Source organism: Galendromus occidentalis, unplaced genomic scaffold (genome assembly GCF_000255335.2).
Source record: "Galendromus occidentalis unplaced genomic scaffold, Mocc_1.1 scf7180000076381, whole genome shotgun sequence".
Classification (NCBI taxonomy): domain Eukaryota; kingdom Metazoa; phylum Arthropoda; class Arachnida; order Mesostigmata; family Phytoseiidae; genus Galendromus; species Galendromus occidentalis.
In genome coordinates, this window is record NW_003804370.1 from 499156 (window position 1) to 771375 (window position 272220).

At 51.8% G+C, this 272220-nt stretch overlaps 27 protein-coding genes across 27 annotated transcripts in view; 15 read left to right on the forward strand and 12 right to left on the reverse strand.

The window, feature by feature from the left end:
* LOC100903637 (glycine receptor subunit alphaZ1) overlaps positions 1 to 4456 on the forward strand; it is a 13232-nt gene extending 8776 nt beyond the window's left edge. Inside the window, exons 4-10 of the mRNA XM_003739008.1 lie at positions 1 to 113; positions 545 to 717; positions 1068 to 1202; positions 2601 to 2831; positions 2915 to 3045; positions 4010 to 4061; positions 4166 to 4456. The exon at positions 1 to 113 is cut by the window's left edge and continues 27 nt beyond it. Coding sequence (XP_003739056.1) covers positions 1 to 113; positions 545 to 717; positions 1068 to 1202; positions 2601 to 2831; positions 2915 to 3045; positions 4010 to 4061; positions 4166 to 4323 — 993 coding nt within the window. The 3' untranslated portion in view covers positions 4324 to 4456. The remainder of the gene's footprint in view (positions 114 to 544; positions 718 to 1067; positions 1203 to 2600; positions 2832 to 2914; positions 3046 to 4009; positions 4062 to 4165) is intronic.
* Positions 4457 to 8699: 4243 nt separating this feature from the next.
* On the reverse strand, positions 8700 to 19268 carry gek (serine/threonine-protein kinase gek). Its single transcript, XM_029113169.1, has 16 exons — positions 19091 to 19268; positions 17237 to 17412; positions 16233 to 16328; positions 14564 to 14806; positions 13441 to 14468; positions 13053 to 13335; positions 12707 to 12941; positions 12264 to 12549; positions 11768 to 12080; positions 11429 to 11642; positions 11067 to 11272; positions 9830 to 10925; positions 9445 to 9695; positions 9149 to 9281; positions 8902 to 9008; positions 8700 to 8801 (listed from the first exon to the last, which is right to left on the reverse strand). Exons 1-16 carry the CDS (start codon positions 19266 to 19268, stop codon positions 8700 to 8702), a joined length of 4947 nt encoding a protein of 1648 aa, XP_028969002.1.
* A 1596-nt stretch (positions 19269 to 20864) lies between these two features.
* On the forward strand, positions 20865 to 24157 carry mr (anaphase promoting complex subunit morula). The gene is made up of 6 exons (XM_003739011.3): positions 20865 to 21027; positions 21177 to 21963; positions 22100 to 22380; positions 22510 to 22671; positions 22761 to 23369; positions 23527 to 24157. The coding sequence occupies exons 1-6, from the start codon at positions 20998 to 21000 to the stop codon at positions 23992 to 23994; spliced, it is 2337 nt and encodes a 778-aa protein (XP_003739059.2). The 5' UTR covers positions 20865 to 20997; the 3' UTR covers positions 23995 to 24157.
* Positions 24158 to 25018: 861 nt separating this feature from the next.
* Positions 25019 to 28327, reverse strand: mIF2 (mitochondrial translation initiation factor 2). Its single transcript, XM_029113170.1, has 11 exons — positions 28184 to 28327; positions 27908 to 28051; positions 27645 to 27792; positions 27337 to 27495; positions 27049 to 27255; positions 26788 to 26936; positions 26438 to 26639; positions 26056 to 26334; positions 25743 to 25963; positions 25410 to 25627; positions 25019 to 25307 (listed from the first exon to the last, which is right to left on the reverse strand). Exons 1-11 carry the CDS (start codon positions 28325 to 28327, stop codon positions 25130 to 25132), a joined length of 2049 nt encoding a protein of 682 aa, XP_028969003.1. The 3' UTR covers positions 25019 to 25129.
* Positions 28328 to 29572: 1245 nt separating this feature from the next.
* PIG-A (phosphatidylinositol glycan anchor biosynthesis class A) lies at positions 29573 to 31026 on the reverse strand. The gene is made up of 2 exons (XM_003739013.1): positions 30124 to 31026; positions 29573 to 30007 (listed from the first exon to the last, which is right to left on the reverse strand). The coding sequence occupies exons 1-2, from the start codon at positions 31024 to 31026 to the stop codon at positions 29573 to 29575; spliced, it is 1338 nt and encodes a 445-aa protein (XP_003739061.1).
* A 2010-nt stretch (positions 31027 to 33036) lies between these two features.
* emb (exportin-1 emb) lies at positions 33037 to 38193 on the forward strand. The gene is made up of 7 exons (XM_003738952.2): positions 33037 to 33460; positions 34211 to 34400; positions 34548 to 35772; positions 35885 to 36303; positions 36420 to 37588; positions 37679 to 37775; positions 37887 to 38193. The coding sequence occupies exons 2-7, from the start codon at positions 34221 to 34223 to the stop codon at positions 38031 to 38033; spliced, it is 3237 nt and encodes a 1078-aa protein (XP_003739000.1). The 5' UTR covers positions 33037 to 33460; positions 34211 to 34220; the 3' UTR covers positions 38034 to 38193.
* A 1355-nt stretch (positions 38194 to 39548) lies between these two features.
* LOC100907695 (major facilitator superfamily domain-containing protein 6-A) lies at positions 39549 to 44787 on the forward strand. The gene is made up of 10 exons (XM_003738953.2): positions 39549 to 39675; positions 41292 to 41398; positions 42089 to 42264; positions 42376 to 42502; positions 42618 to 42725; positions 42872 to 43260; positions 43367 to 43532; positions 43613 to 43834; positions 43952 to 44101; positions 44452 to 44787. The coding sequence occupies exons 2-10, from the start codon at positions 41338 to 41340 to the stop codon at positions 44517 to 44519; spliced, it is 1467 nt and encodes a 488-aa protein (XP_003739001.1). The 5' UTR covers positions 39549 to 39675; positions 41292 to 41337; the 3' UTR covers positions 44520 to 44787.
* A 2108-nt stretch (positions 44788 to 46895) lies between these two features.
* Cse1 (chromosome segregation 1) lies at positions 46896 to 50251 on the reverse strand. Its single transcript, XM_003738955.2, has one exon. The coding sequence runs from the start codon at positions 50079 to 50081 to the stop codon at positions 47157 to 47159; it is 2925 nt and encodes a 974-aa protein (XP_003739003.1). The 5' UTR covers positions 50082 to 50251; the 3' UTR covers positions 46896 to 47156.
* Positions 50252 to 51951: 1700 nt separating this feature from the next.
* LOC100907834 (cytochrome b5 reductase 4) lies at positions 51952 to 57922 on the reverse strand. The gene is made up of 11 exons (XM_003738954.2): positions 57606 to 57922; positions 56444 to 56605; positions 55315 to 55542; positions 54656 to 54745; positions 54174 to 54380; positions 53505 to 53720; positions 53202 to 53408; positions 52968 to 53115; positions 52757 to 52846; positions 52373 to 52534; positions 51952 to 52274 (listed from the first exon to the last, which is right to left on the reverse strand). Exons 1-11 carry the CDS (start codon positions 57646 to 57648, stop codon positions 52220 to 52222), a joined length of 1608 nt encoding a protein of 535 aa, XP_003739002.1. The 5' UTR covers positions 57649 to 57922; the 3' UTR covers positions 51952 to 52219.
* A 1688-nt stretch (positions 57923 to 59610) lies between these two features.
* LOC100904641 (probable splicing factor, arginine/serine-rich 7) lies at positions 59611 to 66581 on the reverse strand. The gene is made up of 6 exons (XM_018641912.2): positions 65611 to 66581; positions 64872 to 65198; positions 64297 to 64777; positions 62137 to 62210; positions 60110 to 60246; positions 59611 to 59975 (listed from the first exon to the last, which is right to left on the reverse strand). Exons 1-6 carry the CDS (start codon positions 66579 to 66581, stop codon positions 59611 to 59613), a joined length of 2355 nt encoding a protein of 784 aa, XP_018497428.2.
* On the forward strand, positions 61708 to 62728 carry lin-52 (DREAM core complex component lin-52). The gene is made up of 2 exons (XM_029113159.1): positions 61708 to 62002; positions 62624 to 62728. Exons 1-2 carry the CDS (start codon positions 61835 to 61837, stop codon positions 62726 to 62728), a joined length of 273 nt encoding a protein of 90 aa, XP_028968992.1. The 5' UTR covers positions 61708 to 61834.
* A 1391-nt stretch (positions 66582 to 67972) lies between the features above and the next one.
* Cul5 (cullin 5) lies at positions 67973 to 72541 on the forward strand. Its single transcript, XM_003738956.2, has 12 exons — positions 67973 to 68170; positions 68578 to 68681; positions 68943 to 69042; positions 69150 to 69315; positions 69426 to 69640; positions 69750 to 70002; positions 70121 to 70457; positions 70587 to 70830; positions 70973 to 71389; positions 71523 to 71716; positions 71822 to 71945; positions 72091 to 72541. Exons 1-12 carry the CDS (start codon positions 68162 to 68164, stop codon positions 72283 to 72285), a joined length of 2358 nt encoding a protein of 785 aa, XP_003739004.1. The 5' UTR covers positions 67973 to 68161; the 3' UTR covers positions 72286 to 72541.
* Det (baculoviral IAP repeat containing deterin) lies at positions 72508 to 73955 on the reverse strand. The gene is made up of 3 exons (XM_003738957.2): positions 73629 to 73955; positions 73359 to 73505; positions 72508 to 73087 (listed from the first exon to the last, which is right to left on the reverse strand). Exons 1-3 carry the CDS (start codon positions 73689 to 73691, stop codon positions 72875 to 72877), a joined length of 423 nt encoding a protein of 140 aa, XP_003739005.1. The 5' UTR covers positions 73692 to 73955; the 3' UTR covers positions 72508 to 72874.
* A 3351-nt stretch (positions 73956 to 77306) lies between these two features.
* On the forward strand, positions 77307 to 79338 carry LOC100904787 (sodium-dependent glucose transporter 1-like). The gene is made up of 4 exons (XM_003739015.1): positions 77307 to 77349; positions 77692 to 77850; positions 78210 to 78345; positions 78468 to 79338. Exons 1-4 carry the CDS (start codon positions 77307 to 77309, stop codon positions 79336 to 79338), a joined length of 1209 nt encoding a protein of 402 aa, XP_003739063.1.
* Positions 79339 to 83937: 4599 nt separating this feature from the next.
* Positions 83938 to 92593, reverse strand: Wnk (Wnk kinase). The gene is made up of 13 exons (XM_029113171.1): positions 91917 to 92593; positions 90572 to 90726; positions 90307 to 90425; positions 89912 to 90185; positions 89607 to 89756; positions 88793 to 88905; positions 87743 to 87862; positions 87408 to 87591; positions 86995 to 87269; positions 86224 to 86433; positions 86041 to 86132; positions 84644 to 85986; positions 83938 to 84583 (listed from the first exon to the last, which is right to left on the reverse strand). Exons 1-13 carry the CDS (start codon positions 92591 to 92593, stop codon positions 84039 to 84041), a joined length of 4257 nt encoding a protein of 1418 aa, XP_028969004.1. The 3' UTR covers positions 83938 to 84038.
* Positions 92594 to 101439: 8846 nt separating this feature from the next.
* Positions 101440 to 104603, forward strand: DNAlig4 (DNA ligase 4). Its single transcript, XM_029113172.1, has 3 exons — positions 101440 to 101488; positions 102490 to 104240; positions 104355 to 104603. The coding sequence occupies exons 1-3, from the start codon at positions 101440 to 101442 to the stop codon at positions 104601 to 104603; spliced, it is 2049 nt and encodes a 682-aa protein (XP_028969005.1).
* A 132-nt stretch (positions 104604 to 104735) lies between these two features.
* Positions 104736 to 105317, forward strand: LOC100908395 (uncharacterized). Its single transcript, XM_003738958.1, has 2 exons — positions 104736 to 104806; positions 104916 to 105317. The coding sequence occupies exons 1-2, from the start codon at positions 104741 to 104743 to the stop codon at positions 105264 to 105266; spliced, it is 417 nt and encodes a 138-aa protein (XP_003739006.1). The 5' UTR covers positions 104736 to 104740; the 3' UTR covers positions 105267 to 105317.
* Positions 105318 to 106289: 972 nt separating this feature from the next.
* LOC100908538 (akirin) lies at positions 106290 to 108964 on the forward strand. The gene is made up of 3 exons (XM_003738959.2): positions 106290 to 106656; positions 107468 to 107628; positions 107944 to 108964. The coding sequence occupies exons 1-3, from the start codon at positions 106494 to 106496 to the stop codon at positions 108115 to 108117; spliced, it is 498 nt and encodes a 165-aa protein (XP_003739007.1). The 5' UTR covers positions 106290 to 106493; the 3' UTR covers positions 108118 to 108964.
* Positions 108965 to 112346: 3382 nt separating this feature from the next.
* Positions 112347 to 114825, forward strand: LOC100908676 (histone H3.3). Its single transcript, XM_003738960.2, has 3 exons — positions 112347 to 112487; positions 113222 to 113370; positions 113684 to 114825. The coding sequence occupies exons 2-3, from the start codon at positions 113238 to 113240 to the stop codon at positions 113959 to 113961; spliced, it is 411 nt and encodes a 136-aa protein (XP_003739008.1). The 5' UTR covers positions 112347 to 112487; positions 113222 to 113237; the 3' UTR covers positions 113962 to 114825.
* Positions 114826 to 116187: 1362 nt separating this feature from the next.
* On the forward strand, positions 116188 to 119000 carry Sec61alpha (SEC61 translocon subunit alpha). The gene is made up of 3 exons (XM_003738961.2): positions 116188 to 116349; positions 117138 to 117205; positions 117342 to 119000. Exons 1-3 carry the CDS (start codon positions 116343 to 116345, stop codon positions 118695 to 118697), a joined length of 1431 nt encoding a protein of 476 aa, XP_003739009.1. The 5' UTR covers positions 116188 to 116342; the 3' UTR covers positions 118698 to 119000.
* A 2258-nt stretch (positions 119001 to 121258) lies between these two features.
* Cals (calsyntenin 1) lies at positions 121259 to 191579 on the forward strand. The gene is made up of 12 exons (XM_029113173.1): positions 121259 to 121307; positions 154475 to 154754; positions 167920 to 168037; positions 179283 to 179552; positions 183747 to 183933; positions 183987 to 183998; positions 188202 to 188407; positions 188614 to 188771; positions 189608 to 189829; positions 189991 to 190695; positions 190924 to 191105; positions 191203 to 191579. The coding sequence occupies exons 1-12, from the start codon at positions 121259 to 121261 to the stop codon at positions 191463 to 191465; spliced, it is 2652 nt and encodes an 883-aa protein (XP_028969006.1). The 3' UTR covers positions 191466 to 191579.
* Positions 191580 to 195490: 3911 nt separating this feature from the next.
* Positions 195491 to 217118, reverse strand: LOC100908959 (muscle LIM protein 1). The gene is made up of 2 exons (XM_003738962.2): positions 217098 to 217118; positions 195491 to 196067 (listed from the first exon to the last, which is right to left on the reverse strand). Exon 2 carries the CDS (start codon positions 196014 to 196016, stop codon positions 195696 to 195698), a length of 321 nt encoding a protein of 106 aa, XP_003739010.1. The 5' UTR covers positions 196017 to 196067; positions 217098 to 217118; the 3' UTR covers positions 195491 to 195695.
* On the forward strand, positions 200464 to 220089 carry unc80 (unc80, NALCN channel complex subunit). Its single transcript, XM_029113174.1, is given in 38 exon segments — positions 200464 to 200630; positions 200750 to 200819; positions 200974 to 201053; positions 202069 to 202285; positions 202391 to 203098; positions 203187 to 203427; positions 203561 to 204290; positions 204356 to 204579; positions 204718 to 204969; positions 205628 to 205699; positions 206950 to 207126; positions 207234 to 207698; positions 207827 to 207972; positions 208075 to 208353; positions 208471 to 208640; positions 208760 to 209431; positions 209567 to 209713; positions 209829 to 209984; positions 210064 to 210366; positions 210459 to 210838; positions 211140 to 211304; positions 211421 to 212551; positions 212689 to 212832; positions 212948 to 213102; positions 213214 to 213399; positions 213495 to 213685; positions 213830 to 214049; positions 214149 to 214343; positions 214516 to 214570; positions 214573 to 215006; positions 215129 to 215221; positions 215345 to 215455; positions 215550 to 216159; positions 216269 to 216399; positions 216521 to 217468; positions 217554 to 217771; positions 217882 to 218140; positions 219889 to 220089. Coding segments are annotated over 38 exon segments (11103 nt in total).
* Positions 220090 to 222727: 2638 nt separating this feature from the next.
* On the forward strand, positions 222728 to 224364 carry Lrr47 (Leucine-rich repeat 47). Its single transcript, XM_029113175.1, has 3 exons — positions 222728 to 222965; positions 223042 to 223214; positions 223308 to 224364. The coding sequence occupies exons 2-3, from the start codon at positions 223054 to 223056 to the stop codon at positions 224362 to 224364; spliced, it is 1218 nt and encodes a 405-aa protein (XP_028969008.1). The 5' UTR covers positions 222728 to 222965; positions 223042 to 223053.
* Positions 224365 to 225489: 1125 nt separating this feature from the next.
* Positions 225490 to 227972, reverse strand: mxt (Eukaryotic translation initiation factor mextil). Its single transcript, XM_029113176.1, has 7 exons — positions 227801 to 227972; positions 227355 to 227650; positions 226881 to 227229; positions 226638 to 226709; positions 226464 to 226524; positions 225712 to 226354; positions 225490 to 225624 (listed from the first exon to the last, which is right to left on the reverse strand). The coding sequence occupies exons 1-7, from the start codon at positions 227970 to 227972 to the stop codon at positions 225490 to 225492; spliced, it is 1728 nt and encodes a 575-aa protein (XP_028969009.1).
* A 6123-nt stretch (positions 227973 to 234095) lies between these two features.
* Positions 234096 to 236272, reverse strand: LOC100909199 (uncharacterized). Its single transcript, XM_003738964.1, has 6 exons — positions 236117 to 236272; positions 235308 to 235541; positions 235066 to 235235; positions 234845 to 234961; positions 234634 to 234755; positions 234096 to 234517 (listed from the first exon to the last, which is right to left on the reverse strand). The coding sequence occupies exons 2-6, from the start codon at positions 235536 to 235538 to the stop codon at positions 234510 to 234512; spliced, it is 648 nt and encodes a 215-aa protein (XP_003739012.1). The 5' UTR covers positions 235539 to 235541; positions 236117 to 236272; the 3' UTR covers positions 234096 to 234509.
* Positions 236273 to 251674: 15402 nt separating this feature from the next.
* LOC100906102 (plexin-B) overlaps positions 251675 to 272220 on the reverse strand; it is a 42984-nt gene continuing 22438 nt past the window's right edge. The window contains exons 12-26 of the mRNA XM_029113177.1: positions 268778 to 268955; positions 266812 to 266984; positions 264264 to 264515; positions 256872 to 257008; positions 256450 to 256726; positions 255265 to 255444; positions 255007 to 255174; positions 254724 to 254928; positions 254298 to 254581; positions 253715 to 253848; positions 253547 to 253606; positions 253357 to 253431; positions 252880 to 253253; positions 251996 to 252735; positions 251675 to 251875 (exon numbers count right to left, since the gene is read on the reverse strand). Coding sequence (XP_028969010.1) covers positions 251675 to 251875; positions 251996 to 252735; positions 252880 to 253253; positions 253357 to 253431; positions 253547 to 253606; positions 253715 to 253848; positions 254298 to 254581; positions 254724 to 254928; positions 255007 to 255174; positions 255265 to 255444; positions 256450 to 256726; positions 256872 to 257008; positions 264264 to 264515; positions 266812 to 266984; positions 268778 to 268955 — 3438 coding nt within the window. The remainder of the gene's footprint in view (positions 251876 to 251995; positions 252736 to 252879; positions 253254 to 253356; positions 253432 to 253546; positions 253607 to 253714; positions 253849 to 254297; positions 254582 to 254723; positions 254929 to 255006; positions 255175 to 255264; positions 255445 to 256449; positions 256727 to 256871; positions 257009 to 264263; positions 264516 to 266811; positions 266985 to 268777; positions 268956 to 272220) is intronic.

Below are 272220 nucleotides of genomic sequence, written 5' to 3' on the forward strand. Positions count from 1 at the left end.
CAATCGTGGACGGACAAGCGCCTGAACCTGAGCCGCTTCGGCATCAACTACACAGTCACGCTTAACGGCGAGGACCTCATGGAGAAAATCTGGAAACCCGATCTTTTCTTTAGGTGGGTTGACCTCCAGCTCGCTGCAACCTCTTCTATTCGCTTCGACCGAGCTTCGGCCAGGGCCGGATATCGGTACCTCGACTCGCCTTCCCGACGAAATCGAGTCATACCTCGAAACGCCGATGTGCTCTCTCAGCTGCTCGGAGAGATTGAGGAAAGTCAAAGCGACCCGCTCGGGCATCTCACGCCAAGCGCGCCGCCCGAGACTCGAACGTCCGAAAGTAGTTTTGAGCAATCTAAAAGGAGCTATGAGCGGTCACTTGAACCGTATTTCCATATGCCCTCTCTGCTTTCGGATTCGGGCGTATGGGGATGAAATGTAAAACTGGACGGAGCTTCAGTCGAAACACATCAGCGCAACTCTTGCAGCTACCAACTTAAAGTTGGAATCTTGAGGAGGAGCCTAAACGAAATGTTTGAAATATTTACAGAAATGTGAAGAGAGCAGCGTTTCACAGAGTGACGGTCCCAAACATGTTGGTAAGAATTGCACCAGATGGAGAAGTTCTCTATTCTATGCGGCTCACCTTAAGCCTCGCGTGCGTCATGGTTTTTCGATATTATCCGCTCGACACTCAGAGGTGCAACGTCATTCTCGGAGCTTGTAAGTCGACCGAACGAGTGAACGACATCGAGCTCGATTTGCTGATTGATTATCTTCCGCAAGCTCAGTTCCCCACATGCTCCCTCGCCGGAGGCGGGAAATGGCATCGGCGCTTCCAATATATCGCTTGGACATCTCCTTAAACCTGTTCCAACAAAAGAAATTCTGATTCGAGCGCCATATGTCGTCGCGCGATAGCTCTTTGTCTCCTCGGCTCGGGTCCGGTCCAAAAAGGCGGTTGTCAAGGAGAGATTTGTGAAACGGGAGCCGATGCCATGATCCCGTCGCGCGATTGCTTGTTTTTCTCCCTCGGAGAGTGAGAATATAATCGAGGTTCTAATCGCTTACAGATGCACAGACGATCGACCAGACGCACATCTCGTGGCAGACCCATAAGCCCATCGTTATCGAAAGCCCTATTGAATTGCCCGAGTTCGACCTCACAGGCCACACGTACGGCAGCTTCAACCGAACCGTTGACACTGGTGAGGATACCAGATGTTTTTCAAGCATTCAGTACATTCATGATTGCTCCGTTTGTCTATCGAAGTTGCGGCGGGGAGCCCGATCGGCAAGAACGTTGATAAAAAAATTCAGCTCTCTTGTTTGGTCGACGGCAGCCTTCCGATTCATTCGCATAATCAAAATGTATCGTCGCGAGGGCGCCTATTGTAGGTGCCCTCATCAGCGGCCGCTCTGCTGCGGTTCGCGAGAAGGGTGAGCTGACATCTCCTGTGAAGCGGATAGATTGTGTTCTCGGTGATCAGCGAGTATGTTGATGTGACACATGGGATAGAAAAATACAGGAGTGCCTCTGACAAGTCGAAACAAACGATTCTCTCGGCTCGTCCTCGCCGCCCTGCTCGAGCATAACCCGTCGCGTCAGGTGCGCCTTGTCTGTCAGCTTTCAAGTCTTGGTCAACCCTTGTGAACGATGCTTCCGAGCCGGATGGCCGGTCGGGCAACGCGATCCACCGAATTAATGACAATGTATCGGAATTCCTTGATTGAAACGGCTCATTCGTGCACTCGGCGTATTCCGTAGAATGAAAATCTCTCTCATTTCCTTGCGCGGAGTCGCATGCCCCTCGTTAGATTGCCCGCCAGCCGGTTCCCGGACGCCATCCGCGATATAGCGCGCCGATGAGACGAATCAGGTTCAAGATCAACATTATTTCGTGTTCGTATCCTTCGAGCATGGAATGCAGGGAATAACCCCAATCATTGATATTCAGCGGAGAAAGAATCGGGTCACATTGACAGCGTTTCCGTCCGACTATCGTCGATTTTTACCATCTCTGATTGTGGGTGTTGATCTCTCTTCCACGTTTCCGAAAGGTGGGGTCGTGTGATTTTGAGCTTCAAACGATACCTCTGCGGGAGCAACACCGTGAGGCTAAGCCTCGAAGTTTTTCTCGACCGCGTTTAGAGTTCTCAGGAGTGGTATCGGGTGAGAGCGTGCTGTATTAAGACTTGGGAACGCAGAATGCTGCCCATGTGAAATTCTTCCCGCTGGCAAAATGCTGCTGATGAGAAAATCTTTTCGGTTTCAACTTCGGCGACCACCAAGATTCAGTCGCGCAAACGGAAAGTATTTTGTCGCGGTCCCGCACGGAGGACCCGCCCACGGAGAATGATCCCGGGAGCTTGCGGCTCCTTGTTCTGCAGGGATCCAGATCGGGTTTCCAGGGACTTTCAGGAAAGGACTCCAACGAGTTTTTCTTTCGCCGACTCGATGTTCGCCTGACCGTTCATGAAGCCGGCTCTAGGATCTCCTCGAAGCGACCGGGAAAAGTGCCAGAGAGTTTCGAGCTCTCTCTGAATCCAATCCCTTAGCATCGATTGCGAAGCAGTGCGAATAGCAGCGATTTCCGTCATTTCAGGAACATTCAGTTTCCTCAATGTCACGCTGACGCTTGCTCGGCAAAACGGGTACCATCTTATCCAAACTTATCTTCCCACTTTCTTGATCGTGACAATATCTTGGGTTTCATTCTGGCTGAACATCGACGCTACTCCGGCCAGGGTGACCCTCGGTGTCACCACCCTGCTCACAATGACAACCGTGGCGGCGGGTGTAAGGACTCAACTCCCACCCGTATCCTACGTCAAAGGTGAGCCCCAGCTCTCTTGCACCACTTATGGAATTTTTTGAGAGGGTGGTAGATCGCTCTCAACCCAGAGACATTCTCTCCAGCCATCGACGTCTGGATCGGAGCCTGTTCGGTGATGGTCTTCGGGGCTCTTCTAGAATTCACGCTCGTGAACTACCTGAGCCGAAGCAAAATGCGTCCGGAAGAATTCCGCAAATCAATGAATCCTTTCGCCGTGAGTACCATTCCTTTCCTGATTCGCGTCAGAGCTGAAAATGTTGGTTCGTTTCGTTGTCTCTGTAGTCTTCCCTCCCTGTTTGGTTAGCGAGTAGAGCTTCGGCTCTTTGTAAGTGTTCCGGAGAGATGTACCCGGCATGGGAAGTATGATATGGTCTTGGAGAATCGTAAAAATCGTCTCATACAGTCATGGCATTGGATCGGTCATTGTTGTCCAGGATTGAGGTTCAATTGCTCGGTTCCCGTCGGTTTCGTCGTCTAAGGAAGCTCTCGCTTCAGAACGAGCATGTGGTATCAGATTTCCTAACAATTAGTCTTCAGAGTCCCATCCTAGGGGGACAGGGGACCTCGTTTGAGCGGAAGAACTTTTTGACTCCCACGAAGGGGACGATAGAAGGCGGAGATCATTTCAATTGACTCTGTTTTTTCCTGCGAATCGCGTGGTGTTCGACATATGGGAGAATCTAAAAACTAAGCTTGCATTGTTTCGATTGAAGTAATTTTCTTCCGCCCGCAGTGTATGGTTAAAGAGAATGGAGAAATTCAGCTTACCGAATTGTCCGAAAATGTTAGTATCTCTCCGGAATGATCTCATGTTGAGCTCCTTGCGTACTCGGTTTAGCTTGGCAACAGGTACACTTTTCGGCTGCGAAGCTCTGTCTATCTGGCGGGCGCTAACTTCGAAAGCTCCTGCTTAGGTTCAGACAGAGGGAAAACCGACTTCTGACAACTCCCTCGGCTGTGACTCGGCTCACCTCTTCTTCCACCCTGCTGTCTGTGTTCCGTTCTTTCCGCAGCGCTTGTTTCACTCTTCAAACTCTGTGCGGGAGCATTCGGCTTTTCCAGACAACCTCATGAGCTAAACGCATCGCACGAATCCTTGGTTTGCCGTATGTTCGCTTTCACCTCCACTCTCTGTGTCTCTCCCTGAACAGAATTTAACCTGCATCGGGAATCCGCAGCGCAAGAAGGACGCCGACTCGTCAGCACCATCTTCGAAGGATGGGCATCACAGTAAGCCGTGTCGAATATTTAATCTTTCGTTTATTCCGCATCGTTCGGAATCCTCCCCCCTCCCCGGGACCCGAGCTCATGGCCGCGTCTCGTTCTCGTTGAAGGTGATTTGCCAAACGGACGACCTTACGAGCTCCAGCGCAACGTCAAGCGTGCGCAGATGGTCGACAGAGCATCCCGGATCATGTTCCCATTCATGTTCTTGGTTTTCAACACCGTCTACTGGACATTCTATCTCTTCCGGGGCGACGGAAGTCAATAGAACAAGGACTACGTCGAAGGCAACGGCCGCAGGTCAGCCTGTGCCCTCGGCTTCGCTCTGGGTATTTTGCCCAGTCAGCGTGCGATCCCGTGAACCAGCATCAAGGTCGCCGGCTGCGTTCGGACACAGTTGTAGTCTCATAAGGTCACGTAGGAATAGCTGACAAGCTCCTTGTCCGGAAATCATCGTCGTTACAGGGTAACATACATCAACACCGTTGAGCGTACAGAAAAAACGACCGATTTGAGCGAAGACTCTCACTTCATCAGATGTCCGCCATCAGGGAATCATCAACCTCGTACTAACTGTATCTAGAAGACGTCCCGTAAGCTCCATCTTGAGTCCCATCCCGCGGAGAGGATTCCACCTTCCACCAGACTCCACCAGGACCTTTCCAATCAGAAAGTCGATTGTAGAATTTCGGAATACTCGGTCTAGGCTTAGCGCACCTTTACTCGGATGAGACTCCGATGCTTGAGTTCCTAATTCTTTTTCATTGACGAGAGAATCTCGAGCAGTTGGTCGTGTCCGTTCGGTATTACAAAACGGCATGAAGAACAAACGGAGTCAAGACTCTCTATAGCAGGCCCCGTATTTTGGGGATCATCGTCATCTCGTGCAGATCCAGTGTCCTCCCAACTGAACCTGATACTCATCTTCATCTCCCGTCATTCACCTTTTTTGAGACCTCGTTCCCGAGACCGCGGGAACGAGTTCCATACTTGTTTCCAGTACCTCGCATTGTCGTTCCGTTCGGGTTCGATTCCTCCCCGAAATAGGGGCTACTGGGAGAATTTCATTGTCTCGGTCTGAAACGGTTGTCCCGACGATCACAATCTCCTTGAGAGATCTCCTTAGAATTATTTATTGATTATTTATTGATTCATCATTAATTTCAATACTTCGATCGAGAATCTCCATTCTCGTTTGGCTCAGTTTCGCACGAGCGAATACGTAGAGCTGTGAGGGTGCAGAGCATAACCGGTTCGGTTCGTGGTTGCAGAATTGTCTTTTGAGCCAAGTTGATGCTGAGCGTGGTCGAACTTTCTGCATACCGTTATGTGTCGGGTATTTCACCTTGCGGTGAACAATCACTTCAGTGGGCTCTCCTCAACGGGGAACTATGCCATTTCGAGCAAATAGTCCATCCTGATAGCTCTTCGAGCAGACTCATCGCGTCGGTGATGAACGACGCAACCTGGGCTTTTCCATCACCTCGAACTCACGATTAGATCCAAATGGTATGCGGCTCATCATTTCTCTCGGAGCTTCTATGCTGTTTGGCCACAAACTGCACGGAACCAGGATTCAATCACCTACTGCGAAACATGGCCGGAAGCGAGCTCTTGGCCGTTTTCGCAGGCCGCGTCAAAATTCGAACATCGAGCTGGATGGCGCTCGATCGGAATTCAAATCCTTATTGAGGAAAATTTCAGCGAGCAGGTGGAACCTGATCTTTGTGAGATTATATATATGGAGTCTTGCCTTATATCTACGAAAGAACATTCCCACTCCATGGGAGCGTAAGCATGGAGGATCGAGAGCCGAAGGAATCAGGGCCAAGACAGTTCATTTTCTCAATCTACATATCGATCCTTGTCATGAAGTGATGTGTGTTTGCAAAAAAACATTGTTATCGTAGTAATGTGTAGGTATGAGAGTCATGAAGCACGTGAGGGCCTATTTGCGTTCTTTCAGGCTCGATACGATGCTGTGTATCCGGGGCAAATTGGCATAAGATTTCAGGTAGAGCCTAATTCTGCGTTTCATTCAACAGCTTGATCAGATATCCGCGAAACTCGATGAGTCATCGAGGAGAAGGACTAATGTCTCCACGCCCTGTCCCCCCTTACGAGTCATTCACACATGAACTCGCTGTTGATTAAGAGTATACATCTTTGTAAGCTATAATATTTTGTTGAGAATGGCTGACACCTTCAAGCCTCCCGGAGATTGCCGTATCCGCACCGTGCGGTCACTCGAGGCGAAAGCGTTCGTGGGGTAGCGCGAACGAAACCTTTCGAAACCTGTTCCGGTGACGTCCACCATACGCGAAGGTGACGCAGTCTATTCGAACACGAATCGTTGAAACGACAGTAGAATCGAAAGCGGCTCCGATATAGTAGAGCCCTAGAACAGGAAACACTGTGTTATGCCCTCTGCTTCAGTTTTCCAGGGGTTTCTCGAATAAATTGCGTGTTAGAATCGTTTCCCTCATCTGCTTTTCCATGCAACACAGAGAGTGGGGGGAGGGTCGAATTCGATTTTTGACATACTGAATACAACGAGAGTAGGGCTCTATTTAATTCCTGGAAGCGACCTGACTCTTCGAGGGATCAGATACTCTCTTTTGGCAAATGTCTTCGCGGGGAGAGGAAAAACTTCCCAGCTTGATAAATGATTCGATTTTTATTTGCTGTACTCTTCCATACGATCTATGTCTACATGCACCTCTCTGATTCACTGTACACTTTTGATGTCCCGATATCTAAAATCGATCTCTGCCCTTGACGTTGTCTATCAAACCGGAAACGCCGCTGCACGAGCTTCCGTCGTTCTAATCCCTTCCCCAGAACATTTCTTCCAATGTTCTCTTGAGTTTACCCTGAAGAAAATTTTCATTTCTCGTGCTCGTCGTTCGCCGACAAGAAAATGAACACCGCGTAAGTATGATATATCAAGTTATAAATAACGCACCTAGATTCGAGGGCATCAAACTAGATTTACATATGACCGCTCGAGAACGAAGAAACGGGAAGAAGTGATAATCGTCCATTATCGGTTTCCTTGAGTTGAATGGAATAGGCACAGATCCAAGAGCACTCTACATATGAGCGCTCGTTTCCAACTGACCCTTCAGCGATTACTCCAGAGATCCGCGACCAGAGCTTCAATGATTTCAGCTATGTGAAAAAAGAGCTCGCCCTCGGAATTTGTGTCGAGTCACTCCCTCTTTCCGTCCGGTACTGTACGAATATGCTGAGGATCCTTGCAGAAGTCTAGAGAATTTCCCTTTCAGCTTCGACAAGTAGTCGAGCTTTGCCGTGAGAGTACACGCATGATTCGATTCGTCGTAGTTTTTCGAGCAGCATTCCATTATATTATTGCTTTATTACAGCGTTCTACAAAATGGCGCATTCAGTGCGAAACGAGATTCGACCGATGTTATCTGAACGACGCATTCGCTCTTGAAATCATTTTAAAGTTTGCGTTGCTTCTACTTTACCGAGACGTCAACACACCCGACAATTTTTTTTCGATTTACGGAACGAGCGAGTGCGTCTCCGATCACCAATCAGATCATCAGTCTAATTCGACGCCTCCAGATAAAATACTCGTAAAATCAGAAATCAATTATTCTACGGCCCGCTCAAAGCCGAGCAGCCTGAGTGAATACGAAAGATCAAAGGTAGACGTGATGTATCACAAAACTGATGTCGATTCGCGAGTAGAAAAAAATTAGACCAGATGTCTCTACAACTCCTTAGATTTTCCCTCGTCCCCGTGAATTCTATCGGCCCAAGGGTACCGGGCAGTCGATCTAGCGGTATATCAGCGGAGATCTCAGGACCGTGACAGATGTACAGAGGCATCTGATACGGAATTCCGACGCGAGTCGCTCCCTGGGGTAAATTTCGAGGAACAACCAAAATGAAAACGTCTTGTGGGTAATCAGATCATCGCTAGGTCGTGGGTCTGGACACGAGAGACCCGCCAAGACCCCAGGACCCAGATGTGCATTCGAAAAAAAATTCCCAACTGCGATTGCTATTGGCGCAGCGGCGCATTCTGAGTACCGGGAAGACCTGCCTTGTGTGTACGCGGCAGATTCCTCAGTCGAAATGGCACAACGTTCTACTCTTTCGTAGATATAATAGCAAAAGTTAATACTGTGAGATGAACGACTCAATAAATGACTCTTTTCCCTATTTGATCCCAACCGGATCGGCGATCGATAAGGGCACGAAGCGAAGGAAAACTCGAATTGCTTCCGCCACGCTTACTTCCGAGGTGAGCTCAGCGACCCATCGGAAACCGGACCGGCGGTCCAAAAGGCCCATCATAAATACGTGATGAAAGTAAATCTATAGTCTCATATGCTTCTCCGTTCGTCTGTAATGTATGTATACCGCGTTCGAGTTCTGGCTACGGAAGCCGCGATAGGAGCGATGATTCCTGTCTGCGACCGACGTCCGCGGAGAGCCCTAATCGCCTCCCCATGGCTCGCGGAAGCGTCGCCACTCCCCAGACTCCGACCGCAAGAGAGCAGGTGAACTCGCCGTCACCATAGGGGTAATCGAAATCTCCATAAGAATTCTTCTCAGACCTAAAGATATTATACATAGCTTCCCCGTGGTATAATTTACAAGATCGCTTCAATCGTGAGCGACTCCATTAGGATCCGGTGAAGGTGGCGGACTCATACTCGAACAGCTGTTATTCGACGTTATCGAATGGCGAGGACTCGATCGAGATTCCTGGATTTAAGAGAAGGGGGAAGGGAATCATTAGTTCCGAAATCTTGTTCATTTCCGTCTTCTCGTCAATCGGCAGCGGAATCGCTCGATTCGAACTCACGTGATGAAGAGAGGATCTATCCTGATGCGTGGTACAGGACGAGGATGGCGAACAGTCTGGTGATCGCATTGACGATGGGGCGCGTCGTCGGGGTTGGGCTGGTATCACTGGAACAATTCGATCAGGCCAATGAGTTGCGCTCGAATCAAGCGAAGAGAATAAGCCCCGATCAGCTGACTGAGCGATTAGTTAGCGATGCACGCGAAGCGACACCGACTCAACGGTAGTGAACGAAGCAATAACTCACGCGGCGGCGGTTTGTTAGGCAAGGGAGGTCTAGGAGTCGATGAAGTTGAACTGCTCCCGCCCGACATCGACGACCACGTTGAGAGACGGTTTTTCTGCTGCTGCTCCTCCTGAGCGGCCACTTCATGCAAAGTCTGCAATCGCACGCAACAGCCGCTTGGTGAGTCATTCATGGGATCGAGTGACCGAAAGATTATTTTTCAGTGAGCGAGTGAGAGGTCGAGAACGCGATCGAATTCGGAATGCTCGAGGAATGGGAGGGAGGAGGGAATAGCGAAAGCGGAAAATTTCACTCACAGTAGGAAGATCAATGAGTTTCTGGATCTCTCCGGGGCCCATGTGTTGTAGATGATTGAAATTAGATGGCGCGGAGATGATTCGGGAGCGACGGTCGACGGTGCGTCCGTCCGCACCGCGCATCGAAAACCGCCGTCTTGAGGCAGCTCCATGGACAACGTCGGCGATCATGATGTTGTTCTCACGCAGATGAGAAGGATGCATATAGACCACGTGCGGTTGGTCACCAATGAGCAACAAGCAAAGACTACCTGCGAAAATCGGGGAGGAAATCTTCGTGAGTCTCGAGGGACCAGCACAGAACGTACCGGACGCATCGTAAATATGTCTATGCAGAGAAGCGAGCCGTTTTTTCAGAGAAAGATGATCTCTTTCTTCAGCCTACCTTGTTTGTTAAGAGGTTTTGTCCTACGAAGATTAATGGTCTGTAGCCAATCGCCCGACGCTACATCGAAGCAATCGACGTGGCTCTCGGCGTACACACACAACACCTCATCCCTCAAGCTCACGTGGTACGGAGTGCTGGCGAACATCAACTCCTTCTCACGACTCTTCTTGCCCTTCGAATTCACGAACACCCCCAGTTGACTGAATATTAGGAGATATTCGTAATTGGGGAGTTCGATGCACATCAGAGCATCCATCGGTGTGTGATAGACGAACGATAGGTTCGAGTCCGGCTGCACGAGACAAATCGGTTCACAGATCGCTTCCAAACTGTACAAATAGAACATGCTGTGACAGCCGACGCAAAGCCGGTCGGCCGTCACGTCCAAGCACTGCACCGGCGCCGAGACGGAGATGACCTGGCGGCCCCCGTGCCGAGACTTGGACCGATTTATCTGATGGATGAAGATCTGTTTCTTCACGGCAACGCAGAAGTAGTAGGTGCTCTGATTATTGTGGAAGAGTCTGGTCGTGCAGAACGTGATGCATCCTTTCGTGTCGGGTACTTTTATCCAGTCCACGCTATGCTTGAGGTCGAGCGCCGCAACCGGCACGAGCCGGAGACTGCGCTGTTTGCCCGAGATGCAGAGGATCAGCTGCTCGTCGGGAATGTACTCGAGCTGCTCGATCTTCTTGTTGCAACCGACTTTGCAGATCTCATTATTGTCGAGATCTATGCAAAACAGGCCCTCTTCGGTTCCTAGGAGTATTCTTTCTTTTGAGATGATGACCGCCGACAGGCAATTCTTGATAATGGCCAATGTCGAATCCAAGACCTGCTTGGGTTCGATGAGGCGTCTTGTTGTCAGCTTGTTGCGCTTCAGGATCCGATGCAGTTCCGCCAACGCATCCACCCATTTGTTCTTCTCGCTTTCGCGGTCGACCATCATCAAGGTGATCGATTTCAGTCCGGGGGGGTCTAACATCGAAGTCGCTACCCTAAAAATACAGGGGACATCCTTCCGATTTGCATGAATCACATCGCTTTCCAGAACTGCGCTAACCATGAAGTCTGGGTCCCGCATGTCGAGCACCTGCCGAAAATTAGAACATTTATTATTTTCCTCCGGGGCTCTTGCCGGCCTGAATCGCCCACTGACAGGGAAAACTCGGGGATCTTTTCAGGTATCCCGGTACTCGCGACGGAGTCCGCGTCTCGCGCGCCGCTCACTGACCTGCGTGGCGCTGACGCATGCTTGTTGTATTTTGTCCATTTGCGACAAAGAGGCCCCGTGACTCAGGCTTCCTGTTCCCGAAACTTGTTGGGTGTCGTATAGGAATAGCTTGAAATCGCACACCGCCACGAACTGTCTCTGCCAGCCTTTCTTCACGCCCCCGACCTTAGGCACTTTAACGTAACCCTCGTAAGCGGTACCGACACCTGAAAAGGAATCCATCGAATTGAATCCAATAATCGGTGAGGATTTTCGGTCAGGACTTTTGAACGTTCCTCGCAATGGGCCCGATGAATGAATTTCCATCGGGTCGGCCGAAAATCTCGCGGAAATCTCGGTATCCAATCCAAACGAACACAAACCTCTCGTCGGATCGATCGCCAACAACCCCTGTCTGTGCTGGTCAGCGGGTACAGGACATTGAGGATTCACTCTGTCCTGACAGGCCACGTGGCAGGCGAAACCACACACCTCGCATACGACTCCTTGGCGGCTCAGGCCCAGCATCAATGAAGTGCATTGGTTGCACTTGAGCGGGGCGATGAACGACCGCACCAGGAATTGATGCGCCTTAAGCTGGAATGGGAAGCGCGTGATTATCGCCGGTCAGCGATGGATTATTCCCGCGTGGAGCCCGGAGTTCATGTCCCTCGCGATTCATTCCCGGCTCCCTGACGTGAGCGTTCGAGAGAGTCCCTCACCTTGGCAGCCGTCACGGGTATGGTGGTGGTATTCGTCTGCATTGACTTGTTGAGGGCGTCCGAGTAGGTACCGGCACCCTGGAGGATCGGAGACGATATGACGAGATTCCGGGACGAGGGTCTGGACCCCATGGCCAAGGAGATGTTCGATCCGGTGTTCGCATTCATCGGTGTCGGGGTCTCTCGCTGACCCGCAGTGTCCTTCAAAAATTGGTCGAGCAGCGTGTCGCCTTCGTCGGCGTCTTTCGTCGTCGACAAAGAAGTCAGGGCGTCCTTCAGCGCCTTATCCTTATCGTTCAACTCTTGCCGCAACCTTGGCGAAAAGAATCGTCCCTCGGTTAGATGAAGCCTTTCGAAACCCGACCAGGAGCCATTAGGTTGAGAAGCGTCGCACGTTTCATCCTTCTTCAAATCCCCGTGATCCCTGTCAGGTGAGCTGGTTCACATGGAGGAACAAACAACGAGACGCTGTTTCTCAATCGGATTTCGCACTCACCTTTCAAGTTCCTTCTGTAGGCCGACCATGTCTGTTCGGACCTGGCTGAGCTCTTCTGATATGGCCTGTTTGGCCTGGATCTCACTCTGCAAGCTCGACTGTAGAGCCAGCAGCTCCATCTTGTCCAATTTCTGCGAACGACGATTCCGCCAATTCTTCTGTTCCAGAGCCCCACCACCAGAGGTCGGAATGCCTCTGAGGTAGTCGAGCTCTTGGGTCATTTTCGTCGCGAGCGCTTGGAGGTATTCCCGCGCGTCCTTCTCGTCCGATACCCATTGGATGATTTCTGCAAAATATTGACGGAGTTGAAACAAAGACCCGTGAAGCCGGTGAAATCGAAAAGCGGAAGTCCCTGAACGCTTCACCGACCACCGATTGCAAAGCGGTCGATCGCGTGTGACTTCACAACATCGTCATAGCAGTTCGAGCAATTGCTGCCTCACCCGTTATTTGTGTCTCCCATTGAGCGATCAGATCGTGTTTCTCTCGCAGTACGGCCATCTCTTGGTCGCCTCGTTGGAGGAGTTGTACGAGTCTTTCGTTCTCTGACCGAACTCTCTGAACTTCTTCTTCAAGGGCTTCCATTCTGCCCCGATGGAGATTGAGGCCGCCGTCGGCTTCAGCGTTTCTCTTCAAGCGATGAACTTCTTCCTCCAACGTTTCCTTCTGTTGTTGGGCCTGAGTTTCAATAACAGCATCTCGTAAACATCGTGGAGGGAGAATGCGCAGCCAGGGTTGTTCTCCGGTCGGGTGAAGGCTCGACGCGGGGAAACTTCCCCTTTTACTCACCTCGAGAAGTTTCTGCTTCAAGGCATTAACCTCTATTTGGTTTCTGCTTCCCCACTGGGCCTCCAGCTCCCTCCAGTGTTTGTCCTGTTCCTGCAGTTCAGCCTTGAGCTGCACGACCAGATCCCCGTTGGAGGTTCCATTCGATGTCGGGGCGCTGCCCGTGCCTCGAAGCGTTTCCAACTCTCCTTCGAGATGACGGACGTACTCGTCACCGCGTTCGCGAAGTCGGCGTTCCTTGAGAGCCTCGGCCTGCGCTTCCTCTACGTGCGTCTCCAGCTCCCGTCTGCACGGTGGAAAAGAGCCGGGATTTAGTCTTTGTGGATTTCTCGTCTTCGCCTCTCGCCGCGAACTTCGAAGACTCGCCCTCCGAACGATTGCGACGACTTACCTCAGTCTATCGGCTCTCCTGAGCTCTTGCCGTAGCGAGTCTATTTTGTGCATGGCGGCTTCCACTTCTTCTTCCTTGTCGCGGACCTGGCGTGAAACGATTTGTTTTTGGGCTCGCAGGTCCGACAGGCGGTCCGATACCTCGTTGTATTCCGACATGGTGGCCTTGAGTTGGGTCGCCTGATTTTTCATCTCTTTCGACATCTGCGCTATTCGCTCCTGGCATTCCTTGAGCTCGGCCTTCATTTCTTCCTTGTCCCGGGTGAGATTCTTGATGAGTCGTTCCATGTCACGCGTCTGACAGTTCACGGTGATTTCCCCGTTGCCCGCCGTGTCAGCCGTCAGTGAAAGACAGACAGTTTTGAGCTCCTGCTCGAGCTCGTTATTCTTCAGAAGCATCTTAGCGAGTTCATCACGAAGTCGATTCGACTCATTGACTTCGACAGCACCGTTCGACACATCTGCTTCTTCGTTTTCTAGACCTTCTGACAATTTGCTGTTCGAAGTGAAAGTGAATCCGACGAATGGTAGGTGTAGTCCCGAAAACACGGCGTTAGCGCTCGGCGGAGCGGAAGAATCAGCGTTCTTGAACGTCAGCTCGTCGACATCGAAATTCGAAGTGTCGGTCGGAGAGCTCACTTGGGGAATGAAGGGCGCCTCGCTGTCTCGAATAGTGTCCCAGTCGATTCCCGCGAACCAGGGATGATTCTTGAAGTCATCGACCCCGTTCTGTCCCAGTCTGGAGTCGGCAGCGCACACGAGGTGGCGAATCAAATCTTTCGATTCTTCCGAAACTCCGGCGGCGTCCTCGGGAAAATCGAACGAGTTCTTATGGTTCATGATCTTGCCGTATGTTTCCAGGAGACTTTCGGCGTAGAACGGCGTCTCCCCGAACAGCATCTCGTACATGCAAACCCCGAGCGACCACCAATCGCACTCAGGCCCGTAGGTGCCCTGATTGTCCTCCATTGCCCGGAGGATCTCGGGTGATATGTAGTCGGGTGTGCCCACAGCCACACGTGAATGAACCTTGGAGGGTAAGCGGGGGACTCTCGTTAGCTTCGCGCTTTGCTAATAGAATCTCGAAACCTATTCAGAGATTTACAAACTGCTAGACGCCTCACCAGTCCTCCTTCACCGAGTCGCAAACAAGAACCGAAGTCAGCTAGTCTGATGTGTCCCTGGGCGTCTAAAAGAACGTTATCCGGTTTGACGTCCCGATGGACGTATCGTAAGGAATGCAGTGAATGGATTGCCAGGATCATTTCAGCGATGTAAAATTTGGCCATTTCCTCCGGTAGTCGATCTTCGAATTTCGATAATAATGTAAGCAGGTCCCCTCCGCAATAATAATCCATGACGAGATACTGAAAGAATGAATAGCGAATGAGGACTCGTTTCGTTCGAATACCACGATCGAAGCCTGGAATTCAGGGCCGAGATCTTGAGTAGAATTCGTGTGGTCGGAACTACGGGGACGCCGTAAGCTCCAGGAGCGTATTTTTTCCACGAGAAACAATGTCTCCGGAAGCCTCGCCCTCACGGGATCTGTCACAGGAAGTTGAGGTCGGATGCATTCCCCGAACTGTTGTTGGTGAGTCGTCGAGAGCCGCATGTCTCATATCGACGGAAAAATTCTTCCCATATCTTAGGTCCGTGGGCGCCCTTTTGCGAAAGCAAACGACAGTTGTTCAAGAGCGCCGTTTAGATGGGTCGTTCGTCTCGATCGACTCCGGGCGACATCCTAGGAAAACAACGCAGCTCTTTCCGGAACAGATCACGGTCAGGCCTCTCTTAGGCTCTCGAGAGATCACTCGTGGGCAGCGGTGAGCTTTCCACGAGTGGACTCGGGAAAGAGACTCCTATCTATTCGTGATAGTTTTCGTGCGCAAAGCGAACGCCGAATTCTTTCTGGTCCACACAATGAGTTATTCGCTGCGAGTCAAGACCGCATGACTGCATCAGTCTCAATCCATCGACATCTTGTCATAGAACATCGCACGACTGAACGATCAGAAGTCGTACGTATACGGTACGCTGTTCCCGTAGTTTTCTCGATCGCGTTCCGCTGATGCGTAGTTGCGGTGGCGGCGGCTGACGCTCGCGTTGACGTCGCCGATGACTTTAACGACTCCTACCGCGAATCACAATCGACGCCTACGCTCCCGTCGTCGGTGGAGAATTAACGAAATCATCGAGTCGTTGTGTGACGGCGATCAACGAGCGGCTAACCGAAACGACTATGGGGAAGCGCGCACGGCTCCCGGAGCGCGCGAGACCTGCCTACTTCGCCCTCGGACCCGCGCGGTCGGCCGGCTCCGGTCGATGCCACTGTCGTAGCATCTGTTCATGTGTCCGACCGATGGTCCGACGGTCATTGAAGCTATCCGGGTGACCCCATTGTGGCTGAGCGTCCGCCAGAAAAGCAACAAGGTACAAAGCGAGCTGGGCTCTCGTCGGAGCCGTTGGCCCAAGAAGAAGACGATGAAGACAACTCCGCCTTTAGATTACCACCGCAACTGACGACGGTCCGACCGTGGTCGGTGGACGATGGGACCTACCGACCGACCACATTGTAGTCTCATAAAATAACAATCAGCCATTGCCGAAAAAGCCGACGTAAGCGTTATGGCCGGTCGGAAGTTCCCTCTAGAAGCGCTTCTGGCACTTGGTACACATGAGAGGAAGCGCAGGAACCCCCCATTAAGTGCTTCGGAGACCTTCGGCTTCCGAATTGAGAAGTCATCGACGAGGAGGGACCTGTTTTTTAAGGAAAAAAATTGGAGAACTCACGAGATTCGAGTGATCCTGGAACGAGTAGTGGAGGTTGGTGATCCAACGTTTGTCTCCGAAAACGAGAACATCTCGTTCCTCTTGGAAGCAGGCCGTCTGGAACGGGAACGAACTCCACCATGAGATCTCGCGATTAATTGAGGAATACCTCAGTTCTGTGTGTGAAGCCACCGAGACTCTGACGCCGTAGATGTAGAGTCGCCGCTTGACGGTAGATTCCGATGATCTTCATGATCTGAGATTCTGATATGGAGTCACGCGCTCCATAACGATTCGAGTTCGTGACGGCTAATGGCCCCATGGGGACCGGCTCGTTGCTGCCCGTGTCTGTCTAGACCACCGGAGAAACCCTAAACCGGCGTGAAAATATTCTATCGGTGGAAAATGAAACTCAGGAAAAGAGCTGACCTTCGACTTCCGGTACTCCTTGACTGCGTATGGGAACGACCGATCATTGTGGTAGAAGCAAAAACGTTTGCTTCAAGGAGGATCATGACTGAGGGAGAGCCCGTAAAAAAATTCTCCGAAGTATCCAGGTATTCGTCCCGAGATTTGTTTTTTCGTTTTGAGGGAAAGGTCACGACAAGCGAGAAGAGAGTCGGCTCTATTTCTGATCATTTCCTAGTGAGCAGTAAACATGTTTCAACACCGATTTCGCCGCATTGTGATGTTACGTAGAAGCGTTTATGTTCAGTTCCGAAGTGGGTTAAAAAGACACTTCCCGAGCATCATTCCTTCCGGTGGCCTTCACACACCGCTGATTTTGAGGCGAGCAAGTCGTTCGACAGGGAGGAACTTGAAGGGAAACCACGAAACTCTCACGGAATAGTTCTTGTTGAGCTGAACCTCGGACTGGCGATTATCACGGGGAAAATTCACGTATATGCTGTTCAGCGCTAATCTAACCACGGCGGCTCTCCGGAATCAGGATCAGGTGGCGCTTCCTACACTAGTTTTTATCGAATTCGATCAGAGAAGAGACAAGAGATCCGGGAACTACTCACCTCTGCCCTTTTCAGCATTTCCCATTTATTGAGGATCTTCATGGCGAAAACTTTCTGTGAAGATTTTTCTCGGACTACGGCAACTTCGCCGAACGCTCCTCGGCCTATAACTTTCAATATTTCGAAGTCGCTTCGGGCTAATCGTTGTTTCCGTACTTGCTGCACGACAGGAGAAACTGCAAACGAATATCGACGTGAGACGATGAGAAGCTGAAGCGTCTGAATTCCGTCAAACGGAGATTTCCCTCGCGAAAACGACGATAGGACTGGTACGCTGCTCTCTCGATATTCCAGCATTGTGTGAGACCGTTCCAAGTTCAACCACGGAATGACGCTCGATCCCATGCAGGTGACTGGGCGGTCAGTCATCAGAAAAAAAAGCATACATCCTACAACGGCTCCGCGGTTCTACCCAAAACCACATCGAGTCTGAAACAATTGCGTTGGAAGTTCGGTGGTTCGGTTGAGCTGAGGTTTTATCTAGCTTTATATCACAATAGCTCATAACCACCGCGAATCGATGCTCTGTAAGGAACACCCGACCGGCGGCGTTGAGGTTGAGGCTACGCCGCTCGAACGCTCGCTGACGTCAAATGCCGGAATTATTTCGCGCTTCAAGTTTTCCTCCAAGCCACAAATGCACCTTGTCGACTTGATTTTCGGTCGTCCAGCCCTGCATTCGTTTCTTGCCCGCGATTGCGACGAGGAACGAAAAAGACAAAGCGTGTCAGGTACTAAAGGGGATTAATTTGTTGCGAGACGCCAGTCAGATAAACCGCGGCTGGACGACAATTCGGAACATCTTCACGAGGGTATGCTTTTTGGCGAGGGAGAGGGGGTCGACGTCTCCGTTGAGCAAAAACGAATGAGGATTAAACGGAGCCGTTAATAAAAACGCTCGGATTCCAATGTTGTGTTCACCAAATAAACAACAGAGCTGCTTGGATACAGTGAAACAAGACGAAGAAACGTCAGAGTTGACATAAATCCAAGACGGATCCCTCACTCCACGGATGACGGTCATATAAGAGGTCAATTGGAAATCCCCGCGGCCGATGTAGATACTCATTCGTTAGCCAGTCGTTCCTGATTTTTTCCTTGCTTTTCTCAGCCAGAGTTCCCGGCAGATCTCGAAATCCAGTTTCGATAACGCCCAATAGCAATCCCTTGCGAAGTTGCAGGAGTTTCCTCGCATGCATTCGGTGGGAACAAAAACCCATCGATGGTACAGTGAATTCGATGCTCCCACAATCGACGCACTGTCGACGGCCGAAACTCGCAATAATGGTTTCATGTTGTTCCATCGTTCGGTCGGTCGGTCCGGTGCCAATCAGCGAATCGAACAACAGACCAAACAGATGAGATCGTTCGGGAAGAACAGTGACTGCTCCACCCGAAAACTTCCAAAGGAAGCGACGTGCCGCCGCTCACCAATGGCTTACAGATGGTAATCGACGAGCTGGAAGCGCAGTTCACGCTCGGATACGAGCACCGAGAGATACAAATCTCAGAGGAAAAGAATCCTATCTCTCGAAATAGAAGCTCCTTCAGCTTCCCCGTCAGCCTAAATAGAAAATCGGAGCCAACGAGACTTAATTAACACCGCTCCACCGAGTGACACCGTCTCGCAACAGATGCAATGCATTCGGAATGAGCCGCATGTCAGCTGTCACGACAGATGTTGAGTGCGGTCGCCGGAGAGAACGAGCCACACACTTCCAAAAACGAAGACAGAGCGAGCACGATGAAACTTTCTAGCCCCGAGTGAGGACGTCCACTGCAGTGAGCGGTGGACTTAGCGATTCCATGACGCGGAATTCTCTCCGCGAAGCCGCTCTAAAATCGGGAACTCACCGAACTTCACAAACCCTTGAAGGGTCTTCTCCTTCGATAGAGAGGATCGCACACACTCGTCGTAGAGCAGCAAGAGACAGTCGATGAGGGAGTCAACAGTGAACGCCGTGCCTCCGACTCGGACGTGTTTCCGGAGAAACATCGAGTCCAGGCTCGACACACGCTCCGCCAGCGCCATATCCACGGTGGGGAGTTTGCGCTAACTGAGAATTAACAATCCTGGATTCGACATCACCGCTTGCACGTCAGCCGCACTCTCTGCTCTGTACAAAGCTTCAAGCTACACAACAAGCCGCTAAGGACCGAGGCGGCGACCACACAGATCCCGCTAACATCTGAGAGGGTCGTTGACATCGGTCGTGCGACGTCTAGATCAGCAGTTCACCCCGACGTCGGAACAACGTGCTCCCCGTAGGACCGTATTCAAGCACGAGGTATCGTTCAATTATCCGCACTTTAAATCCACCTCATTCACACAAAAGCGGTGCGGGGTCCAGAACAGAAGCAAAATCCGTAGATGAGAGAGAGCGGGGAATGTTGCTGGTGATCTTTGCTGCAATACCGAGAGCCATCAGGTTGGCTCTCCTTTTCCGACCGATCCCGACTCGGAGATCTCGTGGTCCATTCTTGGGCCGCGGCAAATCACTCACGATCAGCGGAGCGACTTTCTTGTTCTGATCACACCCAGATCGCAATCCTCGAAGCTGTTGGCTTTATTACTTTTCTGATGTTTGCAAAAAAATCAAGCCGTAGTACCTAGTTTCATTTCACTTCCGAAAGTCAAACCGGACTTCATCACCCATCAGCGGACTTTTGAGCGAGAGACCGACTTGGTGTTGCCGGGATGTCGGTGCCCGTCATCTCGAAGTCGTCGAGCGAGCGGCCACGACAGGCAATCCAGCTAGGAGCATACCAGCAGCCGATGGGATATCGACGTTCCCGCTCGGCTTCTGCGCAGCACGGGGGATGCGTCTCGCAATCTTGGCGGGATTCGAATTTCGCCAGTACATACCTGTGAACTCCTGCCGAGACTTCATCATCAAATACCTCCACAAGCAAAGCTCACTATAAGAGTAGATCAGTTCCTCCCCCCCCCGCGATCTGCTTCTCTGAACTGTTGACTGCCTCCATAAGGTGACAGCCTTTCCTCGGAACGGCTTCGTACGGCTCAGGCCTCCCGCGGCCGGTCAATCAAGGATGATCACCACGTATGATTTGATATGGTTTTCAAGGTTTCTCGCTATCTCTACCGTCCGACTTCTAGCTGTTCACGAGTGATGCCGACAATGGTTATTTTCTCGACGAGAGAAATTCATCTCGGTCACGCACAGTTTCCAGATGGTCCGTGAACCCATCGCATCCACGGAACCCGCATCGAGATCGGTGTGGAGCTCTAGCTGGATTTTCTCTCGATCCACCCCGATCCCCCTATGACACCTGTCAGGTTCTAATGCCTCCCACCGAGACCTCACACTCGGAGTGACCTCCATCTCAGATCGTGGCAACACGGACCAACTCAGGGCGGCATGGAATGAAATCGCTACTAATGAACGTGGCGAGCGATAATGCGTCCAACGGCCAGAAAAGCCCAGAGAGCGGTCCCTTGGATCTTCTTCGCGGATCTCGGTCAGAGACATCAGACGTCGGGAACAATAGTTGAAGGATTCGAGCTTATGCTAAAGACCTCCCCGTGACAGCACCCTATGCTGTGTCTGAAAATCTCTGTTCCACGGGGAGAGGGCCGAACATTCCCCCTCCTCTGCAGCTGGCAAGAGCAATCTTTGTGTCTGTTCGAAATTTGAATCCCATCCGTCGAAATATAATTCCCACGCCCTGTTTAGTACTCTCCGATACCTCTGCTCCGGAGCCGACTCTTACGCACATGACAAGAGACAGAGGACGGTGACATGCTGATTCGTACGGGACTTTCCGCCAAGGTAAAGCCTACGTGATAATTTCCCCTGACGACCCGCGGATTCTTGTCAATGATTGATTCCCTCGGTCCTGTCTCCGATTCACACGTAAGAGCATCGTAGCCCTTCGTCGTGGGCATGCGCGGAGTGTAACCAGCTTCCCTGCTCTACAGATGGATGCCGCTAGCCTCGAAAAAATTGAACAGCATTGGGACGCCGCGGAGACCGCTTTTCGTGATTGTGTCTCCAAGGGTTACATCAACGAATCTTTGGCTCAACACGTAGAACAGCTGTGCAACCATGGGATGCTACCTCTCCTCGAAGTCTGGCTTTTGAGTTTCTCCGAAGAAATAATCACTAGGGCGATGAAGAGCTATTTCTCATCAACTCGGGTTGTCGAACACGTCCTCCCAAACCTCCAAGTGGCCGCGAAAGACATTCGGAGGCTGCTCGAAGCTGCTGGATGGCTCCGGAAAATTTCCGGCGGGAACGATGAGCCTTCGGTCGACATCACGTGGTCTTGTTCCGGTCACAAACTCGATATCCACGAAGAGGTTCTGAAACTCTCGTCACGTCTGACAACCTTCTTCGTCACGGCAGAATTCGATTCGCTGATGCTGGAAATCTTCCAGAGATCTTTCCGCGCCTTCCACAGAACTCAGAGCTCGGACGATTGCTCCGGCTTGGTATTCTGTCCGGGTTGCAACGCGGAGATCGCCGACGATGAAAACCTCTGCTCGTGCGCAGCGATTGTCCGCGAGTTCGTTGAAATCAACGGGGTAATTGACGAAATCGGGGCGTTCCCGTCGCTTGTGCATGATTGCGTACAGAGCGTGTGTTTCGATCTCATCAAGAAACACGTTTTCGAAACGTGTCAAGGGGATTTCGAGAGTAAATGTGCGTCAAACCTGGAACAGTGGCTGAATGAGACCGTCGTATCCTGGCTACAAACGATCTCAGGTGAGTCAACCGTTGTCTCGGACGCACTCTGGCTGATAGTGTCTTTTTACCGGGGATTGGGAAGGGACGAAGACAATAGGTCCCGTGCACACGCCGTCAGTCACGGGCTCAAAGCTGTCACTCCGCCATTTTCCAGGGCAGACAACGTCCATGATCAGTGCCTTCAAGAACAACCTTCTGTACTTCCTGCATGACATTTTCATCGAGTTTCGCGCGGGTCAGCTATTCGATATGATCGTTGATTTCCCTGATTCCCAACCTGCCCTCGAGGACTTGAGGGACTGCATTCAGAAAGTCCGGAGTTTGGACGAACTCGTCACGAAGCTCAAACAAGCGATGACGACCCGACTGTTCCATCCTGGGGTCAAAACAGCGGACATCATCACGGCATACGTCTCGACGATCAAAGCTCTTCGGGTGCGCTCATCAGTTTTTCTCTGCGACCAATGATCCTTGAATATTTCTGTACCAATCGTCCTCGAGACGCGCTACGAGGTCTCCCCCCACTAGTGATTAACGAAGTGTCCTTATCGTTCTGTCACACAGATCCTAGACCCCAGCGGTTTCATCCTGCAATCGATTTGCGATGAGCTCTCGGTCTACCTGAAGTCCCGCGATAATAGAGACAACACCGTTCGGATAATCGTTTCGAGCTTGACGGACGAAAATAATGTCGAATTAAACGCAGAGCTTGCGAGATGCGCCCAGGTGATTCCTCTCTCGAAGCATCATCCTGCAACTCGATGAAGTGCTGTCGGATAGCGCCAGGAGCTCATTGCCGGATATTTGAATTTCAGAAAGCCCCGGCACCCGGCTCCTACCTCGATGGATCTTCCGACGACGAGTCTGATTGGCAGAATTGGATTCCTCAAGCAAAAGTCTCCCGTATAATCAAGTCATCCGATATAATCACGTTGTTGGTCAACATCTACGGTTCAAAAGAGGTTTTCGTCGAGGAATACGCCTCTCTGCTCTCTGGGAGACTTCTGAACGGCAGCTCAGACACGCAGAAGGAAATCATGTACATGGAGCTGCTCAAAGTTCGATTCGGTGAACTTGCGATGAACAACTGCGAGGTGATGCTGAACGACGTCAAATATTCCAAGAGGCTTCACACGCAGATAATCCAGGAGAAACTTGGCGAGAAACTTCAAGTGCCGCTGGACAGCCTGATAATCAGTGCTCAGTTCTGGCCCGAGCTCAAGGATGAAACCATGAAAATCCCCGAAAGTGTGACCGGAGATTTTGAGAAGTTCCGAAAGGAGTATGAGATACTCAACGGGAACCGAACAGTCAACCTCCGGCCGAACTTGGGTTATGTTGAGCTCGAGCTCGAACTCGACGATGGGAGCGTGAAAAGCGTGAAATGTTCGACGGCGCAAGCAACTCTCATCCAACTGTTCGATGTGAGTCATCTGAAGAGACGGAGCGCGACGAATTCTTCACGGAGTTCGATTAATTTTTCGAATCAATTTAGGAATCTATCCTACATGATCCGCTCGCTCTATCGATCGCAAGTTACGATGCACGGAGTCTTCCTGACGACCCTTTTTGATATTTCAGGGAAGGAACCACTGGAAAATGGCCGATATTGCCAACGCTCTCGAATGTTCTCGGATCACAGTTAAACGGCTCGTCGCCTTCTGGACACAACAAGGAGTTCTCGCAGAGGGTGGAGCAGGTCCGGACGGGGTGGTCGTCATGGGGAGTGACGCTGACGTGGGCGACATCGAGAACGCTCGCGGGAGACGATCCCTCGTGGACGAAGAAATGGAAGACGACGACGATGGCAACTCGAGACCGAACCAACTGCAGGAAGTGCGATATCAGACGTTTTCTAACTTTGTGCGGGGTCTCCTCACGAATCTCGGAGAAACACCACTCGACAGGATCTACTCGATGTTAAAGATGTTTGCCGCCTCGAGCTGGGTAGATTTCACCATACAAGACTGCAAGCAATTCCTGGACTCGAAAGTGAAGAGCGGGGACGTTGTATACAGCTCAGGTCTCTACAGTTTACCTGCCAAATGATCCGAACGACCCACCTCGAGCTTGGATTCGGTTATTCGACCGTCTTTGTTCGATCTTCGCATCGGCCCCTGGTCCGAACTCCCTCACAGTCAGCGAAGGATGAGGAGAAGCGACCGGTCCGATTGTCTTCATTTACCCTTCAAGCAGCGCACAATAAACTATCGTACGATCCCGATGCAGCTTTTCGGCTTCATTTAGGGTTTTGGGAATCAAGTTCTCTGATTCTGAAACGCATTTTTTCCGCTGGGCTTTCTGACGTTGCTCTGGTGCACTTAAGGAAGTGTCGCGGAGAGGGGGGCTCGGAGCTAATGCCCCTAGCATCGTCTCGAAACGAGTCAGTCGTCGATTCCCTTCAGCGGATCACTGACTCTTAGACAATCGTTGGTTCTGCGACCTCGGTAATTCAACAGAGAGTTATCGATAAAGATCTCCGACACCCGACGAGTCGAGTTTCATAAATATATGTATGGATGCTGTACTATTTCGAATCAGACTTCCCATCATGCGAATACGCATTCCCCTCTCACTGATCGTCGCGAATCGCGGAGAGCGATTTTCAGTGATTGCTTTTCCCGAGTTTCCCGTGGACAGCAGTCTTTGATCGTCGGAGTACTCAATTGTCGCCTGGAAATGAAGCCGACCTGGAGGCGGTCTTCCACTGCGACTGCGATTGCGTGCGCGGCCACGCAATCGCAGCACCCTCTCGGGGTGAGAAAGTGGGGGACCGTCTTCCAAGCGAAACGATTGAATAAAAGCGGAAGAGCCTATGGAAACTTACGGACTATGGCCGCCTCAGCCGGGGTTCGACTCGATTCTTCGTAAATCTCTATTCCGATTGATGCCGCTTGCTCAGAGCGACTCCTCAACCTTGGATACTGCGGACACACCCAAATAGCCCTCGCGGGCATCCATTGCCTTCAAGAGAGGACCGCTCGCAGAACGCACCTCTCGCTGCAGTTCCGTGCCTCCTCGGAGGCTCTCGGGAAGTTCCAGTTTCGCCATGAAATCATCACACAATACTCGATTCTTCTCACCAAACATTCTTTACTGTACACCGTCCTAGTCTAGTTGTTTATGTACAAAGTCGCTCAACTATCTAATCTCGTCGATGAGGCTTTGTCTCCTGGATTCTGGTTCAAAATCCCCGGGGACTCCAGCTTGTTTTCTGGTTGACTTTGTATTCACGAATGCAAACGATCTCATCATTCTCCTTGAACCGGACATCCGAGTCTGCGAACATGATACCGCACTCTACGCCGGTCTTGATCGATTTGACCTCGTTCTTCATATGTTTCATAGAGATCACGGGACCACTGAAACGAAATCATGCTCATTCCTGGGAGGGAATTCGTGAATAATCGAAGAAAAGTTCGTCGAATGGACAGGAGTCACGGAGACAGAAGGAGGATACTTGCCGATGGATTTCTTCACCATTCCGCATGAGTTTGAAGGTTTCAGCCTTTAGCAGATCTCCTTTGAGACATCGGCATCCAGCTACCGGCAGCTTTTTCCTCTTGTCATTTATGAGGAATTCCTGGAGAACTTTAGCTTCACCGATTACCTCCTCGGCATTGATCATCGGCAAGCGGTTGCCGATTTCTGCTTTGATGTCCTCGACCAATTTATAAATGACCTGAAATAACCGAATGTTTCTCCTCTACGCGTCTCGAATCAAAAATCAAGAGGAAGAGAGGCCTCGGTCGATATTATCATCGGCGACAACGAGTCAGCCTTCGTGGGGGAGTCACCTTGAATGATTTGATCTCATCCTCCTTCGCCACTGCTTTGGTTTCTGGAAGAATTCCCACATGCATGGCGTACACGATGCCGTCGAACGTCTTCGCCAGTTCAAGATCCGACAAAGACACGGGACCGACTCCGTAATGAACGACGTCCAATCGACAATCGTCGTGCCGGTCGTACGTTTCCAGGATGTCCAAGAGAGCTTCCACTGAGCCGTCCGTATCGCCTGTGGGTACCAATTAAAATGAAAATCGAGATTCAAACCCCGAGGTCAGTCCCCTCACATCATAAACAGTACGCGGCGAATTTTCTACTCGCCCTTGACCACGACATGCAGAGCGGGATGATTGTCTTCCTCGGTTTCTTTCGCTCGAATCGTCGTTCTTCGCTTCCGATAGTATCCGAGGGCTCTTCGAGCTTCGAGTTCCTCCCGATATGATTTTCGAGATTCTGCCATCTTCTCCTCGATGACCTTAGCGTCGACGGCCAGTCTCTCAACTTTGGAAGCTTGTTCCCGTACCTTCATGACTTCGTGAGCTCGCTGCTCGCTCTCAACCTCGAGCGCCAGATCACCAGCCGCGGGCAATGCTCTCCAGCCTGGAAAGACAGTAAATGTCCAAATCGCTAACGTGCTGGAGGTCCCGGGCTGACTCGAGAGCTGCCCTCGAGCTCAGACTTGGCTTCGTGGATTTCATCTAACCTGTGACTTGAGCAGCGCAGCCAGGCTCGACTTTCTGCAGAGGTTTCCCCCACTCATCGAACAGAGATCGAACTTTGCACCAAGCCTGTCCCGCCACAATGATGTCGCCTTTGCTCAAGGTGCCTCTGTAGACGAGTAACGTGCACAGTTTGCCCCTGTGTTCGTGCGTCAAACTCTCTATCACATAACCTTCAACCAGACCCTTGAATAATTTTCTATATTAATTTACAGTTCATAGGCAAACCAAGACAGTTGATACATATGCTCGGACATATTCGACGGTCGACAATTGCACCGTCGGAAACTCCATGGATCAATTGGCACGTTGGCACTAAAACTCGAGAACCCACCTCAAAAGCGCTCCGAAGACCGATGAGCTCGCCTTGGAGGACGATAGCTTCTAACAACTCGTCAAGACCTTGACCCTTGAGCGCGGAGATCGGCACGAATTGCACTTCACCTCCCTCCGCATCGCACTGTACCCCATGCTCCAATAGACCTTGGGAGAGACGTTTCACAATAATGTTCCTGAGCGTTTTCGGGAGCGAGTTCCCGGAGGCTCCGGAATCAAATTCCATTTCTTTATATTTCTAGCTCCGACGGATTCTCACCTCTCTTAGCACGCTCTGGGTCCGCCCCGGGTTTGTCAATCTTATTTATCGCCACAATCATCGGGACCCGAGCTTCGTTCGCAAATTTTATCGATTCTACTGTCTGTTCCATGACTCCATCGTCCGCAGCGACCACCAAGATGACCATATCCGTCACGTTCGCTCCCCTGGCCCTCATTGCGGAGAAAGCAGCGTGTCCAGGCGTGTCTGAAAATCAAAGATCCTCAAGTTCTCACATGGAATTCAAACTTCTGGTCTCTCGCTTGGTATCTCGAGACCTATGCTCACCCAGGAACGTGATTGCTCCCAGTTTGCATTGAGGAACCGGCACGGAAAACGCGCCGATGTGCTGCGTTATGCCACCGTGTTCCTCGTCGACGATGTGGCTGTTCCTCAAGGTGTCGAGTAGAGTGGTCTTGCCGTGATCAACGTGACCCATCACGGTGACTGGAATTAGAGTAGGCAGCGATGAAGTAAAAGTTTGCATGGGTCTCGCCAGATCCAAGCCTCCAAGATTCGATCGAGTCCGACTTCCACTCCGGGGCTGAATCTTCGCGATCCCCCGCATTGTCGGTGGAACATCTGTTTCAACTGACCCACTGGTCTTCTCGGCCTCAGCTGCTCCTCGGCAGGAGGCGGTTGGCGCACAGCATCGAGAAAAGGAATTTTCTCTCTGACGTGCTCGATTTTTGTCTCCACGGGAGGAGGTCCAATTCTGCCTCTGATCCCCAACTTCTCGAGAACCTTCAAAGCAACAGATTCCACTTCTTAGTTCGGAGATTGGTTCGAGAGCAGGTGTTCGCCGATTCGTGGTTCGATCGAATAATGATGCATCAGATGAGCATGCATGGGTACGTACCTTCTTCAGGTCTTGTCTGGGGATTTTATCGCTGACTTTTCCGTAGACATCGGCCCTGTCGATGTAGAACAATGCCTCGAAGATATCGTCAATGGATCGCTGCGTAATTTTGGATAACTCTTTGATCTTGATCTGGTCCCACACCTGAAGGAAAGCTCTTCTCTCAGGCAAAGCATTTCTCCCATATTCATCCGACTCCCTTGATCCGAGCTGTGTGAGCTCATCTGATAGTATTCGATGAGGATGATTCCAACCAGGAGTCGTTCATAAACTCACTTCAATTGCGGGCGTCAAAGGTTTGACTTTCGAGAACTTAGCTGGTCCTAAATTTTTCTTCTTCGCCGACGCATAACTCGATGTGAAGAATGCTCTCTCGAGCAGCGCATTCGTCAGTCTCAGCTTCCGCCACGGTAGATTCATCAAACCTGAGAATTCATCCTCAAAATTCAGACCAAGGGACTGGTTCCGGAGCGAAGCAAACTATCGACAACTTTTGGACAGAGATCATCGCCGTAAAGTAGTGAAATTTTCACCCGATGCCTGTGAAGCTCTCCTCGCTAGCGGCAGCGATATCCCTCGTCCTAGGCAGGTATTCACGTCACCGTTTTCAATTCTTCAGGTCAGTCATAAATCGAGAGACTTTGTCTCAAGGTAGAGAACTTTTCGTGCTCGATTCCTGTTGTGCTTGACCCCTTCTCCTCGAGACCGGAACCGCGCTCAGTTTCATTTCCTTCTGATGAAGTCCCAGGATAATTCGAGGCTATTCTATGTATTTCTGAACGGAGTCGGAGAGGAGAATCAATTCATGGAGCTCTAAGAATTGAATCGCCGTACTTCCGCAAACACAGTCAGAAGTTCACACCGCGCGTTCCCAGTTCGCATGGAGGTTTTCGAACACTCGTGTTCTCTTCGAATGGATGAACGCATTGTTCCGGGACCGGGATACGCGGAGACCTCCTTCGCGCGCTCACCGGAACCGTGGGATCGAACTTTCGAAAAGTACACGCAGTGACCCGGATTGGGAACCTACCTTAGACGAACTTCTGAACCCGCGGCGATCCCCGCCGAATTCGATTCATGATTTCTTCGTCCGTTGCGATGCCCTTACCGAATGGGTAAAGACTTGAAGCGCTAATCCTCAGCCTCCAGAACAGGCAGATTATAATGAAGTTGGACAAATGAAGGATTCGCCTCGTCAGGGGTATGTGATCAGCAGCTGCTCTTCTTAATAGATTTTTTTTATTAACTTGTGTCATTCATCTCAATTGGACTGCCTCTGATAGACGATTCAGTGTGCCGTCGATACGGAAATAAACGCCTCCAATATGCCCATCTGATTTTCTTCGTCACAGCCTTGTATCAAATTCATAACCTAGTCCTCTCCACCTCGCATTAATTATCGCAATGATCGAATTAGGGAACGAAATATCTTATAAAGTATAGTTTGTCCTCCACCGCGGCAATCTGGCTATTCTCAGCAGGAAAGTTTTGTGCGCAGCGCGCATATCAAGGATAGTTTTCCTTCCAATCGTCGTCATATGAATCCTCGGCGGACTAGTTTTCTGCCGGAGCTCGTCGGCGAAGCTTTTCCCTTGAATATTCCGACGAACTCTCCTCACCCCGGATCGTAACCGGTCGATCAGGCCAGGAACAAGGCTGCGAATATCATTCGGACTTTGATCTTGATCTGGTTAGCTTCTCATGGGTTGGCATGAACCACGGCAAATCGTCGACTTTGAGAGGGTAGCACCAGTCGTAGAATTTATACACCACGTATATGAGACTGAGTATATAGGAAAAGAATAAACTCTCAAAAATACTGCATTTTTTGAATAAAGGCCCGAAAGCTTTGGCTATGCTTGGCTTCTCGGAAGCCATCACTTTGTGGTAAACCGCTTCAGTCTCGCGGCTCACAGAGCTCCACTGGTAAAGATTTGAGATTCTTTGGTTCGCGACCCAAGGCTTCACGTTGCTGGATTTCTTCTTCGCGTGAATAGCGCTCTCCAAGCCATCTATCAGAGAATCCACCGATGGATTGCACAGCCAAATCAGGTCCGATGGCAGAACGTAGGGAATACCTCCCACGTTCGTGGAGACCACCTGGGGAAGGGGAGGGAATTTTGTTTAGCGCGGGAGTTATAATCACGGCGCGTCCTATGTGGAGCTCAACATGGGGCTGAATTTTGACTGCGGGAAAGATTATCGGAATGACGAACCTGGAGTCCGCACGAAGCCGCTTCCACAATGGCCATACAGAAGGCTTCGGTCAACGAGGTATTAAGGAAGATGTCGCCTTTGACAAGGAAATCTCGAACCTCGTGATGTTTCAATGTTCCGACCAGATGCACTCGATCTTGTAGCTTATGGACTTCTCGGACTTCTTCGAGGAGGACTCTCTTGGGTCCGTCGCCTCCGATCAGGAACTTCACTTCCGGATACTTTTTGCTTATCGTCGGGAGGATATCGGCGAGCAAATCGATGCCCTTCCGGTACATAAGCCTGCAGAGAACTATAATGACGATCTGCTTGCTCTTGCGAGGCTTATGCAGAGGCTGAAAGCACTTTGTTTCGACGGCATTCGGTATTACGCAGATCCTGTCGGGGTGGACCAGAGCTCGTAGAGCCGTGTTCATTCTTCCGACCTCCGAGACGCAAATAACGTGGTCGCACATGTGGAGACATAATTTCAACAAGCTGTTCGTTATCACGGCCGAAACGTCGGAGAAGCCGAACAGCGAGTGATCGGTGAAGACACTCCGAAGGTTGAGGCAAGCCGTGTGTACCATGGCTTCCAGCGCTAAGCTCGAAAATGCTCCATGGGCATGAACGATGTCGACACATTCCCGCAATAGTATGTTCCGCACGAGTCGTGCCGTGCAAAAAAGCGTCGGCAGACCAGATTCACAGTAAACAATCCACAGAGGAATATGGTAGACCTTCAGTCCGTTCGTCAGGTATCGTATGCCGGCTCGATCGAAGTACGAATGAGTTAAAACGACGACACTGTGGCCTCTCTGTATGAGGCACTGGGCCAGTTGATAGATATGGGTCTCGAGTCCTCCCGTGTTGGGGTGGAAGAAATCGGATATCATGCATATTCGATATCGATTGTCAGTCATGATTTCCCAACAGCAGCCCGGATTTCCGCCGCGCCGGCGCGCGGGTCTGATACGGTGATCTGACTGGCCACGAGCATCCACAGGTCTGTGTCACGTTCTGATCTCTCCGTAAGCGCATCATGACGTTATTCGAGCTTCAGCATGACTATCAGACGGCGCTTGGCGAATATTTCCTCGGGGGCTTCCAAGAAGGAGCATGAGTGTCACTGGCGCCGATGGTTTATCCGAGTGAGCGTTGGATGGACCCGTCGAGGTGATCGGTACTTATAGGGATTCTTTCATGAGGTCCGACCTATGATAATCAGATGACAGGAGAGCGCCCGCATCGCAGCATGATCAGCCGTGACAAATTTCTGTTCATACTCCCTCTCCATCTCGTTCCAGTGGCTGATCGGCAGTGCGCTGCCAGGCTCGCGAGGAACAGCTCATGAATTCGTGGGAACAAGGGCTAGTCATGAGTATCTTCGGATGTACTGTTGAGAGTGCCCTCAGAGCTCCCCGACCGTGTCTCACTCGCTGAGATACGGTCTTCAGGAAAAGAGCGGTGCAGAGCTATTTGGAAAACGGAATCTGTCGTCCGTCGGACCGTCGTCGGGAGGAGAGAGAGGGGAGTGCAGACGATGGTGTCGATGATCTTCGTCGATGTTGTGGACGGAATATTGGGCGGTCATTCCGAGTCTCGACGATATCGCAGTATCGCCCAGCCCTCCGGAGAGCACCCAGGAAGTCCGAGGGAAAACTTTTGTTTCTGAATCGCGAGAGAAAAAAATTAGATCATTAGTCAAATAATATCAGAAGAGGCCACGGTCGGAAGTTATGCCTCGATATTCCCGCGGGGGAAAATTGCGACTGCAGATAGGAAATTCCAACGACCTCCCGTACCTCACCGGGCTAGCCCACTAATAAGTGGATTCAACATTCATGAGATTTGCAGATCGCTCCGACCACGCGACCGTCCGTCTGTATTGGAGTGGAGCGATGCTTGAGTAAGATTGAGGATCACTCCTTCAGTGGACTCTCGCTTCTGTCCCATCTTCTTTCCCTCGTCTCACATGATGAGCGCGGCCGAGGGAGGGCTCGACGGAGATTAACCATTCTCGACTTGCGCTTAGGAAAGCAAGCGAATCTTCGGAGCGATAACTTCGATCTCGAGTTAATATCTTATCAAGTCTCCAGCATGTGAGAACAAAGAAACGAGCTTGCGCCACACAAGAATGTGGGAATGATTCAGCGACACTGTCGAGGTAAAAGCCGAAGAGAAGTAGCTCAAGGTTTCGGTGTGAGTGAGTCGCAAGTGCGGAGAATGTGCGAGAACGCGATCCGGCCGATGAGTTTGTCGTGGACGAAGGCCTGTTGTGACTACGGTTGTGCGGAAGAGTCCGCATCACGGATCCCTGCTCCATGGAGGACGTCGAGAGCTTCCGGACACCTTGTGCAGAAAGCTCTTCTCCGGAGGCGCAGGAGATCCTTGACGATGGAGGAGAGGAAACCTTTGTCGACGAACCGAAAAAGGTCCCATCCGCAAGCGAAGCGCTGAGTCTTGTCGAAACCCTTTAAGTGCTCGCGCTTACGCTGTCGGACGACGCGCACAAGGCGCTCCTCGATCGCGGAAAGCAGATCCAGGGCTATGTGACAGAGGAAATGCAAAGAACTACGCGCCGAAGAACCTTGGATTCATTCCCTTGTAGAACTCATGTAGAACCTTATTGTTAGACGTCCACAGAAGAGAGAGATAGGAGATTTTCAATTTCATTGATAGATAAGCTCTTCGGAAAAGCAATATTTCCCGACATCGACTCCGAGCCATTCGACGCTGTAAAAGCGATCTGAAAGACGCCGAGCAATGATTTCTCTCGGCCAACATAGCGCGCCCATCGCCTGAACAGCGCCTTCGCTTCAGCCGCCCGCTTTGGAGAGCGGGAACAAAAATCCATCCATCGCTGTAAACATTGCCTCGTACAGAGAGAGAGTTTTCTGTTTTTCTCTCATTTCGTTGTCGACATCTACCACGAGAGGTACATTTGAACTCGCCTAAGGTCGGTTTGATCCGGCTAGATCCGGTTGAAAGCAGACCGAGGCGGTCTTTTGTAGAGAGCTCGAAATCAAGCCGTTGAGGAGTCCTGGAACGCTGGCTTTTTATTCAGATCCATCACGGATATCGGTATTGATTTGTCGTCTCGAGTGTCTAGGGATCTCAGAGGAGTTGTTGGAGAATTGAACGCGCCGTGCGAGCACCTCTTGGAACGCTAATGCCGTACTGGGTTTTGGCGCCTCATTCGGGATACAGCACCAATCCTCGTTCGTCCCATCACTACTTACTGCAACCATCAGCACCACACATGCCGTGTTCTACGTCGTGAATTGTCGACTTTCGTTCCTTACGACTAGTTCTACGCGATTGCTTACAACGCTCTGCTTCGGTCTACTTCGGTTGGTGAGTTTGCCTTAGATACAAATCGGTCGAAGTGCGCAACAGAAGTCGGAAACGGCGGCTGACTCAAGAGTCGGGGCATTTCTGACCACTATCGCGGTCTGAGCTGCGCTTTTGCAGAATTTAATTCCGAATGCGAATCGCGACAATGTTGTACCGCGAACGTATCTAGAAGCTTATTTCTCTTCGAGGAGAGTCTTTCCCGAAATTCGGGGTATTGTTTACCGAGGCATGATTCAAACATTGTGGACGATAGTTTTGTTTTGCATCCTAGTCACTAGGGAATCATGTCGTGTTCCCACAGTCCACTGCATTGACAATCTTCTGCTCATTGAGAAATTGCCTCAACGTCGATTAATTCAATGAATTCCTGCTCAACAAGAAGCACGGTTATGTTAGGGAGTGCACCCAATCATTTTGCCGAGCCTCCGCTTGATCTCGAGCGTATTTTTCCTATTGCGTCCGTAGTGGGCCACGTTCTCTTGATGAGATTTTCGCGCTTCTTGATTCCGTCCGACGTGGAGGAGATTTTCAAGTCGTTCTGGAATGCTCGCGTGACGAAAATGGGTTCTTTCTAGTGGGGTGAGGAGCTCCGGCCGTGAAGTGCATTTCTCTCGAACTCGGGAGCGTCTCCTCGGAGTCCATCGGAGGTTCATGGGAGGGATATTCTGCCGGAGTCAGCTCACTACTCTCAGACCTGTCGGATTGAGCTCACATTGGGTGGATGTCTGAAAGGTTGGATTCTCATTGCAGAAGTTCAACGATGACCTTTCCCGCTGCAGTCAACGGCTCTTCGGCGCCGCTCGAAGTTGCGGCGGCGCATAAATTGCTCGATTTCTCCCAGAAGCTCGATATAAACCTCCTCGATAATGTGGTGCAAACGATGTACTCGACCACTGGTAATGATCAAAGAATGGCCCAGGAAATTCTCACGAGACTCAAGGTGAGCAACGCAGAGTTTTAAGTGCCATGCTCAAATGCTCGTATATTCCTTAATTCCCAGGGTTGCGATCCGCTGAGCACTCACTCGACTTTCGAGGGCCCTGCGAGATAGGGAGCATGGGCTGAAAATTAATCTTTCGATCGGCAGGAACATCCAGACGCATGGACTCGAGTCGACACGATTCTCGAGTTCTCTCAACACCAACAGACAAAGTATTTCGCGCTCCAGATTTTAGAAACGGTCATCAAGACTCGCTGGAAAATACTTCCTCGGAATCAGTGCGACGGAATCAAGAAATACATCGTCGGTCTCATCATAAAATATTCCCAGGATGCCGATTCGATATCAGCGGGGAGAGTTTATCTCAACAAACTCAACATGGTTCTCGTGCTCATTCTGAAGCGTGAGTGGCCGAAGAATTGGCCAACTTTCATTTCGGATATCGTCGGGGCGTCGAAGATAAACGAAAACCTCTGTCGCAACAACATGGTCATCCTGAAGCTGCTCTCTGAAGAATTGTTCGACTTCAGCTGCGGCGCGATGACTCAAACGAAGGCCAAACATCTCAAAGAGACCATGTGCAACGAGTTCTCACAGGTCTACACCCTGTGTCTGTACGTGATGGATAACTCGTGCGATGTGTTGCTCGTCGAAGCGACGCTCGAAACCCTGCTGAGATTCCTGAATTGGATTCCTCTCGGCTATATATTTGAGACGAAACTCATCGAGAACCTTATATCAAAGTTTCTTCACGTGAACCTATTCCGCAACGTCACGCTGAAGTGCCTGACCGAAATCGGGGCTGTTCAAACCGACGCCTACCACGACCAATTTGAGATTCTCTTCGTCGAGACCATGAAGCTCATGACGCAGATCATTCCGTGCGATACGAATATCAAAGCCGCTTACGCCGCCGGCTCCGATATGGAGCAGAAGTTCATCCAGAACCTTGCTTTATTCCTCTGCACGATGCTGAAGATGCGTACCTCGTTGATGGATAGCCGCAAACAGACCGGCGTCGTATTAGAGGCATTGCAGCTTCTTTTGCTCATTTCCGAAGTGGAGGACGTGGAAATTTTCAAAATATGCCTCGAGTACTGGGGTTATCTCGCACAGGAACTCTACCGGAGCACCGAAATGAGCACTTCGTTACACATTACGCTGATCTATTCATCTACCGAGAGAGATGCGCGTGCATCTCGTAGGAAGCTCTACGCTCCAGTTTTGACTCAGTTGCGCTACATAATGATCGGTCGAATGGCGAAGCCGGAAGAAGTTCTCGTCGTCGAAAATGATCAGGGCGAGGTAGTTCGCGAGTTCATGAAAGATACTGATTCCATGACGCTGTACAAGAACATGCGGGAGTGTCTTGGTAAGTGCCCGGAAGAGTCATCTTACGCTTACGCTCGCGGATCCGCTCTTTCGCATATTAATCGAGTCCGTCGGTTGGGCATTGAATAATTTCGAATATATTCCTCCCGTAGTTTACTTGACCCACTTGAACTGCGAGGATACGGATCGTATCATGACCGAGAAGCTCCACAAACAGGTCAACGGAACCGAATGGTCGTGGAAGAACCTGAACACCTTGTGTTGGGCTATCGGCTCCATTTCGGGTGCGATGCACGAAGAAGACGAAAAACGATTTCTTGTCACTGTCATCAAGGACCTGCTCGGTCTTTGTGAACAGAAACGCGGCAAAGACAACAAGGCGATCATCGCCTCGAACATCATGTACGTCGTCGGCCAGTACCCTCGATTCTTGCGCGCACACTGGAAGTTCCTCAAGACCGTGGTGAACAAGTTGTTTGAGTTCATGCACGAAACCCACGAAGGAGTTCAAGACATGGCCTGCGACACTTTCATCAAAATCGCCCAGAAGTGCAAAAGACACTTCGTTCAGGTGAGTTCGGTTATTCCGCGCGATAAATTCGAGGATTTCATAATTATCCTCGAGCGAGGTCAAATTCGAGGGTGTTCGTGATCATGCTCATGATCGGTTGTAATCCCTGTCCCCAGGTCCAAGTGGGCGAGGTCCAGCCTTTCATCGAAGAGATTCTGATGAATATTTCGTCGATCATATACGACCTACAACCGCAACAGGTCCATACGTTCTGTGAGGCTGTCGGCTACATGATTAGCTCCGAAACGGAGCAATCGAGGCAGGAGCGTCTCATCGAAAAGTATATGCAGCTACCGAACGTCATCTGGGATGATATTATTAATCAGGCCACGAAGAACGTCGACGTTCTCAAAAATCCCGACGCAGTTAAGCAGCTGGGCAATATTCTCAAGACGAACTACCGGGCATGCAAGTCGCTGGGTCACCCGTACGTCACCCAACTGGGCCGAATCTATCTCGATATGCTCAATGTCTACAAAGTAATGTCCGAGAACATCTGCGTGGCCATCCAGAGCCACGGGGACTCTGTGACGAAACAGCCTCTGATCCGCGCAATGCGAACGGTCAAGAAAGACATCCTCAAACTCATCGGCTGCTGGGTATCGAAGTCGGATGATCCCAAACTCGTATTGGACAACTTCATCCAGCCGCTGCTGGACGCTGTGCTCCAGGACTACCTGATCTGTCCGGTGGCCGAAGCCCGAGAGCCCGAAGTGCTCCAGACCATGACAACGATCATCACGCGCATGAACAATTTGATGATCCCATTCGTCCCCACGGTTTTCGACGCCCTGTTCCAGGTGACGCTCGAGATGATCAACAAGGACTTCGAGGAGTTCCCCGAGCACAGACTGCATTTGTATCTGTTGCTCCAATCGATGGTGACGCTCACTTTCGGGGCGTTGATCCAGCTATCTCCAGACAAGTTCAAACTTGTTCTCGACTCGATCGTTTGGGCTTTCAAGCACACGATGCGCAACGTCGCGGACATCGGCTTGGAAATTCTCCTCACCCTCCTGAAGCAGGTGGCCGCCGAGGAGATGGCCGCTCAACAGTTCTACCAGACGTTTTTCACCGACATTCTGCAGCATCTGTTCAGCGTCGTCACCGATACGTCTCATTCTGCGGGCCTAGCTCAGCAAGCGGTGATCCTCGCCTATATGTTTGCTCTGGTTGATTCCGGAAAGATCACCACTCCCCTAGCCCCGGGAATCACTGACAACACACTTTACGTGCAACAATTCGTAGCCAATCTCCTGAAGACGGCTTTCCCACATCTCAGCGAGTAAGTGCACTCAGCCGCTGCGGATATCGAGGAGCTCATACTGATCTTCAAAATTCTGTCGTGACTAATTGTTCCGTCTTCAATTTGCAGTAATCAAGTGAAAATAACTGTACAAGGTTTCATTAACTTGGATCAGAACGTTCCCCAGTTCAAAGAACATCTGAGAGATTTCCTCGTTCAAATCAGGGTAAGTGGACTGACCGCAATCGAATTAAAACCTCCCGCTCGGTATTTGAAATCCGGAGACCGTGACTCATATCCGCTTCAGGGTGTACTAAAAATAATCGAAAATCTCTAGGAGTTCACTGGAGAAGATGACACCGATCTCTACCTCGAAGAGCGCGAAGCCGCTCTACGACAAGCCGAAGCTGAGAAGCGGAAGCAGCAGATGTCCGTGCCTGGTATTCTCAACCCTCATGAGATCACTGAGGAGATGCAAGATTAGGGACGGACGAGGTGGAACCCACCGACCCACGAGTGAGCGGAGCAGAGTGTGTAAAATAGATGTGTGTTTATACGTATTTAAATGGTACGTGGCGCTGGGATCTGGGCCACCAGCGACAAATAAAACAAACGAATGGAGAGCGACTTGTTGTACAAAGGAACAGAGCCTGAATTTTCATGTAGTGAAAGCGATACGCATACGTCAACACATCAGACTGGTCGATACTTTCGATCCGATAGACTCTCGGAGAGTTTGTTCCTCCCCGAATCGACGATTCGCATCGTCAATGAGCAGCGATCGTACGCGACCGTGACACGTAATTCAAGGGAAGAGAAACTTTTGCGCGAGAGGGGAACTCGATGAATTACGGCAACTCCCGCCAGAACTTCCCATGTTCTTAGTCTTCCCTGGCGATGATGATCATACCTCCAGGAGGTAACTCAGTGCAGCGAATCGTCAGGAAGGACGGAGGACCCAAAGAGAAGGCTGCTAGCGAAGGAGACTTAGCTTATGTATGTAGGTATACTCACTCACTTCTGGGTGACTCTCCCAAAGCGGCATCCTTGGCCTTTGTCTGGCTTATCCTAGGGGAACGGAACCCATTCCTTGCAGGACAAGATCAGCTCATGCTATGACACCCATGATGTGCTATGACACCTACGCTCTGATATCATGGATGAAACCTGTCAGTGGCGAATTTTCGCTGATACGCGTTTCCATGCTGAGGCATTCGAGGAGGAAAAAATGCTCCCGCCCATCTGTACGACGCGACGTTTCTGATTCCGTCGATGTCACGACGGTGAGAGGGGCTCCGCTCTCTGCTAGTGTCGATGATCCGATCCGCAATGATATGTGTTTGCATTCCGGTCTCGGCAACTCGCTGACGCTGACAAGGAATCGCGAAATAATAGAAAGCAGCCCGAACTCAAAGTTAGTTATGTCGAGATTACGAGAGCTTGGTAATCGATATCCGAGGATCATTCCCGTGCAGCGAAGAAGTCCAAGGACCGTAGCGAGCGTCCGGAAGTTCCGTCATGATGGATTAGGACCCTCACGCGGGACCCGGATGTCTGCAGGCTTGCTTTGACTTCCAGGACAGAGCGTTGGGGCGGCGCGGGCTCGATCGGTCCATTTATTAATGATTATTACTCAAAGAAAAATTTCTCGGGAATCTCCCTCATCCCACCCTCCTGCGGCCTGCGATAGCTGAGCGCGACCATTTCTCGAGCTACCGTCCGCCTCGAACGGGGAAACTTGATTCGGGAGAATCCTTGATCAATATATGCGTGGAGATCCTTAATCTAGGCATTAGGATTCCGGGGAAAAACTTGACTTTAGATTTTCTGAATTCGCTCATCGGCCTCCGCTCTCAGCGGATGTTCGGTGTAGATCATAGGATTTTTGACATGGTTACGCGCTCGAAGATAGCTCAGAAGCTCTGTCTTTCCGGACGAATCTCGTCTTCGCAAAGCTGTCCCGTCCCTCTCCCCCTGCCGACCCTCTCATACAACGCTCTGCGCTGGCAGAGCAACAGTCACACTGACCATGTGGAAACCGGGCTCATGAAGCTCTCGACTATAACGGACCTGCGAATGTTCGAAGCTGTGATTGACGTCCAGTGCTGGGATCAGACGTTTGAACGGTGAGTTCACTCTGCCATTGAATCCGATGCTACCGAAATCGAATATCTCCTCCATATCCGCAAAATCGTCGGTCAGGAAAGCTCTCGCTTCGACCCGAGCTCATTCGCATGCCATAAATTCTGCGGGGCATTGCGCGAGCAAGTCCAGTGGCCAAGTCACGGCTCATGCTTGAGCTCGAAATGAACGCTCGACGAATGAGCGTAAAATAGCGGAAGATTATCTCGGCGTATCGGGCCGATTTTACTGCACGATCCTTGCATTAGCCAGCACCCGCCAACCGCCCGATACGATTCAAAAAAAAGATCGACTGAAGCGGAAAGCTGATTCGAAATGTCAGAAAATCTCCGCATGTTCTCTGCGCACGTCGTCGAGTTCCGAACTGCTGAGCCCTTGCCGATCTCGCGCTTGACCAGACATGGTCAGATCTCCGAAACTGCTCAACTACAACGACCAGAAAACGGAATCGCGAGGGCGCTCCATGTGAATAATGAATAATAATTTGCATGCCTGATGTTGTATCAGGAGCTGGATTTTGTTTTCGACTCTTTCGCTTTCCGAGGAGCTCCGTATCGGGACATGGGAACGAAATAGCGAGCAACTTGAAAAAGCCTCTCGTGAACGCTTCGAGTCGGCGAAAGAAAAGACGAAATATCTATTCTCTTTCCTCCCGTGCCGACCGATGTAATCTCGAAGCGCACTCTTTATCGAGAGTCAACAAGATAGCCTGTATGAAGTGCATCGGCTACTTACAGAGGCGAAGATGCTCTAAGCGGGGAACTTGCTAAGAGCTTCGTGTTGAGAAATCTTTGGACTGAATATGAATCTACGAAGTCCGTCAACGCGTCCCTATCCTTAAGCAGAGGGTATTTGTCCCGGAGTAATTTCGTAGATGAATGCCATTGGAGCCACACTTCCTTCGTGCCACTCCAAGAACTTCGAGCCTACCCCTACATCTATCCTACCTCGGGATCACGGAGAAAAACGCTTTCCCATTGCTCGATTCGGCGCTGATTGCATACTCAAATCGATTTCCACAGAAAGCCAAGGCTCTCCAGAGAGCCACGAAGATGTCGCTTGGAATCCTGAGAGATGTGTTTTGGAAGTTAAGCATCGACTTTTTCTGAAGATTGGAGATTCTCTCGGGCCTCCGCGGCATTCAGGGGAATCCTGGACGATTCACCGCGACGGTGATCATAATTCGACTTCTTTCCGAATGGGGATTCTTCCGCGTCATGGAGAGTATGGTGCGGCGGTCCATCGGGCGCTCGCCCTGCGGCCCGATATCCCGCAAAAGGCCCGATTGATTTCGTACGACTTTCCATACTTCGAGTGCCGTGGACGAGTCCGGGAGACGATTCTCCTGCGCGGGGAACTCCGGAAGCCGTAGATCGAACCCAATAGTGTGCTGTTCAGACTCTCGGTGCGTTGAACTAGGGCCGCTAAGCGAGATTTTCGTTGCCGGAAGAACGCTACGTAGGATCGCCGGGCGCAGATCCTTTGAGAGGAACCAAAATCATGATAATCCCTCTAGGAAGCAGGGATTCCGATCCACCGCCTGTGAAATTGAACATTCATGCGTCAGGCCGTACGAGACAAGTTTTTCTCCTCTTTCCAGTGCCGGGCCACTCGCTGTGTATCACTGAACCGCGACTCTAGGCAACATGTGGGGGTTATCATCGGACCTATACCCAATTAAAGCCCATTTCTTCTTATACAATGGCGGTGAGTCCCGATTGCGAGGCGCAGTTTGACATGATGTCTTCCCGCTCCGACCCAACTCGTTCTTAATTCATTGGACTCCGCTTAATTGGACCTGGCCCGACTAAACGGAGTGATTTTGAGTGGGAAACCTCATTCGGGGATCCGGATTCCGTCCGATCAAGCGGATGGTCCGATCATTTGGTACTCCCAATGAGCGGAGTTCACTGTATCCCACAGTTGGTCTCCGTTTTGGCTCTATGCGTCGCCCGAGAGCTGAGACAACGTTCCCCAAGCATCTAGGATCTCTCCATTTGGCTCAGTGATCGATCCAATCAACGATGTTCCGGTCCGCCGGGAATATTCGATCGTATGATGACGTCCTCTAAGAGAGCGGCGATAATCTCCGGGCTAGTCCTCCCGATGAGATACGAGATTATTACGTGTCAGCCTTAAGTTCATATAATGACTCAGCTGGTTCGATGATAATTGCCAGGTTCAGTGGAGCCTATCGCTTATTCGTTGCACAGTACGATTGAAATCATCGACGATAAGGGTCGATTGTCGCGAGAAGAGGATGAAAGCGAAGACAGAATCAAAGCAAGGACGAAATCGATAATCACGGTGAAAACTTTGCGGAGCAGCTCTTTCATAAATGAGCTCAGCAATCATCGAGCTTCAGGAGTGAGTTTTGAGGGAATTTTTCTTCTTCAGCTCAGGCATGTTACCTCAATTACTTGGCAGTGGTCGGCAAGCAGGCTGGAGTCAGTGCTTCCACTACTGGGATCATCTTCGGAGTCGCGCCTCTGATCACCACAATCATGAAGCCCATTGTTGGGGCCATCTCCGATCGAATCCAGAACATCACGGCTGTGATCATGGTGTCAGAGGTAGGATATTTCATGCTCCGCTGTGCGGTAGCTGAGAGTTCAGGAGCAGGGGATACTGTTTTCATGAGCTAGAAGCTCCTATAGGAATTCGGACGTGTTCCTAATTTCCAGATACTCCTGATGGCTTTCTGTTGGGGCGTCTTCCTTGCACCTGAATGGTCATCGCGGCTTTTGTTGAATCGATCCTTCGACTTGTGCCCCCAGAACTTCACAACAGAAATCGAGAATTTCGCCAACGGTGGGTTCTAGGCCGCAGCTGATGAAAACTCGATTCTCGGCTTATTCATCCGATTCCATCAATTAGTCTCGCTTCTTGACCAGACCAGATCTATATGAATTAATGGCTTCTCCAGGTACCGAATGCACGTTGTCCTGCGAATCGAGCACGAGGTCCATTTACATCGATAACCCGGTCTCGAATTGCAATGCTTCATGCAGCATCGACTGCATCTCAGCCGACTGTGAGTCGCGCATTCGAATCATAGGAAATCGGGATCTGGATGGAGCGTCGACGCTTCGACATCGTGGATGAATAATATTTCATTGCATTGTGTCTGAAAGTGATCTGTCTTGTGATTCGACTGGTTATTCTGTTCTTTTCCTTCAGCTCATCTGTCCACACTGGGGCTCTTGATGTACATCGTTTCGATATTGTTGACTTCTTCGCTAGCAGCCACCTTGTACTCAATCTCGGATGCCGCCTGCTTCGCTACCCTTGGGCCAAAACGAGACCATTTGTACGGTCGACAGAGACTCTGGGGGACGCTGAGCTGGGGCATCATCAGTCCTGCGATCGGAGCCATCATAGACGCCTCGTCCTCCGGTGGTCAGACAGATTTTTCGGCCAGCGTTATAGGTTTCACAATTCTCATCTGCATCAACATTGTGATGCTTTACTGCGCCCCGCGATTCAAGACTCCTGTACGTTCGAACAACTTCTTCTCGGACTTGAAAGACGCTTTCACGGATGTCGACGTGATCATATTTTCTGTTTGGGTAAGACTCCCCATCTCCCGCTCGCATTGCATTGTCCCGAAAAACTCGTTCAAAGAACGCATGTCTCGATCTCGACGATAGGAGCAAGAAAAATTCCCTTCCCCAGGTTTTCTTCTGCGGGGTTTTCATCGGGAATATTTGGACTTACTCCGTGTGGCTCCTCGAGGAACTCGATGCGTCCAAGACGCTGACCGGGTTGACGTATAGCGTGCAGTCTCTGCTCATCGAGATTCCGATGTTCTTCATTGCTGGATATCTCATCGAGCGACTAGGTATTGCCCGCGCAGCTACCTCAGCCATCAGTTTATCCTGGGACTCTGTAGAGACCTAACTGAAACTTCCGGAATTGAAGGTTACTTCGGCTGTATGACGACCGCCTTCATTTGTTTCGGGATAAAGCTATTGGGATACTCCCTCTTGGTCAATCCCTGGTATGCCCTCTTGGTGGACATTGTGGGCGGAGCGGTTTTCCCCATGTTCTATGCCGCCACAACAGCTTTTGCGAATCAGGCCGCTGCTCCCGGAACTTCTGCGACGATGCAATGCCTCTTCGGCGCCATATACGAAGGCCTAGGTGAGTGCGAGACTTCGCATCATTGGTGAGGCTTGCGATTCCAGCGGAACACTTTGTTCTATTGTAGGATAAATTTCGCTGCTTGACTTTGTTTCATGTATGATTCCGTTTTGGCAGGGATGGCCGTCGGTAGTTTTCTCGGTGGAAGTCTCATACAACCGTTCGGCGCGAAGGGCGCATTCCGGATTTTCGGTATGATGGCTCTTGTATGCGCACTCCTGTGTTCACTTACATCCCGCGTTAATCCCTCGAGGATAAGATCACAGGGTGAGTGAATTATTCGCGGCGACAGCCAGCGCCCATCGATGGTCACCGATCGTCGACCCTTCCGATTATATGAACCGAACACTTCGACAGAGAATCGTTCCTCGACTTCGATCCAAACAGCTCTGGCCCCCTGAAAACCGCTGTACCTGAGCCGCTGCTCTATGTGTCTGCTCTCAGAGTTTCTGTCTTTCGTTGCTCTGAGGTCCCCGTGAACGTATGTTCGCCTGTCTGACTTGCCGAGTGTATCCATAGAAGCGCTCGCAACGCCGACCCCTTCGCCTGTTTCTTGCCGTTGCCAGCTCTAATGTTTTCCCGAAGAGGTTCGTACGCTCATGAAGTTATCGTTCCAGGACACGATCAGACTCCCGCCCCGGACATTCATACGAGTTACGGGAGTGTCGATACCGTCTCCGCTTGAGCCTCAGGTCTTTCGGGCTCCTGGGCGGAATTTCCGAAACCTTAGAGGAGGAATCCTAAACTTGGACGAAGAATAATCGTAGATTAGCCTGCCATGAATTATAAATATTGTGAAATACGAGAGCCTTGTACATATATTGAATCATTTCCGCGAAGTCACCGCGTGCTGAGCTTTCGAGATCGAGTTTGTGACGAAGATCTGTTAACTGCTCAGCCCAGTGGCGGGGCGCGCGTAAGAGGACGCAAATAAACGTATTCTTCCAGAGAAACACCTTTCTGACACAAGCAATAGATTGCGAAAAATGTTGTTGAGAAGTTGAAGTATCATATATATCGTATATTTATTCATATGCCTATCGCAAATTCATCGCTCAACTACGAAGCGATAATGATAATAATAAATACGACATACATACGTACAAACCAACAAGCTACACAGATCAAGCACACCGACAAGACTTATACTTCGCCGACATGGATAAGTCAGATTCCGCTTGAGAACACTGGTACGGAACTCCGCAGCCAACCGACAGGAATCTTCATTAGAACTGGCTACTATCACATAATACATTTTTTTGGCAGGTATCAACACAACGGTCCAGGCTCATCGCCTGTAGAAGCAGCCAAATCTGCAGAACGAGTTCGGGAGAGGAACTTCGATCCTGACGAGGGTGCGAATTGCTAGAGGAATGATAATAATCGACGAAAGCTTCAAACAACCAGAGTGAGCTTATTTGAGTTCGCCGTTTAATAACGTGGAATCTAGAAGCGATCGAATGGCCTTCACCACTTCTATCGACCGGTTTCGGTCGCATCGATCCTCGTATTTTGTACATTATCACTCTAGTCAAGATTCTTCGGCCTGCGACACCATAGCGTTCCTGCTCTGTCATCGCTGTACTTTGAAATCGGTGTGACCTGATGAAGAATCGCGATTGTCCCGTTTCACCATGATGTAATCCATCGTTTTCTGCATAACCCGTAGCCAGGACACCACGCATCCATCGTAATGCGCTGTGCAATCTGCTCTCCGAGATGCTCCGTACTGAGCCGCGAGCGCGAACGGTCTCCGTATACGGGACCCGAAAATGTTCCGATCGAACGGACTGCAACAGAAAATAATTTTGAGAACAATATCGGATCGTCTCATCAAGAGTTGGGGAGGCTCCTCGGACTTCTGTAACTTTGAAGCTATTATTGAAGAAGTTATTTTCGGGTTTCCGATGGAATCCACCGATTAATGCGTCACGAGACTCACGGGAATATCACTTGCATGGCCAGACCAACAACACCGTACTTCATGCGGTCACGATGCGCTTCGCAGATGGATCTCTTCAGGCATTCTTGGTAATCGACCCGCGGCAAGAGGCTCTTGAATGGATTGGCGAATCCACTCGTGAGGGCTGTAAATGAAGCGACATGACCCATATTGACAAGAGATGAATTGAGGTATTCCCAGCTTACTCCGGGCCGTGTTCGCTCATTGAGCAGCCCTCGGCACGTCGGGATTATCATCGCTTGAATACGCACCCGAGATCCTGGTCCTCATTTCCGGAACATCGTTGAACTCATAGGTACCTCTGGGAATGGCGGCGTCAACGGTCGATGATACGATAGTCACTAAAATCAGTGCTATGCACCGCATTTCGAGTCAGCATCCTGAAAGAGGCTTTCTTTGAGACATGAGATGTCCTGATCGTGCCGTGAGTTCTTGCCCTTCAAGCTGGCCCCTCCTCATCGCGACTCCGCGGCTCCTTAGTGCAGGGCTCCCTTTCCGCACTTCAATTTGACGTTCAATATGTGATTTAACAGGTTTTCTGATAAGCGCCGGGTGCAACGCCGACGGAAGGAGCTTCCTTGTGATGAGCGTCGCTGCAGTACAACGATACCGGCTCCCCGTAAAATAATGCGCGTGGGGGCATCTGGAGCGATTCCTGCATAACGAATGGCTTAACGAAGCGGGACCCAGCGCCGCAAATGAAGACACAGACGCTTCTGAGCTAGAGCCGAATTTCGGTCGGGGCGTTTGCCGTTTCTCCTACTGAACCGAAATCGAGAACTCTGGCTTGGCTCATGCTGCCAATATCGCATCCCATGGAATATCTGTTCCCATGTAACATCGATCGATGAGAATTCCACTCGCACATGTCAGATGTCTATCAGTCATTTGAGTATTTGGCGGAAGCAACATTGAATATAATCCGATCATACATAAGTAGAGATGAGCCGATTCACGCGAATGGTCCGACGATCCACTCGCTGGAATCGAATGAAATCGGCAGATCGTAAGGAGTCTCACCTGGAATCGTGTACATTAAGAAAAACAGAAGAAGCTGATAGCAACAACTTTCTTTTATCGGATAAAAAGCGGTGATGCGCAGAAACTTGACAATTGCGCTCCAGATTGTTCCTTGAATCTGTTCTAACACCAGCGATGGATTTCCCTGAGAACAGTAATGATTTCGCACCTCGATTCGAAAATCTATCGCTGTACCTCGCAAGAAAGCTCAAGCTCCACCAAAACGTGTAAAAACTCCTTAGCATCTTCGAAGAGGCGGGATTCATTCTTGCAGAATAATTTCGAATCTGACATTTATGATCGATTTCCGAAGTGAAAGGATCCACTCAAACATCCTATCTAGATCAACGCGACTCCAGCAGCCTGAAGATAGTTCTGTACATATTGTTGGGCGTTCTCTGACAATCCTGCCTGGATGAGTCCGGGCAGAGTCCCCGGGCGCGAATTCGCGAGGTTGCGCAGCCCATCCACGAGCAGTATTCTGGGATCTTGAACATTTTGTAAAGGATCATGAGGCTTCTTGCCAGCGAAGATGAGCTGGGAGTAGGCTGCTTGATAGCCGGGAGTGTCCTCGATTTCGATGAAATGTTCATCGTCGGGTACCGTTGTGTCCTCGGGGGCCTCGAGCAACTTCACGAGAGCTTCGAGAATCAATGGCCAGAACGAAGAGTACGTCGTTGTCATTACGGGCGTTTCGCACAGGATTTTCACCATGCCCACCGCGCAGATCTTTCGCTCGACCGTGCCGCTAACGCGTTGAACTTCGGCAATGTATAGTTTCTCGAGGACCATGCCGAAGAGATTCGCCTGAATTCCATCTACGGTGCTTTGCAGTGTCGTGGCGCCGTACTTAATGGCGAATAAGTTGAAGAAAACGAGGAGACCTTTGATGAGTTTGATAGTTTTCGACGACGAGAGTCTTTGGAAGAGGAGGACGAATATTTGTTTGATGAACGCCTGCATGTGATTCGGTGCTACGTGTTCGATCAATGACTGCACCAGATAGAAACCCTGATGATCATTCATTTTCGAGGCGATCAATTTCTGGAAAATGCCGAGAACGGCGGGCAGCTTCTCCGCCGCCACAATCTGCTCTGAGCTCCGCTCTATGAAAGCCTGGATTAGCCGGACTAAAGGCTGGATATTCCCCTGCCGCTCCCACAGAGTGGGTACCAGGAGACAAGGGAACATGGCCATGTACGGTGGGGGAGCCGGACAATTGTGGAACTCGAGCATCATGCTGAGTAACTGGAACACGTAAGGTATGAACTCCTGAACGTCTTGTGTCAGGAGCTCCTGGAAGACGGGGAAGAACATGCCTTCGAAGTTCGAGACCGCCGATGGGTCCTTGCCACACACGATTTTCAGAGATAGACAGAGCGACTCGAAGAGATAATGATTGAAGTGAGGCTTCGATGGGTTCTTGCTGACCGCCATGAGTTTGTTCGTCAGACTGGGCAGTAAAACCGGTAAGAAAGGAATGAGCACTTCTTGACTCAGACTGAAAGTTCTCATGACGGTTTTCATGACGTATTCATTCTCGAGCGATACTTCGTTCGCCATTGCGCTAAAGAGGTTCTCCAGGAGCTTTCCGAGATGAGGCTGGACGTCCTGCTTCGTAATGAGACCGACGTCTCCCGATCCAGCAGGAACTCTAATCGTGAACATTTTCTCGATGGCCGCCGCCGCGTACGTATGCAGCACGAACTGTGGGCTTCGTAGGTGATGGATGAGGTGGGGTAGAGCTTCTAAATGCACTTCTTTCGGAAGCTGGTTTCGGAACTTCATTTCGAATTTGATGCAATCGGCTTTTATGACCGGTAGGTTCAGGGGATCCGGATCCTTCAACTCGGGTAGAATGAAATTGGCGAAGAATTCAGGAATATTCACCAGAGGTGAGGTCTGTGTCGTGCCGTGTTTCGCCGTGGACGCTTTGACCGCCATGGAAGTGACAAGGTAGATGGCGATGTCTTTATTCTTCCAGAATTGCTTGTGGTCGCCATTGTATTGATTGAGCAGGGCCGAGATGTAGGTTGAGAAACTCTCCGTTATCCTATCTTCGAAGTGCTTCGATAAGGCCCGGACCAGATCGCACGCGGATCGACGCCTAGTGTCCACGTCGGAGCCCTCAATGTCTCGTCGGACGTATTCTTCGGGATTATCTTCGAAGAGTTCCTCGTCGGCCTTCCGAAACTCCATGTTCGGCATTACTACTTTCTCACAGATCGAACCGAAAATCTGAGGCTCTTCGAACAAGGCTTTGTACTGCGGCCTTTCGGCAACAGTCGATAGAAAATGAATGGCACTGCTGACGAGACCGTCGTACTTCATTTCCTTGCCTGTGGCAGTGAGAAGTTGCCAGACCGCGCTGACGAAGTCCGGCAGCAGAGGCGCGAACTCTTCATCGTATTTCTGAGCGTAGAGCGTTACGTTATCACAAATTTGGCTCTTAAGCTGTTCGAGAACGCCCGGCTCCTCGTCGGAGTCGCCGTGTAGCAAGGGATTGTCGGCGGTGAGGAGGCTCAGGAAAGGCGGGAACCAGATTTTCATGTTATCCTCGAAAAACTCCGGGAGGTCCTGGTAGTTGAGGCTGAAGAATATTTCGGCAATTATGACCAACGAGCTGAAAATCACGCGGAGAGCGTCCTTGTTGTTGGCGTTGGCCGTCGTGAGCTCCAGGGTGGCCACGAAGAGATCGGTGAGGGGCTTGGCGAACGTGTCGAGGACATACTTGATCTCCCGCCAAAGCTTCTCGGACTTGAATTCAAAACGATACCGTTTGAAGAGCGATTGCGCCGTCTGTAGGACTCCGTTGATGATGTGAAAATCGGCTGTGGCGAAGTACCGCACCATTTCATCGAGCAAGCTCGGCCACTGATCGGGGAAATCACTTTTGCCGATGATACTGACAGCGTCGGATAATTGACGCTGTATATGCGACGGTGACTTCAGCATGAGACCGACAATGAGTCGCTTAATCTGATCCCGATCCTCGGGATGCACCCGGCTCTGCGAGATTCCCTCGTCCTCACCGGTAGACCAGTTGCGTTTGATGTAGTTCTTGAAAGTGATCGCGCCGGAAACTCGGATCACCATATCGACATTCTCCCTGTCGATGAGTTGCAGCAACAGAATCGGATAGTTTTTGTTCGCCTCTACGCTCTCGAGGAATTTTTCCGCCGCTTTCCGTTGCTCTAAGCGCGGTTCCAACGTCTGTTGCAAATACTGACTCAGGGTTGTCAAGTTGGAGTCGTTGAGTTCCATGTTTCCAACTCTTCGAAATTATGACAGCCTCCCCAACAATTCCGGTCACTAATCTGATCACTTATTTTCCCGATGAGTTCTTGCCGTCGATGGGTAACACGAGTGAAACTCTTTGTGAATGTGCAAGAAATTCGACGGCCACTGCTCTTAGAGCGAACACGAAATTCAGGCAGACGATGTCCGTGTCGGCGAGTGACGGAATAAGCAGTCGTCTGCTGCCCGCCATTTTCGAAGGTGTGCGCGGCGCCAAAAAACGAGGTCGACGTCCCTTCGATCCTTCATTATTTTGTCAGCTATTCGTAATGAAACCGCGATGCAGAAGACACGATTATAATTCCAGCCATGCGATGCGTAAAGGTCGTGAACAAGAGAAAAACGGATAGAGAGTCCGCGGACGCGTGACTCTTACTGTCTTCACATATGCAAATGGGTTAAACAATCAGTGGACAGCCCTGCGGCCGCCTAGGAAGCAGTTACCGCCGCTGCTGACAGCGCTCCACGACATTCTCCTTCCGTCCTCCCACTTGGTATTGCGCGCGGCAGCAGTCACCGTCGTGGGCGCCTTGCGGATCTTGAGCCACATTCCGGATCGGGTTATGACGTCATGAAGCAACGCAGAGTTCAAAACCCAGGATTCATGGTTTTTTTCGAGCGATCTTCCCTTCGCTTCGGACACGGAGTAGGAGATGTCCCCGGGGAAAACAACTTCATCGAATGGACTCATGATCGATCATCCATGAGACGGTCTGGCTTTCATATCCAACTCCGAAAGAGATCCAGGAAATATTATTATTGGAATGACTATGGTACGGCTGAGTATGTCAGCGGCAACGCTTGATTGCCTCGGCATTGAGTGGAATTGTCCATCGACGTGAGGGTTCAGACGCTTGCAATTTTCCCGTGATCGCCTCATCGCCGCTCGCATTCCATGTTGCGATTATCAGCGGGTTATTGGATAACCTCTGTTTTTAGATGAAGAGCACCAACACCGGAGGGCTCCTCGAGCAGTCTTCGGAGCGCGGAAACTCTGTGAAAGCCGTTGCGGATCATCCCGAGGTGCGAGCCATAAGCGCCTCAGCTATGATCGAAGTAGGAAGTATACAATATCCGGTGCGAAAAGAGCGCTGTCAGTGTCAATATTGATACATGGACGCGCCTCACAAGCTTGCCCAGTCGAATCGTTGCGAGCTGACAGTTATTCGAAGCGACGAGTTCCGCGCTGTCAGTCCCTGCATCTCGGGTCCTAGCCCCGGGAGATGTGGACTCCTGTCTCGACGTCGAATCACTCGAATTAGAGAAGATTGAGACTCTCTCGAGTCATTCTCGATCACGATCGCATCTATTTATCATCATATCTAAAAATTCGAGAGGCCTTCAGGAGGCTCGCGATCGAAGGTCTCGATCCGCGGTCATGAGACGGGAACCGATCGCCTGTAGAGGCACCCGTTCCCATAAGCCATACGGGAAAATCTCGGAGTTTACTCACAATTAAGGGGCTAGGCAGGAGTCACATACAGTAAGAAAACGGTTCTGTTCAGGGAAGATTCAGATGATGGTTTCCGCGGACGATCAGATCAGGACCCGCTCGCTTGAAGAAAGCGTTCGCTGAATTTTCGGTAACTCTTACCTGTGCTCCCTCTCCCTTGTCTGACACATTCAGCGCATCCCGGGACGACTACACTGCTGACTTCTCATGAGAAAGCGAGGCATATTCCGAAAACATTCCAATTACACTGGGTTACCTGCCGAATGATTGGGATGACGAGAGCAGAGTCGTGTTGCATAAGGGCCGTCGATCAATTTGACCAGATATCTAGCTACTGCATCCTCGGAGGAACGATGATGCTCCGAAAACAGCACTCATCTCGAACGACATCGATAATGTTTTATTAGGATAAAATGAAGTTTCGAGGGCTAGAGCCACCTTTCAACCTCTCTTTTCACGGAACCTGAATTCGATTCAAAACAACAAAAATAATAAATATTAGAGCCTATTCTCTCATCTACTGAAGATTCTGCCTCGAGGACCAAAGCGAGACGACCGTCGTTGTATACAGTTTCGTTCAGCGCGATGCTTCATCAATCCATCACGGTCAGACGAGGGATCGAAATCGGATGTAGGACCGGATGCTCCCCATTCACGTTTCGAAACGATGGACTGCCTTCGGGGTGTACCCTTCGTCTGAGAGGAGTCTGAAAAGATGGCGATTGTGTGAGTGCGAAGAAAGCTGAGCGTTTCGCTTCACGCGAAGATTTTAGGCGTCATCCGCAGGATTGATGGATAAGCTAACCTGGCGGCTTCATTTGTGAATGGGCTGGGGCCACAAATTCCTATTAAGAGTTTGGTGTCTGTCTCCGATGGTATGAACTCTTTTATGAGCTCGGTTCGCACTCGGCCCTTTATTCCCGTCCACGAAGCGTCAGGTTCCGAGAGTACGATGTTGTGAACGAACCTAGATTCCGAATGCACCGGGTTACTTTTCTCGTATTGGATAAATAGCTCTGCTGGGGCTCGGAAGGATTTTTCCGCGAAGAAGAAGTCGGGAGCCGGAGAATCAGACTGTTCAACAGCTGACCCAGCTCCGCGATTCCCGGCACCCGAATCTCGAACGTCGAGCGACACCTTACGCTTACTCATACTAAAAATGCGAGCTTTTCCTGAGTAGGGTTCTCACCTTTTCTCCGTCTCTTGGAGACGGTCGAGCTCTTCTTTGAATAGTATGTCTTTGATACTTCTATGGAATGACATGAGTCGAATTTGTTTCCTGGAAACGGGATTTCGCCAATTTAAATCGATCGTCCTGGCCTGGCTGCCCCTGATTCGTGGATTCAAGGAGGCCGAAAATCCCTTCCTTCCAGAAGGTCCGATGCGTTCGTCAAACTCACAAGTTCTTGCAGTGGAACAGCGCCCAGTGGATCATCCGAACCATGGGTGTGAACCCTGTGCCGGCCCCGAGGAGGACCAAGTGTTCGAGCTGCGTGTACTCGTGTACCACGAAGGTGCCCACTGAGTCTGCCATCATTATTCGATCACCTGGAAGCGGATAACATTTGTTTTTCGGCATCTCCGGTCCGCCTCCTGAAAGAGATGATTGCGCAGGCACGACGCCCAAGATTTACCTATTTTCATGGAGTCCAATATAGTCGTCATTTGACCCTTGTAGTAAATTTTGACCATCAAGACGATCCTCTTCCCAGTCAAGCTCTGGTATTCGCTACAATTCAGAGAGGGGAGGACTGGGGTGTAGCTCCTAGTCAGGTAGGAGTCGTCCGGCTTCAGGACCCGTAGAGAAATATGTTGACCGACCGGTACATGGATTAAGGTTCCTTGAAATCAGAGGCGATCTTTTAGGTTGCTTGTCCCGATCACTGTTGTCGCTTGAGAAGTCTCCGGATACCTCCAATGTCCTCAATGGCTCTCACCTTTGGGCATATCGAAGGTCAACAAAAACGAATCATGCGTGATCTGCTCTCGAGCAGTAAGAGTTACATCCCGGAAATAACGCTTCAAGCCGTAATCTTTAGCTGAAATTATATCTTCGTCCCCGGGTGCGGCGGAGCCCAAGCTTGCCCATGAAACCGACGGTTCACTTTTCACCAGTCGGACAGTCACGGTCTTCTCCTTCGTGTTTACACAGACTGAAACACGGAGCGATCATTAGAGACACCATATTCAGCCTTCGTCTTCAACATCTCGTAATGGTTCTTCCAGAATTTTCTCAAAGCTTTCTCGTAAGATTTTCGTTCACCGAAGCCAACGACCCTAAAATTCGTATCGAATCTCAACAAACTCGGATTTCCACTTGTCCATCTAGGACAATCGCGGATACCGGAAAGTTCCGTCGAGAGGTTCCACTGACGTCCCGCGCTTTGTAATTTGTAAACGCGCTGCCAATAATGGGTAAAATCTGACCGAGAAACTTCTGTCAGTCAAGGTCGATTCCCGCGGGCCCGTTCAGCCTCGGGGACGACCAAGCTACCAGCAGAAATCACGGAAGTGATCGCTCTTGATCTATACGGCGGAAAAAAACTCAACAGTCTCCCCGGAGGAGCTAACGTTGCTGTTATAGGCGGATCAAACTGAATACTCACGATTGCAGTCCAGGAAAACTTCGCCGGCGAGCTCCTTGACCATCAAATATACCCATTTTCCGGCTTTGATCTTGAGTCGGAACTTTCTGCCGCATACATCAACGGCGATACAATCTCTCTCCACCACGGCTTTTGTCTTCACTGACAAGACGATGGAGACCGTGCAATCGTCTTGCGACCATTCATAGGTGACTTGCGGTGCCCCACCTGCAGAAATCGAGACTTCATTCCGGTGAACTGCCAGAAAGTCTCGTATCGTATCCATGGCTAAATCACACGTAGATGACATGCGCTTCCCCGGAGCCTCTACAGTAACATCGATGCCATGAGGGCAAGGTACGAGTCGTCTTCTTCATACTCCCACCAGGGGGGTGATTACCTAATTTCTCCCCCGCGAACAACGAACTTATTTTCGGATTACGGCTCAAGGAACGAGGTCCATTCTACCGAGGCATTCCATCCACAGAAATTAGGCTTCTTACCGAGGGTGGCAGTGTCGGTGGGGGATTTCTCCGTGCCGGAAGCGAAGAAGCTACCGAGAGTCCTCGGTAAAGACAAACAAAACATACCAGCTGAGAATAAATGCAAAGGAATTTCTTACAAGATGCGATGAAAATCAAGTACACAAAGTCTCTACGACCTAAATCTGACTGCTTGCGATCTAGAGCTGCAAAGATCCATTCCTAATGACCACGCGAATAATCGTCCACTGAGAACAGAAGTGGCCGACGAGACACACGGCTCGCGCTCGGGGGACTCCTGGTCCGCATCAAAAACAATCAAGGTCCGGCGGAAACTCGCCCGTGTTGATTCGCATCAAAAAGAACAAAAGTTTAACCAGCTCATGCACATTCACTTCACAAATTTTGCATCATTCCAAAAAGCTTGCAGACGAAGACTTCACACCCACGTCTCTGATGGCAAAAGAGCAATCGGGAGAGGGAGAGAAACTGTCGAACATTCTCACTGCTAGACCTCCCGTGATAATACGATCATGCGTGTCAAGAGGTGTTCAGCGATCAGCTCGGAGACGAGTCCGGGATCGTTTTGTCGGGAGATAGATGAGGAGGATATCGAGGGGGAAGAGCACTGGGATATTCTCCCCACATCTTGTGGGCTTCAATTTGGGCCAGATACTCACGTTTCTTGACAGGGGGCTTGACGCCAATTAGCCTGGCCTTCCTCGGGCCCGAACCGTTCGGCGAAGTGACGAGTGTCCCCACTAAGCACTTGGAAAGCATAGACTCGTAATTGACCCACGGGTGGACTTGGTTGAAGAGATCAGTCGCGTCTCTCCCAACGCCTCGCATAAGTTCCCCCTCGCCTCCTGGATGGAAATCTAGATAGCGCGTGACATTGTACACATTCCCTGAAAGCCAAACGACTCGCTGTAACTTCGGGTAGCCTTGTCAGAAATTCACCCTCACCCCCAGCTCTCTCATTCAATTTGAAAATATCTGGGAGCCCAGATCCACTCAAGTTAGGAAATGACGAACAGAGTTGCATGGCGATGGCGTCAAATATCATAATTTTTCCGGTGGATCGACATATCGTGCGAAAATGCGCGCCGTGACGCACGACTCAGGACGAGTTGCTGACCCGACCTGGGGTTTTGAGATGATCAAATGACGGGATAAGGGCTCGAGCTTTCGCTTGGCCGAGAGCCGACTAGGGTCATCTGCATTACTCCTCCCTGTCGCACTGATGAAACTTCGAGCAAGCGGTCAGAACTTTGAGGATTTTGAAATATCGCGAACTCTCCGCAAACCATCCGGAAGGATATTTTGAATGACATAGAGGATCCGCACATCCGAGGATCTCCGAATCACACAGAAGGTTTCGTGAGCTAGCTAGGGACGAGCCGCTGGTCTTCTAAGGTCAGTTGGCAATGTGAGAGACTTGCGCTGGAGGGGAGACCCCAGAGCAGGATATGTTTCGGCGCGATTCCGCGGTAAAACTCCCTTGGACAAGCTTCCGAAATGATTCTCCCTGATTCCCCCAACGGAACAGCGAGTAGGATTTGAACTCATGGTCATCCAGGGTTTTCTGGACGCTATTGCGCCCGTGGAGCGCTTGTTGGTCAAGCGGGAAAGGGGGAAATGATTGCTCCGCAAAGGAATACCGTTTCGTAGTTCAATATTGATACCTAGAAGGGTTCCTGCTGGACCTGGTCGTTCCGATTAGCTACACCACAGGGATCTGGAGCCATCCTCTCAGGAGAGAAACTCATTTTGGAAGCGGAGCTCCGAAAATCGGTTCCCAGGTCTCACCTTTGATACAAATCCACGCGTCGTCCTCGTTGTTGTGCTTCCGAAACTCTTCTGTTGTGACCTTCAGAATCTGTCCGCCTACGCCAGCCAGATCTTCTTTCTGCGACAGTTTGATCCAATCCATCAGCGAATGACCGGTGGCCAGAGCAATTTTGTTCCGCCCTGGAAATATATGCGTGAGCACGAGATTCGCCACCCAGTCCCTCAGCCATATATCTAAAAAAAACGGCATCCGTCACAGCGTTCGCTACTGAAGATCAGCGAGCGCAGAGTTTCCCTCCTTATCCTCCGATCAGCGGACCGGAGGTCCGGATGAACCTTGCCTAGGTCTATCCTAAGATCGCAGGAAGCTCGATACAGGGGAGCTCGATGCGTGTGTCCTTCGAGAAGTTCGTCACGGAACTGGGGCGGAGCAATCCGTTCGTCTTGGTCTCCCCCAAAGAGGAGAGTCAACAACACCTTCCTCTCACTGCCGAGGACCGACGGAGCCTGCTCAGGGGTCAAAGACGTGATCCGATGAGTCGACGTGTGTTGACTTTGATCGAGATTGCATGGATACATCAGGAACTCGTTAGGCGGGCATGGAGGAGGAGAAACTCGCGTCATGGAGGAAAGCTCTCGAGTCGGTACTTCGAGAGTCAGACTCCACTGAATCGAGATCAAAAGGGAGAGAGTAGTACTTCGCCACTCCTGAGAGAACTCCGGGCAGGAGGAGCTGGCGGAGGAGGGGCACGACGAATAGGAGAATTTCAATAATTAGGTTCGCCCTAGGGCGTAAGAGATGTCTCCATGAGACTTGATTCAATAGAGCTGCTAGGCCCCCCGCCGAAGTCTTGCCGTCTGCCATCCCTCGTCATCGGATTATCACCAAGGAGGGTTGGATGGAGAGTTTTTGGGAACACGAGAGGTGTTCGATGAGCCGCCAGCCGCGTGATTCCCACAGAAGGCGAATCGACATCACACCTGACCTTAGCCGGGAACAAAATGGAGTTCCGGGACGCGGACTTCTCCGTGATGAGCACGCTTATTATTGCGGCCTCGACTCCTCTCTCGAGGGCTGGCTGCAGTAATTACTGTAGGCTAGGATAATAGGAAATATCTCTCATTTCCTGGCGAGATTATTTCTACAGGTGTCGGTAAGAGATTCCGTGCTTGCCCTCACCAGATCCGGTCGCATTAGACGTAGATGGAGGTGAGCCATCCATGGCTCTCAACGGTATCACGACCTTCTGCGAAGCTTCAGAGCGATGTTCACCTCATTCGCTGTCCCGATCGTTTACGCGCTCAGAGAGTACATTCACATCAGCTGATCCTTCAGAGGAGGTGCCCAGAACTCAACATCTCGCAGGACACGGAAACCCTCTCCCTGCGCTGTATCTCTCTTCGGCAGCAAACCGGAGCATATAGCTTCGGCAACGTATAGCGCTTCGGATTCGGTAGGAGTCGGGGACGACAGTCCACGCTCTCTCTGCGAGATCCTTACGTCAATTCAGTAGAAGCAGCTATCCGAATCTGGTAAATCCGGAGGTATAAGCCAACCTCGCGATCATGTGTCGAATACAGGGCGCGAATATTTGAACTCATTCAGGGACCGAGCGCCAGTCCCTGTTGCTCCATGTGGCTATTTCGTCTCGGGAAATGGCCGGCAATGTATGGAGATCACGGCGAAATTCAGTCGTCAATTCTGACGCCTCGTTCTTCCCGCAATCCGGGACATCGAGGGGTCCATCAACCCAGAGGCGTATCCAAGGGAGGGGCCAAGGGGGCTATGCCTTCCCCCTCAAACTCTTTTACGGTAATGCCGTATGGGGTGCGTCATCATTCCGGGTCGCTACCCCTCCTCGATAGCAAGGGATCAAATTTTGATCCCGATTTTCTAATCGATCAAATTCTATCAAGTGGAGCGGCTTCGCGGCAGATATACCTGGGGAACCTAGATCCAGGAACTTCAAACGGGGTCTTCCATTGAGCTCCTCAATTATATTAGTAGCGAGGATATCTTCTGGCTGTCTAGAAGAAGATACAGCGGTCACGCTTGTTCCCTCTCCGGCCGCTGCCGTGGTCGTAGCTGAATAATTATCATGAGCCTAGGACCTGAATATAACTCCGGTCACCAGCTTACGGCGCCTTGCTCACGTTCCTTTGACATTCTTGCAGGACGGCAGATTCTGTCTCAGTTCATTCCGTCAGGGGATCGACAACAATGCCCCAGATGTGGAGGAACCATTTAATTCAGCAAAAAAAGTCCAACCGCGTGTAGAAATCATCTCGCGCGCCACCGGAAGGAAGAGAGCCTCTCTCGGTCGCGGAGAACTCCTTTCGCGATGTCTGCGGGGGAAAGTCGTCTGAAGGAGACTAGGGTTTCATCTTCCGCTGCAGAACTAGATACTCTCTTCATCAAATTCACTCATCCGACCTTCGGGCTCGCATCCCCCAAGATGAACCTGGGCGCGATCAATGCGAGTATAGCATGGCGGTTGACTGACCAAGAGTACGACAGAGTCCGAGAACTCTTGACGGGCGAGCTCGCCGCACTCAAAAATGGAGGCGCGGTTCTCACACTAGCGGCGGATGAGTGGACGTGCCGAGGGGAAAGATTCATCGACGTTCCTCCAAGATGATTCCCTGCCTCAGATCACATCTTCTGAATCTGATTTTCTGTGCAGGGAAACGCATCGAACATCTTCCGGTAGATTCAGAGCGTATTTCAATCCTTGGATCAGACGTGTGATGGAATACACGGCATCACAACTGATGCTGACGAGTAGGGTTTCCTATCACCAGAAACGCATGTCCGATGGCCTGCACCTTGCGCTTACGGAGACCCTCCGTGACAACTCTGAGAGCATCACAATTCCGCAGGATTCGACTTTCCCTGTTGACGATCCCGAAGTCGACTTCGAGCTCGAGGACGGTTCGTGATAAGCTTGGTTATTGCACAATACATGGTGATAACTAGAGCCCGTGACTTCATGCACTATAAAAACCGGAAATATGCATGCAAGTATGCCCTGAAAAAGGGCCGATATATGCATTGAAAAAGAGAAATATGCACAAAAAAATAGGAGCTTCGTTCAGGTTTTATGAGACTTTCTGGAATTGACTCAATCCTGCTTTATACAGGCACAATTTAGGTTACGGGTTACAGTAGACAATGAGATGCATCTTCAAATTTTCAAACGTAAACTCTGACGACGGGCGCTGAGAAGTTGCTTCAAACTAGAGGAGCTCCTTTCAACATCCACCGACGTGATCGGTGCGTACTTGAAGCAGGCTATCTCCGAGGGGTCGCGACCAATGAGACTATCCGCGGAGCTGCCCCCCTGAAGTATGTCCGAGACATCCTTGAGAATACTGAAGCCGCCATTACGAATCACAACCGCATCGCATTTCCTAGGGACCAAATCCCCAACATCACCGGGTGTTTTCTTGAGATCTTTAACAAGTGCCTCGAAGATACCCACGCTTCCTACCAAAGACAGTCCCTTCGGTTCGACTTTCTCGATGGCATGCGGGAGCTCTCCGAAGTTTGCTTTTATAAGAGCGATGATTCCTTACAGAGGGCTTCCTCACCAATTGAGCAGCCGCTCCGATGCTCGCAGCGTCTTTGACGTCCAGAGCTCACAAAACCTTCGAAAATGAATCGAAGTGGTCGGCGTAATAGACGGCTGCGTTCAACCAGGTACCCCATCTTGTCAGAACTGGCTGGGGTGGCAGCGGCACTCCGGGGGCGATCTCGCGGAATGTGCTCACTCGATCGGCAGACTTCAGGAAAATTTTCTTCCCGTTGGAGACCAACTTGTCTAAATCCGGGAAGATGTATCCGATTTATCACCGTTCCCATCTATTCTCGGTTGACCATGGCTGTACGTCGCTCTCAGCGTCGAGACCCGCGAGAATCGATGGGGAAAATATGGGACATGCAGAATTATGCCCCAAAGCGCAGAATATGCATTTTCAGGAGGAAAAGCCCAGAATATGCATTTTTATGCATTATATGCATTTTGCATGAAGTCACGGGCTCTAGTGATAACCGTGCACAGCGTACCTAGTGATCACATGCCCATTGGTTCTTCTGGGGCCTTTCGATTCGCTATTGGTCATTGCATACGAAGAGAGCAACCCCTGGTCGACCTCAGACTTCTCCTGGTCCCAGATCGCAATGAAGTCTCGGCAGCCGTACCTTATCTTCCACGGAGATCGGAAGACAACGTTGGTGCTAGATGTGCCCACGAGATGGAATAGCTCACTCATAATGATGGAGCGGTTCAGGGATCTGGGAGAGTCACTGGTCGCGTACTTCAAGGAGAACAGTGAAGATTTCCCAGTCACTATGGAAGATTTCGAGCTCCGAGACACTATGATAGCTGCGCTAGAGCCGGCCACAGAGGTTTCTGAAAAACTCTTGGCTTATGACGCCACCTTATTTGTCTCTGAAATCTATTAAGAGGTATACGGGCACTCCCACAGCTTGTTCCATGACACCGCCATCCAGGATGAGCTAGTCAAGTTCTTCAAAGAATCAGAACAGACTTACAGACCGAAGCGCGAGAGATGGCGAGGGCAGAATCCGGGCGTACATTGGAGGAGTTCTCGCGAAGGCTGACAAAGAACAAGTTAAGGCGAGCAGCGAGCAACGAGGGAGCCCCACCCTGGCACCGGCGGAGATGGAATTGAAACGAGCCAATTTCTTTAATTTCCTTCTTCCATCGGTGGTGCTGAGAAGTCGGGATAATCCGTGACCGAGAATCGTATGGGAAATGTTTTCAGTTCTCAGTTTCCGTCGAAATCTCGCGATCCTACACGACGGAAACGGAAAATGCACCTACTGGTACGCACGTGCATGTTCTGCACAGACCATATCTTCTATGGAGATCAGCCAGGGATCCATCGGACTTCAGTAAGCTGAGATTTCCAAGCTCCATATTCGCAGGAGGTGCCGCCCGATCCGGATCCCTTTATATGCGGAGATCATCAGCATCATTCTCTCCATCACAGACCACAGGGGCCTCTGAACACGGAGTTCTTTCTCACCGTTCATCCGTACAGGAGATCCCTGTCCGACCGTTCAGGCGTTCGAGCGAATTCCCTCGCGTCCCGATGATCTGTCTCGTACAGAGACGTCTTCACCAGAGGTCAGCGTCAATTTCTCCAAGGAGGATGTTTCCCGCCTTATTGTCCAGACCGTTCGTGATCATGACGCCAGGTGGCGCTCCAGAGGCCCCACACTCGCACAGACTTCTTTGTGATGATCAGCCTTGGCGGTCATAATCTGTTGACATTTTGCTGAGAAGAAGTTCCGAATCTGTTCTTCTACCTCCGCTCTCGAGTGGTCTCTTTATGTCTTCTATCGTCGTATGCCTCTGTCCGCGGGCGTGAAGCGTCGGTAGAATGGTCAATTCATTCTATGACTTGAAAGCCAGCCCGAGAAATACGTCGCTGTCGACCGCCGAAGGGGCCTCCGAAGCTGATACTACGGTCGAAAGTGCTTCACTCGAAGATGACAAGCATCAAGTTGAAGAGCTCTCGCAAATGAGCGCGGAAGAAGTTCTAGAGAAGGTCAGTTTCTGTCTTCCCAGTCGACTGCCTGAAGTCTATCCGATATTCCGGGCCGTTTTCATTATGTATGCATGAGCGGCTCAGAATCCAGATTTTCCGCTAATGTTAGGTTCACATTGATGTGGTACGTCTACTTGATCTTTTCCGGTCTCTGACTCTTGACCAAGTGCTGTTTCCTCGCATGAATACCCTTCAATGAGCCGGGAATCTGCGGGGCGGGGACGAGTCGAATTCACCAGCGGGCGCAATAACTTATTTGCCCGCGGAATCGATGCTTTGAATAGATTCATATCGCTGGTGTGTCTCTCAAGTCTCGAGTGGGCTATAAGAAAGAAGAAGGATCGGTACTTCAAGTGCCGGGAGTCCTGCGGCGCTCATCAAAAGGCTCATAGAATCTCCTCTCGTGGATAGGGTCTTGATGATAGGGAAAAGGGGTAGATTTGCGGAAGTCAGCTCGATCAGTGAGTTTTTGTGGAGAGATTAAGGTTCTTTGCCGCGTTATCGGGATATTTAACGAAGGAAGACCGAGTTGAGAATCGAAGGGCTGAAATCCGCCCCTCCCCCTGCATCCGAGTTCTGGCTTCGAAAATCTTCACTGAGGACGATTCTTTTTCCCGGCAGGTCGAACAACTGAAAAGCATGGCTTTCGCCTTAGGGGAGAGCGAAGCCCATGAGATGACGCGAGGGAAATCACTCGACGTTTTCGGACTGAAGAACAAAAAGTGAATCGCAATGGCGCAAGCTACTCGTCGTGTATGTAATATAGTGCATTTAAACATATAATCTAAACTCATAAATACGAATGTATGGCTGTATGTTCTCATCGTCTCATATCTTATTCGATCAATCGAATAATGATGAATCCGGGAAGGCGGCATCCTGGTGTCCTTGGGAATGTCACAGGCACATCAAATTCAATGAGGATGCGCTGTTTCCTCTGAAAAGGCTCATGGCCTGATGCTTAGACGGAGACAGAAAACGATGTGATTATTATCATTGATGATGATAAAATGATGAGAAGGTTTACACACGTTCATGGTTATGCTAATCTGTGATCCTTGCTCATATCCCGTTTTCGCTGGAATTTCTCGTGGAGTGTTCAGCTCGAATAGCGTCAGTTTGGTGCATATCTTGGAAGGTCTCGGGCTGTACGAAAGCCTGTTATGTATCGTGGGAAGAAAAAGGAATACGGGGGGAATGGATTGGGGATGTCCTCTCGCTGCCTATCTCATGGTTTCAGCGAGGGATACATTATTGTGATTCGAAAGATGGCAACGTACGAATACCTTGGATATGGCTCGAGGACTAAGATTCCGAGTTTTGAAGGATTTGAGGGATCCATGCTTTCCATGTGGATATCTCCATGGTGCTTAGTTTGAGTCGGCAAACCATCGAGACTTTCCGCTCCCACAGCGAACGGGAAAACGAGGAATTTACGAAGAGTATCGTCCATCCACGAGGTTCGAGGAAGGAATAATCAACTCCATCGAAGGCAAGGTTGATTTGGAGTTCGTCCTATCGAAGCAACCCTACGTCGGATACAATCCCATGAGTGTTAGATATAGATTATTCAATAAAATTAGAACTCGATGTTTCCTCCTTGCACGAGGATTGGCGATTTGAGGACACAGTATTTATGCGTCTGATATTGCAGCGGCTCGCGAATGGCGTAGCCATAATCTAAGAAAGCTCGCAAGTAGATCAGGGAGGGGCATCGTTACGAGGTCTCACAACAACAAGCAGAACATCAACTTATCCGCCCCGCACATCTTTCAATCGAGATGATCCGCCTGGCAGCCGCCCTCCCAGGAGAGCTCCATTAGCAAGTCGAGATTGATACGGCGCCGCTTGAGCCGAGCTCTGAGCTGTTTTTCATCGTGAGCACACAACTGTATATGTGTGTACGCTTCGAAGGAATGCCTCAGACTCGGCCCAAGACTTGAGCCCCAATACTTAGCTCTGATCCGACCGGGGCCGAAGATTCGCGCGAGTACAGAGTTCAAGGTGGGCGGTCACCCAGATGGAAATCATCGGAACCGCTAATTTTGGAGAAAGCAGGAAATCAAGAGCTCCGGTTTTATTTAACAATTTAATATACATCCTCGTAGGTGTCTTTTTCGCTGAGCTTTTTCATCGAATACTGAAGTCTCGTTATGCTCACAGACGCTGTTCAGAAAAGGTTTTGCAGCGATTTCGATCCGACTTGGATTAGTCCCTCAAACAGGTCGAAAAAGCCAATGTCGATTGTATCGGGATCAATCCGAAAGGTCCATGTCGTCTCCGGCGGCTTCGACCGGAGGAGGTGGAGGCGGTGGTGGTGGGGGCGGTGCCGGCCCCATCGGCTGCAGCGGGGCGATTATCGAAGCAGCCACAGCAGCCGGGTTTAGGGGATCCGATGCCATTCCTCGTTCTTCCTCATCGTAGTCCCGTGGCGGAGGTCGTTGGGATTTCTGTTTGCTGACTGGTTCGACACTACTCGGAGGCGTACGGGATTTCTTGCGCCTATCCTTATCCTTGGAGCGGCTTCGTCGACGCTCTCGTGAAGGACTGCGTCGCTTGGGCGGCGTGGGCGTCCTCTTGCGGCGCTTGGATTCTCGGCTGCGTGATCGCCTCTTGGATTTCTCTAGCGATTTGGATCTGCTCCTGGATTTCCTGCGTTTATCTCGTGAGCGACTCCTCTTTTTCGAAACGGATCGGCTTCGTCGAGACCTCTTGCGAGAGCTGCTGCGACGCTTGCGGTCTCGTGAACGGGATCGTCGTCGACGATCTCGAGATCTGCGGAGAATAAAATCCATTCAATTGTCGCTCCTGTCTCGTTTTTGGAGATAAGACTTTCTGCCGGTGAGAGGCTCGAATCGCATGGACTTACCTGGATCTACTCTTCCGTTTCGCTCTGTCTTTTTCTCTGCGATCTTTGTCTCGTCCGTCGCTTCTCCCGTTCTCTGGAATTCCGTTACCCTGAGCATGGGAGGAATCGTCGGCAGGAGCTGACGCTTCAGTCGACTCGTGTGGCGGTTGAGAGGAGCTCGCTTCTGCGGCAGTTTCGTCCGGAGTTCGCGGTCCGGAGCCTTCCGGAGTCCTGGGTCCCAATTTCTCTTTGGGGTCTCGCGGTGAAGATTGTTTCTCTTTTCTCTCCCTGGAGCGTTTTCTGTCCCGCGATCCTCGCCTCGACCTGGACCTCCGCCTGGATCTCGACCTGTTTTCAGAGAAAGCAAATTATTATGAGAGATTCTGCCTCGTGGCACCCGTAGAGGAATCTGATCGCTTCGTCGACAATAATTGTAGCGGATTATCGGGTTTGAAGCCACCGGACCCCCAAGAGTGCAGTTGATTCGAGGAATTCAGTGATTAGCGCCGCTCCGCGAGCACGAGAAAAAAGGCTGCGGAAAGCGAAAAATTCCAATCATTGGAATCTTGGACTAATTCTGAAGCTCGCTTCGAGAAATCCTCGAACGATGGCTGCTTACTCATCACCGGCCTTCGTGTTCCCACGGAGGGCTCCACGAGAGATAGGCCGAAATTCCTTATAATATTATATCATTATATCTTCCTTTACAATATATATTATTCCCGGAAAAGGATCCGATATTTCAGTTCAGTCAACGCACCTCTTCCTAGAATGGGACCGCTTCCTGTCTCTGGATCGTTTTCTTTCCCTCGAACGAGATCTCCGTTTTCCTTTCGATCGCGAGCGGGATCTCCGCGGGCTCTTACGTCGTCGGCTCGTGCTCCGGGACTTGCGTCGAGTTCGACTTCGGGAGCGACTCCTCGCTTTAGATGAGAGCTGTGATTTGGCTTGAAGAGTGTCCGCTGCGACGCGAGGATCAACGGGCTTTGGTTTCACGATAGCTGTCGAACTGTGGGAAACAACCATGGCTCGGCTGCCCAGAAGCGTTCCGTTGAATTGGAAAGCATTACCAACGGAGGCTTGCTCGGTGAACTCCACGAAAGCGTGCTTCATTGACGCCCCTGTTTCGCCGCCCATCCTGACGTATTTAATCTCACCGCACTGACTGAAGAACTTCATCACTATCTCGTTCGTCAAGTTCGGGTCGAGGTTCCCGACGTAGATCGTCCTCCGGATCTCCTCTACGTTCTCGTCCGATAGGCCGGCCGGCAACGCCGGATAGTTCGGTGCACCTTTCAGTGCCAGTGAGGGGTCTATGGTATTTATGACCTGCTTTCCTGCGGCGTTCGTGGAAATTTCGTTGGTCAGTTTCCGGATCCCCCCGAGTTCAGGGATATCTTCATCGTTCGACGATATCGGCGCGCCCGGCGCCAATTCGGCAATGGCGAACTGTTCGTCTGGCACTTGATCTGAGTCCATGGGGAAAATCAGGAGAGGACGCTCCATGAATATCGTGTTGCTCAGGTGCATCGCAACGCCAACCGACCACAACTCCTTGAACTTAATGTAGCAGATGCGAGTACCGTTTTCGAGTGGCTGCTCAACACTCGGATAGAGCCGGCAGTCCTCCACTGAGCCCACATGATTGAACAAGGCAAGCAACTGCTCCCGGCTGACACCTGAGGCAATATTGGACACCTGGATGACCCGGTGCTCCACGGATTGGGTCATCCTTTTTGATGTGAGCCCCTCAATTGGACTCCACGAATTCTGGAACCGTCTGTCTCAAAACGGAATGACGAGCAGAGAAGCTTTCACGACGACGAGCATCCAGCGCCTTCTGCTTTGTGGTAGCGGTGCGGCGGTAGCTTTGGTTGTTGTTTACGAAGCGACGATGATCACGCTCGTCGAGAGAGAAGCCTTAATTCGCTCAGGACGCTTTCGGAATCTAACGTAGAACTCTCTCAAAGTCTGTGAATGAGGTCAGGGCAGCACACAATTGCCCAATCCACTACTATCTCAAGCAACGCGTGAAGTGGAAACCCGGGGTGAATCTCCGCGAGATCGGAGTCCGTGCGGGAGAGTGAAGGTCTTGCTGACAGTGATCTTTGCTGGAAGCTGAGACGAAGCTGGGCGAGTCTACCTGCTAGTGGAGCTCTGACCATACCTCTCAAAGGATTCAGCACTGGAAATCTGAACTTGAGAGGAGCATTAAATGACACGGACTAGCCGCGGACTATTATCGCAGATGTCCGAAGCGTTTCCCGATGACTCCTCGGATCGCTGAAGGCAGCGATGAAATACATACGACGGAGGCATCGTTTGAAGAATGTCTCAGAAGAATATTCACTCCATAGTCAAGAAAGTTGACGAAGATTCGGCCATAGCCTTTCGGAGGATGGGTCGGCTCGGATCGGATCAGTTGTCGAAGATAATCCGGAACATCGCTCTCCGGACCCGCAGCCGCGAACTTCCCACGGAACGCACGCGATGAGGCTGGGAAGAAACGCCTCGCTCAGAAAATTCTCCGGGTCAGTTGGCAGTCGCGAGTCGCGATCTCCGGAGTGAAACAATTGCGCTCAGCATAAATCAGCATCAACATGTATCAAGAATTCGAATGAGATGCTTTCCTCCTTGCGCTGTCGAGCCGATAACCTGATCGCCGCGATTGGAGTTGAGGGAACACCGTGATCGCTCGCGAGCATGGTAATTGCCAAACTTTCTCCGGGGCAATCCCGTCGATTTTGACTTTCGACTACTAACCACTACTACTTCCTCGAAGAGCGCCATTTTCGTCGGCTGCTAATCAGAGTGTGAAGCGCTGGTATTTGTAGGACCTACAATAAAATTCCAAGACATGATCGCTCCACTAAAGAGCCGCCAGCATACTTCTTACACCAGCCAGGAATCGCGAGGAATAACGACCCGGAAAAATCTGTGACCCACGAGAGTCAGCCAGTCCCGGGTCGGTTGCGGAGCGAAAATTCGAATGAGCACTCTATTATGCTTCTCACTCCACCGTGTCACTCTCGCTCAAAGAAGCCTTCGAAGCCGTAGGGACTGTGATGATCGGTGGCCGTAGTGGCGGTGCGTACATCCGGCTCTGAAATTAGAATCGACCGCGGAATTATTAGGTGTTGGTGTCAGGAAGCTCGAAGGCAGCATTTACCGATCCAAAATCAATTTGAGCCTCGGAGAAACGAACGCTCCCAAGCCCGAGGTGCGTTGTAGCAAGCGCTGACACTGTGCCAAAGGTTTCGCAGCGAGGAGACGGGTCTCCGACGGTTGGCTCGCATCTCCCACCAGACACCATGATGTCAGTGAGTACCTAACAATAGAATTGAACTAAACAATTGGACGTCGAAGGATTGCCAACGAAGGCTGCTTACTGGCCGACATCCTCCGGATCTCTTCTCCAGTTGGTTGTTCGGTGAATACCGACTGAGAGTCATTCTTTCCGGTGTTGAAACGGCACGATCGCACTCCCGGGAAGAAGAGCAGTGCAAGGGATCAGTCGCGATAACTCCGGCTGACGCTCCTCCAGATTCCCAGAGTCAGCGTCGCGACTTCAGCTCACTGCTTCTTCTTTGAACTCTTATCCAATCCATGTGTCCGTCTATCAGAAATCAGTTTTTGGTGTCAGGAGTTGTAATTGAAAATCCCGAGGAATGGACGATTCTGGGAATTCCTATGTTTCCTCTCTGAGCCTGCTCGTCCATGATTGCAGGATAAGACAACCTTCGTCACACAATGGCCAAAGATTCGACCCCATGTCGTGAAACTTCTCCGTCAGCAGGACATTTCCCAGCCGGATTGGCAGAACCTGTTCTGGTGAGTTCCGAGCGGGATCCTAGCCACGACAACCCTCATCCCATTATCGAAACCGCGGGGGAAAACATCCTCGGCTACCGCTGCATATCGATCTGCTTGATCCCGGGCTACCTCTCGTCACTACCGTCTCGATTTCGTATACTCGATCAATGATAACACTCACTCAATCACATCCTTCGTATTTCCCGACCGGAGGGAATATCGCGGAAGGATCCTCCTTGGAAGTCCGACTTTGGAATTATACGGAGCCTCATATTGCAGGGACATCCATTCCGTTTACATATGGGACGACAAAGGAGCAGAACAGCTCGACCGAGCTCTACAGGAAGACGTAGCGACCTACGTTCGTGAGGCTCAACGGGTGAGCTTTCGATTCCCATTCTCCTCGGATACGGTATCATCTCTTCCATGGGAACCACCTAAGACGCTATCCGTCGAATAAAATTTCAATGCATTAATATCCCACAGCGTGTCATGGACAATCAAGAGGATACTGCACTACTCACAGCCTACATCAGGGAATGGCGGAAGTTCTTCGCTCAATGTGGTTATTTGCCGCTCCCATTCCGACCGTGTGATGTTATGAGCAAGCAGAGAATGGCGACCAACGCTTGGTATCCAAAGAAAGGTAACGGTAGGTCGACCTCAGCTGCATTGATTCCATTGCGATAGTTGAGATCGGTTCACTACAATTAACGCTTGGCTAGACAATGTAAACATGGCGAATGGCAATCTTTGTTCCAGAATCGCCGTTCGCTGAGGCCGATGCGCACGTTCGACGGATGATGCTCGTCTCATGGAACGACTACGTATTCCAAAAAATCAGGAATCGCCTCCAGGATTCGGCAATGAAGCTTATCCAGGCGGAACGCAAAGGCGAATCTTTCGAATCGCAGCTAGTCATCGGTGTCAGAGAGAGTTGCGTGCATCTGATCGCGGATTCCGCGGAAAACCTTGAAGTGAGTACTGCGCTCGGGTTTTCCCAGCTCGAGTTCTAGCTGTCGGTCTGAAAATTCGTCGTTCCTTGATAATTTCCCATAATTGGCAATAAATTGAGCGGATTCTCAGGTCTACGTACGGCATTTCGAGAAACCCTACATCAACGCCACTGCGGATTACTATAAAGTCGAAGCCGCGCGTCAGCTCGAGAAGAACGGTGTTCACGATTACATGCGCTTCGCCGATGCGAAACTCAGGGAGGAAGAGGCTCGTGGAGCCAAGTATCTGGAGAGCAGTGCCAATTCATTAGCTTTACTCAAAGAATGTCTCGTGGAACACTTGGTAGAACATTTCATGGACCAAATGCTCGCCGAATGCTCGAGTGAGTATCCTGTTTTCTTGCACTCTTTCCACCGCGACAAGAGTCCGGGATTTTATGGGATATGCTTCCCGACATTCTGGGTGTTGACGCCGGAAGTCACCGATTCTCTTCTCCACAGCCCTGATCAAGAGCAATGATACCGAGAAGCTGGCCCTACTCTTCCGGCTGATGGACCAAGTTGCGGACGGTCGTGGGATCACACCGATGCTCGAGCAGATGAACGAATACATCGTACAGCAAGGCTTAGCCGACATGCGTGCGAACGCGAGTACAATCACCCAGGATTGCGAGAAATATGTCGAAGCCTTATTAGATCTATACAATAAGTTCAGCAGACTCGTAGAAGAAGCCACGGAAAATGACCCGAGGTTCCTGTCTGCCAGAGACAAAGGATTCGAGGAGATCGTCAATAACTGCAGCATATTTATGATTGAAATACCAAACAAACCCAAAAGGTACGTGATGATAGTATTTCCCGCTCCAATAGGCAGAGCTCGGATAACGTCATTTTCGTCGCATTCATGGTCTGAGATTGTGATTTCCGATCAAATGTAGCTGAGAGCACCCTATTTTTTTGTTCGCAGTATGAAGACGACGCCGGAGTCTCGGTGTCCCGAGCTCCTAGCCAACTACAGTGATATGTTATTGCGGAAGACTCCTCTCTCGAGGAAGCTCACAAGTGACCAAATCGATGCGAAGCTCCACGAAGTCTTGATACTCCTGCGTTACGTTAAAAATAAGGACATATTCATGCGGTATCACAAGCACCACCTGACACGACGGCTGATCTTAGAAATTTCAGCCGATAGCGAGAAAGAAGAAAATCTCGTAAGTAGTCACCCAGCTAATCACAATCCGAAAAAGACACCATCAGATCCCGGTGTGGGCGGTCAATAGAGCTTCTCGAGATTGCGTCGGGACTCGGGACTCCTGCCCAAAATTTCGCTAATCCCATTATTGTCGGACACAGGTGGAGAGTCTCCGCAATGTGGGAATGCCCGCGGATTACATCAACAATATGCAGAGGATGTTCAAAGACATTGAGCTTAGTAAAGGTCTCAACAAAGAGTTCAAGGAGTTCAAGGAGCGGCAAGGTGGACAGCAAGGTCGGAGCTCCTTCACCGATGCGGTCAACATCAAGATTCTCAACGTTGGGAGCTGGGCTCGGAGCGCGGACGTCATACCCGTCTCCCTTCCAATCGAGCTGGAGGACTTAATACCGGAGGTAGAGGAGTTTCACAAACAAAAATACAACGGTCGGAAGCTCCAGTGGCATCACCATATGGCCAACGGAACCGTCAGTTTCTCGAACAGCATGGGAAAGTTCGATCTCGAAGTCACCACCCTTCAGATGGCTGTTTTGTTCGCCTGGAATCAGCGACCTTTGGTAAGAACCCCTGCCGGGGCTCCGGTATTTCGATGTCTCTCGAAAGTCTGTAGCGATATGTCCAGAAGTCAAGTCTGTCGGTGCGGATGCTTCGTCTCGGATTGAATCTAAAATCACCCCTCTTTTTCTGTAGGATAAAATTTCTTTTGAGGGGCTCCGGCTGGCGACGGAGCTCCCCGACTCCGAGCTCCGGAGAACGTTGTACAGTTTAGTTAATTCCACGAAAATCAAGAAGCAGGTTATACTGTGCGATTTGCAAGATGTAAAGACTCCCAAAGATTTCAAAGAGTGCAGCGTGTTCTGGGTCAACCAAGACTTTTGTATCGTGTAAGTAGACCGTCTCACGTCTGTTTCTCCGGAATTATTCCGCTTCCTCTCGGATATGGTACAGGCCCACCACATACTCGACTACAGCATCATGTTCCCTCTCAGGAAAAATAACAAGGCACAGAAACGCGGCCGTCTTAATCTGATCGGGAGGCTGCAGTTAGCTTCAGAGAAAACAGCGGAGGAGAACCACAATGAGATCGCGGTACTCCGAGAGCTGCGTACCGAGGTAAGGAAGCATTGTCGTCGAGGTTTCGTGGAAGCTACGGCGAGAAGACCCGGATCGAATGCGACCGGACCATCGGTGTTGTTCCAATAATTCCCTGGGACTACCCCAATCATGAATGCTAATTCTCTTCGGAATCTCTTTGCAGGAGGGGATCATGAAGCTGATGAAGATGCGGAAACGCATCTCTTACGCTCAATTGCAAACAGAACTTGTGGAAATTTTGAAGGGGCAATTCTCACCCTCGAGGAAGCTCATCAAGGAATGCATCGAAAAACTCATTAACAACAATCACGTGCTGCGGAGCGATCAAGATCTTAATGAATATGTTTATGTGGCCTAATTGGCTGCGTGAGCGGACGCATTTCGAATTCCCCGCGGAGCTCCGAGGAAGCACTAATAAGCTCGTTCCGAGTTCGGGCAAGGTCAGGAGCAGCGTGAAAAAAGGAGGACCACAGGGAATATCTAAAGACAGCGGTCGTATTTTGTTCATAGGAATGTTACATAAGCTAAATACCTAGCGAGCACAGGCATCGACCGACTTGAGAATCCGAGAGGGAGAATACGTCGGAAGGCATGTCAATAAAATGTTTTGAGTCATGTAAGCTTACGATTTATCAGCTCGATGCGGTATTTCATCAAAAGAAGGAAATCGAAGCTCTCATTCATGCGCTTTACTCCCGTTTTGTGGTCAAACAAGACTCGATCGTTGCAAAAATTTCGGATCCAGTTCTTCGAATCTACAATGATTCCAGGGAGCAGGTGCAGCCGTTTCGGGGTTCAAGAGCTGTTAGTGAGTAGTCTCACGGGGACCACGCCAGAAGAAATTCTTCAATTTGAACAAGGAAATTTCTCCGGGAGTAAATCTTTCTAGAGCGCATCCACGCCAGGATTCGACGGGATTTGACAATCGAATCTCATTCTAGCTCGAGCTAAACTTTCTTCTTCGGCCTTCCTTTCGGCTTGGAACTGTTGAAATGAGTCTTTAGGTCACTTTCATCAGCAGTATCGCTCTCGATAGCCACTATGGTCCGTCGATGAATTTCCTTCGCAATATCTAGTGCGGTTTTCAAATCCATGTCATATGCAGAGCCACCAGATTTGAGATAGTTCAGGTACAGGCATTCGTTACGTCGCTGATGTTCCTGAAATGCACAGAATATTTTGCTATGATTTCACCCCGATGGGCACACATGCACCACACTAAAGCGCCAGCCCCACGATGTGAGGGACGAGAAGCCTATCGGATTGCGGCTCGTCGAGAGACCTTAATTTCGTACAGCAGAAGTCCCTCACTCGAGTGCTCCCTCGCGTCACTCGCACAGTATCACCGTGTGAACCACTCAGACCGAATCCATGATTTATAGGGAACCGTAAGATAGAACCGAGATCTCGTATGATCATGTCCCAACTCACTTCGACGATGTTGTCAGTCTCTTCCCAATTTTGTAGTTCTTTCCCACAAGCGAAGCACTTGACATGATCTTCATTTCCAAGGTAAACAAAACCGTTATCAGCGAGCTTTCGCGGTGAGACGTTCTCGAAATCAAGAGGCCAATCTGCCTGCAATTCAAGGGAATAAGCTCAGCGCCTTTACCATTCGAAAGGTATTCCGAGCAACAGTCATTCGCTAAACGCCAGTCGTTCAGGCTTCGAAGGTTGCTTATCGACCACTATCGTACTCACCCCGAACGAAGCGAGGCGGGAATCAGGATGGAAAAGGCTGATGAAGCTTGTCTGCGAGATCATCCTCACCGCTATTCAGACACAACGATCGAATGTATGTATAGGAGGCTGGATTCGTTACTTCGAGCCCCGAAAGCTTACATACGGAGGCGTCCTTCGAGCTCACGGCGAGTGCCAACTCGATATCAGATATGATATTTCTCAATCCCACTTATGACATGGCATGCGCGGAAATACGTCCGCACCTCGGGGCGAGTCGTTGCCTCTCAATTCTAGTCCTCTGTTCGTGAACTCCAGCTCTTGGCGCGAATGCAGGTTTTTCAAAACAAGCAGTGTTTTGAGCGAAGACCCCCTCTCCACTCAGTTTGAGTTCGGCGTCGACCACGCGGCATTTTTGAATTCCATGAAAACTTCGGACGGCCGCATAGTTCCCGGTATTCGAGGATGGGCTGGCAAGAGCATGAATGAAAATCGCTCGTGAAAACATCACGATCTCGGGTGAACACGCTTGTCAGCTGCTCGTCTCTTGCTGAGTCCATCCGAGGCCGAGACAGTGAGGCAGAGGGGGAACTCGGAGCTTTGAAGCGCTCTGCTTCGCGCTCGCCCGATGAGCAGGAGTCGATGATGGTCGATCCTTGCCACGGCAGGAAGAAAACAACGATGACGCAGTCCGTGCCGTGACCGTTGGAAGTTATAGAAACTCTCATTTCCTCCCCCATGTCGACGGAAACCCAGAGTTCTTCGCTCGATGCTGTCCCAACCGATCGTGTTGAAACCCGTCTAAGGCGAAGTCATGAGTTCGGACACCTGCTCAAAGCCGTCCCGGTCCTTCCAGATCAGGATGAACAGGTCGCGAGCGTTCTCATGCCCAGGCGAACGCAAGTTGAAGAGGGTTCCACGCGACTTCTATCGAGCAAGACTTCCGGGGAGAACGTATCAGCCTGTGATCGGATATCCCGGAGAGATCGCTCGCGTCCGATATTCGACTTCCTAAGAACCTGCGCCTTCGTACTCCTGTCTGCGATTCTTGTGGTCACCGTCACCGTGGCGTCCTATTCAATCGGTCTTAAGATGGTTTCGCCTATCAAGCAACAGATACGGAACCAAGATCCCATCCGGGTCCTGAGAGTCATGGATCGTCTTCGGAAACGATTCGTTCAGCCCGTCTGTCCCGACCTGAGGCTGATCTATTCGGAGAATTGGAATGAGCTTCCTTACGTTGAGCATGGCGCACCTTGCATCGACTTATTCTCAGCCGTGTGCCAAGCCATGTGTTACACGGTGCCGCGGACCATGAACTTGGCCGATGTCGTGTACGCGTACGAGATCAGTAGGCGGTCTTGCAGGAAGAATTTCGATGAGCCGGTCGAAAAGCGATTGGACAGAATTCGAGCTGCCTTCGTCCACAATCACCGCGTGTGCGCCCACGATTCAGATTCCGGTCTAAAGATGAACGCGTCGATAGATGAGATGGCCGAGATCGGGGAGAGGACTCAGTGCTTCCCGAGAAATCTCCAGGTGCCGTGCATAGGGCACCCGTACCGTTTGGCAGCAATTTCGTCGACGAAATCGGTTTTCTCCCTAACATATCCGGGATTCACGATTGACAAGGCCACTAGAGGACTCCATATGATTTTCATGGAGCCTATGAAGTCTAAAAACTTCACGATGACGTCTTCAGGTCGTAAGTGCTTGTACGCGCTTCAGAAATGGGTGGATAATATAGATGGAACAATTTACGATTTCAGTCGGCCCGGAGTCAATGTCAAACTCATAACGACGATTTCGCTCTTGAATACGGTGAGTCTCTTTGCTAGGGGATCTTCATTAATGCTCGCGGAAGCGATTCTGATAGTTTCCGCTCCGTTTCCAGCTGACTTGGGATATGACTCAGAGACGTCGACTGCGCTTCGCTGAGGAGTTCTGTTTCTCTCTGTGCAGCAACAAGGACGACACCCTGGATGAGGCTATCCTCTGCAACCTCGCCGTGATGTGGCGCCCAGAATTGAGTCATTTTTATTCCTGCCCGCAAGACATCCAAGTCGTGTTAGAATGCCGTGATTTGACCTTGTATTGATATAATCCTGCAGAACAGTGGAATAAGGTACTTTTACAATTACTCTAACCGTGGAAGAGACTCCCTTGAGTATATGAGGAAGTAGGTACTGTGGAATCTTATTCCAAGCAACGCTGCTACGACGAAATTCCATCACAGCGATCGGCTGGATCAAAGACGGCTTCAGGTTGAGAGACTCTCGTTCCTCCGAATATTCACTGCACCGGGAAAACTTTCGCCAGTCCGGCGAGATTCCATCATTTTGTAATTTCCGCTGCCTCATTCATTGAATCATCGAGCTACCCACTAAATCCAGGTTCTTCGGGGAAAAAAATCCCGAGATAGAGACATATATCAATGTCAACGAAGCACACATCCTACCTCCGTGTATTTTTGCGCAACTCCGAGTCGATTAAAGTCGACAATTATCGGAGACCTGCATGGCGCTTCCGTGCTGGATTCTGTCCACTCGATCTCTTGGGCTTCAACACTCTCGGATAATGTATCGATCGCGTGAAGGAGAGGAATCGGCAAGCACTCTATCTGAACACACCGGACCATTGAGGATTCTGACAAAAAGCCTCTAAATAAGCACCTTGCTGAGGCAAAAGTCAGAGAATCATTGTCACATGCCGCATTCGGTGAAGGTGCCTAGGTCAAACTGTGAGAATCCAACCCACAGAGTGGAAGTGGCGGGTCCGACCGTGGATATCGTGGATAAACAGCGCAGTAGGATTATCCCATTCTGTTTAGGTAAACTTCCTCGATTATCGCGAGATATTGGACGCGGAGGCGGAAAGATAGATGGAATGCCGTTAACGAGGTGGCTGATCTGCTCTCTGGCAGAAAATCAGTGGTGTGTTCGTTTGTTCACTCCCATCGATGCGGGTCGGAGGCCCCTCTAGGAATATAATTCGACTCTCGAAGAGCGCCTACGTGAGAGATGGTAGTTCGAGGGTTTCCGATGTACATTTTATATGTTTACCGCGTCTTCTGGGAGCTCAAAAGTCTCATCTCCGTGAGTTCTGCCGCCGGAGGGACGGAAAGAAATCGTCAGATGGCCCGATTCGAAGTGCTGGCGATGGCAAGGGAATTTCGAACCTAATGGGTTCTCAGAAAAAAAATCGCCATAAATGTTTGTGATTGTATGGAGGAAAACGGTAGCCTTTCGCTCGGGACAATAAACTTTACAACGGTACAATATAGGGAAGGTCGCCGCCGCCTCGAACCTGAAACCGGAGAGCAGGGAAGTGATTCCGAGTGTTCCATTCGGAGGTTTCGGGGGATGCGAGACGTGGACCCGGTCGATCAAACGAGTCAGCCATGAGAGTATCACCGAGAACCCTCCGACTCGTACAGACCACCAATCTCCACATCGCAGTGTTCTGCTTGGTATGTACCCGATAGTACTAATACTGGGGAGGCGATGTGAGCGACCGGAAGGAGTTGTGACATCGGCGAACCTTCGCGACTCGATGTGAGGGAAATGTTTCGTCGCTGGAGACTGTCCCGCAAATTGCGTCTTCGCTCCAATTCAGGGTCTGGCCCTCTCTTCGTTTGGGGCAACGTTGATAGACCTTGCGGAAGTCTATGGCACAACGACGGACAAAATTTCGTTCACCATGACTACTAGAGCCGTGGGTTCGGTGTTCGGAGGCTTCGCCGGTGAGTGAGACTCGTTTCGAAGCGGGCAACTTAGTAGCCCCACTCGACTAATCCGAGGGTGTCAACGATAGGTAGGCAACTTGGCAGCCCAATATGTATGGGCTCGCTATGCTAGCAGGATCCGCTTTAGGCTCCACTCACGTCGAAACATTGAAGGATCACTCTGAATGAAATAGAGACCTGCGGGACTCGACTCTATAATATCAGAACGTGCACAGAGGCACTCCATGCGGCGCTCACCTGGAGCGCTTTCCATATCGCTGCGTCAGCGGGGAATAAGAACCGGTGCTCCGGAATGAATTTCCTCCACTCATCCAAAAATACTCTTTTCGCCTCTCGCAGGCAATCTCATTTTCAGCCGTATGAACACCCAGCTCGTGATAGCGGCCTGTATATTCGCCAGCGGCGTGAGTGTGATTCTCACCCCAGTCCTGAAGCAGCTGATTTACCTCCATGTTACGAATTTCGTCTGTGGAATGACCATGTCGTTCACCGAAATCGGCAAGTTCAAACCTGTATTTCTGATTGCGCAATCCGATGCTCGGAACCTCCTCCATAGACTCGAAAGAGGAGCTGTCTGTCGATAAGGGGAGTGGTTGTTCCGCTTCTTACGTTTCTTGGGGAAGTTTGCTTCACGGAAAATATCATTCCGTGGAATCGATTCTCACTGCCGCCGAATTTCCCTCGCGGGAGCGGCGGCCGGTCTCCGACCTTGATTCGTCTGGGCCTATCGGCTGCCCGGATCCATTCTCGGAAGCCATGCAATGGGCGATACCCGAAACCTCAAAGCTCATTAGCCGATTGAGTGGTCCAGCCCGAGAGAATTCCAGACTCAAGGGAGCTGATTAACCCGATTCCAGGGGCTCACGTGTGGATTCAAGTTTTGTGGAAAGAAAAGAGCGGACCGATTTTGCAGTTGTACAATTTGATATTTGGAGTGGGGGGCATCATCGCGCCTCTGATTTGCGAGCCTTTCCTCAGTCCCCATGTACTCAAGTAAGTGCTAAAGAATCGAGATCTTTTCGCCTTATCATTCGCTGTCTCGTATGATGACTATCCCCTAATCTTCCGTTGATGGGATGCTCTTCAACGCCGAACACCTTTCGTCTTTCCCACAGGAGGGCTCCGGATCTCGAGGGCTTTCTGGACCCCGAAAGCATCACGGAAGCGTCCCTCCTCCCTGAGTCCAAGTCGCGAGTATCCGTAGCGTACGCTATCATGGGCACTGTATTCCTCGCGAACGTCGTCAGTATCCTTTTATCGTACTGCGTCGATAAGACCAATCCAGTCCCGGAAAAGTCCCCGGATTCTGCCGCTGTTGAGCTACCGAAGAAAATGCGTTATATGATCGTCTTCCTAACGACAACCTATATCAGCTTCGGAGTAGTGAGTGAAGTGGGCTTGGCGAATTACATCCCCACGTTCGTATTGCGAACCGAGGGTCTCGATTTCACCAAGTCCTCAGCGGCCTATCTTTCCTCCGTGTTCTGGTCGAGCTACACGCTGAGCCGGGTCGTCACGACCGGGCTCAGTTTCGTGGTTGATGTCTCGAAGCTGATCATGGGGTTCCAGAGCATTCTGCTCTTTGCTTCAATCTTCATGGCGGTTTTCATTAAGAACTCGACTCTCGTGGCCTGGGTTGGAAGCGCTTTTCTTGGTTTTGGGATTGCGCCGTGCTTCGGGAATGGTACGGTATGGGCGGTCAAATACATTACTTTGACGCACAATTGTATGTGTATCATCATGGTTAGCATCTGCATAGGAGCAACGCTACCAGCGTTGGTAATTGGACCATTCATTGACACGAAACCAATGAGTCTCATGTACGGACAAGTGGGAGTTGTCATAGTGCTGAGCCTTTGTGCCGTTTTGATGCTCATTTATGAGCGTAATCCAAGACTCCGAGAGCATCATCGGAAGCGGCGAGCCGGGGACTCAGATACGGGCGAAGCGAAAACCCTCAATACGATCGAAAACGCTCAAGGATAAAGGCCAGCGCCAGCTGCGACATCCGGAACCTTCTGCTTCCCTACGAGGGCGACGTCAGATTATTATTATCATCATTGTACTCAATAAAATCATTGACGCGGGATCAGAAGAGTCCTTTTCCTTGAATTGAGTCAATCTTCCTCCTCCTGGTTGAATCTGAAGACGCGCTCCCGGGATTTTCGATCCGCGTAATTCCTCTCGACTCTTTCGATGGCTTGCGTGCCGCACCCCGAAATTCGAGTGCCACGATGACCGGAGCGATCAATCAGAATGAGCCAGAAGTTCAGAGGTAGCGGAATCAAATTCCGAAACTTTTGAGCTCTCGTTCATTCTCTCGAGACGCGACTATCCTTCAGATTGAATGGTGATTTTTCTCCACGGTTTTTTCACCAACGGGATCATCGGATCGGTTTTCTCGGGAGATATCGTCGGACGAAAACCTTTCCTCTCCCTCAACGTTCTTCCTGCATATGGAACTGATTCTCAACATCGGGACATTTTTTTTCTTCTCTGAGCGCTCGTTCTCTTTGACGCAAAGATGTTCGTCGACGTCCTCATCGTCGCTTTCGTCCGATCTTGGAATGCGTGTTCTGTGAATCTCCGCGAGGACCAACTGTCAGAGGATATCGTTTCAGGTCCAGGTGCTCGACGGTAAACAGCCAGCGCCATAATGGCTGCCGATGACAGGAGAGCATGTAGCTCGAATCAACAATAAGTGCAAATAGCTCCGTAGACTGACCTTGACAACTTCACTGTCTCTGCTGGGGAGCGTATTCGATGACGATGGAGGATCTTTTCCCCTCTCTTCCGACCGAGCTCCCTGTGCCGGAATCTCGGCGAGAGAAGCTTCCCGGGAGCTGCTCAGCGAAACCACACTGTCGGGAGTCAGATCGCGGTGGTCGTCGGGATTCCATGAGCCCCTGCCGCGAAACCCACGCACTGGTCTCCCTCCCATTTTGATTTAGGAGAAAACGGTATAATTTTGCTATCCGGAAGCGTCCCTCATTCTGAGCTTCATTATTGGCAAGCGTTCGAAAGCCACGGAAGGGGCAAGGGTCATCTCCACGACGCAGCTCGATACGTCGAAGAACTGAAGTTGCCTCACGGTAATAATTCATGAATGCTCTAAATGAGGGGAGATTGCGGCCCGGTCGAAGGGTTGTACCTCAAAACGAAACACTTTGGCGAGTACCGGACGAAGCCTCGCCCTCTCATTCCTCATCACCTGACTCACACAGTTCAGCTATTGACTCGTCTGATTCGAGCTCTACTTCCCATCCGATCATACCTGGAGTGAGAGACGGCTTCTCGCGAGCCAAACAATCGTTGAGCCTCAGCGAATGAGTGAAGTTTTATGACGTTCGAAAAAAAGGTTGCCCAGCATTTCAGTGAAGCTCTGTGGAAACCTCGACCTTCCATCCGGAGTTCCAAGATATTAGGAATGCAAGGCTCCAATTCCGAAGCCTCTAGCCTGGTGGAGCTCTTAGGGAAGTTTCCAACATGTTGTGAAAGTTTTGGGCTGGAATTTGGCTGAAGTGGTAGTCCGCCCCGGACAGACAAGGCCAGGCCTATACCCTCCCCTGAGCACATATCGCACCCGACCTTCTTGGAGCGTTCACCATCACGAGTACAGAGTCGCGTAGCAGATATTGCTCGCTGGATATGCCTTATAGAAATTAGCGATGTCTGTCACGGGACCGATTCTCGGCGCGTCCCTTCTCGGTGCAGACTTCAAGCTTCTTCGAATCGATTCCTCAGTGAGGTCGAGATGTAATTTTCAAGACGCCTAGACGAGTGCTTTCTGCAAGATTCACGTGTTTCTCTGTCAATCGTTTTTTCAGGCAAATGTGAAAACCTCCTCCACACGATGTCATCGAGGCGCGGAGCGTCCTCATGGCTGGCTAGTTTTTGCTAAGCTTTTGTGTTCTCGAACAACGCACCCTCATTCCGAAGGTTTTGGAGTACCTTACACATGGGGCTCGTTATACGCGGAACGTAAGCGGATTTCAATTGTCGAGGTCTCTTAGTATCGGGGAGATGCACTATTCAGTGCAGTCTCACCGCAACCCTGCAGGGTTGCAGGGATCACAATGAAAGGTTTCGGAAGGTCAGCTAGGCATTAGTTATTGATCCGACCGACAGGTGAATCAGAGTCCCGCGAGAAGACCCAGACGGTTTGCGTTCACTGCGTCGGTCTGAGCTCCTTGGCAAGGAATCTAACCCGACTTGGAGACGAATCAAAGCTCCAGTAATTGCGGAAAAGAAGGGACTTCAAGTCTCAAGACTCTGATCACTGAGCGCGACCTCTGGAATTCGACTAGACCGAAGAATATTGCGGGGAGAGCCTATCCTCTACCGCTGCGTTTTCGTTTGGAAGTTGTCCTCATCATAGAGGTGGCTGAGGTGGATCGCCTCCGAACGAAGTCTTTGGTCATTCACGAGGCTTGCTTTCGGCAAGGGGCTTCTCTCTCGTCTTCGCTCTCCCCCGATGATGATCCAAATCGTAGTCTCGGAAGGCCTAGGGCTTCGTAATTTTTCTTCTTTTTCACGACGAGAGGTCTGTCGATGTATTCGTCGTCACTCTCGTCAGATTTCGGTGTTCTCGTTTTGTAGATTTCGGCGAGGACTAGCTGGAAGGATCATACTCGTTCACGGCTATTGGCGATGAGAACGGGCACACCGACCGGAACATCGAAATTTTCGAAACCCCTCGGGAAACTTCTTTCGCAGGCTCACCTTGGTAAGCTCACTGTCCCTACTAGGCTGCGTCAAGGACAGGGAAGGGGGATCCTTGACTCCTCTGGCTTGGACCGGATTCTCCGAGGGAATCGCATTCATGGACACTTTACTGGAGGAAGTCAGTGAGACCATACTCTCAGGATTTGCCATGCATCTCCCAGATGAGCCTGTCCCACAGACCCTCCGCCGGAATCTTCTCCGGGAGCCTCCAGGATTCTCCATCTTGACTTCGCGGGTGATACGACTGTAGAGTGCCAGCGATGGGCATCTGCGTAAATTTTGACTTCATTGTTCCCAGCGCTCGCAAACATCAGAGAGCACGCTCAAGACTCGGCGGGAACGCTTCCTCGTGAACGAGGCGACTGTCGAGGCCCATGTGATTCCTCACAGATTCAGAATCTCTCTGATCGATCTGGGAGGCTCACCGACAGTTTTCTAATCGATGCGTTCGTCGGCGTCGTGCCTTTGGCTGTATAGAAGATGGCTGAAGGCAGTCGCTCACAATGTAAGGATGGGAGACGCTCGATTAGCATAAGCGAAGAGACGACTCACTTCCATTCCTGTCTCGCTTTCTTTTTATTATCGTTCAACTATACTGGATGTAGAGACCGCGTAGCTATTTCGGCAGGAAAGTTCCGAAACTACATCGCACCACGATTCGAATGAACTCCTCCCCCCTCCCCGAAGTACTTCAGCTTTCGCGCAGCCGAACCACACTTCCCGCGATCTGGAAGCTTCGCTTAAAATCCGACAGGTCGCTCACTGCGCTGAGAGCAGCTCATCGACGTAATTTCACACAATTTCTCTGTTTGAGCTCACAGGCCCCGAGCGTTTGCGGTGCCCACAGTTTGCCGGTATCGGAGTCGCTTGATCTCTAATCTCACTATCCGAGATAGGAAACGTTGTAAGATTACGGCAGCCTCGCTTCCCGAAGGCTGGTCATGAGTGTGATCGAAAAATAGTGTAAGGTGCAAAGCCGTCCCCGAGCGAAATCCCCCCGGTTTAGTCTCTGTCGAAGGCGCCCCTGATTTTCATCGCTACTCCCGTTCTCACATGAGTCCGCCGTCTCCTTAGTGTCTCCTCGATGACGCCACATGAGCCCGAATCCGCGGCACCGAGTCGGAAGCTTCTCAAAGCAAAATTCGATAGCTCTCGCAAAGAGGTCGCTCTCAATTGGATTTCATCGCCGCTTCGAGCCGGAGTCAGTCACTCCGAGGAGCCTATCCGCCGCGGATTCAAAGGCACGAAGGCAGTCGACGACGACATTCGACTCGAGTACTGAGCCCTCGCTCATATGCTAGACTAATCGCGACAGCGAGACAGCTCTGCAATAATATTCTTCTTGAACACTTTCGCTTAGCTCCATTCCCTAATCCATGATGACCGTCTCGGTCTTGCCGCCTGATTCTCCTCCGCTCAAAGCCCTCATTCCGAGCTGGTACGTGTGTCTTGTTTTTCCTCCGACAGAGGCCTTCGATCAGAGACGAGTTCTATAGGATCACCGACTTCTCGATATTCAGCATCGAGCCGGAGCTAGCCGGCCTTATCATCCAATGAATCTCAGGTTTCTATGAGAAGTTTTTTTTGACAAAGTTCCAGGAAATCCTTTCACGAGAATTCTCCTTATGATCACCATCTTTATCATGATAATTATAACTAATAATATAATATTAGCTCTCTCACTTTCTTTCTTACATCACTGTCTCCATATTAGTTTCTTCCGTAGTAATTTCTTGCGTTCAATGAGAAAATATTTGGCTTACTGAAGCAGCCGTCAGCCGATGGGTCAATGCACGTCGGTTGACAAGCGGGGCTTCCCATCTGTTTCTAACCTCTATGAGTAGTTTTCGTTTTGCTCGTTCGGATCTACATACTAACTAGGCTCGGATGCGCGGTACTTTCTCATAGAGGTCGGACGTAAAATGATACATTTATGTACATGAGCAGCCGAAGAGCTCTTGTCATTCATCGTGCGCCATTCTTCTGCGACGCAGCGAATCCTCGACGGCTTGGATGGTAACGTTCAGTTGCAGATGGTCGGTCCGGTGGCTCGGAGCGTCGTGTCCGTAGACTAGAAGATCAGTCTGCGAACGGACTGTCAGATTCGGCGTTGACAGGCTCCTCTTGAGACCGCCAACAGCCACGGCCGCGGCTGCGGAAAGCGCGGCCAGTTCCGGGTTCAAAGCGGCACAAAGCTCCGCCAACTCCTGTTTGTGTCTGTGTTGCAAATTGTCCAGCTCCCTGCGCTGTCTACTAAAAAGGTAGGCGATTCGCTGCGACGGACTTAGCGCGGGGTTCTGTTCGCCGGAGGGCTCACAATCGATCAGAGAATAGAGCGAGTGCTGATTACAATTCAGCGAGTTTTCGGTCGTGTACACCGAAGTTTTGTCGAGCGCCGAATCGATCATCTGATTGTCCTCGACGCGAGACACCACGAAACGATTGACTTTTTCGCTTATTGTGCATTGTTGTTGTTGTTGCTGCTGCTGCTGCTGCTGTTGTTGTACTTGCTGTTGAGTCTGTTGCGGTTGCTGATGTAGAGAGCTCGATTGCCTCATAGAGGAACCGGATAGACCTGGAGCACCCGTTATCGGTTCCGAGAGCAGCGAAACGGTCGACAAAGCCGGCTCGTTCTCCGGAGCGGGAGCCAGATCTTCGGCGACCTTCGTAACTTGGAATCGAGACAATTTCTTAGGCTGCGGATCGACATTCGGATCGGCTGCGGGGCTCGTGGCGGCAACTTCAGGCACTGTCGCGGGCGTCTCCACAGAGGCGATCGTGGCGGCCGGGGCGGCCACGAGGGTCTCTTCGGATGCCTGACGAAGACCATTATCGGCCGGAGTTACAGGTCCATCGACTATCGATGGCGTAATGCAAACAGAACTCGTTGTTACGATTGTTTCGTTGGGTGGGCTGCTCGGCTGAGTCTGAGGATGGAAAATGGCCTGGAGACCCTGTTGGAGTTCGATTCCGGTTGTTTTCTCTTTGGTCTTGTTGCTTTCTATCGCTGGCACCGCCGGAGTGACAGGATGCACTTTTTCGGCTTGTTGAGGCAGCTGTTGTTGGCCAGCCGCACGTCCCTCCAGTCCGTTTGGCGGCGTGTCCTGGATCACGTGCTCGACGACGAGGTGTTCCTGCGCGGCAACATCGGGAGATGGCGCCGCCTGCTGGTTTTCGGCGAGTTTTAATTCTGCGAGCTTAAGTTGCAAATGATTTCGAGCTGTATCGCTGAGGATTTGTGCTAGGGGAGCTGTCGGCGCCGCGATATTCTGCGCGGGCACGGCAGGAGTCGCCGCTAGACTGGCCAGTTCGGACGTGGGTATCGAGCTTCGATCCAAAGTGCACCCCGATGGATTGGCTTGGCTCTCTGATGGCTCGCGAGTGTCGTTGATCGAATCCACTTTCGATCGATCGGGCGATGCGAGCCGTGATGCCTGTGAGGATTCCAAAGCTGCCGAGCGCTCTCGTCTCGTGGGCGAAGCCAAATTGCTTTCAGCGACCTCGGAGTCGCTTTCGTCCAAATCCGGATACTTCGTTTGTGGCATCTGGGTTGGATTCTCTTTGAGTTGACCAATGATGTCATCCAACTGTTGGGCGAACGCGTCCAAATGCTCTTCGGCAAGATGCTTCTCAATGACGAGATTGTTTGCGATGTCTATCGACGAATCGTATTCCGTGAAGTCGAACTTGAACGTCACCAGCTTGAGATTTGGTGCGTCGAAGAGGACTTCGACAATGTTGCCTTCGAGAGAAATCACTTTGAGGAACGGCGTTCTGTCCTCCACGCCGTTGCGTTTCCGCTTCGATTTGCGGCGAGGTCGATCCGGAAGATCAGAGTTCTCGCTCGCCGAATCGATGCACGAGTCGTCGTGCAGTTGTAACGAAAGGAATACATTTTGCTGACGACTGCTCAGAGGTGGATGAGCCTGCTGCTGTTGTTGTTGTTGCTGCTGCTGTTGTTGCTGACTTTGTTGCTGGCTCTGCTGCTGGTGCGTTGAGTTCCCGATTGGGACGGGAATGCCCCCGGGTAGTTCCGGCATCGCCATGAAAATCTCCTGCAACAAGCAAGCAAAAAATGTAGAATTATTCAAATGCCCGATTGGCCCCTTCTAACTCCCATCAAAGTTCCTCGGAAGGTGTATTCACCTCGTCCTGTTGTTCTTGAGCGGTCAGGTTGGAACTCTGGTTCTGATTCGGTGTCGCTGAAGACATCGCGATTCCAGAGCTAGGATCCAGAGCCAAGTGCATGGAAACCTCGTTGTAATTCGTGTTTGTCGTATCTCGCGGCGTCAGCTGATGAACGGTTGGGGTCGCGAGACCTTGAGCACCCATCGTCTCTAAAACCTTGTTTTCGTCCTTCAAGGGAGACAAAAATATTTTTAGAATCCCGTTCCGATAATCACAGTGGAGCAAGCGAGTTTATTAATGAGGACGATGCCTGAGCGATTCTGGCGGGAATATTCCGCATGCGAAGGTGGAGTGGGGTAGATCACTGCTTTTTCGAACAGAACGCTTCGATAGTTATTGTCGAGGTCATTCCCGCGCGTTACATCATCAAACGTCATGGAAGTTTGCATTCTCACAATGGTTCTCGACTCTGAGGGAGGCGTGAGCAACAACGTTGACGCCCCGAATGGAAATAGTGTTTTGACGGTCGAACGCTCTCGTTAGCTACCGAGCTCGCTGCCCACACTCCTCAGAGCCCACGAGCGACAGCGAACGAGACAGAGATCAGTCCCGTGTGACAATGAATGTATGAAAGAGTGCACGGGAGCGAGCCCGGTCCGCCCTGGAAGGCTGGGCCAGGCTGCACGACGATCATCTGATTGACAGTTGACGAGAGCTGCGTACACATCCTCCTTAGTTTTGTCGAAGCGGCATAGAAAATGCTAACCGGGTATATGGCTTTCTACTCACATGTTGCAACTGGATGTTCGTGATTGTTGGCGCAGCCGATTGAGAAGCCATAATTGGCTGACCTCCCTGACCATTGGCGACATGATTTTGTTGGCTCGGTATCGTTGTCAAAGTTGCCGGATGAGCTTCGTCTGCAACGTGCGTTTGGTTTATCACCGCCACCGGGGCGGCCGTCAAGGGTTTTGTCTGAAAATGTTGACGGTCCCGAACCATGGAAGCAACTTGATTCCTTATCAGCATCGACACTAAGCGAATGTCTTCCTCGCCGATGATACCTGAAACGTGAAATTGACCAATCAGGATTCGAGCGTCTCTCGGCAGGAATAATTTTCGCTCGATGCGACCAGCTTCTAGGATCTCGAGTGGGACTTCCTCGGCTGCAGAGCTCATTAAATTAATAATAATCAACCGACCCGTCAGAGTGGACATGGCTTTGGCAACTTCATCCGCATTGTCGATATTCATGTCGAAATCGAACTGGATGGCTTCATTTTCTTTATGTTTATCTTTGCGTTTCTTCGGATCGAGTATCCGGAGCCTCATATCCAGTTTAGCGTCCGTCGAACCAAGCGTCTTCTCCCGATCGCAAAATTCCACCTGTCAAAAATCGGATCAATAAAAATGCATGAAGCATGTAGGGCAGAGACGAGGCGAGCCACCCGGCAGGTCGCGAGGCCAAATCACGAATGCATGAGCGAGTTTAGCCCCTCTTAAGTAGAAAAAAATTGAGGCTTCCACTTCGTCGAACCTTTATGCCAAGATCGTCTTGGAAGAAATCGACCTGAAGCAACTCCTTGATAGTCGGTCTTTCTTCCTTATTCAGCCTAATACATTGTCCTATAATATCCTTGAGTTCCGGAGATTCTACCTGAAACGCAGAATCAAAGCACATCGTTAGACCCACATAGCGCCTGATGTAGACTCAGAGACAGCTCGAGTTTCACCCGGCATTCAGAGTGGCCCGAGGCGCGAGCTACGAAGGTAAGACCATCAGGGCTGTCTGGCGAGCGAACCCACTGACAAATCGAATGCTACCTTGTTCACAGTTTTGAAACTACTCAGCTCTGCAATCAGAGTATAGAAAAGTAATTTCACCGAGTAACTCCGGAAAAAAGGGATTCCTCTACTGAAGTATCGACTTGATGAATTGGAGATTACATAGAAACGATCCGTCTCCGCTCAATGAGCCGCAGTCTCTGCGCCGAGCATCAGGTCTTTAATTATTGCGCGCCACAGGTGCAGGCGTTTACCTAATGAATAGGTTTCTCGTTTGTCTCTCGTTTTAGTCGTACAGGCGCCGACAGTAGCTTCGAGCTATCTCAGCGGAGTAGCGAGAGGCCGGGAGAGGACACTCCTCATCATCCTCAATAGTCATTCTGGTTGCGAAGCTTTTCAATTAGAATATGAGCATCTATGCCTGTTCGGACGGGGAATCTATCGGGGTTCCTCGAGGAATTCCGGAAGCACCGTCGACGCTTGTGGCATCGGTAGGTGAAAATGAGAGCCTCGCGTCGGATCTCAAAATCGACACATGGACGATTGATGGGAGGATAATTCGGCCGAAATGAACAGTTGGTTCGACGATCATCCAATGCCTTCAGAGCTCGCGGCAGAAATCGCCACGGCAGCTACAAGCACTGCACATCTCCCGATCGAGTCGACGGGACGCTCACGACGCCGACGGCTTGTCTGTTGACCAGTCGATCATGGAGGCTGTCTCTAGCATCAATTAGGAGCTTTGTTGTCGCTAGGAAACGTTTCCATCTGCGCGATTCTCAAAATCTCAAGAGCCACTTACTTTGTCGAAGCACTGAGGCCTGGTTCCGTTAGTGACTTTCTTGTAGATTTGAGCAGGTCCCGAACATTCGGCGTACGGGTACTCTGACGTTGCCATCTCCAGCATACACATACCTGCGGAATAGATTAACGCTCATGGTCCGGAGTCGCTAACGCCCAGCTATGTAAACTCGAAAAGAATGCGGAACACTCGGAATCTCCCGAGGAATCAAGGGGGTTGCGGAGCAGAGTCACACCGGGAAGCCCCGAGTATTTTCTTCGCCGGAGTAAAAAGGGATTTCCGGATCGCCAAACGAAAGTTTTTTGAGTCGTAAAAAGCATTCTTTCCGAAGTGGCGCCGTGATGTCGAATAACACTGTCTCCGGAGAAGTCGTCGGCGGAGATGCAAAATCTTCTTCCCCTGGTTAAGAATACGCAGTCGGCTCTCGGCGCATTTAACCCGGTGCGCAGCCCAAGCCTCAGGGAAGGTTTCATCAATCGGTCGCCTGAGCCACATCTCGTCCAGCGTACTTGAGCTTTGAATTCGATGCTGCGCGACTCGGTCGGTCCGAAATGCGCTTATCGCCAATGCAAAGGGGAGGGGCCCCTATCAGATAACACAGTCCGTGGACTTCATCACTTATGAAAGACTGAGTGACTCAATATCGCGCTGTCAACTCGGAATATTGTCGTGAGCCGTATCGTACCCTCATTGAGACAGGGAGATACTGTCGTTCTGGAAAAACGCTATCCGCAAAGGATCTATTCTAGAAACTCCATCGGAGCGGAGGCGATCTTGAGACACTTTCAACGAGCGTACAGGTGGAAAGACTCACCAAAAGCGTAAACATCGACGGCTTCGTCGTAATGTTCCTCGTACATTTCCGGGGCCATGAATTCGGGTGTTCCGATGACTGATTTTGCGAAACTTCGGTTTTTCAAAGTCGCGAGACCGAGGTCTCCAATCTTCACTGCTCCGGTGGTTCCTGGAAAATTCCGGCCCATCAGAATGAAGCGTGAGGTCTCCTCCACCCTGGTGCAACGCTTGAATGTCTTTTCTTCGATATCTCTGTCACGAGACACGTTCATTGGAATCTCGTATAACGAAATCGCGCGCGAATCCATCCCCTCGATGACATACCGGTTATGAAAATGTTGTCGCATTTCAGATCCCGATGGATGATCGGCGGTTGTCTCGAGTGGAGGAACATGAGACCTTTCAGGATTTGGCGACACCAACTCTTCAGTACTTTGGTATTAATCTTCTTAAATCTTCTAAGATACGTCTTTAGGGTGCCCGATGTCATGAGCTCTGTTATGAGCACCAGAATCTTCCGCTTGTTCGGTGTGGTGTCTTCCCAGCTGTCGAAAAATCTGACGATATTCGGATGTTGAAGTCCTTTCAACATTTCAGCCTACGGGATGAAGAGAATGTTCAATTCTAGGTGTGCGCTCGAGGCCCACGGGTTTTCGGCACGGTGTCGATAGGAGACATTGCGAAATTGAATCCCGCCGTGAAAGCATCAATTTACTCACTTCCTCTTTGAAACGTTGTCGTTCGGCTTTATTGAGCCGTTCCTGGAGCTCGCACCAAGCCACAGAAACTCCGGTTGATATATCCAAGCCTTTATAGACTGTTTTGAAGCTACCGCGACCTGAAAAATTGATCGTCGATCTGAGCGCTCAACTCTCCGATTATTCTCAAGCGATCATAGGCTGAAGAGCTCTCGATGCGAGTAAAGAATAATTCCGAATCCCAACGATCGACTTCCGTCGGCTCGGTGATTCGAGAGCAACTTACCGATTTCTTCCTCGAATTTTAAAAATCTCCCATCGGGCGACGTTGCCCTGGCCTTGACATTGACATCTTCGTCGATCAAGGAAATGTTCTGGATAGTCGGGAGTTGGAGGTCCAACACACCGTGCTCCTCGTCGACCAACATGCCCAGTTTTTCCCTGGAGAAACACACAATCAAAAATGTGAGATTCCCTGCTTAAGTTCCGGATTCCCACACAATGACTGATCATGGCAACTAGCAACTTGCTGGAAGTTCTTGAATCTCGAAGAATGCATCCTCGAGGTTCTCCAGGTGCTCGGCGTTCACTGGACGGAGGAACAACTCCTTGTCGAACACTCGAACCAAAACCCATTCGTCGCAGCAAGTTCTGAACGAGCTTCAAGGGATCCGCTCGAAGCCCTGCTGCCGAGATTCGGGCAAGCTGCTCGTACACGAAGAGAACGGTAATCGGCTGCTTTCGAATACCGCGTGTATTCTCACTCTATACAAGATGATTTCCTCTTACCACTTCCTAATCTTCGGCTTTGCTCTTGCGGGCTCTCGGATCGCCATCGGAGATGCGTACATTGCGCAAGAGATCCACTAGCGGAACGAGCGAACAGTCTTGCCGCTATAAGCCCGGCACCAGCAACAATAACACGTGAGTGCAGTGTTCTTGTTAAACTTCGAGCTCCGAATGACTACCGCGATCTCCGAAAGACTTAGGTACAGGTCTTTCTCGACCCTCTCCTTCGTCGTCTGGTAATCATGATCCGAGCTTTGAAAATTCTCGATCAAACTTGGAATGACTAGAATTGATAAGTGTTGAAGGTACCAAGAACTTTCGGAGAAGACGAGACTCAAGTCTCCGCCAACGAGTGAAGTTACTGAGACTGTCAGAATATGCAAGTGGAGCGCCTCCGGTTCCGCGCTCATTAATATATCAGGGGAGAGAAGCATTGATCGGTGAGATCAAGTCAATCATGAGAACCCTTGCTCATCGAGAGAGAGGCCGACAGAGAGCATGTTGAACTCACGAAGAAAAATGCCTCAATATCGATCGAGGACCGCGTTCCTCTCATCCGTCGAGCCAACTCGACCTGCCGATGAGCAATGACTCAGAGGCTTCCGTATCACACGAGAACTTGAACTCCCTTGCTCAATGGACATCAATGATAATGATCAATGAGTGGGAAACGAAGCACCATCCGATCAATCGCACAGCGCCCATCGGCTTCAACAATTCGATGAGACCATTCGAATAGCATGAACTCCACGGATTCTCCTATAGAGCTTCGATTTCATCGCAAGCGGGCCGAATGCACACGGGGAACATCTTTTTCCATATTCACGATCGGGGAAACTAACCTGTTGTCGCCGTTTGACTTTGCGAGAAGGACGGCTGCGTCTGTTGTTTCAACGCCGTCTTCAGCTTGAGCGTTCTGTTCGTGATTGAAAACAGCCGGTCCATTAATTCTGTTATCTGGACTGCACTCAGTAATGTCCTCGTTTATACGGACCTTCTTGGGAGATAGCGCATCGCTAGCCGCTTGTGCTGTTGATTGCGCAAAGGTAGCACAGGATGATTCCGACCCGGCTCTCGCGGCTGCTGCCGTTGCGGCTATTCCACCTGCAGCTGCTACTGTGGTAGCCGATGAAGTCGCTGTTGATGAGGATGAGGTGTTCGAGCCTCCTCCACTCGGAGATTGACGATGGTTGTCGGTCTGGCCAACAAGCAAGCGCGCACTGCAAGAGGTTCTTTTCTTCTCAGGAGACGTCGGACTTCTCGCGTCGCTGCAGGGAGTCGTTTCCCGCCTTCGTTCCTGCGAGGAGACCAGCCTTCGTGGAGGGGGTTTCGGTGCAGATACTCCAACCAAGGAGGTCCTCTGCGGGCGGAGGATCGAGACCCTCTTACGCGGGTGGCTCTCGGAACTTCTTTCGTTACTCCTGAGAGAACTCCGGGCAGGAGGGGGTGGCGGAGGAGGGGGCGACGTCGCCTCTTTTTCAGGCGTTCGTGCCTCCCTGTCGGGCGATCGCCGATTCATCCTCGATGACGAAGTTTTATGGCTTGTCGACGAACTCCTCGATGCTGCTTCTGCTGCGGAAGAACCGATGATAATGATGATGATGCTTGCGTGGTGGTCAAGGATCACCGCCTCATGGAGAGTTCTTCACAAAGGCGGGAGATAGCTGACGAGTTTCCACAGTATTTTTCTCACGCTAGAGGTGGACGACGGAAAGCGACGGGCTTGCGGCGGTGTCACATATATACGAACTCATCTGCTCACAAAGATGGCTATGGGCTGCTGTCGATGTTCGACGACAGAATCAGCGCGTTACACTGACTCGACTATGACTTTCAGTTTCCATCTGCAACAAGAACGGAGGAAGCGTGAGAAGCTTCGCCAGCTGAGAGCTACGGCTGCTCGAGGGGAAACACCTCATGATGTTCGCTGCTGTGGCTGCTGCTGCTGCCGTTTGACGCCTGTGTCTGGTAGGCATGCTTCACGAGAAAAGTGACACCACACCGAAGTACACGATTTGCCGCTTCGGAAGAACTCTCATTGCGTACTGTTTACTCTGATTTAGTCACTTCACTTTCGACTACTCTCTCCTCTGAGCACCGATGACAACTGCGACGACCTCTCAGAGCAGGCCTATGAGCAAAGACAGGCCAAACCCGAGTCTGTCAAGGGAAGGGGAACTCAAACTACGAAAACGACGACCATGACGACGACAGACCGCCGCTAGTATCAGCGGGCATCAAAGAAGGCCATACATACAGCAGGGGAGGGCCCGACCAGTTAGTCCACGTGATATGACGTCAGAGAGGCACTTGAGACAAAATATCTTTTCCCTCCGGTATCAGAGTATGGAAGCGGCCAGATTGAATAGAGCAGCTCAGGTCGTTCAGACGGAGGCGACCACGCATATACATGCATGAGGGAATAGCCCCTCCCCTCTGCCGCACCTAGACTACCCCTATCGTTCATTCGTATTTCCAGTATCGTATTCCCCTATCTCTTCAGGGCAAAACCGATCGTCCTTTCGCGAGAAAGTTCGATTGATGGTGATTCATTCCAGAATGTGTTCGACTCATAGTTTTGGAGTCTTTTTAGCTCGACCTCGGCCAGTGTGGCGCGCTCCTGAGCCGGTGACTAGTGAGAGCACATCCATCGAAAACTCCCATCGCCAGATCAGGAAACCATGCGAGCGCGAGAGTGACCCTAATTTCAGATCAGGCCGAGGCAGCTCGGTGCGGTGTTTTAGGAGCTGGATTGGCACATCCTAGAGGCACGCGTTCCGTGTCACAGCTGCAGCATCAGCCCTCCTACACCTACCCAGAAGACCGTCGGGCTTCGAGCGAGGCTCATCATGAGAATACATTCCGTTGAGAACTGATTCGAACGGCGCCTTTGTGCGCGGCTCCAGTGCAAGAATCGCGTCGCAGCAGCACGACCTTCTCCTGTTTGCACCGCGTTTCGCTGCGTACGCATACGAGCTCACGGCCAGGAACACTCAGTCTGTCTCTCCAAATCGAAGACGATCCGAATCGTCAATGGCCTAACGGCTCTCCGAAGGGCGTGTTCGACGGTGATCACGTCTGCTCTGTATCAGCATCGGGTCACGGATCCGGAGCATCTACCTTCAATCGGCCCGAGATATTCCTCGTTGTTCGCATTGCAAGGTATAAGTATATCGCGCATCCGTACCCAAACCAGTGGTCGGCATGAAGAATCTTTCGAAAATGTGATCAATCACTCCGTCGAATGAATTCGATTTTCTCACCGCATTCTTTCGTCGAGGGTCCCGGAACCTCGATAATAATGACCTAGAGCTTGGAATCCCGATCGCAGAGTTGGGGAGAGCGGTCCATAATCGCGCTATCCGCATATCGATCTTTGATTCAGCTCCGCCTGGGGTGAGCGTGAGACGCGAGAAGAGCTCAAATTATCATGACCTTGGCATTCGGCTCCAAACGTAGAGCATCATAAAAAGCCCATTGGAAACGGAAGAATGACATAGGTCAAGGTTCAGAGAGACATCCATTGTGTTAACATTACTCCATACCGCTGCTAATAATATTTGGGTCTTCAACTAATAAGAGAAATTAGGTACTCTCCCTATCCAGACCGGAAGAGGCATGCGAGAGCCAGCCATTGAGTGGTCAGCGTACATGTGGTGATGCACAGCGGGGGAAAGCGAAGGGTCTCGAGTCTCGAGGGTTGAGAGTTTATAGAGCAGCGGTGCAAGGTCGTCTCGGCGCCCGTCCAGCACTTGCAGGACTCTGCTCGCATAGTTTCGAGCAATTAGGTAGATTTTCGTTGGAGCGTTCCAGGAACCATTGTATTCAACATAATGGAATGGAATCGAGCGAAGGCAGGCGAATGGTTGCAAACCCCGGTCCTGTACTCGGAGCACATGTCAACTTTCTGTCCCGATGGCGGCTGTCAGATTCACTTCACGTCCCAGAATCGTGCGTCGAGAGCTCTCGTTCCGGATCTACGAGCGCGAATTGGAGCTCCCGTCAGATTCTATTCCATAATCTTATACTAGTACAAGACGCCTTTCCGACACAATGTGCGAGTCTGCGACACCGGTCACACGTCCGCTCTCCGGGCAACGCGTCACTCCAACGAGCCGGTCGCTAAGCCAAGCACCCAGCCAGCCCCTCCACGATCATCACTGTCACCGCCACTTTCACCGCGAGATGGTCTCGAAGTAAACGAACCGACCGAGTCACTTAGTTGGCAAATCAAATACTACACGGAGAAAACGCTGTACGCAGCGGTCATGGCTGAGCATGAGTCATAGCTCGGAACGATGGGGACTTGTTCCTCGGAGGAGGCACAGGAGACTTTTCTCCGTCCCTCTCCATAGTCCCACGCTGTACTCAAACGTTTTTCCTCGCAATCAATCAAGCGAATGGCTTCGTTGAACGGGTGGGAGAGAAGGAGTCGGCCTAAACAGAAAACTCCTACCACGATTCCTGCATGTACATAGATCCCACTACGAGGATGTATCGACAGCGTAAATGTGTTTTGGAGGGGAATACTCGAGCATGACACGCGTAATCGAAGCCAAAACGGAGGGAGCAAGGCAGCTCAGTGACTTCCAAGTTCAATGTTCTCCGAAAAACTCTCTTGTCAGCCGCTCCACCGCCGTTTACGATGGCCCTAACGAGATACTGCCAACGACGACATCGTAGGTGCATGCGCAAAGAATGCTGCCATCTTCCTGGGTACTGGTCGCCGCTCGCTATTTCATCGCTAGGATCAGAGGATCTCACAAAGAATTATGTGCGCAATCATTTCTAGTGAGGATTCATCGTGGCGTCTGACAGCTGCATTGGCGAGCCTGTTTGCGATCTCAGAAGGAGTTCTGGCGTCATTTTAATCATTGCGAGGAAGATCACGATTGCGGGAATCCCGGCTGACTCAGAGAGCTCCGCGAGGCGGCTTCAGCGGCCGGCGCCCCTGGGCTCATTCCTCGAACCGCCGTGGTCCAATCTTTCACTATCTCGCGTGTATCTGCCCTCGGAAGAGGAACATCCGCAAGCGAACCCAATGTTCTTTGGGCTCTGAGACTCCTTCGAGTTCCGATTCGCTGGATTCTTGGGGGACTCGAGCTGATTACGAATTTTGTTCTACTCGCATCGATGTTCAATCCTCTTCCGGACGAAGGCTATGCCGAGCTCGTGAACAATATCGCGATTTCAGCGCAGTCATAAAAAAAACAGCACATGAATATCACATGACAAATGCTGGGAGGACCGACTCGGCAACTTGTACGCAACGAGCTACGGCATCATCACTACCGCAGTGTGAAGATCGATTACCCTAAAGCGTCTCAGGCAACGCCGTTGAATTGGTCTCATTAACTGCTGCCGAATCGACGAATCGATCCCAGATTCGTGGCACTGTCACCATTCCTTTCCCTCGGATTCGAGCGTCTAGGACAATAACTGACTGAAACCAGACAGTGCCATAATTAACTACAGGGCTCCCCATCGGAAAGAGAACTCACCACAAATTGGAGCTTAAAAGAGCATCATGACGCTCATTCATCACAACCTTTTTGAACCTCATCAATCAAGAGCGATGTCCGTCACGGCGGAGCTTGAGAACGGCCGGGCGACGTGGGTTCTAACGTTGATGGTAACGTTGGAGGCAGCGGCGTCAACATGCCAAGCGTCGACGACAGGGAGCAAAAACAGAAATCAAGAAAAGACCCGATAGGTTCCGACAAAAAGCTCCTATCAAGACGCGTCCAGCAGCAACATTTACCGGCAATCGAAGTCTGACCGACGATGAGCGACAGTCAGTCACACGAAACAAAGCTCAAATAGCCCGATAGTCGGTCAGTACTAAGGTGAAATGAATCACTGCTAGTCGAGCGACTCGATGTCGGACGCTCTGCGGGTAGATATCACACCGGATTCACAAACAAAAGCAATTCATAGGTGAAATCGAGCGCAGTCGAACATTGGGCTCGTTCGCTCCTTTCGAACGCTGCTGCCTCCTCAAACGCGCATCGCGCGCATGCCGCTGATGACGATGATGATTATGATTGATGCTACGAATTGGACGACGAAAAATGATGATAATGTTGCGCATGGGCAACAGATCGCGAGTCTCGAGTCGCACTGGGCGGAGACAGACATTCAGTAAATGTATCTTCAGTAAGCGATTATTGTTAAAAAAAAACTATTTTCCTAATGTACCCCTCGGCCGGACGTCATTGGTCTTGTTTTCGCTACGCGGTAATGACGTTCAGGAGCCGTCTCTTTGACGAATGTGACATGTAACGCAAGTCGAACAGCTGTTCAATCCGTCCAACGGCGTGAGATTCGAGTTTGCTCGATCAGTGTCCCTGATGTATCACCGACTGATAGACTTTCCGAATGGATCGACAGGCTTGATACGGAATCGGAGCCGATCATGGTAGGGAACTATCACAAATGAAGCTGACGTCGTGGACGTACGAACCTTTGCGAAGATTCTCCCAGCACTACTCAGACCGGTGAACACGTCTTTGCGGTAGTTGCTGATGATGCGGCCGTTGTTGCAAGCAATATCGCTATTGAAAGTGTAGCAGAAAACGGTGTCACTGTGGGTCGAGTTTTCGATAATCCTCATTTTGTCTAGCGCGCTCTTATTCTTGCTACACTTGCTAGAGACGCAGCAGGATCCGGTGCAGGATTCCTTAGTGTTCCTGTTCAACTTTGGAGAGCATGAGGGAGAAGACGTTTCCATGATGTCCGGGAGAGTAGACCGCAGCTGTTGTCGATGCCGTCACAGTTCCACCCGTACGCACTGATCACGTTGTTCTTGACGATCTCCGCAGAACGTAGAGCCAAACACAGACTTGAAAACTGTGATCCGAACACATCCGACGTAGTAGGCTGATGCTTCAGTATCCCCTCGCGGTATATCCAAAAAGCGCACTCGTGTGACGAACACTCGATGTCCGAGGACGGGGCCCGAGAGTTTCTGGTTTGCCCACGTTCCACGAGCGCGATGGGATTTCGAAAGGTTGAGCTCTTTGGAAGAGACCACAACGCCACTTCGAACCGAGGATCCGATCACCCTCTGGTGTCAAAATCGTCTCTCCGATGATTCGGAAGGGATCGAGCTGCTTCTCGTCGGCAGACCTTTCGGTGGTCGTTCATGCTTCTTCTGTGAGTGCAGTAGTTCGAAATGTCGTTGCCTATGGGAGGATTCTCATCGGAAGCAGCGTTTCGTGGGTCGCTTCATGCGTTGCCTCTCGGGTCAGGAACAGCATGAAATTGAAGTACGTTCGCACTACGCAACAGGAAAACACCTGAATGGCCACAGCTTTTGATTCTGGTGGTGCTGTTATTGCAGTCGTTGCTGTTCACGATGCTATCGTCGCGGATGAGAAGGATCGTTCACAGATTCACGTTATGAGAGTTCCCTCGACGCTGAACTTAGTCATCTTATTTCGTCCCGTTCTTATTCCGTCGAACAGATATCGTTGCTGCCCCTTACTGAACTCGGCTCGAGTTGACTAATTGGTTTCAAATTGCACTGCTGCCATAATTGATGCAGCAGCGATTGTTGACGGTGGGGATGATGGTGCTACTGCTGCTGCTGCTGCCACTCAATCTTGAGCTCGCTCCAGCCAGTGTATCCTCGACGGCCGTCCACACTGAGCCCGAAGTCTCGGTCAGGCTCCGATACGTCAAGGCAGCCGTCAATCGTAGGTAGTCAGTCAGTTGGACTATCAGCAGCAGCAGAAGGAAGACGGCGGCAGACGACGAACAGACAGCCTTCTCCCTTTTTCTCCTCTGGTTTCCTCCTTTCAGCTGTCGCGGTGTTCATGCCTGTCGTCGTCACCATCGCCGACCATCGGTGTAATTTCGCTGCTATTGTCGCCGTCCTCTTGTGGTTGTAGCTGTCGCCGGCGGTGCTGCTTCTGGCACTCTCTACACAGCGGCTCTGCTAGTGCGCGTTTTAACGTGACTTTGAGGTGGTGGTTGTGTTGTTTACGATTGTGGCAGCGGTAGCAGCCGCCGCCGTGTGGCAGCAGCAGAGACGTATAGAGAGAGTTTTACTTGAGTGTGCACTAGGGGCGCTGTGGTCGCCCCGCTGCTTCTAGCAGACGAACTTCTAGCGCGTGATGAAGAGAAAGTGGGGAACCGACCGCCCCCCTCTCGTCATTCGGATAGAATTCGATTCAGAGTACACGTCCCTCGCGGAGCATTTGTTTCAGTAGGATCCTCGGAACACATAGCATGCATTAATACGATCTCTGAGTTCGAGGCGGTATGAAACTCAGGTCATCGGGGAGGTCCATGGCCTTCTTCCCTCCCCCTGAGCACGCCACTGGACAGAGGATGAATATTTTTGCATGACGAGCTGTTCATTGGCATACTTAGCAGGTCAACAACTTAGTTACGTGCCTGCTGTGGGCCCAAGCCCGTGCAACTACCTAATTCCTTGCGGGGAGCCAAGTCTTGAGCACGAGATCGTGCTCCAGCTTGTAAATTGTTGTGCCGAGTCAAGTCACGGTGTTCTGAATTGACGAAGACGAACAACTTCCGGCCTCCTTGCTTTCGGTTCGCTTCTCGGCGAACTTCTTATCTTTATCCTGACGTTGGTGAATTCAATGCTGGTAACATCTTCGAAGTGCGCGACAATTCTACCGCTTGAACTTACCTGCCACCTGCACCGAGCCTAAACTCGTGGGCCGTGACCGAATCGGGGTTCCCCGTCGATTGGATCGTTTGCGTCTAGAGCACGGCCGCGGTCTCGCGCATCGGGAGTGGAGAACACTCAATCTGTCGACCGGTTGGTAGAAGACTTGAAAATCCATGATTGAGCCTTTGAGCAGCACGAATTCCGAAAGCGGACATCTATCGGTTGCGAGCGAAAGACCGACAAGAGAAAGGAAATGCCTCGTTTTGGGAGATATGATAGTACATACACTCCGAAAAGTTTCTGGACAGAAGACGAGCTTTCTGACATGAAAACAGAGCAATAATTGGAGACTCGCGCGACGCTCTGAAGTTCCCGTCAGAAATTTCTTGCGCCGCATCAGCTACATATAGAAAATGGATGCATGTAGTGATGATGCCTGAATGTTGATCGATGCTGTCGTGCTCACCGAACTCTCCCATTCAGACTTCGTTGGAGACCGTTCCCACTACTTCCCAGTTGATCGATGACTAGAAAAAAAGCCAATCCCCGTCTCTCGCATCTGCATCGATCCCCGCATTTACGACAGCCCAAGTTTAAAGCGGATGCATATCACAGCACATTACGCGAGTGCCATGCGGGCCAGAAAGCCGTACCATAGACCGATGGCACAGATCCACGTCCACGTTCACTCCCCCATTCACTTTGCGGACATCGTCGGCAGAAGAGTCAAGAGCGCGGCTCTTCCTTATTTCCTTCTCCCACAAGAACATGTCCGGGATGCCACTCGATGATCCTACTTCTGACACAACTTCCAAGTGGAATGCTCCAGATATCTCGGGATGCTTCTCGAGGACCTTCTCCGGAAGCTGGGTTGCAACCCTGAGTCCGTCTTTCCCCCAGAAACGAAAGACAATGTGTCGATCGAAACCAGCAGGCTCTCTACTCCTCCCGGGACCGAGATGAACGCCGGGGATTCCGTCATGATAAAGACTTCGTCACACCTCTGAGTGAACTCCAAAAGATGTCCGGAATTTCTGACAATGAGTAAAAGGCAGCGATTCCGACTGCGAATCGAATTTCCGCGCGATTTCTATTCCTGGCACGAAGTCTCGCATCGGCACGAGCACGAGCCCAGGCTTCGATCGGTTTCCTCCTCAGCCAGTTTTCTCTGAGCGATCGTACCTACATGGATGATCAAAACCCGAGTGCTGCCTACCACGGAAATTGTGGTTGGAGTATTAAATTAATCCCACGGGACGGGTCAATAACATGAATAGAAGTATCCGCTTGCTATTTCTGCGCGTAGATTGTCCCTTTTTCGGGATGAAGATTGAAGATTTCCTCTCATGAGGCAACTATTATTCGAGGGGTTTAAGAGGTAGATTTGAACGGGCAGGAGAAGAGATGATTCTGCGCGTAGTGATGACGGATTCGGATTTGAATCATGCAGCGAAACAGGAAGCCTCCAAATATCGCTCGCCCAATGTTAGACTCTTGCTGAAAGAATGATCATTGTTTCAGCAATTCGGATGGTAATCGACGGGCGGCTGCCTTCATCAAGCAGCTGATCTCGGCGGAGGTTCAAAGGGGAAATGCAAGACTTATCCCTGGCGGGGTCTTCCAGAGTGGAGCCCTTGGGGAACTCAGTTTCCAGGGAGGCGGATCTATTCGGGAACTCTTAAAACTGTTTAACCGCATTCTTCGTAAATAAACTAAATGTCATTCGGATGTTCATTGAATGTATTTTCCCGAGTCTGCCTGTTTCATTTTTCCCAACTCATCACTTCCCGAAACTCCCTGCCTTAGTCCCAATCTACCAGGGACCTGACACTGTCAAGCGTCCCGCAAGTGAGAAACCGTGGCTTGATGATTCGAGAATCTTATTCACCGAAACTCCGGAAATCTCAAACGAGTTGGTGTCTTCACTAGTCACCGGCCACCACGACGCATAGAATTACCGGCGCGCGGCGCGGCTTCTCGACGTTGATACAAACACAGGTGTCTCACCAGCTCTCGCACTCACTCTCGCTCCGTATCCAAAACAAAAGCAGACGATGCGAGTCGGAGGGAAATATCCACGCGCGCGGCGAGGTCTCGAGCTCAAAGATATCGGTATCCTTTCGCGGAGCCTTCGAGGGTCTGTATCTGTAGGAACGGCTCCACCTCGATAGTCTCAGAGATGCTCCCCCGGGAGCGCCAAAGACGTTTCTTGCTCCGACGCGCTCCGATCCTCGATTGAAATATGCTACGGCGAGACGGTTGAAATCCGGCAGCGGCTGTCGCTGTCAAATCCTGGAATCGTCGTGTGAAATCCACCACGCCGGGTCTGGTTGGATTCTGTTCTCGATCTTGAACGATCCTTGAGAGGGAACTCTGTTCCGCGAAAAGAGAGTCACCGCTGACACCTGGGCGCAGGGCTCCGATAGAAGTATTCCTCAGCCACAGCGAGACATGAGTGCCCCGTACGCCCCTTCCGTAAGCGGGAACACTCCATTCTCCGCACTCTGCAAACATCTTGAGCTTATGCAAAGCCGTAGGCAGACGAAAGCTCAGAAGCATGTCAAAGAAGAATTGCTTGTGAAGTACATCAATGGTTACCGGGATATGTGGCCCCAACTGGAGAAAGTACTGAAGATCACCCTGACGCCGCAGCAGAAAGGAGAAGATATATTCCAGGTGAGCGGTGGCTTGGAATAAGTCTCGTGTTCTGAGGAATCAGTGGACATGAACTCCGGGATCTCGATGTCCTAATCTCCACATCGCAATGTTTTTCCAGCTCATACGGCTCCTACTTCCGAATCTGGACAATGTCCGAGGAGCTTACCACATGAAAGAGACCATGATAGGCAGAGAATACATCCGACTGACTGGTCTCAGCCAAGAAACCAGGAAGGCTCAAGAGATCTTGAATTTCAAGCGTTCCGATCCCTCAGGCAAACGATTCGGCTTCCGCAAAGGTTTCGAAACGCTCGTCTTCGAAATTCTGAAGAACAGATCCAACATGAAGAGCAGTGAGCTCTCTATACAGAAAATCAATGACATACTCAACGAAATGACGAAGAGCAAGGACGCAGCTCAAACACAACTGAAGTTCCTGTTTAGTCATTGCGATCCTTTGGAACACAAATGGCTCATAAGGATAATCCTTCGACATTCATTGAATATCAGGAAGAGCACGTCTGTGGTTCTCGGCGCACTCCATCCGATGGCAGAAGAGATGTATTCAGTCAACCGGAACTTAGAGGACATCTGCATGACTCTGTACGACGCGGAGCTGGTCGTAAGCAGACCGAAAATCGGTCTCGGGAAGCCTTTCGGCTTCATGCTGTCAGCTCGCTCGAACCTCGCAAGCTTAGAGTCCGACATGGGTCACTCCGAATTCTTGATGGAAATCAAGTTCGACGGAGAACGAGTCCAATGCCACAAGAATCAAAACGAGTTCAGCTATTATTCCCGAGGCTACAACGAATACAGTGCCACATATGGAACCTCGGGCCAACACGACAACAGTTTGAGTAGCTATTTGAGCCGCGCGATAGATCCTCATGTCGTAACGTGTATCTTCGACGGAGAAATGATGTCGTACGACGGTATCAGCAAGAAATTCGTTCCGAAAGGCCGAAGTCGCGATCTCAAGAAGATCAAGACCGACGACGTGTCACACCAGCCTTGTTACATGATATTCGATCTGCTTTACTACAACGGGAAGGTTTTCACGGATAAGCCTCTGCTGGAACGCCGGCGGGTACTCGAAAATTTATTGACGCCAATCGAAGGACGGGTTCAACTGTCCGCTGCGCGTTCCGGACTAACGAAGGACGAAGCTTTGAAATTTATGAACGAAGCAACCTCGAATCTTGAGGAAGGAATCGTTATCAAAAAAGCTGATGGGCCATATGTTCCCAACGAGCGCGATGCGGGATGGCTGAAGCTTAAGCGAGACTATATGAACGAAGGGGTTGCAGATCTCGACGTGATCATAGTCGGGGCATACTACGCCGCTGGAAAAACCGCAATTATTTACGACAGTCTCCTCGTGGCCGTCGCTGAGGATCCGGAGACGTCATCAGATCCTCCGAAATATTTTTACAGCTTCGGTCGAGTTCATTCGGGTCTTTCCGAAGCTTTCATGAAGGACCTTTTGGGGAAGACCGGTGACGCTTGGAAACCATTCAACCGGGATAAGTGTCCCACTTGGCTAAAAATGTCCTCCATGGCTAACTGTCCCAATGTGATCATTGAGCCGAAAAGCTCGGTGATTCTGACGGTCAAAGCGGCGGAGCTAGTTCCAACGAAATCTTTCATGACCGAATGCAGCATGCGGTTTCCGAGAGTGTCAGCCCTCAGATTTGACAAACCATGGAAGGACTGCATGAGGTACTCGGAGCTTGCGAAACTATACAGGGAAACCAAGGGAACTATGACTGCGGGTGATTTGAAGATCGACCTGGAGACGAAAAAGGAGCAAGTGAGGTCTGGGAGAGGCAGGAGTCCGCAGCGGAAAATCAAAGTGCAATTGGAAAGGAAGGTTAGATCCATCTCTATGCTCCGATAAGCTGTCGGTGCGCGAGTTATTCGCAGCACATGAATTAAGCTGCTACACCATGAGGTCGGGAGGATTAAATTTCTCTTCCATTTTCAGCTCACGCCAGTGAAGCGAGTGAAGAGCGACTTTCTTCTCGGGAAAGAATTTTGCATATTCGCGGAGAAATCTGTCCGCAGTGCTCTGGAGAAGGCTGTCAGGAGACACGGCGGAACCTGTGTGCTTCTCCCCAGACCTTCAACGTTCATGGTTGTTGCTGATAGGCTTTCATTCCGGATCAAGACCATACTCGAAACACGGGACGTTGCGAAGGTGAGTTCTTGGGGGTTGAAGCGGAAGATGACGTGAAGCATTATCAGTTATCAGCATGATCTACTGATATGCGCTGCTGACGACGTCCCGCATCCACTCGGTAGGTGTCCTGGCTCGTAATGTGCATCGATACCCGCCGTATACGAGATCCATGGCCGGCAGACTATTTGGGGATGACCGACTCGACGAAACTCAAACTACGAGACGATTTCGACCGTTACGGAGACTCCTACGATTGCGTGAGTATTGTGTAGTCGTCTCTGGAAGCGATTCATTTAGCTAGCTTTCACGGGAGACCGAGAAACTGAGAGCACAGGACATTTGGGAGGAACCTTTCTGCCTCCACAGAACGTCAAAGAGCTCATGCTGAAGAACATCATGGAAGACATGAATCTCGAAGCCACCAGCTATGCAAACGCGTGGGCACCGGGGAAAATATTGCCGCAACTCCACGAGCGATATCAGAGAGCGTTCTGTAGGGAATCAGGCTTCGGATTCGCCGGCAAAACGTTTTTCTTGGCCACCGAAGTAGGAATCCATTGGAAACTTCGCATCATGGCCGCAGGGGGTGTCATCACGGCTCAGATGGAGGCGGCGGATTTCGTGGTGGAATGCTCGAAAATGCGCGGGGGAGATGACGATCCCCATGGAAGATACAAAACACTTGGATGGCTTGAGGAAAATCTCGAGGCCTTCTGATCGACTCCTCCTGGGAACCGATACTCTGGGCAGGCGCCGCATGATTCCGAGGCAAGGTCAAACTTCGGTCCCTTTTCGTTCTACTCTTCAGCGGCTCGTCAAGTCCTTTAATCGATGAGTAGGAGCGATTGGGACTAGTCCTGCCGGATCCACTTTCGCTGCGAATCAGTCTTGAGTCTTGAGGCTCAAGAGGCGAGTATATTAGGTTTAAGAATAAATGTTATCGTGCGATCGCGCGAAGTCGATCGTTCTTCCTGTGTGCGTGATCTTCTTCCTCGAGGGTTTGGCTTCTCAGATCCACAGACCTGGGAAGGATCTCTGAGGGGTCGTATGATTTCGTAGGGCCAGGTGGCGCACGCTCGGAACCAATGTCCGAACAAATTTCTCGTCTGCATGTTCACTTGTTTCGTATTTCTCTCATTCGATATGTTCTCACGATCGAAATTCAAGCGGAGCTTCCGCTGCCCACTGCCGAGCGGAAAACCCGAACAGTCACTTCGGCTCGATACTTGAATTTTGACCAAATCTCGGGGATGTAATTATAGCCACTTTTAGATCCTCTTCTATATGAGTCATCAAAAGCGTGATCTCCATAGTTTGGAATTTACCCAGATCGATCAGATCGGTCAGTGCGCTCCATTCGCCATATGGTCCTCATAATTATAATGATTAAAAATTAATATCATGCAGTGTGAGCTCCCCACAACGAGAATGGTGGCGCGCCATCAAGAATGGTTCGTTGAAAAATCGTACGTCATAGCGAAAATCTGTTCTAAGGCGGTTCGCTCTAAGTCTTATAGTGTAAGAGATTTTAGTGCAATGATTAACGAACATTCAGTACCCCCATATGGTGCCCGCCCTCCTTGAGCTGCTTCCAAACACGGAGATCTATGCGTTTATCCGAAAAGGTTCGTTGGTAGAAGCCAACGCCAGGCCAAGAATGGTCGCGTAGAAAACAACGTGATCCCTGTTCTATCCATCTGTGTGTGTTACTGCTGCTCCTGGTGGTGCCTGCTATTGGCTGCGACGGCATTCTGCCTTTAGCTGTGGTGGTGTATGTGTCGGATCTGAAGCCAGAAGCCAAAAGAGTTGTTGTCTGTTCCCTGCATCGAAGTGAAGATTTGACGCCGTGCCGTGCAAACTCCGAGCAAGCCGCCAGGCACAGGATTCGAGCAGCAAGCGTTTTGACATTCCGCGAACGGCTTGCGAGCGAAAAACTACAGAGCAATGGCCTGCGCCACGCTGAAACGCCACCTCGATTGGGATACCTTGCCCGGACTCGCACCTCGGCAGGCAAAACGTCGTCGTTTCGTTCCATTCACGGCTGTTGCATCGCGTCAGAAGGAAACGGCCTCAGTGTTCCAGGACGCAGCGCCCAAACTCACGCCAGGTAAATCGATTTAAACTCTACCCCGAGATTCTTAGGCCGCACGCATCCCGTTAGGGCTACGGCCACTTCAGTCGGTGGTAGTGCTGCGTACCGGAAGCCGAGAAACGCTTCCGAGCCATCGGTATAGGGGCCCCTCTCGGATGATTCGAGTTTGTTCAAAGCGATATCGGGGAGAAACTGCACGATTTCCAAGCGACATGCCCTCAACTCAACTTGTTGGCCAAGGCCTATCACGGCCCCCAGAACCGCGTAGCCCTGAATCATAATGGACGCGGCCCAGCGTTTGTTCTTCTCTCTCGTGGTCTTCTGAGCCGTGGAGCTGGGGCAAGCACAGATAATTCATGCAGAAATCTTCAATTTGAGAGCTCCTGAGCCTCGTCTTGGGTAGTTCTGGGAATTCCAGCGAGGGAAGCGACTCGATCAAGCATAGGAGCATCAATCAGCTGTTCCCAGCAGCGTTGATGATGATAATGTTGTGAGTCCGCTGTTTGGTTGTGGGAAGCGAATCACGATCGGGGCGTGTTTCAAAGACGGTTCTCGGATTCGCCCTCCGTCGATAGATGCGCTGCCGCGTAATTTTGTTTCGAAAAGACAGGACTCGACTTCTCTCAGTCAGTCAGAAGAGGCGTGCGAGGAGTCAATGGCGACCGGAAGGGTGTTCTGCTCGAGAGTCTGCCGCTTGTGCAAACTCTCGTCGACAGCCGTACCCCACCGAAATTGCCAGAGGGAATATCGAGTATCGTCCGGAAATCATCCAGAGCCCTCGGGATCACGATCGCTTCTCTGACTGAGTAATCAATTATTCTTACAGAATTCATCGCCTCCTCTGTGTGTCACGAGGTCCGTCTTCTACAGAGACGCAAGCAGCTGCCACCCTTCAGCCTCAACTCCCCACCGTCGTCTCCGACGTCGGCTTCAACTTCTGGAGCTGAGTCCAGCAATAGTAGCACCCCCCTGTTCACCTTCAAACAGGTGAGTCAGGCATCGCTCAATTAGTACCTGGCAAAGCTGTCGATTAATTCCAGCAGACATCCGAGATTTCAATCTCGAGGCGAATCAAAAGCAGTATCCGGAAAAAACTCCTCCGACCCGAAGGGATGGGTGAAGAAAGACGCTATATTCATCCGCATGGATGCTGTCTGATATTGTGCCTCCGTCGAAGAGCATGCCATCGATTTCTTCTCCCTCGATCGAACGGTCGCCCCATCGTGTGTCCTAGCAATCTGAGGTCCCAGCCCTGCTTCTCGTCACTACGTGAACGGTCAGATACAAGTTTTTCAATTGCAGGTCAACATGATTTGCGAGCGGATGGTACGGGAGCGTGAGGACGAGCTCCGCCAACACTATGACAAAGTGCTCAACGACAAACTCGCGGAACAGTACGATGCCTTCGTCCGCTTCACGCAAGACCAGATCCACAGGCGGTTCGCCAACGAGGCCGCTCCTTCTTACTGCTCGTAGAAATTCCGCCGTCAGGACAAAATCGATAGAGTTCAATACAAGCCACCATATGAAGAGAAGATACAGTTAAACACAATGTCGACAATCAATACGTCAGTCCGATCATTTGATGGGTCGGGCTACCGTTCGCTTTGTCGACATTGCAGCCACCAGCTCTCTACTAGGACATTTCAATAGTAATTTGGGTAGCCGTTGAATATTATTACGATCACCATTATAACAAACCAGCGGGGCGACATGCATACGAACGATTTTGTACTGCAATGTACAACGACACGAGGTCCTGATGCGTGTGGCTGCCGGAAATTTTCGGAAACGTGAGGAGTTGAAACGAAGCGAATCGGTGTGTCATCAACAAGTTTACCTGATGGACAAGGGCCACATGAGTGATAAATGTAACAACAGCTGATACGAAATCGAAAGTTATGAAGTATGAGCAGATGAGACTGTCTAATCGTGGCCTTAGCGGCGTTTCTCGGTCATTGCACGCTTCGTGCATCAAAACCGATCGATTCGAGGTGGATTGAGATGTCATGGGTTAATTTGGCATTACGAGGAGAAGAAGACGACGGGACAGGGGAAGTCGGGGGGGGGGGTGTCTATGAGGGATATCAGAGATTCAAAGGGAATAATCCTCCGAATGCGGTTCTCGGTGTTCAAGAGAAGCAGCGAAAAGCTACGAATCGGCGGTGCGGAGTCTCTGTCGCTCGCTTCTGGCTCACGCCCGTTGTCGGAGCCGAAGGTATTCATCATGCGCGAGCGACGCAAAACTTCGACGAAACCTCTTGAACCGAGAGAAACGCATTCTCGAGAGCAGGGTTGCATTTCAGGGACCTCGAGCGGAAACGCAGCTCCCGGGGTACCTGATTCCAGATTACTTTGTTCCTTTGGGTCGCTTCCCATGCCTTGATGAGGCATTATACGAATTATTTTCCGTCCCGCGGCGTCTGAGGACTAGTGCCTAAGAATGTTTTTGCTTTTTCACGCTGAGTGACATCCGTGTCGTAGTGCTTCATCGCTGCCCTTCCCCATACCTACCTTCACCTATCGTAGAGAGTTTCTTCCGGAAACTTTCATCGGAAAAAGTGTCGTTGCGAGATCGTATGTCGCTCGCGGATTTCAATAATCGAGTGCCGAACACGGAACAACAAAACTCCGCAATAGTTCTAGCAGCACTCTTTTTATATCATTACCTAAATCAATGCAGATGCCCCGTTTGATTCCCATCGGTAGGGACCTTATCGATGCTCTTTGAAAAACCGCTGAAAAAGGACGCTAGAGAAAACAAATCCCTCCCCAACCACTTGTCACGAGCTCCGGTTGGCGCGTCTCCGCAGGGTCCGCTGTCATGATCTCAGGGGGTGCTAAGTCGATAGTCTTTGACGGTAGTATGGAAAAAGGAAGGGTCTCGGGTCTGAAGATGGAAGTATTAGATGGAATTCAACGAAAAACTACCAGGATTAGAAAGCAAAGAATGGGGTGAAACTAGGTCCGGGAACTTGCGCGGTAGAGCTAGGTCACCCCGTCTGAAAGGGTAGAGTCGGGCTGAAGTTCTCCGCATATTGTGGCAACAAATCCGTTTGAGGAACACTATGGATGTCCAGCGAGGCGGGACTTCCCTGTCTTCATACGGTACACTGTACAGAGACGGCAATGAAAAATATGCAGTAGAAGACAGCAAGCAGCGACTCAAATGGAGAGATCCACCATCGAAGGGGTCGCTAGTATTTCTATGCACAGAAGAGCAGAAGTTGAAGCTATACAACTAGGTGAATGAAGCAGGAAACATTTTGTAAATATATCATAGGGAAAAATAACGAAACTTACCAACAACCTACGAACTACGAACTCCAACAAGCAACCACCAACACCTGGAAAGAACAGAATCGCCGAAACGAATGAAGCGTTAATAGATTATTCGAAGAGATATTCAAAGAGAATGTGGGAGAGATGCATAACCTTCGAGGGTGAAAATCCCTGAAGAAACATTTCAAGAGGAAGCAACGCGGAATCCGGAGCGAAGCAAATATGATCCTCTGAAGATTGGGCTCTCATTATCAAACACCGATTCGTCGGTATTCCCCGTGCGCTGCGCTGTGTGAGGAGTCAAGTTCGACGAATCAGCTCTGAGCGTCGGAAGAGATGCTCGAAGAATACAGTTCAAAAATGCGATCATTCTGTGAACATGATGTAAAATAAGAAGAGTTCGGCGAAACAACGAATTCGATTGCGGACGGGCGTAGCATTTGGTTGATCAACGGTCAGATGAGATCAAAAAGCTTTCGTATCAACAACGTTGCTGATGTCTACTCGAAGATGAAGTTTGGATCGATAAGAGAAATGTTCAAAACCTTTCAAAAACGATGCAGATGATGAAACAATAAATTTTGTCTACTTTACCCGACTTCTGTATACAATGCCTCTTATTCTTTCGACAATTAGACCGCAAAGATATCCTGATTTCGAAATCATAAAACATTCCCTATCCAAGCGAGTCGACTCCGCTTGCAGTTTCGCAGGGAGGGGGCCTCGAAAGGGATCGAATTCCAGAATTCTGCTCAAATCCCTCATTCGGGATCCATCGATCGGACGGGGAGGAGATCGCAGATCTGCTATGGAAGATAAAATTAGGATTCGAGGGCTTGTCGCTTCGGGCGCCGACTTCGTGGGCCGTGAGTTCGACGATTCTCCGTACTCATGGTAGAATCCAAGGCCCCCACGTAGGCACAGCTCCGACTCGCGACCAGTCCGCCACTGGTAGAGTCGGCGGAAAATTTCCGATTGAGCTTGGAAAAATTGTGATCAGGTCGACGGGAATTCATTCGAAACACGAAAATCCGAGTTGGTCCACCAAACTCAGCTCGATGCTCATCGCTGCACATGCCGTTGGAATGCGCAGCGATCACGCGTGTCATGGTGCGGATCACATTGAGCCGTCCAAGTGTCGATCACATTCCATTCTCAGCTTCCACTTAGTACACTATCGAGCTCGGAACTGACCCAAGAGAATAGTCGAGAAACCTATTCGAGGATATTTGGTGACTCGGAACGCCATCAAGCTTGCCCCTGCGGAAGGATTCAGGTTCTCCCATCGCCCTGTGAGAATAGATTCCGGTCCCTTGGAAGCTGAGACTCTCTTCAGTCCAAGTAGATGTGATTATCCACTCTCTGGTTGTACAGAATGTCCCATCCGCTCGTCGCTGCTCATGTTTCAGCATCGATCATGGATCATGGCTCTCGCCGTTCTCCTCCACCAGCAAGCGGGAGACTTGGGTTCAGCAAATGGCAACGGAACTCGACTCCTCCGATCATGAGCGAATGGGAAGCTCCCATGAGCTCCCATGAGCTCCCATGAGCTCCCTGCACCCCGCGCAATTATCGCTTGGATAGAAAAACAGTTCCATTCCGCGCGGCTGTCGAGGATGAGGACGGAAAAATTGTGCTCGAAAAGGGTGAAATTCATTCTAGAGCTCATCAGTCGGATTCAGAAGGGTATCCTGCCTGGTATGGCGCTCAGGCCGGGGGACAATGGCGAGTGTCAGAATTTGTGATTCCAAGCTTTTTGTGCCCTAGTCAGGAGCTGGCACTGATCGAGAGTAGAGGTTCAGACCGCACGAGAAGTAGTGATGAAATACACAGGGATTGATGGTAGGATACAGGATGGCGGACAGTAGTTTATTCTTAGTCTACAAGTTCTTATATACGTATTTCTGGAGTAAGGGTTTTAGGAGAGTACCTATGCTTGAGGTTGACCGTATCTATCGAGTTCTGAGATGTGGGGTGCTAATGATTCTAGGAAGCGGATTCGGAGTGCGTATACGAAGCGGGAGACCGGAGACCGGAGATGCAGACCGGGACCGGGAGATGTCCGGGTGCAGACCGGAGATGTGGACGAGGGATTAGATGTACTCGGGGTTCTTAGAAGACGAGGGTCCGGATGAGACGAGGGTCCGGATGAGACGAGGATCCGGAGTTACGAATAGACGAGGATAGATGCTTCTTTGATTAATGAGGGTGAAGTGTCGATTGATGTGGGGTCGAACTGAGACGGGGACTGAGATTCACCATCTCCACTGTCGTTCATTTCAACAGCGAGCAATCGCAAACCCGTCTGTAGCAATGCCATAAGTCATTCGTCAAGAAACTCAGCGTGGATAGGCATCATCGCTGAGGACGAAATTCGAATCATGGCGGGCTTTGCAAACGGGCAACGCGCTCATGGAGTAGCCAATCACCGCGAAGCTGCTCCGCCAATCACATCGCTTGTTCAAACCTCCAATAGGGTGCTTCAGGGCTCCTAGCGTCACACTGTGTGTACAGCCAGCCCTGACGGACACTTGCAACAGTTCTCCGAGAAAACTTCAAATTTCGTGAGTAAAATCTCCAGATTCCTTATGTGATTCAGTTGCGGAACTTTCAAAGCCTACAAGTGCATCGGAGGAAGCAAAAACCAGGACAAAAGTGTGTCTTTTTCGGCAAATATTGAGCTTTTCGTGGCGAACGCCACGGCTGATCGTCACACTGCCGAGCAAACCATTGCAGAAGCCCACAGGCATCATAACATTGTCGAACTGAGCCCACGAGCTGTCCTCGAATGCCGGTCTCCCTACTTCGCCCCAATTATTCGACGAATCCGGTGCTTCTCGTAGTAGAGTGTTGGGAACTAGAATGTTCTGGAATCCCAATCGAGTGCACCTATTCGTCTTCGTCCAATGATGATGGGCGACTGAAGGACAGGTGGCGCCGTTTCCGCAGCTTGCTTCGGCTATTTACCGATGCTTCCGACTTCGACTGAGGATGAGATATCTCTTTGAATCGTGTCGGGGCAAGATTGGGCGACTCTGTCCCTTTGAAAGACGCCGAAAATATGTGTATTTTCTCGATGCCGAGTTTTGTAGGCTCGTTAGCACCGACAGCCGAGCGATGTCCCGACGTTGGGAGCTCTGACTCATCACTCGCACGGGAGGGACGTCCGCAAGTTCTCGCTTGAATTCCCCGAACTACTCACTCGGTGCGATATCGATCCTCCCTCGAGCGGGTTCTCCCTCTCTCACACTGGAGTCGCGCCCCTATATAAAGAACTTCGTTTTCCGTCTATCCACAGAAAGTAAGAAAACGCCATGGCTCGTACCAAGCAGACCGCCCGTAAGTCTACCGGAGGTAAGGCTCCCCGTAAGCAGCTCGCCACCAAAGCTGCGAGGAAGTCAGCCCCCTCGACCGGAGGAGTCAAGAAACCTCATCGTTACCGTCCCGGTAAGTCTCATCAATGAGCCGTCCCGACTCTGTCTCTATCCGGGTTTCTTGCAAGATGATTATCATGCCTCATATCTCGTGAATTCATGAGCTCTGGGAGCGCGGACGGGGGCAAGGGCGTCATACTTTCGATGGTTTGGCCCCCTCCTAATCCCGAGTTGACCCCGGGCCCCCTCCAATAACAGCCATCAGCTTCATCCCCTGTCTCTGAATAGTCAACGTTCTCCCGACATCTCAAGAGAGAACCGCTCGGCTCCTCTCGACGCAGAACTCTGATCCAAATCTAACGTATTCCATTCTTTGATCCGTCAAGGTACCGTCGCTCTCCGTGAAATCCGTCGTTACCAGAAATCGACCGAGCTGCTGATCCGCAAGCTGCCCTTCCAGCGTTTGGTGCGTGAAATCGCGCAGGATTTCAAGACCGATCTTCGTTTCCAATCTGCGGCTATCGGAGCTCTCCAAGAAGCTTCTGAAGCATACTTGGTGGGTCTTTTCGAAGACACGAACCTGTGCGCCATCCACGCTAAGCGTGTTACCATCATGCCGAAAGACATCCAGCTGGCGCGCCGAATCCGTGGAGAGAGGGCTTAAGCTTGCTGATGCACACCAATGGATCAGTGTCCTGGCTCTCGTGACGGCTGGGAGTTCAATCGTCTCCTCATCTATCATTTAATCGTCGGTCGGTCAAGAATGGAGAGTGAAACCAGGAGCGAAAGCAGAGCTGAAAGATCAAGACCGATGGGAGAATGAGCATGGATGTCTACTTTTAACATAACTATCAGAAGTAACAAAAAAAGAGATAACAATTAGCAAGAACATTAGAGGCTTAGTTACTGCCACTCGGGTCATGGCCGATGACTCAAATTTAGGTAAGAGCAGGCCAACACTGAGTCTGGCGGAAGCCCGAAGCTTCGAAATTCGATCGGAATCCCCCGAAATTGGAGTGGATGTCTTCTCTTCGAATCGGACTAGATACTATCGCCATCTCCGTGGTCCGGATCCGTCTTCGGGCACCGCCGGCTCGTCGCGAAATTGTGGGCGAATCGTAAACAGCCAGCGAAGCAGATGGATGATTTCGATGTTATTTAAATGAGAGCGTGTAGCTTTTTGGTCCTAATGCTGCCTGAGATTTCGGAAGGTTAACGGAATACAGAGGGAATTCGATAAGCGCGTTCTCTCGGTCGCGGAGCACGCCACCGATATTTGGTCCTTTTTGAACGTAAGCAGACATTGAATCTGATACTGCTACACGGATATTATTTCTACCGATACTTATGAGCAGGGAGACGTGTATCTAAAGCTAATAAGATTGAAAACGAAAGAAAAAATCCTGTGGAATCGGAAATCGTCGAATCTACATTGTATATATATATATCTGTCCAGTCCAAGGATAGATGCGGATGTGGAGGAGAGCGTCGTCGAAATAAGGTAAATAAATCGAACATCACAAAAAAAGGATTCCTATCCATCATTTCATCATCATTCATCGCCGCGGGCCGCAGTGGACAGGGTGCTTGGGTTCTGGTTTATCCGTTTGCGTCACGGTCTCTACTTGCGGCCTAGAACACACTAGAGTCTGGAGAATTGGCAGTGTATGCAGAACCGAGTTTGCGGGGGTGATCATCATTCCCTCAGAATGTCCAAATAGCTCTCGAAATGCTGGGGCCGTGGAGGATTTTTCGGATCGCGTTGCGGATCGTCAGATCTTGATTGTCGAAAATGCAGGGGGTCCACCGGGGGTTTAGAACATTCATTCCATAGTCTATTGATAGAGAATGGAACCTGTCCGAGAATTCCTCCGTTGCCCGCTCCACAGTCCGGAGCCCGGAAAGCTGCATTCGGAGAGACCCACAGGTATGTAAATCGACAGTCGTTTCGACAGCTCATGACTCTCCGGCGACGGAACCCCTGGCCTCCATCCGATGAAAGTCGAATCGGGAGGTTAATCACGGCTCTTTTGAACATTCAAGGTCTCTTGATCGGCTCATAACTTGATTCACGTATTTCATCGGGACAGGCATTTCGATCTTCCTGATAATAGGCTAAATAGGATTGTAGATGATGTATAGTTCAAAACGGGTCCGAAATGCAATGCTGTCGGACCCAGTTTCCAAACTGCAAAAAAAGCGAATCATCCACGCGTCGCAAACACCGATCGCTAGAGTATCTCGTCGCATGGATCGACTGAATATGTATTCACTCATTAATTCGAATCATGTGCATATTTATTTTGAGTCCGAATATGAACACTCAGGACTCGGGACATGATAGAGGTATGCATCGATCGATCTCGAAGCTATGAGGAGAGAATATACGGGAACGATTCGGTGTGTAGCGCGGCTGCAAGGAGGTGGCAAGTCTCCGAGCGAAACGGGTGATCCTCAGAATATCGCTGGAACCGGCCGCCTCACAAGCCTCTGACACTTCCCCGCATCGAACATTAAGGCTCTGCGTTCTCTGATCGTTCGTCACTCTACTGCCTTTCCAGACGAATCACTCCATCAGATAGGGGTGTTCCAAATCCAGCTTGATAGCGGTCCGAGTTTTCAAAGCATCTGAATGACAGCTGCCTCTGACTCAGAGGGGATCCTAACTGTTCTTTCAGGCGCCGCGATTCGAAATTTCCCGCCACTCAGAGCTCTCCGAATATTCTGTCAGAAACAGCCTTTCGGGCGAATTGCTCCATGCCTGTGAGATGATTCCGTGAGCAAGGCATGATTCCCATAATGCGGAATCATGAGGCAAGTGAACTTTGAGAAGAACCGCGCATAATTGCGGGGGAACTCTTCATGACGTGTTCCAACGTGGAGGGAAGCTGTGCCGGAAGTCGCTGCGAATCAGCAACGTTGTCTGGGTCAGCTGCAGTCGAAGCGCCAGCCAACACTATAGTTGCAGTAGCGGTGGAAGCCAACATCGACGTTCCGTGGAGGCTCCGAGGACGTTCTTCTTGAAGCTGAACAGCTTCAGCAGCGATGGGATGTGAGTACAGATGTTCGATGGATATGCCCACAATCAGATATGTTCTGAAGGAATCGGCTCGTGAAAAGCCGGCTGTCGGCATTTTCCGTTAGAGCCAGAACCGGTCACGAAAATGTCTTACCGGCCGAACGATCGCATGCGGACTGTCTGTGTCCAGGACAACTCGCCGATCCGAGATCGAGCGGCGTCTGAGATTCCGATGCGGTTTTTCGAAATAGGATGAAAGTTGGTTTCTGTCAGCGATTGTTAGCTGTGGTGGGAACGTCTTCCATCGACGACATCTCAACCCCAGTGACGTGTCAGCAAGGTGGACCTTGGCTCTGAAATTCACTCGTATGAAAATCCGCGGCAAACCGAAGGATGTATACCCTCCGTTCGCGGAATAGGCTCCTCGCGAGCTCACTCTCCCGGCGGAGTTCCTCCTCCGTGGACTCTATCCCATCCTGGCGATCATCTTCACGGGGATCTTGAACTTCGTTCAATTCACGATGGAGGATCGCGGTTCACCTCGTCGCCTCAAATCCTAGGGTAGCTGTCGGCTTTCCGAAGTCCTGAGAGGAAGGTGCTCGAGATGGAATCCCGAGATGCCGGTGGCCGGAGTCGGTCCATCCGACTGAGCCCTGGGAACCCTCGTTCGAATTCGTCGCAATATTTCGTCTTGGAAGCGGAGTCAATTGCGGAGAAATTCCCCGTTATCCCCATCGATTCATTATGCCTGATTTGAAACTTCCCCTGATGAAGTTGAGGCCGGTCCGCATTAGGCTAATCTCGGCCGCGTTTTCTTCCAGTCAAATTCCTTGAGGTCATCAAGCCCTTCTGCGGCATATTGCCCGAAGTGGCGAAACCCGAAAGAAAGGTTTGTTCCGTACTCCGGGTCCGACATCCCGCTCGAACTTGGGATACGATCAAATTCGAACCTCCGAAATGGCACCAAGAGCCCGCCGTCCCGTCAGCATGCCTGTGATCTAACAGCTTCTCTTTCCCCACCGCAGATTCAGTTCCGAGAAAAGGTTCTCTGGACAGCGATCACGCTATTCATTTTCTTGGTATGCTGTCAAGTTCCGCTGTTCGGTATCATGTCTTCGGACTCGGCCGACCCTTTCTATTGGATGCGTGTGATTTTGGCCTCAAACAGAGGGACGCTTATGGAACTCGGAATCTCGCCTATCGTCACATCTGGACTCATCATGCAGCTCCTCGCCGGAGCTAAGCTCATCGAGGTCGGAGACACTCCGAAAGACCGAGCGCTCTTCAACGGCGCTCAGAAACTCTTCGGTATGGTCATCACGATCGGTCAAGCCATCGTCTACGTAATGACGGGAATGTATGGTGACCCATACGACATCGGAGCCGGGGTTTGCTTCCTGATCATCATGCAATTGTTCGTCGCTGGTCTCATCGTGCTCCTGTTGGACGAACTTCTGCAGAAAGGCTACGGTCTCGGCTCGGGTATCTCGTTGTTCATTGCCACGAATATCTGTGAAACGATCGTCTGGAAGGCGTTCTCACCATCGACGGTGAATACAGGCCGAGGCACCGAATTCGAGGGGGCGATCATCGCCCTATTCCACTTGCTGGCCACCCGCACTGACAAGATTCGCGCTCTCCGCGAAGCGTTCTACCGACCGAACCTGCCGAACCTCATGAACCTGTTGGCAACCATTCTCGTGTTCGCCATCGTGATCTACTTCCAAGGATTCCGCGTCGATCTCCCGATCAAGAGCGCCCGCTACAGGGGACAGTACTCGTCGTACCCCATCAAATTGTTCTACACGTCGAACATCCCGATCATTCTTCAATCTGCCCTGGTCTCCAACTTATACGTTATATCTCAGATGTTGTCGGTGAAATTCGCCGGAAACTTCCTCGTCAACCTCCTCGGTGTATGGTCCGATTCCGGTGCAGGATACGGAGGGAGATCTTATCCGGTCGGCGGTCTCTGTTATTATCTATCACCTCCCGAGAACCTGGGCTCCATCCTGGCGGATCCCATTCACGCCGTTCTCTACATTGTATTCATGTTGGGCTCTTGCGCCTTCTTCTCGAAGACATGGATCGACGTTTCTGGCTCGTCGGCCAAGGACGTTGCGAAACAACTCAAAGAGCAGCAGATGATCATGCGTGGTCACCGGGAAACCTCGATGATCCACGAGCTCAACCGATACATTCCCACAGCCGCTGCTTTCGGCGGACTCTGTATCGGAGCTCTTTCTGTTCTCGCTGATTTCCTCGGAGCTATCGGCTCCGGAACCGGAATTCTTCTCGCCGTCACTATTATTTATCAGTACTTCGAGACTTTCGTCCGGGAACAAGGCGATATGGGCGGCATGTCAACCTTGCTCTTCTAAATTATTTAGCGACATTGAATGAATTTCGACGTACGGGATCAGGAATGAGAAATCGGAAGTTTTCCGCTGACGACGGGGACGTCAACAACGCCGAGGGAAATATACTATGAGGGTGAGGTACGTTTACCAGTGAGCGTGAATGAGAAACGTTGTGAGCACAAAGTCACAGCAGATCCACATGAATGCAAATACCGACGTCGGAACGTCAACGTTCATAGGCGGCCTGATGAAACTACCTGCTGCTGCTGTATGTGTATAGAAACTTTTTTAAATAAAACCTGTAATGCCTCCAAGTGAACGACAACTCGTATCGAAGTTCTTTGACTATTGCGTTGACGAAGAAGGCGCTCGACCTTGCCTGAGGTCGGGAACGATCGGGTCTTGTTGTTGAGAAACTATTCTGTTATCCTCGATCCGAAGGATGGAGTTCTCTCAGTCTTTGGCAGAAGATTGACTAAATCGAGCTACATCCATGCAGGGAGGATTCAATGCATTTGCCCCGCCTGAACTCCCCGAAGACACATGATTCCTCTACATATCTTTATTTTATTTTAAAATAAATAAATCATGATCGTTCAACGCACCTTCATGTCTCGAAATCACGGATCTTTCGTTCAACCTCTTGTCTGCCTGCAATGACTTCTCCTTGCTATGTTCCACTTCCGAAATAAGTTGTGGGTCGCCTGGGTCGCCCCTGATTATTTATTCGACTCACTCACGATTTTCGAACCCGCTCATATTCACTCGGGTTCTCAGAGGTACCCACATGGAGCCTCGGTGCCCCCTGGAGTTCACGTATAAGACTTATAACACTCGGAAGGAAAATGGTAACACAAACAGACCACAGAAGATCTTTCGTCCGCCGACACCTGCTCCCGATCCTTCGTCGGCCCCAGCGGGCAGAAATTTCCTGTCTCCGAGTGTGACCGCAATGCTCTGTAGTGCGCCCAGGAGAAATCATCATGTCACTGAGTGAGCCGCGTATCTGTCGACGGAATCCGCGCGGCTCCTGAGATCTACTATGGTAGGAGGACATCGTTCGACAAGTTCGATCGATATCGTTTCGAGAAGAAAACCGGACAGCATCCGCACGTTGAAGTTGAGACTCCGGCCTGGTGCCTGGTCACGGAGAAGGACCCGGGGTTCTCAACGGTTCGAATGTCGCCACAGATTAGCGCTGCGAGAACTTTCTCAAGGAATAGCGCTAATCGTAGTGCGAGCCATCGATCCGGGGAGAACGAGATCCGGGGAATTTATTCTGGAAACATGAGACTCCTCCGCAGCCGATGATATGTTCCTTCATTGCCTACTGAAGTGAGAGAGTTCAAGGCGTGAACATTTTCTGAGGTAGTCTGTTCTCTGGCGCATGCTGCCCTGCCATTCACTCGAATGATAAGTTATCTTCCGATACTTTTATGGCTAGCTGCGAATCTCGAGCTTTCGGAATTTGTCAACCTGGAACGATCGCGATGTTTGTAATGAGAGGTCTGAAAGAAACGGCATCCACGAATAACAGATGTACTGTGAGGATTCTGATGTCCTCTACGGGAGGATTCCGGCAATCCTCGGGGTTCTGGCTTACAGACTTGCAGGGAAGTCTCGAATCGTGACGAGAAGATTCGACCATCGACATCATTCCGGAAACGGCAACCCACAGGGAGGATGTTCATGCTCACGAAGCTACCGCCTTCTTTCATATCGGGAGTCGTCGGGGGAGGATGCCGCCCAGGTCGCCGCTGGTGTCCGCGGGTTTAACGACAAAGGCTGACTGAGTGAGTATAGTCGACAAACTGACTGAGGAGGCGGATCGGCCCAGAAGACGAACGTGCTTCTGCTCGAGAAAAGATTTTTGTTCTTTCTAGTGTTGTCGCTGGTGCTCGTAAGTGCGCTGGCCTTCCCTCCCCTACACTGGGCTGGATGCGTGGCTGACTGGCTGGCGAAGGGACCGGACTGTCTGAGGGACGGACGGTTGGATAGACAGCAAGCAAGCAGCAGCCAGTTCGCCGGTCGTTCGGCCAGACGACGGAACGAAGTGAGCCTTCTCTCCAGCAACCACCAGAGCGCAGTTGTTGCTTGCAGGGAAGCGACCGCTCGTGGAAGGGGCCGGCCGCCATCACCAGCAGAGCTAGTTCGAAGCAAATGTCTGTCTGCTGTGATTTGTGAAATTTGGCGCCGCGATTCTCCTCTGCGAGTGTACCGCCCGGCAGCCCGCCCGCTCAGGAGTTGTAGTCCTGAGTGCGTTCATCCGTCGCGGAACCCTCGCGCCTCCTCCAACAGGAGGGCACACACTCCGAGGCTATTCTCAGCCACCCGTGTGTCGCCTGTCTCGCCTGCTGCTCTGAGCTGCGCAAGTTGCTCGCCAGGAGAAGGCAAAAACTGTGAACATTTGTGTTTCCTGGTCGTTCCAGGAGCATGGATTGATTGTGCCTACCAGTGAACCGCGGAAAAATCTTCAACCAGGAAGGCTAAACAGTCTCTGTACCGTATCCTTGCTGTGTGTATTGACACGGATACATAGGTGAAGAAGAAGCGGCCGCAGCAGCAGCAGAACCAGGAGCAGCATGAAGTCGATCGCGGTGTTTCTCTTGGGAACTATCGCGGCTTCCCAAGGTAAGTTCTGGCCGTCTCCAGTGTGATCGAACCTGAAGAGCGTTCCGTGCTCTCGATTAAGCTCTTCCCGTCGTCGACTGCTCTGTGGCACTAACAGCTAGCGTTTTGGCGTTCGTCGGTAGTACCGTCGAGCGCATCCATTCGACACATCGCGAAAATCCCTCGTTCGTAAGTCGGTGATAGACCGATGAAAGTTCGCGCGAGGCATGGCATTGACATGAGCTGCAAACTCAGTAGACATTCAGACAGAAACTGTCATTAAACACTGTGCTCCCTCTCGCCGTGAACGTCTTTGAATTCGAGGGCGCCGGTAAATCTTAAGATTTTGCCAACGCTCGCGTCTCGGTCGCCAGCTTAGAGTGTTGGTGCGCAACTAGCGGAACAATATTTGCGGATGCCATCCGCTCGAGAAGAACAATAATATTTGTGCTGAGCGATTCTCGTCGAGCCTGGGATGTGCGTAAGCGACTACGGTTTCGCTATACATAGCAGTCGAAACTATTCATGCGATCGGACTACCATACGATACTGGCAGCGACGGCAACATCAACAATAACTACGAGAAATACGGATGAAACCGACGATCGAAATAAATGGAAACTCCGGCGCCATGATATACATATGACCGTATTTGGTTATGTCGCTGACTTTTCTGATGAAGTCGCTGCGTTCAGCTCCACAGTGCGCTTCGCTCGATCGGCGAACGGGCCGATTTTCAGGGCGACTCCGCCGAGCTATACGTGCTTCGGGACAACTTCAGACTTTGTTATGCATGGGATCAGCATTTTTGAAAAGCGAGGATCGGTCTGTCGTCGAAGAGTTTCACTCGGATATTTCTCCATGGCCGACGCTTGTGCTGCGGCTGTTTCCCGGCAGAACCCGGAGAATAACAACACCGTTGGCGAAAGGCTCTTCGCAGAGCGACTCTCACATGAAGTCATGCAGTTACGTCTTATGCTCGAGGGGGGAAATCGATGAGTTGTATATGCAGACACGAGAGAGGTGAAGCGCCCGTGGCCACGCATGGAAAAGGAGGAAGACACTGCGACGTTCTCGAGCAGTCACGAGTACATCGGTAGCGGGCGATCGGTTTCACACAGAGACGTCGCATTTTCCGTAGAACTCGGGAACACGCTGCTTGAATAAACGAGTCTGAGAGGCGATAGCAGAAATGAATGTTCTTGCATGTTCTTACGTCGAGAGAGCCCGTCGGACCGGGCTGCTCGCTTACGAGCCGTAAGCTTTCGCTGACTTGAAAGCGAGTACTTCGGAGACATGCTGATAACGTTATGAAGTTCGTCCTTTGAGTTCTGTTTGTGTAATTATACTCCTTCCCGCAAGGCTAAAATACTGGGGGCTCTTGCCTGGATCGGAACCGCACTCTTCGCTTGAGAGCACGTAAAACGTCTCTGTGACGTCATATTGAAGAAGCCCTCTTGGAACGAAAGGTTTTCTGAGCCCGCGCGGCCGCTGTGTGAGGACGCTGAGTTGAAGGGTCAGATATTCCAAAGCCAAGTTGCACCGGCCGCTCTCATTCTATCTCTGCCGGGTCAGAAAACCCCGAGCAATCGAAGCGAGATCCTCGTTGTTGGGTTTGTCGGCCTCCGCCCCCGTTGTCATGAACTGCTGCCGAGCGTTAGCAAAGGCTGAAATTCATTCCTGGAAAACGGTCTCATTAAGTCATTATAATTGATTCCCCAATGGGTGATCGCTGCCTCAGAATGTGGAACTTTGCGGTCCAGCGTACGAAAAGTTCACGTCCCGGCTCGTTCACGTTTTTCGAAGTCATGGGGTTCGTTAATCCTGCGCATTCGTTCGGGGAATAGTCGTTTCCGTGTTTTGACCCATTATGGAAATGCATCCAGTTTCCTGGCGTGCTCCGGACGTAAACGAGGCACCGGGAGACGATGCGTGGGCGTCCTTCGGCAAGGACATCGCCGTATTCCGACACGGGCTCGCTGTCGAAGCGTTGCACTTACAGGTGTCAAAGAGAAGATATTTGGTCATGACTCATGACCCTCGCTGACAATTCGTCACCGATATATTGATAGGCGCTGGCAGTCTACTCGGCTGGACTTGACTCTGAAAGGCAGACCCTCCTAGTCGACAGAGGTTTTGAGTATCAGATGCGGTCGGTGTGGCGTTGGAGCGAGTTCCTGAACTTGAGCTTCTCAACGCGGATCCAACCCCGGAAATATTCCTCGTCGGCATGAATTCCGGAAATACGCAGCGAATCAATACCCTCACCACAGCAGCTGCAGTCGCTGCGCTCTCGAACGTATGCAAATAGACGAGCGATATAGCTGTCTATCAGGCCGTAGCGAGCGAACGGGGGAGAGGAGCGATCTCGGAGCTCCGGTCGAAATTCGAATGCACACGGAATAGAGCCGTGCATTTTCCCCGGATACGGCGGAACAGCGGTACGTCATCGTCAGAGTCGTCCATCCCGACGAGGAGACTTCTCTGACAACCCCAGCTACCGCTGTGAGCGCTTCTAGGGCCGTAGGACTTGATCATCGACCCAAGGTCGGTTTCTCTCATCGCCATAGTAACTCGTTGTGACTCCGCGACTGTCAGGGGGTCCTGCTACGTCGATGTGTTGGAAACCGAACACCGCTGGAACGAATGGAGCAAACTGCAGCTGGAACGGTGCCCGTTTTGATTGAATCTCTTAAGTCCGAATCGTCCCAGAGGATTGAAGCAAGGTTTCGAATTTCGACTTCGTCGACGACGAGGACGACTTTTCAGTGAGGCCCTCCGAGGGCGGCGCGGCGTGCTTTTCACAATTCGATCGTCGCTCCTCGAAGACGACGACGACGACGACGACGTCGAGGAGACAGTCTGCCATTCTCGAGCGACTGCGCTCCTCTGACTGGCTGGCTATAACCGGTTTGCTGGCGTTTTGGAAAGCAGCTCGGCAAAAAGCAAGCAAGCAAGCAAACCAGCCGAGTGAACCAAGTCTCCAGAGTTCACGACCGAACACGCCTCAAAAGACGACTCGAGCCGCAAGAGAGCCCAAACGCAAACTCGCGCAGACACACACGCAGACAAACGGGACACATCGTACATCGCAGCACACCTCTTTTCCGAAGAGCACCAGTAGTCAGACAATCGTTAAGTGGTTTATTCCAAACGAAGGGGAAGAAAACCAACCGCGTAAAGAAACCGTTCACTGTTTACTATCGCCGTCTTCGTGCGCCTCGCCGGCGCATAGGAACTCCGAACACTTCTGCGCAAACACAACGACCCCCTCCTGGAACTTCCCAGGACAGCTGCGATATTCCGCCATCGTTCCCGAAAAGTTTTACGGCAATCTTCTTCTCCTTCTGATTTTATATGGCGTCCTCCTCGTCGTATCGTTGAAAAATAAATCGGAATTACGACGCAAGTAATTCTCTTATCCGGAGGTCCTCGCGAGGTACTCATCCCCCTTGGACAGACGAGGTTCCACATTTGAATGCGACTGCGAAAGGCTCGCATTCCGAGGTACAATTTCGGAGGCCATGTCGACGCCGCTAGGATCTAGCGTTCGAGCCGCTGACATGAGGTCAGCCCTAACTCCGAGGAGATTCATAACGCCGAGCAGAGGACCTCCCTACCGGATCAGTTCGATCGCGCGAAACCTTGAGTGTCCCGCGGACTGCAATCAATTAACTCGAAGCCACCTGCTTGGGGAGCCTGTCCTGGCGTTTCTACTGACGTATGAGCGAGCGACCGCTCTGGACTCTGGAATCCCACTCGAGACGGAGCAACAGAAAATCCAGAATTCGAATGCGGAATCGCAGAGCACCAGAGTCGAGGCTGAAAAACAGATGCGCCAGAGCGAGTCGCAATTCAAGAATAACCTGGGCAGATATTTCGCGAGACGAACGACCCGTGAAGGCTCTGTAGATGTTGGCTCGGCATGGCCTCGCAGCTCAAGAAGTCCCGTCACGTAGAGGATGGCCTCCTGGTCCAGTCTCACTATTTCCGACGAGCCTTCCAGAAGTGCTGGTTGCTCTAATGATAACCGGGATTTATCCCTGCAAAAAAGGCACGCGACGCCAGAGACTTCGATCGAGCTCGAGATTCGCCGGATCCGCGCAGGATTATATCCTCGGGCAGATGTCGTCGTCGCAGACGGTTTCTGTGTTCTTCGTCCTGTCTGGAGTTGTCCTGTCGCTGAGGATCTCCTCCAAGTCTCCGACGACGAGCAGACGAGCAGACCGATGATCTGATTCCAAGTTAACGACTAAAGCCTCACTGGACTCGCGCCGAAGGTCGGATGAGTGCACGGCAAATGTTGCCTAGCCCCCGGCCATCCGAACGGGCGGGATTTAACGAGTAAACTTTGCGAAGCCTCATACAAGATTCCCCTCCTCTCATAGACGTCCTGTACGGTCTCCTGTCCCACGCAGCAGAAAACTCCCTGAGCACGCCTTGGCAACGATGACGTTCATTCTCTTCTGTTGCCTGCGTCGATTCACTCCGCTTCGGCGTGAGTTCACGCATAAGTTTCGAAGAAGCTTTATTCAATACTTCGAAACTCGAAGCTCACCCAGAATCTGCGGAACTTTGATCGAATCAACTGCGACGGCCCGATGTTTGGATCAACGAGCGGCGCACGGAGATCGAAATCGGGACGGAAATATCGCGCATTCAAAGGTCGATCTCGCTCGAGCAGAACACAATGCACACGGCTGAGGAGCTGCCGAACCTTTCGAAATCGATGTCAGTCACCAGGGCGAGGCAGAACAACAAGAAGAAGACAGGAAAGTCGCCGTGAAAACTCTCATTACGCGCACGCCACGCATCCAGAGCATTATCTTGGGGAATTCCAACGCGGAGATGCAATGAAGAGAATTTCGACAGGCTGCTTGAACTCTCCAAGGGGAATCTCCGGAAATCATTCTCTGATGGAGCGGACAACGGTCGCTTCGATGAGGCAGTCAATTATTATGATCGTAATCATATGTGGAGCTCTAATTCCCTTGTTGGACAAGAAACAGATACGGCCGAGCGAGCGAACATCTGACCAACCGCGGTCGACCGGATAAGAGAAACCCAAGCGAGCGGGCGAGGGAATAACACGAATTCCGGGAGCTTCCACCGGACGGACAGAGGACGCTTCTATCGTCGGAAGTCCCGTTTTTAGCCGGCGCACTCATGAGCCAGAGCTCTGGATTCGGAGCTCCCGCAACGGTTGCCGTACTGCGCGGGACAGCGCCGAAATTCCTATTCGAGTTTATTGTCGTCGGCGTCCCGGTGGCCGCCGTTGTTGATGCCGATGTACAAACAGAGTAGTCGGCTCTAATTTCGGCGAAAGCATGCGAGGGTCACCCAGGCTAGCCCTCGGTGTCCACAAAGGGCGCGGGTGAGCGAGAGAGGGACGCGGGAGAATTGTCGTGTTCTTTTTTCGTGATGCGCCCACGGTCGGGCGGGGGGGCTAACGGAGACAGACGCGGACCTGTCGGAGACCACGCTTCGTGAAATTCATCGGCACGCTCTCGTAGCCGCGTCGGGAGAGCCCACGGCTGGCCATCAGATCTTGCTCAGTGGCGCTCAGGTCAAGGGCTGTGGGTATCCGCTGTATCCTGCGATTTATAGGTGAGTCACAGGTGAGGTGATCCTTCCTCAATGGGTACCTGCTGCTCTGGTTGAAGCTGCCGCATCGATACAAACGCGTCCTTTCTCTTTTTTCTGCGAACATGCCGCCGACGGCGAGTCTCCGATTGTCTCTTGAGAGAGAAAGCGAAAGAGACAAAGTCTCATGAGGTGCTTAAATGATCGGCCCGAGTTGACTGAGCCTCGCGTGCAAGCTAGCGGGAAGCACTTGATCCCGATTTCTTTACGTTTTTTCCTCGCTCCGCTCTGAGGGAGCGGCTGCAACGACGGCACCGTTGAATTTTTATTGGAACAGAGCGCAAAAATACCCTCTCTGAGGAGGGAAAGAGAGCGACTGTTGTTTGACGCCCCGAGTTTCAGTGTCATTTGGAGTGCATACCGACGGATAAAAAATTGTTATGTTTTTCCTGCTCCTGCTGCCGCCGCGTGTTGGGGCTATGCTTGACTTTGGCGCCAGAGTAGTGACGTAATTAATTCCTCACGATAGTATCCGCCGCCGTTCGCCGATCTTCCACTCCGTTGTTGACCTTCCCGAATACTGAGCTTCCACTCCGAATAGGTGGAGATTTCCAATGCGGCATCGTCGGTCCAGAATCGAAAGCTCCGCGTGGATTAGCGGCACACGAACGATTCGAGGTCCGCGAGGCCAGATGTGCTTTTGCGAGACTTCCCTCGTTCGGAGGAAGAACGACGATGGAGAAAAAAGAGCGGACCTCCAGCGAGCGGACACTTCATCGCCGTTGTGACAGGGGACAGTAGTCATAAGTTACCGAAATCCCTCGAGCAGCTGCTGGAGTGCAGATGTCCGGACGGTCCGTTTCGTCGTCGGTCGGCAAAGCAGCAGAGACTCTGTTGTGACGATGGCTTGTGGCACACAAATTCTACGTTGTCGACCTATATTACTGGCTTTGGTCCCCCGATCGGAGGTTGTCCTCCCCTGCTGGGCTCTCTCCCTCTAGAAGTCATCATCATCATCATTCCACTCGAACCGGCTACATTTGAACTTCAGTCGTTCGACTTGGATACGGACACGACCTTCGTCACGCCCCGCGTGGTCTTGAGAAACACGGGATCTCTCGAGAAAGACATTAACCCGAGTATCCGGGACGACCTGAAAAAAGATCTGCCGGAAAGAAGAATGCGAGAGTCACCGCGAAGCTTCGCGCGCCTGATTCTCTCTCTCATTCAGGCCCTGTACAGGAGGATTAAGATGAACGAGGGCGTTTCGTGTCGGGTTGACAACAGACTGGCTTGTCCTCGAGACGGAGACGCTGTTCGGGACGCCACTCAGAAACTTGCCAAGTCGGAGAAGACTCGTCAAGCCTGACCTCTCCATCGTTTTATTACTTGCGTTCGCGTTCCGAGAATCCTCCCGCACTCCGAGCAGCCGAGACATAAGATAACTTCTCGATCCGCTCCAGAGTCACTGTCCTCGAGGATGGTTCTCTTCGGAATCGTAGCAAGAAAACGTGGAGCTCTCGGATGAACCTCACGTCGGGAAGAGGTAACCTTGACAGTTATGATTACGTGGAATGGGCGGACGGGCAGGCGGACCGCCGGCCGTCCGGCTGTTCGAGTCTGGTTCTTACGGCGGAGCCGCTCTCAAAGGCAGAACTTTTAATTAGTGCTTTCTCAAGCGAAATCAATTCAGAGCTCGTGCTGCTCTCGGGTATTGACGACGACTGGCGTCCGTCCGCGTCAAGTCCGTCCGATAGAGAGCATCTCTTGGAATGTTTGTGTCTCGTTCGCGGATCTCTCGCAAGGGTCGGACGTACTGTTGACAATACCAAATTGCTTCGGAGCAAAGCAGTTGTTGCGGTGGTACAAGTAGCGGTGGCAACAACGGCGATAGCTCGCCGCGCTCCTACGGCAGCGAGCATACCGAGTAGCTGCCGAGCGACCAGCCGCGAGCGGTAGGCGAGCCGCATGGATGGAAGTATGGACCGACGAAAGAACAAGGTATACCCCGAGAGGCCCCTATTGTAAAGGTTAACGCCAGCCAACAAAGACTTCCCGTTGCTTATAGAAAGCTAATGCGCACAACAAGTAAGCGATCTCAGGTTTCCTCCTGGGGAATCAGTTCTTTCCACATCCCTCGAATTGCGAGACGCCGCCCGCCCGCTCGTTGGCCTACCGACCAGCCCCGAAGTAATTCCGTCTACAGTTGCTTCTCCGGGAGTAACAAGTCAAAGGACCGACTGAGATTCGGAGGTGCATCGCCTCCGACCTGATCTCGGTCTCCTCCTCTCGGTTTCTCAAACAGCGCATCTGATGCATTTAATGCTGAGGCCGCCGAACCGCTACCAGTGCAGTCTGACTTGGATAGAGAACCGATTCGCAGGAAAGCAGGATTACTGCCGACGTGGATCTTTCAGAAAGTCTTTTGAGAGACGATTGGCGACCGAGCAGCCCCCGTCGACATTGGAGCCTCCAAAAAGAGAGAAATAGTGGTGACGGGAATGGCGGAGAGAAGAGACGACGATTCTCAACAAATTCCGCGACACCTAAACGGCCGCTCGAGGCTACAGCAGCGGCTATGGCGTGTGGAGGAGCTCTTCAAAGGCAGAACCACGACGAAAGATGAGGCACTGAGCCCAAAGCACAAAACGACTCTCGAGAGTGTCATCGCGGATCTCGCTAGAGAGACCGACCGTCCTCGGACGGAACGAAGGTTGGGCCAAGCGAGTCACCTATATGATGACTCGTTTTCATTGAGCGTCCCGACTCGGGGTCCCTATCTCACTCACTCTCACCGAGAGACTTCCGTCGGCGCGATTATCGGGACCGTCGACATGACTCGATAGCCCACCACAGAAACGTGGGTAGCACTTCAGTATAGCATAACTTGCGAAAAATGGAAAAGGGCAATGCATTGGATGCATCGAAATCCCAGGCGTTTTCCCCGGAATCGATTCCAATAAATTCTCATCGATTATCCATCGCCGTTTCTAATGTCGATCCGGAACCCGGAGTCGTCACAGTCAGGCGGACGTTGAGTCTGAGTTTTTCATGAATCAGAGGAGTACTATATGCATTTCGTGAGGGGCGAGTTCTGCGGTTCTGTCCCGCTCCTTATCTATATTGTAGAACGATGCAGAGAAGCCGCGACCGTACGCGGGCTGACAGAAGATCGGAGGCTTGTTGCCTAATGACCGACTCCTCGTCGGTTTACGGCCACGTGATGTCTCAGCGAGGAGTTAACCGGAACGACAGAGGCCACGTCCGGAACCGAACGAGGCAACTGGTAAATGATGCGTTCATTCGAATTGACGCAACGATCGAGTGAGCTCAGCAGATAGAGTTACAGCTTCGACGAGGCTCCCTCGCTCACCTGTTCGGCTGCTCGTCCAGGCCGCCGCGAAACGACTGACTGGTTTCAGATGAGAAACGCTGCTATGGGAAGGCTCAATAAAAAAAAAGCAATTGTAACGCAGCGGTGGGGAGCTTCCCAGAGCTGACATGGATGACTGCCCAGGGATTTGTAACTGCATCAGCCGAGAGAACGGAGCCAGAAAACGAGTACCGACTCATCAACGAGCCATATTGCAAGGTGCTAACGTTGATTGCGTTCAGCTCGAACGTCATCTAGGCTGGCATGCACCGTGAGATTTTCGAAGATGACGCGGCCTAGAGAGGGAAGAAGGAATAGAGACAGAGGGAAGACTTCGTCGAGGACAATGCCGCCCGACCCTCGAAGCGCGCCGTTGAACGCGATTCCGGAGTCGATCTCCGACGCTCGACCGCCACGTAAGTCCGCCTCGTCTCATTAACGATCCACCCTGAGACGGCTACGGCGGAGCGCCTCGCAGGCCTCGCAGCTCAGCGTGGTATGCGGGTACTTCGTTCGGCACACTGAGCAGCGTCGCGTCGAAGTGGGACACGACATCGCTCTTCCACCGTATCTCGACGATACGGCGAGAGACGCTCTGTTGACCAGCAAGTGTTCCATGTGTTGATATTACTGTTGTCGGCATTTATGTTGGACCGCTGCTCATGCCGTCAGTGTTGTTCCTCCAGGAACAGCGGCAACAGACTCGATAGGATCCGGCGCTCGTGGTCCTGACGGTAGATCGTACCGGTCTTGATGCGACGGAGGCGGTAGCCCTCGTCTCCTCGAGTGGGAGCGGCAATAGAGGAGGGCGGAAGAGGACCAGGAGCGAGATGATGAGAGAGGTAGAGATGTCTTTGTAGATGTTTCTTTTTCGTTTCTAGGATTGTCTCTGCCTCTTTGGCCGCCATATCTGTCCTGTGGCATAGGCCGGAGGCGGAGGAGAGCTAAAGCTGAGTTGCCGCAATTTGCGTCTGGCCTAATCTTCTCTCCGCAGTGTCTTGCCACTATTAGCTTCGGCTGTGGGCTGGTTTTCCTTGCAGCCGGCCAGAGACTGCTCAGTCGTCTTCCCCCACATTTCGCCGCCGCCACCGACGTCGACGACGCCATCAGCACTGCCTGACCAGACCCAGCACATCCTAGTGGAGCAGCCGTCTCTTCGCGGCCGACGAAAAGCCTTTGGTACTCTTTAGCTTTTCCATGTGGGCAACGGCAGATGGCTCGTTCCGTTGCTGACTGCATTAGCGAACGTCTCGCTCTTTATTTCTCGGTCTTCTTTTTTCTCTACGCGTTCCCTCTTTCCTTGCTGTTTGCCTTGCTGTGGGGTGTCCGAACGGAGTGCCGGCGGACAGTGACCATTAATCGTTTGCCTCGTCCCTGCTGTCTTCGTCGTCGTCATCATCACGGTTGTCGTCGCTGCCAACCCCCCCCCCTCCATCTTCGTTCCCGCCCAGCTTCTGCTGCTCGTCGGAACGGATGGCCTCTCGGGTGTGAGTAAGTGCGTATGAAATACGGAAGCTCTCGGCTCAGCCTGGATGCTCGGAAGCACCGAGTTTCTGGCGCTGCCGAGGCGTCGATGGAGAATCCTTCCGGGACGAAACGAAGGGCTCACACGGTGCTTCACTCCGTTCGCGCGTCATTCTGTTCCACTGAAACGCCCTCATGAGGATTCGGCGCCGTTCCGCATTGCTGGAAAGTCGGAGGCCGGCCCAAAATCGCGAGCGAGTGACTCTCCCGCCGTAGTTTCTGCTCTCCGGAATAGATCATTGTCCAACTAGAAGTAAACAAACATTCATGTTTGTGGTTCGTTGCGGGACCAGGATACGGGAAATCCGAGGCGAGCGTCCTGTTTTCGGCTACTGATTTACGGCCTGTCTCACAAAGATCCGCCGCTGCAACGACGAATTTCGGATAGGCGGGAAGCGTTCAAGGCGGCGACAGCAAGAATATTTTCCAAGAATGCCGCTCGATATCCAGGCCCGCTCTGTCTTGACGACGACGGGAACCTCCTGGGAAACTTGGCATATGGGAGAGCAGAGCAGTAAAACATTATTTTTTCTCCCTCATCTTGGATTTTCTACCGCGTCGCCAATGTATCAACGAGCCGTCGAACTAGTGATGCCATGTAGGTACTCGACTACCTGGCCAGGCGTGAAGCGCATCAAGGCGATCTCATTTCCAACGCTCCACTGAATCTGTCTCTATTTCGACGAAGAGCGAGCGGGCGGTTCGCTCGGTCCGGCGCAATCGCTCGAGAAGACAATCCTTCTGCGCGAATGTGACGATTATCGTATCATTATTAATACGCGCTCCGCGACGATCGGAGCTTGTTTACGAGTTCTACACCGTTTGTCGGTGGAAAAATCATTCTCTCGTGAGGAGTCCTGTGGAACCAGGGGGAGGACGACGACGATGGAGATAGACCGCGAGAGAAGAAAGTGGGCGGCTGTCATCGACGCTCCAACGGTCGTGAGAGTATAATCAACGTGCAGACCTCGTCATCAGTCGAGGGTCGATCAAAAAGCAGGCAGGGGGACCGACCACTACGGGAGATGGAGAGTATGTTGACAGCAGGCTCTCCTGGCCTATACCACTCTGGAATCACGTACCCTGGCGGAGAGTAAAGAACGATGGTCGACGCTTCAGTCGCTCAGCTGCTCGCTCAATCGTTCGGTCGGTCGGTCGTTCTTCCGCCGGTTCATCCATTCCTTTTCTTCTCGTAGGTCCATTCATTCTCTCGCCCATTCGTAGCTTACTGCCCGTGTACTACTCGGGCGTTCCCCGTTGCTGTCCTCGGACGACCCGAGACTCCCGAACAAACAAAGTCCCCGACCGCTGACGCCGACTAGGCAATGGGAGTCCTCTTTCGAACACGGCGACCACTCTCGGAACGAGGCACATACGACGCGGTCTTTGAAGATACTCGACGTCGTTCCGAGCTCCGACGCTCCACAACGTCTGAGAGAAGGTTTTCGATCTCGCCGACGATTCCATGGTTGAGCAATGATCACGGCTGCCCCCGGAGCGAGTCATCGACCGCCGATATGAGCGTCACTCGAGGTACGCGCGTCCTGATCCTCGTGAAAAATGTCCGTGATGCCAAAAGGCTGCTTGAGATCCGCTGCGGATGGAATCGAGCAGTTGCATATTTGACCGAAAGACGTCAAAACAGATTCGCGAAGTAGTCGGAGGTGTGTCCGGCCGCTGGGTGGAGTTCAGTGACGGCACGCCGCGGTACGATGTCCAGCTTTCGTCGGCGGCTCTCGTGCTCCTCCGCGGATTCGCGCTCGTTTGATGGGAGCTCGCCCATGAGTGCTCTCAACGTGCTACACGCTTCCTCTCACGGGCTTTCTCCAGGCGGGTTGGCCGATTGCTGGTGCTCACTACTAGTCCGACCTTGGAGCTTGCTCTGATCTAACGACCTCGAGCCCCCGAGTGGGCGTCCGCCGGTGCGGCCACCTCGATGATGGAGCGAGTCTCTCGCAGCCTCTGCCTGGCCCCAACCTAACGAGGGATTGGCAAAGATACTTTCAGAGATAATTGAGGTACATAGTAAACTATCGAAACATTTGTGTCAAACACGCGCTCGGGTATTCAGACTCGACCCTTTAGGATCCCTCAAATAGAGGAGTGAAGGGTGCACACCGAGAAAACGCTGGATGCTGAGCAGCATCTAATAATGATTGTCCCCGGGAAGCCCGCCGCGGGACCCGAGCCGCACGGAGAGCCCGAACCCCGGGGCCGCGATTCAGCGCGATGGGAGACGCTCGGGTCGGCAGCTAGCGATAGATGGGTCGAGCAAACGGAAAACGAGTTCGGCCCGGGATGGAGAGCCAGTGAACGGGACGGTGAGCTCGCAGAGTCAACCCGCTCAATCTCAGTCAGCTGAGCTCGGAATGAGAGGCTCGAGTCCGGTTTTGGAATAGCTTTCGACTTCGGCGGGTTCTTCTACCCGGAATAATTCTCACCTCTTCTCCGTGCCCTTCTCTGCCTCATCTTTTCAGAAGCTAATTGGGTTCGCTGGTAGGTTCGTTTGCTCGTGTGGATTCGTCGAGGAGCTGATGACCTTGATGTTCGTTGTTCGGAGTTCCGCGGTCCACTCGAGATTCTCTCGATCAGGCCGAGCTTGAAACGCTTTGGTTCCTCTCCGCCTCCGAACGGAACTGAGAGCCACGGGGTCGTCGTACGTTTCATCGGGCGTTTAGCGAATCTTCGCATAAATCTCTCTTCCGCATACATACATGGCGAGCAGCTCCGCTCCGTTTATGGAGCTCCTCTCCAGCTCGAGATTATCGGGGGCGGCAACCGCTCTCGAGGAGCCCGATGTTGTATTGTGCCTGTCCCGAACTATATTCCGTTTCGACCATGCCCGCGTTCGGGCTCCATGGGGGGTGAGGGGGTTTCCCTGCAACGATGCGAGACTCTCCCCCGGCTCCATGGCTGTCATTAGTACCGCTCTGATCCGCCGTTTCCGATGCTTGCAACAACTTGCCCACTTCTCCTTGATCGGAATGTTTTTTTTCTTCCGGAAATTCTATGGCGCCGTAAAACGCCAGAGCTGTTCGCTCCCGGGAGCGGTCGAGTGACAAAACTCGAAAATCGCCGGTCGCATAGTGAAACGGAGAAGGAAAAAAAGGGGAAACTCGACAGGATGGCGAGCGACCAAGACTCGCTCCGGGCGACCGGCAGGAAAGCGAGCAGGCAGGCAAGCAGTCGAGAGAATTCGCAGGGAGGCAGCTCACAGAAGAGTGAGAGCAGGCGCTCCATCGAAAGCCGCTCCGATAGACCGTCGGTCGCTTGCCTCTTTCTCCGATTGACCCAGGAGACGATATTGAATTCCGAGTCGATCAACAAGCCGCCAGAGAGCCAGTCACCTGGTAATGGAGGTATCGGAAGCAGTGGAGCTGATGGCTATTCTCTTCATACGTTCGTCCGCACTCAGATGCGAGACTTTTGTTTGTCTAAGCGGAGGAAAAATCGAAGTTCCGCCTATCAACGAGAGGCACCCCGGGTGTGTGGGGTTCGAACAGGCAGCCGAGCACGGGATCCTTGCATAGTATCGGCTTCCAGAAGGTCTGTCTAGTTGTTTTGAGGTCTCCTCTACCCTTCCCAGACAACGAGTATCCAAAATGTAGGGCGCGAAAACATATTCATTAAAATGGGAAATTTGCATGATATTCAGCAGCCTCGCTCATTGACTGAAACAGCTGTGTCTGTCTCGTCTCCGGCAAAACATCGATGAGACGCTCTGAGAGCATTTTCCCCAGTTCTCCCCACTGTCGTCCCGGACTCGTACCGTTCCGAAGTAACATAATCAGCCGCATTCTGTTGACAGAGAGATGAGTCCATCTGATTGATGGGTTGTTGGTAAATAATGAACTTTATCCCGTCATCATGACGACCCGATTGGCATCGTTTCAAAAGACTTCCATTGGTGCTTTGATCCTAGAGAGCGAAGTTCTGCGACCTTGAAGGAATCATCTGGGATCCGAATTGTCTCAGCCTTCTCTGTTGTTCAGTCGGAAATAAAACCGATTCGCAAAGTTCCGTCGGACCATCGTTATTTCCTTCGCCTACTGAGCGAGGCTTTTCCTTCTCTTTTGCAGGTAAGAGACGCTGCCGTATTCACATCGAGGACGTGGTTTCGGAGCGATATGCTAAAACATATCGGCGTTCTATGGATTCTTCTTCAATCATGAAATTAGATAGCCTTCCCCGCATTCTCGTGTGCGCTTGTCCTGAATAGAATTTAAGCAGACTATGTATATTTTGAGCCGTAAAAGACGCTCCAGACGATAGCTGAAAAGCACAAGTTTACCGAAAACGCTTCGATTTCGCGCGAGGCGAGGCGGACTACTCTGCGAAATACGTCCTCGACCAGCGTCCGGAGTGTTCTCCACGGGTTTGTGCAGAAGTCTGAACGACGTATTGTACGACGAGTCCTAAGAGAAATCCGACAAGAACTTTCACGACGGCGCACTCAGACCCTAGCGGGCATCTACGATCGGAGTAAAGAAGGCGGAGGCGGCCGCTCGGCCGGAGGAACAGACGGCGTGCCGGCTGGCGGCCTCGATCGATTTATTCAACTGCAGCTCGAGAAAAACAACTCTTGACAATGAACTTTCCGGTCCAGTCGGTTTTGTTGAAGGTTTTCTTTTTTTGCGGCGGCGGCGGCACCACGACGTATCATGTGTTTTCTTTCGCAAAGTCCAGTAATTGAAAGCTGTGCGGAGCGACGCAAGGGCCACGTATTGCAAAGAATACGGAAGAACTGGCGGAGAAAGCAGCAGCGGCAGCGGCTCACCCAGAACGAGTCCGAGCCGGAGCCGACCGGCTCAGACCTGGCCGGCCACACGGTGAGTCTTGAGCGGACGAAGGCCAAGGAAAACAAAATGAGATAGCAGTCTGAATCAGACGAAGGACACGACACTCAAAAAACTTCTCTAAGGAGCTTACACGGCCTCTTTGCCCTCGATCCTAATATTGAGTGAGATCTGGAACTCGGTTGGAATCGTCTTCGATTTCATCTTAATCATTCCGGAAGAGTGGTCCTATTGTCTCACTTCCCTTCGATATCGACGATGAGGCGCCGCATGTTCCAGGATACGGTGTTTCGGGCGAACTCCGCGAGTGGAACTCTGGCGCGCCGGACTCGGCCCTCGCTCGGATCGGCCTGGCTGGGGAGCCCTCCCGTGAGCTCTAGCGGAGAACCCACCAGCAGCGAGTCCGAGGAATTTCGGCAGCGAGTTCAAGGTCGTCACGTTTTCTGACCGGAGTCAGTATTCTTGGAGCACGAGCAAAGGAGAACTGCGTCCTCGAACCTCTCGAACGGAGGCCGGAACGCTGCTGCAGAAAACCTTGGGGTCCGCGCAGTTCCTCGTTTTGAGTCAGACTGTCGGAGGTATGCAGCAGGAACGCAGCATCGTCCTACAAGGAGACGAGCGTGACGCAAAAGTGCGTTGGAGTTTTTTATTGCGAAACTTCTAAGTATTCTTTTCCCCTTTGTCTTCCATCGTTCTCCTCTTCAAAGCGCAGACAAGCAACGAGGAGCTTTGCGCACTCGGCGCCTTTCGGCGAGAAAGCCACTCTCACTCGTTTCCATGTGTTTGATAATGGTCTCCCTTGAGGTCGCGTCCGACTGCTTGCAGCGAGGTCAAGGTTCTCCGCCGCTGTCGCTCTCTCTTCGGTTACCAACCGAACGTTCGCTCATTCCAACGCTTTTGGAGTCGTGGCCAAAAAGGCTCAAACCCCAGAGGTCCACGCCTGCTTATAGCTCCGGACAACTCTGGATGTTTCGGAACATCTTCCAGATTCAATGGGACAACTCGGCAGTCTTACTCTCCGAGTTCATTCTCCTCTAATGCACTGTCCGGGTTGATCACATTCGGCGAGCTGACTCTTTGACAGCTCTATGACAACCAAGTGTACAGCGAAGTTTGGCTCGGCGTCTAAAACATTTCACAGCTCCAGAGCCTCTCCGTCCCCGGGGGGAACACGCAAACTCATTACCATTTATGACTTCGTTAGTTGGCGCTAAGCGGCGCAGTGTTGCCATTATCGCCGCGGTGACAACACAGAGCTCGGGACAAAAGAATATCATGGCGGTAACTCTGCCGAGTGAGGAACGAACGAAGCAACGAGCGAACTGAGCCCGCGAGGGAGTTCAAGGGCGGTATGAAACAATCAGTGCGGTGGATTTGCGGTGACGGGGGAAGTCTCCCATCAGGAACGACATTTTGGATCGTTTCCCGAACGGGGAACGGGAAAAGGGGAGGAAATTTCCCCCGGGGTCTTCTGCGTCTGAACTCCGGCCAATTTGAGGACAGACATAATCCTCCCACTTTTTTTATTCTGTCCAGGTCTATTACGACCAGCTTGCGGCGTTTACAGCCTCCGGAATGTATTTTACGATTATTATTGTGAAAGATGGAGCTAGTCTCGGCGACCGACTGCCGCCTTCCTCGATCAGCTAGCTCGCCAGGTGAAAGCAAAAAGGAGAGGCAGAATAGTTATGGAGAGGCGGACACGCCGCGGGAGTAGCAGGACCTTCGTGGTTCACCCGAGCAGAGTGGCTCGTTCCTGAGTCCTAAGAAAAGACCCCCGCGTCGAATGCGAAACCGACACACGGCTCATACCGAGCAACAAGGGAAGCTCACACAAAGCCTCGAAAAAGAAGATGAGGATCCTCTTCCGAGAGGCTTTCTTCGTTTCGATCCGGGACATGTTCTTCTCCCGGTTGGCTCGTCTTTTAGTTCGCCATTCTCCCCGCTCGGAGTATCCTCGCATCGTATCGCGAGATCTCGGAGTTTTCCTCTCTCGCGATCGCGTCGTGTGACATCTCGCGTGGCCTCGCGTCGAGACACGGAGCTGCCGGTCCGAAAAATACATATGTGATGAATTTGTCATTTCCCGCGAGATAAAAACGCAAAGGGACGGAGATTATCAGGGAAAGATTCCTGATACGAGACCCTTCGCTGCTCGAAGAATCCTGAACGATACGATAGGCGCATTAGCCTCCGAAGTCTGTCGAGCGATATAATACTAACAATCGCCTCGGAGTTGGTGAAACCTCTTGGAAAAAGTAACGACGATGAGAAGGCCTTGCTAGAGGAAGTCTTCCACGGAAACTTCCTCCTGAGGAAATTCCGCGCATTTCGGTGGAGCATCGTCCCCCACTCCGTGCGCGGGAACCCTCGAGGACGGAAGGCGAGCCTCGCAGCAAACAGGATCAACGGCGGCGAGCGGACGACTTAGCCGCTCGGTCATCTGGATTATTATTTGCTCCCAGGATTAGCGCTCGCCTCGTGCGGTGCTTCCCGACCACTGATTCCGTGATCGTGCGACCGACGACGGCGTCCCGAGTCGAGCGGCGCATAGTGGCATGCAGCTAGGAGGCAGCGTCTGACCACCCTCGCCACAATGCTCCTTTGCACAGCATGTTCTCCCGGAGAATCCCGATTCCTCGTCGTTATTCCAAGGAATGCTTCGAGTCTGGGAACTCCGTCAGGAAGCTCCTCGGGAGAACGGGGGTAAGGACCCGGTTAAACTGAGCACAGCGAATTCGCACCGATCGCAGAGAGCGATAAATTTTATCGACGCGTGACAGACTTCGGAAGCTACGTCGCCTGGAGGTGGAGTGCCCTGGTGAGGTCTGTTATAGCGTTTTTTCCGTCAAGGAAGAGCACACACATTGGGGGGATAGAGACCGAGGAACAAGCTTGGGACAGCTATAGGGAGGATACCGCGGCCCTAGTTTCCACTGTGCGACGCCAACGGGAAAGAATTCTCATCGCTGGGAAAACCCTCGACTGAGAGCTGAGGCGTCGCAGAACCCTTCGAATTATTGCATCGGTCTGTCATCGAAGGGTGGCCCGAGCTGGACGCGTGTCGCTGACGCGCCGGCGCGACATGCCACACTGTGATTCTGCTTTTCAAGATTGTTCCCCACGATCGAGATCCCATGGGGGAACAGCGAAAATTCACTTATTCCGGATCGTGGCCAGGTCGTGATGCCGCATGGCACGGAGAGTTTGACTTGGGTCTTCCGGGGAGATAACGTCGGGCGGAGAACTTTCAAACTCTCCACCATGGAGAGTCTGGGGGCACGAAACTCGTAGGATCTGTTCTTCAGCAGATTCGGACTCTGCGCGACAGCAATCGAGCTCTCGTATACATACCTCCGATCTCTCACAATCCATGTGCCTTGTTCCGAGGCTGTCATCTCGTGTCTCGCATCGTCGTTGGCTGACAGTTGTCTTATGCGAGCTCCGCTATATTTTGTCAGTTGGTGCGATTCTCTAGACAGACGTACTCCGTTCCCGACTTCGAGTAGACGGTGACTGAAATTTCTATTCGCCACCGGATCTATCCAGCATTGGATCGAGGGGAGTTCCGCCCGACGCTTCGCTCTTGATAAATACCCGCCGGCAATTGGAGTTCACCTCCCCGAACATGTCGAGCGGAATAGGCGACTCCTTCCGAATGGCTCCTTCGACTGCCTGGTCCGATCACCCTCCGGCCTTTCTTTACCGGAGGGCGGTCGGGCCTGCACCTGAACAAGCGGAGTGCCTCAAGGAGAAAGGCTCGAATCCAACTGTCCTTTTGTTCCCAATTGCCATTAACGCCGGTGAATGGTCCTTGCGCGGCCGAAGCGCTCTCATTGAAGCCTTTTCTTCCGCTCTGCGAAAACAGAGCACCTCCGGTCGCATCAGCAGTCGCCGGCGTAAAGCTCTTCCCCTCGGTATCAGCGAGGAAGTTCGCCTCTAATTTACAACTCCTCGACCTAACTGATGAGGAGCATCTCCGTGACCCAATCTCCTGCGGGTCGGCAGTTCCCGATCGAAGTTCATCCGGTGGCGGCGGAATTACGTGGGTAGCAGCAGCCTCACTGTTGCCTTTGCTCCCCCGTCGGGACTATCGTCGTCTCTTTTCTCTTCGCTTTCTTTGAAACGAGCTGGGAAATTCCTCGGCCTCTGCAGGAGTAGTTCACGCTCACCCGCTTGCTTAACTTGAGCGTGCAGCACGTCCGTACACGCATACGTATAAGTTCTCAAGACTCGACTGATGGTAACAGTTGGACGAGATTCTCGACCAGTTGCTGCTCGCCTGTCCACTCCCCGACACGGAGCGGCAGCTTGCTCTTTGCAACTCGCTCGGAGCTCCGGTCACTAGTAAAAGCGACGGCTGCCGACGGCGGCAGCAACGGCGGCGTCGTCGTCGTCGACGACACAACAGCAGGCCAGCTATAGCGAACGCGTAATTACTTCTTTTCAGGCTAATGAAATCCTAGATGCACGAAACGTTGCTAATGTCGACATTCCGGCCTTATTTTGAGGTTACCGCTGCTGCTGGTGCTCCTAACGGAAACAGCACGTTCCGTCACGTACCTACTTGGGTACAACCGGGAAACCAACGAACGGGACAAGGCAACTCCAGAAACGAGAGAGGAAAGCGCTGCGAGAGCGGAAAGGTCGAGGTCATCTTCATCTTACCGACCTGGCCTCCGTCCCCCCCCCCCTTCTGAAGCGGTGACGTTATCGCCTAGTAGACCGAGTGGAGATCAATATGCGGCATGCCTAGAGCCCCTGTCTCATTGTTGACTCCAGCCACGAACGCGGAGTCCCGACCGCTGATCCAACGGCAACACTATCGCTAAAGAGCGATCCCGAGTCAACAGAGAGGGTCCTGGAGCTTTAATTGATCGATATGACAATATAAACATTCTGGGACCACAGAACCGCCTGTCGAGACGGGTAGGAATTCTTCCGCCCGAGTGTCGAGCGAGACGTCCCGAAGTGTCGTATCTACTCAGATCTCCGAACGATCGGGCTCGTTTTGAATGCTTCGCCGCGAAAATAGCGGAATCGATTATTTCATTTAGGCAAGGCTCGATGTTGCTTGACAGGACCTCTGGTCCAGCTGGTCCGCTTGCCAACGGGAGGGCGACCGCGGCTTTTATTATACATTCAACGTCTCACAGCATGCTGGTGACGATGGCTCAGTGGGCTCGGCGTAAGTCCTTGAGACCACAGATAAGAGTTTAAGACAGAATCACTAAATTCCCCGAGGAGCCGAGGATCTAAGCCGAGTGACTGCGGCCTGTAAAGCGTAACTACTATCAGCGTTTCAGTCCGACTCGATCTTCTACCCAGCGCGTTCGGGCGAGCAATACGCCGCTGATCGCTCGAAGATCCGATCGGGAGCGCAGAACCGTGCACTTTTCGATCGCGATGATATTCGACGCTTTCACGTATGCTCCTGGGGGCCGGGAGCGTTCCGATGAGATTTTTTTTCCTCCAAATATGCTTTCGACATGGCGCGAAGCATATGCTGTGTAATATTAATTGCGACACAGATTCGTGGTGGGGATGCACTCTCGCACGGACGCACTTAAGCCGATTATATGTATGTGAAGACCCCCGAGTAATGAGTCGGGTTAAAAGCATCCGTGTCCGTGCTCGATAGACGTCCCGACACAAGCTAATTCATCGAACGTAACATCATCCCGAGCGCGTGCGACGTCAACGTGCGTCAAGCTGCAACCGATTGCGTGGGATATTACGCCCTAACGATGTGCCGAAACTTCGATGTAGAAGAACCACAACATTCCGCAGCCGTGACCCGTTTTCCATCGGGGCTCCGCCGGATAGAGGAGCCCTCGAAAACTACGGCTCGAACGAAGACGACGTCGCCGTCGTCGTCGTTCGAGAGCGTTCGAGGGTCCCGATGACTTCTCGGTGATAGAAGAATTCTCATCATGCTCAAAAGTGGCGAAAGCAATCTTTGTTCATCTCATGCCTCGCTTTGATGCATTTGTTTGCACTCTGGCTGAAGCCTGCTCGCTGGCGCCACAACCCGCTTCCCAGTTGTGAAGTCGCGCCAACCGAGCGGGAGCACAGGAATTCTTCTCCCGACCAGCGCCACCTAGGCTTGTGCTGCTTTGTAATATGTGTGTGTGGGAACTGGATACGGGAAGTCGACGACAAACATACCGAGCGCGAATCTGTCCTCGATTCCCCGCCCACGATCCCCGCCCATGGTTTCTCTATGCCCTGTAGACTCGTTTCGATCTTGTTTTGGGGAAATTTCCTCCGTTCCGGATCGAGCTCCGAGGCCCGTTGCTCGGTTGACGCCGTGCCGTCGTTTCCAGCGGGCGCTGGAATTCGGTATTTGCGTCGCCTAGAGCGGAAGACTCCACAATTGAGCAAAAACGCTCCCTCGTTCGATTTCACAATCGTTCGGGGACTCCTGTGATCACAGCAGCCGATCCCGGAGCGGAAATTCCGGCTCGGGATCGTCGACACAGATGCCGGCGCCGCCGCCTCCGGTGCATGAAATTCGATCTCGAGATTCCTCCGCGAAAACGAGCCAAACAAGAGCGTGCGTGTGTAGACTCGAAAACTGAGAAGCTGCTCACGTTACGTCGCATCTAATGTGATTTCCTGTCCGTGACTGAATGCGTATCTGGGAAAATGGCGGATGAGATTCGCCGTACTCCGGGGCTCCGGCATGTCAGCTCACCTGTCGGGTACGACCGTCCCAATCGGAATAAATTCCTCATGAATTCTCCGTTCCATGGGTATTGTGCTTGCGACCGAAATCCTTGAACGTTCGATACAAGAAATCGGCTGTCGTCGCATGGGATCCGTACAACCCGTATATGTCGCTCCTGCCCAGTGTCGGAGGAGCCCAACAGCCGAATGGATCAGAATCGAATCTAGAGTCTGGGCGGTGTGTGTCGCTCGGAAAATGATGATTGTTGTAGTCTGCGTTGCTGACGGGAAGCAGCAACATGTACAAAAAACATTGGATCTCCCGGGCTTGGCTGAGAGAGAGTAGACCCACTACAGGCTTCATTCTTTCTTTAAGTTAATTACGAGATGAATATTTTACCGGCCTCAATTCAGTGGTGCACTCTCCCGCTCGCTCATTTTGCGTGTCGGCTGTTGTGTCGGTCGAGTGGCTGCTTAGATGGCTGCTATCCCGAGCGTAGGATCCGAGTGACTTATCCGGTGTTATAATCAAGGTGTTGAGAGAGCCGCATAATCAGAGTGCTTCGAGTCGCGGTGATCTTCGTGATTCATATCGGTTCATAAGCCGAGCCTCGTGGAGGATTCCCGAGTGCTCCACGTGTTTTTATGTTGCGAGTGTTGGATTAGGAGAGCTTTCGGAAAGATACTTCTCGGCCGAAGTTTCCCGAACGTTCTTCTCGGTGAAGCACTTCAATAGGAGGTCGTTCACAAGTTGAACTTGATGAGGGGGCAACGAGCGGGACGCGGGTCAGCTTATAGGATATTGCGCATTCAATGCTCGTTCGAATTCTACTTGGGGAAGTTACAAGGACATTTTTTCCTCTGGACAAGTTTTTTACTCGCGAGCTGTCGTTTGGAGGAAGAACCTCCATCCGGAAAGGGAGCGTCGTATTTGCCAAAGCAGCGCACTCGCAGAACCCGCTTGCGGCCCGAGCGGTGTGCTCACAAGAAATAATTCCCGAAGCCACACAATTATGACGAAAGAGCACAGCAGGCGTATTTTCCCAAGTCTCTGGCTTCTGGTCTTGATTCGCCGCGATTGGTCCCGATCTCGACTACGTTCCAATCGTGTACAACACAAACAGAGAATCCATCTATTGATCTATCCAGTCTTCACTCCGATCGAAGCGAGCGGTGTGTGTTAAGTCTCTGGGCAACTGACCGGAGAAAACCCCGTCCAAGAGAGCAGTGAGCCAGCGAAGTATGCTCCAGTCATGAGTCGATTTATGGTGATACGTTCGGGGATGGATCGGGCTCCGGAAGCAGGTATCGAGGGGAGAAGCAGAAGCTCAGAGGATGAAGTCATCTTGGAACGAGCCGTGCGGCGGTATTCTATCTGGTTCTGCTTCGCCGTAATGAAATTATTTGCTCTCCGTCCCGCGCACAACGCGACCGCGGCTCTTCCCTCCTCGAACAGATTTCAGTGGATGTCTGGGCTAATCCTCTTCGACCGGTCACTCGTGAACATACCCGATAGCGAGGAGAAATAGCTGTTCGTCTCCCGATATGTTCCTCGGTGGCGCCAAGCTAAGTTCGATTTACTCTCGAACTTTTTTTCGCATTCGCGAGCGTTGTGGCTCGCGGGACTCGGACGGGAAGGTCCCAGGAAAAACTGAGCGAGTCTCTGAGGCTCCGGCCTCGCTTATTCGAAACTTCTTAATGGCACCATAATGATACGTTGCCTCACTCTCGGAAATCGGTTAAGGAAACATCTTTGTATGTAAACGAGCGCGGGACAGCGGGACGGGAAGTCACCCGGGAAGAGAGGAGAGCTGCTTGGAAGACCCGTTCTACGATAGTTTTCGGCATGAGTATGCCTCAACGTGCTCATCCGTGTATACAATGAATATCAATGACGCCTTTGGAGAATATCGGACTGGTGTGCCGAAGTCGGGTCGAACAATGCCTGGTTGCGAGTCGTTTCTCTCAAGAGTCAACGAATAATGGCCGAATCCGCCACGCGGTGGCAACAAATCATTCTGCCCGAAGGCCTTTGCTGGGGTCATGAAAGTTAGATTTCGGGGAGGCTGTGCGCTCCATTTATTGACTGCAGCCGTTACAGCTGAATGAAAAAATGGAATGCTATTCCCATCCTTCGATGGACTCACTATCAAAATCCCGCCCCATTAAAATCCTGGCCGGGAAACATTTTCGATGGAGGCGGCCGATCGTACGACGATGCCGACCTTGACGACGGATGATGTATTGGGAGACTGATTCATAGATGGTTTCGGAATCTGAATTGCCTTCTCGGAGAAGCGTTCAGGAACGGAAAGAGAAATCCAGAAAAGGTTTCCGGCAGCCACTTGCCGACTTCTTCTCCTCATCGTGAAATCACTCTCGAGTTTCGTCCTTCCTCCGGACCCGGGGCGTCCCCGTCGACCGTCCGCGCTCAGAACGATTAGGAGCAATTCGAGAGGAACGAGTGCTACCGCTCCCATTGCGGCTCAGTCAGGAGCTCCCTGTCGGTCATTGGAGAATTCCAAATCGATTCGTCTCTCAGCTTCGAATAATCTCACTTCCGGGATTTTACCCTGCCTACTGAGCGGGAACTTCTTTCTTCCGAATGGAAACACCAAGGAAGGGAAGAACGCTTATTTGGAAGCAGAAGGAAGACTCAATTAGAAATCTTTTCGCGATATCCAGAAGACCGCACGGAGGTCGGAGGACTCCCGTCTCTCCATCGAGTACGATGAGCCCTGACCCGCTGCCGTCGCCGATGCGTCACTCCCGCCGTGAGCTTACAGCCTTGATCATGAGTCAGGAAACCCACAGGAAGTTGCCGCGGCTGAGTCAGTGAGGCCTAGGAAGCATTGGGAGTTCGGCCGATGGTCACTTAATCTTGCCCAGGGAAAGGCTGCGGATAGGTTGGGTAGCAACTCGTCGTTTTTACCGTGGAGTTCCCCGAGCCGTCGTCCGGACTGCTCTCGCACAAGAATACCCAAAGCGATTGACCGCCAATCTATCTGGATATTCTCACCACTTACTCGGCCTAGAGGAACTAACGTTCGGCCATATATCCGCGTTCACCTCGTCACTGAGCGAGACTCACCCACAAGGTACAACGACTTCAGCCGAATGGCTGCGATTCCGTGCCGCGAGCCTTTGCAAAGGTCCGAAGAGTGAGCCCAACTGACTTGGTCGAATCGACGAGTACGCGCTTCCGAGAAACACCGAGTCATCCGACTCGAGAAGAGTCATGGCAGTTTTTTCTACGGCATGATTTGTCTGGCTGGAGCTCAGCCTTCCTCACGGAGCTCAGCCCTCTAACCTTTGCAGAAAAGATACAAAATAAGTACGGGGCCTGTTGACCTCCTGCTGCGATGGGCCTCTCCAAAATTCGTTTAGAAAGTGCACTCTATGCAGGGTCAACATCCATTAGATGCAGCTTCGATGGAGGGACCATATCAGACGGATGCCATAGTGAGCAGTCACCTCGAATTTCAGCCGGAAAGGTCTTCCGGATCGAGAACCTGACCGGTATGAGCTCCGCTGTGGAGAATTGGAGCTGACAGAGGATGGACTCGAACATGAGCTGACGAAAATATGTGCCCACACGGCTCTTGGAAGAAGGTCACGGGGCTCGCGAATCCCCAGCGAGCTTGACTTTTGTGAAGAACATTATTTATCAACCGATTCGAACGCCCCGCTTGGCGGTCGCCGAAGTTCTCAGCGCTCAGGCCGTTCGATTCAGTCAGCGACTTCCCGCTTGTGAGTCGATGCCCACGGAATTTCGCAGAAGGTCTGACGCCCACACCGCAGCTCGCCGAATGCTCGCCGTTTCCAGAGCGGAATCGATTTTTAAATAAATTGTCTCTATTATTATACGGTGGAACAGTCATCGGCCTTGGACATTACGTGCACCGGCGCGGCGGCCAAGTCTTCGGTGGTGGGGATGGCAGCGGCGGTTCGAACCGGAGCAGGAAGGAGCAAGGGAGAGCAGCGGCAGGGGAAAAGGAAAGGGTCTCGAGAGAGCTTTGATCGTCCAAGCTCCAAGGACCAGCAGCGTGCACCTACGCACAACATCCTTACCTCACCTGCAACCTGGGGAGAGCGCTGCGACACTGATGATGTCGCAGAGTCCTGAAAATATGTTGCGTATGACGCGGTTGCCAACGGCCACCGGAGTCATGGAAGCGAGAGAGGCCGTTCTAGCGAAAAATCTCGCCGCAGCCGAGAAGAGAGGCACTCTCACCGATTTCTTCGACTTTCGAGAACAAACGGTCCTGGAAGCCGAATTAATTACTGATTTGGGGACCTGGATATGAGTATTCTCTCGCTCCCAATATATCCAATCGATCCCGGCTAGCCATAAGTTCCGAAGCGGGTGCCTGTACCGAGCTTATTGCTCTGCCATTTTTCCTCGGTATCATTCTTGAACCGGATTCGGGCCCAGTGGAAGTCCCTCCGATGTTTTTCGAGTGTTCTTCCCATTTTTCCCCCGGGAATGGCGCGGGAAATAAATCCAATGACTTCCAGAGCTAGCGAGCCCATTCCAAACCTTTCACCGACGATCCCCGTGACGTCAGTGTATACTGCTCGAACAACGAGCAGAGTGCTTCATTTAGTAATCCGAAATCTTTCTATTCGACTTGGTTCGCGCTTGGGGGCGCATGGGGGCCGAATCGGCTGTGAGGTGGACCGATTTGGACAGACGAGGTATAATCATCGATTTCCCCATCGGCACGGCGTAGCTCTCTGCACCAGACTGCGAAATCAACGAAACCCAGCGCTGTCCGTTAGCTTCAACATGCTCCATAATCGTCAGCTTCACTTTCATGATCGCTACGAGCACAGAATTGGTGTGGTTTATGTTTTACTACACGAAAAGTCGTCCCGGCCCTCGGTCACTGTGTCCGGCGACCGACGAGAAACCACGAGCGGGAGAGGAATGGACACGCACGAGGAGCAAGGTAGGACGTCACCGCTCCCGTCGGCCTCATGAACGCTGCTGGCGACCGCAGAAAAACCGGACGTGTTTCATAGTTTCCTCCGACCTCGGCTATGCGGTGCCTGCGAGAAGACCTCGCTCCGCCGCCAATAGTTCGCCGAATGAGGCCGACTCAGAGGGAGAGCCAGTGCAGGTTATTAGAGCCAGGGCGAATAGCGGACACCGGAAGCTCACGTTGTTGTCAACGTCGGAGTTCCTGCAGCCGTATTTGTTGTCGACATTGCTTCGGTCGAGGATTTGCAATAAACACGGTGACAGTTTCGCTCCAGAACACGTCGTAAGGCCCCGCAGCTCTTCAACCTTTCGTCTAAGCTGCAGTCGAGCGCACTCGGAGTCTAGGCACCGCTGGGTGTGCGCTTCAGCCTGCGCTAGGAAAGCGCGATGTTTCGCGAGACGTCGTGCCTTGACCGTTTGGACAATTCGCTGGGGGAAATCCGAGATGGAGCTGATTTGAGTTCGATACGACACGGGACGAGAGGATTCGAGATCGCTTCGAAGATCATTCTCTGTCGGGCAGGTCAACGGAAATTCATTTCCTATTGCTTTCGGCCCGGGAGGCTGCGCCAGCGAGCCACCGTAGGTCAAGTTGCATCAACGGGCGTGACTCGACCATATGAATTTTCGAGTGATGTTCGAGCATGGGACGCTCGTATAGTGAACGCCAGTTCCGATGTTGGGAAATTTCGTATCCGCCATGTCAACTCTTGCCGCAACGGAAAGCTCTCCTGGACGAGAAGAGTTATGAGCTATATCCTGCGGGAAGAGCTCAACCGTTAACAAGTCTGTAAACACAGCGAACGCTTGATGCTCGGGATGAAAGTAGTCGCGGAGGAAGGATCGCTCGCATGGACCCGACTTTCGTTTCGCCACATCGAATAGCCGGCTGACGGTTCGCGCTGCGGAGGCGATGGGCTACCGGATGATGAGCTTGAGGCGAGAAATAAAATCTGCCACAAGGAGATCGGGAGAGGATTCCCTCCCAAACGCTTCGAGAAATACCCCGAACGGAGGCGACGTTCGAGGGCTCGAATGATTCCATATCGTTTCCTTGGCACGTGCTCCGCCTCGCCGTCCGGCGGCAGGTTCGCCAACTCTACGTGGGGGAGGCTGCGCCGAATACGTCTGTGAACGTCTGTGACTCGTTAACGTTCCTCCGACGTACCGTGGTTACGGATTCGAACATTCTCTCCGCCATCTCATCGCCCCGCCAGGCAATCGAATGCTCCAAGAGTTTTGTTCCGAAAGCGCTTGGAAGGGAGAACTCAAAATAAACCACGCTTGTGCGACCGAACAATCAAGGCTCGGGAAGCGTGCCCTCATTCGGTAGCTCAGGACATTTCAGGAGACTGTCCACTGCGCTGCTGATGCGGGACCCGAGAACCCGGAAGTTCGGGTGACGTCAGCGTCACCTCGCAAACACCAGACGGGGTACATTTGTGCACCGTCCGCAAAGACCTCGGAGCGCGATCGACAGAAGTGGATTTTCTTCCGTCCGTTCCTTCCTCAATCATGGGGCATTGATTAGGGAAATATTCACTGATTCGCCTCCCTGCTGCTCCGACGGAACTCCTAATTAGAGCCCATGTCGCCTTGTCTCTGCATATTATAACGGAGAGACAAATGAGCCGACAGCGAGACCGATATCGCTGTTCCCCGGAATTGTTTCGTTAGGCTGGCAAAAAATTAATGACAGATGGAACAGTCCACTGGGAAGCACTTGAACATTTTCGGTCTTGCTCGCTAGCGGAACAAGAAGCCTACCCCTCACACAATTGAAGCGTGAACCTCGCAGGTCGGAAATGGATGCTTTCAAATCGACGAACGTTCTGTAGTTTACTCCTCCGGGCAAAACGATGCGAGTTCGACATCGACGAACATAATCGTGGTTTGCCCCAAGTCCCCCAGGTTCCCGAACACCACCGTGAGCGGTTCGCACTCCAAACCGACAGCAGCTAGCATCACGTTCATTTGAATTGACACGTGTGCAATTAACGCTTCAAAAGGATCACAACTTAATTAGCTTCGCGGACTCTGAGCAGAGTGGCCGACGAAGCGTCGCTCTGGATGAGCCGGGAATACCACCCTCGACAGAGGATTATCCCCGCCCTCATTATATGGAGATTCGAGGCTCTGATTCGGCTTTCTCCGATCGGGGGCTCGTCTGTATTTTCTTTTGCGGATGCGCTCGGGAGTCACGCTGCAAAATAAGCTGCGAAACATTCAGGGAGACTCAGAATTCTTCTCGGAGACTTTTCGTTTCGATCGGAACGATCCACGAAAGGACCAACGAAGATGTGAGGAACGGATGCGATAGCCGGTGTCCGTCGATAATCCGCATGTATCCTTTTTTTCCGCGAATGGAAGACGAAGTGCCGGTGGGAGGAGGTTGCAATGGTGTGGTTGCGATGGTATACCGCGCACTCCAATCACCGGGAGACAGAGAGGGAAGGGGCGGAGATAGAGGTGTGAAGGTTCCTATAGGAAAGCATCCGGAGATTTTTAGCGTCATCGCAAAAACGGTACCGTTACCTGACAACTCCACGACCGCGTTCCTCCGAAACGTCCCCGTCAATCATTATCGCTGCAGCAGCAGCAAGCGCTAGCGTAGGAGTAGAGCTAGCTGCTCACGGAGATGCCTGCAGGCAAAGGGAGGGTTTCGATGTCGTTGACATCGTGTTTTCGGGACAGGAACACGACGTTTCCCGCCGAACCTATCCTGCCAAGCAGCGTCTTGAGCGCCTGAGGATCTACTCTGCGTGCGTCATCGTCTCTGCGCTCTTTCCGAAAAAAATCTTTCTGCGTTATTCCACGGCTCCAGCTTGACTCGGAGAATAAGGGCGGCGAATCGGTATATGAAGGTACATACGTTGGTCCAGACTGTGGACGACGAACGCGCTTGAACTTTGTCGCGCCCGGGAACGAGAAATGGAAGCTGTTCCGATAACAAGCAACAAACCCAACGGGCCACCGAAATCGCTGAATTCTGCGATTTCCGCGCGGCCGGGTGTACGCACGAGAGAAAATGGAGAGATGACGCTTCTAGATTGGTTTCGAGAGGTTTCAGGTTCGGCCGCGCTTGGTCTAGTCAGCGCTCGAGAGCCCTCGAGCTCTCGTTCGGAGCTTTGATTCCGTCTGCCAGACACCGGCGCCATTGAGGTCGGAGAAGCGAATGACGGGCATAGGAACGGAGCGAGGGAGCTGTACGGAACGCTCGAGAGCTTCCCTGGAAAGTATCTGAATCGCCTCTCGTGAGGACAGTCAGTCCTGGATGGCGGATTTTCCGCATCTAGTTGACAGCGAAAACGGTGCTAATTAGGGCTGAATGTTAATTCAGCGGAGCGAGGGCCGCGCCGGAGCGAAGCGATCAAATCAATGGATTCACCCCGCTCGACTCGCCTGGCCAGTGCATGAGACTCTACCGCGCATTCATTCATTCAAACCGACAGGCTAGTCAAAGCGTGGCCGCTCCCCCGTCACCTGCGAGCCCGCATACACGTGGGCGGGCATTCTTGGCCATTTCACCAAGGATTTCTCAGCGTTGTTGGGTGTGACGACGTGTGGCCCGGAGCTAATTAACGTCATTCGTTACCGAACGAAGACGTCCGGTCTACCATGCAACACTCTTACCATTCGGTGGAATAATTTCGTCCTCAGAAAGGCGGCTCCTCAGCTGGTCCACTCCTCTCGGAGCCCTCGTTCCCCACCGAGGGCCAGAGACATGCATATTCCTCCGTGTCGAGATGATTACTCCGTATTCCTTCTCTCGGACGCCGCCCGGAGAAATTTCCGCGTGGCTAGCCGGTCCTCGCCCCTCTCCCACCTGGCTACGTAATTTTTCCCCTCTTTCGTGAAGAAAGAAATCTCGCTCGGGTCCAAGGACGTGGGCGTCATGTCTATCGGCCAAGCTCAACGAATATGTATTTCAAATCTGTGAGACATCGGATCGCTATCCGAATCCAATATCGCCGCTTCCTCTCTTCATCATCAGTGACTATGCGCATTCCATGAGCCATCTCATGGGTAAGATGATTCCCATCGTAAATTGTCAGAGACAGATAAATGAACAGAGACGGGGTTGACGTCTCCGTAACTGTCGAGGACTCGGCGCCTAGAGGTCGTCTGCACGGTTTTTTATGATGAGGACAAGGGAGAGGAGACGGAGAGGAGGAGGAGAGCTCCTCCCAGGAGAGGAATGTTTTGCGAGGCGTAACAAATACTTGTGTAGCATTTCGCTAATTGAACTATACACTCGGAGTCTGCATAAAGTCCGCCGGCTCCTGACATGGTCCAGGAGCTCCTCGTGGCGCCTATCGCCCATCATGAGAATTAGGGCTCATTCCCGACTGGACGCACCTACAGTCCGAGTGTGTAAGCACGTCGACTCTGTCGGAGGGAGTTTCGCCGAGGAGAACTGTCTCCACGCGAAACTTTCGCGAACGACTCGTCTTGAATAGGCTCGAGAGCACTCATCGCTGGAGTATTCGTCGAGCGCCTACGAGGTCTCAAGGAGGCTCCGACTCAGAGAATCGGTCTCGTCAAAATCGAGAGCGACATGAAGCGATATCTCGGGCACTCTCAGGCAAGAGGCCTAGATTAAGCGACGTTTCGCGTGACTTTATTGAGCTACTTTATTCCCTCAGTGTGACGTGCCTGCTCTCTCTCTCCCTCTTTCGCAATTAAGCCAGAATCCATTGCATTGTGAGCACGTAAAAAGCCAGCCTCGGAAAATAATTCCTGCCGCAGATTATGAAACGCCTAAGAGCTGTGAGAAAAACAGACATGAGGAAGACAGCGGGGGTAGGAAAAACGTTCTCTTATTGCGCAGCTTGCGAAACTTGCTCGGATTTCCGCTCGAACTCATGGCGATTCAGCAGCCGACGCCTAATCTGTTTCTGGCACGCGCTGCCTCGGGACGGATTCGGGATGAGAGGAGAAAAAAGGAAGAAAATAGCTCCATTGAAGCTCAGCGATGGCAACAACAACTTGCGGATGAACGTGGCATAGCGGCCTCCCGTAATGAGCTTGATTGAGTCGCGATTGCTGCTAGAGGTCTAAACTCTCTCATGCAGGTTGAAGTTCCAACAGAGTCGCGGCTCGCTGGTGTCGTTGACAAGGGACCTCCGAGGGGGTTGGGGTAGGTACTCATTTGAGGGTGCGTCGCCGTGAGCATCTGTCTGCGAGCGGGAGCAGGGGTGCGAACGAACGTTTGGATGGGTTTCTGCTCGTTCGAGCTCCAAGCCGGTTTTACTCTCGGAAGTGATAACACACTAATTAGGAGAAATCCTTCTCACCTCATCCATTTTACCGGCGACGTTTTCATTAGAAAACGACCTTGATTCCGCCCATCAACGGAAACGACAAAGGCTCGCTCCAACTTGTTTCCGTCTCCCACGAATGATTCCGAGGAACAAGGAACGTTTTTCCCCCGGAATCTACCGAAATCTTCCGGCATCCGGAGCTCCCCGATCCCACCATGCAGTACGTTCGAGGATTTTCTCCTTCACACGGAATGCTCCTCCCCCCTTTGTTTTCGGTGACGGGAGTCGGCCGTGATCCCAGAGTCTCACTCGGCGTCGCTCCGCGCCCCGTGATAATACCGTATATGGGGGAGGACGCGAAACGAAAATGCGTACATAACGCCCACTGATTTCCGACGGAGGTCGTAGACAGCTGGACCCCATTCCGAGCAGCGGTTGGATCGCGTGCCGCGAGCCCGTTGAGCTCAGAGCGGAGCCCTACGGGCAAGCTCTCGCGCGCTCCATTCAAATCTTCTTCGGATTATGCTCGTTCTTTCCCGCCGATTCCCGTACGGCAACCACATAATCAACGATTGTGGTATTGTGGCCATCATCGTTATCAAGGCCGCGACGGACAACATTATTCCACGAGCCGCTCGTCAAGCCGTTTCGTTTTTTTACCATTAGTCACCTGAAACATGTCATGAGTTTGCGCATAATTGACGACAATGTGGCCGAACAGGATTTTCGGAAAGTCGACTGATAATTAATCGAACGCACGAATGATTCGCGTTCCCAGACGCTTCGCTCAGACCGAGATCTTTCGAAACTTTCTCCAGCCCGGAGCTGATGCTCTCAACTCAAATAATAACTCCTCCTCGGATTCTCCCGAGCTTCTCCCATAGCTCTTCAAACGACGCCGACGGGTTCAGCCCTCCGAGAGATTTCCCTGTCGGGTTTCGCCCCTCGATATGTCGAGTGAAGATTATTATTGACGTATAACTTCCTCCTTTCAGCCGTGGAGATCGCGCAAAAGGGCTACCATGCTCTCATCATGGAAAATACTAAATCCGTGACTGTGATGCCGCCGATTCAGGTCAGCGGACAAGCTTGTTCGTTCGATTTGACGTGGGAACACGCATCCGGTCGGGAAGACGACCCACCTTTCACCATCGACGACAAGGAACCGTCAGAGCCCAAAATCATTCCTACCAAGGAGCCAAACTGTGAGCTCCAGAGGTACTATCGACTACAGCTCCTGGCTTACGACTGCGAACCAGGGAAAGCCGTCGGAAAGTAAGTTAGCCTATCTGCTCCAATTCGCTAGACTAAGAAGAGTTCACTGGAGTGATTCCACAGGAGATACCGGAAAAAATGTTTGAATCATCACTCGCCCTCTGAAAGGCGAATCCCTCCAAAGGAGCGCCTAGGGTCCGGAACCATCGTCGCAAGCATCGTTTATGGAAAATCGAATGAGACTATAGCTCTTAGAGGGGTTCTGCTGCCAGACGAGAGCTGAGCTGATGCTGAATCGACAGCCGCTCCTAAACGTCGTGCCGTCCTTGCGAACGCTCTGATAGATGCTTGGACGACGTCCGATATCTACGCGGCCTGTTCGTGGCTTGCTCTTCGGTTTTCCTTCAAACAAGTTGAGCCTATCTAAAACGAGCGGTCATATGTGAGATCGCGGCCTCGATCTAGAAGGGGTACATGTATCTGCCAGCCGGCCGGCCGTTTCGTCGGTCGGTCGCTCGGTCGGTCAGCCTGCCAGCCGGCCATAACCTCACCGGCATTGCCGGATACTCCGCGGCGTGTTCGGGACGACCTTTGAGATAGGCACTTGGTGAGTCTGCCTCCTTGTCTGCTTGCCTACATCTACAGACGTCGATTCGCATTCGGGGAACGGCGGGCCCGGTATCTGGCTGCGCCTCTGAGTGCACGTTGGGTCCATCGTTCATGCGATGGTTGTTTCTCGCTCATCTGATACAGCTCCTCAACTCCGGTCTTTTTAGCTTCCGAAGAATCTCCATGTGTGTGAGACGAACACCTATAAAAGTACGCTCACCTGATTTTAATAACACCTATGGAGTCATAAAGATTGTTCACCGGCCTAACCTGTCCGGTCACTGGGATCCGGATCGGCCGCAAGCGAGCAACATCCTCGCAATGAATTGATGAGTCACAGGCTTCCAAGAACGGACCGGCTATCTTATTCAGTACGACGATCGCTTGGCCCAGAGATCGAATCCTGGAATCATGGTTGAAGGTCTGTTCCTTCTCTTCCCGCGCGCAGTTCATCGCTCGAATCTCCGATTATCGCTCGAGGGGGAGAACGACGCCCGTAAGAATCAATTCCGTTCATCTCCGCGACTCAGATCGTGGCCGGCGAGGTTACATCTGATGTGTCATAATTCTCTATCCGGGCATTCATTCAACACGCTGTGGATCTGTCGCTAAACGGCGACCGCGATAACTCACCGAGCAGAGAAACGACCCGGGGAGCGACCGACTGTACCAAGGGTATCACACGCTGAGGGAGCACTCGGATAGAATTTACTAAGGTTTCATCATAGTGTTGCAAAACGTCAGCCAGTCAATCCGTGGAGCCGACCAGCGGTTCGTCGATGAATGTGCTGTTCTCAGTCGGTCCGCCAATCAACTGACTTCCCTAGATGAGAAAAATTGACCCGGAGAGAGATCTCGCTCTCAGATATCTGAACGTCAGGATTCAGGAATCGTCCGATTCGTCAAAATGAGCCGAGCCCGCGGGTGTGGATGAGTGCGATCGATAGCAGGCTTTAGCAATCACCGCAAGAGATCAGTGTAGAGCAGTCCGATAAGTTTCAGGCTGATCCACTCCTCGGGCCGAGATGAGAACTATCCTGCTCGGAATGCGACGGGCACCGTCATGGCATCGGGAGGAGTCGTAGGAACATAGTACGATAATCGGCATTTCCAGAATCCTTAGCGCGGATATGGAGCTTGATTATGAAGCAATCTCGGGAGCACCATCTCGAAGCTCGCTCGGGGGCGACACGGGTTAGGGACAGTTCCAGCCGAGAACGATGTTTCGAAGTCCGCTGATCAGGTTGAGGCCGAGTTCGAAGCCATGCTCTACCCTGGGGGCCCAGAAAGGAACTCGGTCCGTCGTTGGCGCTCGAGAAGCGTGCGCAGCATACTAAGTGCTTTACGTGCCTCGTCTCCGAGACCGGGACTCCAGAACTGGCAAATGAAGCGACTTCATGAGTCGCCCCCCCCCCGCCCAAATCGAACTCCATAATATGACGGGAAAAATTAGCTCTCTGAGATTGGCCGGAACCCCGGTCGAATGACCGAATGTGCCTGATGAAGAGAGGCATCCTTGATCGGGAAGAAAAACTCCTGATTCTGGTGATCTGCGATCCGATGACTTCTGGTCTTGAGACGGATCGGGAGAATTCCACCTTGTGGTGGGAGCTACCGCCGGCGCCGAACGACCGGTGGGCCCCGGAGTTTCCCGCTCTCTGTCAGAACGACGGAATTTTGCTCCGCGTGGAGTAGGTACTCGGCAGTTCCGCGCCCGTCGATTTTCGGGAACGAGTTGTCAAGGACGTATCGATAAGGTAAGCTCCTGACTTCGGCGACCTAGCGGCTGTTCACGACGACGGCCGTGTTGCGGCAGGAGTCCGATTAGTCCCGAGTTCAGTGCAGTCGACAGGTCGGTGGGGCGGTGTTCTTCATTCCCAAGCCTTCGTCCCTGGACGTGTCCCGAGAGACTTCTTCTTTGAATTCGGGAGTCTTGTCAGAGTTTTCGTAAGGAGTGACGGGACCGTATCGACTCCGGGCTCGTAACCAGCAAGCGAGTCAGCTGCGCTTAGGCGGTTCAGCGAGCGACTGAACGGAGTATGGCGTCACAAAGAGCCCCTGTTCCTTCTGAAGGATGAGGACTTTTGCAATTCCGGTTCCCTCGTATCGCGAATTGGTACCCAGCGACTGGATGCCTATCGGTCGGTTACAGAGGGAGCGTAGAAAATGGAAATTATAGCGGAGGCGGAATCAATTCCTCTCCAGGATCGGAAAGGCGCCCGATCCTTTTCCTTTTTCCTCAGCGCGCATCGAACTGAAGATCGACGGAGATGGAGATGTTGTCGTCCCCAGCCTTGTTGATCAACGGAGTCAGTCAGAGATTCGGCGATTACTGAACTCATCATCGGAAATCGATGGAAGATCTGCGAGCGCTTCGCTGTCCCAAGCTTCAGATTTGCCGCCTGAGCCGGCGTATCATCCCGATTTTCCTCGTATTCTGAGGGACGCTGCGACCGTGAGGTCAGCGCACGTCGTCGGATTCGTTCCGCACAGCAGATCGCACGCAAGACTCCGATCGCCGGACTGACAAAGGAACGGATGGACATACGGACCGACCGGCCGACCGTCCGTCGAATGGGTGGTCGGTTCTCGAGGAACGACCAATAATAACGCAAGTCTACGTCGATCGAGTCCACATGGATGAATGATGGCCTACGTGTCTACTGCACTCGAAACGAAAATGTCCCTGACATATGAGTACCTCCGAATTCGTCCGATTTGCTCAGCCGGCTTCCCCTACCATGTCCGAGCAGATTGCTCGAGTTAAGAGCTTTCGTCGTTCTGAGTCAGCTGTACTACGAACTTTACCGTCGGATCTCGATTCCCTCAGATTACCCTCCCGCAATCGTTCCCCGCGTTTTTTTCCTGCGTTTTTGAAGCGAATGAAAGGAAGAGATCGAGCTCTGATTAATCGATCAGAGCGAAGAGACGATGCATTCCCCGATTTTGAGAGCGCCATCCACCTGATGCAATGCTGCTTTTATTAGGCTCGGGAACGCCGAACGTGGCCGGCTCGTATCCGCGAGACGTCGGGTAACAGCTGGCTGTTAAGCCCTGCGTGGGTCAAGAACAACCATCTTGTCCTTGAGATCAAAGCGGACGTCCTTCATTCCCTTAAGGCGGAATGAATGAGAGAGTCCGTCAGAAGCACCGCGGTAATCAGCAGCGACCAGTATGATGATTTAGCGACAAGCCGCCCGCCGGGTTTATTCCGAGGATGCTCGCATGAGAGCAGCGCTCGAGCGAGAATAGAGATAAGCCAGACCGTACTTTCGGAACGAGAGCACTCGCTCGAGCTCTGTGACTTTCGGAAAATGTCGCGCTTTCAGGAGTTTCCAGGGAGAATCCAGTCGAGTTCCGGAGAGCGTCTCGCAAATCGCAGCCGTAGGATGCTCTATCGGAAATTACTTTATACGAATTTCCGGAGGACCGCGAGGGAATCTCCGGGGACCGCGGTCCGCTAAAACATCGGTCGCAGGAGCTCTAGAAATTACTACTGAATTTCTTCCGGGGATTCCTTCGCGAACCGGGACGTCCGCTTGCTTTTTTCGTCTTCTTCGCTCCACACATATGGATTCCATACCAGGCGGGTGGCTCACGGCGATTTAAGCGGGAGTCGAGAAACCTTATGGCTGCGACCTGCGACGATCCCGGAATTCTCATCAGCAGCAGGGCTGTGATAGTTCCGTCGGACGCCAACCTCTAAACAGGTAGAGCGTTTCAGAGAGGCAGAGGTCCCGGCTCCCGCCGTGGCTCGGAACCCTCATTTTCAAAGAGTACACAATCGTGACGAGCCTAGAGATATGGCGAGGTCCTGCTCGACTCGCTCCAGGGAATTGAACGAGCCGGCATTCGGTCGTTCGTTCGATCCCTCGCTCGCCGGAAGATGTACGCAGAGGGAAAAGTCAATGAGAAACCGACTCCGAGATATATTCCATTTGTAATCAGAGGAAGTGCCTATCCCAGCACTTTCGTCTGGCCACCGCGATTCTGGACCTGTTTCGCTCTCCACAATGGAGCCGAGGATGAAAGAAAGCCGGCTCGCTTGGAATACTCGCTCAGAGACTCGGCTCGGGGAAGCTTTTGAAGTGATAATTTGTAAATTGGGTTTGAGGTGAAGCGATCGTCTAGCCAGCCGCTTTTCGCCGTCGAGCTATCGGGTTTTGCGCGGAATACCGGATCGAGTTGGCGGCCGCGAGTATCGCCCTGTCTTGCTCTGTTTTCCCGTTTCCTCTGAAAAGCCGTCTGACCAGATCAGTCTTTCGTTTGGCTTTCGGGAACGGTCTCTATCGGTTCTGCAATAATTTTTTCTCGATAGAAGAGCGATTCACCTACGAAGGTCCGAGTAAGTTCATTCGGAGCACTCCCGCTCAGCAAGTCGGTCAATCACTCATTCAGTTTGTGGGGGAGTCTCGGGTGAGAACATCCACAAGTCGGATGCCTGTATGCACGAGAAGCTTACGTAGGCCCGGTGTGAGCCTCGGATGTTTGCCGCGGCGAGGCTCACAGAGGCGGGGAAAAAAGAACAAGATAGCCGATTATCTTCTTCGAGCTGGCTACGAATCCGTGCCGGCGGAATCCTATTACGGAGCATCGCGTTAATGATTCAACGAGTTCGCGCAAGCAAGGCATTCTCCCTGCAAAACCGGACTTCACAGGGAGTTCGACACTACCACTGGACGAGCCTCGCGGTTCCGGAGAGGTCTAACTAAGTAGTTTTCGCCATGGTGGAAGCTATTATGAATCATCCGGAACTTTCGCGCAGTGCCGCTATCGTTCTCTCGCCGGCAGAGAGCGACACTACTGCAATGGGAGTGCGGGCTCGCGGCGTCGCCGGCGGACGAGAGCTGCACCTGCCCGGATGAATGGAAGGGAACAAGCCGAGCCATATTCAGTATCGAGTGCACCTCGTTTGCTTCAGCTTCTCGCACATTCAGGAGGCGGAACTCCGCGATCCTTCAGAAGAATCAATAGCTCCAGGGCCAGTCTGTTTTCCGCTTCTGTGATAGTCGTTGGAAGTCTTTCTTTTCGGAATCAAAGAGACAAGGGAGCTGTGCCGGTGGTGGAGGGAAATGACGGATGACAACTCGCGATCATGAGGAACCCCGAATGGATCCAGTGAGACTCAGGGAAGGAGCGAGAGGAGAATGGGAGCCGTATAGAGCAACGTATCGAACCGCTCTGGTCCATGCCATCAAAGCTATCGCGAGGCTGGGGTTTGATATTCTCGCTCCTGGCAGAGGGGAGGCCGTAAACATATTCGCACAAGTCGATGGGCATCTCTCGCTGGCGGGGACTGAGATAGTTCCTCCTTGATTTCTCCGGTGGCCGACTGTAAGCTATCTGTAGAACTCTTTCGGGCCGACCATGAACTCGTCTGTGAAATTATTTCTGAACAGATGTTCTGTTCAAGAATTCCATGAATACCCTATGGTTCCACATCCGATTTCTACTGAATTCAGAACTTCGGTGGGAAAACTAATTTTTCTGAACCTAGGAGGATTTCTCCATTCGCTTCTCCAGTGTCATGGACGCTCATTCTAGCCACCAGACTCAGTCGACTGGTACATATGTATGTCGTGAGATTCCCCCTCCGTGAGCCTCTTCGCTTCTCACGTCCATCTTTTCGTTGCACGTTCGAGAACGATCGTGCTCTCGTTTCTCTTCTCCCCCAATCCATAACTCAGTCCCCTCCATCATTATTGGATCTCTCCGCTCAGTCATCCATCTAGTTTCCATTAATACGTTTACCAATTCATCATACCACACTGCATTGAAGAACTCCACTTCTCGCTCTGTCTACCAACATCTGTACTCCAGGCGGGACCTCTACAGAGAAGGGGATCGTTCCGTTGCATTCACGCGCCCGAAGCCAAGGCTTGATACGCCGGATCGAATGGAGAGGAAAGACTCGAACTCGCACCGTATTCGAGGAAAAAAACTCCAAAGGTTCTCAACACGTTCGATGCGGAGCGGAAAAACGTCAGAGCCAGTTAGCGAGCAAGGCGCGAGGGGTCGGGGTACTTCGGAATCTAGAGCGGCTGTACGATTCACCTTCGGTAGCTCCCCCCTCCTGGCAGGAGCCAGGTGTTGATGTGGGAAAGCAGACCGTCATTCTGCAACACCTGCGCTTTTCCTATAGGAGCGTCCGCTCTACGACAGCGGAACGGTGCTCGCTATTGGCGAGCCCCTCCCATGGCGGCCGCTCTTATCGTATCGTAAACACAGACGGCGCTTCTTTTTTTTCGTGAACGTCGAGGTTGCTTCTCCGGCGCCATTCAAGGTCGATGCCGTCGACCTGAGGCGGAATTGCGAGAAGTTCGCGCGGGAAAAGCCCGCCGTGGAGCCTCAGCGACTTCACGTCCATCTTGATGGTGTTTGCGACAGTGTTTTGAGGGATGATGATGCGTTCCCGGCCCGAATTCGCGATCGTAAGGGTCGACTGCAATCTTCCAGAAACACCAAGGGGATCGCCGATCCCTCCGCTCGAGTTTATCAATCAAACTGGCGCTCGACCTGAACTCCTCGATATCGTAGATGTGCATTTGCGGTTCAGCGCCCCCGGTCAGATTTCGTCGGACGATGGCATCCACTGAGTCGGGAGTTGCCTGGGAAGTTTATCATTCCGCCTCGCTTGCGGAGCATTCCGAGCGAGGACCGTCTGAGGCGAGCGAGATAGAGAAGAATCAGACTCGACCCGAACTGCTCTAAATATAGAGTGTTACTGCCTCGTAGGCTCACCTCTTCAACTCACCCCCAACACGTTCTCTGAGCAATTGTTGTGCCAGCTCCAAGCGGATATTCTATTCCTGAAACTCGCGGCGAGAGCCGTTCCAGTGTGTCGGAGCCGGAGTCGTTCCGTGAACCGTCGTCGGCGTTTCGTTCGAATCTCAGCGGTTCGGAGTTTCCTCCTCAACACAGAACGTGTTTTCCGTCGCTCTCCTGGGAGCTACCGTGAACGGAACGAACGCGGGAGAGATTTCTCGGTTCCTAAGCTGTTTCGCATGATCGAATCATTTTCCTCTTGGAAGTCGGTGATGAGTGTTATGATCGCATCCTGAGATGGTCCATTCGGAGGAGCGCCGGGGCTTCCAGAAGCGCCTCGAAGTGTCAACACCAAACGGTCTCTGCTGAGCAGCTTGACTTAGAGTGCGAGCAGACGGGTAGAGTAGGCAGACATTCCGCTCTACTTTGTTCCATCCGACATGGGTATGCGACGCGGGAAACCGGGCGACCACGCACGATGAAAGAGCGCAGTCGGAGTTTTGCCCCAGCGCTGTTGCAGCCGCCCTGGGATGCGGGAAACGGCAGCAGGAGCGGCAAAGGAAACGGGCCGTGAGATATTAAATACGATGTCGTGTGATGTAGCTACAGCAAGTAGTGTAGATTCGTATCTGGGGCCGCACGAGAGGACGAGCGATTCTATTTTCGGAGCGGCGGCGACCGCCGATGTTTCGCGGAGTTGTTGCCGACTGTCTGACCGGCGAATCAAAGGACCGACCGACAAGTTGTGGCGAATTCGCCGGAGTTAACTTCAGTTCTCGCCATTCCGATTACTGGCTTTTCACGGGACTTGAACGGAAGAGCAATTTCTCTCGAGGCCTCGGCCTCGATTTGTTTTGGCGACTCCGTATCGCTTGCCGTGAGCTCCAGCGACCCGTCATTTTACGCATACTCCGCTTTTCGAGAGAAATGGTCTTCGGTCGCCTGAGAAGTCCTCATTTCGCGGGGAATACTACTGGGAATTCACATCCCCAACAAATCCCCATCGAAGATAGCTGAGGCCGGCAATGAATTTCGGCTTCCCGGTTGCTTCCACTGCGATGCCAAAGAGATCTGCTGTTTGGCTTCATAACAAAACAGAATCGGCATCCGCAACAGCCGCGGATTCTGACTCGGCTCTCGATGAGAGGGAAGCCTATTCGGCTCGAGCTCCTCTTTTCCCAGGCGCTCCCGAGTGGCAACACCTGCCGCAGACAGTGTTCCAACCTTGAACTTCTTAGTGCTTGCGATCCGACACCGGCTCTCCGACATGAGGGAATTGCGTTTCGGGAGCGAATGTTTTTTCGGAAGCGCTGTTCAAGAATCTTTCGATTCGCGAGAATGCATGAGGCAAAATGGATTCAGGCACAAGTTTCGGGCGTCCTCTTGCAACTTTTCATCTGATTACGCTCAACGTGAGCTCACGTTCAGAATTACAGATGCAATTACGTTCCATTCGGATGCTGAGAGGTAGTTGGAGAAGGAACTCACAACAACGATACAGAGAGAGCATCTGGATGAGAGAGTGGAGTGGGACGAGGGGCGAAGAGGAGCAGCGGTGGTTAGCTGCTTGCCTGAAGGTCTGTCTCAATGGGAACGGTGCGTTTGTTCCAGTTTGACTTAGGATGCAAGACATGGCGAGTTCAGCTGGTCAGCAAGAGGACCTTATCATTGCGTGTCCCGCAGCTGGTTAGTATTAGCGTTTTTGCAAATGAGGGAGAGCGGAAGTGAGAAACCGACAGAGCAGGCTAGCGAGGGGGAGCGGTGCCGTCCCCTGTCGAGAGGGGTCTCGCCGTGCACCTGGCCTGTTTTTCCTTTTCGGCTGCCTGGCTCGCTGGGAGGCAAAGAGGTCTGGCAACGATAACACATCCAGCGCCGATCCTAGACGACGGCGGCGGCGGCGGCGGCAGAAGCTCTCTCCTGCAGCCTGCGGAGCAACCGATGTCTGGCACACGGAAACGGAGCTGGCGTAAGCAACGCAAAGAGAAAGCGCCTTCGTTTACGAGATGGATGTCGTGGCAAAACGAACATTGCTGATTGGCACGGAAGCCTGTCTGGCATCGTACCAATGCCTCGGAGAGCAGTTCGCCAAAGACCGATGCCATGTAGTCCCCGTCGACGACAGAAGCCGACGCCGACGTGGGCATCCGAAGCTTGTTTAAGAAGTTTCCGTTCAGAAATTCCCTCGGCCGTATACAGAGAGAGCCGGAAACGGGAGCTGCTTCAAACCATATGTTGAGGCCGAGCGCAGGCTCACTACGGAATCGAGTCACAGCGAAAAGGTTTTCTTGTCTTGTCACATCACTTACAGAAGATCCGATTGGTGACAAGATGTTGCCTGTCCTGCATCGAGTGCGGGGTTACTCTTCCGGGAAGGAAGGTTGGCGTGGGGAAGTCCGCTCCGAGCAGAGGACTCGGACGCGGAGAGAGCTCGGGTGCAACCGTATTCAAAGTTTCCCTCTCGGAGGTCTCAGGAGGGACTATTTGCAGAGGTCTGTGAGTCGTTTTCCGTCCGACAACCCAAGAGCAATACGGTCACAAGACGGATCTGTCATGAACGACAGCGCCGATGTCGACGAATGGAAATGAAGAACAGCGGCGGCGGGAACGATGTTTCGCACGGCAATTAATTAGGCTTTGGTTAGCCCTTGTTGGTCGCGCCGGCGGTATCAGTCGTGGCGGTAGCAGCTCGTCGGTCGCAACGGGGCTCCGCTTTCCGTTGCTCTCGAGCGAGTCGACAAGGCAAGCAGAGGCGACGATGTGGACAGCAACAATCGTCGGTGAGGCACTCGGTGGCAACGGCGGCCCCGGATGCCGAACGAATCCAGATCCGAAACAGCCATCGTGGATCACGGACTTGGGAGCGTTTTCCCGGCTGAAATCTGTTGAGTACACAAATGATCCTTAGCTCGCTCGCCACTTACTCAGTAAGTGAATCGGTCGGTCGTCCGCTCGCTCCGACGGCGCGGCGGTCAGGCAGACATGCACTCTTGTTGTATGTAGCAGTGCTTATTCGACCGGCCGAACGAAACGCTTCAGGGCCTGTGTGCCTTGGCGTTGTCGTTTCCTCGTCGCTATTTGCAGAAGCCTCAGAACAAGTCCAGCGTCCAAGCGAAAAACTACACAAATGAAAGGAGAGCGGCTTCGACGCTTGGGCACGGAAAAGATGTCACGCACGGATTTCCATTCTATCCTGACCTATCGTCGCGGGAAGGAGGGAGTTTCGCCAACCCAGGGGGTTCCCCCCGCCCTCGAACATGCTCTACTATTCTTTTGCTACGTCCCGCGGCCTCCGAGGATCTTCATAAACGCGGTAGTTCTATGGCGAGATGAACCAGCATTCGACGAGCCCAGAGGGGTACGCCTGGAGAGGCATTCTCCGGAGCTTTCGCGAGTTCCTCGGGATGCTGGCCCGCCCCACTTTTATGAACCGCGCCTCAGCCATCGATATACTCTATTGGAAGACAATTATCGGGATTCGGAGCAATTCTCACGGAATTATCGTAGAATATCTAAAATGAGCAACTCCAGTGCCGACCGTCTGAGCGGCAACGGTTCAGAGTCACGAGGAGAGAATTTTCTGCCCGAGTACACTCATCGTAAATCAGCGGATCGATACATCGATACGATCGGGGCCGCTCGCTTGCTCCTCAGAGTTGAGCAGTGGAAATGGGAGCGGATTTTTTTCCCTCCGCAGTTCTGTAAAGCCCGTGGGTAGTTCTCCACCCTCACAGCCTTCGATCGGCGAAGTAAGTGACTGTCGATCGGGTGAAGGACTCGGCGTCGGATCCGGTACCGTAGACAAGAGAGTTGAAGGCGTGGGGATCCATTCAGCACGAGCGTTGAACGGCTCGAGGAAGATCGAGTTCAGTGAAAAGGCCAGGCTACCGGAGCTAATCCATAAAGAGGCGAACTCGGGACCGCCGCTCATAAGATGCGAGCGCCAAAAGATCAGCTGTTGATGCTAGGTTCGGTAGGATATACCGACCGTCTTACATGGATCTGGTTTCGTGGGAGACTGTGGCAAGTAATATTGGATCGGCGGAAGGACTCACACACGCACCGACTGACGAACGGGATACGAAGTCTAATATGGCCTGTGAGAAGGAGGCCCATATTCGACAGATTAATCATAGGCTCGGGAAACGGTCGACGAAGAAGCTGCAGCATGTGAGCGAGGGGCTTCCCGCCGCCGAGACTACACGATACGAGGGCCTTGCCGTCTCGTTTCCTTCGCCGTTCTTTGGCTGAGCTTGGTCCTGGAGCCTTGATGCGGACTTCCGTCGAGCTGAAACGATTCGTGGGCTTCATACCATATGATACGGTGGAAGGACAATCCAATAGCGCCCGGGGTCATTTTCAATCCTACGGAGTAGAATTCCCTCTTCCATCCCCTCCCCGGGGGAGCTCTCTCGTCCCTAATGCTCCACCGCTCGACTCGGGCAATAATTCGAGAAGTCTGGTTTTCATGGACACTGGTCCGAGTTGTTCGCTAGCGACGCGCGCATCTCATCAAACTCCATCGCGGAGGCCGTGAACCACCGACCTCCGAAACAAAAAAGATCTCCGAAACAAATCGGCGGCTCGAATGCTGGCACCTCCCAGGCTTGACCTTCAGAGGATGGCGTTGAACATCTACGAGATTCTGAGTCGATTCCATTGAAACTACGGTGTCGATGCCGCCAGCCGCTGCCTCTCCTCTACTTCTTCCATGGTGGAGAAGGAACGAAAGGTGTGAACATTAGCCGATCATCTCTCCTGAGGGGTTCAATATCGGCGACCGACCCGGCCGTCTTGGTCGTCGGTGACGTCGGTCGTCGTCGTTGCCGCTGTGTCTGTCGCCACCGTTTTTGAACCTCGTCCTGGAAAAGTCTCGGCCACCGAGTACGGAGAAAAGAGCGGAGAACTGAACTGCTGCACTGATTGGGTGGCCGTATAGCCCGCTGAGTGGTCCGGACCGGCCGACCATAGTGAGAAGGCGAGAAATTTTTTTTCCCAGAGAATAACTTCTGAAAAAGAAAGAATCTCTGGGTAGAGGACTAATCATTGCACAGGGAAGTGGGAATCATGGAACCATGCGTCCAAGTCGTGCCTTTCCCGTGCCAAACCAAATCCGGCAGCGGCCTACCATTCCAGCATGGGCAGCGACCGGAATCTCGTTCGACGGCCTATCACGATTCGGAAACCTAGCAGCCTCGAATGGGAACTAATTCAGTTGGGCGAGGGTGGCGATCGTGTTGCGAATCTCCTGGATTACAATCCTCTTTAGAACCTCGGGGAATTCGTGCAGCCGCGAAGACCCCTATAGCGAGATAAGTTCTCTCTAGGAGGTCAGCGTTCACTAGGATCCCGGAATCCGGTGCTGGCATATGGGGAAAACCATATGGCCGCATCCATTCGGACGAGTAAGCTACCGACAGACCGATGATTTCCACCGCCCTCAGGCAGGTGCTGAGTCCGAGCTAACAACACAAAATCAATTGAGCTGCTGAACTGGCACTTCAACGAGAGCGCCCGATGAGAGCAGCGAGAGCGTTCGCCGACTGGCTGACTTGCTATTGGATGAGAGCGCTGCGTTTGTCAATATCAATGATGTCAATTACCGGCTCTTTTCTGATGCAGATAGATTTCGACCTTAACTAGTTCCAGACGGTCCGACTCTGACCAGAGAAGGGAGATAGGTCAGACCTTTTCCTCGACAGACAACACAGGAATCAACTACTTGTTCCTGGAATTTTTAACCCTCCCTGATATTCCTCCAGTCGGAGGAGGAGGACGGGTTCCCGGATTTCGTTCCTATAAATTTTCGCGGGTATAGTCGGCCGACCTTTAATCCTCCTCATCTGCATTACAGTGCCACAGTTCATATCACCGTAGAGGACGAGAACGAGTTTGAGCCCGAGTTCACGGAGGGCGCTTACCAGGCTACCGCTAGAGAAAATCACATGCACATCTCTCCGCCCATTCTACAGGTAAGTGTCCGGAAGTCGTTCGCTTGCGTTTCGCGCACGCAGCTTTTGCGTCGTAGAGGAAAAGGCCACAGAGACCATGTTCCGGTCCTCATCGGGATCATGGTATAGGAAGTCAACGAATTCTCGATTCGATTCGAAGTTTGATTCCGGATCCGTCATCTATTATTATCGTTGAAGCGCGTCGGTGCGAGGGGAGGACCCTAATTTCCACGAATGACGCTCCCTCGGAGCGGGGTCCATTATTCATCACCAAAAGAGAGGAAAGCTTGCTCGACACCCGCTGATTCTGGGAAAGAAAGAATACCTGGACAGCAAACCTCGTGGAATGCGGCCTGCTCAATATCCGCCATTCACCCACTGAGCGCCGGGATGAATGAGATGACGAAGAGATCCGTCGTCCCGGAACTCGCTTTCCGAGTTTGCACGGCAACCTCGCATTAGACGTTGATGACGGATATCATCGCGAAGTATTCGTCGTCGTCGTAGCCAGCTCGAGAGGTCCCAGTCATCTGAGTCAACCTTACCGATCATCACCGCATGCGAATACGGAGACCGTCGTCATTTACCTCATCCGCCCCGTTTTGAGACCGGGTGCTGCATCGCGGAGATGGAATGCATAATTCTCATTCTCGTTCTCACCGGAAACTGCCCGAGCCTCCCGGAGTCTCGGACGTCTCCACACTAGTTGAACCGGAGCCGACGTGTACCCCAAGCCGGTTCGGGTCGCCCACGGAAGAGCTCCTGAGAACTCTGAGGGAGTTTGTCAAGAAAAATCTAATTGTAAGAATCTTCACCCGAGAATTGTAGACCCATGTGTAATTTGGTCGGAGGCGTACCCGGATTGGTCGACCTCCAGACCTTACGAGCCGGGCGATGTCAAATTTAATTTGCTCGCTAAAGAACTCACAACGACGGATGAACGGGAGGTCGAGCAATTTTCTCCGTCTGTCCCTCTCCTTTCAATTCAGATTCCAGCTCCCGGTCTTTCGGTGGTCGGGGTGGTAGTGTTCGGAGCTTCGACTCGAAGTTCCGACGTGTGGTGGCTTGTCAGTGCGCACGACGATTACTCGGGACGACCACAGCCTGATCCGGGCACTCGAGATCCCGGGATCGTATCTCGGACTCACAAGCTTCTGCGGATGGGTAATCATTCGGCTGAGTGAGGAGTACTCGAGCTCAAGCTTTGGAGAACTCAACCAAAGGTCCACTTGAGGTGTCGTTGCGGTAATAGGCGTTGTCAGTTCCAAATGAAAGAAGTCCCAGATGACACAGGCACAAGCACGACTGAGCATCGGCTTTGGAAGGAACTTGCGCGAGAATACGTATGTACGTACGTAGCCCGGTGCTCCAAAGCGATTGAGAAGCGTCCAGGAAATCTCCGTCGCTCTCAGATATTCTTGCCGCGCATCGCTCTCGGCCGCGCTGGGAAGCTTAAGCACTGTGTGGGAGGAAGGAAAGAAAATTCAGAAGAGTTTCATGAGGTTGATGCTTGTCCACGTTCCCCCTACCATCGAGCTCCGGCGAGCTTATCGCTGTGGAAAGGCTACCTGAATTGTTGCCCGACCAGTTTACCCGCGAGTCAGTCTGGCTGCCGGGCTTCAAGTTATGTATCTCCCTCCCCAAGTGATGGATGGACGGAGTCTTTGAAGCTGTTCCCCTCCGACCTGCCTTGCGGCCCTATTCCTCGTTCGCGTACTTCTCCCGATGGCCTTGGTGACCGGTACCGCTTGAGCGTGTGGCTTGGGGGGAGGCGACCCTCAAGACGACATTTAATCATCGCCTCGGTGCTATCTACCCCGTCCGCTGGAGGGACCCGTTGAGCACGCACTTTCATACTCGCTCTCACCGGTTTCATTGAGAGCTTCGCGTCTTCCGAGAGCTGCGGACGCCTGGGATTTCGTTCTCGAAAACTTGAAGCTCTGGCTCCGCATGGAATTTCCCACAATGTAAACATGCATTTGATTGTTTTTCGACCTTCCAAATCCTGATCGATGGACCCTGGCTCATCAGCGAGGGGCCTCCCTCGCCGGAAGATGCTGTTCGGTGCCCCTCGCTCCAGTCGGAACCGTTCAAGAGGCACGGAGACAAACGAGAGGCGGGAACTCGGAGAAAATTGACGGAGCACCGAATCCGCGAGGGAATGAGAGCAGACTCGCTCAGGTGCTCCAAGGGAATTTTCGCGCAATCCAGTTCTGGTTCGTGGAGTAGAACGAGATCGTATTCACAAAGCAGGTAGTCGAAAAAGCGGGAACAGCAACAGCTGCTGCGAGGAATGTCGCGTTTCCACCTCTACCTCGCCCCTGTGCCCCCTAGCGTTCGCATAGAATCTCCTGAGCCTCCGTGAGCTCCGTATATTCTTTTGGTCGCCTTGACAGCGGTCGTCTCCCCCACGCCCCCCCCCCTCCCATCCTGCTATCCCCGCGTCCGACACCGCCGGAAACGGCGGTGTAAAGGTTACTGGCTGCTCCGCCGAGCCTGTCGCGGAAGCCAACGCGGTCGAGCAGAGATTTAATAAAACGAAGCTCGAAAGCGAAAAACGTGAGAAGAGGTAGTCGTCGTTGTCGTCGAACCGTCTACAGTTGGTTGGTCCGATGGCCGACTGAGTGACTGACTTACTGGGTCGTTGCCGGTTCCCTTCTCTTTCATCTGCTGATATATTAATGTAGAAGGCGCCGTCGGACCGTTCGGAGAATCAATGGGGGGAAGCGGGAACGAACGCGAATCGGAATGGTGCTCTACGGAAGCATATTGCTTCTCCCGATTTTCCTCACTCGTCTCTGACGAGGTGCTGCGGAAGAGTCGCTGCATGGAACCGACGCGATTGGAGGGGCAGGATGACGCGGACTGGAGACAACGTTCGCGACCATAACGAGAAGTAGTTTTCGACGCATTCCGTTACGTGACCTCGGAGAGGTTCATGGCGGTTCGTTATTACGACCTCGTTAGAGTTACGATAGAGCATCTCCGGATCGGTGTCAAGATCCTCCTCTATCTCCCCCCTCTCTCTAGATAACCTCTCTGCGGCCCGTCGAAAGTAGTGATGGTCTCCCAGAGGATCCGACAATGAACTTCTGTCGACTCGACTGGGACCTTCGATGGGATGTCGCTCCACTAGGCCGCCTGTGTAGTTCTTGTGCGAGTCCTCCGCAGAACCCGTTCGAGTGGGGAGCCAAACGCGTTTCACGGGACCTATGAAGCCTCGGCCGAACCCTGTTCAGTCACTCCCCCTCTGCGTCGGGCTATCTTCTCTCTTAAGCTGTCACCGACGAGCGGTACGAGGAAGCGACCCTGGCGCCCCGCGTTGAACACGTCCTCCATCGCAGGCGAAACGAGAAACGCTGACTGAGTTAGAGCCAGTTGTCGGAGCGGTCGGAGGCATCTATTCCTAAATTATCACAAATCCTTGCGATCCATTCATCCATTGATCATGCATCTCGCCAGCGACCGCCTACCTGTTCGATTATTGTTCATCCATTCTTCCATACATCTATTCATTGATCTCATACCACCGAGGGGTAGACAAAGAATGTATTTGAGCATCATACAAAGGCCGCGTGGCCCTCCACGTGCTGATTGTCTGCTCCCCCGTTGTCGCGCTGGAAACCGACGTCTCCTGGGGGGTGGGGGCGAGCGTGGGTTCGGCCCCCATACTGTTCTCCTCGCTTCTCTAAATAATGCGGATGAGCGTTCCAAGCATTCCTTTGATCGGCTATCCCTCCGTCACGTATGGCTTGTTCGCTTTGATATTCGACGCGGAGTCGGAACGCTCCCTCCATCGATGCAGCGAGAATCCAAGCGTAGAAGCCCGCCGCAGCAAAGTTTCTTCGAGCAGACGCTCGAGTTTCGGTTCAACTCGTCTGGAAGTTTCTAGGTTGATGAGCCGTGATCTTTGAGCGCGGATGTGTGTCCATGAGCTCCACGGGAGCGAGAAAAAACCAGTTTCTATAGTCGGAAGGGCTTCGTAAGCGCAACGGCAGCGAGCGCAACTACGCCCGGTAAGACACCCGGAGCTCAGATAAGAGGGGAACGGCTCGCCAAGGTTTATTCCTAATCCTCACCGTTTCCAAGAGGACCTACAATCGATCTCTCTGCTCCAAGGAAAGCTTTCATGCGAGCTGAAGGCCGAGTTCCGTCTGGCGCTCGTCTAGCGGCCGCCGACCATCATCAAGGGAATTATCGAGTTGATGAGAATCCGTTTGATCCTATTGCCGCAAGGGTCTGTGATATCTCATTCCGGAGGCAATCATCATGAAGTAGGCAGTCGTTACTTATGCAACCGGATGCAGGATGACGAGAGTGGTCGACTGGACAGGCAGGCCATCGATCGATTGGTCGAACGATCGATGCTTGTTTCTGTAAAGGACCAGAATTGACGTCACTTGGACCTATTTTGCGTTGCTTTTCCCCAAGTCGCTGTCGCAATGCGCGTAGACCACAGGAGCGACCACGAAGATTTTCCCTTCAAACGGCAAAGCCCGGTATACAAGGCTAATGGATACAAACTCCTCCCATCTTCCTGTCGTGACCCCGGGTGGCTTGCGCGCACGCAACCGGTGTTCTCCGCGAGTCCTCTCCTCCTCCACGCAGATGTCAAGAAAAGCATGCCCTTAATTTGTGAACTGAATTCCCCGAGGGGAAGGAGGGGAGAAGCTTCTCCTCCAGAACCAAAGGAGCTTCCAAGAAGCCGTCGAGCTCGTGTCGCGTTCCCTGGAAGCCCGAGTCGGAAGAGTCTCCAAGCGCTTCGGGATCTCGCGACGTCTCACTTATAGATATCGGCAATCCGGAACTCTTAAGAGTCTCGATGCCTCCGGGGCTCGGGCCCGACTCAATGGAAGCGGAAAGTTCCCGAGTCGATTCGTCTATTCGGGAGCGGTCGAAATATCGAGATAAAACACATCGAGGTCTACGGCGTAGGCATGCGGCAAATCCGCCGGGAGTCAACAGCGATTGAGCTGGTCACCACCCTCCGGCCGACGGAGTTTCAGCGAATCTCCGACTGAGCCAATATAGGAAGGCTCTGGACTCCTGATTCAACGACAACCTCCCGAAGATAAATAGATGACTCACAAAGAGCAGCCAGCTTATTTTAGGATTTTTTGCCTGGAGAGCCTTGCCCTATCCATTCGTCCCTGTTAGCGTGAATTGAATGCACTTCACATGAATTGTCCAGATGGAGCTGCGGTCGACGTGTGAGCGAAACCTTCCAGGGAGGCATCCTTTCCGAGCCCCGCGCACCGTGTCGACGACGACGGCGATAGACGTCTAGTGAGCGGGAACACGTTGCGCTCTTCCCTATTCAAAAGAGATAGATAGCCATGTAGGTATGTAGCCAGGCTGCGGAGGTACAGGTGTAAAGCCGCCTTCGCAGGGATCAGGGAGGATTGCCTTCGTCCTTTTGTGGCTTTTCCGGATCTTCCTGAATATATTTATATCTTACGAGTCCTCGCATCCCCCTCTTCTAGCACCGGTCTTGCAGCGGATGGGCATACATCTCCCTGATATCGGCCGTATTTTTGCATGCCAGCAGGGCGCGGACGGGCGCTCCGACCGACCGACCAACCAGCCAGTGCGGCTGTGATACCGAAGTGTCGGTATCCTCCCGCAGAGGAATAGATGTGCATCGGGTGCATCGTTCGATCCCCAAGACTGCCGTTAGTACAGGGAGAGAGAGGAAGAGAGGGAAAAGTGGGAGTTGGCGGGCGTGCGGACGAAGCAGTTCACGGAAAAACGCGAGCGGATCTGTTCGCAAAAGAACCTTTTACTATGCCGAACGCCTATCAAAACCGAATAGGTTCTCGACCATTGGCTGCGATAGCCATTATGCACAGAGTGGAGCTTCGATGCAAATGACCTGCGAGCATCGTTCTGCTGTTGTCTTGCCTCAGCCCAGTCTTGCGATCGAGTTACGGTGATGGCGGTGGCTGGGGGCTCGTTCGGAATGCGGCTTCTGAATCCATTGGAGTGAGCATTCGCTCACGGCTCACGACTCAAGAAAGAAAAAATGAGCGGGATCACCAGATCTTCTGATGGTCTCGAATGGTCTCGTTTTTGACTTCACCCCGAATGCTTCTACGAAGTCTAGTTGCGTGAGTTCAGGCTTTGGATAGCGGAAGCCGTGAGGAAAATCCCTAGCACGCTCATCCGCCATACAATTTCCAAGTCAATATGTGAGAATGATTCTAGTGATATTGGAGCTACCCCTCAAATATGTTAATTCATACAGGACACAGGACCCCGGCATATGTACTGTTGTCGGACATGTTGAGACTTGCTCCAGCAGACGCGGCCTATGCGATGATGGTGCGACCATTTTTACAGCAGAGGGCGTTAATATTTGTAGACTCCCCATCGGTTGTTCTCGAGCAGAATCAGCAGCTCCTTGACGCAGACCGTGTCCGACGGCAACAATTCTATGACCAGAATCGAGAATGAGCGGTCGTGGGCCTGAGTGATTCGTTCAGCCGGAATATTCGATTCCTGACTGACTCCCCCATTAACGGCATCTGTCTCTGCGATAGCGAGCAAGCGATGTGAGGGAAGAATGCCCACCATGGACTGGCTGAGTGACTCCGCTATCGAGTACATTCTTACGGACAAAAGTTCGGAGCGGCTTTGGTGAAATTTAACCTGCTTTTGAGAAGGTGAACAAGCGAGCAGACCATCCGGCGCATCGCTCTCACAAAAGAAATTCGGAGGACGAATTTTCTCGGACACTTCCATTCCCTAAGCCCCATAGAGGAGGACCTTGCGGTGGAATGCAAGCCGTAAGAGAGAGAGAGCAATCCAGAAAATATGAACGGAGCGTTCCATGCCATTGTTCCCCTCAATGAAGTCGAGGACCCGGCGCAAGGCAGTGGAAATCCGCGCAATCCATCCGTCGGTCCGTTCGACTAGAAACGGAGCCCTGGAAACTCGGCGTTCCCGGGGGAGAAACCGGTTCCGCGAAACTTCTTAATTTTAGCAGGTCTTCTTAGACGCTTCGACAATAATTCTTGATTTCTTCCACGCTCTGCCAAGTCGAATAACGTACGGGGGTTTGAAAGGCCGCGAGGCCGGAATCTCCCAAGCAGTATCGGCTCCGTGATATTCAAGTGGTCGTCTTAATATTTGTCGATGTCCGCAGCCGTTGAGCCTTGTGCTACCCTTGATGATGTTCGTCCCCCCTGTGGTTTCTGCCGGCGGCCCACCGAGCTTGTAGCTTGCATGAGAAGGAGATTGTCGCACACAAAAAGTGAACGAGCAGGTCTGGGCATGAGCTGCAGGAAACAAATTGAAAGTCGAGCTCCCATCATCGAAGCATCTTGACGTGAGTTCTCGCTCCCGGCGCCTCACACTTGACGGGACTGTCGCGAGGCCGATGGCTCGGTTCCTCCTCGCGTTAATCTATCATCATAGTCAATTTTTTCCGCCTACATCTTATTAGATGTCATCCGGGGACAAAAACTACGTGCATAACGCCGAGAGTCATGAACGAGTCTGGTGCAATCTCGATTGGCGAATCCCTTCTTCACAACCCGGACTCTCACCAGGACCGGGTTGATAAGGCCCAGAAGTGGCGGCTCTCATCACGGCTTTCCTTATGGATCACCGTGCGCTGGACCATTTTGAGGGACGGTTCTCGACCTCATCGTACCGCTGCATCGCCCGGAAGCCGAGGTGAATGGCGTCGGCATCGTCAGAGCTATGAAGTCGTTAGTGACTAAAAATCGAACGGCCTATCGAATGCAGAACAAGATGCCGTCTTCGGCTCAATCCTGAATTCCTCTTACGGCGGTGCCTCCAATCTCTCTGTAGCAAGCAGTATCGAATGCCGCTGAAATCGATGGAGATTCTATCGGAGACTAAGTCCGTCAAGCACCGGAAATTCAGAAAAAAACGTGATCCTCGTGCCGAGCCTTGCGGCTCACTCGTCTTGTCTCCGTCCGAAGCTGCTACCCACAAAGTAATTTGCACCTTGCACCATCATTTGCGAAATTCGATCGGATATCGCCATTTGAACTGACGAGGTCGGCAATAATGGTCTAGGAATCTATCTCCGCTGACCCTGAACGCTGATGGCCAACGCCTTCCCAGTAGAATCTAATTTTGAAATATGTAGCAGCACGCATGGCTGCTCTACGGGAAGGCACGCGACAGAATTCAACTCGAGCTTAATTCAAGATTAGATCGAAATCATTACGATTTCCTCGAGGCCTTCAGCCTGGGGCGGTCAGCGCCATCGCCCACCTGTGGGCTGTTTGACGGTTGAGGGAACTTCAAGCTAGCTCTCGAGCGTCATTCAAGACACTGCCGATGGTGATTGGGATGAGCCTTTGAGCTCGTACGCTGCCGGTGTACGTGCCTCTACGTACATGCCCCCCATTCGGGAGGCTGGGGTATGTACGTATATACACGAGATCGTCGATAACTGGCCGCCTCCGGCAAGACTCGTCGGAGACTGAGCAAAGGAAACAAGCGCCACCGATAGGCCGGGCAAGGGGCGGAACGCTCGAGTGGATTTTTTCAAAAAAAAAATGAGAGGCGCCTCGTCATCTCCGAAAGTGGCGCCACGCAGCCACTGGGCCTAGTCGAGCACCTACACACTGGAACGAAGGAAATATTGGACGAATCAAGCACACATTGCATTCAAGCACAAAACGAGCCCCGACGTCCCGAGAGTGATGTATGTAGGTAACGAAAAAGGCTGCGAAGGTCTCGACGCATCTGTTGATCGGAGCCATGCGGTGACTCGAACGAGGTCACTGTGGCCTCCTCCGAAGAGAACCCGGTAGCGGCCCTTATCGGCGGATACGCACCACAGTCGGAGGACCTTCGCGAAGTTCCACGGGTCGAGTTGTACTCGTGTCGAAACCTCGGCGCTCTGCTTTCGACGCCAACGTTTTTCATGCGTACGCCGTCGGTCTCCTATGCATGCACACGCACTGGACTACTCGCGAGCTCTGGTCTGCTTGGATATGCAGAACAAGCCGTGTCGACGGGTTCCACTGGGCTGACTCTCCTGACAGGCGTCCTTTTTTCCCCTGCTCGCACCTGAATACGTTGTTGTCAAATACTCCACCTTTTTGACCGGATTAGAACCGCTGGGAATGAGGTTCTCCGATCCTCTGCTTTCTGGGAGTGCCACGCTGCCGCTGCCGGTAGAATTCTAGGAGCCACGCAAGCGATGGCCGTTCGCATTTGTCGGAACATTTTAGGGAGCGAACTAGGCATCGATATACCGCGTAGAGTGAACAATCGAGACTGGTGGCAGATATTTTCTGGACAACGTGGAATCGGGCGCAGTTCGCAGAGTCGCTTATCGTATCAGAAGTGAGACCTTACCGTCGTCGCCGTTATCACCTACTCGAGTGGGAGGGATTCTGCTCCATGATGTGCAGCTGATTCCGTCGCGCTTCCGCATCCACTGCGAGTAGCCTGAAAGCCCTGGGGAGAAAGGGCGCGGCTCATCGTTTTCGATCTCACCTTTTCCGATTCCGGGTTGGGAGTTGCCATTCAGACAAAGCACAGACATATTCCATGAGATCTCTTCAGCGAAGGAAGTCCCTGTGGTCTGAGCGCCATTGCTCGGCCGAACTCCTGACGGTCTCCGATTTCGCCCCCATCAAGCATCTGGTAAATTTCGCCAGGAGCCGTCAAGAACAGTCGGGTACACAATGGGATAGCACAAATGCGGGAGGGCTATCCCCGGTAGGGATGTCGATGCCGGCATTCTTATTTTCTTTCGCGTCTCGCCTGCTTAATCTTTCGCGGGGAATACCCGCAGAGCGTTTCCGTTTTCGAGGGTGCGAGATTCTCGACGTCCGAGCGCTGACGCCTTCAGAGTTGCTTGACTCCAGTCGCTCCGCGCAGGCGGAGCTTTGCGTCTTCAAGATGTATCTCGAGGGCCAGCTGGAAGACGAGTTTCGCACGACGGGGAGGCGGAGAGGGAATAGCACAGGAAATAGGAGAAGGCAAAAACCGAATTTCGGCTTTGCTTTCGCCACGAACCGACTGACGGACGCAGAGAGAGCCGGGCGGACAGACGGAATTGGTCGGTCCCTCCTCGTGTGTATTCCAGTGGTATCACCGAGGGGGAACAAGTTGGAAGGAAAAGCAGAATAAGAGAAACGGGGGAACAACGAAGAGAGGCTGTTCCGTTTCTGTGGCCGCAGCGACGGATTCTGCTGCAGCTACATCTTCGAGCGGTTGAGGGGCTGAGTGACATGTTGCGTGGAAGTCGTTTGTTCCTTCTATCACTCGTTGTATGCAAATTCTCCTCTCGCCGGAATGCTCCCGGTCGGTGAGCTGGTGCCTCGATCGGGCGACGCTCGCGTCGGTCATCTGAGCGACCAGCAAACCAGCCCATCAGCAGACAGGCAACAATGCTCTCTAAGCCAGCCGATCTTCCTCGTTATTCACCAACACCACCCACTGTTCCCGTTCGAGTGTGGAGCCTCTGAAAACCGTGGGCCGCCAGTCGTGCGAATTCCAGCCTGTGGCGTATCGAGAGAAGCAACGTAGAGGAGCTGATCGCCGATTCGGGAACTAACAACTCCGATCTGTACGAAACTCACGATCGGAGCGAACCTCTGAGGACCTGCGCGACTAGTCCGACGTCGACGCAACGTCGTTTAGAACGGCGGCGTCGCAGAATAGAATACGCACGCATTCGGATCGATGTTCATTCCATGTTTTATTGATAAAGCCGAGGTCTGTTCTCGGAAGACCCACGCGTGGCAATCGAAAAGAGTGGCCATTTGTTCTGTTTCGATGTTTGAATGTTGCTTCACGTCGAGCTCTGCGTGCTTTTCTATTTGAGTGCAGATTGTGAGCAGCCAAGCGTATAAGAGCCTAATCCTTCATCATAATAATAAGATGGCAGACCGACCGACCGACCGGCTGCCCGGTCGACCTCTTTGGCCACAATATCAACAAAGATTACAAGCATAATAATATTCCCGAATCTGCGGCTAGAATCCACCTCGTCAGAAAGGTCGCGTGGTGAGAGGATAAACATCTCTCGGGCGGAAATACATGCGCAGAGATATATTCGAGCATTCGTGTTCGGTTATGCGAGCGCAAGACACTTCCAGACGGATGACGGCAACGTCTGAATACGACACGGGGCGGCTGCGAGCCTGCGGGCTTCGTCATGCTGCGGTTTCTCCTGTTCATCCGACTCGACCAGCCTCGAATATCGCAGTACATATGCACATATTCGAGTATGCCTTGACGGAGGAACTACAACGTGTCGCTCTGCTTACAGGTCACCGCACGAGACAAGGACTGCACCCCGAAGAAATCCGACATCTGCAAGTACGAAATCGTGTCTACGGACGATGACAAGGCCGCGCCTTTCCAAATCGACGCAGAAGGGAACATCCGCAACACGCGACCTCTGGTTTACGAGGACAGTCACAACTACATCTTCGAGGTCGTGGCCTACGACTGCTCGATGAAAACGAGCAAACCCGTGTCGGTGTCCATCACGGTGCAGAAGGAATGCCACATGCAGTGGAGCTCCATCGCTCAGCAGGTTTGTACCCCCTTGTATATCACTCTTCATTCAGCTCTCAATCCACCGATACACGGTCACATTCAACCCCAGGGGCTCCAACGCCGAGAACTCGTCGAGAGCAGCCGTAGCCCTCTTCACCCCGGCGATGATCGCGGCTACGAACCGGACGTCGATCGCTAACTCTGACAATGGGGCGACTATGTGATATGATTTCGGAGGGACCCGGGGAACGAGCTGATCATTGCAGCTCTGTGTGACAGAAGTCGGCTGTGTTCGGATAGCTATTTCCTAGATCAACATTTCGATCGGCTACGGTTGCAAAAGCCTCAGTCAGACGTGCCTTGCCTATCAGGGCATATTGCGGCCGGAGCCGTCCGTTCGACCGATCGTGGCCGACCCTGTGGGCCAGCGGTCAGCGACAAACAAGATAAGAACGACTTTCGCTTTCTCTCCTGCTCATCTCTATTGGCAATGGGGATCTCCCAGAGGGGGGAGGGGGTGGAACGAATCCGTAGGAGATGGCTCATTCAGTTCCAGAACGAACCTGGATTCCAAATCACGACAGTTTCGCGTATTCAGTCGGAGCTCAATCGATTCATCAATCGGTCAATCGTCCATCCAGATCTCATCTTATCGGACTTCTCGCTGATATGACCGGGAATATCCCATCGGAGTCCTGGCGTGAAAAGCAGGACATCTAATCGACGCTCCGACTCTCCTTCCGAGGCTGATTTATCGGTCAGATTCGTCGCCTTCGCTCGGGAACAGCTGTTCACTTGTGGGCCGCACGGAGAGCGCAATAGCGTTGGAGACATGCCAGAAGTATCCGCTTCTCGCACGCAGAAGGTCGACCGATGAATGTTCAGGAAGACACTTCCTGATAGAAAGAGAGGAACCGTCTGACGGAGGCAAATCCGAAAAGCGGGCTTAATGAGCGTTTTCCAGAACAATTACGCCGGTTTCGAACGCTTTTCATGAGGGGCGCCTCTTCCGCGTCGCGCACAAAATCATGCCGATCCGAGTTGACGCAGCGAGATTTCCTCAGCGAACTTGCTTGCTCGTGCATCGGCGGCTAATTGCATAAACTCCATCGAATCCTGACCTCGCCACAGAAAGCACAACCTTATCGCAGCGGAACACCTTCCTATCGACTGTTGAGGGAATTCCAGGGACGCAAAAGTCTAATTTGTCGACAGCCACGTTGCTGATGAACGAGGGTGCACGAGCAGCAGCGATTTGTTGGTTGTTAGGAAATCGTCGGCGCGCCCGTTCATTCGCTCCCGTTCGCCGTCGTCGTCCCGGAATATCATTCGAGGCTAGAGGGAACGGGGATACAGGGACGCTCTGGGCGATGCGCAGAAGGGCCAATAACGGTGGCCAATTTGCGAACGACCGACGCGAAGTCCGCTCTGTGGCAAGCGCTCGGGCGCGGGTGGGCGGCCGAAGCGACAGGCAGACGAGCGAGCGAGCAGACGCGACTCTTAGGGGATTTCGTTCCTCGGGAACGAGCGAGATCTGAGGCTCCGGGGGAATGCTTCGGGGGAAAAAGAGCAAGAAAACAGGGGGAATTTCCTCTCTTTGCGGAGCCAATTCGACTTAAATGAAAGCTCAGCCGGTTGACGTCGTTGTCTTTGTTCTGTTTGACGCAAACACGAAGTCGGCGAGCGAGCGGCACACGGGGAACAAACTCAGTTGCCGCGGAGAAAAAATCTCATTCGCCCAATTCGGGGACGAACGCCAGTGCGAATCAAAGAGGGTATTCCGTTGTGTTCGCTCGCTTCGTGATCGAAAGTTGGAATGTCATTTGATTTATTCTATTCGACGATGCAGAGCCGGAGCACGCCATCGTCTCGCGCATGTCACCGCACATGAGCTCCCCTGAAAATCCGCTCCGGGCTTCCTCAAATGAGCCTTCCGGGCCCGTGGATTTTGTTGTTGCTCGGCGGGCTTTATTGGATGTTCTACAACATCGTACAAGCGTTCCGTGCGTAATAACTATCTATTTATGAAGTTGATCAGTTAGCGAGCTATTAACCTCATTGTACCACATTCGTTTATTGCCATGGCCTCGGGCGAAATAGGCTCCGGTAGGGTCAAGCGAAGCGGCTCTCCGGGCAACGGGGGTTCCGATCGGGAGACTAGAAGGTATGACTTGGCCGTTGATGAGAATTCTCTTTCATTCATCCAGCGGGCACAGAGCTCGGGACGGCCGTCGAGGGCTCTCTTGAGGCAGAACTAATTCTGAGAATGTTCCCGCCGATCTAGCGGCAGCGTCGGCTACGCCAGCGCTTGAACCGGCGAAAAGCAAAACTCCTCCGGCTCCGCGGAATCGACTTGAGATGAATTTGTCTCGCTCGGAACGATCATCGATTACATGAAGGAGACTTCCCATCGGGATGTTGGGGATACAGAGAGTGAGGGAACACGGCGGCGACGACTGAACTGGTCTCGTCTTCTAGCGATCGTTAAGCGAAACGGTGCGAGACGACTTGGAAGGCTGAGCTCCTCTAGAGTTTTTCCTCTCCCTCCCGGAGTTTGAAGATGAGCGGAACAGCATAACCAGAGGATGAGTGGAACAGAAAGCGAATGGGGACGAGGGGCTCAGAGGAAGCCGGCGAGAAGAGTTAACACAAATTAAAACACAGCTCGACAACTTCCCTCGGGCAACGTGAAGTTTTCCAGTGCTCCTGATGAAAGGAGCAGGAAAGACTGAGGACCAACCGGGAGAGAACCCTGCACGGTCGTTCGCTTGTCTGCCTCCCGGTAGGGTCGGCTGCCAGCGAGTGAGGAATATCTTCAGATCATCAGCGCACGGGGAAGCTCAATACAAAAGAGTGCCCCGCCCTGGAAACTCTGATCGAGAGGAAGCGTCGGCACTGACGGCAGGGAAGGCTCCGAAGTCGAGTCCTCACAGAATCTCGGAGCAGTTATTGCTTTCGATTGATGCAAACCCAGCCTGACGCATTGAACTCACTCGAGGCGCTATTTGAGCGATCAAGCTCCGACTCGAGTGTTTACATTCTCTATGGCTTTCTAAGACTCATTCCCGATTCATGCGAGGAGAACAGAACCTGTCCGCCGCGGCGGAGGAAAGATGATTATTTTGTTGGCCACGCTTTTCGCTTTGGATCATCGATGAAGCTCGGGAATTCAGGCTTCATCCATCGATCACCTTTATTCGTACTCACGATTCCGGTAAATATATCAGCGCCAGAGAAACCGAGGGGCACTCGATACCTTCGAGGCTGAATACGTTCATCCGAGAAAGTGCGACAGTAGGCGACTGAAATCCAATCGAGGCCGGAGTTTCCATGCTCGAGTTCATGATCCGGATGTGAGCGATGTATGGGATGCTCCTGCGGTCCCGAACCTCGACGAGCGCTTTAAACTCGGAGTTCCGTGACAATAGAGGTCACGGAGCGGTGGGGAGCAGCACAGTTGAGGAAGAATGAACACACGCCAGTTCTCCAGGGGAGTTCCATCTGGCTTCGAGACTTGTAGTCCTCCAGAGAATGCCAGCACTTCCGAGTTTGCAGCTGGGAGCGTTATACCGTTATCTCTGCAGCATGATGCCGCCGCTTCTGCCTCCGGTGGTAACGCTGGTCCAAGTTGGTGTCGGGCGCGGTATGTTTCGCTGGAGTGGATGTCGATAACGCGATTGTTACTTCCCTGAATTCTCTCTCACGAGCCAGGAGCACACGAGCGAGTTGCTCGCGCGCCGTCACCTGGCTATCTTGCGCCTGTAGTTAGCAGGAAACGAGGCCGCCGCACCGCTGTGCTTTCAAACAAGGACCGCGAGCAAGGAACCCCTGAACCCGGCAGGCAGCCTCCGGCGACATAGTAATCTATGATTTTTTCGGGTGAAGCGATGGGGACGGGTCTTAATCCGTGATTCATTTTTGTGCACTCAGATTTTTCCGTGGAGAAGAATAAAAAGTCGCGGCGATAGAAGTTCCCGAATTCTTCCGCTAAGCCGCGCCGTTGAATCTTCCGGTAACGATTCTGATGGCTGAAACCTTTTTGTCTCCCTCCGTGGAACCGAAGCTCCCTCCCGGGACAGTTCAGAATTCCGTACGCGCTTCCGAAAAGCTCGGCTTGTTCAAGGCTCGGTGGCCATCCTTTCAGAGTCCGAGGTCCGAATCCTCGCGGTTCGGAGAACGAATCCTTTCAAACCTCGTAACAGAGTGACCGTCTCCTATTCTCCCCTTACAGATCGACTACACCGGCGGCTCAGTGTCGCTTTATGGAAATGCTCAGCTGGACACCTGCCCGTCCGACTGTGAAATCGACGAGATTTTCTCCAAGATTCAACTGGACACGAAACACATCGGCAAAGGTTGCGACCGAGACACCTACTCGGTTCGGAGCCAGAGGAAGCTATGCAACGCTAACACTAGCGGTAAGTATCCGCCATTTGTCAAACTCTGCGAGCGGCGCGCTGCCACTAGGCAGCAGTGGGTAATTGTGTACGTAAATTTCAACAAACTTCCTGAATACGAAACGAAGTGCCGAGAGTGCGAGAGCCGATTTTTCCTCGGGTTTCCATCTCGCTGTGCCGACTGTCGCGTGAAGAATTCGCTCGACTTGATGCAGGTTATTTTTTTTTCTCTCGCTTCGAGAATCGAGTTCTCTCGACGGGTCCCGCCGTACGACCGCCCGCACGAGTAAGCAGCTCAGTCAGAGCTACAGCTCATTTGCTACCTTATAGCGCAAAAGGACGCCCTTCACTCGTCTGGTTTCCAACTCCTCCTTTGAGAGTTCTGGATCATCATCAGCCCGAACGAGAATCATTCCTAACATTTTCATTAATCCACGCCCTTTCACTGATCTCCGCGAGGGATATCCGCGAGGGTGCGAGACGGATATGTTTTCGGAAATCTCGAATTCTGGCACGACGTCGTGCCCGGAACCACCGATGCATGTTGCGACAGAAACTCGAATTGTATATTAGCGAACGTCGAACAGGATGCTTATCTGTGAGTTCGGGTGTCAATATCGGGGATGCGGCCCCTCGGCCGTCTCCTCAGACAAGGCACAGGGCCCGACATTGGACAGATGCCATCGTTTATTATCGGAAGCTTTTTCTCTCCGAATTTCGGGTAGAGCTTGCTCTCCGAAATCGTTCCGCCGCCGACCGGGAGTTGGAAGCGTGGCGAGGTTTGTGCGGGAGTCGCGGCTCGAGATAAATTCAAAGAGAGTCAAGAGCCCTGTAATCCAGGCTCCGCAGAAGCCTCGATGAGCATCGAGGCCGTGTATGCGGTTGACGCTTTTGCACGAGACTTCTTGCAACCATACGCGTCGGCAGGCTCGACGCTCCCGGAGATGTTCCGGCTCCGCGCCAAGAGATCGCGCCGAATTTACGGGGATCAATACAGAGACCGTCAGAAATTCTTTCCCGCGCTCTGAGGCGCGCGGGCCTTGTTTATGTTGCTCTATCGGAGGTATGTATGCACACTCATGACATGTGCACACGCCGGCCTGATGCTCTGATCCTGGATCCTGTCCTTACGTAATGAAAGAGTCTTTTGTTCACAAACAATAGGTTCGAGAAACAAAATGAAGCGGCGACGGTGGCGGCAGCAGCCGAAAGGGCATTGAGGGAGTGAGTGGACCACCGCTTCTTATCCGCAACGTTTGCGCTCCAGGAATCTAGGCCTTGCCGTGCTGCGTATAGGACCGACGCAGCTGCTGATTCTGCTGCTGCCCGCGGCTGCTGCTTCGCGCCTAGTAGGTGTCGGTCGTCGGGCTGGGGACTTTATCCGCGAAGCTTTCCCTCTGAGAATCCTTGCACCGACTGTTGGTGGAAGCTCTTCCGGGACTGTGGGCCTCCGTCCCGTCGGCCAAGACTTTCCTCATCTAATTGTCGTTTCCGAGACCTCTCTGGAATGTCTTCTTCGTCGGCTGTTCTTCTTCGTCGCCGAGGACATCGGCGTCGTCGTCGTCGTCTTCTATTACTTTGGTATAGTTGGCATCCCTTCCGCTGTCTATCCTCCGTCCACCGACTTTGCCCCGGAGGCATCTGTATCTCGTTTATTTTGCGAGAGGATGCAACAGGACAGAACCGATCGGAGAGCTCGGTAGCCTATGACTGTCCCGAAGCATGCTGGAAATCTTGGACGAGAATCACGAGAAACTGTTCCTGGAAATGGGTTAGGCACGACGCATGGGAAGATTATCATTGGTGCTCGCGAAACGAGCGACGTCCCGAGCTGTGATCCCGAGCTAATTTTGATCGAGTGCCGGAGACGTGAGAGGCAGATGAAGTCGTTGCTAGAGGTAGAATAGGCGGATCGGATAATTGAGAAGCTTTTCCTCTTCCCCGTACGGAAAGGAGACGAAGGACGAGGGAGAATTCCGCCGAAAATGAGCGAATTCAAAGTGGTACGGAGACTCGCTCGTGCGCTAAGACGAGACCGGCCGAGAACATCCGTCATAAGAACGTGCGAAGGAAGAGACGACGAAAAGACGGCGGAAAGCTGCTTCTTCTGCCGCCGCTGCTGCGGGGGGAGGCGGAGGGTTCTGAAACCAACGGAAGAGAGATTTTTGTGGATTTGAATTATTTATGTGTCGCCTTTTCTCCGACTGCGCGCTTCAGTCACACGCATTTCCCTGACGGGAGAAATATATACGGCTGTTTGTATACGCACAGGGTTTCATCGCTACGAGGCAGTAGAACGTACATACCTGTACTCCCTGCGAGCCGATATTATTATTTGCGAAGTGCAAGGAATAGCCCCATGCTAAGCCGATCCGCCCTTGAAGTAGTCCCTCAAGGCGGCAAGCTCGCCTGTTGAATAATCGGAGCTCCTCTTCGAGCTGCTTCTGCCGAGCTCTCCGCAGACAACCGAGTGCATTCCAGATATGCTTCGTCCGAATTCCGGACCTTTCTGAATCACCAGAGTCTTGAGCAGAGCCCGCACGTTTCCCGGGAGAACCGAATCAAGCGCATCTCAACGTCCGCGACTGCAGTCAGGAACTCAATGGAACTTTGTAGCCGAAAGCGTAACAAGGTCTCGGAGCAACCGAGCAGGAACTCGATTGGCATCCGTTGCGAACTCCTATCAGTGGAGACCATAGCCATTTTCCCTTGCTGCTGCGGGCTCTTCAGAGAGGAATGGAGGCAGCAAAGGGCTCTCCCTTTGTGGAGGCGGCGCTAAAAAGTTGCGAATGTCCCTCCAGGAGTAAGTTGCTCCCCGTTCGCTTGGACAGCCAGCCGCCTGCCTGCCCGTCTGTCTGGAAGCTCCCTCGCTCGAACCCGTCCTAGGCTTGCGACAGGACCTGCCGCGAACTTCCTCTTTCTCTTGAGTCGGTCGACCCGGCCATTTAGTCGGGGATGCTGCTCGGCGGCGAGTGGCTCCGCACCCCATTGTCGTTGTTGCTACCGTGGCCGCAGTCGTTGTTGTTGGGGTGGCACCGTCTCAGCCTCGGCGTTCGTTTCCGGGCACTACGATACGAAGCAAATCTTTTTGTTGCTCGCCTACTTTATGACTAAGCGCTCATATGGAAGACTTCTGCGCACAATGTCGTTTTCGCAGCATGATACTAATTTCGTGCGCTGTCAGCTCTCTCCGTCGAGTTAGTTCTGACAAAGTGAGCGCTGTACATGACCGAGAGCTTTTCCAAAAAGTGTCGACCTCCTCTGTGAGAGACCGAAACACATCGAATACTAAATTTTGAGAAATTACTGCGGTCTCCGATCGGCGCTCGCTGCTTGCCTGCCCCCTTTCCCCGGCTCTTCCATCGAAGGGCTCACCGTCGCTCCGTTGCCGAATTCCATTCCCGTTCTCTGGAGGAACCTTCCCAAGGATCCCCGAATCATCCAGAAAAGCTCCTGAGCAATGATTTGTTTCGCGGATGAATTCATCTCGCTTTCTCATTTGCATGAAGATACAAAATCTGTACGTCCGTAAAATCCTCGAACTCCTCGGTATGGTCGATGAGCTAAGACCTCTCCGAATTCGGGAGATATTTGCTCCGAGATGCGAATGATCCTGCGGTAATTTCGCCGGGAGAATCGTTCCGCTAATCAACTTCCCGAGCGTTTCCTCTCCCTCGTTCGGCCCATCTGGACCTTGGTAGTCCCGATGATTCTCGGAAGCGATTCCAGAGCAATGGTCGGATATGTATCTGGCTCCGAGCGAAATGCTACATCGGATGGGAGCCGATAATTCACGTCGTGAGGTCATTGCCCAGTCCTGTTCTCGACGCTCGTTCTGGCAGCGGTTGGACTAGCGGGGAAGTGGGACGATTGCCGATCGACGACATTTCAACAACGAGAAGAGGCTCGAAAATCGAGCGCCATTCTCAGGGCGACGAACGACCACGTATTAGCTCCTCCCGACTCCCGATAAGAGATTGCTCGCTGTAAACTGTAAACGATTTTCTATGCATCAGCATCGGTAGCGCTTCTCTGCGGATTGCTCGAAGAAGTGCTCCGACTCGATAATTTGTCCCTGAGCCCGCCCCCCCTGGCGGACATGGCTCTCAGCTGTTCCGGAATCTAGCGACGACTCGTCTACCAATCCATTCTCTGATTTCTGAGACAAGCAATATATCGATGGGCCACGGGACCCTAACTCTCAACATCGCGATCAGCATTGCCTTTTGCCTCCCAGAATCGGGGTCATCTCTAACTTGAATGCTTATCCTTCTACGATTCCATTTCAGTTGGAAGTCTGACGACCCTCCTCGGAATGGACGCTAGCCAAGTGTCGAAGAGCGGTGCCTCTTCCAAGGCCCCCACCCAGGACAAAGGCAATGAGAACTCACCTATCTATTTCTTCGATGGGAAAACCAACGCTCTCCTCCTTCCTCGGGACACTTTCCATCAGACCAAGACCATGGCCGTCCAATTCTGGATGAAGCATGAACAGGTATGACCCTCGTCCAGGACGGGTGTTCGGACAGAATCCGATTCGACCCCCCGAGGAAAACCTCCACTCGTTCTCTGGCTCGAGTTCACGACGGAGATGATTTGATCGTGTCTTGCCTCGTTTCTCCTTGAGACTCGCTAGCGGCGAAATTTCGTATCTTCCTCGACACTGATGTCGACATTACACGAGCTCCGTCTTTCTTGCAGAACATGGACAAGAAGGCCAAGGAGCACATCGTGTGCACTTCGGATTCCCACAAGATGAATCGTCATCACTTCTCAGTCTTTCTGCACAACTGCCATCTGGTCCTGCTCGTCCGCCAACACAACTCCTACTATCACAAGCTCTTCCCAGCCGAGTTCAGGTTATTATGATTCACGGCTATATCCACCGTTGGGTCTTCACTCAGAATGATGCGGCCCGTCACGCTTCTACCGATGTCCCGCCATTCTTGGCTTCTACAAAGGGGAGCCACTCCTTCCCATGAATACTGATCTTGTCGCGGATGAATATTGAGTGGCAGATGAGGATTCGAGGCGGGACCACGAGCAAAAATGCTCTAGCCAATGAGAAAGCCGCCGTGCATCATCGAATCGAGGGGTGCTCCCCATTTAGTATTTTTTCCTGCTTCTGGAAACGAATGAGTCGTCCTCCTTCTATCGCCTATTGTGAGTGGTCGCGCACCTTGCGGTCTCAGTGAAAGAGCGTTGGCAACAGCCTGCTCTCGTTTCCACCTGAAGTGGTCCACTCGCCCGCGGCCATTGCGGCTGGACGAATTGAAGGGAACAGCGTTTCTCCCGGGACTTGGGAACGAGATGGAGGAAATCGGGGCGAAGCCCCCGCTCTGAGAGAGAGTTAAGCGCTGCTAGATTATCACACGAACACTCACTTTCCAACCTATACTCCGCCACGGTCCGGTCAACCGCCTACCAGCGCGCAGAATCTTGCTGACTTCTGAGGCGAAGCCGAACGGACGATCGTGCGTCCATACGAGCGAGAAAGTGACCTGAACGGTCGCGTTGAGGGAGCATTGAGTGACCGAAAGCATGGTGGAGCGAACGGAAAACGGGGGAATCAGGGAGGGAATGAAGAGAAAATAACAGAATAGCCACCGGCACTACATCGAGATCGGCCACGGAAGACAAAGGAGATCGAATCTCAACCAGATTCTTTTTCTGACGGCAGACCTCTTCCTTCCAGATGGCGAGTCTCTGAGGTGTGCGATTTCGAATGGCATCACTACACCATCAATCTCGATGGGGACCAAGCTACGCTGTACATCGATGGCAAAGCAGCTCCCACCGCCGACATTGTCGATGACTGGCCCATCCACAAGAACATTCACGTAGGCAACGAGACGACCACTGTCGTTGGTGCCTGCTGGCAAGCAAAGCAATCCCACATGGCGATGCATTTCAAAGGGTAAGCTAATGTTTCCCGCATTTGAGTCATGGTTCGACTAGCAATCACCCCTACTTATTCATTCAAATACGTTTACACGGAATACGTGCTCGCGAATTGTCCCCTCTCGAGACGGTCTGGCCGTTATCACTCGATGGAACGTTTCCCTCTTGTCCTCGCAGATATCTCTCGGATCTCGTTGTCCTGAACAACGCCACTGAGCAGGAGCAGGTACTCAAGTGCATGTACCAATGCAAGGAGAGCTTGGTTCGCGCGAACGGTGACAACGAGGAGCCCTTATCTGACGTCGAGACACTTTCGGGAGATTCGGTGGAGTCGATTGAGCGCCAAATTGCTCGTATCAACTATAAAAACAACCGTCATAACCCAACACCCGGTAATCGCATGGTTCACCTTTACACTCATGTCAAGTGCACTAATGGTCAGAGCAAGAAGCTGCCGATGGTTGAGACCATTATCGCTGTCAAGAACAATGATGCTCCCGAGGAGCCCAAGATCCAGATCAGCAGCGAGGAACACAACATCGCCAAGGAATACGGACCCATCAAGGAGGGCGTCGACATTTTCGAAACCATCAATATCAAGGTGCAGCCCGGAGAGAACATCGACTCGTGCACGATTCAGGTTTTCCCAGCCTTGAACCCTGACCACGAAACCCTTCAAGTGCCCGAGTACGTACTCGACAAGATGGGCCTGACCAAGGACGACACCACTTCTCAGCAGAACCAACAGCAGATCAAACTGCGAGGCCCCGCTTCGTCCGAGAATTTCCAGAAGGTTATTTCTGGAATCTCCTATTACAACAAGAAACCCGCTTACTATCTCAACCGGGCTTTCAAACTTCAATGTTATGAGATGGGCACCAGGTACGTCAGCGTCGTAACTATATTGGACGATTCTCGATTTGAAAACACTTCACTAAATTCTGCTCGCCAGACTTTACGAGAGCCTTGAGAACTTTTGCGATTTGACCTTTTGAAAATGCCAAGGGGTCGAAGAACGATTTCTCGATTCTGACTCGAAGAGAGAGTTCGCGGGATTATAATCCGAAAACTTAGGAGAAGAAAATTGATGCGAAGGTTGATTCTCCACAGATTCGCGTCGAATGAGTACATTCAAACGCTCACTGTAATCCATCCTTCGTCCGTAATCTCGTCGAACAACCCGGTCGCCGCGAAGCTAACCCAAAACGCCCAGTCTCATCCCGCGCCGAAACACCATGCCCAGCATCAGAGGATGAACATCAAGGAGAAGCACTCCAACAGCTCATCGATCGGTACGTGACTAGAGAAGCGGAGATACTGCAACATTCCCTCTCGTTCCGCCGAACAGGTGAATTTGCGCTGGAAACTCAAAAATATTGGAAATTCCAGGTATCGCTACCGTTGTTGTCGCTGGACTTGTTGGAACCGTGCTCGTCTTGCTCGGTGTCATGCGTCGACGAAGAGAGAAGGCAACAGCTGCCGCTGGGCAACTTCAATGGGACGACTCCGCTCTGACCATAACTGTTAACCCTCTGAGTTCAGAGGATTGGGAACAATGCAATGGATGCGTCGACAACGCCGACGACTCCAGCGGCGATTCATCCTGCGCCGAGAGCGACGATAGCGATGACGAGGGGAAGCATGCCAACTAAAATCGAGAATCAAAATTCTTTAATTGGATAGGGGTTGGTACGGTAGTGATTCGAAGAAACAAGCTAATGATTCCATCTAGCGAACTTTGTAAAATTGATTACTTACACACGGGCTATCAGCATTGAAGTGGGAGTTGAAACGATCGAGATCTGCTTCACATCTGCTATCCCGCCCCATCGAGCCGCGCGACAAAGCGGGGAAATCCGTTGGAGCGGAAGCGAAGCGAGAACTCGACATTCTTCTCAAGTCGTTCCATCGAGCGATATAGACACTGTCTAGGGGAAAACTACCATTCGGGCTCGATTCATCATGTTCGTGGGGGTAGCTTCTGCAAGAAACGAGAGAATACGCGATTCCGCTCGGATCGAGGGAAGCAAAGACAAGGGAAATTAAGTCACAGCGACGAAGCCTCCAAACGATGTTCATCTTCACAGCGTGGACAACGTGGACGCTCGGAAAAATGTTTTGATTCGGAAACTCCGTAGAACTCTAGGTGTCTATTATAGATCGACGCTTACGCCTTTTGGAGCGTATTGTATGATACTTATAAATAGGTAGGATTTGCCCCGTCCCACGTGGAACGCTGCAAAGGCCGAGCAGTCGGACCACGATACCTGAGTTGCTACACCAAGGGAGAGGAACAAGCCGCTGAGGCTTAGACAACGCCGCAGAATCAAACAAGTGTTCGCAGTTCGGACACCTTGTTGTTTCACTCAAGTGAGCACTAAGTACGCGAGCTATCTTACACGTCCGTATTCATTCAGAGCGACTACGGATTGTGACTGGGTTCATTTCCATATCATTTCGGTTGTAAAGTGACTTCTGGGTCTGGTTCTGTTCCCGACCGAGGCTGGAACCGGGGGTTCCTCTGGCAGCGGAGCTCGAGAGCTCCCTCTCTCCTTCCGCCCCGCTTACTCCACGCCCCGCCCCGAATAGCTGTTTCTCAGACCCGCTAGGTCACAGGGAACGACTTTGATTATGATTTCGAAACCGGCTTCAGCTCGAACTCAGAAAAGTTCCAAAACCGAAAGCTGCTGGACCGCAGCTCGCCCTCGGATTGAGCATTCGTCGTCTCATGGGAATCCGTATCCCGAGTCGCGAGCCCCGGCCCCTCACATCGTTGTGTATAAATTATTCCACTATATGAAGTCTGTGAGGTATCCTTGGTTTCTATTTTTATAACACCTTAATCGCGTGGCCGATCCGATCGTGAGATCGGACCGAGAGGATTCCTCCATTCTGCCGGACATTCGGAGAGCGAAGAACAACTGAGATTCCTCTCGCTCGAAATAACTCCCTTCTACCATCGTCGATTTCTCGTCAATTGGCAGAAAGTACCGCGTTGATGGATGAAATTTCCAGGGAACAATTCTAAATCGAAGGAGGAGGAATAAAGTCGGGAGACGAAGTTGGGGCCGGTTAAATGAAGTCGTGCAATGAAGTTCGTCTACTCGTCCTCACACCACTCACGTCTCGGAATGGAGCGTTCCGTCGACGACTGCTGACAAGGTCGTTCGGTTGCCAGGCGTTGAGTCTAGATAGGAAAGAATGAAACGGTTTCACCAGAGTGAAGAAGACAAGGCACAACAGACCTTATCCAAGCCGTATAAATGACTAAGTAATGGACTTCAACGGGCCGAGTGGATGATCTCAGTTCGCTACCGACTTTGGATTCGCTGCTCCTCAATTATTCTGAAATCATCCAGACACAAACACACACACCGAGACACAGGAAAGAAAAAGTAGTCGACCTCGAAGCCGCGAGGGGTCATGCGTTCCGAGCGAACCCCGAAGAAGCCTTTCGGAATCTACTCGTCCCGTGCGGTATGCTTGTGACAACGCTATTAGGACTGACGATAAGCCCGTAGCTTTCACAAGTATACAATTGCCATTACATATCATTTTAATTCTCGTCCGCGCCATATGACACGCCGAATATGACTCACGACATGGAGAGGGAAAGCTTGAGCATGGAGTTCGATTCGCCGTCCTTTCCATTGGATACCTATTCGTTCCCAACTTACCACGTAGTCCCGGAACCTAAATACACCGCTGCAAAAAAGTCGGCCTGTTGTCTGCTCTTCGATCGAGACCAGAATCCTAGCACCAGAACTTCCGTGATAGAGAAAAGTGAGAAGGAGGGGAACTGTACAACCGCTTGATGGTTGCGGTGGAACTGGATTGAGCGGAAACTAGCTGTCTGGGAGCTTCTGGTCCCTGATCTATTGGCATCGTGCTCTCGAAGATCAGACAACGCTCCTTTCTCCGAATAAAAAAAGGGATGAAACACCCGTAGTATAACGAATAAAGATAAGAGGACATAAGTAAAAAGCATGCGATTTCTCTAGACATACTACCACTGAGTCAAATCCAAAAACTTGAGTCAACCGATATTCGATACACTGCTCTGTGTGGAATCTATGTCACTACTGAGGACAAAAAACAGAATGACGATAATTCAGATTATACCAACAACTATTATGATGAATAAACTAAAACGATTCGTTGTAAACAACGATTGAGCCTGATCATTGGAGTCATTAGGGTTCCAATTATCCACATTCCAGAGCTGCATGGGGCTGACCACGATCCATTCCGGAGTGAAGCTATTATAGCTCCTCCAAAGCTGCTGCGCCGGCCAGATGCAAGTATGCAGGTAGCGTCTCTGCGGAGCCCTCCTATCTGATGACCTGAACTCGAAACTTCCCTTTTGCCCACAAGCATTCCTCCACATACTCGGCCCCGAGACGACCCTGAGGAGCTTGCGAGAGCCAGAGCGCGGAGCATCGTTCAATCCGCCCCAGAAAGTTTTTCACGAGGAATTTCAATCAATTCAGGACTTTTCGGTGACTAGAGAAGCAAAATGACGATAGGAAAGGAAATACTGAGTCCGCGAGCTGCCCCGGCTCTAGAATGCTGTCCGCCGCAACTTTAATTCGGACTGCAACAGGCCGGACAAAGCGCATTTGTTCTAGCGTCGTTGTATTCGTTTAGTTTTTCCCCACTCATATCCCCCCATCCATTCCCCACTCGAATTCTCCCTCGCGATCTCCCCGCTGATCGAGGCGATCGGGAAACTTGGATGTGCTCATCATCAGAAATTACGAGTTTTCTAGTACTGCCCGATCCGAAAAATCCTGACATGGAGTCACTTCACGATTGAATCCGCTGGTCACGGAGCCTTCTTCCGGGAAGCTACATGCGTATGAGCAGCGCGACAGGTCGCGATCTCTTGATTGTTGAGCTCCAACATCGAATTCCTCCAAAATACCAGCAGCTCGGCCCAACCCATTTGCAAATACCCGAATGTGATGAGAGTTCACCTCTCCACAAAGAGCTACTCCACTGGAGCTGAAGGCGTCAGAAGCCTGAGCCTGCTCTGACCTATGACAGGTTTGAAATTCACGGAAAGCCTCCGATTATTGGCTCTCAGAATGTTTCCAAGCAAGCATTTAGGTCTCAGATCCCTAGCCGTTTTCGGTACGGAAAAGTACTGACGCTTGGGGAAGCTGTTTGTCTTGAGCGGCCAGTGAGCCTGCGATTACTCAGCTCTTAGTAGCGAGCTAGATCTCTGTAAACAAGCAACTTCTGGGAAGCTGATCTTTGAAACAAAAGCCGCTCAAAACCTCGAAACTCCGTCGTTCCAAACAGAATAACTTCGAACCAGACGTCTCGGACTCCAAAGAACAATGCCTTACTTACAATGGTGGCTGTCGAAATTCTTTTTGACCTTGTCCGCGGTCAGTGAATCAGTGAAACCATATAAAGCGTCGATCTCTCGGTACAGACTCGTATTCGAGCTGTTCGTCCGGAAGATGATCCCGTTTCCGAAAGGGGGCTTCAATGTCTGAAGTTTTCGATCGAGATTGAGCGCGTCTGCTATTCGCGAAAGTTGCAGATATCGTCTGGGAAGTCGACTGGGCAATCCCAGTAGGGAGAGAACCGGTCCCGAAGAGCGATCGAGAGATCGACGAGCCGCCGTGCGTGTTCACCGAAAGATGAACGGAGGAGACGGATTCTATACACAAAGGTGCGACATTTATTTGGTTCACAAGCGGCGCCCGCGGGCAGGAGAAGCAGAATGTACAACAGATTGGGAATAGTGTTGAAAATCGCCGTTGTAACTATCGCCCAAGAATGCATACAGCGTCGTCATCACTGGAACAGCGAGGAACTAGGAATCGCAGGTGGTTGCGGCGGTATGGATAGATGCTAATGCTAAGTGTGATTTAGTTATAGGTTCCATCGAGGGGCTTGTTGGCCATGGCAGTTTCCTTGTTGCCCAAGTGCTCGCCCTTGTCCATGGACAGGCAGCCGGCTCCTCCACCGAATCCGTATCCCTTGGGTCCGTATTTCCTACCGTAGCACTGTTTGCAGAAGATGTCTCCACCGTGCTCACCGACGTTGGTCGAGTCGAGTTTCTTGTTGCACAGTCCGCACTTGAAGCAGGACTTATGGAACTTCTTACCGGCGGCGAGCATCTCCTCGGCGGCGTACACCGACTTTCCGCATTTGGGGCACTTGGCCTGATCTTGGGGTGTGAAAGGCATCTTCGTATGTCGATAAGCCGGGAAGTCGCGCGACGGACACTGACTGAGATGCTCGGATCTCAGTCAGGGCGTCTATATTGACGCCCAGAGGGCGCGCAAGTATGTACTCGGCGCATTCGGTTGCGAGAAGGCTGCTGCTGCTGCTACCACCGCCGCCGCCGACATTGAGACACCCACGACAGCAGCAGCAGCCGCCGCCAGTACGCCCTGGAACACCACCCAGCCAGGCCCCGGCCGTCCGGCAGCAGCCTGGACGGTTGCCGCTGACTGCCCGACTGACTGACCAAACGACCGACCGACCGACGGTCTGTCTGACTAAGATCAGGAAGATACGGAGGGAAGCACCGGCACCTGTTTAGGATAGAACGGCAGTCAGACGCGAGTCAGTCAACGAGAAGCCAGCCGGGCAAGAAGAAAAGAAGGAGGCATCTCCGGAGGCAAGGTTGTTGCCGCCGCCGCCGCCGCCGCCGTTCTCTAGTAGAGCCAAGTTGAATCGAATCGTTTGCTGGCCCGCCCGTTAGAAATTCTCGTTCACTCGTCGTGGTCATCAGACTGGGCTAGGCTCGCACTCGACCCGCCCTGCGTATATAACACTGTCTGCGATCATCTCAACGCAGAGCAAACGAAGCTCTATCGAGAACCTACAGCAGCTTTGTCGTGTATTCAGCTGGTGTAATCTTTGCGCAATTATCGCCCATTGTTGCATAATATGACGCATACTAAGCGATGGCGGGTAGAAAAATCTCGAGCTCTGAGCCGTCTTTGTCGTTTGAACCTTCATTTGCTGCTTACCGCTGCTGCTGCGGCTGCTAAATAGAAGATGACCCCAGTCATCGTTCGGGCCTGATGTACCGCATCTTCCGGGAAACTTATCGTCCTCTTCTGCGCCCAATGACCCAAACGTATCTTATGGAATGAGCCCCATCTTCGATCAGAATTCGGACCGGTATCGTACTCTTCTGAGTTTCAATTATCCATACGTTTCTATCTATTGAACACTCCGGAATTGAGAATTTCCCCTTTTGCCGCAATCGAAGACACCGGTCTCCGGGGGTGAGAACACTAAAACTGGGTGGCGGACTTCACCTCTCGTGAGAATCTCGAAAAGGAAAGCTCACATCGACCGGAGACTGGAGCGACGATGACTTCACCGAGCTTCGCGACGGAGATCGAAATCCGGACCGCTCCCGATCTTTACCATCGACTTTTCAAGTGTTCTGTTTTTGCGCATGTGGCTGATCTGTCTAAGCTAGACAGAGCGGCACCGACATTCGTGGTCGCATTCTCCGAGGAAGCCGCTCAAAGAGTTGCCTGACCACTCAAACTCAATTCTCGGTTCTTCGCTGCACCTCAACAAGCTTCGTTCGCGTCGAGACAATGCTTCAAGGAAGGTCGAGTCTTACACATTCGATGTACGCTTCTCACAGGGCTGAGACATCCTCTTGACATCGGCATCGCGGGAAAATCCGTTCATGGAAGAATCTGTTCATTTTCCCTCATCGATTCCTCGGTGACAGTTCTCCTCGCGATGACTCAGATCCCTCGATCAAACTCTCTTCCTGGAGGAGGCAACGCGCCGTGAAGCCCGAGCGCTGAACCGCTTCTCGTAGCAGTTCTCGCAGAGTGGCTCGACGATGCTTTTCCGGCGACGATTACCGCTGTCTCGGACGAAATTTCTCCTAGAGAAATGTAAATTTGCCGACAGCGCCTCTTCGCGAAGCTCTGTTGGAGAAACCGATTTCCCACGAAGCTGTCAACAGGACTGGAAGATTTTCGCGGCCTTGCAGATGTCAGCTCTTCTCCGCTCTGCTCTAGGTTAATATGGGTCCAGGAGATGGTAGCGTTTCTCCTTTCGGGTGACACAGTGGTCGGGCACCGATCCGAGCGTCGAGCAGGTCATTCCAATCTCCTCATGCCCTCGGCGAAGTCGTCGTCGAGGCCCTCCAGCGATCATTTAACAGGGATTCCCAGACGCACTCACTCACTACGCACACTATGGCGTGGTATGTCTATGGTACATGGGATCGGATCTCACATGACTCACTCCGATGAACTCGACCCAGTATCTAATTTAATCCTTCAATCTTCCTCGGAGACTGGGGGAAATCAGCGTATTTGCCGAAACCGAAATCGTTAGGCCCTTTCCTTTCCATCACCATCGACTTCCCCATGAGTTCTCGAGCTGGGAGAAATTCGCTCAATAGTGAAGACCCAGGGAGACGTATCTTTACCATCGTCTTTTCAAGTGTTCTGTTTCTGCGCATGTGGCTGATCTGATCGAGAAGAGGATGAACCGAGTTTCCCCGCGATACGAGGAGCCTTCCACCAGGAGCGGATCCAGCTTTTTTTCTTGGGGGGGGCCAAGTCATATTTTCAGGGGGGAAAGAGCCGAAAATGATGACGCGCCACCTCGCGGCCCATGCTTTTGTATAGGGATCGAAGATTCTTGGGGGGGGCCATGGCCCCCTGGCCCCCCCTCTGGATCCGCCACTGCCTTCCACGGTTCCCCAGGCCGGAAGCCTCCCACGGCTCCCCGGGCCGGAGGCGTCCCACGGTTCCCCGGGCCGAGAGCCTCGCTTGTTAGCCTATGCCTCCCTCCCGGGAGCCCGGGATGGACGCGCGTCGAAAAGAATCGGAGCTCGGTACATTCGTTTCCTGCGGGCGACAGGCTGCCATCATGATTCGTGAACGAGAGGATTCCTTAGCGAACTATTGGGATTGGGAGTATCAGAGCTTAAGGCCAAGTATCAACAAGGGAAACACTGATCAGGGCCTCGATCCCTCTCCCTTTTCCTTTCGCTCGAGGCTCTCCTTCGACGGCCGGGCCTCATCGTCGGTTGTGCGGAGAAGGCCGCCAAACGACGGAAACAACTCCAAGATGGCGCCGAGGGCCTTCGAGTCCGGTGTGCCCAAATGAAATAGGAGGCGATTTTGCCTACCGTCTACGACCCTGCCATCGTGGAGGAGAAGCTTTTGCTGGAATCGTCGTGTTCTCGCTAGGAAGAATTTTTCTGTTTGTTGTCTGGATGACCAGTGCTACTCGAGACCGAAGAAGGAAACAGGAGAAGCGCCGCGAAGAAACCGAAGTCTAACATAAGAAGCTAGCTGAGAAAATATTCTCACTCTCGTAGCGATCTTTCTACAACGTCCCTCAAACCCAATCAACGACATCGGACTACAACAAGGAGTTATCACACAATCACAAAATAAACAACCGCAACTTTTATGAACGCGAAAGACCTCAAAATGGAGCATTTTGACTTTCTTTTGTCGGTGAGTGAATCAGGGAGCCTTCTTCTTGCTCAGGCTGTTTCTGTACCCTGAGACGTCTGAGACATGTTTGCCATCCACGAGACATCTCCGTTCTGATAGTTCAGGCCTCGATTCCCCCGGTTTGCTTCATGTATTCCTTAGCTCAATCTGGGAATAAACCCATTGAGGTCCGCTAGAGGGATAGAATCAATATCAGTTTCTCACGGATGCGGCAGCTCCCGAGGAATCGCTCGATCGATTAGCTCGATCACCTGTGGACTAAGCGCTTTATGAATTTTTCAGCAAACCACTCTCGAAACAATTTGAACGGGATCGGTGAAACATTGACGGAAAGCAGAAAGACGCTGATGGTGAGAACGATTCTGCATCTGCGACCAGCTGCAAACGTCATTGCCGAAGTTTCATCGTAGCGCCAATACCTCGAGGTTTCGGTTTGGCCGTTTATCGTTCGCCCCTTCGACGACACGGAACGATATTCAGCAGCCAACGCTACCTCAGAGCTTGATGTTCGTTATGTATTCGGTCGCTATTCACGAAGTTCGTCTCGTTCGACGGAATTGTTAATTTGTGATCTTCTTGTGAGTTCCTGAAGCAGTTCCCACAGAGCCAGAGTTACACGAGCGTTGCTTTCCACGTTATCTTACATGATCTCTTTTCACTCACCGCGTACTTCTTCTGGTACTGAATCCGTCCTTCTGCGACGAAAGATTTCTACTGACGACGCTCGCCGAGACTAGAAACCTCATTCAGGTCTCAGTCTCCCGAAGAATCCCCCAGCCGATCGAGCCAAGTTGAATCGACCGGAATCGACGTGACATGCTTTCGTGTCGAACTTCCAGTCAACTTGACAGTACCGCAACCTTGATCGTCGCAATCGAAAGTGCTGCGACCACGAGCGCCCAACGAGTACGGAGTGGCCTGCGCGGTTTCGTTGTGCAAGGACGACAGCCAGGCGTCGACTCATCGATTTACTTCGAGTGATCACTGTTTTGATCTTGACGTTGAACTAATGTTCGCTAATCCATGAGGAAGAATGGATGAATGAATGAATAATTCAATTAAGAGAGGTCGAATCGGAAATCAAGAGAGAGAAATACGTAAGAGACGAAGCTCATCGACGACCCTCGCCGCAAAACGCACTTCGTTCGAACTTCGTCCACTAAGGGTCGCCGTAATGCCGAAGCGCAAGTTCGAAGACACGACCCCGGGACAAGCCGGACCCGCTGGTTCAGGATTGCCCGGAGGTGTGGGACCGATGGGAACTCCTTACGACACCTTCAACGAACCCGACGAACTCGCCGTTCCGCTAGCGATTCAGACATTTCTATGGCGCCAACTTAGGTGGGTTCTGACCGCGGATCGTGGACTTAGTTGCGAGCTTTCAAGACCATTTTCTTGCATGAACGATCCCGGCCCTTCGGGTTTGATGTCTCTCCGCTGATCTATGTATACGGTTTCAGTCCATTTATCCGACCGAAAATAGGTCGAGCTGTTGATGTAAGCCAAATGGAACAGAGAGAAGCTTGCAAAGTGAGTATCTGCTTCGATTGACACCCTCATCTCGAACCGCATATGTATTGCGTCGAATTCCCCGGATAATTTTCTCTGTATCATGAAGGGAGCTTCGGGACCGATGTGTGCGGCAACTCTCGGGCAATAACATCCCTTCCAACGATTATTTCAGTCATTCGAAAAAGTACTCGTGCAAAATATACAATTCGGGTTATCACCAAGCCTCACAAGTGCTATTAAAGCCATCGGAAGGTGAGCGTGCCAGCCGCACTCAGGGGGCAGGCCCGGAATCCGGGCGTGACTCTGCTGGTGACAAAAAATCGCTCGCGAATGCGATCCCTTTCTTGTGAGATCTGGCAGTACCTGATAGATGCTCGATGGATGACTCGGCTGGAGCGAGACGAGACCGGAAGACCGCATATCCGCATGGAGAGAAAATTTGACCCGCGCAGAGCATGCCTCGCTGTCATGGAATGCTTCGCGGGGCATCGTATCTTTATACTGCAGCTGAGAGTATTGACCCGTCATCCTACACAATTCTATTCGTACGAATCATTAGCTATGCAGATCACTACTTTCAATTTAAGCGCCGTATGACAGTGGCTGCTCCTCCTTAAAACCCGGAGTCGGCGACCGATGTCATCTTTCCTCTCTCATTTCCGTGGGAACTGTTGCTGATGATGGTTCACGGCCGTAGACTGGGAGACGAAACAATACAGTTCTTTTTCTCATATACCTAATCGTCGTACAATGTGTTATTATAGCATGTTGTCAGAATTGAGGCTGAAGACAGTTGACAAGCAGTAGTCACTCCTGCCTGCATTTGAAGTGCCCTCATTGCCTCACGTCCCATGCAAACAAGCGATACACCGTACCGGCCATCTACACTGGAAGCTGCGTCTCTTTCCTAGTGGCTGGCTAAGACCTTGAGCCTTATTCTTCACGGGCGACGCACACTGCTTGAGAGAAGCCCAGTGCGCCACATAGAGCTCTCAAGTCTCCGGAAGTCGCTGGAAAACATCCTAGCTCTTGGGTTGATTTCAAACAAAGCGACCGCTTTGATCGAATAATTAATCAGCATCATCTAGACAGCGTCTCTCAATCTAGACGAACGTTTCCGCTCTCACGCGTCGAGGCTCGCCGAGTACCCGACCGAGTTCGAGAGTTCCGAATGAATTTGACTCGCCGAGGATTTCGGAATCGAGAGGTAGACTGACGAGTGGTGAGGCCCGACTAACGAGAGCTCCGACTCTCCCAATAATTTCAGATGGCGTCTTGTCAAGGCGGCACTCCCTCACGTGTTGCATTGCTTAGCGGCGCTGCTGCACCTTCGCAAGGAGGCTTGTCTAGAGAAACTCGGATCGTCCGAAACAAAACTGTTATATACGCTACACTGGATCGTCCTCGACGCGTGTCAAGAATGCCAAGAGGGTTTGCCACAGTCCCAGACTCAACCCAACGTTTTCCCTATAACTGTTATCCAGGTGGGTCCTAATCGGATGCGAGCGTAGGAGAGCGCAGGTCAGAGGAGAGTTCCCGCTGTCAACTCCGATTCAGAGATGGAATAGCTGAGAATTTCGCCTTTCTAGGTGTTCGTCTACCTGTATGCCCCTCTGTTGAACTTTCTAAAACACTCCGACTTGCTGGGGTCGTTCCGGCTTGAGAACGGTGTGAATATTTGGCCCCCCTTATGGCAGTACAAGCATCCGGCCATCGAATGTTTCACGGCCCCAGTGCTTCCAAATCGTAGATGGGACAAGCGAGTAGGCCAAGCGCATCTGAGTCGACGAAACCACGGCGACGTTTTCGTCGCCCTTCCGAAAAAGAAAGCCAGCAAAGACACCCCGAAAGAGAATCGATCGGAATCAGTTAACGTAACGATTGAACCAGAAGCCGCCGATGGCTTCTTGGGAACTCCGAAAGTCTGCGATAAATGTCAGCTCACCAAAAGCTCCGACGATCCTACCGGACCCTGCTGCAAGTGTCCACGAGAAGAAGTTCTGCAGCATTGTCCTCTAGAAGATCCATTTCTGGCCACGTATCTCGACGTATCTGTTCTGCGATGTTTATTCATATCGCAATGGATGGAAGAAGGAGTTCACTGGGCTCTCCAGTTTGTGTACCATCGTCTCGTGAGCATCAACGAGGAATACACCCGCGAGGGTTTCTCGAGACGTCGGAGCTGCTCCCTACCGGTGGCTCCGGACGAACCACTAACGCCCATGAACGGATCGCTGGCAAGTGGAACGCAATGCCATACAACGATGCTCTATCCCTCTCCAAAACGACTACGGAAGGTGGGTGTGGGTCGTGGAAACACGACATGCGTTATCAGCACGACACCGGGACTTCGATCCATCGGAGTAAATGTTTTCTTGATTCCAGTCGCACTCTCCTCACAACCCGTCGACTTCGCACTACGGCTCGATGCAAGATCTACGACAGTCAGGGAGTCACGGCGCACATCGTCTGTCGTCCGACGCGACTGCGCGCCCGGCTCCCAATCGAAAGAGGCCGATGGTTTTCAAAAAAGGTTCGGACTTCCGGGCATTCGTTGAGGAACATCTCCATTTGCCAGACCATGTGATCCACAAACTTCAACTTAGCTCTCAGACATACCAGAGAGGTACGTGACGCCCACCATGATTGGGCACTGCTACTAAGCCACAAACAGATGAGCTTCTCTGTGAAGCTCGACATGAGGAGCCTCGTCCCTATCGAGTCATTCGCATATCGTGATCAGTCCCGTTTGTTGACAGAATCTCTACCAGAACAATTGGATCTAGCCACATCGCCGGTTCTCCATCGGCCGAAGTCGTCTTTGGGACTTCGAACCGAACAAGACTTGGGTTCAAATCCTTTCGTGGCTTCGTTCCTTCCCATCACCCGCGGAAAAAGCCTCCCATCGATCCACATAGATATTTCGGCCGGTAGTAAAGACGACACCGATGGAGAAAACGGACTTCGAGATGAGAGATTCCGTGACGGGATGGGTTCGCTGCCTAGAGACCGCCAGAACTCGAGCATGGAACACCTTCAGAGGCCCAGCGTGGCGCCTCCGACCATTACGGTCACGGAACATTCTCCTGTTTCCTCGATACAATTTTTCATCAACCAAGAAAGCGGCGACTCACCTAAAGAGGACGAGGCGCGTGCTTTGGGTGATGGCCAGCTGTTCTATCCACCTTGTCGACAGCTCGGCATCACACGTTCGCAAACCGATTCGAATATTTTCTACTTCCTCGAAGGCTTGGACGAAGCCTCAGGATCGACGCATTACATCACACCCGACGGTCGTATCGATCTTCAGGTGGTGCTGAAGGCAGTGCACGCTGTCACGCTGCGTGACACATCGTGCTCCCTGCGAGTGTGTGAAGTGATCCTCAACATTTTGCAGCAGCTCCTTCATATGCACGTGTTACCGAAGTTTTCCGGTAATAAAGGGTGAGTTTTCCTGTCTGTCACTCGTATAGACATGTACGAGGCGGAGCTTCGATGCCGTGCCGCGAGGTAGACATTGGTTTCGTCGGAGCTTCGCTACCCGGTCGACGAAGTCCTGACCTGCTCCTTCGCAGATACGACAACCTTCAATCGCTGGCCGAAGAGGCACTGTTGTCATATAAACAGCAGCACGAGCACCGACATCGGTCGTCGGCCTCACGGGGCGGAAGCCAACGGGAGAGTGAGCTCAGCGCGCATCACCTCTTCGCCGACATCGTGCTCCGTGTCATCAAACATCTTGGCTGTCCACACGGATGCGGGGAGGGACACCGACAAGGTCTCTAATATCTCAGAATAAGACTTCGACTTGCACGAGAATGTACCTTGAAATGGAGGGGCGATCGAGACCAATCTCGACGATCTAGTATGATGAAGATCCCTTGGAATTGCTCACCTCTCCTTTCCCGTTTCGCAGGGAACGCAGATGAAGTTCGCGCCCGTGCCCAAGACATTCTGATGAAGCTTCATGACGACAATGAGAAAGTCTTTGCAAAGTTTGTGAGAGATATGACCGTAAATCGCGGTCTATCTGAAATCGTCGACTTATACCACTCCTTGCTCGGATTTTGCCAGAACTCGACATCCTTACTCTCACCAACCACGCAGATGAAGCGAACCTCCACGTCGACTGCAGCCAGCAGTCAGGATAGCGCTTCCGCCAGAACAGGTACGATTTTCGGGTTGGACGTCCCCGTGGCGAACGGGGTCCGAAGTAGAGAGCTTTGTAGATATTACGCCTTCCATTGGAGTTCTTCCGTTCGAAGCTTCTTCGGACGGTTGTACCGGGGCCCAAGAAGTCTTTCCCGCCCCCTCCGGCAGAAGGAAGCACTCCAATAGTTCTGGGGAGTGGAATCGAACGCCCGCGGAGCTTTGTCGCTCGTGGAGCTTCTCAGCTTGGGGATTTCAGAGCTTCTATCGGAGAGCTCGCTGCTGTGAACGACCAGTACGACAAGACGGTGGCATCGAGGGCAAGGATCTCGATGTCGGAATTTCACTCGTTTCATATTTTAGGATTGCTTACTCCGGTCCGCTTGTCGGCGAGTTGCAGAAACAGCTTTTCGTCAGGCATAGTCAACCTTAATGAAGGTACTTACAAGGAAGTTTGCCAATCACTGTGCTCTCTGAATTTCTCCAGTGACCTCGACTGTCGACGCTCTCACTTCTCTTGTAATGGAAGGAGGCTTCTCTGTCAGTTTGGCATTCTATCTTCCCTATCGGATCGTTTCCTGATGCAATTACCTATTTCTGTTTGCGTGTTCGAGTGTGAAAATGCGGGAAGCACCAAGACTCTAGGAGTGGATTTGTAACAATTTGCCCGATTTCAGCCTCTATCTCCCCTCGGCAGATTCAAAGCTGTCGAAATAGCTTCTGTTCGAGTATATTCCACCCGAGTCAAGGTATCCGAGCGAGGACCGTCTGGTCGATACATTTCTAAACTTTGTCAAGGCTAAAATTAAGCACTCGTTGAAACGTATTGCTGTCATGGGAAATGGATGATGGGTTGGTTGGTCGATTGATTAGACGTGGTGTCACTAACTTTCGCTGTTTGCCTGATCCACGATCCGATTCCCAGCCAGGAGTTGGGTCGATGATCGGAACCGAGTGATTCCAAATAGCGATGCACTGTCCCACCGAATGATACTCCTAGGAACCTAAGAAGAATTCACCACGTCATCGTTCGCACCCTCGAATCAGCTTTGGGAATAAGAGACCCGATGCTGCTCTAAATCTAATCTGTCATCTGCAAGCGAAGTAGCTTTTACGTTATTTGCGGCTCCCTGGGTCGAGCGAGCTCAAAACGCGACGCATTATCCACACCGAATCTCACCCGACCATGAAATCGGAAAAAACTAAGGCGGCGTCTGCCGTCAGTTCCGTCGGATTGAGGTAGACAAACAGCGTCGCTTAGGCAGGCAACTGCCGGATAGTTGCTGTCGACCACTCGTGTTGTCGCTGGGGAGAGTTGTACAATTAACAGACAGGAGTCGGGAGCAACCCAAATTGAATTCATCCCCCTCGGGGAAATGAATTCAATTCGCATGGTGATCGAGGCACATCTCTTCCGTCAAACGAGTGTACCGTTTGACGAATTCGGACGAGATGTTTATAAATTGTGTGTCCATGAACCGGGATCGAATGACGAACTAAAAACCTCTTGAGCAGCACCACGAAGTTCCGGATCCGACACTGAGGCTTGTGGGTGGCAAAACCCGTACGCCGGCACTAACTAAATCAGAAATTACCGAGCTGAGCTAACTGATTAGGCTGTTGCCACCCGTCTACATACATAAACCCAATAATCTTGTCTAACGAAGTCTTCATCGAGAAAAAATCGATGAACCCAAACCCTTGGCTCAACACCGCCTGTCAATGCGGCGGATGTTAATCTTCACGCAACAAATCCGTGAAGCTAGAACAGAGAATTGAAAATGCTAAATTTCCGATCATCTCATGAAACTTTGCTCGGCCGCCTAAATGTCGCCTTGCAGAAAGTGGCTCGGTCACATCATTCTGCAGATTGTGTTTCGAACTCACTATAATCATCCGTTCTGTAGTTGAGCACCTCCACCAGGCCTAAACGAAACGGAAGCGCAGAACTCCCCGTCGGATAGACAAACTCTCAATCTCGCGACAACGCTTCTTTCAGGGTATGCGAACAATTTTGGTGCGAATCCTCGCTCGATCGAGCACGTCGTCCTGAGCTACACCTTCAAAACTATGGCAACTCGGCTTGCGAGGAACGCTAAAGAACTCCGAACTCAGGAGAACATGAGTTTGTACTGCGATCTTCGGCAGCTCATCAGTTTTATACATGAAAACCACGGTACATGAAACATCCTTGGAATGAAGGCTCCTTATTCTTCCTGGTTCGTCGCGTGACGGAGCCTGGTAACCAGATCTCATTCCAATTCTCGTTCCTCTCTCGCACAGGGGGAATTTTCCGTCGCGTCGCGTTATCCGGACTGCTAGAGAGCTCGGAGCGGCCAAATCAGCGCTCGAATAAGAGTTTCATACCTAGCACTAGAATAGTGCGACACGCCTCTCGAGTTATGGACCCACAGGACCACAAGGAGTCAGAAACTTTCGCCGGAGGAAAAATGGGCGATAGCACGATGATGATCGTGGATGAAACCGACAAATCGGGCCGAAAGAGCTTCTTCAAGAAGAAGTCCACAGTCAAGAAGGTTCCTAGCTCTCAGAGCATGTTTGACGACGAGCCCTCGCTCTCGGTGGGAGGATCCATGGGAAGCGTAACACCGCAACAATCATTGAAACTCATGAAGACGCTGGGACCAAGGCTTAGTGTAGGTCCGGATGGCGGCGACAATTTGTCGCTCGGTGCGAAGTCAAAGAGCCCTTCAGGCTCGAAACTTCAACTTCTCAATTGGTTCAAGGGTGAGTCTGCCTACCGTATGGCAGTTCGGGAAAGGAAATGAATTCGATAAGTACATTGTCGTGATCGATTCGACTGCGCGGAATTCCCTTCATTACCGCGCCGAAACTAATTCGAGACATTCCCCCAGGCGGATCGGGCATGACGCCGGTTCCGTCATCGTCACAGCTTGGGCTAGACACCGACGACGACTTCGACGGGGACACTCTCTCATACAAATTCAAGTCCAAAGGCAAGGGCGCAGTTACTAAGAGTTCGTCCGCCGGATTGCTCAAGGTACGTACAATGGATTTCCGATCTCTGGATCCATACAGCTCCTCACGAGGGCAACGTAGCGATCGATGATTTTAGTACTATCGAGTCAAATAATTATCGCAGGCGAAAAAACGAGTCGAGGAACAGCTTTCGAGGCTGGGCTTCGGTCGTCCCAAGAGCAAGCACGGCGGATTCGAGGAGGTGGCCGACCTATCGCGAAGGAACTCCTTTGATTTAGAAAACCAGGAAAGTCAGGCCGCAGCAAGCTACTTTGTTAAAGAGACGAGACTCGTCAATATTCGGACGGTCCGCGACGGCATGCTTCGTTTCGCATTTTTGCTAGAGGCCTGCAACCCTGGTACTATACCTGACCCGCCACTACTCGCCGCAGCTCTAGACCTGGTAAGCTACATGTCTATAATCTCAGTCATTAGCAAGCCGCAGCCAATGGATTCAGGGACACGGATTCCCTTGGATTCACGATCGTTATCGTGCCTATTTCTTTCTTGTTCTCCGCAGAAAGCTCCCGTCGTTTCTCGTGCGGCGTTATTCCTCGAATGCGCATACTTCGTCCGAAGATGCAACAAAGGCCTGTGGCCGAGTTGGATGAAGCTGAACCTTCCGTTGTTCCGTGCAAGCGGAGCGATGACAGGTGGCGCGGGAGGACGCAGTCAACCTGCTGTCCACAGGTACGCGATTCCTTCCACTCATATTTCCGTACCGGAGTTTCACAATATTCCCCGCCTTCGGGCGTGTTATTTCCTTCCGTTCTTTCATCGAGCTTGACCCTTGGTAATCGCCTTTTCAGAATGCATACTCTTCAGAGAGCAGCGGGCCGGCTATTCCACGAATGGGCAGAAGCCGTTGGAGCACGGCTAGAAGAGCTCCTGGCAGCTCAGGATTTTCCATTCGAGAGCTGGGAGCAGATTTCCACCGATGACGCCCGGAGAAAACAGCTGCGCATCGAGGATGATGAAGAAGATTTCCTCGACGAAGCGTCCATCTGCGATCAGCGTTGTCCATTCGCGCTGCAGATGGCGGCATGTCAACTTTTGCTGGAGATCACGTCGTTTCTGCGAGAGACGTTCCAGTGTCTCCCGGCCAGGGGAGGGCCCTCACGCCAATCAACAAGGGGGGAACGCCATCTAGCCGGCGGACCCTCTTCGATGGCACCCTCGGCCGGTTTCCAGTCACACAACGCTAACAGGAGATGGTCTATGGCTCTGAGTACATTAGCTGTAAGCCAGACATCGGCTCACAGCCTAATTTCGCTTGCGGAGCAAACGCAGGCAGCACATCCTATGGCAGGAGTAGGTGAGCGAAGGATCAGTTTTGTGCTTCACGAAGCCGACGCCGAGTCCGACAACCAGTCCGATATGGCGGCCGGGCTTCTATCGTTCCAACAGCAACATCTACACCAGCAGGCCGAATCGGGACTCTCTCAGACCGGTTCAGGCCAAGGTAGACAATCAAGGCAAAGGTGAGGAATGTTCATACACTGAGAAGCACGATGTCGTGATCGGTCCTGGAACCCGAGACGGAGGCTCTATACGTACACATTCCAATAATTCATTCATTCATTCGGCTGAAATTTCTCGTATTTCGACTCCTCTAGGGGAAGCCGACCAAGCGGAAGTGGTATTGCGGGATCTGTTACCGCGGTTGCGGCCGCGAGCCACCTGCTAAGAAGGGGTCACCACCAGTCGAGTTTGAAGCGTTGTAGCCTCAAACTGAAGAGACAAGATCGTAAAAATCGCCCTAGGTTGGTAGGAAGTCGAGATCACCTTCGGAGAAGAGCCTTCTCTGATATTGAGATGATGAGAAAAATCTCTCTGCGTCAGTTTACGGAATAGGAAAAATATCCTTACCCCGTACAGATCATCAACAATTGCCGCTAGTGACGAAGATGCCGAAGAGATGCTGAAGAGAACGGAGAGCATCAAATCGCAGACGCTTTCGAAATCGCAGCAACAGCAGCGTAAAGTCAGTGCGGTATCCGACCGAAGCGATACGAGCGAGCGCGCTGATATTAGGTGCGTATGGGTGCCAGGGAGACCCGAATCGGGAAAGAAAGCGAGCAAAGGCTTAATTTCGATATTTTTCTGCCAACAGTGGAGGAGAGGAGTCGCCCGGTGTTTTGAGTGACGATCAGCCGCCCGACAGTCCAGCTGAGCATCAACAAGGCGCGACTGGACATGTTGGAACGTCAGGAGTCGGCGTTGCGGGTTCCCACGGCGGTCCCGGTCACCCGGGAGCCTTAGCTTGTGGAGCCGGTTCCTCTCTGGCGTCCCAGCTAACGCCCGGCGACAACACACTCTCACAGCAAATGCCTTGGATTTCATCAATTATTGCGGTCACAAAGACCTTAAACTTCTCTTGCGCCCATCAGGGGTTCTGCCACCCGCGCTGTTACAGGTACGGCCTCCTCCGCCCGAGCCTCCGAAATTTCCATCGATATCTTCTTTCCAGATAGAGAACTAAGCTGGGACGTCCATTGCTCTTTTCAGACGCCAACTGAGAGCTTGCAGTAGACTTACGAAAAGCATTAGGAAAATATACGGCGATGACTTCGGGCTCACAGAGTGCTCGACGGAAGACCCTTGCACAGCAGCCATGGGGACTGAAAATGAAGTCGACGCCGACAAGGAACAAAAGAGCAAAGAGAAGAAATTCAAGAAAATTATCACTGGGCCCAGTTCCCCGTTGCGAAGGAAGACCAGCATGGGTCACCTGTACGATAAAGGGGCTGGCCCGGGCTCGGGCTCGGGATCAGGCACGGCCAAGGGCGTCGATGGCCAGGACAGGGCACTGGATACTCCACATCTGAGTGGAGCCCGGTCCCTTCACGGTTCCGCTACCTGTCTCGTGCATGATCTCGAAATGGGCGGTGAGTTTCAGAATGGTGCATATTTCCTGCAGCCAGTTCTTACGATCAACGTCGGAGTATCAATCAAGACCAATGAGAATTTATCATCAATCACTAGAAAAATTGTCAAAACTGCCTCGATGTATGTACCTACCGCTGGGAGAGAAGCGAAAGTATAGTTTGAATGGACGGATTCTCGAATGATGAACATCGAAAACCATCACCGATCGAGGGCGATCTTTTTCGAAATCATGCAAAAATAACTATTTTTACCTCGATAAACGAATGCGATCTTGATAAGGAATAATCTCTCGAATTCCAGCGGAACCATCGTCGAAATTGACGTCCCAGATGGAACGAAAGAAGAAGATCAAAGAGGAGAATCCCCTCTTGAAATACGTACGGAATCAAGTTGTCAACGTGTTCCTCTCCCCGATGTCCATACTCGTGAAGGGAGCTGTGATACTGAAGGAAGAGAACTTTCAAGGTTAGCCTCGGCTTCCGATCGGGCTCGGACTATCGATTGAGATCAAGATATCACAGAGTTTTCCTCCTTCCCCTCTGAATCTCCTTGTAATAATTTCGACGGTGCCCCGTTTCCAGATATACTTCCCGTTGTTTGGGAACTCATCCTCGAACCAGACCAACAATTGAGCTCAGTGGCATCAGTGGTGTTCATCCTTTGCGCCGTGAAGTCCTCTGAGCGTGCCAGTGACCTGATCGAGAAGGAACTAAAGTCCGAGGACGCCAATCAGCGAATCCAAGCCTTGCTCCGGATCCAAAACCTATGGCGACATCGATATCAATGCTGGCCTCGGATGGAGGATAGCGCACACGTTTTGTTCAAGGTGCCTCCACCGAACATCGAATTCACGCTGCCGAGTCCTCGGATCGCGATGGATTCCGCCCCGGTGGCGGATCCACCGTGGATGCCGCAGATCAAAACGAAAGTAGAAGAAGTCACCATCAACCAAGAGCAACGATCATTTGTGACGGCAACTCAGACCCGTCGGAAGCAACAAATGGAATCTATACAGCGAGCGCTTCAAGCCGAAGACGAGAAACGGACCACAGAACGCGAAAACTTTTTCATGACTTCGATTAGTCCCACAATGCAAGCAGCGTACGAACCGGCGTTATTCCAGCACCCACCGGATGCGGAACACGAAAGCGCCGAAGCCGCTTCCGACCTGGACGACCCGCAGCAGCGGGCCGACCGTTCGCACGCGTCACACCCTATTCAGGTTGCCCATTCACTATACCCATCTTGCATGTGTTCCTCTGCCATCACGATCATCAACATGCTACAAGACGTTCAGACCAACCACGAAGGAGTGGCCGTCTACGAGGTGGCCTACAAGGTCATCTGGCAATGCCTCGTCGAGGATACGGCCCTCTTTCTCCGGTACCTCCTGGAAAGATTAACCCGAGAAAAGCCTGACACCATCATTCAGATCCTACGCAGACTGATTCGCTTCATGCCCCGCCTGCCGACTCAGGCGGCGCATGTCATGTACAACTACATCGTGGGCTTCATCATGTTTTACATTCGTTCACCGTGCGAAGGCTACACTGAGCTGATCGCGGCAGCGCTCTCCGCTCTGTGGCTTGTCGTACCGTCAGTTTACGGCCTCTATCTAAAGGACCTCAAACAGGTCCTCCGCAAGGAGCAATGCGACTCCACGCTCCTGATAACGGCAAATGTGCCGAGTGCCAAGAAAATCATCGTGCACGGTGAGTATCGGCATGATGTTTCCCCGCATTGAAGGATGTCGTATTTCAATGAGGTGTCGGAAAATTCTGGCTCGGACGAGAAGATGAATTAATGCTCTACGGATCGAGCGCTGATCGCGGGGACTTTTCCTCCACAGGCCAAGATGACCCAGGGGGTATTCCGTCTCAGTTTCCTATTCACGAAGATACGTTGTTTCAACATATTCTTCAAGACAGTTTAGATTTCTTTGGCATCGAGGAGAACCAACAAAACTGCTATTTCCTAGTCGATACCAAGACAAGTGAGTAGGGCTCCTCGATTGATGACACAATAAATATTCCCCTGTACTCACCTTAGTCTCGTCGTCACTTCGGCATCGATGTGCGAACTGTTTCACGGAGGGACGATCTTTTCAGATACGATGCATATAAGTAGCGCGTATGTTCGGGACCACTATTTTTTCAAACGCAGTCAGTACCCCCAACTGAATCTGGTCAAGATGGAGCCCGACGCCGCGCACGCAGCGCTTCAGATGCAGTACTTTCAACTGCACTTTATAGAGGCTAGCAAGGTCTGTTCCGGCTCGTGGAGCTTCATATATGGGAATCGAGATGTGTTCTACCTGGATCGGGATCCAGGGACGGAATTTCGTTTTTGCCGACATTAACTCCTCATCTTTCAGGTCTTAATGAGTCTGGCCGTACTACGTAGCAATCATCAGTTAGCACCTCGCGTTCTCTTCCTTCACGATGAACTCACGAAACTGCCTTCGTTCCCAAGAAAAGCGTTGGAAGCTGATTTTAGCTTATATACGGGCAAATATGGAAAACAGGTACTCGCCATGGACACCATGCATAAACTCTGCTGGGTGAGTGTTTACCTAGATTATTTTCCTGAGGAACTCCATGGCATTGGGACGCTTGATCGCAGTCGGTGAAACACGAGAGGATTCTTTCCTTGTAGGTCCGCCTAATGGCACGCATGTTCGAGGCGATGTCTGGCTTCTTCGCGCATTCCTCGGATCTTCACTTATTTCTCAACGTTGTGAATGGTGCCCTGGTTCTGCACTGCGAAGACGCTGCCATCCTGCGCCTCTGCTGCGCCACTTACGTCAACGCCGCACACCAATTCAAGAATATCTTCGCCACCAACGGGTTCGTTCCCGATCAATCTTCGCCCACGATCTCTCCATGAATTGCTGATGATGAGGATGATGAGGATCGATCAGCAATGATGATGAATCGATGATCCTTCCAACGTTCAGAATGAGCTCCGATATATTTTGTTCCTCATTGCAGATATCTTCTCATTATGCCGACAATGCTACAGATTTATTCGAACCACCAGACCAACGGCCTCCTCTGCCGCACCATAGAATTTATCTGCAAACAATTCTACATCATGCACCGAAAGCCATTCATTCTACAGATGTTTGGTAGCGTCGCCCCGCTGCTAGACACCGACACAGCGAGTCAATATGGAGACGCATCAAAAGTTCAACCGAAAGCGTTCTTTCAAGTGAGAGCGGAGTGTTATGAACGAAGGATTGAAATTAGGATATCAAGCCCCAAAGCCGTTCGGGACACCGCCTCAACGAGCATGTTTTTCCTCCTTCAGCTATTGCAGTCTCTCTCCCAGTACATCGTTGACCCCCTGGACATTCTGGAGCTTGTGGATGCGGAGAAACCTCTCCGCGCCCTCGATTTCTGTTATCAGATGGATCCTGATTCGTTATCAATCCTGGACGCAATATCGCTGAGCGTGACCGTGTGCGCCTATTCTGCGGATTCGCATCGGTCTCACCAAATGCTCGTGAGTTCATCCATCTAGATACCGATTTGTATACCGGTCGTTCCTCGGTCCCAATCGTGCAGAGTTTCTCGGATTCCGAATTCCCACGCTGTATCGACAGAATGTTTCGAGATACCCGCGGGGAAAAATCGAGAATACGGTCAATATTCACGGTCCTCTTCCGCCGTTCCAGACGATTCTCGAAGCGATCGTCCCGTACTACCTGGAACACTTGCAGTCGCTAACGACGAAAAAGAAACCGGTGGTTCCCGCTCCGAATTGCAAATGATTCACAGCATCTCGCTGTGCATGAGAACTCTCATCATGAACGCAGAACCCTTGACTAGACCCTACTCGGGTCCTCAACGAACCATCGACTTGAGAGGGTCGAGCATGAAGAACGCAACCCGAGGAGCATGCTCGCCGCAATTCGAGATCGAAGAAGATCTCCCATCGCGATTTATGAACGAAGCCTTAAATTATCGAAAACAGGGCGGTTATTTCGAGAGAGACTACGAGGACAGCGACATCCTCCGGATGGAGTTCAGGAAACCTAGAGACACGCTACTGAACGTAGTGGCCGAATTCTTAACGAAATGTTCTGCGAGACTTGCCGATCTTTCGAAGAAAATTCCAGACCTTCCGAGCAAAGCCACGGAGCTTCTCGACGTGAAATGTCATCTCGTAAGCATCTCCACCCCCTCCCCCAAGTATTCGGTGGCGACTCGTCGAGGGCCTGAACGGCAATTTGACTATCGATTTTGATTTGATTGAGGATCTGACATTCTGATATTCTCGATTCGCAGAGATTAGCCGAAATCGCCCACAGCCTGCTGAAAATGTCCCCTTACGACCCGGATACGATGGCGGGCCGGGGCTTACGGCGATATCTCAATGAGGTAGGCATGACCATGCCCTCCCCTCAATTATTTTGTCGCCGTAATCTCTATCGAAAGTTGACCTCGTCATGAGGTCCGAAGCTTCTGCGCTCGAACTAAAAGCTCTTCCTCAATGCCTCCCAGGTACTGCCGGTTTCCGAGTGGGCGCAAGAAACCATGAGGCCCGCGTTAATTATGGTCATAAGACGACTCGACAGAACATTTACGAAAATAGCTAAGAAACCCGCTATACGAGTAAGTCCCCCCTTCTGAGTGAGCCTCTTCCGATGGACTTCCGAGGTCTACATCCAGCGATTGATGAAACTCAGTCAACGATGCCCTTCCACAGCGACTCGTCGATTGGGACGCAGCCAAAAATCTGCTTCGTGGCGTCTACCTAACATTGTACAAGCACCCGTATGTTGCACATCTACCGCACCTAAAGTCGCTGGTCTCCATCTGTCAGCTGATCATTGTCGGCGAGTCATCGACGACTTCGGGCGAATCGCAATCCAATGTCGGTTCGTCGGCAGCGGCATTGGCGCAATCGCCGCCGCCGGGCTTCTGCTCGGTGGCTGTCAGATTGATCGCCATGCAAATGCAAGCACTCGGTGAAACTCTGTCTCTAGAATCACTTTGCGGCGGCCAAGCTCTACTGCAATCTAGAGAGAAGACGGAAATCTACTTGATGAACTTCATTCTCCCGCTGTGTCTGCGGGTGTCGTCAGGCGTCAAGGACGTACCCAAGGTCCGCCAGAGCGACATCGCCTTCTCGTTAACTGTGGTGCTCAACGCGCTCAACCCCGCTCAGAATAAACCCCAGCCGACGCAGGGGAACGCTACTGGCGGCCAGGGAGGCCAGGCGAGTGCCAAGGCGAGCTCAATCGCAGAGGATTCAACCTCAAACGCTAAGACTCCTTCACATATGCGAAGTTCGCTTTACCGCATCGGATTCCTTGGTGAGCCCGCTTGGACCTCATGATTCAAGGGGTTGGAAGGGGAGAGAGGCGCGAATAATTTCGATAACGATCATTAGCGGTCTTTCTCATGACTAATCCCTCCTTACAGGACTCAAGATCCTCATAGTTTGTTACGAAAGACAATTATCCGCTGACTGGCACCGAATCGCGAGATGTATAAGAGAATTGGGCAGTCGTCTGTACGGAGGGTTGGCGCTATGGAACTTTTTGGATTTTTTGGTGAGACGCCGCCTCCTCAAATTATTATTCAATTATTATCAGTCGTCGGAATCGCTGATGATCTAGCGAAAACGCCTCCCGAACGAAGACTAATATCTTTTCTCGATCCCCCGAATCCCAGGTAAGCCACCGCACGCCGCTGTTCGTACTCCTGTTTCCATTGATCCGCTACAGGATCCTACAGATAATCTGCGACAACGAACAGGAATATTTCTATCAGCAATCAATCAGAGAAAAGCTCAAAGGCGGAATTGCACTGCCGGGAGCGCCGCCGAAAAGTCAGGGATGTTTATTTGTCGAACTCGTCAACGAGCTGAAGCTGCTCAAGGAGGACCTCGTCGCATGGCGTCTCGGAACCAAGAGCGGAGAGCCTGCGTCGGGGGAGACGACCGGCGTGGTCAGCCAGTCGGTCAGTTTTAGCTCCAAAACCCCCGCGGCCGCGAGCGGGCCCCACGCATCCACATCGGGTCAAATGGCAGCGACTCGGTCGTCAACATCTTCGGCGCAACATGCAAGTTTCACCGAACTGGGGCCCGACCAACAAAGCGTCACAAGACTCGGATCCCCACCAGGGCTGGGCACCCCCAGCAGACTGCAAACGCTGCAGTCGCCGTCCCATACGGGAAGCCTATCGACCCCACCCGCATCCGCACTGCCTTCGCGAGGCAGTTCCCTCAAGCTACCGAGTCAGAGCCTACCCGCGCGTACTCTGTCGATTCGTCTGCCGGGAAGCAGCGATGTCGGAGGAATGGGAAGACTCATGTCCCGCTTCATGCATCGCAGGACCTCTTATCCGTCAGCTGAAGAAGAGGGGGCAACGCCTAGCGGGGGACGCCAAGTCTACAGACCGCTAGACGCTTTGGAAGGCGAGCCGGGAGGAAGCGGCAGCGGCCAACAACAGGTCGCCGGAGCCAGCTCTGAACCACGACTGTTCCGCAAGTCAACACTCCTCATCAAGAAGAGGGGAGAGAGCAAGAAGGCAAGTGCACCGAACAGCTCCCATCAACTTCAAACCGCAGCCAGCTCCGCCCCGGGCTCACAGTCATCCGTCGCAACCGGCCTAGACCAGGTATGTCGGTGCATTTCCTGTGAACGGGTTGTTAAGTCGAGTCCGAACTTGGCGAGTTTGAAGAACTTTTTTGCCGGAATTACAGGAGACGGATGCGGCATCATCGGGAGGCGAAACGACTTTGTTTTCGCCAACCGCCAGCCGACCGGCGAGTCCCAGCCAGCATTCGTCTCCGACGGGCGACGGAAGTGACCCGTCGGCAAGCTACGCGTCCACCAGTACGTCGCAGCAGTTAAATGTGAAATCCACAGGTGGCAGACATCGGCTGCAGCGTCAGAAGGCGCAAAGTCGGAAAACATTCAAGTGAGTTGTCTCGTTAATTCCCTTGGTGACCTGGAAGCATCGAGATATTTCCTCGAGCGAGGAATCGGCTCCGATCGACGTCATCGACGAAAGCCCATCCCTGTTTTCAGATTTGGTAAGTCTCGGAGAGGTTGGGGCCATCATGACAAAGACGGAGGGGAAGAAGCGGGCGAAGATATCGCCAGCCAACAGGCCCAAGCTCAGGACAGCCCACCGAGTTCTGTTCCTGCAGTGATAACCTCTACACCGAGCGGTCCCTCTAGCCAAATTGAGGCGTCTTCTGGTGCTGACGCCACCGGCGATTCACAAATATCGAGCCAGCAGAAGGAACATCATCAATCCCAACAACAGCAGCAACATCATCATCAGGTAAAACTATCAGCTTGTAATTCGTCCAGTTTGACTCTCAAATAAGTTCCGAAGACCGTCAGGATCCGGTGGGACTTTGCCGTCTCCTTTGCTGGGCGGGAAACTTCCCGACCGAAACAGTACCCGGCTCCGGTTCCGCGAGCTCGAGCGGTCCGGCAAGAAAAAATTAGTCCCCATGCCCGGACTGGCTCAAACATTCTCTCTGGCAAACCGAATGATTTGGGTCCCGACTTAATGTCACGCGACGGAAAATTCCATTATCCTCTAGCCATCCTCCAATTACTGACAAGGGTCCCCTCTGTTCTTCTCTTCCTGACCTGTTTAGGAATCGATCATATGCTGGCACATAACTTGAGTAAGTTCCGTGACATGGAATTCTTTGTGCCGTGTTCATGAATGGAATGGTTCGTCTGATGATCATGATTCTGTCGTTGTTTCTGCACTAGATTCACGCGTGTTCACAACGATCTCAGTACACTTATATTATCCACAGAACGATTTCCCTTATTATGCATTCATGTCGTATGTTAATTTGCCCGTGTGAAGCAGCTGACGACCTCGATCCTCTTTCCACCCCCTCATGGAAATGTTTACAAATCTGATCTGCCGCGTCGTCCGTTCTGCTCGGCCTGTTGAACATCCGTACCTCCACGAGAATATCGAAAAATGCATTGACTGACTCGCCCAACATGTGGACACTGATCTCTAGGGCTAAACGTTTGGGGCTGCCGTGATCTCCGCCATGAAATCCGCGGATTGCTGCGTTAATTTCTGGTCCCCGCGGGTCTGCAGTCTTTCCGAAATGAACTTTGGCGAGCACTTCTCCGAGTCTCTCGGTATCCAGAAGTAGCGATAGATGTATGTATATAACCGTTCAGGCTTCTCTGAAAGCTCATGCAGATTCTGCAAATCGCTCCGGAAAATCCAACCGCTCCCTATCTCTCCGGCAGCGGCCGACCTCATGGTTCATGGTGTTATTGATCCATACGATCCTGCGATGCGATATCACGGGACCATATTCCTATCAACTCAGGAGCGATTTCTCAGTAAATCGGTCGGGTCCTCCTTCTCCCCACGCCCTGGTTCCTTGGTGCTTCGCAGCAATCCGCTGTCCTTCTTTTCTGAGTTCTGCGTGACTACGCGGTGCCAAGTACCCAGAACGGGAGCGACCGATATCCTATCGGCGTTTGTCATCGGAAATATTTCTAGGCTTCGACCTCATATGACCCAAGGCGATTTCAATGAAACCCAGAATGAAGAGCCCCCCTCCTGCTGGCTCCAGGTCATGGAACCACATTTTTCGCGGAAGCCCGATGCTCCTCGCGAGCTCGCGAATTTTCAGAAAAAAACGCCAGGAATGCCTAGCCCGACTGGTCCCCACCCACTGCGATGAAATGATGAAGGGTCGGGGTCGGATATCGATCATAATCTCGGGGTTGTTCTGTGGACTGTGTTGGTCTATGTTGTTCGAGTGTATGAAGCACCGTTCCTTGGACTCCGGAAAGTGATTCGGCAGGAGCACAGGTCTCGCTGACGATCGCCCTCATGTCATCACTTCATGAGATTGCTGATTTCAATGACTGCTCCCCTGGTAGACCTGGAATGAAAAACAAACTCTGGGAGACGCGATTTGTATTTTTCACGCGTAAATGCCCGTTAACTTACGTCCGGATGGTGTCCGCAAACTGATAGTGAACAGTGACCGCGAATGTTCCGGTGATTCTAACTGAGTCGCTCTCATTGCACAGGTGCGTTTCCAGAAGAAGCCTCTTGGAGCGCGTCGCCAGTCCTCGCCGCAGATCGGGCCCAAGCCCAAGCCGCTGAGAAGCAGTCTTAAGAAGTGCGATTCTCAGCCCCAAAGCAACAGCGGAGGAGAGTCCGACAACGACCAAATAGATCAGCCGAAAATAAGTACTTTCAAGGACTCTCCTCCGACCCCCAAAGACTAGTGAATTGTATTTTAGAATCAGAACACCATTCGACTCATATCCCCCAAGGAAAAAATTCTCCATGCCAAACCAAATATCATTACCTTCGACGACAATGAAGGCGACGATCATGGAATTATGAGCATTCTCTAGCAAAGTGTTTCACCCTCGTGTACTCAACACCCACCACATCAGCTGCCGGAATTGTAGCGCCTTGGGAATAATCAAATCGATCGACAACTCATAATCTCGTGATTGTAGCTTCGATTCACAAAAAAGAGATATTACTAGGTCATCGACTGGAATCTTCATCCTGACCTAAATGATACGATCCTCGGCCCCCGAACCGGCATCCATGTCAGAAATCAGCTTATATTAGACACAGCTACCCCAAGCGTCTGAGATATCACACACTTGGGACTGACCACAGCTGCAGCATTAAATCAGGCAATGAATAGCAATCGATTATAGCGGATAATTGCCAAGACAGAAGTACAGAAGTCGTAGTCTAAAGGAGAGATCAAAAATTGTAAAGGAATAATCGCCTTGTATACATGCTAGAACGTGCATTCCTCATGTACAATTGGACGAGATCTAGCGGAAGGATAGGACGACGTAGCACAGTTACGAAATACTTGTCAAACTGTCTCTTTCTTCATCAAAGCATCGAAACTAACGAGCAAACAAACAAACTGAATGCAACTCAACAGACCCATCTACCAACGTCTTCTACTACTGATTGAACTACTTCTCGTACAGCATAGACGACAAACAAACGAACGCATCCTGAGATTTGCAATCTTCTAGCAGCTGCAGCAGCTTCCACTGAGCACAACCACGACACGAAATCCGAGCAAAATCACAAAATCAGATGAGAAAATCGAATTATCACCAAAGGACAAATAACATCAACAAACGAGCGAACACACCAGCCACTCTTTAGTACCACGAGTACTACAGTTCACCTTGTATTGACATCTCCAGAAGCAGCATGAGGGTCTCCTTATCCTCACAACACAAAGCTCGTCGCGTGAGGTGAGGGACGCCGTCATGTGTAGAACATCTGAGTCAGCATAATTAAGTAGCTAACCTTGAACCTAGTCCTCGGCTCATTTATTCTTCTCCTACTCTTCGCCTATTTCTCTCTCTCTCTCTTTCTATCTATTTATCTATCTATCCTTGCTTTGGTTCATTGAGTAATTCGCTCTGCACTCCTCGTCATTCTCGGAGAGTCGAAGAGCTCTGTTGCGTTTCACGCCGATCACACATAAACTCTCGGAATCTGTGCTGTTAATCTCGTAGCGCCTGTCATCTCATTATTTGGCAACTCTCGTACTCGACGTGGGAAATTCAGATAAACCAAACCTGAGACCCGACCGATTGGATTATCTTCGATACACAGATATTGATATATCGGATCGGAGAATGCTACTCAACACCGAAAAACACGGGTTCACGGACAGTTTTTCAACTATTTGAGAATGAGTCACGATCGATACATAGCTTAATCTCGCAATCGAGTCGTCGAAATAGTCCGTCGAGTTCGAAAGCTCATGGATTGATGAGCGATTCCGCGACTCGGTTGGAGCCGTGCCCGAAGGCAGACGCTCCAGTGGGACAGCTCGATTGAGACGGTGTTAGCTATGAAATTATTGCTATCCTTGAAACACTCCCATGAATCTCCGCTTGATATCCCTACCTCTTCGTGTAAAAGTGAGCTAAAGTACTCACATAGAGACATGAATAAAGTCAGAAACAGACTACACAATCAACTGAGCTTGTTGCTTCTCTAAGGCTCCTAATGGCGACGACATTTACGGCTTGTAGTCATCACATTCCAGTCAGAACTAATATGCCAGGGGTCCCCGCAATCGCGGCCCGCCGTTCCTCGCGGGTGATACTTCATGAAGTACACTCCGAACAGTCCAAATGGAAACCACACAGCTTCATCCGGTCATCAATGATCCTCGCGGCTGATCGCATCTTCTGGGGTGAAGCGTCTCTAGGAGCGGGGTAGGAAGTGATTCGGTCCTTCTGTGAATCCTCGGACGTCGCTTGCGCCGTCCCCAAATCCGTCTTCGAAGTTCGAAAATGCGTCGTTTGAAGAGCCGGATCTTCGACGCAATTCGAACAGAGCGGACTCGCTCGCGTTAAGTCGTCAGAGAGGCCCGCGATCCGAGCAAGAAACAAAACGGAGGAGGGTGCAAGGCTGAGGATAAAAGTCTTGCGAGCTCGCCAGCGCTCTGTGTGAATATTCGATATGGAATGAATAAACCCAAACAAAATGCACACAGTTATCAGGATAGGTACCATAAGTTTTTTTTTTCTTTGCGTTTCGGTTTGGCATCGTCTAATTCTCGCGCCTTGGCTTGTTGATTCCGGATTATTTGATCTCCCGCAAGCCGCAAGCGTATGTCGAGCGTTGTCGATTGCATCAAGGTTGGATAAGTCGAAGCTCACGCCCAGTGTTCGAGAATTCTGTCGCTAAGGTCCCACCTGATGTCGACCCCCTGATCGCGACTTCAATGACGGAGGATACTCGCGGGGCAAGCTTGCATTCTCTTCCCGACTACCGGAGCAGAGAAGGCGAGTGAATCAAATTTCGCGCCAGCGCTCTCCTCTCTCCCACAACAAATACTTCTTCTCTCCTCACGAATCTGGCGGTCGACTGTAGTGATGAGATGAGTGAAGATGATCTAAGATTGAGTGCTCCTCACTGAACACATATCGGATGATTATTTGGTGCTCAATGCCTCCGTCGAGATCTGCATTAAGCTGAGGTTCCCGTGACCCTTCGACCCGCGGTGAGGGACGTGAGTCGGACTCAGAACATGATGAATTTCATTCTTCAAAACTGAAATTCCAATGCTCAACGTCGAACGTACTGCGTTTCCTCTGTGAGCTTATCGAAACTCGAAATTGCAAGCTCGTCGTTTCCTCGGAGTTGTCACCTTATCGATATCATCCTTCCAGAACGGCAGAAGAATGCGTCTCACATGCGAAGTGCACATAGGTTTCCGGAAAAGCGGCAGGCCGGTGAGGAGACTCGGTGCTGCGACGATCACAATAAGATCAAATCTGAGAGATTCGCGGGTGTACAATCTCGTAATTTCGACGAATAAACAGATTGAATGCGGTCTTTACAAGTGAGTGTGAAAAAGCTAGGCAAAACTCAGCCAGTCCCCATGAGACCAAAATAGACAGTTCCCTCTCACATGGCTCCCCGATCCCCTTGGCAGGAATCTGAAAATCAACATCGTGAAACTATTCACAAGTTGCGTGAAAGAGGGAAAAATGACGATTTCATTCAACGAACCCCCTCACGACGTACTGATCCGGAAGGCAACCGTGCCTCAATTGGAGAAGTTTTTGAGCATACTTCGCGCGATTGGGAAAGGCGAAGAAATCTCGACCCGCTTCCTCAAGGAAGCCAAAATGGAGGCTCCCCCTCCACGTGTGATGAAGATTTCGGAACGAAGTCAGTATCCAGTGCGGGGATTCCCATCTAGCCTCGAGAGACTTCACATCAACTGCATCAAATTGAGTCGGATACAGAAAAGTATTCTCGATCTAAGCAACTTGGTGGAGCTTTGCCTCGACGATAACTCCCTGAAAGCGATACCCGCGGAGATCTCCAATACGAGACTGGTCAGTCTATCCTTGGCGAACAACGATCTCACCGAAGTGAACGACATCTTCCTCGGACCTCTCGGACGAACCATCAAGGATTTGAATCTTAGCAACAATCGTATCCGACGTCTAACGTATTCGATAGCCCGGCCGAAATTCAGATCGCTTGACCTCTCTCACAACGATCTTCATGAGCTCCCGACTTTCTTCCAAGGTGGTCCCGAACTCAAGTTACTCCGCCTAGAAGGGACAAACGTGCGTCATCTGCCGTCGTCGTTCATGGCGAAGACCGCCAAGGTTGTAATGGCAGGAACGCATAGTTCTGAATTGATTGTTAAGTTTGATCGCTCAGCGAATTGCCCGAAATTGTTGGACCTTTGCTGTATCCGCATACATCAGACTTCCGCTGTGGTGGATCTTCCTTTCGAGTTAGTGATGCCAAGAGCTGTACATGCGTACCTTTTATCTTTCGTCCGCTGTCGCGTGTGCGGTCGCTTCACATTCCCGTCCGCGAATCGCAGAAGCATTGCTATCGTTGCGTATTTGGACTTGATGAATTCGTTCGAGTCACTCGCTGGAGACGGAAGTTCTGTCGGAACTCGACTAGACTACCTGTGTTCGGAGGGTTGCTTCGATTATTACAAACGCCGGCACGACCATACATGAACGAGCTCCAAACGTCCACACTGTGATGAGCTGTGTAGGGCACGGTGTTCTCGAAATTTGTCACTAGGTCTTTTATTGCAATTATGGAATATCATGATGAGTCGGTGACTTGTTTTCACCAGCACCAGCGAGCCTAATGAGCTCGGGTCATTAGGTCGGTCAATTATGCAGACGAGTTGTTTTCAAAGTCGCATCGAAATGTTAGTCAGAGAATTTCTTCCCGATACCTCCCCTAAATAGACTTGATGGCCTGATTGAAGCCAGGCTGGTGGGGTTGATACACTGTTTTCGAATCATGATTGGGCTCGTTACTCCTGTCATTCATATCGCTCTTTGGGAACTAGCGTGTAATCTTTCAGGAAAAATCAGAGCCAGCATCTGCTTCTGTTGTTCAATAAACAAACCCTATAATACACAAGTGATCCCGTTCGTTTCCGAAGGTGGAATTTCATTTTGACGTGACTCCAATCCAATTTCCATCGCTCCTTACATCAGATTTCGGTTTGCTGCTCGATCATCGAAGAATCGAAGTTATTTATTGCTCGAATAAGTTATTAGCTAAGAGACGTACAAACTACTCAGAGCTGAGGAAAGAAGTAATCCTCTGAGGGGTTCCGATATCGACAACGGTGACTCGCGCGTAGCAGATCCTCGCGGCCCATGGAAAACTCGTGTGGATAGGCTGAGCTATGGGCAGCGAATGACTTCGAAATAAATAGATACAACGCACACTGGACTAGACAATAATTGTGTCAGCGCTCGCAAGGAACTTTCGATGCAGTGCCCGCCCGCCGAAGCGACAGTGAACACATGAAACAAATCGAACAAAACCATAAGACAGCAATGAATCTTGGAACAATTTCAGACAGACGTTCTGAAATTAGATTATAAACATCAGATTCTATATTAAAGCTCGACCTCCCTTCATCAACTTAAAAGAAATACCGAAGACACTCTTTGATTCGGATAAGTTCGGGTGAGAGCCTGATTGCTGCATAAATTAGCTAAAGCTATGGCTTTTACGAGTGTGGATCTACCGCTTCCCGCGTTCCGGGATAACGAATCGGAGAATACAGTATTCTAGGGACCGGAGCTTGGTAGCACTATCAGATACACGTATCAAGATTAAGGAGTATCTTCGCTCTCATTCGAAGGCGACCGGCCCGGCGAGGTCCGGTGAGTATTCGATGACTGCTGAACACCAGTCGAGCGGGAAGGACTCCACTTACGGAAAGCCTCGACGTCAAACGTTGTCAGATCCTGCAAGGAGGGAACAAGATCGACTTGAGCTCCTGACCGAGACGAAACGTCTGAGCGTAGCGGAGCAAGGCCACTGAAATGCTTTACCTGGCGCATGATGACAACTGCGAAGTCTGAGTCGAGATCGTCGAGATCCTGAGGTGCTTTCTTGGTGAACTCCGAGGAAGCGAGATCCAACAGCTGATCCCTCGAGAACACGATCGACGGCTGTTGGTAGAACTCGTTCTCTCGATCTGGAGAATCCGAGGACCTTCTAGGATCATCGCGCCTGTAAGTGTCTTCGTCGCTCGAGCTGGTAGCGCTCCAAATATCTTGTATACGCTGCTGATTATAGAAGTGGCCGGAAAGACTATGGAGCAGGGAAGCTCCTTGTGGAGAGACTCGCATGAAGTTCGGATCTGTAACGCCCTGCATCATAGACGACGCGTTGAAATGTTGCTCCAAGACCGCTTTGGCAGCAAGAGCCAATTGTTGCTTCGGAGCACTTATTTTGATGCCCTGCACTACGAAAGTGTAATCTCGATCCGCCGTGGCGTCACTCGTGCTCAGTGAGTGCTGGAGAGGTGGAGGCTTCGGAGCAGACTCCTGAGGGCTCAAGGGTGCTCCTTGCGAAGGCGAGGTGGCCACCGAGTTCTCGTAGCTGCCTCCGCTGGAGTCGTCCTGAGATGATTGTTCACGGACGGGCGATGCATTCCGTCTGATGGTTTCTTCGATCAGTTGCTTCGCTTGTCTGGAAACGGAGGAGGGCTCAAAATTGAAGACCGTCAAATTTGCCGAGCAAGAGGACGTGGACACCTCGGCTCTGGGGCTTTCCAGAATAAAAAAAGAGGTCTACTCACGAAATGCTTTCTTCGGTGGGGCCAGTGATTTGTACTAATCTGTCCCTTGCTCCAGGGCTCACTGGAAATTATCGACATGGTCTTTAGAGGAATGATTGATGATCACTAATGGGATCGTAGCCGTTCCTTTCGGCTCTAGTCAAGTTAGTACGCATGCGTTCCAGAAGCGTGTACCTCTTTGGAAGGAAATCACGGTTTCACTCAATTCCTCGATCATGTGCACCCTTCGGCCTTTAATTCCCATCACTGCGAAAAACGTTAGGTAAATAATGACTCCAGATGTGAAGGCGGTCTCCCGCCTAGTTCGGCCCGGTTAATATTGCGATGGATGCAGCCAAGGAACACCTTGATACCCTCCCGGAAGCCATCCCAGAAAAATCGGAGGGAACAGAAAACCACTCGATTCCGCTAGCATACCTTTGCCTGAGTCGGCATTCCTGATGACGACCTCATCCTTGAGGAAGTTTCGACCCGGTACCTTGGAGGGCTTTCCGTACTTTCCCGAAGATCTGAGGACTTCGCCTGGCATGAACGGAGGTTGAACTGCTTGCACTTGTTGTAAGGGCACGTTCGCCAGAACGTTAGGTTGTACACTCTGCATCGTGGGCCCGAGTGGAAATTGAGTGAGTGGGATGTACTGAGGAATGATCATAGTTGCTGGTCCATTGGCTTGCACGAGAGGCTGCTGGAAAAGTGGGGGTCCCATGACTCCCACCTGACTAACAGACTGGTTTTGGGCGATCGACGATACCGAACAAGTCTCGGGCTGGAGGAAGTCGAGGCCAACTTTAGATTTTCCCGCGGAGAATTCGGGAATATGATCCTCTGATTTGATTTTTTCATTTCTCTCTCGTGATTATCTTGGAGATGCAGCGACGCAAGAAATGGTACCTCAAGTTTTTTGTAGTATTCGGCAACATCGTCGGTCGGCCTCCACTTAAGGCATCTCAGCTCTAGGATCTCCAACAATTCTGTCCTACAAGTCGCATCCAAACGGTCGTCCCGAGCGGCGGATCTCAACGTCACCATGTAAACATCCAATTGATCTTTGTGACTGGCGTCTATGTGAGCACCTCGTAATTTGAGTAGTTGACAAACCCGCGTGACCAACGCGGTAGTGGTCGTTTCGAAATTGCCATTCGAGATATTCACGTGCAGATTCTCCAGCTCTCGCAGGACGTCATCCTCTGGAAAACAAACGGAGCATTCTAGATCCGCGCCCAATCGGATCCCAAATCTCGCCGGGACATATCCGGCAATAGATGCTCCGCACGCGACGCTCCGACTTGCGAGACTGCCGAGGAGCTCACATTTCTGAGAAAACTATCTTGACTCACCATTGATGCTTTCCACGTTTGCGTATGTGAGTGCTACGGGAGAAACGAGAGGCGGAATATTCTCTGATTCACCCGAAGAACCCAGCTTCAGAGGCCGCGGCTTAGACAGCTTCTGAACGCATTTCACCGACGATGAGGACTTCGACACTTGGAGCGGGGCCGCCAACGACATCTTGTGTCCGCCTTGGGATTTCACTGTGAACAATCGACTCGATTAGCTCATTGACTGCATCGGAGTCTTCCGCACGGTTGGAGCAGGTGCCGGCAGCGGAAGACGGGAGACCCCCGGGTCGGTGTCGGAGCCGAAGCTCCCATTGTTGTTGTAATTTCGAGTTCGAGGATTCCGTGCGCGAGTATTCCCCACGACCTCTTCTAAGGCAACATTTTCCCGGTGTTCTCGAGTGCCGCTCTCGTCCCATGATATACCGATGATGCCTGCTCTATTCGGTGAGTTTTACAGTCCCCTGCGAGGACGCTATTTTAGACCATCAGCGGGGAATGTGTAGAGAGTTTACGACGTTTCGATTCTATAGCACTCGTTTCGGACTGTGTCGATCGAACACACTATCGAGGTGCTTCTGTGATCGACGGCGAATACATCGATGCTCATACCGTCAAAATCAATAACGCTCCAGACCCATCGGCGGTGACCCGGACTGGAAGCCGAACCGCGGCGACAGCTCCACTTGACACAGTTCTGCCAATGCTCAAACAGCAGACTCGCGGAATCAGGAACAGGAGTTCTCCCGGAAAATCCTATAATTTCAAGATCACGAGGACAAGAGCTCGCGGAAAATATATGGGTAGTTTCTTTCGCTGCGCATGGGAGCTGCGAGTGCAGCTGTCATTCGGCGCAAGGATCGGAGTAGCTATAGCGGGTCCTGGAGCAGCGTCTCTTTTCCCAGGCAGGCTAGCGCCCGACCTACGGCTTACCCGCCGCAGGATCGGAGCATACCGCTGCGCATCCTCACGCTTTGATACTACCCATCACAGACCCTATGTAACTCTGTGATATCAGATGATAGAAAGACACCTGACTCCGCCAGATGATACGAGAGGGTGGTCCCGAGTGTGCCGATAGCATCGCTACGCGCCGACTGTTTTCGCGAGAATGCGGCCAATTCTCACCTGAGGGTCGAGCGGTGCGCTTCCGACACGGAGAAGAGCTCCCGGGTCCGGAAAAATTTGATATCAGGTCCTCAGAATCCGCATCGGACCGCAGACCAAGATGTCCGGTGTGGAGAAATGACGACAACAGCAGCGCCACCAAACACACAGCGGCGGGACGGAGAACCTCACTCCGGGTTCGTGTATTCGAAAATCTGCCGGGAAAAGCTCTCCCTCAGAACCTCAGGGTATCGTTTGAGGCCGATGGGAAGCTCTGTAGGAGTTTCATCCATCTATATGTCCAAGGATCCGGACGGTTCTGAGAGCGCCGAGCGATCACTAGCGAGGGCGTCGACGACCCCGGCGGCGGTGTCGGCGGAGCCAGCGCGTGTATAGGTAGCACTCCGCGCAGGTGAATAATTCCAGGCAAGGCCAGGACAGAGGTGTGTCCCCTGTATTCCGAGTGATTCTAATCTGATCTTGGAGCATCTCGCTTCGGGATTCCGACTCCGACCCTATCTTTGTCCCCTCATGGAGATCCTGGAGAAAAGTCGACGCTTCGGCCTGTGAGCGCGCGGCAAGTCCCCGTACGCGGGAATATGGATTTCGTGTCGTTTTCGTCCCTTCTCCAGATCGGGGTTCAGCTGACGTTTCACTCCGTCCGGAAACGCTCGGCTGAAATCCGAGCTCGGCGGACGACCAGAGAGTCATGGCGGTGCGGAGCTACTCCTGAGTGAGTCACTCATACGCGTCATAGCTCGAGCAACATTGAGCTCCGCATACCCAGCTTGAACTTCGATACTCGGCTACCCCCGGCGAGAGTAAAGCGTTCCCATTCGGTTTCGACAACACCAGAGACCGCACTTTTGACAAACGAAGGCAGAATGCTCAGACTCTGGATCGATTAGGTCAGGGCAATCGGACATGCTTCATGTAGGGCGTATTTTTACAATAACTTCCGCATATGCTTGTGCAGCCCCATCCCTCGAGGAGGAGTTGAGGAACAGTTTCATCCGCGTAAGCCCGCACTGATGACGATGACTTGTCGAATCGAATCCGAGCGGGTTTCATTCTCGGGTGCTGGACGCGGTCTGACAACCCCCACCTAACCCCTTCCCAACTTCTGCGAAGGGCCTTCGGAATCCTCGAAGAGAGACTCGAGGCACGGAGATGTGGTTGATTCGATTTGAGAGGAGAATAAACGATCTGACATGGCGTCAGGATGGAGAACGATCCCATCGGGGCCCTGCCCGAGGTCGCACACACCGATCAGGCACTCCGGTTTCGACAGAGTCAACGAGCCACTATTCCGGATCTTCGACTGGTATTTCTGCATCCCTATCAAACTGGGACCGAACGCAGTTACGTGGCAGGAGCAGCCAAGAAAGTTGTGTTTGGATACCATAGTCGCCCGAAGCTCGAGTCTGTAATGCTCTTAGTGAGTGAGCTGAGGTCCCCTATCAGGACGGAGGCCATAAGGGCTCCCCGTCAGAATTCGCTTCAAGGAAACACTTGTCGATGCGCTCTGCTCTTCGGGGAGATGATCGACAGCATGACCTTGAGTTGTGACCCCGTAAACAGAATCTCTGTAACGGTCAACCACCGTCCGACCTAGTGAGCAAATAGGTCACAAAGCGGTCCGCGCGCAAAGTTCAACCACCGCGCGGAACGCATGATAAAAACCGAATTCATGGACGTGGGGGCCGACCTGATGCCGGTGTTGTCAATATTACCGGAATCCAGGGAACATAGATCCACATAAGCGGAAGCACTCTGCCGTCCCAGGATGGATGTAACGATTGGAAATTCTGGTCTCCGACAGTACGGGATGAGCCCCTCAGAGCGTGAAAGCGGCGGCGGCGGCAAGCGGGTGAGGTTCCAATGCAGCAATGCTACGTGTCGGGAGCCCAAACCTCCGAGTTCGGATCGGGAGATGCTCTCAGGTGAAATTTCAGGTCGAGAATATCTTGAGCTCTCGAAGCGGATCCCCGAGGAGCTCGGAAACCCATACCCAAAGGAGGCGCCCGGCGACCCGACACAGTATGCGCCCTTTGATCTGGGACCCTTACGACAAGACATTATGCTGACGGCGGACAACCTCTGGCATGGATCGTACCACGGATACTTTTCTCGTTCGCCTGTTTCCGTAATTTCCCCGGAGCGCTATTATCTCGAATCGGGGTCCTTCTCGGAAGGTAGGGGGTCCTTGTGTTCACAGTATCGTATGATTAAATCGGAGTAACCGCCGCTATTGATACATGGTATGCACGGCGCGCTTCCAGCGAGCGGAAGAATTATTCCGCTCCATGGGATGTCGAGGAGAAAAGACGTCTTCCGTGTGGTCGCGAGCCTGCGGAAACCTCATCTGCCAGCCCTTGTATCCTCAGACGCAATGTGCTCCCGAAGGAAGCGAACGAGAGCGAGTCTTGGTCCGGGCAGAGACCAAGCACATTCAATAATTAGCTATAGGAGCAGAAGTCGTTTAACACTTGGCGAGAACCTTCCGGGAGTATTCTGGTCATATAGAACTCCGGAGAACCGCGGAGCATCGTTCCTGGGATCGGGGGAAAGCCGCTCATGCTGCAAGGAATTCGCCGAACAAACCGGCGAACGATAGCGTGGGGTCCCAAATAAAGGCAAGGGATATGCTGGCAAATCGGTGGCAGCACTGAGCTTTGTCGGTCCTGATGGCTGATACATCCTCACCGTCAGATCCGGGAGCTTCATGCAACCGAGGGATCAGATCCTCTAAGCCTCCAGACGTGCCGCAGTGTTTTGGTGCATCGCAAGTCTATTCGGCCAGGCAAGGTTTACGCTGAATGGTACGCTCCAGATGCTCGACGTCAATCTGGACCTCTCTCTCTGTGGTAAATTATTCACCCCTTCATACTCTGGCCGATACCCTCAGGTACGAATCCTGACTGCTTCAGCGACGATACATAACTTGTGGGCCTACGACACGGTATCAACTGGGTCCCGGAATGAGGTCAATTGCCCTCTCCCTTTGGGGAATCTCCAAAAACGCCGGCACCAAACTCATTCGATGCCGGAGCGGTGTTTGCTGTTAGAGAGCATGGTTTGGCGATTGAAATTCCGGAAAATTCTGTCGGATCCTCGAAGTGCCCCAATTTCACTTGACCAGATCGTATTGCTTGAGTGAATCTGAACTGTCTGTTGTGGTCGCGATTCGAGAGGCCGGCTTTCCACTGCGAAATGTCGGGCTCCGCGGTGTCTCGCAACATGAGATCCCTCCAACGATTCAACCCTACGGAGATGGGTCTAACAGGAGGCTGGAGGGAAATTCCTCTCTCAGCGAGTGATGTTTCCGGGGCGAGAATTTTCGATCGTCCAGGTGGATACGTGAAACACGACTTGATTTTTCCCAGAGCTCCTGTCCAAGCGGTGGAGGATAATCTGAACAAATGGCAGAGGAACATGGTTCAAGACCTCCAGAGAAACAACGGAAGGGTAAGTTTCTAGTTTTCGCCAACAATCCTGCTCTAGCGTTATCAGAAACCACACATTGATGCGGAAAATGTTCCTCCAAAATCGACACGCAATAGGAGTGGAAATAAATTTTCGGTGACCGATTGCGAAAGTCTCATCCAAGCCGTCGCCTTGAAGTCATCCCCTGGGGTATTAGACCGCACTCCGCGAGGAATAAGCGCCCACGATTTCCCGGCGAGACACAGCGATTTTCTGCCGTTCATTAGTTGTGCGTGGGCTGTGTGAAACCTCCCATGAAGGAATATTCCTCTGGCCAGCGACAAGCCCCAGCGAGGGGCTCGGCAAATCACGCGGTGGGCTGACAGATCTTACCCCCACACGTTCTGCCGATTCTTTTGAATCCCCGTGCGCGACAGGATCTTCCGTTCGGCGACCACAAGTGCGCCCCGCGATGTCCGCACAGGCTTTAATCCTCGATCTCCTACGGGATGTTGGAGTATTCACACCGGCATATGAACCTCTGTCCGGGTCGAAAGGCGTCGAGGAGTTCTACAGGCTCGAGCTACAGATAACGAGATGGTTTGGGTGATTTTTCCCTGCGGCAGACGAGCCCGCCCCCGTGATATGTTCGTCGAAAGCATTCCGATGAACATCAGACGATCAGACCGCGGTTCGGTAGCACTTGGCGCCCACTACGAGTGAACGCCATGACTCATATCCATCTGAACAGCGACTCATCTTTGGATGGGTTCATGGGAAATTCCTTCCTTCCAAGACTTCCAATCCGGAATATGATACATATATACAGTAGACTGCGCGGCTTCGCTCACATGCGACGGGTACTCCATTCTGCGAATTAATCTAGGGCGCTCCGATTTTTTCGGATGGGACATCTGCCGTCACAACAATGATTAAGAATAAGCATTCCGATATCATCATGATGTTGAGACCGGAAGTCGGTATCCAGGTGGAACACGTAGCTCTCGGCGAGTTAGTCGCCATATTCAAATGTTAATAAGCGTCGGCGAGATTTAATTCGAATCAATAGAATTCGATGACCGTCAGTCGTCCCGTTTCTCATCGAGGATTCTTCTCGTGCGACCCAGTGTCGTAACTTTTTCGGAGGCACGGAACTTTGAATGCAAGCTATGATGCTGTACACCGGCACCAGACACCTCTAGAATAGAGGGCATTATCATAATAAGTCAGTCATAGCGATCCAATCGTTCATGGCCGAATAGACTTGCCCAGCGAAGCTACCTGTAAGGAGACACAGTGGACGGCAACGGGCTCCGAGCATTGGCACCACGATCGGCCAGCACAATCGGCTTACCCGTGAATTAGGTACGATCGTGCAGCTTTCGGTCCATCTTTGGAGCCTGTATGCCGGTCTGACGTAATGTGGCGTGCTTGAAATGCACTGATGCGGTTCCGAACACAGGTTCTCATTGTTCTGAGGTATGGCCTTCCCCAAGCGAGCTCCAGCTCGTGTAAGCTTTTGGACTCCTGAGCAAGAAGCGACCGCCTTCATGCCCTTCAAACACCAGCCGAAAGTGAGTGTTTTCTCGAGAAATATTCCCTCTTCCTGCGAATGGATGGCGACGTCCCAGCGATAAGCATGTTGCTAAGCGAACGAAATCTTCACCCCACAACATGAGCGCGAATTCATGAGAGTGTGGCGAACTCTCGAGTGGGTATATGTTCAAAGAGAAGTTCTGTCCAATAACGGCCCTCCTCGACCATTTCAGTATGCGTTGAGCTATTTATTTGTCATTCGAATTCAATTTTCTGGCTCGCTACAGAAGTGCCGAGTCAGCAACACCGGTCCCGAGAAAACAAGTTCACTAATGATATCCAACGATGAACCGAACGTTAGGTACTCGCACACGATGCGAGCTCGGTGGCGCCCTCCACGGCCCCGACCATGATTACATCTGCGATGTTTGGTGCCTCCAACCACATGAGGGAACTAGTAGCCAGGCTGTGGGCTTAAAATACCGACGAACTCTCCGGAGTCGAATGCCACGGGATCAGACATGATGTGAAGATGCTTTCTCGATAGTCGTGCTCGCGGCACCCCGATTCCGTCCGGCATTACGAAGGATTGGAACGGTTTCTGATTGGACTTCCTCTGTCATCCTTCATGGAGATCGAGCTATCTTCCTGCGGGTAGGACGTTGATCAAGAGAATTAGAACCGGGACATCGAGATCCCAGGAATGAAGAGGAGAACCGAGTATAGTATCCGAAGTCGGGGCATCGGAAAAAGATTCAAGATACCCCTGTTTCGAAGAGGTGTCGGCTCATTTCTAACTCTCGGCGCTGCTTTAGAAGCGGCAATTGACGTCGACGGTTTCTTGCCCGACGGGGTGACGCATGAATTGACCCGAGTCAAAGAAGTGCTGCGGAAATGAAATGATGCTGTGGTTAGCAAAAAACGCTAGAGATCCCCTCCGATGAGCGAGATTCGAGCGGAGGGTCTCGCACCTACCTGGTCTTCAACTTGCTACGAATCGTTTCTTTCATTTGTTTTGATTCGGACGGCTCCGGACTCCGCATCTCGTATTCCTTTGCAGCCTCCTCCAGCGCAACCGCGAAAGGTTTTGGGCTGCGGAAGGAAATGCAAATGAAATATATAATTCCATCAATGGTTTGAATATTTCAAATGCGGAAGAAGACAGAGCTCCGGGAGATGCAGCGAGGCATACGTACTCGAGAGCCAGAACGGTGAAGTCGCCGAGTGCGTCAAGCGGAACTCGACTCGCATCATCTCCGAGGATTTCCAGTATCCGGTCTATCGACTCAATTTTGTCTTTGTAAGTCTTGATCGCCTCTTCTTTGATGTCGGTAAGCGACGGAAGGCCTTGAATGACTTTATCCAACTGAAAAGTAAATTGCGTGAAATAAACTCAAAATTGAGCGATCGGGACAACCGAAACTGCAACATCTCTCACCGCTTCACTCGCAGCGATTCGCTGGCGACCCTTGAGTTTCGTGAACTCCACTAATTCTTCGACGTCGTTCTCTTTCTGACGGCGTCTCCGAGTGGCTTTTCCGGTGGTGGATTTCGACCTATCCGGGGTAGCTTGGACCTCGCGAATCGATGACTCGACAGTGGTCTCGCTGGCAGATGATCTCGCGACGGACATGTCCAATATGGAGATTTCTGGCGCTTTCCGCGGCATTTTCTGCGAATTAAACATCGAGTCAGTAGCTTGCCCGCAATGATCCCTTTTACCGAGGTAAACCGCTCTCCCGAGCGGAAAACATGCATAGAGCAGGAAGCGTCGAGCATCCCTATACGACCCGTGGCATCCTGCTTGGCGAAGCAGTATGTACTGTTCCAAGTCAAAGATCAAATCGACGAATCGTTCCTGTGGCCTCGCGGATGATTTCGGAGGTTCGATGAAACGATTGAACCTTAAGACCTGGGCAACTTCAGACCGCCGGACTGTCGTTAATGCTGTCCAGTATCTAAAGCCCGCTCTCTCAATGGCGAACAGCGTTCTCTTCGGCATTTAAGAGCTCAATCAGCAATCTCGCGAGTTCCTTTGGGATCTTCGATCGCCACCTCCCATTCTTCCGATCCAGGACGCGTGCGCCCGAGCGACCCCGGTGTGAGACAATTACCCCTCGGATCTATCACGAGAAAAACTCCGAGTTGTGCCCGAGTTGAGCCGAGTCGAAGAGCTCGTTCATCATTAAGGACTCAAACGGTCAGTTAGCTCAGAAGAGGGACTGAGTGGGCGAGCTCGGTACTTACGCTTTAATTTGGCTTGTATTAGACGGGGAAGACGGGGAAGACGGGGAAGACGGGGAAGACCGATTTCGGCAATGATAACAATGATTAATCTCTAGATTGCTCTCCTTTTGAGTACTAGAGTACAATTCTTTTTTTTGGCGCCGACGACGCGCAGACGACACAGCCCTCAACAACAAAGCAACAACAACATGACAGTGACAACTCCGACCCTCTCCCTTTCGCTTAAAAGAAGGCGCGAACCTTCCAGGGCGGGAGAGCCGCGGCGCGGATTGGCCCGCAAATCGTCGTAGGACACTCCCTTCCGCATGAGTTCACAAGCATTTCTGATCTCGCGTGACTTGGTCGTCTTCGATGCAATGTCCGATCGTATCATAGGATGGCATAGCTTGACCAAGATGTAATGATCTGACAAGAACGAGTGACCATGAAGACACTTCCCCGTCTCTGCGGGGTGTTCTGCGAGGAAGGACGTGATCCTTAAATACAGTCACTCAATGGGCGCATGAGGGGGAATGAAGCAAAAGGGGGGAGGAGCTTCACAGTGGAATTGTTCCATCGCGGGATTGGTGGGGTCAATGTCGACGATTCCGCGGCCGCAGCTCCCCGCATCGGAGGCTCCACCTCCTCTTCTCCGGTCACCTTCCTGAATGCTATAATCGTGATTCATCAATATCAGTAGTCTTGGAATTCTGCCGAGCGTACGGAGTATGGGAGGAATCGCGACTGAATCCGTGTGATCATAGCACTGCCGAATCATGCAGGTAGGGGCACCTGGCTTACCGCCCGAAAAGACACTTCTAAGCGAAAGATACAGTGTGAAGTACATTCAGTCGAACATGGTCGAGTACATAGGGGACTACATCTACCATGGCGGTCGATGCAATCTGACAGGTGTACGACAGAGTCACAAATGGATTGGGGAAATCACTCAAAAATCTCAGTCACTCATGCGCGTACCTTACGTGTATCAACACCAGAATTGACAGGGGCGTTGTATCAGTCTCGAATTCCAGATTAGCGACCAGGCTTCTAGAGAAGATCCCCGGGGATGATACACGTCCGATTCGTCACAATCGAGAACACCGATCATTGGAGTCGCATTCAGACGCGGCCATTCCGGACAGCAACGCTTATGAAAGGGTCCCGCTCATCGTCAGAGCAAGTTGCCTGATTTTTGCGTATACCGCTGCTCAGGGCTTCTAGAGACGGGAAATCGCGCGCCGCCATCCGGAGTTTTTCCGAGCTGGACATTGCTTCTCGTCTCGGGCATTGCTTTTGGCATAGCCCCCGAAGACGAATCAAGAGAGCGAATGCACCGAGGTGGATCAAGGCCGAGTAACTGCTCCCCCGTTAAGGAATTCCATGAGTGTATTCCTCCGGCAGCGTGATTCTGAGGCGGTTTTCCATGGGGAAAAAATTCACTTCGCAGTGAGCACGTTTACGCGACAATTACTGGAGGCGCTAACCACTCGACCGCCCGACGTCGGGTATCAACCGTTTCCTGCCGGTTGTTTGTGCATGGAATGGACTCGGATGAGACCCTGATTCTCCAAAACTCTCGCAAAAAGGATCCACTCGGTCCAGTTGTTTAATTTTTATAGCATCTGTTGCTCCGGGAACGGTTCTGTATACGCTACGCTCCGTTCATGCTTCCATGAGCTTCACTCGGAAAACTCCACTGTCCTTGGTAAAGAGATATTCGGCGAATAACCTGTTGGTCACGTTGTCAGACTGAGGGTCACCCGAGCTCGGAAATAGACTGCGTAAGAGCTTTTCAAGCCCAGCTTGGAAAGCACTCCCGAGCTGAGTCCCATCGAGGGGAATACTGACGTCGCGTCGGAGAAGGTTGCAGTTGATCATCCTTCTGTCAGAGCACGAGGGAATGAGCTCTTCGAGTGGAGCCTCCCGTGCATGCGAAAAACTCACTGCCCAGCAAGTCAAGTCCCATTTCCGAAAGGAGTCCTCCCGAGCCGCTGAATGTCGTCCGGCGTGTTCGAACAGGGATCAGCTTATCAAGCGGTCTTGTTTGAGCATGCCCATGTCCTTCATACATTGATTCCACTCCGGGTGCTAACGCCTGCTGCTTGTCGAGAGAACACTTTATCCTAGGGTCGAGCCAGTCACGTCGGGGGCGTGGCGAAAACCCGACGCAGCTCTGAGCGTATAGCACACCGAGTGCACCACGGCCAAACTTATTTGAGCCATGCTACTGTACCTACTGCTCGTCGCCGCTTACCCAAGCCAAGTAATTTCTCGTCGAAGCTCACCGAGCTCGTTTCGCTTCAGAGGTGCCTGAAGGTTTGCAGACGACAAGTGATCTTGTCAGCGTGTTTTCCGAAAGCTGATTCCCTTCCGGATTCCTTTCCGAAGAGGATCGGAACGATCGAAGAGAGCCGGAGGTGAAGCTTCAGATGCTGGGAGTGCTCTGTTCACTGTCAAATTGATCTTCGATCTCTATACTCGATTTCCGTGAGCGTAGAAACCTATCCGTGGTGGTAATCCATTCTTCAGCTGTGTCCAGATTGTCCGGTGAGTTGATCGTGGATTCAGACGCGAAAACCGTCAGGTAGGATACACAATCGTCCCCATGTCGGACACCTAGTTTCATCGGAAGTTTCAGAAGAATCAGAAGTACGCCGTCGATGGAGCTGTACGGCTTCTGTTCCCTTCAGTTCTTGGCTCTGAGCGCACACTCGACCAGTTCAGAAAAACATTCAGAACGTTCCTCATGGTGCATTGGGGTCATCATGATGGTACCTGACGCGAAGCCAAATCACTCGGGAATTCACAATGACCAGCGCGACAAGCACTCTTGCGGAACCTCGGTCGTGGCTTTCCGGCACCACAATCGGAGTTTCTGTCCCCGGTGGCTTCTTATCGCTCCTAAGCGTCGAAGCTTGAATTGTCCGATCGATCCCAACGCTGACGCCTGCCTCTTATTGTTCCTGAAGATCATTCTGTGGTGGATCACACCGCCAGGAAGATGCCGCCAGTCTCAGAAGGATCCCCGATCGAGGGTAATTCTTTAGCAAGTTTACTCCTTGTTCTCTGGTGCCGAAGCGAATTCCCGCTCTTCCGAATCTTCATCACCGACTCCCTTATCCTGGAAGGGTGAAAGCAGGCTGAGAGTATGCTCATCGAGTCTCCTATGGATACGGCACTTTTTTCTACGTCGGGAGCTAGGCCGCTCGGACGGGGATTTCCCGATTCATGGCAATATTCTCCGGATGTAGGGCTGCCGCTATGATCACCAGGAAAGGACATGACGTGCAGTAGATTCTGTTCCGGGATTAAAATCATATTCCTTATCCATTCCTCGTGAATCGAAAATTACATACATATATATTCCTCAATAATTGGGAACCACGGTTCTGGGACTTTGTTATGAGCGATCAGCCCTATTTTCGAGAGACTCGACGATGAGTTCGGAAAATAAACTTGCATATTGGTAAGCCCGTCACGCGGACGGATTCTGAACACGTCAACGCCTCATTGAGCCGTTCCAGTCCTTCAAACAGCAGACCAAAGTGGGTGACCAAAAGTTAACTGAGCTCGAGCGTGCCGGTGTCGGGCGCTAATTTCCAAAAGTCATTGCCCTCCAATACAGATGAGTGAGATTATGATGGCACGGCAGCGTTCTTAGCGCTCCATCATTGTGAGTCGAACATTCATGCGAGAGCGCAAATGAGGGCCATCGAACCGATTGACCGGAGCGAATTACGCAAGCGAGATTCCGTAGAGCTCAGCTCAGGCCCTTGCACCTTGCGGTCTGACTTCCATTAATCCTCTAATGATCGGATCCACGAATCCACGTATCTTGGCATCACGCTTTGCAACAACCGGAGCTACCTAAGTGAGCAAGAGAAAGTGTGGAAAGAGAAATCCACGAAAGCGCTCAGACAAATGTACGCCAAGTCGCTATGGAAGTTCAACAGGTTTGAGGTGACTAAGATACAATGGAAAGCGACATGTGTGCCCGCGCTAACCTACTGCAACTCGGTCCTGACAGCATCTGCGGATACGCGCAAGAGGTTGGAAACATCGCAGAGGGAAGCAGGCAAATGGGCTCTAGGGCAACCCACCTTCAACATAGCCTATGAGTTTATTGAGGGAGAACTGGGATGGGCTTCCTATGAGAGCAGAGAAGCCAAAGTAAATTCTTTACTTTGCTAGACTCGAGCGAATGCCGAGCTACCGGTGGCCAAAAGCCATCCTGGAGGCAATGAAGACATGCAACATCTTCAGTGAGGCGTACAAAAGAATGAAACACCTCAGCAGACTGTATGAGTGCGAGTTCGATGAACCGCAACATGTGGAATCTGAAGAACGTCACTGGAGAGCCTTCCGCAACGATGTGAGCGACCGCATCAGAACATTCACTGACAGGGAATGGAGGGAGAACATGGAAACCAAATCGAGCCTGAAAAGATACAGGCAACACAAAATGAACAGGGGCACAATCGATCATGTATATGACAACACAAGAGGGAGTACCCTCCTGGCAGGGGCCCGAGCCGGTTTCCTCAACACAAACTCCTTCAGAGCCAGGTTCGAAGAAATAGATGGAAAGTGTGAGCGGTGCGACTGCCACAACGAAACCCTGGAACATGTCATCATGGAGTGCGACGAAGAGAATAGCTCTGAGCCAGAGATCCGCAGAAGACTAGGCCTACACGAAGACTCAACACGGGAAACTGTAGAGCGAACAAAAAGAAGTCTAGAAAGATGGGAGCGGGAGACGAAGAGATATGTCCCCTGCAAACGTCGGATCAACCAACCTATAACCAGCTGAGAAGACTCGCCCCCGCGCATGGGGTCTCCTGGTTACAATGTAAACCTTGTAACACCAGGGATGGTTAATAAATCAATCAATCAATCAATCAATCGGTGTGCGTGAAGCAGTCTATATATAAATTATAATTTCCGTATTCGATCAGCAAGAAGAATCCTGTACTCCGTTGTAGCGCGGTATCCAACGAAGTCTCAAGTCTGACAAGATTCCGCCGCGACCGGGTCCGGACAAGCCAACAGTAGGCTGGGAATGGCCTGTGAAGGCTGAAAGACATTTTTTCGACGAAGATTTTCCAACCCGTAACGCCGCGAAATTCCGTACTCATGGCGGAAGCCAATCTGCCGGGGTGACTCGTTGAGCTGTCCACACGCGAATTGCTCCGATCGTTACAGCGATTACTCGGTGGATCTAGCCGCAGTCGAGACATCCAGCCATACATTGATCCGAGTAGTCATCTATTTATTTTCGACCATGTTTAGGCTTGAAATGAGAGCCGCATCGAGCTGGGTACTCGTTAAGACGCGTCCTTGGCCATAGCCTTGCCCTCTCCCAGAGTCCTAGAATTCCTCCTCCAACCGCGAGGACCGTATTCTCGTAGAGTTGGTCCATGAGCGCTCTGTGACTTTATCCGCCAAGAACTATTCCGTTTCGATTGCTTGACTCCAAGTGGCGTGCGCCTCGTACTTTAGCCGAGAATCGTCTGACATCAACGATGGATACGAAGGAAGAAACGATGACCATCATGGAAATTATTTTATACTTCATGTTCGGCGTCCCGATTTGAAAAAGTTTCGAGTCGGGAATGACTTCATGCGCGAAGCTCTTCGATCGACTCAGGAAGTATCGTCCACTGGGGATCCACCAAAGACCGAAGTGCTGTCTCTTGAAACATTATGCCGCCCTAATTCGAGAGCGAAAGAAGAAGTTCAGCGTATATGGTTCTCGGTCTGTGACAACGCGCACACGAGCGAATCTCTGGTGGGCTCCCCAACACTCTCTCGAGCTCGCGGGACAAGGCCGCTCGAACAAACAAAGTAATTCCTCTTCTCCAAGCGAAACTGAGAATGACTTCACTACAGTCACCGGGATGACCCTGTGAGATGTTCGATCTTCGACAAAGCTTCTGGAGACCGGCGAGACCATCTGGAGAGCTCAAACGCATCTCATTCAACACTTCACCGAATCCGATCGTTGTGACCATTACGAGGAATTTCATTTTCGTCGACGATGACGTCTGACTCGTGGACGAGCCGGCGGCGTGGAAACCGTCTTCCACGCTACGATCAGTGCCGCATAGGTGCGGGAAAATGTGGAAAAGTTTCCGGAGCCACCGCTCCCGCCAAAAAACACGCGCTTTCGGGAGAAGCACAAATAGACGCGGATTCCGCAGCTGACCTATCTCGCAGCTGACGCGTAACCCGCGGTGCTGGAACCCATAATTCGGATGGGGAATACACGAGAGCTCGCGCGGAACATTCCGGGGATGAACTCATAAGAGTTTCCTCGATTCCTAGCCGCGGGTAGGTCCTCCCCTCTACTTGGCGAGGAGTGAGAGCTGGAGAGAGAAGCTCGTCCTCATCCTTCGATATCCACCAGGAAGTTACGTCGGTATCGCATGTTTCGCGGGTCTCCAGCCGACTCTGGGAACGATTCCAACCTGAGGGGCTATTGCCGGGAGATGTCAAATCTCGTCCCGCGGAAAGAACGGACGGAGAAGCACTCGTGTCGACCCGATCCCTTCTCGAGGAACGTTCTCGAAGTCTGTGGCGACGTTGAGCCGGTTCTCTAAGCCGGATCCAATCGACCCATCGAAGACATCAGACTTCTCAACTCGGCCCAGACTGAGCGGTATCTAGAAGCGAGACGATGATCATTACCAGTGTGTCCTCAGCAAAATCGAGAGACGGTGCTCAGCGATCAGTGTTGTTTTGAACCATGTCTCGTGCCGCATCCGCGACGTCGCAGGAAGGGCTCACCGAGATCCCTGAAGGGAAATCTCCGAGCCCCTCGGACTCTGTGGAGCTCGAAATCGCTGAGGATACTTACTCCGGTGAGACGTTCGTTGCCGAGGACGCGGATGCCTCTTCCGGGATTTCGACACCAGCAATGATAGATTTTCCAACGGACGACGACTCGATCATCAGTCGAGGAGTGCGGACAGCCCCAAGCATTGTTATCCTTGGGGGGCAGGGTCAGGAGATATCCGCGGTAGGCACGAGGGAACCGATCAATTCCAGTTTCAGCATATCGTGCCTAGACGACATTGAGACTCGCAGTTTCTAGATAATTTGCCGTTCCAAATGGGATTGCTCGAGAGCCACTCCAACAAATCGTCCCGCCTTCTCCTCATGCTAAGAACCTCCCTGTCTGTAGTGATAATCCTCAGCTTCAGCGTGCCGTAACGGAAATTGTCGTTTCCAGCGAGGGACAATCACTTCCGCGCCGATCGGAATGAAGAGTCCGTTTTGGAGTTCTGACAAGAAGCCATGGAAGGCAAGCAACGGATTCGTCAACCTCGAGGCAGAGCCCATCGTCATGGCTACACCCCCTAAACAGGTGATGCTTAGCTCGAGTTTATTTTCATAAGTGACCGATGCCATGTAGAAAGTCGAGAACTTCACTGGAAATCCCCTCGGTTGAGGAAGGAGCAGGTTACGTGCTGATCGTTTGACAGGAGCAAAGTTCGAGGACAAGAGTAAACTGATCCGATCGATCGGGTCTCCCATCCATTATCCGCTCCTCATTGCTCTGTCCGGTGTGGCTTGTCAAAGTTCTTGCTAAATTCTCCACCGAGACGGTGACTTCCTTCTCGAGTCCGCATGTTCAGGATCTTTCGAGCTCTTGTGTGTCCATCATAGACCTAGTGGGAAAAGGTGTTCAGTTGCGATTGCGACGACGTGGAGATGGAAATCTCCGACAACTTGCATGAGGATTGTCTCTCGGGCTTGAGCCCTCCGAATGGAAGTCGAGCTGAACAAGTGGTAACTGTAATTCCGACAGGAGTCCGTACCGGCGACGCCAGCCATCTCCAACAATTACGCAGCTCTGGCTCAGGCCGAGAAAGCTGCGGCGACAGTCGCTCAGAACGGAGATGCTGGAGACGCTCAAAGAAAAGCCATTGAGCAAGCTCGCCAGAAGCGGAATAGATACCACGACAGAAAGGTGAGCTCCGAGTTTCTCCCATAAGTTGCGACTGACTGATAGAACCTTGCGAGGATGACATAAACGCGCTAAAAGCAAACAAGCGATTTGCAATAATTGCGGAGAGGTTTTCGGTTTTTACGTGATTTTTCCACATTTTTTCCATCCATCGGGTCTTCTCCCTTTCTTGTTCCCGAAAGATATCGCTCGAGATTTTCTAACAGTGTGATTTCCCACCCCTACGCCTGGGCGCAGTTTTTGGTGAGACCAACCACCGATGAAGATGTCTTCGGGGGCCAGGGTTTTGGCTCAAAGGTATTTTTGGTGCCAACTGAGCTTCTCGGCATCTTGGTCGATGGAATCGTGACATTCAACCGCATTTTGTGCATTTTGGATTTTCTCGTCCGTGCGCGTAAGAAACGTGAACGTGAAGGGTGATTGCATCTCTCATAAGAGGGAGTGCAGAGAAAACCGGGATGGCCGTTTTCCGCGACAGAAATATCCGGAGTCTTGCTTTCTGCTGCGCTTCCCCTCTTAGGAATGTAAATGAAGCGTCTCAGAGCTCGGGAGTCCCGAGCTGCCCACCGGGTTTAATAATCACCGTGGCGGGTCCTCAGGCCATCCCGATCGGCAGGATTGGCCTAAAGTGCGGGGAACCTTTACATTCCTAAGGGTAGCCTTCAGAGGATACTGCGCCGAAGATTAAACCTGTGCATGCTTTCTGGGTGCCGTGCACGCTTCGTTGCTATAGCATAGCGCTCTCCCCTTTCGCCGCCCGTTCTTCTTGTGGGACCTCGCGAATTGCGTAGATCCGGATCCTGCCTCGAGGCCGATTCGAATCTTCGTGCAACGAACTGCAGCAGCCGCGGCAGCATTCAGAACGTGTACGAAGTACCAAAAAAAACGTGCAGGAGCAGCGAGCCGGAGAATCCACAAGATAAAGCCTCTAGGTAGCGGTGTCTGAGGGTGGAGCTCTGCTGGCGGAATGAAAGAGAAATTTTGAAAAGGTGCGACGACTCAGCATTCTTATCGCCGGCAACTATTGTCCAGACGTCATTCACGTCTCGATGATCACGAGAATCGGTCCGGCGCAGCGATTGGAGTCCTTGACAATGGAATCAGCACGACCATGAAATAGTCACAGCTGCCGACAAGCTGTCATCCTCCGAGCCACCCCCTGTGCTATCAATGAAAGACTCGGCTTCGACAAGCCCACTCATTCCGACCACTTGGCAGGACCGCTACTTTCGGTGCTGGCGGCGAGTACGGAGTTCTTCGTTCGAGAACTTGTCATTCGGTTCGTTTTCCCCGATGAGGGAACACTTGGTCGTCGAATCTCTCTGTCTGGATGTTCAGTGGTCTTCTTGCCGCCACTCTCATAACTGAAATGGTTCAAGATCATTGGTGCAGTGTAAGGGTCTCGGACGAGAACGGTCGCACCGTCGAGGAACACAGACCGTGTCGGAGTGCGCAACTCGACGGCAGAACGAGTCCGGATTCGTCAAGGAACTCGAGTGCTGGCTATCGTCGGAGCTGCTTTAAGGTTTGCGCTCAGCATATCGTATGCCTGTGGGTGGACCCACTTTTCCCCGAGTCTGGAATGCCGCGAGGCTCGCCGTCTGTGTATAGGAAAGGAGAAATTCCGTCATCGGGCTCATTCCTCTACTTCGTCGCCTTTCCCTTTTTCTCGAGATAATCGATCTGGAATCGAGATGAACCACAAGGCGGACCCGAGTCGGAGTCGAACACGTTTCCTCAAGTGTAGAGACCCGAGTCGCTGCGACAGAGTGCTTCATTGACTTAGTATAGATGGATAGATTATTCCGGGGGAGGCAATGAACGCCGGTTCCGTAAAAGTAGGGGCACGCCCGTAAAGGTAGAGATTCCGTGAGTACTCAGCTTCCGCATCCTGCCGTTCCTTCCTCATTGGTTCGACTCACATGATCGCGTCGCGAACTCAAGGCTGTAGGAATTAAGGAAGTGGGTATTCAGGCTCAGGTTACTGATGCCTCATTTGTAAACGACAGTCGAGTAAGGAAGCTCGTGGAGTCTCTCCGAGCTGGATCGGATTCGGGAGCAAACTGGCGTCCTCTGAATTCCTACTTGACGTCGTCGTGCAGTGTAAGCAGAGAGCGTTTCTGTTTTTCTCAAAAAAACGTCGTGAAATAATACTTGAGAGATCGTTCATGATGGAGACCACTTGGATTGAACGTGAGCAAGAAGAGGAGCCGCAGAAGCCTGACGTGAGAAGGCCGGAGGGTCAGGAGATCTCGAATGAGAATCGTAACGCGAAGCGGAAGCGTATTTTGATCCGAGGCCGCGATCTTGTCATGAGTTACAGCAGAGGACATCTCGTGAGTCTCCGCTTTCTGAAGTGTCCCTGTACGATCCGAATCCCTCATTTGCGGCGCATCGCTGTGAATAGCAACGATAGTCCGTCCTCTCGATGTTCCCTTGTATACCGACACGTCGCATGTTTCGATCATCCCTTGCAGGCTCGGGTCTCGCCGGACAAAGCACTGAGCTTCTCTTCCCCTAGCTTGTGACGTTTTCCGGGCGGAATGCTCTAGTACGTTTTTGATGAGAGCCAAGATCCCCCCGAGACCTTCATGCCAGCGTTCTCCCTCCAAAATTTGTGGTCATCTTACAGGTTTCTCTACGCAACGCGGATACGGTCTCCGTACACAGCATGCGGAGACCTCTTGTTCCTCAGAGGCCCACGGCCTTCATCACTTCATCGTCAGCCCTCGGCCCCTTGGGTCGATGGCAGCTCACTGGAGAGAATTACATCGATTCCGATCAGAGGAAGCGACATAGGTGAGTTCAATAGTCTTCTTGTATATATGTATTACGATCCATTTTCGATTCGGGAGCGATTCACGAATCCGAGCAAAATGGAGAAGGGAGACGCGGTGAGGCTTCACATCCGAAACAAGTTCGGAACCTTCAACCAAGCGGATAATTCATCACCGAAAGCCACAAGTTCATTATAATCGGGGACCGTGGAGCACGCGCTCTTGATGATTGAATGGTGACCTTCGGACCTTCGAAAAGTTTGCGGCTATAACCAAAGCTCGCTCTAAAAATCGATTCTCTATCAGACGCGCTCTTCTCCCGAAAATAGTATCGAGAGTTACAGCTCGGTATCAAGGCCATCTTGTTTATTATTACCATCGCAGGGACATCGGACGTGTTTTCTGTTCCGCGCACGCTTTGCGCTCGACGCGATTGCGCCCTCGGTCAAATCACGGAATTTCCCACGGCACGTGTGATGACCGACTGAGCGGCTTTTTGGACCTCCGCGCCCCTCAGCTCGTGAATCTGTCGTATGATGCCGGAGCAGAGACTCTCGACTCCGAGTCATTTCACGATGCTATGGAAATCGATGAGAGTGAACTCTGCGGAGCCTTGAGCCCATGATGACAGGGACCCTATCAAGGTCAAAGCCCCCATGTGGGAACTCGATCAGTGTTCGGCGAATATTCTGAAATCTCTCGAAGCACCCTGTAATAATCGTATCAGATCAGAAGCCGAGACCTTAAACGAGAAATTCCATACTCGATTCGACGGGAATCAGAGCCAGTGATGACAAACGACTGGTCTTGAATAGCGGTGTACGTGGTGCTTGGGAATCTACCGTAACTGTGATTTACGGCCGCCCGATGTTTCGGGTCATAGCTGCATGTTGGGCAGCAACTCGTCGTTCTTACCGTGAAGTTCCCCGAGCCGTCGTCCGGACTTCTCCCGCACGAGTTTACTCGGAGCGATTAACTGCCGATCTATCTGGATATTGACACCACTTACTCGGCTGAGGGGAACTAACGTTCGGAACCAACGAACTAAAGTCACCTCGTCAGCTGTCATGGGCGGTCGAATTCAGCGAGGCCAGAATGGCACAGAGGAGATGTCTATTTTGGTGAACTTCGTCCCGGGAGGCTACGCAGGGATCGAACAGATCCATCCCGCCGGGATCCGGAGGAGTTCGTGACGGCGTGAACGTATTGAAATGTGTATCTCGAGCTATGAATGGGTGCGACCGCTCTCGCTCTCGAGAGAATGAGCTTCTCTCAGAGTCTTTGCAATTTACGAAATTTATGACGTCAATGGGACAGATCCCTCAGTTGTCTAGACCTCCTCGAAAGGAGCGACCAAGTGTACTATCATCAGAATTCTCTGTAGCTCGGTAGGACTCCCGGAATATTTCGGCGACGAAACGAGGCATCAAAAGGTATCTATATTTCAGAGCTGCGATTGAAGGCCGTCGGGACGATCACATTGAAGTGACAAAAGAGAACCGTAGGGTGATGTACACTGGACCCCACGGTACATGGGAAACGTCGCATTCAGGCGAAAGTTCATCGACTTCATCGACGCCCAATTCATTGACTTCGTCGATGGCGGACGTGGAGAAACCTCTGAGGAAGCCGAGGGAGGAGAGAAGTACAGTATTTGACAGAACGGTGCGGATCCCACGCAAGAAGCTCGTTTTGGACGGACCACTGCACTCTACTTCGTATGCCCACTGGAACTCACAGGTGTTCCCCCGGCTTGAGTCAGACTGACTCAGCCGCCCCTTTGTATTACTGTACGCGAAAGTGCGATCTCTGGATGATTCGAGAGCAATAGGTCTCGAATCCGATCAGATAGCATACACGCCTCGATATCATTTCAACTCCTGTAAATACAACTGTCATGCAGTCAGGTCACTCCCCATCATTGAGTTGTTCCATACGAAGATTCGATCCCCTCTCTTTCGTGAAAAATTTTCGAGCGTGAAAAATTTGTCAGCCGCTCTGACCCGGCCGAAACGATTCCTCGGGGCTTAGCTTTCGCGACTTGCAGTCTGTTTCTTCCGCGGTGACGCTCCGTCACTACGCTATCGAATTCATTCCGATCCCACCCGATGTTACCGCTTCTTCGAAGCTATCGATTCACTGGATTATCATCATCATGGCTTACGCGGCGGGTTCCGGGCTCTGACCGGATGATCACAACGCTTTCTCTCCGGAGAAAGCTCGTTGATGGTCTCGCGAATCGTTCAAGTTATTGTGTAGACTCGAAAGACTCTTCTCTCTTCCTCACGGAAGATGAAGTAGATGTCCGGTGAGCTGGATGAGTCTGATTGACAGAGCTCGAACCGGGTGATACCTGGGTATCGCCTGGATGTTATCTCAGAATGGTTCGCGCGAACGAAAGTACGCTTCGAGACAGTCAGGAACTTGTATAATAGCTGAGCATCCTTGTGAATAAAAGCTCTCGCTCTTATCGCGGTATCCATTCCTTTTCTCAGTGAGTCGTCGGATTTGAACATATTTTTTCGCAAACTATTGGAGATGATTGGGATGCCCCGAAAGCAAGATCTTTGGCTCCAGCCCGCCGTCTCTAGTCTCTCCGGCTTCATGCTGATATTTTTCGCGTGAGTCGCAAGTTTCGAGTACTGCAAATAAAGGATCCAGTGTTTTCCTGTCGCTTTTGTGGGTCATGACTCATGAGGGTCAGCCACGGAGGGCTTCGTACGACCATTGAGAATCTACCCACTTTTGACTAGCAAGCATGACACGGGAAAACGCAGCATTCGGCTTGGGAAGTCCCATGGCCTGCAGTCTATTCTGATTCGAAAGCATCTCGCGACAGAGAGGATCACTACTGGGGTTGTAATTTCTCGCGGCGACTGCGGGATATACCCTCGATGGTCAATCGAATTTTTCCAAACAACCCACGGGGATTTCTTCTCTGATTGTGGTACATTTAGGCTCTTCGAATCGAAGCTGTCTACGGAAAATCTCCTCTACTCTTCGCTACTCACTGATGGGGAATATTTTCGGGCTCAAGCGGAAATCTGACCTGGTTCTGAGGCTTGGTTCACCTAAACAGCTTATCTTCAAAGTCCGTGTTGATGACGCTCTATCTTCCTCTCCACCATCAATCTGACTGACATGTCCAGCAAGGAGGCTCCCTATACAGTAAAAGCTCGTTATAACGACCCCCATTACAGCGAATTTCTCAGTACAACGAACAAGGAATTTCTCCTGCATTGGCCAGCTCGCCATAGGGATAGTGTTGAGCGGCATTCGACCGAGCGAAAACTCGGTACAACGAATCAGTTTCGTCGGTCCCTTCGTGTCCGTAGTAACGAGCTTTCACTGTATCCCTCGATCTAAGTAATCCGTACCAGATATAGGCCAGTACCGGGCATCATGCCGAGAGGGTACTCAGCAGATACGGGACTCCAGTGAGAAAGGAACCCGGCCTAGTAAGAGACGAAAGATCCCTTATAGGCGAGATTCCAGTGTATATCCCCCGGCAATCCACTTGCTTGTGCAACAATCGGCCTATGATCCCTTGGTCATCAAAAAGCGTGATACTCACGAAGAAGAGGAACCTGCCCCGGTCTCAAGGACGAGGATTGCCCCTAAGGGCTCGCCGCTCTATGATGGATACGGAAATCGCTCATCGGTGCCACCCCGAACATCGGGGAGCACATCTACAGCAACGTCTCTCTAGCTAGATGCCTCGCAAATGACGTACGTTTTCGAATGTCTCAGTTTCGGAACCTCAGGATTCTTACGCGGGCTATATTACTCGCCAATCTGTCTTTCTTGAAATTCTCTACTCTTAGGCCTTCTCGTATCCCTCGAAGGACGTTCCGCTCCTACTCCTTTCGCCGTGAATATTCCCCCCTACCTCATGAAAAATCGCTCATACAGCAGTCATGAGAATTGGTCTAGCTTTTATAGAGAAGAATTGAAAGGCTTGAGACCGAGTCCAGCATTCTGCCCCTGATAGTGATGACATTCAAAATTAAGCTGGGAAGGGTTCTCTCCTTTTACGATACAAAAGCACAGAACTAATGAAGAGTCCCTCTTACACAGAGATATCAATTTAATTACTCAACTTTGTCATTTGCAAGTCTTTATCGATATATAAAAGAAAATACAGATCGACTTTTCTGTTCCATGTGAAGTCATTCTTTTGGTTTCCGCAAGATCGCTCAATTCCGTCATTCGCATAAAACTACTGTTTTTACTTGACTTGCATCGATCGTTTTAATACACCGAGTATTTACATATCAAGTGTTACATCACCTTTCGCTTCACGTTCGCAAACACGCATCCACTCGTTACGTGTACGTAATACAATTCCCTTCCATGCCAGTCTCTGTACAGAGGGATTCTCATTGCACGTTCTCCGACACTGACACGCACCGTCTCTATATTTCCCGTAGTCCCGCTCATCTCTGTAACATCTTCCTACGGTTACCCTGCTCTTAGGAGCGATGTCGTTTGTGTTCAGACTTTCCGACAAAACTCCGTCAAGTTCATCAAACATTCAGGCTTCGGTCTGTCACTAATCTAGCTATTTACAGGGGCTCCAAACGATACATATTTCCTTTCTTTTTTACAACTAAGTCTGGGCAGGTTTACCTTCACATTTTTGTCTTGAAAGGTCAGAAAGTTGTGAAGTAGAATTTTCTGCGTCATCCGGCGGAGCCGGAGATGATCCGCGGAATCAATACTCAATACTTGGGTTAATACGATCGGCACAGAAAGGTGACATGGTGGCCTCTCGAGAACGTCGCATAACTAGAGCCGGCTATGGGAAAACCCTCGGTTGTGTGGTCGTCCTCAACAATATCGCTTCAGGGTTCCAGCCCTGTATTTCGCCTCGATCATTCTGAGTCGATTCACCAAACTGTGGGCCGATGAGTCGCCGAGAGTGCCGCCCTCTCGATCTTCTAGAGCTGTCAACAATTGGGTATTGTACTTTGCCGCGTATATGTACAGCTCTTTCAGCGCATTCGTGGTGTCGACCTGGGAGGCGTATTGCTGAAAACGGAGAACTCGATTAATGTAGCTCGGAAAACTCAGATTTGAGGCTCATCATCCACATGGCTCGGATAAGTCTCTGGCTCGGGACTCCGAATCAGGACCGAGGCTCATAATTACCCCAGAGAGTTGTCTCATGTAGTGCGCGAGCTGATGATCGCCTACAGGCGGGAGGCTGGCGATGTCGCGATAGAAATTGTCTATCAGTTTGCGATACTGAGGAATGTCTTTGGCGAACAGCAACTTCGATGACGGGGAGTTCTTTCCGAGTCGGTGGTCCGACTGCGCGCAAGCATCCATGAACGATTGTGCTATCACAGACAGAGACGCGTCCAAAACGGGGCTCTTATCGATATCGAAGACGAAATCGGGGTTCTTCAAAAGGTTCACCCAGAACCGCAACGGCAGCGAGTTGCTTTTCCACGCTTGTGCTACCTCCTCGGAATTTTCCAGACCATGCTTATAAGCGTACGTATCGAATAGATCGAACAGCCACTTCACTGCCAGGGGCAATCCTTCAGAGGCGGCTAGGATCGAAGCGAAGAAGTCGTCGACGAAGTTCTGAATTGTGCCTTTCGTAGACAGCAGTCTGGTGAGATAAATTTCGGCGATGTTCTTGTGCCTGAGGGGATTATCGTTAGGGCGCACTAGATGCCAACAAGAGCTCGGATCTGCGTGGAGATTATTGATCCGGCTCAAGGTCTCGTAGTTGGAGTTTCTCCGCATGATCGACACGACCGCCGTGTCTGTGATGCCGTAGTGGGCCAGAGTGTTAAACCGCTTGAGGCCATCCTGACACACCGAGCTTCCATCGACGTCGGCTAAGAGGAGCGGAGCAGGACCACGACCGTGACGCCACTCTGCAACAAAGCATCTCCTTATTCCCCGAGTTACGCGATCGCATTCTCCCAAAAGGATGAAATATTCAAAAGGAATACCAGTAAGAGGGATGGCTGCCAGAACATTCGACCATGAAAGGAACCTCAGTGCGTAGGACGGCTTACCAATGTCAACAGAATAAATGTTGGGTCTCTCGGAGAAAGGCACGCTTTTGAAAAGGACGTCGAGGATCTTCTGCTTCACTTGGGAAATCGTGTCGCAGTCGTTGGCGCGCACGATAACCTTATCGTCAGCGTCCATCTCCTCATGGAGCACGTGTAGGATGACGATGTTATAATTAATCTGCTCGCGGAGCAGTCGTTCCTCGGACAAAGAGTATCGCGCGTCGTGGGTCACCGCATCGACAGGACCCTTCTCAATTTGCTGCTTCAGAGCTTTCAACAGAAGGAACATCGGTCGGGCTGAAGTTTCTACGATGTGTTGGTACATGCATACCGATAACCAGTTTGAGAGCATTTTCTCCACAACTGACTCCGTTCTGAAAAGGAACTTTCCTCTTGAACGGATTTGTACTGTCGTGGAGACGAACTGTTGGAAGGAATGCTTCATCGTGCGTCGGGAGCAAATCCGATTGCACTCACCTCCGGAGCATCAGCTGTGGATGTTTTGTTTGGGCGTATTTGTCAATCAGTTTCACTAGGAGTTCTTTCAGCACCCTGAAATCAAGCGAGGCATGAGAAACGGGAGCCGTGAAATCGGAACGGGACAACGAGCAGCACGTGATCAGCCCAAAGGCGGCATTCGGGAACATGGGGAACGTAGGAAACTCACTCTGTGGCGTAGTCCATTTTATCGATGAGAATCACCATCACGAGGGAAGCAACATTAACCCTGGAAGCACGCGCCTCTTCCATTAGACTTTACTCGTTGATTTGCGGTTCGCCATATGCCAATGATTCAATTATGACGCTCATGTATCGAATGAAGCTTCTGACTTACTTATCCCGAATAGAGAATGTATTCTGACGTTCTAAGGTTTCCACGAATGTTAGCAGAAATGCCTTGTTGTTGACGAGAATCTCAAAGTTCGCCATAGCCACTTCGTAATTGTTCGATGCTCCGTTGTTCATCGGCTGTGGAAGGGGGTATATAATTAGAACGAGAAAATCTCCCCCGACGCCATGCTCCGGCGCGGCGAAGTGTCCTGGTCTATTATGGCTCTCGAAGCGAACGAGCGCTCCGTAATCCATGCATTGACAACTTTTGGTGTCGGACTTTGTGTTCTGTATTGGGGCGAGGGGAAGAAGAATTTCCCGATGGGAGAGTATTTTCAACTGCGACAGGAAAGCTGTCCCTATCGCATGTTGATTTTTTGGACCGATTCGAGCGCTCAATTTTTCGCTGGCAGAGTGACTTCTGGATAAATCAAAAATATCGGACTCTTCGTCACGGGTATCATGGTCTCTCGCTCATGGGCTCGGGGATCGACGCCTCTCGGATAGAGTCTCCATGATCGATTTTGGAATTCCCGCATGCTCTAAGGAACCGCTGGATGTACAACTTGGAATGAATCCGCGCTTACTTTGATGAGCTGGAAAACGTTGGTATTCGGCACCCCGGGGAAGAATATTTTCTCCAGATAACGAGTATTGTGCAGGATCGGTATCCCGCTGAGTTGTATGTCTTTATCAAGATCAGTGAGGTCTGTTTGGAGCTCTGCGAAAGCTTGTTTACACTCGGAGCGCACGGAGTTCTCCAGAGTCGCCATCTGCAACTGAATTCGCTTGTACTCGCGCTCCGCCTGGGAATTCTTGTGGCGGAGCAACGCGAGCACGAGAACACTTATCAGGATCAGGATAGCACCGCCTGCAATCAGAAAATATCTTATTCAGCATGCACGGATACGAAATCGGTATTGGATTCTGCATCGCAATTCTGGAATGGACCGGACGAGTTTTCTCTCCGCTGACGGCCACGTTCACGCCCGGTAAGGAGAGCCCTTCCTCACCTGTCGCAATAACACCCATGATTTCCGGAGGCAGGTTGTATAGCTTGGCCATTTCGTAACGTAGGAATCCGATGGTGTAGATGAGGTTCGATCCGATTTGTACCACCACTTTGGGGAGGTGCGTCCGCCTCCCTTGATGATCGGTCGGAGCAGGGGCGTCGATCGAGGGCATGCAAACGATTTGTGTTTGCGACAAGGAAGTTACCTGCGTGAGACGAAGGAGCGGGTACTGTGAGGCGCTGAACTCGATGGCGAGCTCGTCGATCGAATGGATAGTACTCACGTTGCACTGTCGAACGCCAATGAAGACAGTGATTTCATTCTGATCGCTGGCTGACATCAAATTCTCTCCTTCAATAACGAGTGTGTCTCCCTTGTAAAGCTTGACAGAATCCGGTTCTCCGAAAGTGAATAGCACTGGATCTCGTATGTAGGTTATAATCGAAGGCACCTGGGGCGAGAGAAGGAAGAGTGAGCACCGAGCTGCGCTCGTATGAGAACGTTTCCACACGATCAAAATTCATATTCCCCACTGGCTTACCGTCGGGAAGAAAACATCCATCTGACGCAACTGGTCTACTTGATCCATAATAAATCCGAGCTTGAGATGTTCTTCATAAGGCGAGTCGAAGCCGGGTTGGTCGCTTTGGTGGCTCGGATTCGAGCCCAAAAGAAACGGAGATGGACACAGCATCAAAGTCGAGTTGACAACGTTGCATGTCTGCAGAACATTATTTATTATTCAGCGATTTCATCACCGGCCGAAAGTGCGTCATCTATCGGGCGTGCTAGCCATATTTGAGAGTCTGCGACGTTTCAGTCAAAATTGAGCATGCATACCTAGCGAACCGAGCGCTGAGCATCGAGGGCAAAACACGATACGCGGCAGTGAATCGCTCCGATAACCCTCGTCGGTGCACCGATACTTCCGAAGCCCGTAATAACGTTCGATTGGTTCTCGCAGTTCCGCGGAAGGATCAGATGGTATGAGCAGTATATCGAGCTCATGAATAAGGATTGTCACATCCGCCCAGTGCAATGATGATATCAGTGTATAATGTCGGTCACGTATTGATTAAAGCCTTTGTCGAGAGCGTCAATATTATCCGCAATCAAGGAGTCCGCCTCCCGACGACGCTAATCCCTCAGCCTGAGCAAATCAGCGAGGAATGTGACACAGCGAAATCGTGACTTCTGTCTCCTTCTACGAATGGCTTCTCGGCAGAGACTTGCGACGAAATTGACTCTATCAGAGAAAGGATGGCCTAAGAAAGGGCTGTCTACAATGTGCTGCCACCGCTGGCTTATTACCTCCGTGCATATTTGGCACTGATTGGATCCGGAGCCGAGAAGAGCTGCTTGTGTCCAATAACTTGTCCATCCATCGCCCAACTGCTCATTCCCAACACATTCATTCATTCGTGATTTCGGAACGGGCCAAGTAGCAGCCGTTTTTGCCGCGAACAGCATCCAAGGCCTTAAGTAATGGTTTGCAACACTCCGTCATTGCCTCGCCCCCAATCGGAAATTCCCTCATAGACAAAGCCTCGGACTTTGCCTCCGGTTTTTCCAAAATTACAGATTTCCTTGGGAATAGTTCTTACGAACGAGTCTTCTGGCCTCTCGGATCCTCATCCGGGATAGGGATGATCCCTGTCGTCTTTTGGCCCACCGGAATGGGCTATTAGCTTCTATGCAAACCATTCCGCGTGGAAGATACACTCACCGTCTCGTTGATTAATTTCTCCTGCTCATCGAAAACGGCCATCTTCGGTTGCTGCACGGAGTCTAGATACTCTCCACGAACGAGAATTTCTCTACCGCCACTGAGGTAACTTTTCAGCGGGTGTATATCGATGATGTTCGGGTCTTGAACGAAAACGAAAGGGTTCGCCAACGTGTGGTTGGCGTTGTCAATCGTCAAGAGTAATCTTTCAACTTTGTAATTATAGAGGGGTGCCCTCGAGGTGCGACAGCTCAGTTGACTCGATGATGCCAGAGATCTGGAATTAAATTCGGTGAGGATTTAGAATCGGCGGAGAAATTATTGTCGCGGCGCAGCTCGACGGCGCCGGCACAACGAGCGCATTTCCTCCCTCAAGATTCGCATGTGTTCGTTGTCTTGGAGCGACGGCGTTCGCTACCCACCTTTCCACCAGACAAGGAATGTCATCCAGCATAACCCTAACGCTGCTCCCCACGTTCAAGTTGGTCCCATTCAGATAGATCCTGGTTCCTCCGGATTGGGGTCCGACACGGGGGTAGACGCCCGTCAGTTGCACCTCCTGCGACAAGAATAAATAGTCAGACTGTGGTGAACGACGGTCATGAGTAGACTCTCAAACTCCAAACAGACACTCGGCAGCAGCCCCGCTTGTTAATCTCACATCAGTCACCCGTATTTGAATTCTTGAGTTCAGAGAAAGTGTTACGCATGTGATCACGCAAGCTGCTTGGAATTCACAAATGCAACAATGGCTAATGGAGAGGAGGCTCCGACAAAGCGCGGTCGACGGAAATTAGAACATCGCAGCGCAACATTGTCAGCGATCAGTTTCGACAAAATATTTTGGAAACAAACGCAGTAGTGGATTGATTCCACAACTCCGGAAGCCCAACAGGAAACAGCGACCTCTGGACGCATCCGGTATTTATAATCGGGGAACACGCTCCGTTATCGATCATTCTTCTGACCGAGCGGCGTATCGACTGCTTGATGTAAATACCATTCGTTCGCTCAGAAAAGCGATCGAGCGATTGGCTTCGACCCTACAGTTGTGGCTGCAACATGTTCCTCGAGACGCACATCGAGTACCCGTCGGCACGAATCACAGCGATTACGGCAAAGGGCGATCGACTGAACCATTCTCCTCTTACCATCCGTCGGGCAGTGGGAAGCCGGGTCCGGCGGGATATGAGAACCTCGTTCCTGCCTCCCCTGGGCACGCACCCGTTCAGCGCCTATAGCTCATTCATGGGCCCAAAATCGACATCTCTACCAGGCCCCTCCCAGAATTTCGAGCCCACGAAGCCCCTGATGATTTGAGCTGTAATGAACGCTCTTCATCTACTTTTCGCGGATATAATGATAACGATGACCTTCTCGAGATGAGTGAGCCGTCGAGTTCGTGCGGCAGGATGAGCATCAACCTACTGCTCGACTATAGACCCATACTGAAGCCTCAGCGAATCCACCCTGGCTCACGGTCCACTCTGTTGGCCGAAATGCTGCACACGACAAACTCCTATCGGGTTGAGTGATCATCGTCCGCGACGATCAACCGACCCAACTCACGAAGGGGCGTCCTATTTTTCCAGCGCGTAATTCGCTCTGTGTCAAGATAGCGTCCAGAGCCCGAACGGAACTCGCGGCGAAGTCGGACAGACGTTATTTTCTCGTCACGTCCATTGACATCGTTGAGTACTCGTCGTGAGACGTCCTACCGAGAGGGAGGGGGCGCGGGCGTCACGACTGAGAGCCAACCCTTAAATGGCGTGAATGGCTTATTTTATACTGCGGGGCATTTTATCCGAAAAACGACCGTGCTACGACGCGAAAGCGGACCATTTCGAATATGCGACGTCCTCCGAGCGTCTCCTATTTCTGGCGGACTCAGTCGGGCCGCTCTCTGTCACAACCGCATCCGAGTGCGGGGGGGGGGGGGGATTAGGGACCCGATGGTGCCATCGGAAGTTTCGAGTTGTTCAGTAGAAAAATCGCTACAGACTTATATGAGTTCCCTCCTCCTCCAAACACTGCTGCCCGTCTACTCCAGAGCATTTCGGTAGGAGTAGCGGCGGAGGCCGATCGCTCCTCCTCAATCTGGCCCACTATTCCATCAAGAGCGCGAAAATTGAGTTGACGAACCGTCTGCTGCAGTGCCGGCCTCGCTCACGAAAACGAAATACTCCACAGCTTGCGTGTATCGCTCACCAGCCGCGAGACAGCTGAACCAGATACGAAGACCAGGGCTCCGAGGACCGATCACTTCCGGCCCACGCCCATCTTTTCAAATTATTCTCATCTGAATGCATCCGGATCAGGAATTTCAGAGGACGGAGATTGCGAGCAATCCGATGCCAGATAATCATGAGCCGTACCTCTGACAGGGAAGATGCGCTCCGAGGAGCAACACCTTCTTTGCACCTGTTTTCAGATTGGCAGAGCTCGAAGGAAATCGTCTCGCAGCGATGGGCGAGCGGGAGCAAAACCGCAGTCTTCGAGCTTCTTCCAGTTCCTAAGGCGGAAAACCCGCAATTTCGGGAAAATTCCGAAGGTGGTCATCAAGTGGTAGCGGTGGCGGCGCCTCCGCCGTCTCTGCTTCTCGTCGTCGTATCTACGTTCGTTTAGAACCTCTCGCTTCTTCAACCGAACACTTCTTATCGAGCAGTATTCCGAACCGCTTGGTTAGCGCTTGATTCCATTGGAAAATTTGCCCCGACAATTAAGTGAATACAGCGCCGAGGGAAGGGATCCCCCTCTTTTCCCGATAGGGATGAGAGAGCGAGGAAGGGACTCGCGGCGCTCAAGAGAGATTCCATGTGGGCAGTAGAGAAAAGCAGGTCGACGGCATCGCTCGCAACGGAGGCCGGTCCGTGGGAGAAACGCCGCTGCTGCGCGTAGAGTCACGGGCAGTCAGTCTAATATTTTATGTATCGCGTCTCGACGTATCAATAAGCCGAGTAAAGTTGGGGAGCGACTTTTGACGCAAGAAGTGCGAAGTGTGGAAAACGTACTGCATTATTAACCACGAGTGTCCGTGCTCTCGCTGCTATTTCTCTCCCCTGTTGCCGAACACAGCGGGCCCAGTGAGAGGGTGCGTTCTGATTGACGAGCAAAGTTTCGAAACCCACTCCACACACCCGCCAGAGGTGACAGCCGTAGAACTCACTCATTCGCGAGAGGTCGAGGACTCCAGCTAGCCCGGCCGTTTGCTCGCAGGCTAGCCGGTCCTCCCTGCTGCCGCAGCCGCCGTGACTGGCGCCTAGGGATCACCTGATGATTTGAGTGTGATGTGACCGGCGACACGATTCGCACACGGCACTTACTTACAAATGCTCCGGGAACCAAAGCAGAAACTTTTCCAAGGCCGATCGGTGATCTAGGCAGATCGTGGTGCCTATGGTAACTCGTACCATTATCCACATTGCACCGAACTTATTAAGAGCCCACGCAGCCCAAATCCGACTATATGAACGAAGAGACAGCGCAAGCCGTCGGAAGCGCGACATGCGAGCGTCGACAAATGAACAAAGTATGTTCTGTGTGATCTAAGATAATCATCGGGCCGCTTCGGCGGTTCATGTACTCCTTCTGGTGTAATCAACCGAAAATAAATTCGTACGTAGAGCAAACAGCAGACGTTGTTTCCACTTGTTCTCTCGACAGGTCGGGCCGACTAACTCTAGGGGTTCGTCGGTACACCCTCACGCACAATAGTGCTTCCGAGAGGGGCCAAGGGGCTCCACTAGTTACTACTAGCCCTAGAGCCCTTCGGGTCGTTCGCCCGCTCGTTCGTTCACTCGCTCGCCGCTTCGGTCGTTCGTCCGCATACTCGTTCGCCGGCCCCACCCATTCACTGCCCTAGCATTGTTGCTAAGCTTCGGAAGGAATTTCATGTATAGCCAAGTAGAGTGGTGGCCGACTAGCGGAGCGGACGACCAACCCTCGTTCGTTTCCCGTGGGAACAAACTTAGATCGCTCAAGAATCTATTGTATGTCCGAACAAATTACCCGTCCGGTATCTTGTTCCCCGGAAACACTATGTGAGCACAAGGCAGCCGGGGTTGTCTTTAAACAAGCGTAGCAGTGCAAACGATAGCCTTTCGATTCTTCCCCAGAAGAATGTACGTAGTAGTTTTTCCCGCTTCCCGAGTTCGGAGCTCTGTTATAACCCCACAACTCGGCTGCCACTCCGTATAATGATCGTAGCCTGTATTCGAAACAATCATTTCACGGGGAGTTTCCTGAATCACGAATAAGTAGAAGTGTGCGATAGTTGTTGTTGTTCACATCTCGAGCTTTCGAGGATTCGATCGGGGACCGTCGTCGGAGGTCGGCAGAGAGCTCTCAAGGAGCTGGCACTCATCAGATAGAGACAGAGGGAAAGACGACGACGACGACGAGGTTAGGCGCGGAAGAAAAGAAAATAATTGCGTTATTTCCTTAGTCGGCTCGACTTGCCCAGCACTTGAGCATATTAACCCTGGGGAGTCAGGTATGTAGTCCCAGGCCATCTCTTTCCTATCACTCCGTCTTCCCGGTCGTCTTCCCAATAAGTCGCTCGGTCTCCCTCTCTGCATGAAAGTACCTATGCAACGAGGAACAACGGGGGTGTGAGAGCCGCACCAGCGAGCAGGACGAGTCATCGCGCCGCCACTCATGAGAATGATGATGACGATGTTGATCACCTTCAAATATCGATGATTGAGAACCCGACGTTGTTATCTTGATGCCGATATATCCCTCGATCGGAGACGAATATCTAACATCGAACCCCTCCAACCCGACGACGACGACCACCACCACCATCCTCTCGCGCTTCAGTCTCGTCGAGGGATGAAGAGGATAGTCTCCACCGAGGGCTTAGCGAGAGCCCGGAGGAGAAGCCGAGCGCGCGACAGGAAAAGATGTGGGGAGCGAGAGGAGAAGGAACTCCGACTTATCAAAAGATATTCAACCCCAGATATGAACGATGATGGAGGTAATTTGAAGTGACACACTCGCTGTTCGTACGATATGAGCAAACTTGTTGAGGCGGAGAATGAAACAGACGAGACCACAGGACCCCGGGACAAAAGTTCGTCGGAGTCCCTATCTTTCACTGTGGAGCATCCTCACGAATCGAGGAAAGTACGCGGTTGATCTTCAATTTTGAGAGATATTATGTTTTTCGGAGTGCTATGAAGTCGCGACCGGATCCCCGATCGGACATCGATAACCGAAAGTTTCGCTCGTCTCGGGATGAAAACTTCGACCGAACCCTGAGCGTGTGGTTTAATTCCCCGACAAGCTCTCTGAAAGAGCTAATAATTCATATCCCGGTTGCGTATGAGCCCTCGTTCGACTCTGTATGCGCTGTTTGCTTGATTGATAGCGCTGAAAATCCTCTCGGTTTTCCTCCATTTGCCGTGTCGGGACAGCGTCAGCGTACGACCCAGGCGGTGATTATATCCCGCGCCTTGATGGAGAGTAAGCCGTTCGCTGTGACACCGCCACGAGGCTTCGAGAAGCCACAAACTTCAACAAAGCGGCTCCAGAGTGATCGACTGCGATGATTCCTCGTCATGGAACTTTGGCCATCACGTTGTTTCTGTGTATCATTGGATTCTCCCGTTCGAGCAGCGTTCGCCCCCCACGGAGCAGATTCTGTAGGGGAGGGGAGGGGGGGCGCGAACTTGCAACAATGGAACGAGATCATATGGTCAATCACGCGCCGTCATTGTCGCCCTTCTCGGTGCTCATTCATTTCTTCCGAACTTTCATGACTCACGCGCCTCGGAAAGAGAAAGCCGGAATATTCCTCTCCGAGTCCGTGGACGTTGGCGCGATGGAGCAACAGGAAACCACATGAGGGAACCGATGGAGGGCTCAAAAGATCTGGTCGTCACTACTACGAGGCACGTCAAGAAGCTTTAGGGGAACTATGTTTCACATGTAGTAGCATACTTTCGATCCGCTGTCCTCCCACGCTCTCCCTTCTCCGCATCGCTCGCTGCCGCATCTGCTCCATGCGCTCTTATCTCCGCTACACCCTCCCAATAGAAGTCAACTACGTTGAGGAGCGCGACACGAAATTGTTCCTGACAGGGAAGACAAGCGTTCTGTGTCGGCTGTGGGAGCTGGCTGCGCCGCCCCGCTTCCAGATTCTCAAAACGAATGCTCCGAGCCGGCGACTTCGTGCGGGAGCACAGCGTGGGTCTCGTCAAGTTAAGAAAACACGAGGAGACATCCAGTGGGAGGGGTCCTCTCATTAAAGTCTGTATTCCCTCATGCACGGTTGACGGCTCGTTTCAGGAGAAAGCCAGCGAGATCCGCAGTCAGGCTCAACTTCCGAAACACGGATGGCGACAATCAGGCTTTTCACTCGTCCATCTCTTGCTCGACGACCATCCGCTTCCGGCTTGCCACGTCTAACTCCGGTAGAATTCCAGAATGAACTGTTTGCAGTTTTGCCTCCTCCGTCGGGCACTAGTCATTTTGGTCGGCATTCAGAGGCTATTCCGAGAAGATTCGGAATACAAGAGAGCGGATCGACGAGGAGTCGTCGTGGAGCTCTCGAACTCGAACACTTGAGGAAATTCCTCGTTCGAGAGCCGCGACTCCCCTCGGCAAAGAACTGAGTGGGTTCTGCGACGATCGGGAGTGCGTGGGTTTGCCAAACGCGGCGTTCTCTGAGTTAGACCGTCCCGCGGGATGATCGGCGTCCCGATCTTGTTGCACTGCGCTTCAGGCCAGACCCCTGACAGGTTAGAATGAAGGGCGATCCCGCGACTGAGCGACACATAGTGTCCAGTTGCTCGAGCCGGCAATCTCGACAAACATAACTTCAAAGCGAGAAGGTGAAATGAAGAAGCCGATGAAACTCGACACCTCCACGCTCGCTCACCCGCCCGCGCGCCCGTCGGGAGGCTGCCAGACGAAGTCCCTAATCCCCGGGCAATTTTGCGCACCGAACCCGCACTGTCAGTTTCGTCCCGGAACGACGAGAAGTGAAATCTGCGCCAGTCGCCACAACCAATTTCGGAGCTCAGAGAGAACGCGAAAGAATTTCGAAAACTTTCAAATCCTCCCCTGGTAGTCCCAACAACGATTGCTATCTCTATTAGTGCGTGCCATCAGCAACGGTGGAGAGCGGAACGAGACACGCCGTGCCGTGGAGAACGGCGACGAGCTAAAACAGATTCTTTCGCACGTGAAGGAAACTCAGCCAACGAGTCTCACTCACTCACTAATCATCGTTGCCGCACCGTGATTACGTTGGGGGAGAATTCGGCGGCGATGAGCTGACGACAGCGCAAACATAGAACGAGACCTGAAGGTCGCTCTCGATCTCAATCCAGCGTAGGATCGGAACCAGAGCCCATGAGATATCCGTCTGTGGAAGATTTCCGTCAGATCAGAACCTGAGATCCGAACTGCGATAGCCTGAGAAGCGCGTCCCGCCCGGATCCGAAAACACTAAATTCGATATCACCGGAAGATGGGAACCGAATTATCGTGAGGTCGAACTGCGATTGATGTGAGCTTGAATGAGGATCATGACTTCAGAATCCCCCTCGGTTTCCTTCATCGTCGGAAGAATATCCCGCCATCATTATCCCAAACAGCGCATTGATTGGAAGCCCGCACTGGTTGCGCGCGAGGAACCTGCACTGTATGGGCTCAAACAAGTCGCGATTGGCTAAGTTGGGAAACTAAGTCCTAAAACTCATCATACACATACTCGCGCACTCTCCAACTGCTAAGACAGCTGAATCATGCCACCCGGAGGAGATTCCTCCCGGCGCAAACTCCGTTCAAGTCAGTCGACAACTCACCTTGTAGTAGAATTTTTCCTGAGCTTTCGTTAGTCCTGCGCGGTTTCCTATGACTACGAAGGCGCCCTGGGGCCCTGCATTGCTGGCCTGGGTTTGACAGACGACTCTGACGCTCACACTGTAGTCTTTTGGCAGGCAGGGCACTCCTCCGATTCTGATTTTGTCGGCGATCTCGTCCTGAGAGGTTCCCAGATTCGAACCTTCGATAGTGACCAGGGTACCGCCCTCGACTGGACCCGAGAGTGGATGAATCTGAAAAATGCAATATAGCTCAAATCAATCGTTCCGACGACCGAGCTTTCAGTATCACGAAAAACCGAACAAAATCATTTCTTCTCTCAGGAGACGACCTCTGATCGCGCAAACCTATTATGACTACAAGCAGAGCTCTCGTATATCCCTCGAGCACAATTATTGGAAAGAAGGAAGCAGAATTGATTGGGCGTTCCGCGTTATTACAACTCTGCCGATGACTGCCTATGGCGGCTGCATATCTGAAGTAGCGTATGTGTGTGTTCACTTCGCGAATGAAGCAATACACAAAAGCAATCGTCCAGTATGGTCGTCGTCGTTGTTGTTCTTACGTGCGGATTCGGAATACAATCGGCCGCCTCGATCTGAGTTCATTTCCTGAGCTCATGCACGTACGAGCTCATTCAGCTCGCCTGAAGTCGGTACCGGCGGGCAGAGCGGCTAACACCGTCTCACGGAAGAAGAAACATTCATCTCTGTCGACTCGGCTCGACTCCACGCGCTGCAGAAGCGGCTACATACCTCTTGGTTGGCCTCAATCGCGGACTTCATTAAGGTAAGTAGCCGCTAGCTCAGGGCTTCTGCCCCAACCCACAACTCCCATCAGCTCCTTGCGCTCCCCTTTTAACTGGTCGGCTTTTCTTCCGCCTACTCCTCGTCTGCTCCGACTGACTCCACGCTGTGCTTCGGGTCGACGAAACATCTACACCCAGCCGATACAACGTATACGCATCGTTGAGTGAGCCGTCCGTAGACGCCTCCAGAAGTCTTCCCTATTTCATACCCGAAGGTGATTCCGGCCTGTATACCGTGGCCGGAATGATGAACCAGCCAGCGTTAACGGTCTGATGCTCCGGAGCTCGTTGACTTGGACCGCCCGGAATTATTCAGCCTCTATTTCTCACCGGAGCCGAATCATCCACGATGCCGGCGTGGATGCTGATCTTCATGAAACTCATTATGAGTCTCGAATTCCATGACTCGAGCTCGAGTTCTACGGGGATTCGCCGATCGGGTCCGGCTCTCCCGGCTCAGGTCGTTTGGATCCGCGGAATGATGAACGCCTCGGATTCGAGGCCGAGAGTCACGGCTGAAGATCCTCAGAGCGCTGACGACAGCGACTGGAGGACATTTATGGTTCAGGCGGCAGTTCTCATTGGGCGCGGACTCGGAGAGCTGACAACGCTCGGGAGCGATCTCATTAAGATGGTCCGTGCTCTCGAAACGGTGTCGCTTCTTCAGAGCCAACAACACGACCCCTTGTCAGACATTTAGGCCAGCTCACGTATACGTTCAATCTTCTGCTGAGGGAAGGGTAGCTAGCTTCCTTTTCCGGCGCACCACTTCGAACACAACTCCTTTGCGAAGAAGCATCGTCGACGTTGACACATCGCACAGTCTTTCCCTGGTTTTACTGCACGATTCTCAACCCCATCGCTCATCTCCAATGTGATTCTACGAGCAAACGGAATCGCTCCGAAGAAAAGTCGCCCGAAGGACGACCGGCCAGACCGTCAGGAGGGGAGACGGAGTATCACCGAAGGGATACCTAACGTTTCAAGTTATGCGGGTCAGCGAGTGGGCGTGCGAAGCCTCGAATGATGCAGACCGTATGGCCCCTCACAATCCGATGCTCATTTCCGAAGCGGCGGCCACGAAGCGTCAAGAACACGCCATGGCGCACAGACAAATCGCACGGAGAGTCTTTCATGGAATTTTCCTCCGCCTGCGTGCCATGCATGACATTCGAAGTAAGGGCTGCCCTCTCTCTAAGGCAGACCTTCTTCGCTTTTGTTCTCGTGCTGGCTTTTCTATCTTTAGGCTTTCCATTTTCCGGAAGCGTGCCATCCCAAATGTTTGTCCGCATTCACTCGGAGGCCTCTTCGTCAGGCTCATCGTGCTCGCCACGAATTAGCGGAATCGGTCATTCGGTTGACGATTCTCAGGACTCGAGCTTTTTCGCAGAGAGCGGGCGAGGCGTAGCGATATGGCTCGTAGACTAGACGGAGGGTTATTGTGAGAACAAACGAGTTCCCTGTACGAGGCCTAGTGTCAGCATTTCTTCGTGCTGTTCGGTATGCGGGGCTTGCTCAATCCATCCACACGATATAAGGGAGAGGTCTCCTCCGGGATACGTTGCGATGTTTTCTCGACACCGCGAATGCCCGCCCGGAAACTTCCGAGAACTCCATACGATGCACAAAGTATCTCTTTCGATGGAAGAGTCCCGGAACCTAATTGGAGGTCGAGGAACGCTCATGCGGATTTCTCATTATTTATCATTTATATTACTCACCCAGTCGATTCTAGGTGGCGGGCATGAAGTTGTGACAGGCTCCATGCATGCAGGTCCGTACATGCATTGGCCGCCGCACCACGAACATTGATATCGATTATCTCGAGTCAGACACAACGAGCAATCTTGACGATTCCCGTGCGAGCCGAGCAGGCCACATTTGTAGACGGTCACTGGAAAGAGAAATAGAAGTGAGAATCTCCGGGTCTGGGATTGACGGAAATTTTGATGTGCTCCTCTCGCTGCCGTCCTGGAAGCAAAAGTCTAATTTTCCCCTTGTCTAAGGGAACACAGCGGGAGAATCCCGATTGAACACTAGGCGGTCACAAAGAGAGTAGTCGAGCTCAGCGTCACTCGAGGAAAAACCGGGCACACAGGAAGAGATCATGGCGATAGGAGGCATCGCTGTATCCGGAGGTGTAATGTACCCGATGCACTCGGTAATAGACTCGATCGACGTGCCAACTTCTCCGGCCTCCGCATATCTTCGGTCATATTTCATCCGGCTTATGGGAAAACAATATCGTCCGTGTGAGTCGTCAGCGATACCCGGTACGTCTTGGCCCTGACTGTGATACAAGAGCATCCCCTCTTGCGGCAACGGACATTCTTCCTCCATCCGCACCGCTCTCAGACAGTGTGTTGGTCTTCCCCGAGCGCAAAATCCCCTCCACGGAGACCTCTTATTCGGCTCGAATTCCAGAACTGGCAAGGGCGTGATTGCGGGAATTTCCCTAGATTTTTCGCTTCTGGATAGCTGCCCAGACTTATTTCTCTATCCCTACTCGACGTCCACTCCGTTCTATGCTCTCAATACGAAATTCCGAATCGAGGCACCGGGGAGGATCCCTCCCAGACCACTGCACGTGTCTAGAGGATCCCAACGACGGATCCGTACGCGGTGATCAGAACGATACCGCGTTGATGCCCGATCGTGACTCATCAACGCGGATCTACGAACTTCGACCCAGAGCCACAGCAACAGGGGCAGTGATAGCTTAGTGCCGCTAACAAAAAGCATCCGATAGATAATAATATAGGAAAGAGAGGGAATGGAAATGCGGTGCGAGATATGTATTAACGGACGAGTCCATCGCACCGTGACACTTTTATAGTCAGGTCAATACATCAAGCTTTGGTTCTGGTGAGTTCCTACTGCGCGAGGGACCATTTAAGGGAGAAGGGGGAGAGGGAGGGAGGGCGGTAGATACGCAGGCCCGACACAGCGATGGGGATTATAGGAGACGGCACACTACATACGAGAGGGAGCGGAGTGCAGCCGTCGAGAGAAGGGATGCTCTCAATGAAAGTGAGAGACTTGGGAGAAATCCGGAGAGACTGACAAAGCGAGCTACTTCCATCAACCAGGTGACTTTTAGCGTGACGCGCAAAAGAGGCACGGATCGACAAAAAAAAACGCTCGGTGGTAGAGGTCGACATTTGGCTGATTGCTTTCCCACAGCGAGGATTAGAGCTATCTGTCTAAAATGGTCTTCTCACGCTCTTTTCTTTCTATTCCTCTCTTTCGGTTGCTCCCATTCCTGCGTGGCTGCCACCGCTAAAATATTATCAGCACCCTGCTTATCTACGAGTTGTAGTAGCGATGGTAGTATGCGTGCGAGTTCATGCATTATCTCGACCGGAACCTCGCGGGGGTCAACGAGCATCGTAAATTAAAGGATTTCGCCGGCAGCCAGTCCTTGAAGCTCAGGATTCACCCCGTCGAGCCGGCGAAGAACGCCATGACTACGTACATACGACTGACTACATTATGAGCTCGCATCGTGAATCGACGTCGAGAGACCGAACAGTACGAGACGAGTTTATGGCGGCGTCTCGGAATCCTCCCAGAAGTTTGCGATCGACTCGTGGTTCACGCTGTGTTTCTCGATCTTGTCTCCGATCCGGGGGGACAGAGCGATCCCCTCGACTCGTAATTGAAGCCTGTCTGTGTTGGGAAACTTACGATTAGTTTTGTCGATGAATATGTCCCCGTTCCACAGGACGGTCAGTAGACCCTCTATTTCCGGCTCTTCCGCATCGTAGTTGTAGCTGGATTCAGAGCAGATGATGACGTCATCCCGCTTCCGAGCCATGACCAATTGCCGTCTACCTTCGATCTCGATGATACATTGGAAACCCTCCTGGAAGTTCAATATGCCCCGTTAGACCTCAGTAGATAGAACTCATGCCCGCTAGAGGTACAGCTGCCTCGACTCATGGTCGAGTCCCGAATCAATCCGGCGCGCGGAGAGATATCGGAGACTGAATGTTCGCATCATTGCTGTGACTCCTGACCTTCGGAAAGCCCCCTCCGTAACGGTTCAGGAATTTCTTCTGTCGTGGACAAATAACCTGCAGGCGTTGCCATACGCCCTAGAGATCTCTTCGTCTCCGAACGATACTGCTCCGGAAATAGTGCGACCTAATAAACTAGTCTTCTTAGATCAGGATCGATATTTAGGAGCCTCGTTCTTGCTCTCATCGAAATTCCTCGATATGCATTCCTTGTTGCGCATCAACATGATCGACTCCCCCAGACATTCGTCGATGAAAGCAGCCTCGCTCGCATCGGGATAACAAGCATATCTCACAGAGAGCTTCACTGATTTGCATTTATGACCATGTGAGGAACTCGAGAACGAGAGCGAACGTATAGCAAGACGGGAATCGATACTGCGAGGGAAACGAGCCGAGGGTCGGGAACGAGCGACGGGTGTCTGAGCACACATTCCACAAGTGAGTCACAGCCTTGGAAGCCCTACGATTGGACAAGCCCTACGACGACAATATATTGAGACAGGACAACAGCACAAGGTGTGTCCTTCGCTGTGTGGACTTGCCGAACGACTCCTTTGCACGTCCATTACTTACTCTCGAGCAGCTCTAAATTGGAATGCGTTGCGCGGTTTCTCTCCCGCCCCTACCCCCACTCACTCGGCCTGAGCGAGGCTTAAGTTTCTCCAGCACACACTCGGGCTGTGGAGACACTCGTTTTGAACATCTGCCGCTCTCGGTGACAGCAGTGTCGGCAGGAGGTGTTAGCGAGCAAGCAAGCAATGCAAAAGCCCGTGATACATTTGCTCGATTGATTCTTGTTTATGGGTTGTGGCTCACGCTTTACGACTGACTACATGTCTACTGACGCAGGGACGGACGGACGGACGTACGGACAGACAGACGAGGGAACTGAGGAAACGAGGAGCTCTTTGCTATTGCCTAGTTGTACGCCGAAGAAAAAAACAGCTATTCGGCGAGTTCTCGGTCATGCCAATTGCAGAAGACGTATCCGTGGGTGAGATTGGCTCGTTTTCGAAGAATCGTTTCTCTCCTTGTCTAGTCATTCTGGAGCCCTGTCGAGAAATACATAAACAGACGGGTAGCGTTCACAGCGGAAAAGGGGCACGGGGAGAAATAAAATGAAAGTGAGGGATCCCGCTGTTTGCATAGCGTCTACCTATTGGCAAACAATTGTAGACCATTTATAGCACGGTGCAATTGGCCGTTCGAGCCCCGATCCTGAGTCCCCGTCCGCTCTCGTCCTCCTTCCGAGTACACGACAAGGCGTGCCGGAGGTTTTGTGGGGGTGATGTAAACGTTCTCGTCTTCTTGCAAATAAAAACAAATGTCGGGCTATATTGCGAGCAATTCCGCTTTGCTCCGTGGCAGTGGTGGTGGTAGTGACGGCGGCGGCGATGGTGTTGGGGTGGGCGCCGTTAGATGTTGAGGTAGAGAGCGCTCGCCCGCACCGAGCGCTAGACAGGAAAACGGCAGGGGAGTCGGGAACGGAAGGCGAGTCTTCGACTTCGGCTGTATTCTCGGCGACCCGACTCCCAGCGGACTTATCACCTCCCGCTATGAGGATTTGAGCTCCGGTTCGCGCCGCGAGCGAACTATTGATCTCAAAGTGAACGTTCCTTACTTCGCGCTTCGGGACATGACGTAATTCCGCCAATGCGAAAGACAGAAACGGAAGGACTCAGGGACGCCTCCCATTATATTGAACGAAACACGATCCAATTTAGCTAGTTCCTCACATCCTTGCGGTGTGGTTCGGTTGTGCACCGATATGTTTCTTCCAGAAAATGAGTTTCCGAGAAAGAGGAGCGCCAATGTTCGGCACACAACTGTCACAAGGGAGGAATTTACCAACAATGCGCAGCGATTCAAGTCTGCGAAAGATACGCGAAATTGGAGTCGACGTCGCTGTCATCGACGGCGGCTGCAGACCATTGGTCCTGGCGATGCAGGTGCCTTATCCCCTCGGAAGGATCCTCCTCGCTGGGGGATTCGTAATCAGGTTCCGTTTGAACGAGAAGAACGAAAACGAAGCCCTGGAGGAAATGAGCGGGAAATTTCGAACGTTATTTGTGACAGAACGCCGCTGTCGGCCACCGACCGACGTCGCCGTGCGTTTTCTTCCGAACGGATGGTTTCTGTGTTGACCGGCCGTTCAGCAGGCCGAACGTCCGGACCGCGAGGATCCTTTCCTTTAAGATAAACTTGCGTTCGGCGGCATCAACGGTCTGCCGGATCTGCGTTCGAGGTCGGTTGCCCACTCGCTTCTCTTCGGTGCTTTTTCACCCTGCGCAGCCGTACCTTGAGCTTGATACCGGCCATGGCGGCCTCGTCGGTTCCTTCTCCACGATAGCGTCAAATATATGGTATAGCATCAGAGCCGGCAGCTAACATCAACGGCAGCTGCGGGAACATCCAGGGAGCCCGCCAGTCCTTCTCGGGACACGGCTGAAGAAATGGATAAGCTAATATGTTGCCTTCATCGTTGTTCCCGCTGATGCTTGTTGCTCCGCTCCGTAGCATGAGTTACAATCCCGCGAGGAAGGGCCAAAAAAGTGCCTCCACACCGACGCGGCTTTGCCTTAGAATGACTCGGCAGATTCCGTGACCGTTCTGATATCAGGCGGATCCCAGACGCCGCTCGTTCTCCCGACCATGATTCCCAGTCAAGGAAGATTCACAGGATTGGACATTTGTGTTCTAACTTCTCGGCTTCGGGATTATGAACACCGACATCTGGACCCGAGCTCGCGAAAATCGAAGTCGCGAGATCTGACAATCTGCGGCGCTAGCTAGCGAGCCATCGCGCTGATGGTGAAATTCGCTCCTCACTGAGATGCTCTCGGAACCAAAATTGAGGATTCTCAGTTCTCTTCATTTCAAGGAGTTCCGAGGCGACATGAGCGGGAGGACTGATACCGATAATAATCCGCAAGCGGAAGATTCGCGGAGAAATTGTTTCTGCAATGGGCTCTGAGCGCTCCTTCAGTCCACCTCAATAAATGATGATAGAAGGCCGCAGTAGCATGGGCCTTTTCCTCGAGTACCATCGGAGAGATGGACTAGTTCCCCCGAACACCGCAATAATGGGTCGCTGAGCCCTGGTTCCCG

Bases quoted from the DNA above. Each gene is read 5' to 3' on its own strand.
- Sec61alpha (XM_003738961.2), top strand. The intron at 117,206-117,341 runs GTTTGTTCCGTA...TCCCCACCGCAG, and splicing joins TGGCGAAACCCGAAAGAAAG to ATTCAGTTCCGAGAAAAGGT.
- mIF2 (XM_029113170.1), bottom strand. From the start codon at position 28,327: ATGAATCTACCGTGGCGGAAGCTGAGACTGACGAATGCGCTGCTCGAG. The intron at 26,335-26,437 runs GTTAGATGAAAT...CTGTCTTTCCAG, and splicing joins CTGCGCTGCTCAAGTCACAG to GCTGGAGAGCATTGCCCGCG. The intron at 25,628-25,742 runs GTGACTCCCCCA...CGGTTATTTCAG, and splicing joins ATGAGATCAAATCATTCAAG to GTCATTTATAAATTGGTCGA.
- lin-52 (XM_029113159.1), top strand. From the start codon at position 61,835: ATGGTCAATTCATTCTATGACTTGAAAGCCAGCCCGAGAAATACGTCG. The intron at 62,003-62,623 runs GTCAGTTTCTGT...TTTTCCCGGCAG, and splicing joins CGGAAGAAGTTCTAGAGAAG to GTCGAACAACTGAAAAGCAT.
- Wnk (XM_029113171.1), bottom strand. From the start codon at position 92,593: ATGAATCGGCGATCGCCCGACAGGGAGGCACGAACGCCTGAAAAAGAG. The intron at 89,757-89,911 runs GTATGTCATCGA...GGAATTTTCCAG, and splicing joins CGACAACATTTTCATAACCG to GAACCACCGGAGCAGTGAAG. The intron at 86,434-86,994 runs GTGAGTAGAAAG...TCTCCCTTGAAG, and splicing joins CGAACATCCAGTTGCAACAT to GACGAAAACAAGGTTTTAGA.
- gek (XM_029113169.1), bottom strand. From the start codon at position 19,268: ATGGCGCTGGCGGAGCGTGTGTCGAGCCTGGACTCGATGTTTCTCCGG. The intron at 13,336-13,440 runs GTAAGTCGTCGC...TCCACCGTGCAG, and splicing joins AGGAGAGCCGATAGACTGAG to ACGGGAGCTGGAGACGCACG. The intron at 8,802-8,901 runs GTGAGTTCGAAT...TCTTAAATCCAG, and splicing joins ATAGATCCTCTCTTCATCAC to GAATCTCGATCGAGTCCTCG.
- Cse1 (XM_003738955.2), bottom strand. From the start codon at position 50,081: ATGGAACTCAACGACTCCAACTTGACAACCCTGAGTCAGTATTTGCAA.
- mr (XM_003739011.3), top strand. From the start codon at position 20,998: ATGCTGATTCGTACGGGACTTTCCGCCAAG. The intron at 21,964-22,099 runs GTGAGTCAACCG...GCCATTTTCCAG, and splicing joins CTGGCTACAAACGATCTCAG to GGCAGACAACGTCCATGATC. The intron at 22,381-22,509 runs GTGCGCTCATCA...TCTGTCACACAG, and splicing joins CGACGATCAAAGCTCTTCGG to ATCCTAGACCCCAGCGGTTT.
- LOC100907834 (XM_003738954.2), bottom strand. From the start codon at position 57,648: ATGGATGGCTCACCTCCATCTACGTCTAATGCGACCGGATCTG. The intron at 55,543-56,443 runs GTGAGACCTGGG...TTTGGCTTTCAG, and splicing joins CGCGTGGATTTGTATCAAAG to GGAATGTGTACAATGTCACG. The intron at 52,275-52,372 runs GTTAGCTTATCC...CCATCTTTTCAG, and splicing joins TTCACAAATGAAGCCGCCAG to ACTCCTCTCAGACGAAGGGT.
- LOC100908959 (XM_003738962.2), bottom strand. From the start codon at position 196,016: ATGCCTTTCACACCCCAAGATCAGGCCAAGTGCCCCAAATGCGGAAAG.
- LOC100908395 (XM_003738958.1), top strand. From the start codon at position 104,741: ATGACCGACTCGACGAAACTCAAACTACGAGACGATTTCGACCGTTAC. The intron at 104,807-104,915 runs GTGAGTATTGTG...CTGCCTCCACAG, and splicing joins ACGGAGACTCCTACGATTGC to AACGTCAAAGAGCTCATGCT.
- PIG-A (XM_003739013.1), bottom strand. From the start codon at position 31,026: ATGACTGACAATCGATATCGAATATGCATGATATCCGATTTCTTCCAC. The intron at 30,008-30,123 runs GTTCGTCATTCC...CCCCTTCCCCAG, and splicing joins CGGCTTCGTGCGGACTCCAG to GTGGTCTCCACGAACGTGGG.
- Lrr47 (XM_029113175.1), top strand. From the start codon at position 223,054: ATGCGTCTCACATGCGAAGTGCACATAGGTTTCCGGAAAAGCGGCAGG. The intron at 223,215-223,307 runs GTGAGTGTGAAA...TCCCCTTGGCAG, and splicing joins ATTGAATGCGGTCTTTACAA to GAATCTGAAAATCAACATCG.
- LOC100904787 (XM_003739015.1), top strand. From the start codon at position 77,307: ATGACTACTAGAGCCGTGGGTTCGGTGTTCGGAGGCTTCGCCG. The intron at 77,350-77,691 runs GTGAGTGAGACT...CGCCTCTCGCAG, and splicing joins GGTGTTCGGAGGCTTCGCCG to GCAATCTCATTTTCAGCCGT. The intron at 77,851-78,209 runs GCAAGTTCAAAC...ACCCGATTCCAG, and splicing joins CATGTCGTTCACCGAAATCG to GGGCTCACGTGTGGATTCAA.
- Cul5 (XM_003738956.2), top strand. The intron at 68,682-68,942 runs GTGAGTTCCGAG...CTCATATTGCAG, and splicing joins GATTGGCAGAACCTGTTCTG to GGACATCCATTCCGTTTACA. The intron at 71,390-71,522 runs GTAAGAACCCCT...CTTTTTCTGTAG, and splicing joins CCTGGAATCAGCGACCTTTG to GATAAAATTTCTTTTGAGGG.
- mxt (XM_029113176.1), bottom strand. From the start codon at position 227,972: ATGTCGTTGGCGGCCCCGCTCCAAGTGTCGAAGTCCTCATCGTCGGTG. The intron at 227,651-227,800 runs GTGAGTCAAGAT...TTTGTTTTCCAG, and splicing joins AAACGTGGAAAGCATCAATG to AGGATGACGTCCTGCGAGAG. The intron at 226,710-226,880 runs GTATGCTAGCGG...CGTTTTTCGCAG, and splicing joins GAATGCCGACTCAGGCAAAG to TGATGGGAATTAAAGGCCGA.
- LOC100909199 (XM_003738964.1), bottom strand. From the start codon at position 235,538: ATGCCGCGGAAAGCGCCAGAAATCTCCATATTGGACATGTCCGTCGCG. The intron at 235,236-235,307 runs GTGAGAGATGTT...TTTACTTTTCAG, and splicing joins GAATCGCTGCGAGTGAAGCG to TTGGATAAAGTCATTCAAGG. The intron at 234,756-234,844 runs GTAGGTGCGAGA...TCATTTCCGCAG, and splicing joins CGTAGCAAGTTGAAGACCAG to CACTTCTTTGACTCGGGTCA.
- LOC100904641 (XM_018641912.2), bottom strand. From the start codon at position 66,581: ATGACCCAATCCGTGGAGCACCGGGTCATCCAGGTGTCCAATATTGCC. The intron at 62,211-64,296 runs GTCGAAGCCGCC...CCCGCCCCGCAG, and splicing joins CACCGCCTCCACCTCCTCCG to ATTCCCGGCTCATTGAAGGG. The intron at 60,247-62,136 runs GTAGACGTACCA...TCCCGGATTTAG, and splicing joins CAGAGACCGGAAAAGATCAA to ACAAGTTGGTCTCCAACGGG.
- Cals (XM_029113173.1), top strand. From the start codon at position 121,259: ATGAAGTCGATCGCGGTGTTTCTCTTGGGAACTATCGCGGCTTCCCAA. The intron at 121,308-154,474 runs GTAAGTTCTGGC...TCCTCCTTTCAG, and splicing joins AACTATCGCGGCTTCCCAAG to CCGTGGAGATCGCGCAAAAG. The intron at 191,106-191,202 runs GTACGTGACTAG...TGGAAATTCCAG, and splicing joins CTCCAACAGCTCATCGATCG to GTATCGCTACCGTTGTTGTC.
- LOC100908538 (XM_003738959.2), top strand. From the start codon at position 106,494: ATGGCCTGCGCCACGCTGAAACGCCACCTCGATTGGGATACCTTGCCC. The intron at 106,657-107,467 runs GTAAATCGATTT...TTATTCTTACAG, and splicing joins AGCGCCCAAACTCACGCCAG to AATTCATCGCCTCCTCTGTG. The intron at 107,629-107,943 runs GTGAGTCAGGCA...TTTCAATTGCAG, and splicing joins CCCTGTTCACCTTCAAACAG to GTCAACATGATTTGCGAGCG.
- DNAlig4 (XM_029113172.1), top strand. From the start codon at position 101,440: ATGTTCATTGAATGTATTTTCCCGAGTCTGCCTGTTTCATTTTTCCCA. The intron at 101,489-102,489 runs CTCATCACTTCC...TGTTTTTCCAGC, and splicing joins GCCTGTTTCATTTTTCCCAA to TCATACGGCTCCTACTTCCG. The intron at 104,241-104,354 runs GTTAGATCCATC...TTCCATTTTCAG, and splicing joins AAGTGCAATTGGAAAGGAAG to CTCACGCCAGTGAAGCGAGT.
- emb (XM_003738952.2), top strand. From the start codon at position 34,221: ATGACCTTTCCCGCTGCAGTCAACGGCTCTTCGGCGCCGCTCGAAGTT. The intron at 34,401-34,547 runs GTGAGCAACGCA...TTCGATCGGCAG, and splicing joins AAATTCTCACGAGACTCAAG to GAACATCCAGACGCATGGAC. The intron at 35,773-35,884 runs GTAAGTGCCCGG...TTCCTCCCGTAG, and splicing joins GAACATGCGGGAGTGTCTTG to TTTACTTGACCCACTTGAAC.
- LOC100907695 (XM_003738953.2), top strand. From the start codon at position 41,338: ATGTGGGGGTTATCATCGGACCTATACCCAATTAAAGCCCATTTCTTC. The intron at 42,265-42,375 runs GTAGGATATTTC...CCTAATTTCCAG, and splicing joins CTGTGATCATGGTGTCAGAG to ATACTCCTGATGGCTTTCTG. The intron at 43,835-43,951 runs GTGAGTGCGAGA...CCGTTTTGGCAG, and splicing joins CGCCATATACGAAGGCCTAG to GGATGGCCGTCGGTAGTTTT.
- LOC100908676 (XM_003738960.2), top strand. From the start codon at position 113,238: ATGGCTCGTACCAAGCAGACCGCCCGTAAGTCTACCGGAGGTAAGGCT. The intron at 113,371-113,683 runs GTAAGTCTCATC...TGATCCGTCAAG, and splicing joins ACCTCATCGTTACCGTCCCG to GTACCGTCGCTCTCCGTGAA.
- Det (XM_003738957.2), bottom strand. From the start codon at position 73,691: ATGATCTCGCAGACAAGCTTCATCAGCCTTTTCCATCCTGATTCCCGC. The intron at 73,506-73,628 runs GTGAGTACGATA...CTTGAATTGCAG, and splicing joins CCCGCCTCGCTTCGTTCGGG to GCAGATTGGCCTCTTGATTT. The intron at 73,088-73,358 runs GTGAGTTGGGAC...TGTGCATTTCAG, and splicing joins AGACTGACAACATCGTCGAA to GAACATCAGCGACGTAACGA.